General features: G+C 40.2%; 5 protein-coding genes and 1 pseudogene across 19 annotated transcripts in view; 3 read left to right on the top strand and 3 right to left on the bottom strand.

Moving 5' to 3' along the window:
* Window positions 1–41,179, top strand: part of gnb1a (guanine nucleotide binding protein (G protein), beta polypeptide 1a) — a 68,614-nt gene extending 27,435 nt beyond the window's left edge. The window contains exons 2-11 of the mRNA XM_067412960.1: window positions 19,984–20,096; window positions 23,580–23,618; window positions 23,713–23,819; window positions 27,769–27,832; window positions 31,622–31,784; window positions 31,860–31,926; window positions 33,529–33,730; window positions 33,809–34,025; window positions 38,243–38,358; window positions 39,392–41,179. Of these exons, the coding sequence (XP_067269061.1) occupies window positions 20,040–20,096; window positions 23,580–23,618; window positions 23,713–23,819; window positions 27,769–27,832; window positions 31,622–31,784; window positions 31,860–31,926; window positions 33,529–33,730; window positions 33,809–34,025; window positions 38,243–38,349 (1,023 nt within the window). The 5' untranslated portion in view covers window positions 19,984–20,039 and the 3' untranslated portion in view covers window positions 38,350–38,358; window positions 39,392–41,179. The remainder of the gene's footprint in view (window positions 1–19,983; window positions 20,097–23,579; window positions 23,619–23,712; window positions 23,820–27,768; window positions 27,833–31,621; window positions 31,785–31,859; window positions 31,927–33,528; window positions 33,731–33,808; window positions 34,026–38,242; window positions 38,359–39,391) is intronic.
* Window positions 35,019–37,661, bottom strand: LOC137038415 (E3 SUMO-protein ligase ZBED1-like; annotated as a pseudogene).
* A 9,538-nt stretch (window positions 41,180–50,717) lies between the features above and the next one.
* zgc:171572 (protein bicaudal D homolog 2) lies at window positions 50,718–92,991 on the top strand. 2 transcript variants are annotated; one of them, XM_067412942.1, is made up of 10 exons: window positions 50,718–51,250; window positions 64,734–64,946; window positions 68,284–68,436; window positions 68,537–68,692; window positions 69,907–70,206; window positions 74,496–74,753; window positions 77,677–78,435; window positions 79,725–79,876; window positions 89,643–89,856; window positions 91,827–92,988. In XM_067412942.1, the coding sequence occupies exons 1-10, from the start codon at window positions 51,029–51,031 to the stop codon at window positions 91,872–91,874; spliced, it is 2,475 nt and encodes an 824-aa protein (XP_067269043.1). In that variant the 5' UTR covers window positions 50,718–51,028; the 3' UTR covers window positions 91,875–92,988. The 2 variants fall into 2 exon arrangements, with proteins under 2 accessions (XP_067269043.1, XP_067269042.1); XM_067412941.1 differs by having other exon boundaries at window positions 89,643–92,991.
* Window positions 92,992–107,204: 14,213 nt separating this feature from the next.
* dcp1a (decapping mRNA 1A) lies at window positions 107,205–124,637 on the bottom strand. Of its 2 annotated transcripts, XM_067412940.1 has the most exons (10): window positions 124,456–124,637; window positions 121,345–121,385; window positions 121,125–121,252; window positions 117,941–118,007; window positions 117,682–117,820; window positions 116,897–116,980; window positions 113,450–113,908; window positions 112,114–112,167; window positions 108,247–108,450; window positions 107,205–108,166 (listed from the first exon to the last, which is right to left on the bottom strand). In XM_067412940.1, exons 1-10 carry the CDS (start codon window positions 124,588–124,590, stop codon window positions 108,086–108,088), a joined length of 1,392 nt encoding a protein of 463 aa, XP_067269041.1. In that variant the 5' UTR covers window positions 124,591–124,637; the 3' UTR covers window positions 107,205–108,085. The 2 variants fall into 2 exon arrangements, with proteins under 2 accessions (XP_067269041.1, XP_067269040.1); XM_067412939.1 differs by lacking the exons at window positions 121,345–121,385; window positions 124,456–124,637 and having other exon boundaries at window positions 113,423–113,908; window positions 121,125–121,284.
* A 3,238-nt stretch (window positions 124,638–127,875) lies between these two features.
* Window positions 127,876–250,657, top strand: cacna1db (calcium channel, voltage-dependent, L type, alpha 1D subunit, b). Of its 10 annotated transcripts, XM_067412950.1 has the most exons (48): window positions 128,126–128,617; window positions 130,218–130,593; window positions 136,475–136,580; window positions 160,847–160,986; window positions 172,925–173,067; window positions 173,438–173,590; window positions 174,203–174,399; window positions 177,761–177,864; window positions 177,966–178,135; window positions 182,680–182,757; window positions 183,719–183,800; window positions 184,447–184,473; window positions 184,743–184,900; window positions 185,418–185,643; window positions 190,703–190,910; window positions 191,423–191,543; window positions 194,804–194,915; window positions 195,000–195,045; window positions 195,716–195,773; window positions 195,866–195,998; window positions 197,809–197,938; window positions 201,048–201,107; window positions 205,134–205,240; window positions 205,317–205,404; window positions 207,271–207,378; window positions 207,465–207,517; window positions 207,939–208,085; window positions 208,392–208,593; window positions 210,123–210,281; window positions 212,088–212,198; window positions 212,306–212,383; window positions 213,896–213,979; window positions 217,590–217,718; window positions 222,668–222,733; window positions 222,818–222,909; window positions 224,025–224,184; window positions 224,872–224,999; window positions 225,240–225,336; window positions 226,796–226,898; window positions 226,980–227,081; window positions 229,546–229,676; window positions 229,771–229,881; window positions 233,717–234,018; window positions 236,864–237,010; window positions 237,873–238,012; window positions 239,332–239,405; window positions 247,291–247,572; window positions 249,347–250,657. In XM_067412950.1, exons 1-48 carry the CDS (start codon window positions 128,590–128,592, stop codon window positions 249,614–249,616), a joined length of 6,327 nt encoding a protein of 2,108 aa, XP_067269051.1. In that variant the 5' UTR covers window positions 128,126–128,589; the 3' UTR covers window positions 249,617–250,657. The 10 variants fall into 10 exon arrangements, with proteins under 10 accessions (XP_067269054.1, XP_067269048.1, XP_067269047.1 ...); XM_067412953.1 differs by lacking the exon at window positions 128,126–128,617 and adding an exon at window positions 127,876–127,984 and having other exon boundaries at window positions 226,796–227,081; XM_067412947.1 differs by lacking the exon at window positions 128,126–128,617 and adding an exon at window positions 127,994–128,114 and having other exon boundaries at window positions 226,796–227,081.
* A 7,237-nt stretch (window positions 250,658–257,894) lies between these two features.
* Window positions 257,895–288,358, bottom strand: part of tmcc1a (transmembrane and coiled-coil domain family 1a) — a 54,149-nt gene continuing 23,685 nt past the window's right edge. For 2 of the 4 annotated variants that reach the window (XM_067412935.1, XM_067412937.1), the window contains 4 exons: window positions 274,536–274,793; window positions 272,294–272,937; window positions 265,924–266,059; window positions 257,895–260,451 (listed from right to left, as the gene is read on the bottom strand). In XM_067412935.1, the coding sequence (XP_067269036.1) occupies window positions 260,134–260,451; window positions 265,924–266,059; window positions 272,294–272,937; window positions 274,536–274,793 (1,356 nt within the window). In that variant the 3' untranslated portion in view covers window positions 257,895–260,133. Of the gene's footprint in view, window positions 260,452–265,923; window positions 266,060–272,293; window positions 272,938–274,535; window positions 274,794–276,119; window positions 276,278–286,071; window positions 286,512–288,358 lie in introns of those variants that run through there. The other 2 variants (XM_067412936.1, XM_067412938.1) reach the window with 2 other exon arrangements.

The raw sequence follows: 288,358 nt of genomic DNA, 5'->3' as shown, positions 1-288,358 counted from the left end.
AAAGGATAAATGCACTGCTTCCACTGGTGTGATTTATTTACCATGTCAAGGAAAAGCTCCATGTTTAGCACAGCAGAGCTGTCTCAGATCGCTCAATATGTATAAACTTAAATAGACAAACTATAAAAGTATTTATGTCTCTTTGTATTAATTTGTCCTGTTATTGACGTCATTGATAAAATGCACGCCCAGATGTTCGAATAGTTCGAATATTCGTGTTCGTTTTAGAGGGAATATTCGAACGTCATTTTTGAGCAATTTAGACAGCCCTAATGTGCAGATGGATGTAGAGCAGCAGTGCTCTGAGGATGGAGGCCAAGTGATGATGCTTGTGTGTGTTTGAAAGGCCAGAATGGAGTCAAAGAATCAGGCTTTTAAGACGTGCCCTCTAGCATCCTCCTCATCTCCCCCTCCTCCTCCTGCATTGTCCGTCTGCTCCACGCATGAGCTGCTGGAGTGGGACGGCTAGAGTGCTGGTAAATATTGCATGCTTCATCCTTAGCCATGGCTGCAGGCACACACACACACACACACACACACACACACACACACACACGGCCATTCAGTGTGTGCATTAATGCACCGGACACTAATGCTTCATGCACTTCATCACTTCAGGCTACAGACAGACACAAAGTGCTGTGAGAGAGAGAGAGAGAGAGAGAGAGAGACGCCCTGTGTGTGTTTGGCTTGTGTAGTGACCAGTGGCGGCACTCAGAGAGAGTGGACATGCTTTCAGAGAGTGTGCTTTTTTATGGTGGTGCCATCGGATGGCAGTTTTACAACTCTGTTTCGCCCATACACCGAGGAATGCAAGTACATTTTTGTGTGTGTGTGTAGTGGTTAGTCAAGTTTTGCAGAGAGCCAATAAATATCACACAATTTAAATTAAATACAATAAATAATACACGTACAAGTGCGCTGCAATGAAATTGCAAGTGTTTTACATTGCATTTATTTAATAAAAAAATATTAATTTGAACATCATATTGACATGTAAAAACATTCGGGCTGCTCTCGCCTAAAGACTTCTAGTCGACTAGTAGTCGTTCATTTAAGTGATTACTCGACTAATCGTGGGTTTATATTAATGCGCTATAACTCACAATAATGAGCCTTTAATTGCCTATATATAATACACCTAGTTATACCATATTTGAGGTTTTACATTTATATTAGGCATGGATAACTATGTACGTGTTTTTTACAGTGTGCTTGTTCATGTTGTATTAATCTTTTTGGGGTGGGGTACAGGTAAGGTTAGACTGCAACATAGCAAAATGTGAAGGAATGAAGGGGCTTGAATACTTTACGAACTGTGTTTAGGTCGACAACCTCCGCCGATATGACTGTTCTGCTCAGGGAAACCTGACACAGCATCTGTTAGTGCTTATATTTTCATTTCACGGCTTAATGTGGTGATTATTCTCATGTGTCACAACATGAACTTCTGGAGACTTCACACTAAGAACACATATTTGACCCAGATGTTATTTTTAAAGCTGGTTACTTAAATCACACGCATCACTTCAGGAAGGTCAGACTGTTGTTTTGTCATTCTGTGTAGGCCAGGATTGTGATAATGTTTTGACTCGTTGAGTGTTCATTTTGGACCCTGTATACAACTCTGAGTTCAAGTCTTATTGTCAGACAGTGAAAACAACACTCAGAAGTAAACTCAAAACATAAATCGTGTCTTTTGAGCATCTGGGTGTGTGTGAGTTGTGATTGTGCGCTTGTGTGTCTTTGTTCTAGTTTTGCGGCTCACCCCACCCTCCATTTCCTGTTTGTAACACATGCTCTCAGCTGACTCGCGAGGTCATGTGACTCCACGGGTGTGCCATATAACAATCGATACCTCTGCCTCCAACAACGCTTTACTACAGCTGTGTGATTATAGCTAATATCTGTCGTTTTTTGTGCTTTAGACAGTATTCAGTTATAGGGCCGCACCTAATGATAATCCATTACTCTTAGTTCTCTGATTTTATCATCTGTGTGTATCTATAAAGGCTGTGCAAACATCTGGTTAAAACATAAACACTATGACTCCATGCCCTCAGTTTAAAGCAGAATTTTAATTAACTAAATAAAAAAAAATCATGGAGAATTAAAATAAAAGTAAAGGCTAAATGTGAAGGGGTACAAGGTAAAACACATTCACTCTTCTGCACATTATGTGACCTGTGCTGGCAAAATGAGCACATTTAAATATATATTTAAAACCCTTAAAAATGATGTATGATTTGTTTGACTAACATTAATGAAACACACAGTCTATACAGGGCTCAGTGCTGAGGATTATTTCTACTAGGGATGCACCGATCCGATACTCAGGATCGGTATCGGCTCCGATCCGCCATTATTTGCCGGATCGGGTATCGATCAGACAGGACCGATCCAAATCCGATACCGTGCATATAATATTCTGTGTTATTGTTAAGCCCCAGTGCCCCACAAAAAGGCACAGAAACATTATAAAGCATCATCAATAATTTGTGTACTATATTACAAGTGTTCTAAAGCCATTCCATTGTTTATTGTGAGGTACAGATGAATATTTAAGTCATTAAATTCAAGTTCACGTCAATGCATGCTTCCCTCCACTGCGGCTCAGTCACTCTCCATTCAGCTTTAAACTGCGTGCTGCGTTCGGTTGCGACAGTCAACACGATGAAACTCTCTCCAAGATTATTTTTGTTTCTGTTATTATCAGTCTATGGTTTCTCATAAAATGACTATCTTGCTGGCGTTTATTGCTGTAAATCGTGGTACTTTATACCGGGTGTCTGTTACATCACAACACTGGACTAGAGATTGTATTGTTCTTCACACACAGTAACTGAAATGTTAAACTGTTAAAATAAACGGCTTATAAGAATACTGCATAGATACACGACGCGTCTACATCTTGTTTTGAACTTCTCAATGCGGACGGAGGCAGTGAGGCACGGAGCGCTGTGAGCATGTGACTCGGTGTTGCTTCAAGCGCATCATCCTGCGCACGGGATGCGCATACGCGCTGTTGCGCCATGAAAGCCTTATTAATAGCCTTTCTTGTTCCGCCCTATCTATATGTTGCCGCCTTATGAAAAAGATGCACTATTCATTTAAAATAAATGTAATTTCTTAGTATATAGGCTCTATTTCTGAATATATTTCAACCTGTCCTCCAAAAAAATACTCAATTTTTTTTACCACCATTTGTCATATTTCCATTTAGCAAAAATATTTTTTTTAATTTACAAACGATCGCATGATCACATGTTGTTGTTGTATAGTGCAATGCTTTACCAACACATAGCTATGCAAAACCTGAAATATTAAGCAGATAAAAGGGAAAAATGCTTTAAAATTAAAATGTCCTGCTGTCAATAGGAGCACAACTTTAGAAAACGCTCCTGTGCATCGTACTAAATTAATTAAAATATTGTCGATAGGGGTGCAACTTTAGTATACGCTTCTAAGGGTCGTATTTCAAGGAAGTGACAAACGACCTATATAGGTGTATTGGTTAGAGCACATGTTGATATATTTACTTGTTTTTCATGAATATATTTTGTGTAACATTTTACCAGATTTACAGCTACACTTATTCACTTTTGTGGTTTCCTTTATGTTTTCCCCACTAAATGTTTAGATTTTATACAATTATTGTGCACTCGTCATTTTGTAACCTTTGCTGCTGAATTAATCACTAATCTAATTTATTCACCATCTATAGTAGTTGGCTATTTTTGTCATAGATTGTGATTTTATTTAATTTTTTTTATTTGTTGATTTTCTTCATAATGAAGTCTGTATTTAGTTGATTGTTTTTAACTCACAAAAGAGTGATTTTCAATCCAACACACTAAGGTTTAGAAATTCTACATAGAATTTTTAAACAAAACTGCATTGGTATCGGATCGGTTTAGTATCGGTATCGGCCGATACTCAGAATTTTTAATATCGAATTGGATCGGTTCAGAAAAAATGGTATCGGTGCATCCCTAATTTCTACTGGCCTGGTTGGGCCAGTGGTAAATTTTTACTTGCCCCACCACAAAATAAGTAATAAATAAAACAGGTCTGGTTATTGTTTTTGATCCATTGAACTCTTATACATTTTAAATATTGTTCTGAAATAAGAACAAATAATAGAATTACAAGCAACAGCATAAATAAATACAACAGCAGAACAAACATACACATGAAAAACAGGTCTGGTTTTTCATGGTCTAAACTAGGTTTTCAGGTACAGAAATAGTAATCAAATGTAAAATATCACTGCATAGTCATTACTGTATAAATATAGATCAACCCTTAAAGTTATTCAGTCAAGAGCTGAGTGAATAAAAAAAAAAAAAAATCATCTTTTATGAGAACCATAGATCGTATAAAAGGAGAAAACGCTTCCCTGCCATTGACTGTATTTTCCTGTTATGCGGTAGGGGGCCCTATTACACATCTTCTGAATGAGTACATAATCTCCTGATTAAAACACAGGTGAAGAAGCAGAAACAAGCGATATCATGCAAGCAGATGCATATGGAAAAAAATAACGCGATCATCAGCCTTTAAACAGCATATAAATCAAATCTGCCTAGTGTTACTGAGTGAAATGTAGACCCAGGACGAGCTACGGGACTGTGAAGCTTTGAGGTGTTGATGGACTCCATCTTCTCCATCTGTGTTTGATCATCTCTGAATCTGATCTGGATGGAGTCAAGTGTTGAAAAAAAAAAAATGCATGAAGCAAGAATAAAACAGGGTCTGTTCGTTCTTTTGATTAATATAGCATGTTCAGATAATTCATTACAAAATAATCTGAGCCATGAAACTTGTGGAAATCATGGCGGCGACTGGCATATTTCATGTTTACGTTGTTTTAAAAGACATTACAGACTATGTTTTCGATAATACTCGACAAGACAGGCATTTGGACATCGTTTTGTATGTATATCCGCACACTGCGATACGTTCGAGAACCAAACTGAGAGACATGGGGCTTTCTCGTCTATGTGCGCTTGAATGTTTAAATAGGCAAGGCTTACAAATGCGTAGATTATCAGTGAAGATGCAGCACTGGCGCCCGGTCTATCAGTCAGAGCGAGTGAGATGGACAAATGAAAGGTACTCCTCTCCGAAAACATACAAATAAAGACACTTTTCGATGTTTAATGGCTCTTTGGAGAATTAGGATCGCTAGACGAGAGCTTTATTAACTCATAACTATTTTTGTGTAAACCTCAAAATCAAATTTTTTTTACTTGTTTTGTCTTTAGCTTGAATTTATCCCGTGCGCATTCCCACTCATGTTGACAGTATGGGTCACACATTATACCATTATGTCTCTTCTGTTTCAATAGTAACTTTACTGTTTTCATAAAGGCTAGTAATTGTTGCACATGGTGAATTTTAAATCTTCATTTTAATGTGCAATAGTAAAAATTTGATCGATGTATATTTTAGTTATTATGCTTCGTTTTAGTTTGCATATTTAAAATGTATAAATACGAGGTGAATGTCCAATGAAATGACCTGTATATAGTAATGAAGTCGTGCAAATTCATATTAGTATCATATCATTTAACGAACCAGTGACCAGTCTGCTGGTCATTCTTACAGCAGGTCTTCTGTAATGTAGTACTCATGCCAGTCATACTTCAAATGAATTGATATAGCCGATAAATATGTCCACGTCAGGATGCTAACATTCATCTTTACTGTCAAGAAATGCTAGATGGATGCAGTGGTTTAGGAATCAGTGATGCTTGTGCATATTTGTCATAATCCTGGTCATTCAATGTGAAAACAGCCAGATCTTTGAAATGAATTCGCTGCGAGTGCTGTGTGTCGCTGTGTACTTGTGTATGTATTTATAGCCACCGTCACTCTTTGGCCGTTGCACCTGTGCACCTCACTGTGTAAGGAATGAATTATTCCTTCTGTTGCACTATATTCATCTGGGTTTGTGCTCTCTTTGTAGCACAATGCATTTATTTCCCCCCAATATGAATTTAAACGATATACCTCTGCAATCCTAGTCCATCTCGGTGTCATAACCTTTAGCGTCCAGCATCTAAAATGCCCATCCCGAGACCTTGGAGAAAGCAATGCTTTGTGAATGAATCCGATTTCTGCGGCAGTGGAAGCTGAACAGCCAGTCTGCACTGCAAGCACCGCGCTCGCATTATAAACGCTTGGAGAGTAGGCAGCTCTGCTGATAATTGGAGCACATATCTATTTTTGTCACGTTGCGTCACGCCGCGCGTTACAGTCGACTCTCTCCCGCCGTGCACTGCTCTCTCCACTACAATAGGAGTCATCCGATGTGTGCGGCTGAATCCTCCTCCTGTTTGAGACGCCACGCATTTGAGTTTCCCTCGCAGAGCTCTCTCTTTTTTTAGGAGAATTCGGGAGAAAACATGAAAAATTGGGAGCACAGTGAAGTCCAGGAGCCACTCCTGATCAATGAAAGACATTAACTTTCCCATTGCAAGGCGAAACTTGCTCCCTTAAATTGATTTCCAGGGACAAGAGCAGAGCTTTTTCTTCTTACCTTATTAAATGTGAAACCTTTTATGTGACATTCTCATATGCAAATAAATATATTTTTAAGCTAAAACAATTCAGGGAATTAGAATAAGACAAATCTGGCTGTTACCAAGCAAATTAAATGGGATCAGCAAAATCCATCTGAGGTGGCATTTATATGAATTATGCATTTACTCTGAGGTGGCATCAGTGCATTTACACTGCAGTTACAAATGCATAATGTTAAAAAATTAAGGTATCATACAATTATGAAGTATGAAACTAAAACTGTCTTTAGGTGGCAGCAAGTCATGTCTAAAGCTGTGTCCCAAATCGTGTACTTGTGCACTATTCTATAACGTTTTGAAGTATAAATAGTGTAAGTAGTGTATTCACACTTTAAATACCCGGAAGATGCACTAATCTAACGGAACAAACAAAGTGTTTAATGTTGGACACTTCATGCACTCAACAGTCGCAGCTTTATTGACGTAGTGGAGGGGAAGGCACTTAGGGATGCACCGGTTGACCCGCCAAAAATCGGAACTGACTGTTTTTTTTCTTTCTTTCCGCCGATTTTTTTTCCGGAAGTGCGCCTGCTTGCGCAATCCACATACGCTTGTATTGCGATCATTCGCAAACATGTCACTTGTGTGGAAGTATTTTGCAATATGCGAGCAGGACTGGAAATGCAGAGCTACCTGTCTGAACCACAGATACCAAGAAGTGAACAGCCGTCGGTGTACTGGCACACAAATAAGAGCCGCTTTCCTGCGCTTTTTTTTTATTCAGCTCAGCTTCTCACGTGTTGGACGAGAAACAAAACAGACTAACTTGTGAAAGCATAAATGCTTCTGTTTGTAAAGAAGAACATCCATGCACTTTTGAAGTGAAATACTATCAGTTAAGGATGATCATTTTTTATTTTACCTTAATTACATTGACTTAATTTGGTTTAAAAAGCACCTGATGTAGCATCTTTTTCTTTGTTTTTTCGTTGCACTAAACATTATTTGATTTAACATTTTGGAACAATGTATTTATATCATTTTTTAAGTTATTTAATTTAATTATTTATTTTAATTTAACTGGTAAAGACTTTTTTTTTCTTTAGACTGAATTTAAAAACAAATGCTGATTTAAGTAAATTCTTTGTTTGTATTGTTGAATGCGTGTTTATTGTGTTGTTTGGATTGCAGAATATGCATATGTTAAAGTTAATAGGTAATGTTCATTTTTACATAGGTTCAACCTGATTTAATTTCCCATTAATTTCAGATTGCAAACTTGTTTTCATTGGTCAAAAGCCAATTTGGCCTATTAAATACCAAATAAACATCTTGTTCTTTCTTTATTGTTCGTTGCTTAAAATAAAATCGGAAATCGGTATCGGCCAGTTTGCTTGGGGAAAAAAAACGGTATCTGAGTCGGCTATGTAAAATCATAATCGGTGCATCCCTATTTTTATGGTGGATTAACCCTTTAATATTAACTTGTATATAATCTATATCACATTTGCAATTGTGCTGATATTTGGCACGGCAGTCTTGCCTGTGTGAAATTGATTAGCTATGTTATAAATGTTAAAAAAACAAGAATGCATTCAGTGGTATTTTTACCTCGAATTTCACCTGCAATTTTATTACATTTTGGCCCCAGTCCCGTTAAAATCCGCCCCAGCTTCTGATAATTGAGATATTGACAGGCTCATGTGAACCAGTTTCACCTCATAAACATAAATAAACACAGAGACATGTTCAGAACAAAATGAAACACAGATGGAGAGACAAAATGAAACCTCTATTTCCCAGGAAAACGGATCAAAACAGAGCAAATACATTTAAATACAGTCATGTAAGACTAAAAACTGGAGCTGTGGAAACTGTCAAAATCATGAAATTAACTGATGACTTAAATTAACCCATGGAAAAACACATGTATCATTTTCAAATGTCAACAGTCAACTATTTAAGTGCCAAAAGTGCCCAATATAATTGATTGGAATAAACAACGTAATTAGCAGGCATTACACACACATTAATGCACACACACCACAGCCAAAATGTGTCATTCACTGATATACTTTATGATAATCCTACAACCAAATATGAGAATATGTTTATCTTTGTGTTGTGCTTCTTTAGACAGAACTGCAGTAACGTTATGTCTTTCGTGAAGTAGCCTAGATATTTACAGAACATAACGCAGAACTTAACACAGTCCAAATTGATGATTCGTTGGTTCAAACCTCTTTCAGCAGCTGTGGAGCGCAGTGTAGACGGTTTAAAAGGTGCATGTCCTGATCAGGCCAGTGTGCTCATGATGATGGACAGGTCATATATTTGAGTCATTCGACTGTGCTCCTAGATTTGGTTAAAGAAACTTTGAGTCACTGGTGTAATCCACGTTTTGAGAGTTGGTTCACTCTCCTGCTCATTACTGTATATTTATGTTACTTTGGCATCGTGATCACTTGAATATCCAGCTACAATTTTGTGCTAAACCTGCCTTGAATGAGCGCGTCTCCCTGCTGATCGGCTAAAAGTACGTGCTCGTTGGCGACGTCAACACCTATGCCAGCTGACTCTACGCTGTGTCATGATGAATGATTTTATGGAGTACATGCACATTTGAGTTTGTTGTTAACCTATTAGACTATGAAATTTAGATGTTTGAAAACCCCCAAACCAGCCCAAATTTTGTCTACCCATGTCTGAATTTTGTCTAAATTTAGTTTGATGCCTCTGGGGCGGCATTAAGGACAATTACATTTTTGACAAATCGTTATAAATTAACTTTTGTGCCTGAGGCACTTAACCACACCACACTTACATAGTAGGAAAAAAATACTGGAAATCAATGGCTCCAGTTAACTGTTTGGTTACTCACATTCTTCAAAATAACTTATCTTGTGTTCAGCTGAAGAAAGAAATTCATACAGGTTTGAAACAACTTGAGGGTGAGTAAAGGATGACAATTTTAATTTTAAAGTGAACTGTGTCTTGCAAACAAGTGTTACATGTAAAGCACCATGAGAGCCTAAACTAATTGCCCCAAGGGGATAAATAAAGCTCTAAACTAAAGTACCCGCCCAAACCCATTTTACCCGCGCAATCAAATTCAAAACTGCCCAATCTGGCAACACTGGTCGTCTTCCTTCCCTAGATCATTCACATCACAAACGTGAACGCACCCAGGTGCAGATGTGCCGAGATGTGTGTGAAGCTGCTGGGTTTGCTTCTGCAGGAACGGTGTCAGAGATCACGGCACACTGATTGCACTGCTGCGGCGAGGCGTTGTGTTCAGACAGGAAGGAGTTAAGGGCCTGCAGCTCGTGCTGGAGTCGTAAATTATTAACCCCCAGCAGAAACAGAGCAGTGCCCTGCTCTGCTCACCTCCTGTACCGCACCGATTTAGCTGCTCATCTTTGTGGACACTGTAACATCATTTCCAGGATGACTCTGCTTTGTCACGTTTAAAGGAGACATTCTTTCTTTGCCTGAACTGGTGTGTGTGTGTGATATATGTTTTAGAGACTATACGGAATAAGGCAATACCGTGTATATCGATATTCAGCAGATTGATACGAACGCATCTGATAAATAGCGGAGTACGCAGAGTGAGCTGATGCAGGGAAAGTGCATGATATAATCTGTCCTCAACATGACGCATGCTTTATATTAAGGGCTTCAAAATATCTGGATATAGTTAACCCGTATAGTTTAAACTTAAAGCATCCTACCCTGTTAGATGCTCTGAGAGATCGGCAGGGCCACACGGAATCGGTGTAATTTTATGTGATTTCTACACAGATTTTTTTTGAAAATGTGGGATGGTTTTAAATGTGTTAAGATCTAAAAATGTTGGAACTGAAAGCATTATAAATAAAATATAAAATATTCACTTAACTTTTATTTAAGGTTTACAATACAAATCAAATACAATTTCATATCATTCAACAATAGACAGTCCAGGATTTCGCCGTGATTTTTTTGTGATTTTTGCGATCAATATGACTGATTTTGTGGTGGTAATTTCAAGAAATTTGCGAAATATTTTGCAATGTTTTTTTAAAATAATTAAGATACCACATTATGTAGGCTATTATGTTAGATGCACAATAGTCATACACAACAATAGAACAAACAAAATGCACAATTATTCTTTATTTTGGTATCTTAGAAAAAAGGCTAGCCCAGTGGTATAGCTTTAATAACATGATCGCTTAGGGTGGGAAATATCTGGGAAAAGTGAATACAGCAATAAGAAATTGCCTAATATAAAAGGTTCTCAAATAATTAATTAATCAAGTAAATAGTCAGTAATAAAATATGAACTAATAAACAAATGATACGAGGACAAATATATCCAACATAAAGATACAGATAAAAACAGTGTTTTATTAGTCGTTTAAAAAAATAAAATAATAGGCTGCTATGTATAACCTAAAGATTGCTTTCACTACTGCCTACAGGAGCCTAATTCACAGACCCAATAGCCTACTGTCACACGTCCCAAACCTATTCACTCAAGACACGTCCAAGACGGACATTCAGGCATAATCATGGGTGTATTTGATTATGATTGTTCAAGGACACAAGCCTTTATAGAATAGATCTGTACACTCGCGAGCGCTGACAGCCGGCAAACGCACAGAATCCTCCGCCAGTCTGACATCAATCCAGGAGCGAATTGAGTTTGTGGTATACAGCGCTTTTATTAACTCTTTTTTTTAAATTGTGATCTCGCATATAATACTTTTATTTGGTCATTCATCCATCTAGAGTAGGCTAATAAATTCGCCTGGTCCTTGGCACTTAGGCCTATGCGAGACGGCAGGCGAGAAAGAATCACTTTCGCTTTTACAAAGACCATGCAAGCACCACAACGTCTGTAATCCTCATTAAAACAATGTATTAAAGCATTAAATAAATTAAACATGGTTCAGTTCGATATAAATTTTTTTGTTATTAAAAATATTTTTTTTGTGATTATTTTGCGGTGAAATGGCAAATTATGCTAGCCTGACAAGCCAGACCCACATCAAGATGTTTGGTCTGGAAACTCTCCATTGACGGCTCAATCCGAGGGGCGGATAAACGGTTGTCTGTCAAACTCCCTCTGGACGCGATAGGATAGCGCTACACCAATCAGAGCAACGAAGGTGAAACAGAGCTCGCTGACAGATTAAACATTCGCCGTATCCGGTCGGCTAAACTCTGAACACATCTTCCCTTTTTAAGAATGACTTCAGTGCCGTTCTTTGTTCTTTACTCAGAGAAAAGCTTAACTCAAGTCTTCCAGAGTCGCGGTCAAAGCTGATGCGAAAGACCGCCGCCGTTCGCCAGTTTCTGTGTTTACTAGAAGCACGCAAACGCAACTCGGCCGTCGTCATTATGGCCCCGCCCGCCGACTCTATACACGATGTGATTGGCCCGTCCAGATTGTGATGAATACAGCTCAGAAGGGTATTGAGAGACGACACTTGCGGGCAGATTAAATTTGCTGCCTCTAGGGTGCGTCTAGATTTCTAGGCTAAAATTATGGACTGCATTTATATTTATATAGCGCTTTTATCCAAAGCGCTTTACATTTTTGCCTCACATTCACCCATTCATACACCGACGGCGATGTCAACCATGTAAGGCGCCATCCAGCTCGTCGGGAGCAGCTGGGGTTAGGTGTCTTGCTCATGGACACTTCGACACTTGGTCAGGTGGAACCGGGGATTGAACCACCAACCTTCTGGTTTGTAGACAATCTACATGAACCACTGAGCCACTGCCGCCCCTCCAAATTATGCAGGATCGCAAAAAGAAACAAATTAGACACTGCTGATTTTGCATTGTATTCTGCGATCGCGGAATCGCGAAAAACTGGAGGGACTGAATAGAGCAAAATAAATAAATACCTACTGAAGTAAATAAATTAACTTATTAAAAAATATTTTAATAGCTATAAATAACTACTTTTTGTAGACAAGTGACATTTCCTTAATTTTATTTTAGACATTTTAAAATTTCTCACAAATTTTTTTCCACATCAATAAGCGCAGCCTACAACCCTCACAACCACACAGGCAATTGTGTATTCTTCTTAAATGACGGACACCACAATCTGTGGTATTCTGCGCGCGCAGATTGCGTGTGGGCCTGGAGATGGGCTGCTTGTGCTGACTGACAGATAAACACTTGCGCTGTGTAATGCGTTTGAGATGTGGAGCTTTCCTTAGTGCACAACTTACATTTCTCAGGGATATTCTCCATCTGAAAAGGTTAGAAAGTCCTGCAAAAATGTCCGGAGAGGACGAGCCTTCTAAAAGTGGAGCTCCGTTAAACTTCGGGCTTCTGTGAGCAAGCGCCGCCGCGTGCAATAACAGACGGAGAGCAATGGAAGAAGAACGCAATAATCTGACTAAAATATACATGTTTCTGAAATACTTGTTGGACAATAAATGTGCCATATGGGGAGTTTTAGACCTACAAGTAAGTATATTTTTATTAGAGTGACCATTATAATGGGGTAATATAAGTAAGGGATCATGTACACCCAGCCGGTTATCGCAGAATAAACCCCGACAGAGTGATCAGGACCCCGACGTGAAGCGGAGACTAGTTTACTAGTTTAAAAAAAATTAGACACGCAATATTGTCTTGAGATTAAATATTTTATTAGCTCTTACGCAAAGCTTCCGTGAAGAAAAACAGTTCCAAACTGCTTTAAGCCTTTATCTATTGCTGCTAAATGTTGAAAATGAATGCTGAAAGGGTTAGTTCACCCAAAAATGAAACCAAGCCTATGATTTACTCACCCCCAAGTCATTATAGGTGTTGTAAGACAATCAGAGTTATATTTAAAAAGTCCAGGCTAACGTTAATCCCAGTAGTAGCTGGAGCTGTTTTTGAAGTCCATAAAAAATGCAGCTGTCCGTCAAATAACGTGCTCCACACGACTGCGATGGGTTAATAGAGCCCTCTGATTCCAATCGATGCGTTAGTGTCAGAAAAATATCCATATTTAAAACTTTATAAAGGAAACCTGCCTTGAAGTCTTCCATTGTAGCCCACGGCTGTTTAAGCCACAAGATGGCGTCAGCGTTAAGCACAGAAGTAGAACCGGTCAAGATAACTCGCAGTACCCGGATGAGCGGGTGTTATCTGGAAATAACGTACCGCTGGAATGCGTGATTGACCAATCAGAATCAAGTATTTCACAGAGCCGTGTAATAAATATAGGCTAATATGCTTTTGTTTTTATTTTCATTTTTAGTTTAGTGAATTTAAAAACTAAATTATTCTTTTTGTTTTTAGATTGTAAACCCCCAATTTGCGCACACTATATTGCACAGCTTACGTTTCATTCACTGTATTTGTTTAAATTCTTCAATATCAACATTGTTTTTAGGACATCACTTGGCAGGATGTGAAATAAAATTATTATTATAGATTATTTTTTTAAATCCAAATAGAAAAACGTAGAAAATACCGGGATATATACCGTGCATCGCCATTCAACCAAAAAATACCATGATTTTATTGGCCATATCGCCCAGCCCGTGTGTGTGTGTGTGTGTGTGTGATGAACATTTGAATTTCTTTGAAGCTGCTTTGAAACTATGCGTGTTGTGAAAAATGCATGTGACTCAACTTTTGAAGTATGTTCGCAGTTGCACATGTAAATAAAGTCTGGCTGAGCAAATATTTGCTTTTCTTTTCTCTTGTGCTTTGAGTCGCAGTTACATCCCTGATATTCACGTAGTTCATATGTTTGTGCATGTGTGGGACACGGCTAAAACTGGCCAAATAAAAATGGCCAGTGTGGTGCTGTTCAAATGAGTAGCGCCAAGTTTCTTTGCTTTTGTTCCTGCTTTTGGAGTGTTTTCCAGAGGATGTTTCTCATGGGGGTGAATTCAAGTTAATCAGGACACTCTTTGCCATTCAGATCGATTGGGGGAAAAGTGTCCCAATAAACCTGAATCCACCCTACGTAACAGAAATGGCAGCACATAATCGAAGAGAGTTTGTTGGAGAGAAGAGTAAGAATTTAAAGAAATGTATATTTTTATTCAGCAAGGATGCATTTATTTTAAATTGATCAAAAGTGACAGTAAAGACATCTATAATGTTACAAAAGCTTTCTATTTCAGATAAATGCTGTTCTTTTGAACTTTTTCATCAAAGACTCCCGAGTTTTCAACTGATAATCATAAATGTATGAGTGATTAGTGAAGGATCATGTGACAGTGAAGACTGAGATAAATTATTTTTTATATTGATTATAAAAAGATTTGATCAACAGGAATAAATTACACTTTACTATATATTCACACAGAGAACAGATGATTTACATTAGAATAATATTTCACATTGTTTTCTTAATTTTTGATCAAATGAATGTAGCCTTGTTGAGCTGAAGAAACTTTGTTCAAAAACATTAAATCTTACTGGTCTAAAACTTAAACAGTAATGTACATTATTATTATTATTATTATTAATGTTTCATCTTTAGTGCTCCATACATAAACCAGCACCCAAATAAAATATACTTACACAATCGATACAGGCATTGATGGATTATTGAAATAAACAGAACTGACCAGTAATGTTGAAATTCATTATTTGTACGTACAGTTTATAACCATTGTTGGTATTGTGTGTGTGTGTGTGTGTGTGTGTGTGATGGGAAAGACGCTCGGGAGTCTGTTGTCATACAGAAGCTCATAAATACACTATGAATAAATCTCTGATATGATGTACATGTAAAATGCTAGCCTGGTTTTGCTGTTCTAACTTCATTAACTGTCCACTGGTTATGCCATATATTCGTTGTGTATGTGGGCTGTTTTTGTGACTTACACCGCACACAGACTGGTCTTATTGGAAAGGTGTTGTTGAGGTGAAGCTAAAGCTGTAGCCAGGTTGATGCGGCCGCTGACCCTGTATTAGCAATATTAACGTGACACTTTATCAGCGGGATTATGCGAGGATTAAACGCAGAGCCGGCCAATCAGCCGCCAGCGCTCAGGTGAGGTGTTCATCCAGTGTAGATCCATTCAGAAGGTCTTTGGTCGTTTGAGACACTGGAGCTGTGTCTGGGAATACAGAATCCAGGTAAGGCGTTACTTTCCTCTAGAAATAAGACGGCACACCTGAGGGAATGGCCGTCTGAGGGCCGGATGGGAAGCGTGAGCTGGATCATGTGCTGCTTTTGTGGCAACGTGAGACCTCTGATGGGTTTGTGCTCGGGTGGACGTTGTGCAGTGGCTAATTGTGCTGAATAAGGCAGAAGTTGTCTTTCTGTAGGATCGTGTGCTCAAAAGACTAGTTACGAATGTTGCTCAGAGGTGTGTGTTCTTGTTCATCTTGATGTGAGTGAAAGTGTCTGCGGTGGATTTGGGTCAGCAGGAGAGTTCATCAGCAGATTTGGTGTTAACCGGATTTGTGCGGACGCGCTGAATCAACTGTGTCCCTGGATTACAGGAGTGACATTGAGAACGGGTCTCTGTCCACTCGCACTTTCCTCTGCTCTCTCTGACCACAGAACCAACTCTTGACCCACATAATTCAACAAGCTTTTACCGTTGGATTGATTTCTTTCGCTGAAGTAAAGAAGTTACAGAACTTCCAGGTACGAGTGTATATTTTTCGGGTGCTGTATATTTTAGTTATGACTTATAGTAGTTTGAACGGTGTAGGGTTGGGCGTTATATCTGTGTCTTGCAAATTAGGTTCAATATGTTTAATGTGAGAACTAAAGCTCTAATCACAGTTTTTCAAGCTGCAATATTAGGGATGTGTACTGAAACCTGACAGAAAGACAGCAGTATCGATAAACTAGAGAAATTAAGAAAATACACGTACTGTTTATTATTGATATATAGATGTTATCTTGCAAATCTACAGTGCGGACAAAACTAAAGCCCTGCTTAACGAGTGACCGAGAGAACTAAGCATTCAAGAGCACACTTCAGGCCTACTGTGATGATAATGGCATTTTATTTTTGATTTTGACTTCCAAGAATTTTAAAAAGAAGATATTCGAAGTAAAACTATAATAAACTAGCCGCGTTCCTCTAGCACAACTTCCTTCCCTTGTATCATTTCTCTCTGAAGCCCAAACTGAACGTCATAATCAGCACAATCAACGATATCTCTACTGTTGCTGAATTGCAGGACGTGTTTGATGATGATAAAGCTATTAAAAGCGCAATAATCCACACAAGAGATGATGTTTCCAACTTTAAAGCAGCTTTCTGTGTGTGCGTTCCGACACAGACCCGTCTTCAGGCTTCATGTGAGCGTCTAAACCAGAAAATACACAAAATCTGTCAAAATGACCGGCTTGGAGAGTATTCACATACATAGTTTGTCTACAAAAACATTCGGATCTTAAAGTGCCAGCAGTTTAATAAACCTGACAATTGTGCCAATAAACGTGATGCAAACAACAAACGGCGAAGAGAAAATACTCACAGCTCTTGAAAGAATAACTTTGGCTTTAATAAGCATTAATCTATCAATTAAATTTGATTACTTTTAGATTTATTTGGATAGAAATTAAAGCACTGTTTATATCATTTGTCTCTTTTATTGTATATATTTGACCATTTGTTTCTTAGTTCTTGTTGTTGTATCTTATGTATATAAAACACAACGATGCGAGCACACTGGTGCATTTATAAATAGATGTGATATATTTGGTTTTGTTCAAACATTGCAGTTTTGCTATAGATATTTATTTTACATTTCAGGATATAAAGCATTTTATAAACCCATATATATAAATAAACAGCAATATTTACCTACATGTTTTGGTGTACCAATGCTAATGGTCTAATCTGATTCAGTGATGTATCCTATCCTATGCTAAAAGTGCTACCGCCAGATACAGAGATCGGCTGAATGGATTCAAAAACAGTAACTCAACTGTTTAACTCTAAGGGACTTGGAAAATCAGCCTATTTTCCCAAAAAAGTGGAGTGTTCCTTTAACCCTTTAGGCGCCAGAGGTGTTTTCCTAAAACGTTCGATTTTGACATTTTAATTTCAAAAGGCTATATCTTAAAAGTGATAAAAGATATAAACTTTCTGTGAATAAGAGAAATATTAAGGATGACCCAAAAATCTATGTAGGGATTACATTTTCCCATCTAATTTGCATATTATGACATTTTTCAGTAGAGATTTTCCATTTACTACATACAGTAGGCACTCCTATTCCATTTATTCCGTGTCACACCACGTCTGCTCCAGCACTGCGTCCAGATCTGCTTCGCGCGTGCCGAGTTCACACAGCCACGACCAGTTATTGTCCTTTTGACTCCTCACCCTGCCTACACGTTGCCCCAGAACTATCCTATGAATACTTTGGCCTTGTCTAACATACCCAGTGGCATTAGATAAAGTCTCCACCACAATATGCCGCGATTGTGGTAAAAATGGCTCCCGCGGCCACCTCTTTCCCAGCACTAACACACCGGCTAACTTCACGATGAACACTCCGACCCCGGGAAACATTGATCCCACCACTGACATTGGGCAAAGAACCATCTACATTGGGCAAATGACCATCTACATTGGGCAAAGGACCATCTACATTGGGCAAATGACCATCTACATTGGGCAAAGGACCATCTACATTGGGCAAATGACCATCTACATTGGGCAAAGGACCATCTACATTGGGCAAAGGACCATCTACATTGGGCAAAGGACCATCTACATTGGGCAAATGACCATCTACATTGGGCAAATTACCATCTACATTGGGCAAAGGACCATCTACATTGGGCAAATGACCATCTACATTGGGCAAATGACCATCTACATTGGGCAAAGGACCATCTACATTGGGCAAATGACCATCTACATTGGGCAAATGACCATCTACATTGGGCAAATGACCATCTACATTGGGCAAATGACCATCTACATTGGGCAAAGGACCATCTACATTGGGCAAATGACCATCTACATTGGGCAAAGGACCATCTACATTGGGCAAATGACCATCTACATTGGGCAAAGGACCATCTACATTGGGCAAAGGACCATCTACATTGGGCAAATGACCATCTACATTGGGCAAAGGACCATCTACATTGGGCAAATGACCATCTACATTGGGCAAAGGACCATCTACATTGGGCAAAGGACCATCTACATTGGGCAAATGACCATCTACATTGGGCAAATGATCCACCGTTTGTGCTTAGTGTAACATTAGGTTTAGTTTCATTTTCAGAATCACCGTCATCTCATATTCCCCTTCAGAATCAGGTCCCGCGAATAGAAGACCCAACACTTCATTGCGGGAAAGCTTTATTGATGCCATTAGAAAATAATAATAGTAATAATAATCTAATGCAAATACTCGCTGAAGTTGACAGTGCTCTGATAAAACGGCTCACTCGCAACACTCGCTCAGCTTTTGACTCAATGCGCTCTTGCTCGTAGATTTTGTGTAGAATCATGATGTTTTTATGAGTCAGGGATGAAGTACGACATGTCTACCATCTAGTGGAGGGGAGAAATTTGACACCCTATTTGACGAAATCGGCCGTTATATTCAGTCCCGCATCTTGCCGAGTAAACTCGACCATGGCGAGAGGGTTAACATTGACCCTGTTAACATGACTTCAAGACGACAGCTTATTCCAGGGGTTTATGGAAATCAGAAGAATGTTGACATGAACGCCATGAAGAGAAAGCGGTTTAACACTGCTGGGTTTCACACAGACACCAACGTTCAGTCTGATTTTTCAGTGCAATTTGTATGTTTGGGCTGAAAAGCAGAAATACAGGAGTGCAAAACTTTCTGACAGCCGCAAGGTTAGATCACCTCTCCGTAAATTAAAGTGCATCGCGTTGATCAAACTAGGCTCTAATTAAACACCAGCGCTGTATAGTAATGCGATTGGCTGTGTTGGAGACGTGCAGTAATGGTGATCTTTAGCACAGGCTCGCTGCACAACACTGTTGCTAAGCGACGGCTTCACGGGTTGGCAAGGACACAGGCGGAGAAAGAGACGTGCTCGCATCCCTTCATTAGTGTTGGAAATGTCTTTTCTCGCCGTGTCCAGTGGTAATGGGGCTCTAACTATAGCGCTGATGTCAGCTGTGTGTGTGTGTGTTTGTGCATGTTCTGGGTTGAACGACTAGTCAGAAGCACTGTATAATGAGGCTCAGTTATAAATGAGACTTGGTCAGATGGGTTTGATGTGGGCCGTTCACATCGGGTGTGTTGTGTTCCCAAACAGCTGGACCAACAGCAGCAGAACACATTTAGATCATGCAAAACTGTTCCCTAAAATACAGACCTTTCATATTGAGAGTTAAGATCAATGACGGCAGTTCATCAACATGATCGTCTTTAAATAAATGTCTTGTTTAAACACTGTCACATTATGCACATGCTTGTAAATCAGTTGTGTAGTAATATGCATTGGTGTTTGTGTGTTTTTCAGATCAGTGCGAGCGGCAGTAAGTGGACGGAGTGAAGCCCATCGTCTAGCAGAAGAAAATGAGCGAACTCGACCAGTTGCGTCAGGAGGCTGAACAGCTGAAAAACCAGATCAGAGTCAGTCGCTACACACACACACATGCTCGACACACTCCTTACACGTTACACATATCACAGTATGACAACCGGAACAGGGCTGAGGTTGCATCTACATTCATCCGGATACATTTGAAAACAGCTTTTTCATTCATTCATTAATTACCACATCCCAGTAAACACTGGGGACATTAGGGATGGGCATTTTTCAGAAATATAGCACTTGAATATTTGGGCTCAAAATTATATTTGAATGTTTGTTTATTTAAATGACGTTTAACGAGATTTTTTTTTTTTTAAATCATCTTGTCACCATTTCTGAGCAAGCAATAAACACTTGTGTTATATATCTCCAGGTTATCTTTTAGGTGAAAACATACAGTATGTGTAAACAAAAAATATACAGAACAAAAGCATTTAAGCAGAGCGGATGAAAAAAACTGCACCAGTTATTGTGCAGAATGTACATATATACTTGAGTTGGCATATGGTTGTTGTTCACATTGTTCAACGATAACGTCTACATGCTTGAGGGAAAGTTGGCTCCTTAGTCTATAAGGCTGGCTGAAGGGAAAATGCACTCCGCCGACACAGACAACGCAGTAACACAAACATAATGGTGTGCTTAGTGAAGTTTCTTAAGGTTAGGGCCGACATGAAAGCTGTGTGTTGTCGCCCTGCGTCGGGGGAAAAACAGCACCTCAACACACCATCAGGACTACAGGCCACTAGGGCTGTCCCTGACTGAGGATCTACACCTTCGAATCAGAATTGTTGAATCTTTCTATAGTCGAATCATCTGTGTGTGTGTGAATGGGTTGGAGGGGCACAACACTAGTCAACAAAAGGGTAAAACTACTTTTATTTTCTTTACACACTGCACACAGCAACAACTTTTAAAAAAAGTGACCAAAACCGCCTGCAAACGGACAGATGAACTGACAATGGCTTTCTTATATAGGTTTAAATAAAAGGTAATGTGGTGGATAGACATTCGTAAAACGTTTTCTCGTGACATGTTAAATCCGCGATCGAAATACAGAACATCACACAAATATATTAAAGAACATTTTGATAAATAACACTGAGTGCGTTTACATGCACGTTCTTAAGCCGATTGTGCGTAAAGGGGTCTCACACCGGTCTGAAGCTCAGCACCGTGCCTCAGGATCTCACACCGGAGACACACATTAAAATACACTACATTTTTTATCGACTTCTGACAGAAGAGCTGCACAATGAGTGTATCTTGTAGCACAGGGTGAAATCAGTATGCGCATTGACGATTTAAGGCAAATATAAATTTAATATAAAACCTTGAAATGGCGCTCTGTGGCGTGGCAGGATTTTAAACAACTTCCTGAGTCGACGTGGACAGACGCCGAATGCCTTAAAGGGGCCGCACACCGGACGCGAAGCTCAGCGCCACGCCTTTAAAATATTGAGCACCCCCATATTTCCAAAATGGTATGATCCGCGTTTCATAACACCCGGAAGATTCCGCATATCGCTGCATCGAATCCTCGACTATTCGGGGTCACCCCTACAGGCGACGTCAACTATCATGCGTGTGAAGGAGATTACGCTCTATTAAAGCAGATTTATTCATCTATACTCATCATTAAAAAAAGAAAGTGAAACTGTGGGAATACAACCCATAAATATCAATCACATTGATCGTGTTTTTTATTCCGCTCTGCTCCTGTTATTATGAAAATATTTGCGAGGTGTTTCTCAGGTAAGATGATGTAAAATTATAACCGCCTTCTGTCTGTTCAGTTTTGATTTACTTGCTCGCTTTCATCACTGGTGCTCTTATTCTCGTGCACCAAGCCGAACAGCCAATCAGAGTTCTCTCTCTCACAGACGGCAATTCTTTATGTTAAATCGGCCATTAAAACCCTGATGGGGTCCAACTTGAGCCAAAAGTGCAGAACACCAAATAAATTACGTCAGCGGACACTCACCGTAAGCTTGGTGTGTCCCGGGCTTTACAGCGCTGTGTGTTTTCTGATCTTAAACACTCTCCCTCGATGAAGCTTAAAGCAAGCATATATCTCAAGACCGTTTTGCTATTAGATAAGTTATGCCGCTCTCTCTCGGGGTACAGGTGCGCTCACCTGCGGTCCAGAATGCCGTGATGAACGCTGTTTTCTCAATCGACTGCTGTTTGATTTCATGCGATTTCTCATTGTAGTGCCAATATTAGTTACTGTTTCATTGAGTTCTTTTAATCAAAAGTAATTCCAAACTTCGCGAGCCAGACGTCATTCTGTGATCAAATCATGGGCGTCAGAACCATTGTGTGTGTGTGGGACAAGACCCACCCACTTATTATGACCAATGATATTGGACCCACTCACTTTTATCGTCTCTAATTCAGCACATGTCTGTTTACACCTACCCCTAACCGATAAACACTTATTATTAAACACGTTAGAGACTTTATTTTTCACTTTAATAATATTTTCATTTTTATTGAAAATAAATGGCTTTCCAATCTGATATGTGATGAGAAAAGGGAGTACAGCGAGTTCAGCAAAAGGCGGATTCAAACCTCAGATCGATTTACGTCAAAACTTGATGTCATGCGTCTCTTACTACTACACTATAGCCATGGCAAATAACTCACTGATTTCTGTAATTTTGTCTGGCCTTAGCAATCGTTTAGTAAACGGCGGTATATTTGTATTTAATCTAAATGGCATCTAACGTTACTCCATTAAAATTTTTTTAGAGAGAGCTCCCACCCACATTTTATTTGCTTCCGACGCCAATGGATCAATTGCAATCAACTTGTTAACGCTCCACAGCGCCGCCCAGTGCGTTAAGTTGTGACTGAGTTTTAGTTTGCATGTTTGGGTTTCATCAGGGATTCACTGCCTTTATGACCAGCAGCATGCAGTAAAATCATAATTTCAGATAATAAATATAGATCGAATATTCAACAAATTGTGCACCTCTAGCTAATGCCATCTTACGGTGCATGGATGAAACATAATAAAAGCTCACTAAGATGATGCCAAGAGTCCAGACATAATCAAGTTCAATCATTTATTAGCAAAACATACTCAATCATTTTATACATACGAAGCATTCATACGTTTTTCTGGTCTAAAACAATCGACCTCATGTTTTGCCGCAGGACAGCAATCGCGAGTACATTTTCTGTCATCTTTACAGGAATGTAATATGAAGAGTGTACAAAGTAACATTTATCTTCAACACTGATTTTGTCACAAATTTGTTTTTGTTTTTTCTCAAACACTGACATGCAGTGTCATAACCAGGCCTGATAAGTTGAGTTCAACTGCTATAAGCAACAAGACATTTGACCAGTCAGGACGGTTTCAGTCATGTGACGCTGTGTAGGATGGAAAACCGAAGCGCTCTTTGGGCTTCACTCTTATAGGATGGTGCCTGGTTATAACACTTCTCTGCATCTTCACCTGTCTGAAGTTGTGTGTCTGTGAATGTGGCTTTATCTGTGTTTTTCTTCCCAAGGATGCACGGAAAGCATGTGCAGATGCCACCCTCTCTCAGGTAGGACTCTTTAAACGTCACAAATGGACTTCTCGAAACCTGTTGTATTCTGGTGGCTTTTGAACTTCATTTTGTTCTCGTGTGTTTCTGGCAGATCACAGCTAATATTGAGCCTGTGGGGCGGATCCAGATGCGCACTAGACGGACACTGAGGGGACATTTGGCGAAGATCTACGCCATGCACTGGGGCACTGACTCAAGGTGACGAACTCGTACAGCTGGGATGGTTCATGCGTGTTGAGGTTAATAGGGCACAGGAGTCATGTTTTGTCTTCGACACGGCAAAGATGATTATGCCGAAAAAACAAAAAAATGCGATAAACGCTTCGCTTTTTAGCCTGCTAGCTAGGTCCCATGTCTGGATCACATTTAGTGCAAAATCAGAAGGGAAAAGTTATTTTGCATAAAGTAAATTTGTTTTAGGAGCATGATTTTTTTTTTCATTGTGACACTTTTATATTCATGACAACTCATCCAAAGTTCACCCATAAATTAATATTGTCATTTACACATCCTCATGTCATTCCAAACCCAAAAGATTTTGGTTAATCTTCAAAACACAAATAAAGAGATATTTTAATGAAACCTGAGAGGTTTCTGTCCCTCCATTGAAAGTCCAGGTGCCAGTACGTCAATCCAAAAAATTAAAATAATAATGCATTCATATGAATCCAGTGGTTTAATCCAAGTCTTGTGAAGGGACGTGATTTCTTTAAATGATGAACAGATTTAATTTAGGCTTTTATTTCCATCTAAACGATGATAATCTTTTTGTGTTGTGTATGTGTAGGACCATGATTTAAACACAAGCCGAATGCACTTGTATTTATTTTATTTCGCTACATTAGGAAAGAGTTGGGAATTATTTTTATATTTTACAGTAATGAATATTGGAGGTGATTGTGCTTAATTGTCATGAAAATAATGTTAGTGTGCAAAAGCTTTAGAAATAGCCATCATGTTCTTTAAACAGAGTCTAATGGGCGAAACTGCTCATTTTAACCGCGCTCCACACAAAAGTTTATAAGATTTAAGACTAACTGAAACCATGGGATTGTGGCAGAAATTTGGGATATTTTAATTTAATTACATTTATTAATGTATTTTGTAATGTATTAAAGGAGTAATGGGATATAGTTATAGTATAAAAAAACATTCCACTGCATCTTGTTTTTTAACAAAAGTAAAAGTACTCTGTGACCGGTGCTATGACTTTTTGGATTACACCATATCATTAACATGCATAAAGATACAATGCTGTTTTGTTCATAACTGTTTATGCAATTTACAAAATTATATTTGATTTATAAACATTCGTTTTAAAGTTATAGACAGTCATATTTAACATGAATAAACATTTTAGTTCATCTTGCTCATTGCGCCCTCTTGTGGACTCAGGAGACAACTCAAAAGCTTTCCCCTTGATTAAAATAATAATGCTTTTTAAATTCAAAGATATTGCAAATTTGTGTCATATTTTAGTATAAAATTAGCATTTTGACAGCTCTCTTTTTTTAAAGCTTTATCAGTTTTTGTGCATTTATTTTGTACTAAATGTCTTTAGGCTATTGTTTTTCATAATAAATACTGTAGAAACAATATAGTCACTATTGTACCATGCTAGTGAGGTGCAAGGCTTGCTTTTACCTGTTTGGTTAACATGATCCACATACTATGGAAGAACAAATTTTGCCCTATAAAATTGAGGTTGTTACATTTTTTGCAGATGTTACTGTTTTTGTTAATGAACAAAAATGAACATCTGCATCCCAACTCACACTACTGTCAAATGAACAAAAGAGACAAAACATGCAATATTAACGTGAAATGCTCACATGTTTGGCAAATGTTTGTCTTAAAGCCACAGTTAAAAATCTGCCTTTACACTTGAAAGAAATAAAGGTTTGACATTCATCGTGATAATTATCGATATCGACTGATGAAGCATTTTATTGTGATTTAAATACATACATACCTTCATTTACAATAGAATACAAACAAATGCAATATTGATCATATCCATCTTTCACTATTATTTTATGTTACACGTTATTTTAAGGTGATCTGATTAAACGTTTGGCATTAAGGAAATGCTTGGAGGATTGGTGTGTATTTCAGTGCTTGTATTCTTCATCGAAATAGAAGCAGCAGCTCATCTCCTCATCTGTGTCACTGCGTGTCATTTAACACTGTGTGAAGCTGTAACTACCAAGAACATTTCTAATTACATAAGTCTTAAAGGGATCCCATGGTGTTGAGACTTGTATGGCTTAATATAACATAAATGATGTCTCTTACTGAATTATGTAGTAGAAAACCCATGAAAGATCTACGTTATTTTAAAAATCGATTTTATATTTGGACCATGGGCGGCGCCATTTTGTTTGCGTTCTAGGTTGATGACGTAGAGTGGTTGAACTCCTCAATCAGCTGGCATTACCCGTAGCTATTTTTACCACAACGCAACTCGAAAATTGTTTCAGAGTTAAACAAAACCAATGAATTCCTTTGTAATTATACTTAAAACACACTCAAACATACATGTGCACACAAACTCACCTACACAAGTCACAAACAGATCGGCGGGCGCGCACACGACAGGCTCTGTCTCAATCGAGATGTTGGGCTGCTCAGTCTCCACGACAGGGGCTGCATCCGAAATCGACCCTATACCCTTAAATAGGGCATTATTTGAAGGGACGGCCATTTGTAGTGTTGTCCGACACCATAGTGGACATGTTCGAGTGCAGTCATTCAGTCTCACGTTCCACCGCAATAACGAGTAAAGCCGATTTACAAACAGCTGTCCGACTTCACGCACTCAAACATACGTGTGCACACAAACTCTCTCTCACACAGACTCACACACACCCCAACAGATCGGCGCGAACACACACACACACACACACACACACCAACAGATCGGCGCGAACACACACACACCCCAACAGATCGGCGCGAACACACACACACACACACACGCACGCACTGCGCGCGCATACATAACCCTCAATCTATTCGTGTTGATATCCTGTTCAACACATCCTGTTCCCTAGATAGACTGTTGATAGTAGATTAACTATAATGCCTAATGTGACCAGCAGAGGGAAATATCTAGGTAGGACGATGGGATAAAGTAACGTGAGGAAGAGAGGCAGGATGTTTTGGTGATGATGCATGCGATTGAGACAGAGCAGTCAGGTGTGTGTGTGCGCGCCCGCCGATCTGTTTGTGACTTGTGTAGGTGAGTTTGTGTGCACATGTATGTTTGAGTGTGTTTTAAGTACAATTACAAAGCAATTCAATTGTTTTGTTTAACTCTGAAACAATTTTCGAGTTGCGTTGTGGTAAAAATAGCAACGGGTAATGCCAGCTGATTGAGGAGTTCAACCATTCTACGTCATCAACCTAGAACGCAAACAAAATGGCGCCGCCCATGGTCCAAATATAAAATCGATTTTTTAAATAACGTAGATCTTTCATGGGTTTTCTACCACATAATTCAGTAAGATACATCATTTATGTTATATTAAGCCATACAAGTCTCAACACCATGGGATCCCTTTAAGTTGCATTGAAACCAGAGCACTTTGTGTTCACTACGCGTGTTTGTTCTTCACGCGAGTGAGCTTGTGCATGCACATATGAGGACGCTCCACAACAAAAGAGTTTAGTCTTCACATGCGGTTTAGATCTGGTCGGAGATCTTTTTTAACGCTTGCATAATGCATGGCATTTCTAGGGTATTTTGTACCTGCACATCATGTCTTTAGCCGTGAAAATATTCACTATAACATTGTTTTAAAATATAATGCTCTTGTCTACAAGCAAGTTTTCTGCTGCATCGGTCTTGAAAACAAGATAATTTTAGAAATGTGAGTGCTTTTCTTCTGATGTGATTATTATTGAATTGTATCATGTGAATTCTGTTTTCGTTTGAAGTGTTATTTTACTACTCCAATCTCTAAATAGTTCAGATAGAACAGGACTTCCTTTGTATGCAGAGCTTGTCGTACATCTGCATGCGGCATGTTTTATATACATTTTATAATCATCAGACTGTTTTCTTATCACATAGATGCGTTCAGACTGAGTTGAAATGATCATTGTTCGCTGTTTGTTTATTTTCAACCTCTCTCTGTGTTTTCAGGCTTCTTGTTAGTGCTTCCCAGGATGGAAAACTTATTATCTGGGACAGCTATACTACAAACAAGGTAAAAGTGAAAGGCAAATGCCATGCGTGAACTGATGGTTTCATTCACTCAACATGTTAAATAATTTCTTATACTGGACTCTCTCAACTGAGATTCATGAGATCCACTTTACAATGTCTAGACAGCACAGGGAATCACTTATTTATATTGTGTTTATATAGGGGTTGGACTATGAGACTGAAACTCTTGCTAATATACTGTTGGAGGATTCAGAGATGCACTATATTGCCAAGTTTTGTGACGCCTGCCTTCAAATGCACATGAGCTTTAATGCCATCCCATTCTTAATCTGGGTTTACTATGGAGTCTGCCCACCCTTTGCAGCTCTTCTGGGAAGGCATTCCTCAAGGTTTAGGAGTGTGTTTATGGGGATTTTTGCCCATTCTTCTAGAAGCTCATTTGTGAGGTCAGGCACTGATGTTGGACGAGAAGGCCTGGCTCTCAGTCTCCGCTCTAATTCATCCCAAAGCTGTTCTATCGGGTTGAGCTCAGGACCCTGTGCAGGCCAGTCAAGTTCCTCCACACCAAACTCCTCAGCCCTGTCTTTATGGACCTTTCACAGTTTTCAGTATTCATTGTTGGGCTGCGATAGCCAAACCCTTGGTCACTCGTGCCAATGCCAAACGTTGGTTTTATTGGTGCAACAGTGTAAATCTTGGGCTGTGGAGAATGTAAAGCATTTATTGTTCTCTGATAAGTCCACCTTGACTCTTTCCCACATTTGGGAGAGTTGCAGTGTGGAGAAGACCCAAAGAAGCTGAACACCCGGACTGTTGCTGTCTAGAGTGAAGCACGGGGTGGATCAGTGATGGATTGGGTTACAATATCATGGCATTCCCTGCTGTGCTTAATTCCTCACCCTCATGTCGTTGGACACCCGTCAGTACTCCGTTCATGATAGAGAAGATATTAGTGTTGAAATCTGATGGCTCAGAAAGGCCTTCATTGACACCAATGTCATTTCCTCTACATGAGAATAGTTTTTGTGTGCAAATAACAACTTATATAGTGATGGGCTGATTTCAAAACAAAGCTTCTTAAAGCATTGGAGCTTAATGAATCAGTGAATCGATTCATGATTTGTGTCAAACTGCTGAAATCACGTGACTTTGGCAATCCGAATCATGAATAAATTCACTGATTCATAACGGTTCGAAGCTTTGTTTTGAAATCGGCCCATCACTATATAAGTCGTTATTTAGTTGTTGTTTGCACACAAAATCTATTCTGGCCTCTTCATAAAATGATTGTAGAGCCGCTGTAGTAAGATGGGCTTTGTAACGACGTCTTTAGTGCCTTTATGGGTATTGAGAGAGGAAATGACATTGGTGTCAATGAAGGCCTTTCTGATAGCCTGTCAAGCCAGACCCACATCAAGATGTTTGGTCTGGAAACTCACCATTGACGGCTCAATCCGAGGGGCGGATAAACGGCTGTCTTTCAAACTCCCTCTGCACGCGATTGGATAGCGCTACAACCAACCAGAGCAACGAAGGTGAAGCAGAGCTCGCTGACTGATTCACCGTATCCGGTCGGCTAAACTCAGAACACATCTTACCTTCTTAAGAATGACTTCAGTGCCGCTCTTTGTTCTTTACTCAGAGAAAAGCTTAACTCTAAGTCTTCCAGAGTCGCGGTCAAAGCTGATTTCGAAAGACTGCTGTTCGCCAGTTTCTGTGTTTACTAGAAGCACGCAAACGAAACTCTGCTGTCACTATGTTAAGCCCCGCCTACCGACTCTATACACGATGTAATTGATCTGAATATTTTTGAGCCTCATTAGCCGCTTTTCCACATTTGGGCCAGTGTGAGCCAGGGCTTTCATCGGACCGAACCGAACCCAAAACTACGCTGTGTTTTCCCTTCCGTAGGGCCAGAAGACTTCACTAAACCCGCCCGTAACACGCCCCTCTGAATAGAGCCACACAAACGCATCATTTCACCTACATGTGGAAGCTTTATCAGTGATCTAATCAGACAGAAATCACTGGAAACTAGCGAGATTAAAAACGAACATGATTAATGGGGCCGTTTGTTGCCATTTTTGTCATTTTTACTTTTTAAGATTTAAATCCCAGATATCAATGTTTTACAATAATAGATACAATGATCATTGTTAATTAATTTGAGTCTAGCTCGCACATTAGTCCCACAGAAATAAAGTGGTATTTACCGTTATTTCAAAAAAAAAAAAAGAGGAAACGTCTCTTTCTGTTTATTTGCAGTCACATGACCGTGTTTACATTGCATTTAGAAAGAATGATAATTTCTACAAATTTTCCACCAAAAAATATTACCTGAGCATCTTTAGTACTCAGTCACAAGTTATATTTTCAGTCAGAGAAACTGGATGACGCATGCAGAGCTAAATCTGGATATAAAGAGTACAGACAGATAAAATAAATACATGATTGTGATATGCTGTATGATTTCTGCAAGAAGAAATCTTTACTATAGTAATGGTGCGAGCGCATAGTCTTTTGCATCGCATCGGGTGATCAGAATCCACATCGGATCATGAACAAGTTATTTCAAACAGTCGCTGCTGTCTGTTGAGCGAAAGTGACTTTAAAAGTCTTTAATGCTGATGTTAGCTGGTATATGAAATAAACTCAAGCCCGAGCTGGCCCGCATTGGACCAAGCTATTCGGCGAGGCAAGAAACCCTAGCCATTGTCCCAGAGGAAGCCCAGATGAGGCCTGATCAAGCCCCTGAAGAGACAGTGGAAACACCTGGCCCTGCCACACATTGGCCCGCTTTTGGCCCGACAGTGGGAGTGCGGCTGATGGAGTGTTTTGGAGGAGCGAGTCAGAAAATGTTTCCTCCATCAGTATCTCATAGTGCCTCGGCCGAAGAAGAACTGCTCAAAATCCCTCTGGCTTGCATCTGTCATTCCCAAGATGAATTGATGCCGCACAAGGAGTTCCTACAACATACTGATCATAATTATTGATCATAATTAGTTAGAGTCAAGATTGCACATTAGTCCCACAAAAAAAAGGTTTTTACCGTTATAAAAGAAAGAGGAAACGTCTCTTCCTGTTTATTTGTAGTTGCATGAATGTGTTTACATTGCATTTAGAAAGAATGACATACTAATGTCATTCTAACATACTATAACATACTGATAAATGATTGTGGTCTAAAACCAGGTGTTTCTAGACTGGGTAAACCAAGATTTCGCCCGGCAAATCAGTCTAAACCTGTGCATTCATTTCTACTGCTTCTGTTACACTTTTGCGGGAAACAATCACAGACGGGCTTATCCACCTGGAGCGCCATTGGCGGGTTTAACACGATGACGGACAGAGAAGCGATGGGTCGGTCCCGTTGATCACGCCTCCTATGCTCTGATTGGATGAAGGACTATCTAATTGCATAAAGAGTCATTTGAATTATGCCCGTTGATCACGCCTCTTGTGCAGTAGAAAATACAGAGCAGACTCCTCAGACCAATGTTCAATCTCAAATTGAGCTTTGTCTGGTGATAGCCAGACAAAGGTGCTTCAGTTTCATTGTCCAACCCCTGTACTCTGGTTATAACAAACAGCCTATTAATTTACTGCTTTGAGAAATATATTGTGAATGTAAACCTTACATACATGCAATTGTGTCTGTACCACGGTCAAAATTGCTTACTTGTGGTGATTGTGCAATGACAGAAGTAGAGCCGGCAAACATGTTTTTATATTCTCATTTAATCTTTTCACTCATCAACTAGTTAATATAGATTAAACGTTAGCAGCGAATGTGTCATGAAAACTAAAGCGCTCTGTCGTGTTGGTGTAGGTGCACGCCATTCCCCTGCGCTCCTCGTGGGTGATGACTTGTGCATATGCGCCGTCTGGAAACTACGTGGCCTGTGGAGGCTTGGATAACATTTGCTCCATCTACAACCTAAAGACCCGCGAGGGGAACGTGCGTGTCAGCCGTGAGTTGGCTGGACACACAGGTAAGCGCTTTAATCGTGTCTTCACTGAAGCCTTTGTGTTTTTGTTCTGCTGTCCTAAATGCTGTCTTTACACAGGCTATCTGTCCTGCTGCCGTTTCCTGGACGATAACCAGATTGTCACCAGCTCAGGCGACACCACCTGGTGAGTTTGGGCACTGCTTTGGGACAAAATACTGAGACAGCATTATAGTTCATCTGTGCATAGATGCCATCTCCTCAAATTCACCTTTTTGAGACCAAAATAGTTCACCAACGAGATCCTTGTAGATTTGATGAGAAAGTGTTTTGGGGGTGGGGTTCGTTCAGGCGTATCGTTTTTTTTTTGTGTTCTGTGAAGTGACATTAGTGGCAAGGACTAGTTGCATAAACTTAGCCACTATGTTAAGACTGTGTTAACTAGCAATTAGTCAAAATGTAATCAGTCTTACTTTTCTAATTCAAATTGAGCCGATCTACCATTTTAAGTAACTGATTAAAAAAAGTTAGGACCAGTCTTAAAGAAAAAAATTAGATGAATTACTTTTAAGACTAGTCTAAGTGGTTTATGCAGCCGGCCCACCTCTCTCTTGTAAAAGAGATTTTAATCTCAATGAGACTTCCTGGTAAAATAAAGGTAAATAAAACCAGGTAATATTTTTTTTTAAATAAATGCGTCTATTTACAACATTTGTCCCCAGTTTCACAGACAAAGCTTAAGCTTAGACTAAGCACTGCCTTTGAAGCCGGGCCTTGGTCTTTTAATGTCTTAAAGACTTGGTCTTAGTACATAAAGCACGTTAAGCGATTTCACGTTTATCTTTTTAGGATGTTCCTATTATCTGCATTTTTACAGCAACGTATGACAGATGTACAGGCAAATAAAATCAGTTCTGCAAATCTATTCTCTTCATGCTAGATTTCAATAGCAACACAATCCTTTTTTGTGTTTTATAAAGGGTTGTTTTGCCCTACATAAAACACACAACTTTTTTACCTCTTACCTGTTAGAATTAGTTTTCAGGCAGATGCAAAGATACTTATAGTGACTAGAGATTAGCATGGAAAGTAAATAGAAAAAAAAAAAAGATGAAAAAAAAAAGAAAAGTGTCCTGACCCCGGAGGATTTTTTCTCTATCCTAGCAATGTTCTTACCTTTTTTACCCCTCATCCGTTTGCATCCCTGATCTCTGACATGGTCACTGAGAGCATACGTGCATATAAAGAGACGAGACTACAGGTAAAAACTGATGTTCTGGTAAATTTGTCTGCTTTGTTTCTAAATGAGCACTCATTTTACTGATTTTAATGTTGTTTTCATGAGCGCTGGGTCAGATCTGTTAACAGGCCACATTACAAGACAAACAATCATGGAAATAAATGTTTAAATATATGATCGTTTTTGTACAGGTTATGTTTGTACCACTAAACGGTAAAATGTTTTACCTATTGTGAGAGATAAAGCTAATAAAGCTCAGCTCAGTCTTTACTATTAAGTAAAGTTTCTTTAAAAAAAAAGCTTTTCGCAGCTCTGCAAGTCTTATCTATTTTTTTCCCACGTGAAAACAGTGGAAGCTTGTTTCCGCCATGGATTTAAAAAAACTTGATTGCAACTTCTCACAATTTTGTTTGTTTCTCTGAATTCTGAGTTTATAAGTCACCGAGTGTTTCCCCATTTTCCTTGCAAACGTGAGTTTTCTGTTCCTCCCCCCTCCTCACAATTCAGTTTATTACTGCAAATCCTGAGTTTCTTTTTTGTTTGTTTCAGTGCTCTGTGGGACATTGAGACCGGGCAGCAGACGACCACGTTCGCGGGTCACACCGGTGATGTGATGTCCCTGTCTCTGGCCCCTGACACCCGTCTGTTTGTGTCGGGCGCGTGTGACGCCTCTGCTAAGCTCTGGGACGTCAGAGAAGGCATGTGCAGACAAACCTTCACCGGCCACGAGTCCGACATCAACGCTATCTGTGTAAGTGGCGCACTCGCTGAAACACACACACACACACACGTTTTAGGTGACGTTCATAACCTCGTTGTCTCCTCTCAGTTTTTCCCCAACGGAAATGCATTCGCCACGGGCTCAGATGACGCCACCTGCAGGCTGTTTGACCTGCGTGCCGATCAGGAGCTGATGGTTTATTCTCACGACAACATCATCTGTGGGATCACCTCCGTGGCCTTTTCCAAAAGCGGACGCCTGCTGCTCGCCGGCTACGACGATTTCAACTGCAACGTGTGGGATGCTCTCAAAGCCGACCGCGCTGGTCAGTGTGAAAGATGTTTTGCAGTGATGATGATGATGATGCACCTATTTCATCTATAACGCCAGAATTACTGATGATGGTGAAGCCAATTAGGGTTTCTGCAGGTCGAAAAAACATAGATGCAAACTCCTCACCTTTAAGTGAGAATTCACCTTTTTGAGATCAAAATAGGTCAACTACGAGATTTGCGTAGATCCAATGAGAGTTTTTTGTGTTCAGGCTAATCTGTTTTTTTCTCGTTTTGTCAAGTGACATTACAAGGTAATAACATTTTTTTTTCATAAATACGCCAAAGAAAAACGGGCAAGGCTGAGGCATGCATAAAAACGAAGGAGGCGGGCCCTTGAAATTCTGGTGGCTTAACATCAGAAGAAATAGGGTTTAACTTACGAGGTGGTTACAAAGTATCCCCTATTAATGCATTTGTAACCAGTGGGATCTTCAGTTTTCAGTTTTGAGAGTTAATACAGAAGCTAAGAGGATTTCCAACATACATTTTATCTGGTTGTTGTCTTCTTGTTTTTATTTTGTTTATGTATTCTGCTCCGACATCTATTAAATCCTTTTTTTGTGTTTTATAAAGGGTTGTTTGCCCTACACAAGACACAAAAACGTTTTTATCTCTTACCTGTTAGAACTAGTGCAAAGATATTTAATAGTGTCTAAAAAATGAGCATGAAAAGTAAAAAAAAAAAAAAAAAACATATATAATAATAATAATTTTATATATATACACACACACACACACACACACACACACACACACACACACACACACACACACACACACACACACACACACACACACACATATATATAAATATATATATATATATATATGTATGTATATAATGAATCTAATTAATTAGAGGCCTTGTAATTAATTAATCGAAATTAATCACATTTTAATTGCATATAAATATTTGACCTGAGAACAGTGAGAAGTTATTTTTTTACATGGATTTTTAGTATACCATTGAATAATGGCTGAATACATAAGCTTAATCAACAAAATATTGTTTATTTATTTCAGTCCAGCAGACCAGTGCAATGTTTGCCATTAAGTGTAGCAATAGCATATTTAGAAATACAGTACATTTCAGAAATCCAGGTAGCCTTTAGATAGGTAGACCTTTTGTAAACTGTTTTTTTTTAAAAGTAAAACACAATACTTTCAAGTACATTCAGAACATTGGAAAACCTGACTATTAGAAAACATCTCTCTGTTGCTTCAAAGGCCATAACAGACTAAGTCAAACTCACAATAACCTTGGCCAAAACAATAAATTCAACATAGTGTCAGTTGCATCAACAACATAATGCATAGTTCAACATAAAGTGTACCATTTAAAATAAAATAAGTGCCAGTGATTGACCTCTGTCCCTATTCTTCCAATATGAAAAATAAATCACTCTGTTGCTTAGGCCACTGTTTGATCAACTTTTCAGTAACAACAACCTCATTGGCCTCAGGATACCTCTATGGCTATTTCTTATACTTCTCTTTCAGCCAGTTGCTGAGACAAACAAGCCTGTTCACATTTTCAGAGCTCAAGGTTGCCCTTTTCTTTTGAACTATGTTACCTGCCAGTGAGAAAAGTCTCTCACAAGGGACAAAAGTGGCAGGGCAGGGCAGGACAGAAAGATGTGGATGGGCTCCCTCATGAGTGGACCACCACTGCAGTGGGCAGTCTGTTTCACTGATGGTGGGCTCTGCCCTGTAGCGGGCCAGAGCCCCGTTGGGCCCCTCTTCATCCTCTGATTCAGAGTCTGAATTAAACAGCAGGAGGCTCCTCTTCCTTGCTGGCTCCTCTGTGTGTTCTGGAGTGGCTCTGTTTGGTTCTATTCGCAGCAGTGCCTCAATGCTGGTCCACACCCCTCCTCGCTCTCCTCTTGGTAGACACTTTAGGTCCTTAGAATCAGAATCAGGTTTATTGTCACCACAGATTTACAGAGTAAAAAGATGGGTGAAATTAATGTTCATACATGGTTCCATAGAAAGAAAGAAAGAAAGAAAGAGTGCTGTAGCCACCCTGAGCCATTCATGGTTGAGTGTATCTTGGCGTTGAGACAGTCACCCTTGAACCTCACCACATAGGCTGGGTCGTCATCTGAGACCTCCATGGTGTGGGTCAGGTGGCGGAGAGCAGGTAACACAACAGAGCACGAGACATAAGTCTCACCCCCAAGGAGCTCAGTCACATATCTGCAGAGAATAGTTTCGGAAAGTGATTAATTATTGTGCCAGTTAATAGTAGATTAAAAACAGTAGCAACTTTATAGTAGTCATAGTGATATTGATATTCAGTACAGTACATTTAAAAACAGTTGGTGGGTGTTTACCTGCATGGTTTAAGGAGGGTCTCGAGCCTCTGCAGTCTGTCCCACTCTGCTGTAGTTAACATGGTGAGCTTGTGCTTCTGTTTGGCTAGAGTAACCTTCACAGCCTCTTGGTTCTTCAGCAGACGAGAGATCATGAACAGTGTCGAATTCCACCTTGTGGAGCATCCTGTATCAGTGGCTCTTGGTCTTGTTCTAGTTGTGTTTGCTCCTTGTGCAGTTCCTCTGTGTTTGAGGGGCTATGTTTAAAATGCCCCTCTATTTTACGGCATCTTGCCAATGTGGCTGTGGACCCGCCGCTGTCAGCAAGGCAAACTGATGGTCGTCTGCAACACGTAAGCAACTCACGGCATGGGCTGGAATGTGAGCTATCTCATTGCAGCGATCATGGTTCAGGCACTGTCTGTTCTGATTGTGGTGACTTTGTGTGTGATTTCCCAGGCCTGTGCCACAGACTCAAAATCTCCTGCTACGTTTTTCAGCAAAGTGCCTAGTGGTGGTCTTCTGGATAGTTAAGGCAAATGAGTGAAGACGCCACTTGACGTCAGTAAAGTGTGCCGTCACACCGATGTAATTTGAATTGCTTATTGAGGTCCAATGATCCCCAGTCAGGGCAACACAATCAGCTTTCTCCAACAAATTCTCTTTATCTTCCTTTTCAATGTCATAAAGCTGCTGTACTCTTTTTGTCACTGTCTTTCTTCATGGCAGCTCGTATGTTGGGTCAGACGACGCAATCTGTAGTACATTTTGCAGGCCCTTATCTTCTACCACTCCAAGTGGTCTACAGTCGAGTGCAATCCAGTGAGTTTGTTATTTTTTCAGACGTGGACTTGGTTATCCTGGTCCTGAAACCAGTCATCTGGTGGAGTGTGGGTTGGGTGTGGGTCCTTGTAACTTTAACGTTACTTGGAGTCGGGCTAACGTCCACGCTAACTCCTATGTGTTTTGCATTGAGATGATATTTGAGGCTCCATGTGCTGCGGTGATACGCAAATTCCTTGTTGGATAGCTTGCACACAACCATGCACTTGTCGACGCTTCCATCCTTTAGTTTTTTTAAAACAAAATTTCCCATCCACAGGGCCAAGCAAACCGGTCTCGTCAGCGTCTTCGTTCATGTTCACTGTGGTTTGTTGTTGTTGGAAGTCAAGAACGCTAGTTGGTGTTCCAGTATAATCGGTCCGTCGAAACTCATTCATTGAAAAAGTTCCGCGGTGCAAAAATAAGTGTTATTAAAATTATTTATTTTTTGCGTAATTAATCTTAATTAACGCGTTAAAGTCCCGTAATTAATTAATCTTAATTAACATGTTCAAGTCCCGGCCCTAATATATATATATATATATATATGTGTCGTGACCTCAGAGAATGTTTTCTCTATCATCTTTTTTACTCCTCACTCGTTTGCATCCCTGAAAAAAGGTCTTAATTTTCCCTTACACAAAGGACAGCCTTAAAAAGGTTGTTCTTGAGCACAAATCCTCATATAAGAATGATTAGTGAAGGATCATGTGACATGGAAGACTGGAGTAAGGATGATAAATTCAGCTTTAATCGCAGGAATAAATTACACTTTACTATATATTGACACAGAGAACAGATGATTTACATTAGAATAATATTTCACATTTTTACTGTATTTTTGATCAAATAAACGCGGCCTTGTTGTGCATTAAATACTTTTTTCACAAACATAAAAATCATAATTATTTCAAATGTTTAACCGGTAGTGTATTTATGCAATGATACGGTTTTATTATCAACATCCTTGCATCATTTTATTTCAAATGAATGTCAAGATGTTGGAGAAGAACGTTGTGTGTGACAGGAAGAGGTTTGGTATAAAGTGACGTGTGCATGTTGTGTGTTTGCAGGAGTTTTGGCAGGTCACGATAACCGCGTCAGCTGCTTGGGCGTCACTGATGATGGGATGGCTGTGGCTACAGGATCCTGGGATAGTTTCCTGAAGATCTGGAATTAAAGCCGTAAGGTAAGCGGATGAATTTTGGCCCCAGGGTTTCGGTTCCTGGAGTCAAGAGTAAACATACAACCTTTTCCTTTCCAGAATCAATCCTTCAGTTCTTTATTACATCAAAACAAGCAGCACATAATGAGCTCTGCTGCCATCTGCTGACACAGGTTGATACTTGATTACTGAATACAGGTCCTGAAGAAGTCTTAAATTCAGATTGACGTTGAGCGCCATAAAAAGGTCTTAAATATCTTAACTGTGTTAATAACCATCTTCAATTTAGGGACTAAAGAACAGGAAATCATGATATAACAATGCAATAATGACTTAGAGGAATGATGATTTTTTTTCCCCCTGTGTGTGTGTGTGTGTGTGTGTGTGTGTAACGTTGCTGTTTGAGCAACATTGAGCTTTGAGTTACAAACAGGGTTCCTACACAGTCTGAAAAAGTATGGAGATTATAATATAATTAATTCAAGGCACACATTTTCATTACGGAAAGGTGTTTGTCTTTACCACAAGCGAGTTTCTTGTGAACTTCACTAAAGTGTGTGTGTGTGTGTGTGTGTGTGTGTCATGACTCTAATGGCACTATGGAAGATGAGAGCAATGTTTTGCTGAGCTTTATAACAATGAATAATCATCTCGTCTGCACTCACTGCGTCCATTGCATCTCTTATCTTTTCCGGGTCAGAACGTCTGGAGCCGTTTCGCCAGTGTGTAGTGCAAATGCAAATATCCGATACGGGTCGTTTTTAAGAGGTGATGTAAGCGGGTCCTCAAAAAAAAAAAAAAAGTCACCAAATCAGATTTGTGCATGAAGACCTGCAGTGTGAATGCGGCCTCAGACTCCGTCTCAGAGCAGTTTGATGAATACCATGCGTTTCTCTTTTGCTTATGATCCGACTGTTGATGAATTGACAGTTTACTTTACGGCGTTTGTATTGTAATATGTTGTAGATATATCAGTACATAAACTAGTTTCACTCCAGTGTGTGTACTTTGAGTTTAATCAAGTGAACTCAAACCGTTTCTTCTCCTCTCTTCCCAGATCGCATCCGGACTCTAAGGTTGACTGGAAGACCATTCCAAAATGAAAATGTTCGATTTTATTCTCCTCTCTCCTTCTCAAACACAACAGAACTGACCCCTCCAAAACATCTATAAACGACAAAAGAGCAAAAATTTCTCCTTTGGAAAAGAAAAAAAAGAGCACAATTGTTACACTCAGCTAGATTGTAGTCGGGAAATGGGGATAAAAGTTGATAATTGTGCATCCTTCTGGGACCATTTTCTGAGAACATAAAGACACTCATTCCACTGCTACTGTCATTATGCTAACGCCATTGATCTCTAACACGAAAGCAGAAAGAGTCTTGCTCGATAGCTTTATGGGCCGTTTTTGGACCCCCCAATCCCACCACACACCCCCCAGTCAAGATGGCAGGCGTGCTTTTGTCCTCTAGTTTTTAGGATTAAATTGGTAGTAGTGTTAAAACACCAGGTAAAGGATTTGATCAGGGGTCCACTAGCTGCTATCAGGCCTGTATGTTTAGTCCCGGGAAATTTGATTATTAATTCTCTCTTCTTTGGTCTATCAATTTTTGTTTTGTTTGTTTGCACAAGTAATACAATTTTGCAAATACGTTAACTAACCAAGCACGTGCTGTTCATGATGACGAATGCTCGATTTATGAAGATGAAAACCATGTCGATTTTAACCACCGCTCATGCTTCTTTTGGAAAAATGTCGAGTAACTCAATGAAGATTAACCAATCATTTTAATAACTTTATTTTGTATTTTTCCTATCCAGTTTTTTCTCTCTTTGGATGTTGAAGGAGGGGTGGGCGGTTCTTCATTATTATTTTTTGGGTTTCGACAGAGGTGCCCGTTTTGTGCTTGGAAAACAGTTACTACTCTGTGAATGACATGTTGTATAAATCAATGTTTGAAAATAATGATATTGAAAACTTTTTAAGTTAAAAAATTCACAAAAAAAAACTTCTTTTGGTTGTCTGCCATGGGTGGGAAACTCGTAGAATCGCATGCTGTAGAATTGCTTAAAAGAGGTGCATATGGAACTAAGTCCTTGATGTTTTCTTTTTTTAAATAACCTGTTAAATAGATCACACAGTATTTATTTTACTTCTTTTCTTTTGCTACTCCGTGCATACACGATTTAGTTTAACTTTCAAAGCTATGCACTTAAGAGAAGCAAACATGTTGATCACAAAAATGAATGGTGAGTTGTTCTGTCCCTGGAGAGTTTGTGCATCCCCCCTACACACACACACACACTCTCACACTCACACACACTCAAATAACTAGAACAAAGAAATCTCTCTCTCTCTGTAGCAAAAGAAACATTTCCGATACAAAGACAGTGCTAGAGACATTTTGTAACAAACAGGTTTTCTGCTCTTTAATAAAAAAGAAAAAAAAATCAGCAGCATTGGAACGGCAGAACGTCCGTCATTCCCTCTCTCGACATGTATCAAGAAAAGCGCTCTTTCCTTAGCTGTAGTGGCATTTCTTCCATTCTGTTCTTTCTCTGCAACATTCTGTACAAAAACAAACCCGTGCTGTCGTTGTGCGTTAGGCCTGGAGCTGGCAAGAAAAATAAAAGACTAAAAAAGAACTAAATTTGCTTTTCTTTCTCCCTCTCTTCCCTGTCCTCTCCTCGATGAATAACTCGCAGCTCTGCATCCCCCACCGTACCCTCATCCATCTTTTGTATTTAATTTTAAAGTCAGTGTACAACAGAAAGCTGGATGCAAGATAGAAACTATATTAAAATGTACTGTTATTTAAGATGTAATAAAAGCAGTTTGAGACGATGTGTTGTTTCTCTCTTTTTTTATGTGAATTGATGATTTCCTGCCATCTTCAGGTACCTGAGCAGAGACGATCTTGAACACAGAGGGCTGTGTGTGTGTGTGTGTGTCTGTGTGTCTGTGTGTCTGTGCGTGTGCTCGTCTGTAGTGGCTGCTGAGACCAGTCTTGTGTAGTATTCTAAGCGCACATGCTAATGATGTAATCTGAAGACCACGGTTTAGCCACACCCATCTATGATCTTACAGGATCTGTCCATCCACTCATCTCTCTTACAATATACAAACCCAATTCCAAAAAAGTTGGGACACTACAAATTGTGAATAAAAACAGAATGCAATGAGGTTTCAAATTTCAATATTTTATTCCGAATATAATATACACTCACCTAAAGGATTATTAGGAACACACACTAATCCTGTGTTTGACCCTCTTTCACCTTCAGAACTGCCTTAATTCTCCGTGGCATTGATTCAACAAGCTGCTGAAAGCATTCTTTAGAAATGTTGGCCCATATTGATAGGAGAGCATCTTGCAGTTGATGGAGATTTGTGGGATGCACATCCAGGGCACGAAGCTCCCGTTCCACCACATCCCAAAGATGCTCTATTGGGTTCAGAACTGGTGACTGTGGCGGCCATTTTAGTACAGTCAACTCATTGGCATGCTCAAGAAACCAATTTGAAATAATTCGAGCTTTGTGACATGGTGCATTATCCTGCTGGAAGTAGCCATCAGAGGATGGGGACATGGTGGTCATAAAGGGATGGACATGGTCAGAAACAATGCTCAGGTAGGCCGTGGCATTTAAACGATGCCCAATTGGCACTAAGGGGCCTAAAATGTGCCAAGAAAACATCCCCCACACCATTACACCACCACCACCAGCCTGCACAGTGGTAAAAAGGCATGATGGATCCATGTTCTCATTCTGTTTATGCCAAATTCTGACTCTACCATCTGAATGTCTCAACAGAAATCGAGACTCATCAGACCAGGCAACATTTTTCCAGTCTTCAACTGTCCGATTTTGGTGAGCTTGTGCAAATATTTGCCTCTTTTTCCTATTTGTAGTGGAGATGAGTGGTACCCGGTGGGGTCTTCTGCTGTTGTAGCCCATCCGCCTCAAGGTTGTGTGTGTTGTGGCTTCACAAATGCTTTGCTGCATACCTCGGTTGTAACGAGTGGTTATTTCAGTCAAAGTTGCTCTTCTATCAGCTTGAATCAGTCGGCCCATTCTTCTCTGACCTCGAGCATCAACAAGACATTTTCTCCCACAGGACTGCTGCATACTGGATGTTTTTCCCTTTTCACACCATTCTTTGTAAACCCTAGAGATGGTTGTGTGTGAAAATCCCAGTAACTGAGCAGATTGTGAAATACTCAGACCGGCCCGCCTGGCACCAACAACCATGTCACGCTCGAAATGGCTTAAATCACCTTTCTTTCCCATTCTGGCATTCAGTTTGGAGTTCAGGAGATTGTCTTGACCAGGACCACACCCCTAAATGCACTGAAGCAACTGCCATGTGATTGGCTGATTAGACAATTGCATTAATGAGAAATTGAACAGGTGTTCCTAATAATCCTGTAGGTGAGTGTAGATGACATATCAAATGTTTAAACTGAGAAAACGTATCATTTTAAGGGAAAAATAAGTTGATTTTAAATTTCATGGCATCAACACATCTCAAAGTTGGGCCAAGGTCATGTTTCCCGCTGTGTGTCATCCCCTCCTCTTTTTATAACAGTCTGCAAACGTCTGAGGAGACAAGTTGCTCAAGTTTAGGAATAGGAATGTTGACCCATTCTTGTCTAATACAGGCTTCTAGTTGCTCAGCTGTCTTAGGTCTTCTTTGTCACATCTTCCTCTTTATGATGCTCCAAATGTTTTCTAATGGTGAAAGATCTGGACTGCAGGCTGGCCATTTCAGTGCCGGATCCTTCTTCTACGCAGCCATGATGTGGTAATTGATGCAGTATGTGGTCTGGCATTGTCATGTTGGAGAATGCAAGGTCTTCCCTGAAAGAGACGACGTCTGGATGCCCATGCCACACACACTCATGAACCCCAGACCATCAGAGATGCAGCTTCTGAACCGACCGCTGAGAACAACTTGGGTTGTCCTTGTCCTCTTTAGTCCGGATGACATGGCGTCCCAGTTTTCCAAAAAGATCTTCAAATTGTGATTCGTCTGACCACAGAACAGTTTTCCACTTTGCCACTGTCCATTTAAATGAGCCTTGGTCCAGAGGAAACGCCTGCGCTTCTGGATCATGTTTAGATATGGCTTCTTCTTTGACCTGTAGAGTTTTAGCCGGCGACGGCGAATGGCACGGTGGATTGTGTTCTCCAATGTTTTCTGGAAGTATTCCTGAGCCCATGTTGTGATGTCCATTACAGTATCATTCCTGTATGTGATGCAGTGCAGTCTAAGGGCTGAAGATCACGGGCATCCAGTTTGGTTTTCCGGCCTTGACCCTTACGCTCAGAGATTGTTCCAGAGTCTCTGAATCTTTGGATGATATTATGCGCTGTAGATGATGATAACTTCAAACTCTTTACAGTTTTTCTCTGAGAAACTCCTTTCTGATATTGCTCCACTATTGTCCGCCGCAGCATTGGGGGAATTGGTGATCCTCTGCCCATCTTGTCTTCTGAGAGACACTGCCACTCTGAGAGGCTCTTTTTATACCCAATCATGTTGCCAATTGACCTAATAAGTTGCAAATTGGTCCTCCAGCTGTTCCTTATATGTACATTTAACATTTCCGGCCTCTTATTGCTACCTGTCCCAACTTTTTTGGAATGTGTAGCTCTCATGAAATCCAAAATGAGCCAATATTTGGCATGACATTTCAAAATGTCTCACTTTCAACATTTGATATGTTCTCTATATTCAGTTGTGAATAAAATATAAGTTTATGAGATTTGAAAATTATTGCATTCCTTTTTTATTCACAATTTGTTCAGTGTCCCAACTTTTTTGGAATCGGGTTTGTACATCCACTCATCCATCTATGATCTTACAGGATCTGTACATCCACCCATCCATCTATGATCTTACAGTATCTGTCCATCCACTCATCCCTCTAAGATCTTACAGTATCCGTCCATCCACCCGTCCATCTATGATCTTACAGTATCCGTCCATCCACCCGTCCATCTATGATCTTACAGTATCTGTCCATCCACCCGTCCATCTATGATCTTACATTATCTGTACATCCACCCGTCCATCTATGATCTTACAGTATCTGTCCATCCACCCGTCCATCTATGATCTTACATTATCTGTACATCCACCCGTCCATCTATGATCTTACAGTATCTGTCCATCCACCCGTCCATCTATGATCTTACATTATCTGTACATCCACCCATCCATCTATGATCTTACAGTATCTGTCCATCCACCCATCCATCTATGATCTTACATTATCTGTACATCCACCCATCCATCTATGATCTTACAGTATCCGTCCATCCACCCATCCGTCTATGATCTTACAGTATCCCTCCATCCACCCATCCGTCTATGATCTTACAGTATCTGTCCATCCACCCATCCATCTATGATCTTACAGTATCCGTCCATCCACCCATCCATCTATGATCTTACAGTATCCGTCCATCCACCCATCCATCTATGATCTTACAGTATCTGTCCATCCACCCATCCATCTATGATCTTACAGTATCCGTCCATCCACCCATCCATCTATGATCTTACTGTATCTGTCCATCCACCCATCCATCTATGATCTTACAGTATCTGTCCATCCACTCATCCATCTATGATCTTACAGTATCTGTCCATCCACCCATCCATCTATGATCTTACAGTATCTGTCCATCCACCCATCCATCTATGATCTTACAGTATCTGTCCATCCACTCATCCATCTATGATCTTACAGTATCCGTCCATCCACCCATCCGTCTATGATCTTACAGTATCTGTCCATCCACCCATCCGTCTATGATCTTACAGTATCTGTCCATCCACCCATCCATCTAAGATTTTACAGTATCTGTCCATCCACTCATCCATCTATGATCTTACAGTATCTGTCCATCCACCCATCCGTCTATGATCTTACAGTATCTGTCCATCCACCCATCCATCTAAGATCTTACAGTATCTGTCCATCCACTCATCCATCTATGATCTTACAGTATCCGTCCATCCACCCGTCCATCTATGATCTTACAGTATCTGTCCATCCACCCATCCATCTATGATCTTACAGTATCTGTCCATCCACCCATCCATCTATGATCTTACAGTATCCGTCCATCCACCCATCCGTCTATGATCTTACAGTATCTGTCCATCCACCCATCCATCTATGATCTTACAGTATCTGTCCATCCACTCATCCATCTATGATCTTACAGTATCCGTCCATCCACCCATCCGTCTATGATCTTACAGTATCTGTCCATCCACCCATCCATCTATGATCTTACAGTATCTGTCCATCCACTCATCCATCTATGATCTTACAGTATCCGTCCATCCACCCATCCGTCTATGATCTTACAGTATCTGTCCATCCACCCATCCATCTATGATCTTACAGTATCCGTCCATCCACCCATCCATCTATGATCTTACAGTATCTGTCCATCCACCCATCCATCTATGATCTTACAGTATCTGTCCATCCACTCATCCATCTATGATCTTACAGTATCCGTCCATCCACCCATCCGTCTATGATCTTACAGTATCTGTCCATCCACCCATCCATCTAAGATCTTACAGTATCTGTCCATCCACTCATCCATCTATGATCTTACAGTATCCGTCCATCCACCCGTCCATCTATGATCTTACAGTATCTGTCCATCCACCCATCCATCTATGATCTTACAGTATCTGTCCATCCACCCATCCATCTATGATCTTACAGTATCTGTCCATCCACCCATCCGTCTATGATCTTACGGTATCCGTCCATCCACCCATCCGTCTATGATCTTACAGTATCTGTCCATCCACCCATCCATCTATGATCTTACAGTATCTGTCCATCCACTCATCCATCTATGATCTTACAGTATCCGTCCATCCACCCATCCGTCTATGATCTTACAGTATCTGTCCATCCACCCATCCATCTATGATCTTACAGTATCTGTCCATCCACTCATCCATCTATGATCTTACAGTATCTGTCCATCCACCCATCCATCTATGATCTTACAGTATCTATCCATCCACCCATCCATCTAAGATCTTACAGTATCTGTCCATCCACTCATCCATCTATGATCTTACAGTATCCATCCATCCACCCGTCCATCTATGATCTTACAGTATCTGTCCATCCACCCGTCCATCTATGATCTTACAGTATCCGTCCATCCACCCGTCCATCTATGATCTTACAGTATCTGTCCATCCACCCGTCCATCTATGATCTTACATTATCTGTACATCCACCCGTCCATCTATGATCTTACAGTATCTGTCCATCCACCCGTCCATCTATGATCTTACAGTATCTGTCCATCCACCCATCCATCTATGATCTTACAGTATCTGTACATCCACCCGTCCATCTATGATCTTACAGTATCTGTCCATCCACCCGTCCATCTATGATCTTACAGTATCTGTCCATCCACTCATCCATCTAAGATCTTACAGTATCCGTCCATCCACCCATCCGTCTATGATCTTACAGTATCTGTCCATCCACCCATTCATCTATGATCTTACAGTATCTGTCCATCCACCCATCCATCTAAGATCTTACAGTATCTGTCCATCCACTCATCCATCTAAGATCTTACAGTATCTGTCCATCCACTCATCCATCTAAGATCTTACAGTATCCGTCCATCCACCCATCCATCTATGATCTTACAGTATCTGTCCATCCACCCATCCATCTATGATCTTACAGTATCTGTCCATCCACCCATCCATCTATGATCTTACAGTATCTGTCCATCCACTCATCCCTCTAAGATCTTACAGTATCCGTCCATCCACCCGTCCATCTATGATCTTACAGTATCCGTCCATCCACCCATCCGTCTATGATCTTACAGTATCTGTCCATCCACCCATCCATCTATGATCTTACAGTATCTGTCCATCCACTCATCCCTCTAAGATCTTACAGTATCCGTCCATCCACCCGTCCATCTATGATCTTACAGTATCCGTCCATCCACCCATCCGTCTATGATCTTACAGTATCCGTCCATCCACCCATCCATCTATGATCTTACAGTATCCGTCCATCCACCCATCCATCTAAGATCTTACAGTATCTGTCCATCCACTCATCCATCTAAGATCTTACAGTATCCGTCCATCCACCCATCCATCTATGATCTTACAGTATCTGTCCATCCACCCATCCATCTATGATCTTACAGTATCTGTCCATCCACCCATCCATCTAAGATCTTACAGTATCTGTCCATCCACTCATCCATCTAAGATCTTACAGTATCCGTCCATCCACCCATCCATCTATGATCTTACAGTATCTGTCCATCCACCCATCCATCTATGATCTTACAGTATCTGTCCATCCACCCATCCATCTAAGATCTTACAGTATCCGTCCATCCACCCATCCATCTAAGATCTTACAGTATCTGTCCATCCACTCATCCATCTAAGATCTTACAGTATCCGTCCATCCACCCATCCATCTATGATCTTACAGTATCTGTCCATCCACCCATCCATCTATGATCTTACAGTATCCGTCCATCCACTCATCCCTCTAAGATCTTACAGTATCCGTCCATCCACCCGTCCATCTATGATCTTACAGTATCCGTCCATCCACCCGTCCATCTATGATCTTACAGTATCTGTCCATCCACCCGTCCATCTATGATCTTACATTATCTGTACATCCACCCGTCCATCTATGATCTTACAGTATCTGTCCATCCACCCGTCCATCTATGATCTTACATTATCTGTACATCCACCCGTCCATCTATGATCTTACAGTATCTGTCCATCCACCCGTCCATCTATGATCTTACAGTATCTGTCCATCCACTCATCCATCTATGATCTTACAGTATCTGTCCATCCACCCATCCATCTATGATCTTACAGTATCTGTCCATCCACCCGTCCATCTATGATCTTACAGTATCTGTCCATCCACTCATCCATCTATGATCTTACAGTATCTGTCCATCCACCCGTCCATCTATGATCTTACATTATCTGTACATCCACCCATCCATCTATGATCTTACAGTATCTGTCCATCCACCCATCCATCTATGATCTTACATTATCTGTACATCCACCCGTCCATCTATGATCTTACATTATCTGTACATCCACCCATCCATCTATGATCTTACAGTATCTGTCCATCCAACTGTTTGTGTGTGTGTGTTGTGTTCCCATAAAAGTCACAAGTGCTGTACAATTCCGAAGTCAAAAGTGACCAAGAATATTTCTAGTTGATAAATATGCAGTATATTTCAGACATTACATTTTAATATCCAGCCGGTGGCGCTGTCGACACTCCGGACCTTTCCCTGTTCAGAGAAAGTCTTCATGAAGCTTCTTCTCCTCTCCGGTAATAATCGCCTCAGACGTGAAAGGACCTCTTGGACAATATATCCTTCAGTTTTTTTTTTACTGCAAAAGGAAGGTTACAGAGAGTAACAGTAAGAATATAATTCAACACAATATAACATGTCAACATGATAATTTAAAGGTTTTTTCCGGGGTTTTTTTTGTCGCAATTTAGTGTGAACGGGCGTTTTTAACACGTCATTATGTAAAACTAGTATGACATCGTAGTCTGATTGCTTGTAAATGGGCGATTAAAAGGCAATAACATTGTAAGCAGCTATGATGTTGTATAAAGAAGCTCACTTTGTCTTTTGTTAGTTATAATCAGTGTTGGGTGTAATCCATTACTTTACTTTTTCCCTTGAAAAAGTAAAGTAATGGATTACTTTTAGTTTTTGTGTAATTTAATTACAGTTACTTCACATATAAAAATGGTGTATAGACTGTAGAACAATTATACATAATACAATAGTGGAATTAATATCAACTTTAAAATGCATGTTTTTATCTATCCTTCTAACGTGTAAAACTTTGGTCAGTTCATACGAATAATTGATGTAGTTTTATATTTTGTATTTGAATGAATTAAAAGAGCCGTTTCATGTCGATCCTTTAATCACTTTAGTCGATGTTGATATAGGATTTAGAAAGTAATAAGTAATTAAGTACTTTTTGGAGAGAGTAATTTGTGCAGTAATCTAATTACACCATTGAAGATGTAATTAGTAACTAGTTATTAATTACTTTTTAGAGTAACTTACCCAACACTGGTTATATGTTGTGTGTATGTATGTTTTTCATTAGTTACTTTGTATTTTTACTTTCAATGAATGTCTCATTGTATTGTTCTGATTTATGGCATTAATAAAATTTTTTTAATAAAAAGTGATTGTTGATTTCGAAACGATGCTTCGAAACCTTTAAGAATCGTTTGATTCAACTCAGTTGTTCGGAGTGCGAGTCAAACTGACGGTCACGTAATGTCAGTTAACGAGGCTTCCTTAGGACACCCAAAGGTTTGACCTGATCTCTGATCAGTTTTATACAGTGGTTTTAATTCAGTTGGCTTTAAATTATTCTTAATATCAGTATTAAACTTAATTTTATGATACTTTCTGAGACTAAGATTTCTATATGCTCTATCTATCTATCTATCTATCTATCTATCTATCTATCTATCTATCTTAGGAACCAATCAGAATACCATAGCTACTGCACAGAAACCACCCAAATACCCTAGCAACTGCATAGCAACACCCTAGCAACCACCCGAGTACCCTAGCAATCACCCTGAGAACCTTAGCATCCGTGTAGCAACACCTTTACCATAACAACTGCATAGCAACCACCTAAGAACCCTAGCAACTACATAACCACCCATTGTACATTAGCAACAGCATAGAACGTTTCTACATAGCAACACTGAGTACCCCGCAAAATAAGGGTTAAGAGTCTCTTGTTGGCCTGCTTAGCTGAGCCATCCACCAAACAAGCTCTGAAAATCTATATAATAACACTTAATGTTTAATATTAGATGATTCGTTTATTGCATTTGATTGATTATATGTTTTGCAGTGGGTTGTAAGATGTTTGTATTATATGCATGTTTTTGTTGCGTTTACATTGTTCTGACCAGCAGGGGTCACCAGCGTGGGGCGTTTCGGACGATTCGAAACAGTGAATCATTTGGTTCAAATGATTCGAAGCTTCGAAAAGATTCACTTCTCCCATCATCATCATCATCATCTCTAGTAAATGACAGCACATTTTTTCTCAATAAGCCACATAATTTGTGCTGCTATTGCACAAACCGTAAGTTATTGAAAATAACATTATATTAGAGAGAAAATAAATATTCCCACTGAGCTCAACGGAGATCTCCACGTCACGCGCAGGGAGCCGGTTTAAAAGGGCTTCCGGTATCCAACTGTCAAACCGCAGGGATTCATGGGTTATGAGTTTTTAGCTCCATTTGCGACCTTGCAAAAGCTGTTAACCTAAACTACAACTCCCACAAAAAAACAGCCTCTCCTCACTCCAAGGAAACCCCCATCCCGGCAGATCCCTCAGTAGATTACAGCCTCTTCTCCTCCCCGTGTTATTGAGGGGGAGAGGAGCTGAGAGGAGGCGATTGATCCGCGGTCATGGAGAAATAAAGCACAAGCTCCTCTGCCCCTGGAGATCGACAGCATTCATCACCCGCTCCAGAGCAGGAATATACCAGCGGTCATGCAGCGCGCGCACGGGGGTATCTGAAAGCGTCTGCCGTTAAAGATGACCGCGGAGCAGCAGCAGCAGCAGCGCGGATGGACGGAGGCGGAGGAAGAGGAGGTGCAGCGGCTGTCCCGGGAGCTCGCCGAGACCACGAAGGAGAAGATCCAGGCGGCGGAGTACGGGCTGGCGGTGCTGGAGGAGAAGCAGCAGCTCAAGCAGCAGTTCGACGAGCTGGAGGCGGAATATGAGACCATCCGCCAAGAGCTCGAGCTGCTGCGCGAGGTAAGTTAACGGCCAACGGTCGGCGTCACAACTGCGACATTATTAACCGTCCAGAAATGCTGCCATATTATCTGTGTCGTTATGTAGGCCACGGACCACCAAATATCATCAACCTCAGGAGACCCTCCCCCCAATATTAAACACATTTATATTGATTTAACTGAAAATATTATTATTAATAATAATATATATATATATATATATATATATATATATATATATATATATATATATATATATATATATATATATAAATATATAAAACCCAATTAAAAATATTATTTAATATTTTGTGTTATATTTTATCTCTGTTAAGGTACATACAATTTTTCCCCTTTTAAATCAGTTTTTTATTTATTTAAATAAAATGTATTGTTTACTTATGTTAATCTAAATTTTATTGTATTCCTGTCAAAATTATAACCGGCCCCAGTACGCTAATAATCAGCACAACAACAACAATAAAGGTAATAAATAAATAAAATACGCTTAGTTTTTGACTCATTATTAATAAATTAGGTTGCCAAAAACTACTAGCCAAACTCGCATACATTTTAAATATTAAGTAAACTGTAACGGTAATAAAATAATTGCAAAAAATAATTACAAGTAATACAACAAAACAAACATACAAATAAAATAAACTCAGATTTTCATGTCAGGTAAGAAAATAATCAGATGTAAAAAGCACTGTATAAATGAAATATAGATTTAGATTATTATAGATCATTATTAATGATCATGTTAATCATGTTAATTATAGATTATTATTAAAGTTACCAGAGTTATTTAGTCCAGAGCAGTGAATCATTTTTTTATCTTTGTCTTTGGTTGTTTGATGAACATTAACACACAGCCGGCAGGAATATTAGGCACCTGTCCCTTTAAGAGCGAATGCATGGATCCAGTACACTGTTTTATTTTTTAGCTGTTTATGTTCAATTAAGATATAACTGCATCCTAATGTACATGCTATCCACCCTATATGCCCTAAATTGTATTGAATATTATACTATTTAGGATGGATTGAATGCACATAGAGGTGCAGGCTCTGTTTACGAGGTGTAATTTAGTGTGAATATGTCTGTTCAAGCGCAAGAAGGTGTGAAAGAGCTCAGTTCAGCATTCGCACACTGTCTGAGGGTGATGTGGTGAAATCACTGAGGTGGGGAAATGCATTATGGAGTAATGATTGTGTAGCTGATGTGATGGAGTGACTTTGAGCGTGGTGTAACGCTGGCATTGTGTCACACTAGATGTGTCTGAAAGACTTCATAGGATGAATCCTGGCATGTCCGAATCCAATGGTTATTTCCTGAGATTCCTTCATCTAGTTGAGTTTTGCGTAGATTTTTCATATTCTGCCTGTGATATACCACAATCCTGTTGTTGGGAAGATTAAAAAAAATAACAAAAATGGTTTTGATTCTGTTTCTAGTAATAAATGAGCTTTATAGTTATTAAACATTTGCCTTTTCTTTGGGATGCAGCCATATATAAATGACCCTGGATCACAAAACCAGTCATAATTTTTAAAATTTAGATACATAATATTATGAAATAATATTTATCAAACACCTTTGTCTATAAAACATATTTTGCTGGGATTGCTTTGAATGTCCTTGGGCAACGTTTTTACATAGAAAGTTCTTTAATGGATGATTAATCTGAAGTTTTTTTAATCAAATATCGAAATGAAACATCTTGTATAATGTTTGTTATATTTATGTGAGATGGTTATCAATTGTTTAGTTTTTTTTGTTGTTGTTGCTTCAACTGTGCTAATTTTGTTTATATTTTTCTTATATTGATCTTCCATGAAAATAGCCACGTATGGCAATAAAATAAATAAATATTGGTATGGTTTATCGGGACAATATTTGGCTGAACTATTTAAAAATCTGGAATCTGAGGGTGCAAAAAAATCTAAATATTGAGAAAATCTCCTTTAAAGTTGTCCAATTGAAGTCCTCGGCAATGCATATTACTACTAATAATACATTTATTATATTTATGGAAGGAAATTTACAAAATATCTTCACGGGACAGGATCTTTATATCCTAATGATTTTTGGCATAAAAGAAAAATGTATAATTTTGACCAATTCAATGTGTTGTTGACTATTGCCACAGAAATATCCGTGAGACGCATGACTGCTGAAGAGCTCAGGGTCACATATATATGGGTGTGGCACTCAAAAATGGAGGCATTTATGACATGTATGTAGAAAACACAAAAGGTGAATGTTCATTTCATGCCGAGTTTAGAGTCGTTGAGCCTGATTTTCGGTTGGTGAGTTCAAAGGGCAATCCGCATCGAACTCCAGCCCGTTCACACTAAGAGTGCTCACTATACCGATGATATATTAACGTACACTTTAACGCACAATATCATTGTGTTTATTATAAGCACTTTTGATTGGCTGTCAATGTTTTTATCGATCATCAGTGGAAAGAAATCTTTTTTTAAACTAATTGTAAGTATATAGCTTCTCTGTGTCGTTATAGTTGTGGTTTTAGAACATTTTTAATCCGATTTCTTTATCATTAGTTATCATCCCCTTCTGTAAACGGGCCTTTGCTGCAGTTTAGGGACACGATCACGTTTGTGCTGGAATCAGCCCTGGTTTGATCAAACGCTGCTGTACGGTTATGTAAAGGTCCAAAGGTTATTTACTGCACCTCATATTCTTGATCTGATGTCGCACTAATGTGTGATTTATTATATCTCAAAACCAGTTGTCAGGTTACAGAATGAAATGATAATGCTTGGGTTTTGTACTGTGTGAGTCTTTGGGCTCGTGTGCTGTGGTGAAATGTGACAGCCCTGCTTTTGAATTTTTGCGGGAGTTTTCGTCCCCGCCTAAACGGCCAAGCGAGTTACAGCCTCAACAGGAATGATGGGAATGCGGATGAGCTGCTGATAATAAACACGCCTCTGTCTCTCGTCATGCTGGGAGAGAGAGAGAGAGAGAGAGAGGACACTTTAGGGATTTGTCCTGTGGGTCGATCAGTCACAAACCTCAAAGTTAGGAAAATCATTCTTGCGAGCTATTATTAAAACCAGTTCTTTGCAGTTTCATAAACCTTTCCTGAATTTCCATGCTGGTTCTGGAGTTGTTTTTGTCACATCTGGCCCTTTGGACAGTTTGATGGCTCCACATTGAGAGCAGTCAGTTTGACCTACATTTGCTGTCGGGGTCAGTCAAGAAGTTTAACTAGTAAACAAGTTATTGTGCAAGTAGTTTTTGAATGCAGAAGCTCTGCTGAAAAGATGAGCTAATAGGGTCTTACACACACACACACACACACACACACACAGGACATCTGCATTTTACAGTTGAGCGGTCATGAAAATACCGGGATGAGAAGTTCTCCTCATCCGGACGGAACATCCCATTCCATTTAAAGGTCATCTGACTCATTTCTGATGATTGTGTTCACGGCGCATACATGGCTCCAGACTAACATCTGAGAGCAGCGGCTCATCATATTGGTCAGGAATATATTAGGAAAGGGGAGTGGCTGATGAGTCAATGCGTGCTCCTCTGCTGCCATCTATTGGTTATAGTGGGCATTTCATCTCTTTAAAAAAATAAAAATAATAATAAATTTTATTTATAATGCACTTTTCGTTCCGAATAATCTCAAAGTGCAAAAAAGGTAAAAAAAAATGACTAACATGTAAAAATATAGAATACTACAAACAATCAACCAACACAGAAAACAGAACAGAAACAGAGCTGATGGTGAACAGAAACAGAGCTGATGGTGAACAGAAACAGAGCTGATGGTGGACAGAAAACAGAGCTGATGGTGAACAGAAACGGAGCTGACGGTGGACAGAAACGGAGCTGATGGTGAACAGAAACGGAGCTGATGGTGAACAGAAACGGAGCTGATGGTGAACAGAAACGGAGCTGATGGTGAACAGAAACGGAGCTGACGGTGGACAGAAACGGAGCTGACGGTGAACAGAAACGGAGCTGACGGTGAACAGAAACGGAGCTGACGGTGAACAGAAACGGAGCTGACGGTGGACAGAAACGGAGCTGACGGTGGACAGAAACGGAGCTGACGGTGAACAGAAACGGAGCTGACGGTGAACAGAAACGGAGCTGACGGTGAACAGAAACGGAGCTGACGGTGAACAGAAACGGAGCTGACTGTGAACAGAAACGGAGCTGACGGTGAACAGAAACGGAGCTGACGGTGAACAGAAACGGAGCTGACGGTGAACAGAAACGGAGCTGACGGTGAACAGAAACGGAGCTGACGGTGAACAGAAACGGAGCTGACGGTGAACAGAAACGGAGCTGACGGTGAACAGAAACGGAGCTGACGGTGGACAGAAACGGAGCTGACGGTGGACAGAAACGGAGCTGACGGTGAACAGAAACGGAGCTGACGGTGGACAGAAACGGAGCTGACGGTGGACAGAAACGGAGCTGACGGTGGACAGAAACGGAGCTGACGGTGGACAGAAACGGAGCTGACGGTGAACAGAAACGGAGCTGACGGTGAACAGAAACGGAGCTGACGGTGAACAGAAACGGAGCTGACGGTGAACAGAAACGGAGCTGACGGTGGACAGAAACGGAGCTGACGGTGGACAGAAACGGAGCTGACGGTGGACAGAAACGGAGCTGACGGTGAACAGAAACGGAGCTGACGGTGAACAGAAACGGAGCTGACGGTGAACAGAAACGGAGCTGACGGTGAACAGAAACGGAGCTGACGGTGAACAGAAACGGAGCTGACGGTGGACAGAAACGGAGCTGACGGTGGACAGAAACGGAGCTGACGGTGGACAGAAACGGAGCTGACGGTGGACAGAAACGGAGCTGACGGTGGACAGAAACGGAGCTGACGGTGAACAGAAACGGAGCTGACGGTGAACAGAAACGGAGCTGACGGTGAACAGAAACGGAGCTGACGGTGAACAGAAACGGAGCTGACGGTGAACAGAAACGGAGCTGACGGTGAACAGAAACGGAGCTGACGGTGAACAGAAACGGAGCTGACGGTGGACAGAAACGGAGCTGACGGTGGACAGAAACGGAGCTGACGGTGAACAGAAACGGAGCTGACGGTGGACAGAAACGGAGCTGACGGTGGACAGAAACGGAGCTGACGGTGGACAGAAACGGAGCTGACGGTGGACAGAAACGGAGCTGACGGTGAACAGAAACGGAGCTGACGGTGAACAGAAACGGAGCTGACGGTGAACAGAAACGGAGCTGACGGTGAACAGAAACGGAGCTGACGGTGAACAGAAACGGAGCTGACGGTGGACAGAAACGGAGCTGACGGTGAACAGAAACGGAGCTGACGGTGAACAGAAACGGAGCTGACGGTGGACAGAAACGGAGCTGACGGTGGACAGAAACGGAGCTGACGGTGAACAGAAACGGAGCTGACGGTGAACAGAAACGGAGCTGACGGTGAACAGAAACGGAGCTGACGGTGAACAGAAACGGAGCTGACGGTGAACAGAAACGGAGCTGACGGTGAACAGAAACGGAGCTGACGGTGAACAGAAACGGAGCTGACGGTGGACAGAAACAGAGCTGACGGTGAACAGAAACAGAGCTGACGGTGGACAGAAACAGAGCTGACGGTGGACAGAAACAGAGCTGACGGTGGACAGAAACAGAGCTGACGGTGGACAGAAACAGAGCTGATGGTGAACAGAAACAGAGCTGATGGTGAACAGAAACGGAGCTGATGGTGAACAGAAACGGAGCTGATGGTGAACAGAAACGGAGCTGACGGTGAACAGAAACGGAGCTGATGGTGAACAGAAACAGTTGTAATGTAAATGTTTTTCAAATGCGCATGATAAAAATCAGTGGAAATAGGTCAGTGGGTCAGTTAGTGGGGATTTAGATGCTGACAAAACGATCAGCTGGGGTTCTTCTCTTTCAGCTGTTTCCAACAATGTGTCTTTGTTTCTTCAGGATGCAATTGAAAACAAGTCTGCTAAATTTAGTCATTGGCACAGCTCAGGATTGGTCTTGTTGCTGGTGGGCGTCCCACACGAGCAGGTTATCTGGGAATGTGGGAGTTTAATGGCCGTTTGCTCAGCTGTTCAAGCGTTTGTGTTGATGTTCTGGAGAACATTGTACAGAGACACTCGATCGTCTGATGCACCGCAACGCTCTCTTTAAATCTGAATCCATTCTGCTTAAATGCACTCTCATCTCCACATGATTACATGATGTAAAATGATTTCTGTCTTAATGACAAACATCTGATATGTTCTGTGCATTTGTCTAAATACAGCCTATTAGACCTGCTTATATTTTAAGTGATATGACCAAAATCTTATTTCATGATAGCAATATATAAATATATCACAATATATAGTTATTTTGTGTGTAAAATAAGAACAAAGCAGAAAATTACAAACAATAGGACAAATACAAAATAACAAAAATATGAATTATACAAATGATACATTCTGTTTATTAGATATTAAGCACATGCTGCAGTTTTTTCATCTTCTGCTCTTAACGCTCTAGCTCGTAACAGCAGGATGGATTCTGATTGGCTGTCATTGTTTGTATCGCTCATCAGCCGTTGTCGTTACGTGCACATTATCTAATGATTCAGTTCGTTTAATCTAATTATTGAAACGTTAAAGGTTTGTTTATACTGCTTTGTTGGACATCAGTTAAATACTATAATGTGGCCAGTTGAATGTAGGGATGCACAATATATCAGCCACCATATCGATATCGGCCAATATATGTTCATTTATAATGTTATTGTTATCAGCTGATAAGATAATTTGGCCGATATATAAGCCAGTAAATAATGGTTCAATTAAATTGCTTGAAATATGATTGGACTCGTTTAAAAAAAGGATAAAGTCATAATGAGAACATCATCATGATTGTGTTAGGCATGTGCCGATATCAATTTTTCATGTTGCGATTAATTGATGAAGTTTTATCACGATATACGATATTATCACGATATTGAAATAAGTTGCAAAAAAAAAGTGTTGCCATAGCATAACAGCTTTAAGAACTATTTTTGTAAGAAAAAAAATAACTGAATGTTTAAATACAATAATGCACCAAAATATATACAGCTCTGGAAAAAAATTAAGAGACCCCTCATTGAGAAATCAGTGTTATGTGGTCTCTTGATATTTTTCAGAGCTGTTAAAGTACAATTTTCAAACAGATTAAATTGCAAAAAAGTTAGGCTATAAAGAACAACAGGTAGGCTTACAAATTACAATAAGGTCTCATTAATGCATTAACTAAGATTGAGCAATAGCCACATTTGGTACAGAAAGTATAATGTTTTTGGTAATGTTAGTTAAGAAATACTGATGATTGTTAGTTTTATCTTGGGTCCATTAAAAGTTATTTTGATTTTGATTGTAATGTTATTAAACAGTAACTAAGAAATTAACATAGAATGATTAATTCTTTATAAGTATTTTTCATTGTCAGTTTGGTAATAATGAATTAACATGTGAACTAATGAAGTCGTATCTCAAAGTTTTACTGAACAATAACAAATAATCAGAGCAGTTCTAATTATTAGGGCATGTTGTAGTCCAGATTAAAACAAAAAGTATTTGGTGCTGTGATGAACAACATTGAGATTACAAAAACGAATGGCTGTTTTAAAAACTACACGCGTTTTTTGTTTGTTTGCTGGTTTCCGGGGTAACCGGCTGCATTCTGCAGTTCATCAGCGCCCTCTGCTGTCACTGAGCGGCACTTCAGCAGCGCGTCTCCTTCACCGGTTCAGTCATGTGCAAACGCACGTTAGGCTTGTTTATATCTGAGCGCGTGTCCCTTTGACGCAGAATACAGCGGTGTTGAGCATTTATACGGTTGATGGGCAAAGTATTCTTGAGTGCATTATAAAAAAATTATAAATTGTTAATAAATTATTATTTACGATATTTTAAGGTGCCCACGATAACAATATCGTGCATATTCATTATCGTGATAAATCGCATTATCGAAAATCGGCACATGTCTAGATTGTGTGTTTGGGACATGGACTTCTCTTTTTGTAATCAGGCTCTCAAATCAGGCACTCACAGATTTATTGGCCGATATATCGGTTATCGGACAAAGTTTTCATCTCAGTGCATCATCCCTAGTTGAAAGCCATAATCAACAAAAACATATAAACGTAACTCTTACCTAACAATCCTTTTAATAACAACATCTTCCTTTTTTGGAAGGAGTCTTGCTTCTCTTTTGCACATCCCTCATTGTTTCTCTTTTGCCATCTCGTGTAAACCCCATAAAGTCCGACCCACTGAGAGCTGCACAGACACACACCGCACTATAAATGATGCAGCAGAATCTGTGCCTGTCACTGCATGGTAAATACCATCAACAAACCCAGCCCTAACCTTGAGTGAACCCAACCAACACCCAAAAACAAGGCTCATCTGTGACACGGGATATTAAAGGATATTCCCATTATAAGCACTGAAAAGCAGCAGAACTCGGCACTGACCAAAGACTGGCGTTTAGAGCGGTGAGTGGATTCTGAGTAACCTTAAACGGCTCTGATTGGCCATTGAGTTCAGAGGATCAGCAGACATGTCTGTGATTGGCTACATTTCTCACTGCTGCAAAAAACACATTGTAAATATAAACCTTTGTCGCTTTTCAGAGCACAAACACAAATACACCCTGGAGCTTTTGCCAAATCTGTTTCGCTAATATGATATTATTACAGTATCAACTGAGCTTAAGCTTTCGTTTAAGGGTGATTAACTTTGTTAAAAACAGTCGCTTCACATGGTGCCTGAACCCAAAGGAAAAACCATTGACTGAAAAATAAAATAAAATGGATGTAGTGTCCGTGACGTCACCCGTGTTTTTGAGCCGTAAAGTCAGCTGTCGCCATCTTGGCAGCGCGTCACTCCCGGAAAACTGAAAATGGGCAAAGAGGCGGGATGTGGGCGGAGCTGAGGTGACGTGATGACTAACAGACAGCAGACAAACGGCAATCCACCTGTCACTCAAAGAGGCCACGCCCTTAATTATGCAGAACTTTAAGGCTTTATATAATATAAACGAATGAGTTATAAAAAGATTAACCCCCCCTCACAGTCGTCATAAAGGCCAAAATTAGCCGTATAGACCAAAACCACAATTTGTCCCAGGCTGTGAACATGTTTTATTCTGCTGTCAAGTTTTAACATGAGCTGAATGAGATTCTGCTCCTTCTGGAGTCTGTCTCTAGTGGCCAGTCGAGGATTTGCTTTTACAGTCACTTCTTTGGCTTCAAGAGAAACGGGGGAAGGAGCCGCTTGGGAAAAACAGGAAACACTGCCTTCCTCCTCCGGTCAGCTTGGAAGAATAATCATGGGAACCTTTGTTCTGAAACCTACTGAGCTGTGCTGCTGTTTAAATGGCCATACTGAAGTATACACTGTCCATCAGTGCTGCCGGTCAGATGGCTTTGTAAAGTCCTCAGATTGACTGCGCCAGGTGTCAATTATAACACTAATATAATTCAATGCATGATATATCAAAATTCTATGCATGTCGCAAGAGCTTGTGATAACCGCATGATTATAATGCTCTAAAAGATTACATACAATCAAAGTTTTAGGCTGACTCAGACAGCAGAGAGTAGAATGGACACGTGACTGTTACATATATGTGACATGCTTACTGTTATTAAATATAATAAACAAAGTACTCACGAGCACAAAAAGCCACACATGGACAATATTAGCCCTTTTCCACCAAGGCTGTGCTGGTGCTGGTTTGGAGCCAGAGCCCAGTTTTAAATCGGTTCTTTGTCTTTCAGCATCCAAAGCTCCAGCTCCGAGCCAGGAAAAGTGGTTCTTATTGTAGCACCAAATCATTGCTGGTCTAGAAGGAAGAACTGCTTGCGTCAGCAGCTGGGGACGGGGATACCGTGACCGAGAAGACTAGCACAAACTTGTGACCGCCCGTGATTTAAATAGCAGCTAATGGAGCTAACAGCTGCTCGAGTGTAATCTCTGTCTATAGACGGTTTCATCGAACGCACGCGCGTTGCTACGGTTACGCGCCTGGCCCGAAGTTAACTTCCGGTCTGTGTCTGTTTGTATGGCGCACTACTCAGTAGAAATACATTTTAAAGTACTATTCTTGGTTAACATGATATAAATATTAAAAATCAAGCAGAGAGCACATGACACAAGTTTCCCAACATTATTCTTATATTATGAAACAAAGAAACATGTTATGCCGACGCATTGCATAATTGAAAGGCGTGCGCATGCATTTATATAGGCTACTGTGAACCCACCGGTAAAATGATGTTCGTTCAAATCCAGCTCAGGCATGACATAAATCTGTAGCTTACTATACTTGTTGTAGCCATTAAACAATGTTTTTTTTCTTCTTCATATTTATGTTTAAATATTATAATATTATTTTTAGATCTCATCTGATTATGATAGGCTATAAGTGCAAAGATGCGAGTGGGTCAGAAATGATTTTGGTGGTTATATTTAGTTTAATATTAAGTTTTGTTTTGTAAAAAGCCTTTCTTTCGTTTTGTACAAATTGTCTCTTAATTTTAATAAAGGGTTCTTCGGTTAATTTCATGTATTTAATTAATAAGAAATAAATAAGTAGACTAGGTCGCGGAAGCCATCGCTTTCATCATGAACTGAAGCGCGTCTCAAACTGAAACTCGGCAGGCTTGCCTCACAGACATGAGGAATATGTAGCCTAATATGTGTAGAAACGAAAAGATTTAAATAAGCACATGGTGCAGTGTTCAGAACTCACATGGTAAACAACCAGCGTTATACAGATGATCACGGCGATGGGCATGAGCGGGATGTTAAAGTTTAAGGGATTTTTTTTTTTTTTTTTACCTTCTACTGAATATGATCGGGTGCAAGCACATTTTAAACAGGTGGCACTTATTCACACGTAATTTTGTGAATAAGTAATTTTGTCGTTTTCTCTAATGATTTCAAAAACATCTTGTAGTGCGCTTGTAGTTATCAGTACTGTTATATTCTATTATATGATTTTGTCATTTCACACTGTGGCCAATTTAAATGTTACCAACTAAATGAGACATACTGAGTTTATAATTAAATTTATTAATTGCGTTTGGTCTAGTCTGTTAAACTTGTCAGAAGTTCTCGTTTCTAATCTGCCCTCGTGGTCTATTTTTTCTCTCATCAAAACCGAATACCATCAGTGGTTGTACATCAAGAGCAGGAACAGTTTTTGTGCATTTTGTTTCGCGATCTGACCGGAACAAACAGAAAGTCTCTGCAACGGCGTTAAGCGTTAGATTAAAGCGCTCGTCTGTGTGAAGACTGCATCGAGCCGCGTTTGCTGCATTGAACTGCATTGTTTGTATTAGTTAGGTTAATCCGTGAAGCAAGATGTTTTAAAAAAGTGGTAGGGACATGTCCCACCCTTAAATTACGCCTATAAGTTAAAAAAATTGGTTGATTGACGCCAATCGGACGTTCATGTTTTTTTTTTCCGTCTATTTGAAAGTTCGGCTAATAAACATGGTCATTTTTTTAATAAGTTACATAAACTGCTTTCAGGAGTTTTTGACCGGCATATATAATCAAAATGTCCGGAAAACGAAACCTCTGCCGGTCACTTTGACCGGCTCCATTTTTTTCTAGCGGAAACTCTGGGATCAACGTGACGGTGAGTAATGACAGGATTTTCAGTTTTGGGTGACCTACCCTTTAAGTGGGGCGTTTTCCCACTCTATATTAAAGACATAAATGGGAGATTATTTATAATAAACATGCTGAAACAAAAAAAAAATCTATACATTAAGATAATGGTGCACAATCAAAATTAAAGATGCTAACGCATAAGAAAGATAACGCATCCTCTGGTGTTATTGATGTCTACCGGAAGTTAAGTTTGGGCCACAAAAGCGCGCATGCGCAGTAGCGTTTGTTTATGTTGTTACCGTTGAAACCGTCTATACACATTATGCGTTGGATTCGCTGTGTTTTGATGCCGATGTAGGATCGTAAAGCCATGAACATCAATAGTAACACAACGCTCGCCATTCTTGATGGAAGGCTTGTTTGAGATGCATCGGTGCTGTTCAGACCGATCGCCGTATGACATCGTAAGTACAGCGAGAGCGAATGACTCCTCTATGCTTTTAAATCGCTCATGCGGTATTTTGATATCATACGCGGATCGGTCTGCACAGCGCCGATGCATCTCGGACAAGCCTGGTGTGTGTTTGTGTTTCCCGCCGCCTCGCTAGCTTTGCTGAGAAAGAGGAGACGTATACAGTGACTTGAGACCCGGCTCTGTGGTGGCTCTAGCATGAGGAAAGGCAAACTGGTCCTTAGAAGGCTCGTCAGTCGAACTGGCACTAGCACCTGCTCTGAACTAGGACCGGTTTATTCTGGTAAAAAGGGGGTACATGCGATCCGAATTCAGTTCTCTTCAGCAGCTTATATGCCAAAAACACCCATCTTTGTGAGCATTCAAATGAACGCAGTCAGTTATGTCTTAAGTGGGCTAAACAGTTAAGAAAGATAATGCATGTGTATCAGTGTATTGGATCTGTGCATTCGCTCTTAAAGTGACAGCAGCCTAATAAACCTGCTGCTGTTTTGAATGTTAATCAAGCAACAAAAAACAGAGAAAACCACTCACTGCTCTGGACTGAATTACTTTTGTGGCTTTAATAAGCTTTAGTATACATATTTAATTCAGTGAAGCTGTTTTATTTTTATATTAGATTATCACATTTCTGTTGTTTAAATAAATTTAGGGCAAATATCATTTTCAGTTTTTAAACATTTTCAAACATTTTACACACTTACAGCATTAAAGTGTTGCATATTGAATATTATTTAACAAGTTATCGCATCACGTTTTTCTTCAAAATCGTGCAGCCCTAATAGGCATAAAGTGTGGTTTGAATATGAATATGAAATATGAAATATAGCTTTTGCCACCTCATTAATTCACAGACTGTAGAATAGACCCACTTTTTGATGGTATAGCACTTGTTTTCTCCTTCACACTCCCCCTTTGGCTATATGAATCATCCATACACTGTAAAAAAATATATTTAAAAAAATTAAGTTACCTGGTTACATTAATTTTGAGTTCATTGAAATTAAAAATTTGAGTTAATATAATGGAACATTTTTGAGAATTGACATCACCCTTTATTCAAATAGTATTAAAAGGTTTTGTAAGCATATTGCACAATTGTGTTTTATTTGTTATAATGCAATGAAACATGCCAAACTGTGCTATTTTCATGATTTATCAAAAGAAAATTAACTTATGTGGTTTAAATACAATTTTTTTTAGCTTCTATTTATTAAACCAATTTCCTTCATTGTATTAACTCACATTTTTCATTTCAATGAACTCAACATTTTAAGGCAACCAGGTTACTTACTTTTTTAAGTTAAATCAACAATATTTGTTTCCAGTGTAATGGCAATGCTCTTTCTTCTGTTTCTCAGGCGTTCGGACAGGCTCACTCCAACCACAGGAAGGTGGCGGCTGACGGAGAGAGCCGCGAGGAGTCGCTTATCCAGGAGTCGGCATGTAAGGAGGCGTATTACGAGCAGCGCATGCACGAGCTACAGGCAGAACTGCGACAGGCACGAAACATCCTGACAAATGCCCAGTCGGAGAACGAACGCCTCGCCACCATCACTCAGGAGCTGAGAGAGGTCAGTCCACTGTGTGACTGAACGAACGCCATGGGTTTGGATCACGAGCTGCATGTATACTGTATAAAATAACAAATTGTAACAAGAGTTTGTACCTGCCTGTTAAAAACACTATATAAACTACATTACATTAGGGCTTTGATGGTGGTAATTTTTCCACCACATAGTTTAAGAAATCAACTTTCCCTTGAGCTTTTGATATATAAAAGGTCATGGTAATATAAGATTATGCTGTAAGTTTCAGAGCTGAAAACGTCTTTTTTAGTCAAAGAAAAGCTTTTATAGACACCAGGTCCAGAAAACGATTGTGTTCGCATCTTGACGTCATCGACTGACGAAACACGCCTCTACAGAATAATTAGCTTGTGTAGTTCAGTAACCCCGCCCACTGCTAGCCAGCAGCAATAAACATGCTGAAGAAGATATCAAGATATTCTGGAAGAACACAGTCGCTGCATAAGCTTCCTTCGGATCCTAATATTAAGAATGTGTGATACTTCATTTATTTTTAATGAAGTTCCAGCTCACGTGGGGAAGACATATACGTGTGTTCGCTTCATTTCACTGCGGAATGGTTAGTAAGCAAGTGTCAGATGCTGGATTTGCAGACATATTGAGATTAAAACAACGATGTTTCTTTATATTGGATCCGACAGCAATGGTGAAACACACTTATGTGAGTAAAAGGTGTTTATAGGTGATAGTATTGCATTGTTATAGATCGTTTTGATTGTGTACGTGACGTATCGAACAGAACATGCCTTTAGCATGCTGGACTCAGACATGTGTGGGCCAGACATGTATGTCTGCAAATCCAGCATCTTTCAATGTCCCGGGGCTGTGTGTTTTACAGACGAGCTACCAAAACGGCCAGTGAATATCAAATAGTGAAATAATATCCCTTTCTTGATCTGCGCTGTTCACTCTCTCTTGACTTGACATTTGAAGTTTGTGCTTATATTCAGCGATCGGACAGGCCATGTAGTACAGAAGTAATAGTCTAATCATTGGATGAGAAATAAATCATTGTGTTTGTTTGATAAAGACGTTTACGAGCCCTGTGATTGAGAGAACCATTCCGGGGCCGCTTTCAAAACAATCCCTCATGTGAACTGAACTGACAGCGGAGCTGAAGCTCATTAAATATGCGAATCTTATCCAATCCCAGTCGTTTACTTCCAAGTCTCCAGTGACACGCCCATCAAAACCCAGCGAGATCCTGAAAACCAGTGTAGAAAATAGCCTATTACGGTACTTATTAGTTATGATGTTTTTGAATGTAAGTTTTTACATTCAAAAACATCATAACTAATAAGTTATCATTATCACACACGGACATCATTAGTTGACCTCAGACAACAGTATATATATATATATATTTTTTTTAAAGCCAGTTAATGACACCTTTAATCAAAATTAGGGTTTTATTAGAGATGCAACAGTACACACATTCATACTGAAAATATTTCTTTGTTTTTTCTTTCCGTTCGGCATGCATGTGAACAAACACAGCATTGTTTCAAGCACTGCACGTGCTTCGGACAATACCATTTATATCACATCTGAAAAATGGCGAAGTACAGTGAGTGAACCGCTGTGGGAAATGTGCTCGATTCAACTCGCCCTAAACATGAGACATGCTTTTATATTAAGCACATCAAACGAACTTGCCCTTCTGTCAGATGCACGTGTTGTTTAATGCATTAGTGTATACCTTACATCCTTATCCGTAAATGTTTTGGCCCAGACATAAATCCAGTTGAAAAAAAACATGATGATTGAAGTCTTGTTTAACAGAGTAAAGAATGCAATATAGGGATTAAAAGTCAATGAAAGGAAGAAAATAAGTATCTATAAATAAATTCCCTGTGAAAAAAGACAGATGGTGTGACACGAGTGAGGATTTTGGGAAGAGAAAGAGATCGTGTTGGATGGCTCAGTCCTCTTGAGGAGATTAATGAGCCAAAGGTGAAATGAAATGTGTTTTTGCTTGTGAGTGAGCAGTGGAACAGATGGAGAGGAGAGGTAGAGACGGACAGATACAGATGGAAGCAGGTCAAAGGATAAAAGTGTAGTTGACACTACCATTCAAAAGTTGGGGGTCAGTAAGATATTTTTTTATTCAGCAAAGGACGCATTTAAATTGATCAAAAGTGACAATAAAAACATTTATAATGTTACAAAAGATTCAATTTCAAATAAATGCTGTTCTTTTGAACTAGTTTCTAGCCACAAAATCCTGAAAAATAAAATTCATCAGGAAAAATCTGAAGCAGTATCGTCGTATTAGAATGATTTCTGAAGGATCACGTGAGTAATGATGCTGAAATATTCAAGTATATTGTAATATTCTCACATGTAAAAACAACATAAGGCATAATATAATGACCACTGTCAGGGGAATTGAATAACACTGATGATCTCTTCATCACGGCTCCTGTTAGTGGGTGGGATATATTAGGCAGCAAGTGAACATTTTGTCCTCGAAGATCATGTGTTAGAAGCAGGAGAAATGGGCAAGTGTAAGGATTTGAGCGAGTTTGGCCAGATTGTGACGGCTAGACGACTGGGTCAGAGCATCTCCAAAACTGCAGCTCTTGTGGGCTGTTCCCGGTCTGCAGTGGTCAGTACCTATCAAAAGTGCTCCAAGGAAGGACCAGTGGAGAACCGGCCACAGGGTCATGGGCGGCCAAGGCTCATTGATGCACGTGGGGAGCGAAGGCTGGCCCGTGGGGTCCGATCAAACAGACGAGCTACTGGAGCTCAAACTGCTCCAGAAGTTAATGCTGGTTCTGATAGAAAGCTGTCAGAATACACAGAGCAGCTCAGTTTGTTGCGTACGGGGCGGCATAGCCGCTGACCAGTCAGGGTGCCCATGCTGACCCCTGACCCCGCCGAAAGCACCAACAGTGGCACGTGAGCATCAGAAACCCAAACTTTGGGTCCTCCATCCATGTGGATGTTACTTTGACACGCTCCACCTACCTAAGCATTGCTGAGACCATGTTCAGCCTTTCATGGAAACGGTATTCTGGTGGCTGTGGCTCTTCCAGCAGGATAATGCTCCTGACACAAAGCACAAATGCTAGAGGGTGACCAACACAATATTAGTATCAAATTAATGCATCCTTGATGAGGACCAGAGACTTCTTTAAAAAACATTAAATCTTACAGACCACAAACGTTTTGTGTTTGAGGGGGATCGACAAATCTTTAAACTGAATAAAGAAATTGTAAAGTTTTTTAGGCCAGAAAAATATTTTTTGTTGTGTCCTGTTTCTTCAATCTTTATTACATGTACAAGCAGAACAACACACACTCTTCTTTTGTCTTACAGAACAGTCAGATGGTTGAGCTGCAGAGGTCACGTCTGCGGGACGACATCAAGGAGTTTAAGATCCGAGAGGCTCGCCTGCTGCAGGACTACAGCGAGCTCGAGGAGGAGAACATCACCCTCCAGAAACATGTGTCTGTCTTAAAACAGGGCCAGGTAACATTCGGCTGCGGCAGCTTTAGACACGCTAAACTCATCGCCACGCTACAAAACATCAGCTGAAATGTGTGTGTGTGTGTGTGACGGGATCTTGCAGGTTGAGTTTGAGGGTCTGAAGCATGAAATTCGTCGCTTGGAGGAAGATACCCAGTTTCTGAACAGCCAATTGGAAGATGCCATCCGTTTGAAGGAGATCGCGGAGAGGCAACTGGGAGAGGCGCTGGAAACCATCAAGACTGAGAGGGAGCAGAAGGCAAGAGATTTATCTATTTATTTATTTATTTATTTATTTTTAAATTATTATTGGGAGTGTGACCTCCCTTTTCTGTTACATCGACCTCGTACCAACAAACATAGACCCATAAACCTGTGAGAAGTCTAGAGAAAAATGGTAAAAATAAATAAGAATATAATAAATAAATGAAAAAATATATATAAAATGTGATGTGATATTAAATATTATTAATTTACTAAATAAATGAAATACATTAAAATAAATTTTGAGCGAGGAAACAAAGACAAGAAAGAACAGATATCGAGAAATGGCCAGTGTCTATTTCATGCCCGGTGAAAATATTAATCTCTCGCTTTTAATTGATCTTTCTTTAAAGGGTCATAACACACAAAGTTTCTGTCAGTCTGATGTCAATCTCGAGTATCTATAGAGTAGTGTTAATCCTTCATATCTCACGATACACTGAACCGATTCTTTCAGAAAACAGCCGAGCTCGTGGAGGCGTGCAGTGGGCGGAGCTAAAAACACACACACACACACACACACACAAACACACACAAACACATACAAAATACGTTGGTGTTGTTCACATTATATGCACTTACGTGCTAATTGCCAACAAAACACACATTTGAAGCAGTTTCACTCACACCTGAGGTTTACACTCATGACCGGGAACGAACACACACACTTGCAGAACTCCGGAAACACAAACTGCATCCACTGTTCCCTTAACTCTGGGTTATTTGGGAAGCTGAACAAGGTGATCTTATTTTTCCTCACTCCAGAAACACTTCTTTAGTGACATTGTTGATCTCATGTCTAAAAACACAGCGCCACCGACGGCTCACGTAACCTGAATGAAGCTCGCTCATGGACGCGCTCTTGCTCTCTCTCTCTCTCTCTCTGGGTGGTGTGTGTGTGTGCTCATCCGGGAGAAGTGCCCATATAAGGAATCCCTTTATGACGTCACACAGGGCCATACTCGGAAAAAACTTTCTGAAACGTGTTTGAATCCTGATGGAGTGTATCTGACACAGAAATACTCCGTCATACATCCAACTCGTTTATTTGAAACTTTGTCCATGTTTATCATGAGAATCAACTCTTAAACGGTAAAGAAGGCAGAATGCATTAAAAATAGCTTTAGACCCGCCTCTTTAATAGATCTAGTTTAAAGCCTGCCAGTCTGAGGTGTAACTGATGGTATTTCTTGGTGTGTATTAATACAGGCCGCCTTAAGGAAGGAGTTGTCCCAGTACATGACCATCGGGGACTCTATGTACCACAGTCCTTTGAGCATCTCGCTCGACGGGCTGAAGTTTAGCGACGACACCACCATCGAGCCCAACAACGACGAACCCCTCCACGTCTATGAGAATGGCTTAGAGAAGATCGCCAACAACAACGACAACCGCGTTTCCACGCCCAAAAAAGGAGAGCTGTTCCACCCGTCCTCCAGCCTTGTGGACAACCTCCTGAACGAACTCAACATCTCCGAGATCCAGAAGCTCAAGCAACAACTGCTGCAGGTAATGGGTTAAGCTGATGCGTTTACTTGTTTGTTTCAAAGCAGCTTCTCAGAAAATGCTTTGTTTCAATGTTACAGATCATATCTTGTTCACATATTTTTGTTTTAAGATGGAAATTTGACAGGTTTGTGCTGCAGTTCAATGGAGTTCTATGGCGGTTTTGCCCTCCAAGGCTCCACGACAGTCACATGACTGAAAACTATGGCTAGTGTGTGTTCAGATCTGTGTTTGATTGGCTGACAGCTGGACTGCTTAAATCCTATTAGTGGAAGTTGCATTTAGTGATCCACCCCATCTGACACAATGAGCTGTCCGCTCGGCCATCTGTCAGGAAGTAGACCTGCAAACGCTGACCTTTTAAGGGTCCTCTCCATGCACACGGGCAATGAGTCAGTCCCTCCAGGATTTCGCGATATTTTTTTGTGATTTTTGCGATCAGTATGACTGATTTTGTGGTGGTAATTTCCAGAAATGTGCGAATTTTTTTGCAATGTTTTATTTTATTTTATTTTTTATAATATACCACATTTACCATAGGATGTATTATGTTAGATGCACAATAGTCATACACATCAATAGAACAAACAAATGCACAAATCTTCTTTATTTTGGTATCTTACAAAAAAGGCTAGCCCAGTGGTATAGCTTTAATAACATGATCGCTTAGAAATATATCTGGGAAAAGTAAATACAGCAATAAGCAATTGCCTAATATAAAAAGTTCTCAAATAATTAATTAATCAAGTTAACAGTCAGTAATAAAATAAGAACTAATAAACAATTGCTGCGAGGACAAATAAATATAACATAAATATACAGATAAACAGTGTTTTTTAAAGTCGTTTAAAAAAATTTTTTCGTTTAAGTCAGGCTACGTTTTTTTTTTTTTTTCAGTGGTTGAGGTAGCCTATAGGCAGCTGTATAGTTTGCTTTCACTTTAAAGATTACTGCCTACAGTGGCCTAATACCAATACACAGACCCAATAGCCTACTGTCACACGTCCCAAACCTATTCACTCAAGACACGTCCAAGACGGACATTTAGGCATAATCATGGGTGTATTTGATTATGATTGTTCAAGGACACAAGCCTTTATAGAATAGATCTGTACACTCGCGAGCGCTGCTAGGCGGCAAACGCACAGAATCCTCCGCCAGTCTGACATCGGTCCGTGTGTCAGGAGCGAATTGAGTTCATGGTAGGCTATACAGCGCTTTTATTAACTTTTTTTTAGTGTTATCTGACATATTATACTTTTATTTGCTCATTCATCCATCTAGAGTAATCAATTCGCCCGGTCCTTGACACTTATACGAGACGAGACAGTATAGGCGAGAAAGATCGCGGAAAACTGGAGGGACTGATGAGTGCACCGCTCACCAGAACCATAGGAGCAATATGTGTCCATTGCACCTTGAGATTGTATGATCCATTATGGTAATCAGACCCTCACATAGCCCTCATGACCTATTGATCATTCACAAAATCCATTCCAGACTCCATTAGCAAGAGCAGCTGAAACCAGCTGAGGTGATCATCTCAAATTAACAGTTGCTATTTTTGCATGCATTTTTTTAATCACACATAATTTAGTCAGCTCTGACTGTATGTGAATGGATCTGTTAGTGTGTGTTGTGCTGTATTGGTCACTCCACACACTACAGGAACAAAATGGTTTCATTTATAATTTTTAGGGGTTCAAGAGCTGAAACTCCACATTTTCCAAGGATCAGCTTTTTCCTCTAAAAGTGATGGGGCAGACCAAACCGTCAGTCGCCGCGACTTGAAACTTTGAATACTGGTAGTACTCACACCTCCTACAATGACACCAATGCTTGTCCCAATCAGCCTGATGGAGGCGCTACAGCTAATGGCTCCTAACTCCTAAACCTTTAGGCGTAGGCTCAAGTGTCTAAATTCAGATGATATCCTCTCCTTCACAACTGTGGTGTTATTCAGGAGCATTCAGGTCAGTTTCTCATTGCAAACAAGTTCCCTAGACTGGGTAAATCCAGCCTGATCTGCCGGTGATTTGATTTCGCCCGGCAACTCTGTAAATCTGTCCATTCATTTCTGCTGCTTCTGTTACACTTTTGCGGGAACCAATCACAGACGGGCTTATCCACCTGGAGCGCCATTGGCGGGTTTAACACGATGACGGACAGAGAAGCGATGGGTCGGTCCCGTTGATCACGCCTCCTATGCTCTGATTGGATGAAGGACTATCTAATTGCATAAAGAGTCATTTGAATTATGCCCGTTGATCACGCCTCTTGTGCAGTAGAAAATACAGAGCAGACTCCTCAGACCAATGTTCAATCTTAAATTGAGCTTTGTCTGGTGATAGCCAGACAATAAATTCCTCATGTTGGTACCTTTTTTGAATATCGAAACGCAGTATGGGGGAGGCAGTGTTGATTCTGTGGCGCAGTGTGGGAAACACTGATACAATTTATTGTTTCCAAGTTCCGTGTGAATAAATGATTTAAGGTGCTTTTGTATTACATTCGCCCTGTAACTGACATGAACAAAACAGACGGTTAATTGTTAACCGCGAGCCACAGTACTGAGCCAAAACTTCATATTGCTTTAATAGACTTGGATTTTTTCCATCTCAACAGCCACATTTTTGAGTCATGTCAGTACAGGCTACACTGCTGTGCGTTTCAACAAGTCCTGTAATTAATGTTCAGAGCAAATGTGCTTCTGAAGGAGCTTCTGCTTTGACTGAATTATGAAGGCGAGTTCTCAACTCTGGCCCTTGAGTGGCTTTGTAATATGTTTTTAATCACGGTTGGAGCTAAACACTGCAAGAAAGTGAACTTTTAGGGCCAGAGTTTAAAATCTGTGTGTCCTGCCCTAGGTAATGAATACAGTAATGCAAAACTCACATAAGAATATGTATAATATGTATATAATAAATCACAAGTAACGTGCATTATGTAATCAGGTTACTTTTTTTGGTGTAACGAGTAAAGCATTACTTTATAAATGTGGACATTCCTTTTTGAGTTATATTTTTAAAAAGTAATGGAGTAATTTGCCGACATTTTTTTGAACTACTGAATGATAATTTCCTGTCTTTTCCAAAGCGTCATCTCTTAGACATGCACACTCATTCATGCGCATGAACAGAAAGAAAATGTAAAAGTAACACACACTACTTTCAGTAAAATTAATTGTTCAGTCGATAATCTAACCCGTAGTCTTTAAGAGATCTTTTACGTGACATACATCACTCTAGTGCTCAGAATAAAATATTCTAAACGTGTTTTTAAAAGATAATGAAGGTGTGTGTTAACGTAGGCTATGTTGTTGAATGTATTACTGCATTAGCTTCTCAGTAAAAAAAAAAAACCCGGCCAGGCCTGGAAAAAGCGAGCCAGTTTGAGTTTGATTAACTCAAAAGTAATGTAGCATATTACTTTATATAAAAATTAACAAAGTAACCTTATTAGTTACTTTTAAGGAGTAATGCAGTCGAGGGCTGCCCCCTAAAAGTCGACTAACCATTAGTCACGATATGCACGATCACTTGCATTTAACTTAAATTACTCCGTCATTTGTGGTCATACAGGAGTAATGCAAACTGTAAAGGGTCCACTTTTATTTCTGTAAACTCACAATATCAACAAAACAATGTAATTTTGTAATATGATATAAACGATCAGGCCCTTTCTGCCGTCTCGGTGAACTTGAGAACGGCACAATAATGAACCGAAACTCTAGAAAGCGTGAAATGTCTACTTTTAAATGAACCAATTCAAGTGGAAAGCAAATATTCTCAGATTACGTCCGTATGAAACATGCATATATGCGATAGATGACGAGTCAGCATCGTCAACTTAATCTCTGCAGCCGAAAACACACTAAACATTATTAATAAAATATTCAGATGTTTAGACAGTCTCCTGTTTTTCACAATGCGCTCATAATCATCACGTTTGCTGATGCGTATGTATTATTAGGTATGTATTATATATAGGCAATTAAAGGCTCTTTATTGTGAGTTATAGCTTATTAATATAAACGCACGATTAGTCGACTAACCACTTAAAGGGATGGCTACTAGTCGACTAGAAAAGTCTTCAGTCGAGGGCAGCCCTAATTGTAACGCATTACATTTAAAAAGCCCAACACTGGCTCTTATAAGACTAAATGATATTCATATCATTCCAAACAATCAGCAATTTCAAAGCGTCATTCCAGTGAAATACTTTATAGAAGTCAGCCTTTTAGCGCATACATTTGACCTTGCCAGTCATCACTGTCGCATGTGTGTTTTTAGGTGGAGCGGGAGAAGGTGACATTGCTGTCTACACTGCAGGAATCTCAGAAGCAGCTGGAGCAGGCTCATGGAGCGCTTTCTGATCAACACGAGAAGGTCAGCCGGCTCACCGAGAACCTCAGTGCCATGCGCAAGCTCCAGGCCAGCAAGGAGCGCCAGTCCGCTCTGGACAACGAGAAGGAGCGCGACAGCCACGAGGAAACCGAATACTACGAGGTGGACATCAACGGACCAGAGATCCTGGAGTGCAAGTACAAGGTATAGAAATACTTTTCTTTTCTTACGATATTTAAAAGGATAGTTCACCCAAAAATGTTGGGTCATTCCAAACCCGTAAGACCTTCGTTCATCTTAAGACACAAATAAAGATATTTCTGATGAAATCTGAGAGCTCTCCATAGACACCAGTTTATTTAAAGTGTTAGTTCACTCCAAATGTAAATTGTGTGATTAATTCCTCCTGTGGTTGGCCAGCCGTCAGACCTCCGCTCATCTTCACACACAGATGAAGATATTAGTGTTGAAATCCGATGGCTCAGAAAGGCCTTCATTGACACCAATGTCATTTCCTCTCTCAAGACCCATAAAGGCACTAAAGACGTCGTTACAAAGCCCATCTCACTACAGCGGCTCGACAATCATTTTATAAAGACATGTGCATTTTTGTGCTCAAAAAACCTAAATAACGACTTATATAGTGATGGGCTGATTTCAAAACAAAGCTTCGAACTGTTATGAATCAGTGAATCGATTCATGGTTCGGATCGCCAAAGTCACGTGATTTCAGCAGTTTGTAAGTTTGACATGCGATTTCAGAAAGGCAGTAAATACATTGTTAAAATAGTCATGTGACTCCAGCGGTTCAACCTTAATGTTATGATGAAGCCTCGAGAATACTTTAGTGCGCAAAAACAAACTTTATTCCACAATGTCTTCTCATTTCCGTGTGTCAGCTCCTGCGTCGTGTTCCTAATGTGATGCTATTCACTTGTGTTCTGAAGATGAACGAAGGTCTTACGGGTTTGAAACGACATGAGGGAGAGGAATTAATATCTGAATTTACATTTTTGGGTGAACTAACCCTTTACGGTAACTTTATGTGGTGTTTTCATCTTTGGCACGAAGAAAAAATCCATTCAAAATGGTGCATAGGTCAATAAATATACAGTATACTTGTGATTCATTCAATACCAAAAATATCTATTTAGAAATGTATTATACCTTCTATTTTGTGTACTAAGCATTTTTACAGTTGTTTTGTGCTCAAGCCTGAAATAAAACCCTCAATTGCCAATAATCCATGAAACAATACAAAAACACTTTATGGACTTAATCTCACTTTATTAGTTAATATTCCAGCTCACATTTAATGATTCAATTCCACCATGCAAATGACACGACGTTAGTTAATCTTCATGCTTCTTTACATATTTTTTCTGCATGTTTCACCATATGTTTCCATTAATTCACTTTTTGTTCGGTAGTCGGTACTGATACCATAAAAATGTTACAGTTCTCTGTACAAATTTTGGATACCACAGCTAAATGTTTTTTTAATAATTTTTATTTTATTTAACTATATAAAAAAAAATGTAATTCAATGAGTTTATTATTTATGATGATAATCATTATATGTAAATAATACATAACCATTCAAAGGCTACATGCTGTTTAACAGTAAATATAAGGTGGAAAATAAGCTTGGCATAATTATTATTATTATATTTCTGTCAATTTCTTTTATTTTGACGGGTTGCCGTGAAAAGCTTTGAGTGTCTGTGTTCATGATATGACTATCATGTTTTCTCAAACAAAACGGTAAATTCTCATGAAGTGACGGTTTATGCGTTCATATCCTCATCATAAAGTGACACAGCAGAGGCTAAAAAGACAGTGAGTGTCACGTGTGTGTGTGGGCATAAATCTTTGTGTGTGTGCGCGTGCACGCTGCAAACGAAACCGCGCATCCTTCACACAGAAATGCAGAACATGCAGGAGTAATATTAAAATAGTGTTTTGCAGTTTAATATTCACAGACACTAGTATATATTCGGCTGCAGTCTAGAGCCCTGCATGCGCGTAGATGAACACGGAAGCGACTGAACAGCTGCAGGTACCGAATATACTCAGGAGTCAGTACTACAGAAATGCTGCTATCATCACATTTTTTTAATTTCAGCACCGGTACTTGTGACATCCCTTCTTCCTATGTAGAGTTTTGTTAGGTCAAAAGTAATCAAATGTGTAATACTATAGATTACATAATTTACTACAATTTCCATCATGTAATTTGTAATCAGTAATCTACGATTTGTAATCTATAAATAATCCAACGACAAAGTTCACAAGGTTTTGGCACCATTACATTCAGGGTGTGTTCACACTTGTCATGTTTGGTTGGATTTAAACGAACCCTGGTGTGATTGCCAGTGCAGTTTATTTGAACATGTGAATGCTGCCATCTGAACCCTGGTGCGCACCAAACAAGCGGACCGAGAGCGCTAAAAAGATGAGTCTCGGTCCGCTTCTAAACGAACTCTGGTGCGTTCGACTGATATATGAACGCAACACGGACCAAAGACAGGACGTGATGTCACAAGATGCGACGCATAGTCAGCTGATTTGACGACACGGAAAGATCGATCAGTGTATCTAAAATGAGTAACTTTAACGTTAGAGGGCAAACGTGGAGCAACGAGGAGGGAAGTGCATCATTAATATTTGGTTCGACGAGCATGTTTAAAAAATGCTAGAAAAACACACAAAAAGCAAACCTGGTTCTTCTCATCAAAGGACCCGTGCTGCCCATTAGTCGGTACAGACGAAGGAAATCCTGGAGCTGTTTTGAACATTTTATGAGCTCTTCATGAGTTCTCAGCTGGTAAAAATAATGCCATATGTACACGCATAAAATGATGGCGTTTAATCAGCACACAGCATCGTTCTGAATGTTCGGTAAGCAGCGCCTACGTCATATAAGCCGACCAGTCAGGTTGTGAGCGTCTCCCTGAGCCTTTGGTTCGATAACTTTAGGTTCGCAGTTAAAAATGCCAGTGTGAGCGCTTAGCAGACCAGGACTATATGTTTTGTTTTTGTTTTTTGGTCCGGACCCAACGAACCAAACTAACCGAACTACGACTGTGAACGCACCCTTAAAATGCTAATTTTTTTGATACCACAGGTGGCAGTGTCCGAGGCTAGTCAACTGAAGGAGGAGCTCAAAACGTTAAAGGCGGAGCACTCGGCCTGTCAATCCCAATATAAGGAGGAGCAGGCGCAGCTGGAGAGCCAGGTCGCGTCTCTGAGTGATCAGGTCACGTCTCTGGAGCTCAGCAGCCGAGCCGACCGCGAACATCTGGCCCGGGTGGAGAAAGAGCTTCGGCAGGCCAGTGAAGTGGCGGGCGAATCCCTGGGCAGCCTAAACATTGCTCAGGATGAGCTCGCCACCTTCAGCGAGGAACTGGCCAATCTGTATCATCACGTCTGCATGTGCAACAACGAAACGCCGAACCGTATCATGCTCGACTTCTACCGCGAAGGTAAAGCCGGGATTAATGTCGCACAGGGTTGGTGCAGCCCCGATGGCCGCGGCCGCCGCTCTCCCATCCTGCTGACCCGCGGCCTCTTCCCCACCGCAGACTCCAGCGACGGAGCTTCATCTCCAGTCTCCTCCATTCCCTCCCCAGTGGCTGATCCCCGAAAAGAGCCCATGAACATCTACAACCTGGTGGCTATCATCCGAGACCAGATCAGACACCTGCAGCTAGCCGTGGACCGCACCACAGAGCTCTCTCGCCAGCGAATGGCCTCTCTGGAATTGGGTCAATTCGACCGGGAGCAGGAAGCCAGCGTGGAGGAGATCCTCAAACTCAAATCGCTCCTCAGCACCAAGAGGGAGCAGATAGCCACACTACGAACCGTCCTAAAGGCCAACAAACAGGTTAGCATTTCACCCTCATCATCACATCAGTGGGTCATAGCCTGATCGCTGTCTGTGTTCTGGCAGCGGGACACTTAAATAAATGAATGAATGAATGAATGAATGAATGAAGGTTTATTCGGTTACTAAAGGTAAAAAAAAATGTATGTATAGCAAATTGATTACAAACAAAGAGGGTAACCGAAAAGGTGTAGGCTGAAGCCATGGCTTATTACGCCTACCCTATTTACAAAACAACATCTACTCATCAAAATTTAAACATAAAAAATATACATGTATAAACATATGCACACATACACACACAGTATTATACACATACTGAATATATACTCGTATACATACACACACTTAATTACAAATTACACTTAATATATATAATATATATATAATATATTTTTGTAATCATCATAAACTAGGTATTCGAAAGCTTAAAGGGTTAGTTCACCCAAAAATGAAAATTCTGTCGTTTTGGCCAGCCGTCAGACCTCCGTTCATCTTCACACACAGATGAAGATATTAGTGTTGAAATCCGATGGCTCAGAAAGGCCTTCATTGACACCAATGTCATTTCCTCTCTCAAGACCCATAAAGGCACTAAAGACGTCGTTACAAAGCCCATCTCACTACAGCGGCTCGACAATCATTTTATAAAGACAAGAGAATAGTTTTTGTGCTCAAAAAACCTAAATAACGACTTATATAGTGATGGGCTGATTTCAAAACAAACCTTCGAACCGTTATGAATCAGTGAATCGATTCATGATTCTTGAGAGAGGAAATGACATTGGTGTCAATGAAGGCCTTTCTGAGCCATCGGATTTCAACACTAATATCTTCATCTGTGTGTGAAGATGAGCGGAGGTCTGACGGCTGGCCAACCACATTAGGGAGAGGAGCTAATGACAGAATTTACATTTTCGAGTGAACTAACCCTTTAAACACTCAAAATTATTATTATTTTTTTTAATTGGACATTGTGTTGAAAATGGTACTTTATAATCTTTTCATTTCTGTGATATCAACTTCAAATTTGGAACACATATTGATTAGTCCAAATTATTACAATTTAAGTATGCATTTTGTACTTCCTTGTGTTTTAGTCTTTGAAAAGGCTTTCTGACATGCTTTCATCAAACTGAACTAAAAATCAAACAGCTGTTAGGAAGTGTTATGGCAGAAGCACAGCAAATCCTCCGTGTAGTTTGCCACTGCTGTGTTTATTAGGACTGGGCATTGACACACTTCACGTTCTGATTGCCCGTGTGTGTGTGTGTGTGTTTGTTTTTCAGACCGCTGAGGTGGCGCTGGCCAACCTGAAGAGCAAATATGAGAATGAGAAGGCCATGGTGACTGAAACCATGATGAAGCTTCGCAACGAGCTCAAAGCCCTTAAAGAGGATGCGGCCACTTTCTCCTCACTCAGAGCCATGTTTGCCACTCGGTATGAGACACACACTACATTTATAAATACACACACGTTAGCAAAGTGGCCTATTTGATTTTATGTCACTCTCCTGTATCTCCTCATCTGTTCTCATACAGTATTAGCACAGTTTAGATCAGTGGTTTTCAACCCTGTTCTGGGGACCGCCCACCAATGCACATTTCCCTGATCAGACAAGTTCTCTATTCTCACGGTCGTCGTATATATTCTCTATGAACTCAGTGACCGTGACTATAAATGCTGGAATGCACTACACGACTTTTGACCAGTCTGGACGAGTTCATGCCAGTTGCCGAAAGTCACAACAAAACAGTCAATTTTCACTCCTGTCAAATATTAAATATGGCTATTCAAATATGAAATATATCTCTCGCTGATAAGTAGGGGTGTAACGATATATCGCAATATAAAAATGTGACTATATGTATCGTTGATGGAAACTATATGATTCGCAATATGGAGTTGTTTTATCCAAGGCTCAGCTTGTTGTAGTCGGCCTATTTATAAGGTATAATTCACCCAAACACAAATTTACAAATGTACCACAAATGTTTCTCTGTCATCATGAACTCGCCATCATGTTGTTTTTCGTTTAACTTCCAAACACAAATGAAGATATTCTTTATGAAACATGAGGGATTTCTGTTCCTCCATTCAGTCCATTATTCCTCTCAAACTAAAAAGATCCAAAATGTCATAAAGGCATCGTAAAAAATAACTAATCGAGTGTCTAATCCAAATCCAAGTGGAAGAGACACGAACGATATCGCTTATGATGAACAGATTTACAGCGACGCACATACTGTAGTAAACACGGGCGATCAAATGATAGCGTGACGCGTGAAAAACAACATGATAGTGAGTAAATGCAGAATTAAAGTTCTTGAGCTAAACATTTACAGTTTGAGAGCGGACATTTTGACGAGCTTTCTTGCGATTAGAGCTGTGATGGTTAACATTGATCATCTGAAGCACACACACTCCTCAAAGTCAAAGTGCAAACATCATTTAAATCACCAGATCACATTTAGTTTTAGTAGTATGATTGTTCAAAGCATTTTAGATGGTTTATTCTTATATGTATAGTGCATTAATAGTGGGAGAGGCGGGATTGAAAGCGTGAGGGTTTTAGTGACATTATTACACTAAATGACTATATATAATGTTGAATATAATGAATAATGATGCAATTGGGGAATATTTGTGGGTCCTAATAATAATAATAATAATAATAATACACAAATAATATTATTTTAATAATAATAAAAAAGTTACAAAAAGCAACAACAACAAAAACCTCTTCATGCTGGCTTAAAATATCGGGATGCATATCGTGTCGTGAGTTCAGTATCGTGATATATATCGAATCGTGACACGAGTGTATCGTTACACCCCTACTGATAAGGTCTATGGTAGAGTCTGTAATGCTAGAAAGTCTTATCGTAATTGTAATGCAATGAAGGAAATGTCAGAATAAATGGAAGAAGTCTTTTAAAACAGTTTGTAAATTAATCAAGTACGTTAAATTTCTCTGTATGAAGGACAAACTGTGGCTGGTGGTTTTCCATGTAGGTCAGATGGCTTCCTCCTGTGTAAGTCGGCGGTTTTTGACCAGATTACGGTATCTCATGCGGATAGCTTATGAACTGACTTTCAGAGATGGGAAGCAGTAAATCTTAACTGCAGATGTGTGTCGGAGTAAATCTACAGTTAAGTCTTCCCAACAGACTGTAAGCCCTGCCGCCATATGCTGCAGAATCACGTGAACGCCATCAATGGCTCCTCTGGGCTTAATCAGGCCAAGCGTGATCTTTGTTTTTTCTAATTTAGGCTTTCTCTCTAGATATTCTACAGTGATTACGTGCTGCTGTCTAGTAACTTAGATTTATTTAACTAAAATGGATTTGAAAATAAAGGAAGTACAACAAATACTAACATGTACATATATTTTATAATTGCAAATATACACTGATCAGGCATTACATTATGACTATTGACAGGTGAAGTGAATAACACTGATGATCTCTTGATCACGGCTCCTGTTAGTGGGTGGGATATATTAGGCAGCAAGTGAACATTTTGTCCTTAAAGTTGATGTTACAAGCAGGAGAAATGGGCAAGCGTAAGGATATGAGCGAGTTTGGCCAAATTGTGACGGCTAGACGACTGGGTCAGAGCATCTCCAAAACTGCAGCTCTTGTGGGCTGTTCCCGGTCTGCAGTGGTCAGTATCTATCAAAAGTGCTCCAAGGAAGGACCAGTGGAGAACCGGCCACAGGGTCATGGGCGGCCAAGGCTCATTGATGCACGTGGGGAGCAAAGGCTGGCCCGTGTGGTCCGATCGTGAGCATCAGAACTGGACCACGGAGAAATGGAAGAAGGTGGCCTGGTCTGAGGAATCACGTGTTCTTTTACATCACGTGGATGGCCGGGTGTGTGTGTGTGGCTTACCTGGGGAACACATGGCCCCAGGATGCACTATGGGAAGGCGAGCCGGCGGAGGCAGTGTGATGCTTTGGGCAATGTTCTGCTGGGAAACTTTGGGTCCTCCATCCATGTGGATGTTACTTTGACACGCTCCACCTACCTAAGCATTGCTGAGACCATGTTCAGCCTTTCATGGAAACGGTATTCTGGTGGCTGTGGCTCTTCCAGCAGGATAATGCTCCTGACACAAAGCACAAATGCTTCGGGAATGGTTTGAGGAGCACAACAACCAGTTTGAGGTGATGATTCGGCATCTGTGGGATAAGCTGAACAAACAAGTCTGATCCATGGAGGCCCTACCTCACAACTTACAGGACTTAAAGGATCTGCTGCTAATATCTTGGTGCCACAGCACACCTTCAGGGGTCTAGTGGAGTCCATGCCTCGACGGGTTAGGGTTGTTTCAGCAGCAAAAGAGGGACCAACACAATATTAGGTCATAATGCCTGATTGGTGTGTAAATTTTCAATATAATTTAAGTTTCCCATTTATTACCAAGACTCTGGTAATTCTTGACCAAATATATTTGTACACTTCTCATTCTTTCTTTGGTTCCCATTGACACTTCAGAGAGTGGACAAAACTGTGTTTTCCTGTTCCTGTTCACGTTTATACATGCTATAAATGAACAAACACAGACGAAACCGTTCTTTCAGCAACCCTTTATTAACGGCACACAATTCAGTGGGAAGAGTTCCCATCGGCAGCTGCGGCCCTTCCACACGCTCTCAGCTGCCTCTGCGCTTCAGCTTTTGTATTGGCCCGATCACTGGGGTATTAATATGCTAATAAGATTGTCAGGCGGGGGGGCTCGATCCTCTTTCCCACAGTCTCAAACATCTCTAAAGCTGCTCGGTCATATTGCCCCCCAAAATCAGAAAAAAGAATGAAGAAATTGTTTTTTGCAAAAGAAAATACTCCTTATTTAAGAACTTTTAAGAGGTGCTGAGCTTAATGAGTGTGTACTATTTATTTTTTCTTACTCGCACTCTCGCTGTGTTTTGTTTCTCTATCTTCTGTCGAGACATGTTTCACAATAACACCCGCACGCCTCCTTTACACCACAGATGGGTTCACACGTGACCCCTGGCCTCTTTTCCCGGGAAAATCCTGACCCCAGCGTTGAGAGCGACGGTTCCCAGGGGCCGATTGCTAATGAAGCTGCACTGATTTCTATTGTGAGGCGTTGTGTCTTTATGTGCCTCAAACCTTAATCTCACCCTCCGTTAATCTCAGGCGAGACAAGGTTTTTTTTTTTTTTTTTTTTACAATTGCTAGAATGTATTTCTCAATGCATAGGTCACTTTTTCAAAACACTTCACACAGTTCTCCTTACCAACTTTCAGCTTCACACCTGTTCATTTCACCAAAACACTTCATACAGTCAAACCTAAATGTATTCAGACAGCTTCAACATTTGCTCACATTATCAGTTTATTCGCTATAGTTTAGAAAACGGTAATAAAATATGACAAGAACTCAAAACAAAGTCATCCTGATAATGTCAGATAACTGACAGAAAGGGATGTTATGGATTACAATCAACCAATCAGCTGTTAGATTTAACTACACAATTAGATAATACCAATTTAGGTCAACCAATGACAAAGCAGTGCTTCATTTAGTTCAGTCTGTGGTGTCAAAGGTCACATTATCAATTAAAGAGAAAACACTGAAGCAAAACATGCTCAGCTCAAAGGAATCATTTTGCATTTAAATCAGTTTTACTGCTAGTCTCTGTATGTCACAGTTTACTTTATTTAGCTCTCCTCGCTTACAGAAATGAACTATAGTGTCCTGCACACACTAGTGAAACATTAAATCTGCTGTCTGAATCATTTTTGGTTGGACTATACGTCTCAATCAACTCATTCTTGCACAACATTCTCAACAAACACACTTTATCACTCAGAAAACCACGTGCAAAAAACAACAGGCAGCATTATAAAATGTGACCCTGGACCACAAAACCAGTCATAAGGGTCAATTTCTTGAAATCGAGATGTATACATCATCTAAAAGCTGAATAAATAGGATAGGACAATAGGATAGGTTTGTTAGGATAGGACAATATTTAAAAATCTGGAATCTGAGGGTGGAAAAAAAATCTAAATATTGAGAAAATCTCCTTTAAAGTTGTCCAAATGAAGTCCTCACCAATGCATATTACAACTAATGATACATTATGATATATTTATGGTCGGAAATGTACAAAATATATAGATTTTTGGCATAAAAGAAAAATGGATAATTTTGACCCACACATTGGCCCTCATTTATCAATCTTGCGTAGAAACTGGTGTATATGTTGGCGTAAGATTATGCTTACACTCCTCTCACCGCCTGATTTATGAAGCAGTGCGTACCTCTGCAATCCAGGTGTACGCAATACCTGCCCTTGATAAATGCGGCGGCTGAAAACGATCGTCATTAGAATAACACGCCCCTATATATTCAAGTCTCCGCCTCCCCCACGCCCTCATTTTACGCCATGGACACACGGAAGACGGCAAAGAAGCGAAACTTCTCCGCCGAGGAGATCGGGCGCGCTCAATCATCTCACTAGTCCACTATTCAGGGCACTGACTAGGACACAAGTCAATGGGCTGGCTCCCTGATCAGTGCCCTGACTACTGAACTAGTGAGATGATTGAGACGCGCCCGATCGAGACCATCACCAGGGAAGTGGAAAAAAGCGAAATTGTTTTATTTGGGAGTTTAAAGAGTGGGATTAAAGGCACCAGCAGAAACAAAATATGGACCTAAATTATGAGTACTGTTAATAGTGTGGGGGTTGAGAAGCGCACTCCAGCAGTTTAAATAGCGGTTTGGATGAGAAATTATCACAATGCATTATTTTACAGGACATGTTTTGAAACAATTAGCATTTAATTTCGTATCACGGCACATGTAGGCTATTGGGGTGTACGATAGTGATGATGATGTGATGTGGAGTAGCCTACCATTCATTCACATTAATAACTACATGACAATTTATAAGATTATTTTTATTATTATTATGATTATTATTATGATTATGATTTTTATTATTAATGACACTTATTGTTATTTAGAAGAAGAATGTCGTTATTATTTATTTTATTATTATTATTTAAAAGAAGAAGGGTTATAATATAGCATATATTTTTCAGTGCGTTTTGTGGTGTTAGGAATTGTTTTTCTGCGCATTTTCGCACTAACTCAAACGTGCGTACACCACCTCCTGAGCTGGCGTAGGATTGGAGTGTGTGTGTGTGTGTGTGTGTGTGCGTGCGTGCGTACACCACCTCCTGAGCTGGCGTAGGATTGGAGTGTGTGTGTGTGTGTGTGTGCGTGCGTGCGTACACCACCTCCTGAGCTGGCGTAGGATTGGAGCGTGTGTGTGTGTGTGTGTGTGTGCGTGCGTGCGTGCGTGCGTGCGTGCGTGCGTGCGTGCGTGCGTGCGTACACCACCTCCTGAGCTGGCGTAGGATTGGAGCGTATGTGTGTGTGTGTGTGCGTGCGTGCGTGCGTGCGTGCGTGCGTGCGTGCGTGCGTAGGATTGGAGCGTGTGTGCGTGCGTACACCACCTCCTGAGCTGGCGTAGGATTTGAGCGTGCCGTACGCCAACGTCCATATTGATAAATCTCAAAGTCACCGTGGGTTTGGGTGTACGCACTTTTGATAAATGAGGGCCAATGTGTTGTTGGCTATTGCCACAGATATACCCGTGAGACCAGGGCCGGCCCGTGGCATAGGCGGAATAGGCAAATGCTAGGGGCACCAAAATGAGTGATTTTTCCGGTTTTATTACTGCTACTTTTTATTAATATTAATTCGAAATATTACCAAAAAAAACCTTAACTAAATCCACACTCTTCCCAGACCACCGCATCAATCTCCTCCTGCCCAGCGAGTGCTTTAGTGTGTCCGATATTGAACGTGCAATCAGTTTAATGTTGGGAATTTGTTGTCGCGTCGCCTCTCGCACATCTAACAGACAGGAATGCTTTCGCTTTTAATGTGCTTGTTCGCTCGCATCAGACGGTGAAAGTTGCCTATTTATTTATGACGGATGGCCAGTGTGTCAAAAAGACCGAAGCCCTCTGATACAGGAAAGATAAGGAATAAGGGGATAAAGAAAGAGGTAAAGTTATGAAATGAATGAACAGTTTTTCTAATTGCATTATCTAAATATGAATGTTTGCTAATTAATTTGTTATTTTTACCTTAAACTTTATGTGTATATATATATATACAGGTTTATCTAAAATAGCTAAAAAAATACTAACACTGAATACACTAAATACAAACCAAATATAAAAAATTCTTAAAAAGTTTAATTAATGGTGAAAACATGAGCATGCACAGTTTAGTGCAGGATATACATTGATACAAGGGGCACAAAGTAAAATCTTGCCCAGGGCAGCAAATTGGTCAGGGCCGGCCCTGCGTGAGACGCACGACTGCTGAAGTGCTCCAGGGGCAAAAATAATAATATAACATGAGTGACGTGTTTATAATTCACTGCAGTTTGTTGCATACAGCACGAAATTATCCCTAAGTTTCCACTTGAAATTGCGCTAGTCTTTTCTTCTCTATTATGTATATCGAGTTAAACGCTTCTCAAACAAGAACAAATGTAGAGAAGAGAAGAGACGTCACTGTGATTCTGATTCAAGATTATTAAAACAATGATGAGCACCAGTAAATAATTTAGAATGAACACTCCAAACTTTAAAATGTTTTGAAAAAGTGTCAACATGTGCAAAATGGTCTGTAGGATCATAGATAAGATCGGAAAGAAAGATGTAGTTATGAATGCATTTGGTTGCCAAATCAATGATAAATGATCCACAGTTCAACTGATGTTGTTTCACTGCGTGACGAGATTTCTCAACGGATAGAGAAATGAGTCCTAGCGATTGAAACGAACGCCCTAACCTTTGGCCCTCTAGTGTAGGGGTGTCCAACCCTGGTCCTGGAGAGCTGCCATCCGGCAGAGTTCAGTTCCAGCACTGCTCCAACACACCTGTCTGTAATTATCTAGCACCATGATTACCATGATTAGCTGGTTCAGATGTGTTTGATTCAGGTTGGAGCTAAAATCTGCAGGACGGTAGCTCTCCAGGACCAGGGTTGGACACCCCTGCTCTAGTGGATAAAAGAATATAACTGCATGCATCTCGAGGAAGAACATGGTTGAGCTTCGTCTCTGATCCTCCGCGCAGATGAATATGGTTTGAGACGCAAGGAATGACAAAATATATCCTGACAAATCTAAAATATAAATCATTATTATATGTTTATTAAAGCGAATGAAATAGACGTATGTTTTTTGTGCACGCATTAATAACATTTTAGGGTTGGCTTTAGCATAGCTCTGTAGAGGTTATTACCCTTCTATATTTGACACATAGCTTCTCCAGCAGTCTATAATCAAATGATCATTCATCCGATTTTAGAGCCAGAACCCTCCGGAAAGCTTTTTATAAAGTACTATTTCATATTTGACCTCTCAGATTCTCACGTCTGGTCTTCTGAGAAGGGCTGATGAATCACACCCTTGATCAAACCATCCGTTATGTGTTTTGTGATGAGTTGCATGTTTGGCAGTGATTATTGTGTGTTGGGTTGGGTAGCGTTAGCGTGCGCTGACATGCACTGCGCTTTAGGGTGTCGAGTTATACCTGCAGTTTAACAGAGGTGTGGCTCTGTAATCGTTCTGATTATTTAAAACTCATTTAGACAGATCTGTTGAAACGGCACTTTGGGCTTTTTTATGGACGAATGAATAAAGAAAGCAAATCGATCTTTACACAAGATAATTTCTCAAATCCCAGTCCCAAAATTGGCCTGGTGTATTTTCTGTTGAGACGTATCGAGTTGCTGTAGAGGGAAACTTCACCCACAAATGGAAATTCTCTCATACGTCTTGGACGACATGAGGATTAGTAAATGATAAGACTTACTTTCTACTTAAAAAAAAAAATCCATCTCTGAGAGGCCATGTAATATCAGTGAATGAAAGTGAGTGAGTATAATATCTGTGTGTGTGTGTGTGTGTGTGTGTGTGTGTGTGTGTGTGTGTGTGTGTGTGTGTGTGTGTGTGTGTGTGTGTGTTTGTGTGTGTCAACAATCGACCTTATTGAGAAAATGGGGTCAGATAATACTGTGTGAGATTTTGGAGTGTTTAAAAAGATGAGGGAAACAGCAGTTTAAAGTGAAGAACCAATGGTTCACAAGAGACTTAATACAACACAGTAAAACTAGGACCTTCAGGCTGTTAAAAGCATAGAATCCATATCCTAAAACCGTCCGAATGAGTCCCAGTGTGTTGGTAGTCCTTATGCAAGTGTTTTTAATAATTGTCAGTATTTATATATAACAACAAGGATACTAAAGATGGTGATCAGTTGTGTTGATGGCAATAGTTACATCAATAATAGATAACAATAATAATAATGATAATAATAATAGTAATGGTACTAATACAAAAAAAGAGGGCGATGATGATAATTGTGTTGACAGAAAAAAAAAGTTAAAGGAACACTCCACTGTTTTTAGAAATAGAGCTTATTCAACTTCTTTCCTACATTTAGATATGTGGGCAAATGCATTTTTGTCTCAGTGCATGCATTGTTTTAGTTTGGCAGGGTTTCGCTAGCTTAGCTTAGCATAATGAATGGAGTCCTATGTTGCCAGCTAGCGTGTCACGAGTAAAAGTAATAATAATTTTAAAAAAAACTAATTACTTCTTGTGGCCTGCGTATTCACAACGAGTACAAATAGCGATGCAGATTAAGACTAGCCGGAAATTGACTTAGGACAATATTATGGGGAAGCACAGGCGACTTGGGCGCAGAGATATCACAGCTCTCATCCTCTCGTCCTCTTTTTTGTGATATCTCTGCGCCCAAGTCGCCTGTGCTTCCCCATAATATTGTCCTAAGTCAATTTCCGGCTAGTCTTAATCTGCATCGCTATTTGTACTCGTTGTGAATACTCAGGCCACAAGAAGTAATTAGTTTTTTTTTTGTGATTACTTTTACTCGGGACATGCTAGCTGCCAACATAGGATTCCATTCATTATGCTAAGCTAAGCTAGCGAAACCCTGCCAAACTAAAACAATGCATGCACTGAGACAAAAATGCATTTGCCCACATATCTAAATGTAGGAAAGAAGTTGAATAAGCCCTATTTCTAAAAATGATGGAGTGTTCCTTTAAATCCATCATAATAATAACAACAATGACACGTGATAATTCTGTTGTTTATTCCTTTGATTGTTTCGCAGCTGTGACGAGTACGTGACTCAGTTGGATGAGATGCAGAGGCAGCTGGCGGCAGCGGAGGACGAGAAGAAGACGCTGAACTCTCTCCTCCGCATGGCCATTCAGCAGAAGCTGGCGCTCACACAGCGGCTGGAGGACCTGGAGGTCGACCACGAGCACATCCGCCGCGGACGCGCCAAAATCGGCTACTCGCGCACCAAATCCACCCCGTCCACCGTAAGTCACGCGGCCGGCGCTCGCGGCGAGACCATGGGAGCGCCGCTGGTGTTCTGCAGCGAGAAGTACAAGATCTACTGCGACTGAAGCCGCGGCTCAATCCGCCGATGTACAAAGCTCAACTCGCGCGCTCTTGCTTGCTCTGTGCTAACCCATGCGATGTGTCCGTGTGTTTAGGGCTGGTCTGCTAGCGTTCTCGTAGCCAGGTGCATGTTGTAGAGCTAGCTTAGGGCAGAATGATATAACGTTTAGTCTAAGTGTGCACCAAACCGAATTGCACAGATTTACAGCGCGTTGCTAGAGAGAGCTAGCCATGTTGGATTGTGGTCACAAGCCAACAGCCATTTGCCCTTTTCCTCTGTCCATCTCTCTCCTGCCTCTGAAATCAGCAGCCCGTCCGATCAGGCGACTCGTGTTTACACGCCCGATCAAACTACATATGCAAACCTCCTCCCTGCCTCGTTGACATGCAGGAAAACCCATTCGAATTGTGCCATTTATGTTTCTGCGAGAACTCAAAAAAAGACGGGTTGGAGAGTGAGCGATGTTTTCAGCGATGCCACTCGTGAGGCAGGCGGGAACGATGGGCATTCAGAAATCAGCCGATGGGTTTCTGGCTTGCTTTTTCGTATTTCTGAGAGCTTTAACATGTCTTAGACTTGATTACGTTTACTTGAGCACACTTGACACATGGTGAAGGGCTTGTCACATGCTCACAGTTGTGTATTTACATTGCAGGCAAACATTAGCGAGGCCTTATCTGTCGTTTCGACTCTCTTTGGCAAACTGAAGATTTCAGGCTAGCTTTCTCAAGTGAGACGTTTATCCGAAATCAGCAACAAATAGGGTTAATGCTGTTATAATACGATCATATTCTCCTAGATATACTCGACCTTTGCGTTGGTAATCTGTCAGTAGATCACGTATGAAAGGAAACTCTTCTCCTTATAGAAGGCATTCACTCTGTTGTGCGGCGTATGAGAGATGAACACGACTGAAGCGCTCGACACTAACTAGGGTTTTTCAGACAAACTGAAAAGTTCATAATCTACTTGAAAACTAACGTAGATTGAATGGCTTCTCCAAATCCCGGTATATAAAAAGGGCCAGCACACATTTCAGGTGCTTCAAAATTATAGCAGTGTTAAAATGCAAAACTCGTGAACACGTTCTCACCGTGCCTCGTCAGATTATTGTCGTTCTTTTTTATTATTTACAGAAAAAGACAAACGTCTCATTTATCTGGCACGTCTATCAATTAAAACGGCAACAAACGGCCGGTGGCTTTTCTGTCGTTCATTAATCTTGAGTCGTTGAATCAGTTTTATCACCTTCACGTTTATTTCTACATTGTTTTATACAATACAGATCGTTTCAATGCAGCTTCACAGGAAAATAATGATGCAAACAATTAAGAATTAAAAATCACCGCCTGTATAATGCATTTATAAAGGTATTCATAATGTACGTTATAATGCATTATATCTCTTCATAAATAATTGTAACCAAAGTTAAAGTGCATTATAATATAATCTAAAATTGGTTTGGAAATATAATCATGTTTTAAAGCGTTACACCTATAGAAAGTGTATGTATTATAACTGTTTTCAATTATTCATGAGATCATACAATGCATAAATAAGGTGCATAAATAATGAATTTTGATGCACAAAGACAGCACAACTACGAATGAGATAAAGTGCAACGCGCAATATGGCGGAATAAGCCCCGCCTTCTAAATAAAAGAGCCAATCGCTGATTGGTAAAGTCATTGCATTAACACAAACTGCATGTTGGGCTTGGTTCGGTGAGGTTTTCAGTGCTTGTGAGAGACTCTGGCTTCCTGCTGATCTTCCTCACTAACCTCAGCTCATCTTCGGCTCCGAGTGACTAACACAGGTGCAGATGCAGACGCCGTGTACATTAAACCGCTTTTAACTGCTTTTATTTCTGTTGTTTTTGATTTGCAGTTCAGCTGGGAACGACGCATTCCTCCACTGCCTACAAATCCAGAGTAAAGTTTCTTGGACTTGCGAGAGAATGGCATGTCTTTTTCGTTTGTAGTCTTTGGAAACGTTTTAATTGTAGTTTCACATTGTACACTCGGCAAACGAGCTCATTCAGGGTTGTTTTTACACACACACACACACACACACACAGGAAGCCAGAGCTCAAAAAGCCATGAAAACTTCAATCTCAGTCAGAAGATGTTCTTTTCCTCAAAACATTCGTCTGTGTTTTGAGATTTTGTACATCTGCTCTTTTAATATAAGCTTATATTTCTCTTTATGATATGGTTTGAGGTTCGTGGGACGGGTCACATATTTTACACTACTGTTTTAAAGTATTGGATTTCTTTATAACTCTCCCAGTCTGAATCCGCAAGATTATTCCTGTGTTTTACTGAAATGTTATCCTTCTCACATTCGTTTAACTGCCATGTTATAAACTAAACCACAGGTGGTCAGATGCTGGGCTTTATGCTATTTATTATTATTATTATTATTATTGTTGTCATTATTGTTATTTTATCTATATGGGAATAGTTCAAAGTGAACAAATAAAAGCATTACATTGTGGCCTAATCTGATCGGAAGCAAAACCAGCAAATTGATGACAAAACTTGATATTTTGTAACGCCTCACAATAATATTCAAATAAGAATGAACAATACAGCATTTATTAATCTTTATGTATGCATACATTTTTGAGTTAACATTAGGTTAATGTATTATGAACAAACAGTATATTAAAATATTAACCTGGATAGGGATGCACAATATATCAGCCACCATATCGGTATCCCGATAAAAAAATTAGGCAGATTATATTAAAGCCGATAAATAATATAAACATTTGGATTTGACTTTATTGGCCAATATATCGGTTAACGCCTCAATTATTGGCTTTCAAATATAAAGAGTTACCGGTATCGGCTGATATATCGTTTATCGGCTTTCAAATATAAAGAGTTACCGGTATCGGCTGATATATCGGTTATCGGCTTTCAAATATAAAGAGTTATCGGCATCGGCTGATATATCGGTTATCGGCTTTCAAATATAAAGAGTTACCGGTATCGGCTGATATATCGGTTATCGGCGTTCAAATATAAAGAGTTATCGGCACCGGCTGATATATCGGTTATCGGCTTTCAAATATAAAGAGTTATCGGTATCGGCTGATATATCGGTTATCGGCTTTCAAATATAAAGAGTTACCGGTATCGGCTGATATATCGGTTATCGGCTTTCAAATATAAAGAGTTATCGGCACCGGCTGATATATCGGTTATCGGCTTTCAAATATAAAGAGTTACCGGTATCGGCTGATATATCGGTTACCGGCTTTCAAATATAAAGAGTTATCGGTATCGGCTGATTTATCGGTTATCGGCTTTCAAATATAAAGAGTTACCGGCATCGGCTGATATATCGGTTATCGGCTTTCAAATATAAAGAGTTACCGGTATCGGCTGATATATCGGTTATCGGCTTTCAAATATAAAGAGTTACCGGTATCGGCTGATATATCGGTTATCGGCTTTCAAATATAAAGAGTTACCGGTATCGGCTGATATATCGGTTATCGCTTTCAAATATAAAGAGTTACCAGTATCGGCTGATATATCAGTTATCGGCTTTCAAATATAAAGAGTTACCGGTATCGGCTGATATATCGGTTATCGGCTTTCAAATGTAAAGAGTTATCGGTATCGGCTGATATATCGGTTATCGGCTTTCAAATATAAAGAGTTACCGGTATCGGCTGATATATCGGTTATCGCTTTCAAATATAAAGAGTTACCGGTATCGGCTGATATATCAGTTATCGGCTTTCAAATATAAAGAGTTACCGGTATCGGCTGATATATCGGTTATCGCTTTCAAATATAAAGAGTTACCGGTATCGGCTGATATATCGGTTATCGCTTTCAAATATAAAGAGTTACCGGTATCGGCTGATATATCGGTTATCGCTTTCAAATATAAAGAGTTACCGGTATCGGCTGATATATCGGTTATCGCTTTCAAATATAAAGAGTTACCGGTATCGGCTGATATATCGGTTATCGCTTTCAAATATAAAGAGTTGTCGTATCGGTGCATCCCTAATCCTGGTTGAATTAAGTTGGTGAAACTTTGGTGATGATGTTAACGTACCTTACTGTAAAGTGTTCGTGATTTTTCTTTGACTCATTTCAAGCACCTTCGCTCAAGCTTTACTCGGATCACTGACCTTATGCATTCTGTACAAGAGTATTGAATTAATTCCAAATTGGAATGCTGTAACTCTCTCTGAAGTCTATCGTGCCAAGTGTCGGTACAGCGTTTGGGTCGGTTCAGAGGATCAGAAGCCGTACGACGAGGGTCTTCCCTGCTCCACCTCACCCTCCGTTTGCTTGCTTTTTCCTTTATGATCTTCATTCTGACCATTAGTGCCTTTTTGTTCTTTCAGGAGAGAATCCTAGCCTAGTGTTTTAGTTTCCGTGTTTTATGTTTCTCACTCCTTAAGGAAGAACAGCGGATGGCTTGTTTTAAACTTAGCAGCAGCAATAAGTACAGAAGACATTCATTCTGTGTTCTCGGGTGTGCAGATATGAATTATTAGAGAAATTAAACCGATTGTGCTGAATTCGTCAGGTCAGTGATCTTAATCGCAAATTCAGGGGTTTTAGAAAATGTTATTTTTCGCCAAAAGGCAGATTTGTCGTCGATATGAACAAACGTTGCGAGACACGAACGCGTTGTGTCGTGTGGAGACCGGTGTTATTCTAGCGTTGTGCGGTGAGGTAGGAGGTCATGTGATATTGATAGTGTTGTTAACAATTGTGGGGGAGCTCGTGTCTCTTTCTGTCCGATTTGTTTCTTTTTTTTGTTTTTTATTAAATATTTTTGACGGTTATATGAGCATTACGATTTCAGGAAACAGAAAACATTCTGCATCAACAAGCAAACGATCACTTTTTGTTTGTTGAGGCGTAAAATAAACAAATACAGTCAGCGAGAAATTAAATTAAGTGCAATTACAAGGACTAATAAAACAGTTTGTGTGCTAAATAAGGTTTTCTGTTTGCTGGACGTGATGGCATTGTGATATTCAACTAGCTGTGGAAGCTTATTATTGGAAACTCTTATTATTGTGTTCCAGTATTGATCTATAAGGATCTATAAGTTTGATACCTTTATATAAAATAATTCATTTGAAACGTCGTCAGTACTGAACTTTATAATGTGCATTATGATGTCAGATGCATGTTTCTCTCGGCTATGAGGCTTGTACACAGAACTGAAAACAAACTTGCAGCTCCTAAGACTTGGAAATGATTTTTAATGAGTTTTTAATTGGTCTCTGACTCTTGAGCTAACCGAGTTAAAGTGTTGTTTTCTAGAGGTTTACTCTGTGTAGAGGTAGTCATGCTGGGAAAGTCAGTAAACACAAATAAAAAGTCACTTAAAGTTTGTGTGTGTGTTTGTGTATTTGTCACAGGATGTTTCACCAGTCATTACTACATATTTGGGTCTTTATTGACCCGGATCTATATCTAACACCTCTATGATCTCGAACTACTGCGATGCTATAAAGCTCTCCTGATATTACAGTAACAGTTACAAAAGAATAAAATTAAGTAGATTTCGATACCTTTTCAATCTTTGAAGGGTTCATTTCTCCAGTACATTTGGAGTTTATTTACATACAGCTTCTGGCTCATATTCATAACCGCAGCCAAAACTATTATTTCAACTTGTTATAATTTTGTTGTTGTTGTAAAAACACAATTTGTCGTAGGCTGTAAACATGTTAAAATGCCCAACTTTACAGCAGAATAAAACATGTTTACAGCCTGGGACAAATTGTGGTATTATAATTTTTTTATAACTCATTCGTTTATATTATATAAAGCCTTAAAGTTCTGCATAATTAAGGGCGTGGCCTCTGAGTGTCAGGTGGATTGCCATTTGTCTGCTGTCCGTTAGTCATGATATCACCTCGGCTCCGCCCACATCCCGCCTCTTTGCCCATTTTCTGTTATGCGCTGACCATAAACTGTAAAAAAATATGGACGTATCCGTGACGTCACCCATAGGATTCCGATAAGCCGTTCTGAAGCTTAAAGTAGAGACAGGCTGGGCGTCGCCATCTTGTGAGCCCGTCATCGCGTGTCACTCCCGGATAACAGAAAATGGGCAAAAAGGTGGGATGTGGGCAGGGCTTATGTGACGCAATGACTATAGACTGCAGATAAATGGCTATCCACCTGTAACCACTCCCTTAATTATGTAGAAGGTTAAGGCTTTATATAACGTAAACGAATGAGTTATAAAAAAATCCACCCCCCTCACAGTCGTCATGAGGGTCAAAATTAGCCGTATAGACCAAAACCACAATTTGTCCCAGGCTGTGAACATGTTTAATTCTGCTGTAAAGTTGGGCATTTTAACAAGATTCTGCTCCTTCTGGAGTCTGTCTCTAGTGGCCTGTCGATGAATTGCAGTTACAGTCACTTCTGTATTGGCTTTAAGAGAACCGGGGGAAGGAGCCGCTTGGGTATAGACCAAAACTACAATTTTCATCACCAAAAAACATCCAGGATGCACTTTAATAAAAAATAGTTGCTTCCCAAATGACACACACCACGTCCTCATCCATATGGTGCAGCTTTATGGTCATTCACTGTCAGTCTGATGCCCCTCTCCATAATTAAAGCTGACGCGACGTCTCCAACATTACACACTTTTCTTCAGTTCATTTAGTCCATCATCCGGGGCCATTTAACGTGACTATATTCTGGGCCTTTTTTAGGATAAATAGTCTAAGTATGAGAATTGGGATACCCTATAATGATTTTTTTTTTTTAAATATTATATATTGTATTTGTATTATTAGAATTTTTATGAATTTTATTGATGCACTGATATATTTATATATACATTTCTTTCTCTGGTGAAACACTGAGTATGAGACGGTAAGTTCTGCCTTTTTCCGGTCCAGGGCTCAATCATCAATCGCTGTTAGTTATTGTCTTTTGTATCTTCCTGCTGTGCTAAGTTTTGTCCTGATTATGAGATTATGTTTAAATTGAGTGGTGACTTTGGCCTAGTCATTTGTAAATGCAACTCTGCATCAATATCAGTTTTTTGCTGTAATGATGGCTTTATTGAAAGTATTATCAAATCAAAGTTTATTAATAACGCACTTCTAAAAACAGCAGGTGTTTATGAGTGCTGTACACACAAACTAAAATATCAATAATACAAACAATTAACAACTAAAGAAAACGGTAAGAGACAAGCAACTCGGTTGTAGACAACACAGATTGTCTGTTTATTGTCATAAATAGGAAAATAACAGTCAATGATGCGAACCTCATCAAATATGAGACATTCTATATCAAAGCAGCGCTGCAGAAGACAATACTATCATATGTGTGTGTGTGGTGAAGATCAGTACTGAAGAACACACACTCTCTGCCCTAATGCATTTATACAGCACTTTTAAAAGTCCAATTGTTTCACAGTGTTAACAGGAAGACATTGCAACAGAATTTTGATTTGGCTGTACATTCTCATATTCACACACACACACACACACACACACCATCATCATGAAGTTATGTTGAGCTAATTATATTTTTTCATCCTCTAAATATAACCCTCACAGAAGACGTTCTGCATTTTTAATAAATCATTTAGCCAGTTCAGTTCCAAGAGCAGCTGAACGTGCTCCTGATGAGGGCTAGAAACACACACACACACACACACACACACACACACCATCTCCCTCCAGGTCTGGTCTCTGATCCGCATCTTCAGCTCGTCTGAAACACACACAGGAGACTTTAGGAAAGTTAACATCCTCATCAGACACGACAGGAGTTCAGTGTTAACTGAAGCACACACACAAACTGCTGCGTCTGGAAGCGCTTTGAGTTGCCACACACACATCCCTGCTAGAAATGACAGTGTAATAAGCATTACATTATCACTGTAATAAATATTCATACTGTAATCATTTTCTCCATGTAATATCCTGACAATTTTTGCATTATGAGGAATCTATTGCATTATAAACTCATAAATGTTACAGATATATAAACAAAATATATCAGTGTTCCCTCAAATCATTTAAAAAAAAAAATATATTATTTTTTCTTATTCTAAATATTCATACAATTATTATAGTATTTTTATTAAAAGCACTGGTAATCCTTTAGTTATTGTTAATTAGGGTTTAGAATGGATTTAGATTTTTTAAATGTAAAGGAATACAATTAAAAGCTATTACAATTATAACAATGTTTTGATGTGTTTATAATATAATCATTTTTACATTGAGACATTTATTACATTATGAGCTCATGCTTTTATTCCGTTTTGAGAAAATTACTACATTATGAACATTATCGTACAGTAATAATATAATGCTTATTAGATGATGATGTACAGTTATTACATTACAAGATGCCACAATGTGCAAGGTTGGTCATTATGTGGCTCTATTAAAACATTTATTTTAAATAGTTTTTTTTAACCCCTTAACTGCCCCTCCCGCTTTTGAGAATAGACATGAAAATGCCCTTTTCAAACTTAAATGGCGGTAAATCAAGAATGCTTTGGAATATAAACCTCAGTTTGGTCTTGTTTTAAAGAAAACACTCAGCAGATTATTGCTGACGTCAAATCAAAGTATGAAAAAGTTATAGAAGTTTAAATTAACTGTAAATGAAAAATACTTGACTACATGAATACATGAATAAATATTTATTTTATATAAAATATATACTTTTCCAAAAAAAATATTACTATTAAATCAAAGCCACATTTCTAACCAAGTTGTTATCACAAAAATGTAAGTTCCCATGAGATATTGTAGGCGCAGTAACAAAAACAGCCACCGGGTGTCCTCCACTGTCCACTGATTGTTATTTTAATACATTTTCCTGTAAATATCTGTGTAAATTATCACTAAATGTGTGTGTGTGTTAGAAATTTAACTGAAAGTGCATTAACCTGTTAACTGTCTCTGGCCCACCGGTGGGCCCATTTGCCACTGCATGTTTAAAACAATTATATCCTATATTCATCCTGATCTAATGTAGGAGAACTATATATAATTTGAAAGCTTACGAACTCAAGATTCATCCTGTGAAAACCGTTTTGAAATCGGACTTCGTGTTACCATGGAAACGATGCTCTAAATTATTCCAGCGGGCTCCTCCCCAAGTGGTGTCGTCATGTTTCATATTTATTTAACTTGTTTTGTGATATTTGGACAAAAATATATTAATTTGACACAGGAAATTGCATTTTTTTTTAAATCAATGGAATTTCAATGACACCCGGTGGCTATTTGTGGTACAGCGCCTGAACAAAATCTCATGGGAACTTCAATTTTTGTGATATCAACTTCAAATTTGGAACACAAATTGATTAGACATATGGCTTTGATTTGATAGTAATTTTAGAGTACAAATTATTTTGTAACATTTTATATTAAATATTAAATATATAGTACAGTATACATTTAAACTTCCATAACTTTTGTATACTTTAGGTTTTTTTTTAAAGTGATTTCACTTGGACAATACTCTGCTGACTGTCTTCTTTAAAATGAGACCAAACGTATGTCTATATTCCACAGCGTTCTTGAATTGCAACCATTTAAGTTTGGATAGGGAATTTTCTTGTATATTTTCAAAAAGTGGGATGACTGTTATCAGGTTAAATCTGGTTGTTTTAATTAACCTGTAATTTAGTAAATTCCCAGTTTATTCCCATTTATTCCATGGACGGTTTTTTAGCCAAAATTCCCGGAATTTTGCAACCCGCGTCAAAACACACAATTGCAATTTACTGAATGTGAGGCGCTAGAAAGTTGTTAATTCATCCACTGAGGCCAGCACTAAACGATCGATTCTTGGGATTTAAGGATCCACATTGGTTCTCCAAAATAAGAATAGATGTTTTTACCCAGCCCTACTACTCCCTGTAAGTTAGTTTATCCCGGTTAATACTCCATCTGCTCCTGATCAGTCATGAACTAGAGCTCATGTAGTTTTGCTTTGGAAGTGAAAGTCTTACCCGTTTCTCGGCCCAGTCGCTCCTCTGCAGTTCTCCGGTGCCGTGGGTGTGATGGAGAAACTCTTTCACATGATTGATGGACCGTCGCTCTACAAATCTTCACCGAGAGCCTCTTCTCACACCTCACTACTGTCACTCATCATACATCTGCAACACTTTCCTAGAACACAACAAATGACATACACAATCAAATATATATAAACACTAATATATAAATGAACATCAAATTAATCAAAAGGAGTACTTCAGCGCTGGCAAGATGAACCTGTATTTAGACTGGGTCATTAATGTAGTAGAAATGTGAAATAATTTTTTAATTTGGTGCCTTCTAGACTGAGAAATGTATTTTTGTCTCATGGGGATGAAAGACTACAATTCCCAGAATGCATTGCTTCATTGCTTCCCACTCCCAAAGCCACCGCTACTGGATCACTTCCCCACTGCGTTCATCTTCATAAAATCAGTTCAGTTAGAGAACACTACAATTAAAAACTGAAGGTGTGTGTTCAATATAATGTGTGTGAGCCGAGCGCTGTGACTGCGATCCCACCGCTCATGGACGGGTTAAACATGGGGAAATAGCTCCTCTACTGGCTGGAGGCTTTAGCTCTGGACAAAACTGCATCATCTGAGGGTTTTTTCCAGAAATAAAATACACAAATATTGCCAACTTTCTGTATCGCAAATGCGATCCTCCCTCCTAAACAGTGAATAATGGAAATGAGCAGAAAAGGAATACGTTTTTTTTCTTCCATTGTTGCACTTTGAGATTCTTCAGAATGAAAAGTGCATTATAAATATAATCTATTAATATTATTATCATTACTATACATCTGAAATTTGGACCAGGGACCAGAATCAGATTTGCTCAAGAGACAGTGTCAGCAACGGTAGAAGGATCGCCGACGACACCGGCTGCATTAGAGACAGGTCAGCTGGGTTAGGAGAACAGAAATAATGCAGTAATAGGAATTATTTCATTTTAAAGTCAGAGAGTTAATACATCATCAAAACGAAGAAAAGGGGGGGAAAATAATGACCAAAAAAAAGAGTAAATGGAGAATAATATAAATGTGGGAATGGATGCATTCTTATAATCCTTATTATTTAAATTTCTATTTACAGTATTGTTCAAAATAATAGCAGTACAATGTGACTAACCAGAATAATCAAGGTTTTTAGTATATTTTTTTATTGCTACGTGGCAAACAAGTTACCAGTAGGTTCAGTAGATTCTCAGAAAACAAATGAGACCCAGCATTCATGATATGCACGCTCTTAAGGCTGTGCAATTGGGCAATTAGTTGAAAGGGGTGTGTTCAAAAAAATAGCAGTGTCTACCTTTGACTGTACAAACTCAAAACTATTTTGTACAAACATTTTTTTTTTTTTTCTGGGATTTAGCAGTCCTGTGAATCACTAAACTAATATTTAGTTGTATGACCACAGTTTTTTAAAACTGCTTGACATCTGTGTGGCATGGAGTCAACCAACTTGTGGCACCTCTCAGCTGTTATTCCACTCCATGATTCTTTAACAACATTCCACAATTCATTCACATTTCTTGGTTTTGCTTCAGAAACAGCATTTTTGATATCACCCCACAAGTTCTCAATTGGATTAAGGTCTGGAGATTGGGCTGGCCACTCCATAACATTAATTTTGTTGGTTTGGAACCAAGACTTTGCCCGTTTACTAGTGTGTTTTGGGTCATTGTCTTGTTGAAACAACCGTTTCAAGGGCATGTCCTCTTCAGCATAGGGCAACATGACCTCTTCAAGTATTTTAACATATGCAAACTGATCCATGATCCCTGGTATGCGATAAATAGGCCCAACACCATAGTAGGAGAAACATGCCCATATCATGATGCTTGCACCTCCATGCTTCACTGTCTTCACTGTGTACTGTGGCTTGAATTCAGAGTTTGGGGGTCGTCTCACAAACTGCCTGTGGCCCTTGGACCCAAAAAGAACAATTTTACTCTCATCAGTCCACAAAATGTTCCTCCATTTCTCTTTAGGCCAGTTGATGTGTTCTTTGGCAAATTGTAACCTCTTCTGCACATGCCTTTTTTTTAACAGAGGGACTTTGCGGGGGATTCTTGAAAATAGATTAGCTTCACACAGACGTCTTCTAACTGTCACAGTACTTACAGGTAACTCCAGACTGTCTTTGATCATCCTGGAGGTGATCATTGGCTGAGCCTTTGCCATTCTGGTTATTCTTCTATCCATTTTGATGGTTGTCTTCCGTTTTCTTCCACGTCTCTCTGGTTTTGCTCTCCATTTTAAGGCATTGGAGATCATTTTAGCTGAACAGCCTATCATTTTTTGCACCTCTTTATAGGTTTTCCCCTCTCTAATCAACTTTTTAATCAAAGTACGCTGTTCTTCTGAACAATGTCTTGAACGACCCATTTTCCTCAGCTTTCAAATGCATGTTCAACAAGTGTTGGCTTCATCCTTAAATAGGGGCCACCTGATTCACACCTGTTTCTTCACAAAATTGATGACCTCAGTGATTGAATGCCACACTGCTATTTTTTTGAACACACCCCTTTCAACTAATTGCCCAATTGCACAGCCTTAAGAGCGTGCATATCATGAATGCTGGGTCTCATTTGTTTTCTGAGAATCTACTGAACCTACTGGTAACTTGTTTGCCACGTAGCAATAAAAAATATACTAAAAACCTTGATTATTCTGGTTATTCACATTGTACTGCTATTATTTTGAACAATACTGTATATATTATATATTATATTATATTATAATATATATAGGTTTTCCATGTACTACAATAACTAAGATATTATTTATAAAAATGCAGTAAGCACATCAATTCAAAAACATGTTTGCATATTTACTGTATTAATCTTTATTTTAAAGGGGGGGTGAAACACTCAGTTTCAGTCAGTGTCATGTCAATCTTGAGTACCTATAGAGTAGCATTGCATCCTGCATATCTCCGAAAAGTCTTTATTTTTTTAATAATTATATAAGAAAGATGCGCTGTTCCAAATCTTTCCGAAAAAAGCCGAGCGGGTGGGGGGCGTGTCGTGTGAGCGGAGCTAAATAATGACGTGTGCTCGCTGCTGCTATGTTGAGTCGAGTGCGTCGTAAAGCTGTGTCATCCCTAACAGCGGAAAAAAACTTTATTCAAAATAAAAATATGGCTTTTAATCAGATACAGCCATACATCTATGATCCGGAATCAGACCCAGAGGCTGCAGTTGAACAGGAGCAGCAGCAAAAACGACTAGAGCAGGACGTCTGTATGTGGTACAAGTTATACACTAACTATATAATATGCTTAGCGGCTTGTGTTATTTACATATTTATACTTGAATTATATCGTCGTATTTTTGTCTTTGAAGGTGTACATGTGGGAAGTGCAGTTGTGCACGTGTGTTTGTGTGTTTACGCGTGGTTTGTGTAGACAGTAAGCGGACTAAAAAAAACACAGACATTTGAAGCAGTCTAACTCACCGCCTGCGGTTCTAACGTTGGGACTGCTCCATCCTTCAGCATTAGGCGATTGGGAAAATTCGGCGTCGAGCTGGGCCTTGTTTATGAAACAGTCGGCACCGAAATGCAGCGAACAGATATAAACATTCGCGCAACTCAGTTGCTGATCCGGAAAAGCAAATTCCATCCACTGTTGCCTTAACGCGGGGTTTTGGAGAATCTGTGCAGGACTGTCTTGGTCTGGCAACCAAAAACGCACTTTTTTGGTGACATTGTTATGTGCTATGTGTAATTGTCACCTGTCCAGCATCCTACAAGCCAGCGCTTTGATGGGCGTAGCCTGTTGCTTTCGCTCTCTCCTTCTCTCTCTCTCACGCTCTTCCGGTAGAATTGTCCGTAAGGCCCATGCAAGGAAATTCCGCCCCCATTAACGTCAAAGGGGACGCATGATCTCAAAAAACTTGCCGAAACTTATGACTAACCGGAAGTAGTATTTTTGACAAAGAAATACTCCCATCAAACGTCCACCTTAACTTTTGAAACTTTGTCTATGTTTAGTATGGGATTCCAAGTCTTTAACAGTGTAAAAAGATCAGTATGCATGAAACAGCATTTCACCCCCCCTTTAAAAGAACCACTCACAACTTCAACCTCTAAATTAAGTAGACCTACTTGTACATAAGTAGCAACCCTTATAGCCAATTTCTGTTAAATGTACAAAATATAGTACAGAAACTGCACATTTACATTATTAGTCATTGTACATAACACATTGGCCTATGTCAAGTTACTTCCGTTGTAGAAAATACAAGCTTAGTATAAAATTTAGAATATGCAAAAATATCTACATTAAAAGACAATGATCGTAATATTTTTATACATTAAACATTTCAGCTATTATTTTATACATGTACAATTACATTTTATCCAAAGCAACTTATGGAAATGAAGAGTATGGAAGCAGCAATTAGTGCATTGACAATTTTTAGTTAGTCTAGCAGTTTACCATTTATTTTCTTTTGAGTGAATTTTAGCTATAGATGATCAAATCACTAATATAACACTATTTTTATCTCTATTTTTGTTACTTTAAGTGTTAAAATAGGCTAATTAACATCACAAATTCTAATGAAATCAAAAACATCTGACTAAAATTCCCAATAGGCTAAATCTATTTAAATCGTGTCTTTGTTTTGTTTATGAGAGGATGTGTAGGTAATGAGAGAGAAGAGATGTAAACTTGCACTAAATTCATTCAGCGTTTTGAGACCGTATACAACTTGTTTTGATCGATACTGAGGGGATTATCTTCAAGGTAAATTAAGCATATGATTGGTCATTATTTTCAACAGAAATGCCCGTGATTGGCTACAACACTCAACACTGTAAAATCATGATGTAGCTACTCGCGTAGTAATAAAAAATAAATAAAAATAAAATAACCATATCACTCAAGAAAAATATTAACGTTGTGAATAAACTGCTACTGTAAAGCCTAGTCGAAGTTGATGCACATATTGTTTTAATATTTTCCAGAAATTGCTGCAAATATAGTGAATCTACTGTATTTCCTCTATGAAGCACGTGACACCGTGGCGGCGAGATCAGAGAGTGTCGCAACTCTCTGTTTCTATGGCTCTGGGACATGAACAACAGTTTCAAAAACGTATGGGCACTGTGTACGTTATCTTACACAACTCCTTCGCTCCTTTAAAAGCATATCAGGTAATACATAATCAGAAAATATTATGTATGATAATAGGGTGGGCAAAATAATAACAGGATGTACAAAATATTAACGGGGTGGAAAAATAACAACAGGACAGACACAATATTAACGGTGAACAAAGACAAGTTGTTTTAGGACAAGCTAAAACATATTTAATAACTGATACGTATAAATAAAATAAATGATTTACTGACTTGTAAAAAAAAATTGAGTTACCTATATGTATCGGGGATACACAGGATTGGGGACAGAGGAAATATGGCAATGTTTAAAAGGCAATAATGGTTATTAAAAAAAATTGTAATGTGCTTAGAATACAAATAGTGTTATTTGTGACTAAGACCGTTTTAAAATTGATATTGTTCATCATCTTAAGGCAGCAATATCATGATCTTTGCTGGGAACACAGGCACCGAATCTCAGGAATGAACCATGCATTATATTAATAAAGATGGACACACACACGCACGCACGCACGCGCACTTTCGCGAAGCCCATTTCGTACTGTGTTAAATTCTGGAAGCAGTCTGTGGTGAATGCCTCGAGCACAGCCGTGAGTTCACCGTCAGTCCTTCCTCTTCAAAGTGCATGAACTCCCGCCAGCGGGCCCGTATCCAGCGCGCTCTTTTGGGACACTGAACAGGGTTTTGTTTGGAGGACAACCGAGAACGCACCTCTTTGACATATTCACCCAAATTCAGCACCAAAAACAACGGTTGGCAAACCAGCAAAAGTGCATTACTGCCACTAACTGGATAGGAGTGTGTATGGCGCCGAAAGAAGGGATTTTTTTTTTAAATGAAAAATTGCCGGATTTATTATCTGTGTACTCATTGTGATTTTGTTTTAATTAATTTGCCTCTCTTCTCTGATGACGTGTTTACTGGCAACATGTCACTCACATGAGATCCACCAATAGCAAACCACAGCCATCCAATCAATTCCACACAGAAAAAAAATCTATATCTATATTATATATATCTATATATATATCTATATATATAAGAACGGAGAGTGGGGTAAGATGAGCCAGTTTTTTCTTCGTCCTCCAGTAAGGGAAGATAAGGCAGAAGTGGAATGAAAGTATCTAAAGTAATGTCAGGATGTCATTTTAATGATCAGAATACATCTATGAAAAAGGGTTCTGAAAATATGGCTTCTTATAAAAAAAAATTAAAAAGTGTTCCGGTGGCTCAGTTTACCCCAGGTTAGGGGTAAGTTGCACCATCTGGGTGTAAACGGAGCATCTACCTGAATATGGATCAAACCCATGTGAAACTACTGTAGAGATAATTTACCTCTTTTAAAAACACCTTCAATATCAAATTTCCTTTGGTTCTTTCTGGTCATTATCCGAGCAGGATTTGCTGTCCTTGTGCATCGTTCCGATCAAATAAACTCAAACTAAAATGATAAACAGTTATGTAACTACATTGAGATTACACCAGTTTATCCTTCAGAGATGTAACTCAACTACAGTGCCTTATAGTGGAGTAAGTTAAAACTGGCTCAATTTACCCCACAGCATTTGACTCACTTTGCCCCATAGCTGCCATTTTGGATACATTTAGCTTGCTTATCAATTCAGGCTATTATTGATGTAATGATTAGCATGGTTTTATACATTGCTAAATCACCAATGCGTATCATAAATATTTCTAGATCAGTCATGCTAAAAATCTTATTTTGACGAGCCAAAAAGCAAATCTTCAAATGTAAATGTGTGCCTTCCACTCCTCTATGTGCTTCTCCTGTTCAGTCTGGCAGAAATGATGGCTGGTTCCTAAACATATGATCACATGACAATTAAAAGTGTACAGTCACCAAGATAAAGAGAGCGGGTCAACTTACCCCACTCTTCACTATATTTGAGGAGTGACGATAATAAACACAGAAAAGATTGTAGCACTGATTTATCTGGGAACGGAAAGCTTGCGCTCGCACCAATACATCACAAACACAACACACATCTTTACATCAAAGTGACCGAGTGCAAAAGGGCTCTAAACATCCAGACGAGAGGCAAGAACGGGGCCAGATTTTCATGTAATACAACACAAACAGATCTAAAGGATGGCAGCAGTTTATTTGCACATTAACTCAAAAGACAAACCGTAGTAACAGAATCCTGTTGAGATTTCATGTAAAGCGTTGCGTGTGATGAGAGTAGCCGTGCGTATCAACTTCAGTTTGTGAGGTTTTAAAATACTCTACGACAATCAAAAGCAAACTGTACAAAAACTGCGTTTACGAAATCCCAATGTAAGTACATAAGCCTGGTGTGTATTAAAAATACAATTCCTGTCAAACAAACAAAACATGAACTATTTAGTGCGGCAGCAACAATTTCATAACTTTTAATGGTGAAATTAAATTCAATTAAACACACCTGTTAAATGATCTCGTTGTCTACACAGACATACAGAGACTAAACTAGTGGATTAGTTCAGGAACACAAATGATGATTTGATCCATCTGACTTTAAATAAACCACGAAATATTTCATATTACCGTCTGCAATTAAAATAAAAAGCAATACATGGCTCCAGAGAACACGACGCATGACGACTAATCTTTAATTTATGCACTGGTCATCTTCAGGCCCAAATGAAATAAGCGAGTTTAAACGAAAAGAGGGAACAATCCTACTCTCAATGTCTTCAAAATCCGAATCCGCTGAGAATTTCAATGCTCACACATACTGGTTTAACAGTAAAACACTATTGAGACTGGGATCAATATCCATATGTCGTAGCAATTATTCAACGCTTCTTATTGCACAAGTCCCTTAACATAATTGAAATAATGCAAGTGGGAAACGGGATGAATTAGGATTCCAGGATTTGTTGGGAGTGGGACATCATCCTTCAGGTGTGTGTGGACGGGGCGGTTGTCCAGTAGTCAGTCGATGTGTGTGTGCAGTCACACTCATGTTGTGGAGACTGTGGCTATAGCTTGATGTTGTTGAAGCCTTTAGAGATGCTCTGTACGTAGGCCTCGTGGATTGCACTGAGGAAATGTGCGTCATTCTGCAAACAAACGAAGACAGAAGTGAAGAGTATGAAGCTGCACCCAGTTGGTTTGTGAGCGTGTGTGTGTGAGTGTGTACCTTGATGAGATGTATGAGCGTTTCCTGCAGCTGCGAGCGACTGTACAGGGCAGAGGGCAGGTCTGCTGTGGGAAAGGGGGCGGAGCTGGGCGACGTCGGAGAGGCGGGGTTTTTGGCTGGCTCTGTTGTCTTGGAGATGGAATGCTGAAATACACTGGGAGACAGTAGCAATGAAGACTCCTCCCCCTGGACAACTGGCCCCGCCTTCATATGAGAGAGAGAGAGAGCGAGAGAGCGAGAGAGAGAGAGAGAGAGAGAGAGAGAGAGAAAAATCACATGGCATTGGCGATACGAATCATGAATCGATTCACTGACTCATAACCGTTTGAATCTTTATTTGAGGCTTGAACACAAACCCAGAAGAGAAGCCAATGCTGAATAAAGTCGTAGTTTTTGTTATTTTTGGACCCAAATGTATTTTGGATGCTTCAAGAGACTCTAATTAACCCACTGATGTCTCATATGGACTACTGTGATGATGTTTTTATTCCCTTTCTGGACATGGACAGTATAGTGTGCATACACTTGCATACGCTCTCGGACTAAATATAAAATATCTTAAACTGTGTGTGAAGATGAACGGAGGTCTTACGGGTGTGGAGCGACATTAGGGAGAGGAGTTAATGACAGACATTTCAGTTTTGGGTGAACTAACCCTTAAACTGAATAACTCTTGTAACTTTAATAAGGATTAATTAATAAGGATGTCTTATTTTTACAGTGAAGACTATGCAGCGTTATTTTCCATTTGATTACTTTATTACGTTTCTGTACCTGGAAACTACTGTCAGAGCTCCCTTAAAACCCTGAAAACTGAACCTGTTGATTTCATTTGTATCTTTGTCATATTGTTGTTGTATTTTTGTGCTTTTGCATGTAATTTGATTATTTGTTCTAATTTTATTACTGACTGTTTACTTGTCTGTGATGTTTTAAATGTATATTAGATAGGCTGGTAGTTTTAGCTAATGGTATTGAAAGTTAGAATATACAATTGGATTGTTAAAGGTGCACTTTGTAATATATATAGTTCAGTTGAGTTCTTACAATATCACAAATGTTTCCAACTATTTGTAAATCGTGAGAAATTGATATGTTACCCAATGAACCAGGACGTGTGAGGGCGTGGCCTGTTGATGACATCATATCCGCGTTACCCTCGGTTACGGTTTTATTCTGCAGAAGAGCTTTACTCTTAGCGGTGTGAACAAATGTCACCGCAGCCGCTGAGCGAACACACAGAGTAGCGTCAGAACATCAGCTCAACTAGGCATTTGCCGATTTTCGGTAATGCGATTTATCACGATAATGAATATGCACAATATTGTTATCGTGGGCACTTCAAAATATCGTAAATAATTATTTATTAACAATAATTAAAAATGTTATAATGCACTCAAGAATACTTTGCCCATCAACCGTATAAATGCTCAACACCACTATTCTGCGTCAAAGGGACACACACTCCGATATAAACAAGCCTAACGTGCGTCTGCACATGACTGAACCGGTGAAGGAGACGCGCTGCTGAAGTGCCGCTCAGTGACAGCAGAGGGCGCTGATGAACGGCAGAATGCAGTGGTTACCCCGGTAACCCCGCAAACTAAAGCAACCGCTAGTGAAGAAGTTTTTAAAACAGCCGTTCGTTTTTTGTAATCTCAATGTTGTTCATCACAGCACCAAATACTTAATACTTAAAGACTTAATAGGCTATTTATTTTCACACTTGAACATTATGTTTTAATCTGGACTACAACACGCCCTTATGATTAGAATATTTTGGATTATTTGTCCAAAAGACATACGACTTCATTAGTTAACATGTTAATTGATTATTACCAAACTGACAATGAAAAATACTTTAATTAATTATTCTAAGTAATGTTAATTTCTTGGTTACTGTTTAATAATAATTAATAACTTTTTTTAATGGACCAAAGATAAAACTAACAATGATCAGTATTTCTTAACTAACATTACAAAAAACATCATACTTTCTGTACCAAATGTAGCTATTGCTCAATCTTAGTTAATGCATTAAATGAGACCTTATATAATTTGTTACCTGTTGTTCTTTATAGCCGAATTCTTTTGCACTTTAATCTGTTTGAAAATTGTACTTTTACAGCTCTGGAAAAAATCCCGAGACCACTAAATATTGATTTCTCTTAATTTTTTTCCAGAGCTGTATATATTTTTGGTGCACTATTGTATTTAAGCATTCAGTTATTTTTGTTCTTACAAAAATAGTTCTTAAAGCTGTTATGCTATGACAACACTTTTTTTGCAACTTATTTCAATATCATGATAATATCGTATATACCACGATAAAAGCTTCGCAATTAATCGCAAAATGAAAAATTTATATCGGCACATACCTAATCTCAACACACTCAGGCCCTGTCCACATGAAGCCAGCGCTTTCCCAATCCAATCTTTTTTTCCCCTCGTTTCAAGAAATATCTGCGTCCACACGAGATTAAGAAAACGGACTAAAAACGATGTAGTTTGCATGCCAGGCCAGTGTGTGGCGCTGTAATTCTGCCACAGAAATACACTAAAAACGGAGAAGAAGAGTTGGAGAGTTGGAAGAAGAGGAGGTGAGGCAAAATCTCACAATAAAATAACAATAAATACATTTGCTACTTAACAGATGTGTTTTATTAATGCCTACACCTACCCCGACCCTAAACATGGGGTAGGTGTAGGCATTAATACAATAATGCAGATACGTTAATTAAATGACGCGATATTGATGTGCGCATGCCCAGTGCCCGTAGTTGTATCCCTAAACTCTATCACCGTGCCGGACGTAGTGTGATGACATCACCGTTTCAGAAAATATACGGATTCACTGTGCACACGAAGACGGAAGGTGATCGTTTTCAGATTTACCCACTTTGGGACCCGGTTTCAAAAAATATCGGATTCCTGCTTCTAAAACGCCGGATCCGTGTGGACGGGGCCTCAGATGTGTGTAATATGATCAGCAGAGCTGCGTTCCTCACACACTCATGAGCGGAGAAGAGGAAATGGCGGCGGCGACTGTGGCATAATAAAAGTCCCGCTGCTCGTGAGGCGTGTGTTGTTCATCTCATTAACAATCGCTCCAGCAGCCGTGCTCAGCTCCTCAACACTCGCTCCTGCTCTGCTTCACTACAGTAACGTTAATAATCTCATCCATCAGCATGATTTCTGCTCGAGTCCTATCCCGGTTCTTTCCCACCGGCTGTGAGGTGAAGACCACATGTCCCAAGATTCTGCGCTCAAACGTGGCGTCATCAAACTACACCTTTGTTTTGAATAGGTGACCTCTAGCAGACGGAAAAAAGTTATGTAGTGCACCTTTAATTTTCACTGATATCTAAATGTTGGTGTCATTACTGCCAATACAGTTTCATGGCTGGTAAAAAATATTTAATGGCCGGTACAGTCAATGGCAGCTGTGGCCAGAAGTTAATTTTAGGCCCAGGATCTACCATTAGTGTACATCCCAACGCCATGTTTCCACTCGACGGACTAAACAGAAGAAATTAACCGGATCAGATTTCCACGTCAAAGGCGGAGCCTCAGAGCCACACCCACCTGTGATGGACCAATGGCAGCCTGAAGCGGTTTCAAACTCCAAACGAACTGTGTTTTGGCCGGATTCTGTTTAAAATGTCACACCAGTTTGATATTGGATTTTACTTGAAGTGTATTGAGGCCTTTAACCTAGCTCTAACGTTAATGAATTAGGACTATTGAAGTATTCTACATGAGCGACCGTTGGTAATGCAAATACAACACACACACACACCACTTCAGCCAATCACAGAAGCAATCTCAGGTCTCAAAGCCTGCCAGTGTTTTTAAGAGTGAACTTACCGGAATGGGTTTGACCAGAGACGGGGACGGTGAGAAAGCATTGACCTCTTTACTCTGAGCCAAAGAGAGGAAGACAGTTTAGATTAGACAAGCTTGCCTTGTGCAAAAACAAGACATTTCAAAGCTTTGTAATTCATTTTCTGATTAGCAAAATACTTTGCATAGATCCTGACGACAACCTTTTATTTATTACTGGCTCGTGTAAATTCATTAAATTTTTTCCATTGCTGTTTATCAAAATGAATAAAAATGCAGTGATATATAAACTCAATATTATGCAAAAATATGAATCAGCATTTTTAAACAAATCTCTCGAATGAATGATTCAATGACTCACTCTTAAAAAACTACACTTGGGCTCTGTCCCAAAATGGCACCCTAAACCCTCGAGGTCTTCCTACGAGTCCAAAAGCGCACATATAGACTGAAAAGGGGGGCACACGCGAGCACCCTTCTGCAAACTAAAATTATGAATTGGACACTCTATGGTCTTATGGACTCAGCGGACACGTGCACACGGTAACCATTGTAAATCCACAAGACCAAAAGTGCAAGTGTGCCATTTGAAACAGGGCCTTACTGGATGAATCCGCATTTTTGAATGAATGATTCAATGATTCCACTAATAAATGACAGAATGATTCAATGACTCCATAAAGACTTCACTTGGCCCATTACTGGATGAATCAGTGTTTTGGAATGAATCTCTTGAGTGAATGATTCAATGACTCACTCATAAATACCTCACTTGTTTAATTACCTGATAAATCAGCGTTTTTGAACAAATCTCTTGAGTGAATGATTCAATGACTCACTAATAAAGACTTCACTCATTTCATTACTGGATGAATCAATCAGCCTTTTTGAACAAATCTCTTGAGTGAATGATTCAATGACCCACTCAAAGATTTCACTTGTTTAATTACTGGATGAATCAGCGTTTTTGAACAAATCTCTTGAGTGCATGATTCAATGACTCACTCATAAAGACTTCACTTGTTTCACTACTGGATGAATCAGCCTTTTCTAAACAAATCTCGAGTGAATGATTCAATAACTTACTCAAAGGCTTCACTTGTTTAATTACTGGATGAATCAGCGTTTTTGAATGAATCTATCAAGTGAATGATTCAATGACTCACTCATAAATACTTCACTTGTTTCATTACTGGATGAATCAGTGTCTTTTGAATGAATGATACAATCTTGACTTGAAGCATCAAGCTACTTTTTAAAGGTGTTTGCTCTATTTAATACATCAGTGTTTATACACACACACATACAATACATGTTTAATCCAAGTACATACCATGAAACCTTTGCTTGGCGTATTCACCTGAGCCGATGCTGCAGCCTTTCCTGTGAAGGGCCCTGCCACTTTGCAGCCAGATTCTCTGAAGCTCTGTGGCGTGACTAGCGGGCTGGGCATGAACCCTGGCAGTGACACGGCCATCCCATGACCATCTGAGAGAGGACTCATATATGAAGGAGGAAGCGGCCCAGCCGAACCTCGCCGTACGGAGTGCCCGTTGGACCCGCTCTCCTCCGCACTGGAAGCAGCCGTTCTTGGGTCTCGGCCGCCGCAGCCCTGGAAGAGCGAGACGAGCGCTGGTCCTCCGGGGTCAGAGGAGAGGCGAGGAGCGCGGAGAGGCTCCACGGAGGCAGGCGTAGGGCCGTACGTCAGCCCGCGCACGCTTTCCCCAGCAGCGGAGTTTGCTGACTGGGCCGGTTCTTTGGTAAAAGAGCTGCCGAAAAGCTCTTCCACTGTGATCTGCTTCACTACGGAGTGACTGGACTGTGGAGTAGAAACAAACAGAGACAGACTTTAGACATGCTGTTAAGGCATCTTTACACAGCCGAGTAAAGGCGGCTCTAAAGCCCCTTTCACACTGCGATTCCGGCAAATACACGGATAATGCGACCCGGCATTTGTTCCCGGGCCGCTAGATTTGGTCCATTCACACTGCCAGCGAAATACCGTAATATGTGCGCTTTCACACACAACGCTTAACGGCCCCGGGTCGAGTTGACACGTGACATCCTGATGTGACGTATAACGGCGAGCGATCTCAGCTTCAGCGCGGATAGTAAGGAGCTCCGTGGTCTCGACTTGTGTCCAGTTTGCACACATTTCTGCTTGTTTAATTTTAGTTTCTTTTGTATACGAACACTCTCTGCGTTTAAAACACCGGCGAGCTCTTCTGGCACTGCAGGGTTGTGTTATTGAAAAAACAAGCTCTAGGAGTCGCACGATAACTACGTACACGTTGTGGCATTAGTTTCGGCTTTTGTTCACACAGCGCTCGTCCCGGGTCGAATACCGCAATATTACTAGGTCCCCGACCCGGGTCGAATTCGGTAATCAATCCCGGGACGTGGTTGCTTTCACACAGAAGGCGACCCGGCAATGCTCCGGGAATATTGCGGGTCCGACGTGCAGTGTGAAAGCGGCTTAAAGTGGCTCTGTGTCTGCTCAAAATTCAGTGTAAAGACCAGTGATGCCAGTAACGCGTTACTCTAATCTGACTACTTTTTTCCAGTAACAAGTAATCTAACACGTTACTATTTTCAAACCAGTAATCAGATTTAAGTAATTTATCCAAGTGACTGTGAGTTACTATTTTAGTCATTTTTCTTAGTAAAAATGTAGTTTTGCTTTCTTTTTGCGTTTCGGGGAGAGAATTTTTTCAGGAAATATTTTTAAAATTTCAACTTAAAATGTCAGGAGATACATTGTTCCCGTTACTGTTAAAATGCACTTCCAATAAAGTGAGTATTGCCAAAACCGGTCGTCATTTCTATGTTGAGGCGGCAGGGGTGACGTCGGAAACTGCTGAATGTAACTAATAAAGTAACTTGTAATCTTACTTAGTTACTTTTAAAATCAAGCAATCTGTAAAGTAACTAAGTTACTTTTTAATGGAGTAATCAGTAATCAGATTACTTTTTTCAAAGTAACTGTGGCAACACTGGTAAAGACGCAATGCCGCATTAAAGCTGACTTAAAATATGCCGGGTCTGACCCACCTCGGTCCCTAATATCAAAGGTGATGCTGATACGGTTTGGATTCAGTGTAAAGGAAACACAAACTTGTGCCGCCTTAAACTAAGCAGAAGACAAACAAACCATCAAGGAATTAAAGTAAAAGAGTCCTGTACTCACATCGTCAAGCAAACCACTGTCGTGTGTAATGATTGGAGTTGGCCGTTTGTAATCTTCGTTTGAAGAGACTGGCAGATCAACGCACTGATTTCATTTCCCCTCAGATACGGTAAATGCTTAACCCAGTCAGTCACTCTGATTGTGCATTGCAACATTATATTCCAAAAATAATCTCTTTGAGAACTATATTTGATATTTTCTGTCCTACCTGATACGCTATCATTGTTCATTTGTTGTGACTGCTCCAAAGTGACTTCTGTACTTTGAAAAAACTTCGACCACTTTTAATCCTGCGGTGATCTAAGTTACCCGTAATAATATATAATTTAAAATGGGAAGAAAATAATGAAAAAAAATTGAATATATTATTGCATTTTTTTGTATTAACTTATAACAATGTGTTAAAACTGTAGTTTTAAATTAGTAATGTTCAAAGCATTGTTTCTCTGGTCCATGGAGACATTGCGAACCTGCTCCATCTCAGACAGGAGTACCCGAATTTAAAATCAGACAGATAGGGATCTATTTATCACAATATTATCTTTATTTATTTATTTATTTTTTAATTCTCTTTACAACGGTTTCTATTTTTATACATGGTATTCTTTTTCTTATGCATATGTTATCACTATTTTAATTCATTTCTATGTAAAGCACTTTGAATTGACATTGTGTATGAAATGTGCTGTATAAATCAACTTGCCTTGCCTCCCGCGATTTTAATGCATTAAAGGTGGGATAAGTGTTATTTCAAAACCGTTTTAGAAAAAGGACACAGGCCGAGTGGAATAACAGACTTGTAGCCAATCAGCAGGTAAGGGGCGTGTCTACTATTGATGGTGAGAAGAGCGCTCACTCTCGCTCTGTGCACGTCATTATTCAAAACACACGACACATTCAAGCATCATTCAATGTCTCTGACAAGTAAGATACTATACTACTGAATCTGCATTAACGACAACAGCTGGGGCAACAGCCTTAGTCCTAATGGGTTGTTATCATGGCTATCAAAATCCAGTGTTCTGTATTTTGCGTACGTGAGTTTTTGTTGTAGGTGGCTATTGTAGATGGCTATAAAACAATAAAAAAATAATAATAATTGTGTACTGTGCTAATTAATTGAGACTTCTTACAGCTCTTACAGGTTGTTGGCCTTGTTTGTTTCGTTGCTTCTATTGCTCTCCCCTTTTTTGTAAGTCGCTTTGGATAAAAGCGTCTGCTAAATGATTAAATGTACTCCTAATATATGTTTGCTTACTCTTTTCATGATCTATATAACCCTTATCCAGTCATAATTGTAATATGTTGTTAGATGGACTGTCTTGCTCGTGTACTATCGAGTTGTTCATGAGAACGGTTTGTGTTTTTGTGACAGAAGGGATGACTTTTTCATTGAATATTCGACCTGGATTAGATACACAGATTTTGCCACAGCCGTTGATGCCTCTGGGTTACATATGTGTGGGGCGGCGCTATCAAAATAGGGGCGAGACCCTTTTGGGATAGGGGCGTGCTTGTTTTGGTAATTTGAAACAAATTTTTGTTATTTTATGCGGCTTTAGATTGGGTTTCTGTTGCGGTGTAAAGATGCCTTCAGAGAGCGAGTGTGATCAGCCATACCTTCTCATGTTGAGCTGCTGAGATGTCCTCTCTCTTCTCCTGTCCCACACAGCTCACCTGAACATCTCTCTCTGTCGACTGACTCTATGAACACAAACACACAAGAATAGTTTTTGTGTGCAAAAAACAAAATAACGACTTATATAGTGATGGCCGATTTCAAAACAAAGCTTCGAACCGTTGTGAATAAGTGAATCGATTAATGATTCATTACAGTTCGAAGCTTTGTTTTAAAATCGGCCATCACTATATAAGTCGTTATTTAGTGTTTTTGCGCACTAACTCTATTCTGGCCTCTTCATAAATGATTGTAGAGCCGCTGTAGTGAGATGGGCTTTGTAACGACGTCTTTAGTGCCTTTATGGGTCTTGAGAGAGGAAATGACATTGGTGTCAATGAAGGCCTTTCTGAGCCATCGGATTTCAACACTAATAGTGTTGATCTCCATCTGTGTGTGAAGATGAACGGAGGTCTTACAGGTGTCCAACCACGTGAGGGTGAGAAATTAATGACAGGATTTTCATTTTTGGGTGAACTAACCCTTTAAGAACTAGTTTGGCCAACTAGCAGTTAGTTAAGAGGTAGTCAGTCTTACATTTCCCGTTCAAATTAGACAAATCTACCTTTTAATGTAATTAACTGTAAAAAGTTAGGACCAGTCTTAAAGAAAAAACCTTTTAAGACTAGTTAAGTACTTTACGCAGCCAGCCCCAGGTCTGTGTGCTTTAAATCAGAGCAGTGAAAGTAAACCACATTAGGGAACTGAGACAGGAGGTCCGTCATACCCTTTGATACTCTTCTTTAGCTTTGCTGAGCAGCTCCAGGATATCTGTGGGTTTGGTCTGAACACAGCCGTTCGTCCTGCCGCTCGAGCCTCTGTCGGGGGACACACGCTGCGTTCGCAACGCCTCCTGCTTCACAATCCTACACACAAACACAAGCATCTCTAGATAAACGCATTACTCATTTAAAGCAGTCGGATCATTGAGCTGGGTTTCAGGGCGAGTTCACTCATGCTGATTAATGTAAAACACTGATACTCACTGTAGCATGAGCTGTGCGATCCGCTGGCAGTCAGCCTTATCGTAGAACCAGATACTGTAGATGCCCACTGACACACACACAGAGATGATGATCATTATAATGTCTCCATGCCTTATAGTTGCTTTGAGCAGAATAGAGCTGGGTGATAATATAATTACATTTTGCAAGCAATCAAGCAGTTATGATTTGCTGTATAGCATACACCGATCAGGCATAACATTATGAGGTGAAGTGAATATCACTGATTAGTGGGTGGGATATATTAAGCAGCAAGTATGCATGTTGTCCTCAAAGTTGATATGTTAGAAGCAGGAGAAATGGGCAAGCGTAAGGATTTGAGCGAGTTTGACAAGGGCTAAATTGTGATGACCACTATGGGAAGAAGGCGAGCCGGCGGAGGCAGTGTGATGCTTTGGCCAATGTTCTGCTGGGAAACCTTGGGTCCTCCATCCATGTGGATGTTACTTTGACACGCTCCACCTACCTATGCATTGCTGAGACCATGTTCAGCCTTTCATGGAAACGGTATTCTGGTGGCTGTGGCTCTTCCAGCAGGATAATGCTCCTGACACAAAGCACAAATGCTTCAGGAATGGTTTGAGGAGCACAACAGCGAGTTTGAGTCGTCGACTCGGCCTCCAGATTCCCCAGATCTCAATCCAATCGAGCATCTGTGGGATGAGCTGAACAAACAAGTCCGATCCATGGAGGCCCCACCTCACAACTTACAGGACTTAAAGCATCTGCTGCTAACATCTTGGTGCCAGACCTTCAGGGCTCTAGTGGAGTCCATGTCTTGATGGGTCAGGGCTGTTTCGGCAGTAAAAGGGGAACCAACACAATGGTATGCCTGATCGGTGTATATTCCTCCTGTGTACCGTTCGCATAGTTATACACTATAAGCTGTATATACAGAGCTGTGTGATTATAGTTGACATTTTGCGGCGATATTAACAATCATGTAGCCGAGATTTGATTGGAACATGACATATTAAAGCAAATTAAAACAAACAAGGTTGGCACTGATATTGTGTTAGTTAAATATTCAGATATCATGTTTCATTAATATGCAGATGGACAAAAAGTGATGAAATTCTGATGTTTGTAATGTAAAGCAATGAAATATAGCAGATACTCACATAAAATGAAAAGAAAAATCAATATCTGCTAATAATGCCTTAGTAAGATGATATTTAAATGCTTAGTTTTATGTCATTTTAAAACATAATGCAATGCAACGCAATTAAGATTGAGAGATGAACCTTGATGATCATATTTGATACTCATTACAGAGTCCTGCACGGGTCCATTTTTGGAGACCCGCCCCCGCCCGTACCCGCAAGGTTTAGCACCAGATCCGACCCGTGACCCGTGAAAATTTCAAAATTAAATCCGTACCCGCCCAGACCCGTTAATATTTGGCCCGTTGCCCGACCCGTGCCCGCAATAAATCACACACGCTAAAACATTCAAATTAAAATGCTTTATTTTTTTATCCTACACCTCTCTCAACATCAACAGCGTCATGAATGGGCTAATGAAACAGGCAAAAGTGCCTTTAAAGACTCATTGTCAACAATTTCATATAGCTACTCCACTCACCAGCTTTTACTTTTACTTTTACTTCATCCATTGCTACTCCTGCAACGCTCGCTCCTTCTGCGCTACGAGAGGCATCAACTAAAGTTTCAATGTCGCAGTGGTGGTGACGTGATGGGTCAAATGGTATATCATTGTTGCGTGTATGTGTAATGGTAATTTGGACATAGAAATTGTAATAGCCTACAATATGTTGGATGGGGGAAGAAGGAGGCGGGAACCGGCGAACATTTAAAAGACTTTAACCAAACAAAACGAAAGTAACGTGAGTAGCCCTTCATGGACATCTCCCATGCGCACACGCATAATAAAACAAACACAACTCAACGTCAAATCCAGGTCTGGTGATCTCTCGTCCTTATATGCTTCCGAGCTCCCTCAGAGAACTCGAGACCGGTGTGGCTCGCAGGTGACGCTCATTCACAATCACGCCCTGGTCTCTCTCTCTCTCGCTCTCGCGTTCACTTTGCCACAGAAATATTGCACATATTCTTCATCCGCCCATCCGCGCTACTACCCGCCCGCACAGAGTTAATTATCCGCCCGCGAATTTTATAAATGTCATAATCCACCCGTTTTAGCCACTTTTATGCGGGTACCCGCGGATACCCGCGGGTACCCGACCCGTTGCAGGACTCTGACTCATGATACACACTGCATGTCTCTGTCTCCCTCTCCCTATCCCTCTCTCAAACTACGTTTCCCAACCAAACACTCGTGCGATATCACAAGTAAACAACATGAGATCACACGCGTCAGACTGGAGTTCTCACGCGAGACTGGAATTATTAAAAATTATAAACTGCAGAAAGTTTGCTATCCAAATTGTCTGTGCGCCGATTTGCAGCGAAAGGGAGAAAAATAAAAAAAAGATTACTGCGGAGGAAACTGTTGGGGAGACACAGGGGGCAAGGCTTGTGTTCTGCAAAGAGAGTTTGAGGTAAATTAAATAATTTTGCAATGTGCTGCTGCTGCGGCTGGACGTCCACATGTTTGGGCTTTGTATTTGTAAATATATCTATTAAAACACTGATATTCTGGTCTATAACTCCTCCCTGAACCTCCCGCTGCCCTGTATATCGCGCTCTCATTGGCTGTCGGTCATCGCCGATGTAATTTTCAGTCAGAACTCATTTCACACAGCAGGAGTTTGAAGCACAGACAGCTCCAGATATTTAGCCAAATATCTCACGTCGACTCGTCAGTGATTCTCTCTGATCGTGTCTTGATCATTCACACTGCATGATTGTCACTCGCGTGCACGAGCAGCCAATTTGCCTATGATTTCAGCTGTTGTCTGCGATTTTGTAAACCTGTCGGCGAGTCAAAATCAGGGCTAAAATCGGGCAGTGTGAACTCATTAAGCTGCTTGAATCCAGTTGAAATATTACTAAAAATATCAAAGTTATTGTTACATTTACTTGATAAAAATCAATCAGGCGACCTTTCATTTTGATCATTCAGAGGCCTCAGAAATGAATGTCTTAAATAAGATACGGCAGGCTATATGGGGTTAATGTTGACTGGTCAGGGTTTCTTCTCACGGCAGATAACGGATGAAAACAGTCTGTGCTTCTGTACTCACAGTTGCCATTCCTGTACAGTAGGAAAGGGTCCTGGAGCTGGAACTCCAAGTCTTTATTGATCGGCTCCACTAGGTTTTCTGTACTCAAACGGTTCATAATTGTGAAGCCATGATGAGGCGATGCCGACCTGCGGAAAAACACACACACACCACATGACAGACCAGCAGTTTAACATGTGACCAACACAACCACTTTCAGCTCCAGTCAGTCGACGCTCACCTGGCGTACACGAACAATGTGCCTTCAATCTCAGTCTTCTCCTACAGGGAGAGAGAAGGGTCAGTTTTAAACAGATCTCACACTCAATACTAACACACAATCAATCAATCAATCAACTTTATTTATATCGCACTTTTACAATGACGATTGTTTCAAAGCAGCTTCACAGTGTTAAACAGGACAATATTGCAACCTTGTAAGTCACCATTACAATCACCTCCACGGCACATCTGGAAAAAAACATACGACTTAAACCACCTTTGAGTTCATGAGTTTAGTCTGAGAGAAGCCCATTTTCACCACCCAAGGAGAAATCTGAATTATGCCATTGTAAGTCACCATTATGATTAATGTCAAAATTATAGCATACCAAGTCATGATTATGACATGAACCATAATTATAACAAACAGTAGGGCTGGGCAATATGGCCCCCCCCAAAAAAAAATCCCAGATTTTTTGCCAAAAAATTCAATTTACAATTTTAATCTATTTTTTCCCCCCTCCTACTTAAAGGGGGGGTGAAATGCTGTTTCATGCATACTGAGCTTTACACTGTTAAAGACTTGGATTCCCATCCTAAACATAGACAAAGTTTCAAAAACTAATGTTGGACGTTTGATGGAGTATTTCTGTGTTAAAAATACTCCTTCCGGTTTCTCACAAGTTTCAGAGAGTTTTTTTCGAGTATGGGTCGGCTTGATGTTAATAGAGCGGAAGGTCCTTGTATGGGCCGTACGGGCTCTTCTCCCGGTAGGGTGTGTGTGACTAGAGCGAGAGAGGAAATGCACGCCGTAAACAGTCTCTCAGGTGCAGATCCAGTCGTCCGTGAACACTTCTGTCATGCCGCGCTCCACTTTATTCCTATGGGTGACGTCGAGCGACTTCAACGCTTCAGCACAGCATTCTGGGAAGACAGCGCTGCATTTGAACCAATCTGAACGCAGAAATGACGGGAAGCTTCACAGCATCGCTTCAGTCGCGTCTCAAAGTGGATCTCCACCGTTCACTGCTGTCAGGACTTCACCAAATCATACCAAAGAAGTGTGTTTTTGACGGAGCGGTCCCAGCGATAAAGCTTCGGTCCTGCTTTGGAAGCAGCCGGCTTCAAATGTCTGTGCTGTCGGCTATCGTCGCGTGAGTAAACATCAGTAAACGACACGATCGCGTGCTTCGTCATTCAAATGCGCTAACGGACTCCATTGTTGTTCTGTATAACGTTACACTAGTCTGACGTGCAAAACCGTTTTGCTTGCTACTTCTAAGGTTTAGTCGCATACAATAGTCCATAAACCGAATCATGTCCTCATAAACTGCGAGTAAACACACAAATGTTGACAGGCCACTAAATACAGTCCATACCACAGAGACGGACGTCCTGCTGCTGCTGTTTCTCCTGTTCAATTTATTTCTCCCTCAGATTTGATTGTGGATCATTATCTGTATTAGCTGAGATAGCGATGGGTTTCTCCACGCTTGAGGACGTCACCGCTTTGTGTGCGCTCATCATTCTTTAGCTCCGCCCACTCGATACGCCTCCAGCCGCTGGTTTTTTTCCGGAAAGACTCGGTACAGCCCATATTTCTTTTATAAATATGAAAAAAACTAAAGACTTTTCGGAGATATGAAGGATGCAATACTACTCTACAGGTACTCAAGATTGGCATGAGATTGACTGAAACTGAGTGTTTCACCCCCCCTTTAAAATCAATCTGCATGACAAAGAAATTGTTAAAAACAAGTTTTAACTTTATTTTGTTTAGGTCAAATATTTGCGGCTTGGTAGAGTGGCTACCTGGGGTGCCAAACTTTCAGCATGTGAATAACCCTGACCATTCCACAGTATAAATGGACACCATATCTTTTGCAATATACAGTATACATATCAAAGGTTTACTAATTGATATGCAGAGCAAATTAACTTTTATTAACAACAGTAATGTCCAAAAAAAGTATAGGGAAAATGTAAATGTTCTGCTCTTATTAAATATAGATTACCATTGTTCTTCAATAGTCTCGCACTGAACTGACCGACAGCTTCAGTTATTATTAAATGAGCTCTTTACTTGCTTTCTGTGTAACAAACAGTCAAAATTATAACAAACTACTAAGTCATCATTATGATTAATAAGTCAAAATTATAACCATAATTATAAAAATTGTCACAATGATATTCTAAGTCAAGATTATGACATGAACAGACAAAATTATAACCATAATTATAATAAACAGTCAAAATTATAACATACAGTCATCATTATGATTTATAAGTCAAAATTGTAACATACCAAGTCATGATTATAAAATGAACAGTCAAAATTATAATCATAATTATAAAAAAAACTGTCAAAATTAGAATATACTAAGTCATGATTATGATTTCGAAATTATAACCATAATAATAAAAAAACATTCAATTATAACGTACTAAGTCTTCATTGTGATTAATAAGTCAAAATTAAGAGTAATTATAAGTCGAAATTATGAGTAAGTCATGATTATAACAGCAGTCAAAATTATAACCATAATTATAAAAAACGGTCAAAATTATGACAGTCATGATTATAACATGCTATCTCTCCATTATGATTAATACGTCGAAATTATAACATACCAAGTAATCGTCATTATTTATGTCAAAATTATGACATAGTAAGACATGATTATAACATGAACAGTCAAAATTATAACCATGATTATAAAAAAGTCCAAATGATAACATACTAAGCCAGAATTATGACAAATAAATAGAAATTATAACACTAATTCATAAGTCATAGAAAGTGGAAATCATGACAGAAGGTCTGACTTTATATCTCATGATTTTGATTTAAAAAAAACATTTTGCGTGATGTAAACGAGCTTCCATAGATATCAACTTTATAGAAGGTGATGGTAATTTCTATGTTTATTTGGGTGTTCACTGCTAATTAATGACACACTGATGTTCCAGCAAACACACACGCTGCCATAACCCCGTCGTGTGATGTTTGTGAATGTATACAAACACACATTAGGCACATAAAGGAGACTCTGGGCTAGTGACGATGTTATTATTAGCATTAGCCACTGCAGGCTAAATGTCATGCGCGCGCTGCGTTTGGAAATCTCACCCATTCGTTCGCTTTGGAGTTGAATGTGTAGAGCGCGACCTGTCCGGTGACGTCCAGAAGTTTGATAATGTAGGGGTCGTGCTGCTGTAGAGCCGCCAAACTCATCAGATGCCCCGCTTTATTCACACACTCCATCTTCTGCACTGCGACTACACGGGACACATTCCGCGGCGGACACTTCCGGTCCCGGTTTATCATGCACGTGCTTCGGCCAGAGTTCGCGCATGGTTCCGCGCTCAAATCTACACAAATGTCACGATTAATATAATATAATATAATATAATATAATATAATATAATATAATATAATTAATATAATATAATTAATATAATATAATATAATATAATATAATATAATATAATATAATATAATATAATATAATATAATATAATTAATATAATATAATATAATATAATATAATATAATATAATATAATATAATATAATATAATATAATATAATATAATATATAACATTCAGCATCCTTTCATCTTTTTTCTCACTTCAATGTCGCTTTTTTTATTACAAAATTAACAAACAAAATAATTCGATACATACAATAAATATAAACCATCTTTCAAATCAAAACTTAGGCCTATGTAAAAAGTTCAAATCTATTGAACAATAAACCTAAAAGAAAAAGAAGCAGAGAGAAGAGAAGAAAAAGAAAAGAAAGAAGAGGGCAAAATAAAGAAAGAAGTATTAAGAAAGAATATTAAACATGGCACAAATTCTTGATGTTTTCATTGCTTTCTTATTAACAGAAGTTGAAATTGTATTTAAATACATCCTCAGTTCGTCTTTAAAGAAGTTAAAGTGGGGTTTACTTTTCATAAATGTACATTTATGGATGTGAGACTTTCCAATGAATAAAAAAAGGTTTATTCAAAAACTAGCATTAATTAGATTACTGCCTTTGACATAAAAGCCAAAAAGAATGTGTCTAAAGGATAAAGAAAAGTTGTAAAAAAAAAATATTTTGGACAATCAAAGCATTAATATTATTCCAGAGAGATCGAGTAAAAGGACATTCGAAAAAAAAGAAAGAGAAGAGTTTCAGAAGAGGCTTCACAAAAAGAGCAGGAAGTCTCAATATCACTTCTAAATTTCTCTAGTACCTAATCTTTGAATCATTTTAAAGGATATTTCGTTAACTTTATTGCTTTGCTGTTTGTTTGTGTTGGCCATGTGCTCCTCTAGTCTCTTTGTTTAGTCCTTAGCTGCGTCCGAAATCCAATACTTCTCTCGCAGTGTTGGGGAAAAACATTACAAGTAACTCGAGTTACATAATCAGATTACTTTTTCAAGTAACGAGTAAAAAAATGCATTACTTTTAAAATGTACAGCAAAATATCTGAGTTACTTTTTCAGAACATTTATTTGACATGTTGAGAAAAATCGAGTATGTGCGAACATGATGGTTATTGTAGTTCTAGACTAAATGTGAGCATCTCCTCATCTCACTTGCACAATAAAGATTCAGTCAAATGCAAAATCAGAATACTATGCAAACCTGCAATAATTAAATATTAAATAAAACAAGTTTTTTATGCATTTAATCTACCTTAATTGACCAATAGTTTGCTGCTAACTTGCGATGATTCAGTTAAACCAAAGCAAAAAATACTTACGTGTTTCTGTTTTTATTTTGTGAAGTAAGACTGTTAAACTTGTTTTCTCCCGCGTCCTATTTCAACGGCAGCACAGCTGAAAGGTTTTTTTTTTTAGCTCTCTTTCGTGAATTAGCATTTTTACCTCCACCTGAGGTTTATTATTTCAATTTTGGTGTGAAGAGGTCTGTACATTTGCACAAAAACACAACTTTTTTGTTATTATTATTTTGCATTTAATTGTCCAGTTAACTAAAACATATTCATTAGCCTAACTTTTTCAGTGTATTATGGACAAGTTTTGATCAACACATCACAGACATTCAAAGATGCTGCCAACAAAGACTATTTGTCATACGAAAACTTGTCATTATCACTTTAAAGGGGTTAGTTCACCCAATAATGTGGTTGGCCACCCGTCAGACCTCCGCTCATCTTCACACACAGATGAAGATATTAGTGTTGAAATCCGATGGCTCAGAAAGGCCTTCATTGACACCAATGTCATTTCCTCTCTCAAGACCCATAAAGGCACTAAAGACGTCGTTACAAAGCCCATCTCACTACAGCGGCTCTACAATCATTGATGAAGAGGCCAGAATAGAGTTAGTGCGCAAAAACACTAAATAACGACTTATATAGTGATGGCCGATTTCAGAACAAAGCTTCAACGGGACTAAAGGTATTTATTCAGTGTTGTCCACGTTATATTTTACCTGCAGCAGTATTGAGAACTTTTGTAATGACACGCTTGGCCATTAACTTTTAAATACATCATTACTCACTATAAATATGTAATTAAATGTATCATTTATTTGTTTATTTAAATTTAATTTTTATTAATTTATAATAATCACATTTATTTTTTATTTATTTAATTGTATTCATATTTTATTATATGTGAATTTAACATTTGATTACTTAATTTATTTTAATCATATATATAGTCTATAATATATATATATATATATATATATATATATATATATATATATATATATATATATATATATATATATATATATAAAATGTTTGCATTTTTTATTTTAACATTATTATTATTATATTCACATTTTATTTTAATCTGATTGATTTTAATTTGATCATTTATTTTAAATTTCTACATTTTTATCATAACTTAACATTCAATAATTTACTTATTTATTCAAATGTATTTTTTACTTAATATTTATTTTTTTCTCTACACTTTACAGCTAATTTATAAATAAGAAATGCATAAAATTTATAATAAAGCAAATTTATTTATTTATAAGTCTATTATTTATTTTGTACGTTTTATCATGTTAATTAGATAACTTATTTATTTATTAATTTATTTTAATCTTATTTATTTATTTACATTTTTCATGTTTTTTCTCACGGTCCCCTGTCTCTCCTTTGCGGGCCCCTGGGGGCCGGTTTGAATTTATCCGTGTGCGATTTAAACTGTGATATTATTGAGAAACCGCAAGAGGTCGCTGTCACACACACCGACGCGCTTTGTGTGTGTGTGTGTGTGTGTGTGTGTGTGTGTGTGTGTGTGTGTGTGTGTGTGTGTGTGTGTGTGTGTGTGTGTGTGTGTGTGTGTGTGTGTGTGTGTGTGTGTGTGTGTGTGTGTTTAAATTATTAAAATAAAAAGTTAAAACTGTAAATAAACCATACACAGTTACAAAGAAAAACTAAGATAATTTTGCATAACTTCACTGCTAGAAATGAATTAGCTACGTGACATTAGCTCACATAGGGCCTTTACTTCAGAGTTGATCTAAATTATGATTAATCAGTGCTTATGGTAAACAACATCATAATCAGATGGATCACTTCAGAGGGGAATATTCGCGTGCATTCGCTTCCGCCCAGTGGCACAGAAGGCTTGAGTCAGAGGATTAATATGTGGGATTATCTGCTACAGACAGACAGGTAATCCATCACACACTCATTAACATCGCCTGCGCTTCAACATATGGCCGTAATGAGCAGAACACACAGCATGCACGCAGTCAATGAGGGGCTTTAGTGCGAGACATGGCGTTCATACTGGGAATCCGAGGTAAGATTGAGTTTAATTGAACTGAAATAGACTCCTGTCGCTTGACTTTGTGAAGCCAGAGCTCAGTGTCAGAAGCCTGGGAGAGGCTAAGTGACCTGTTGCAAAGCCTGTTAGATGTCCTGCAGAGATAATTAAATATTCCGGGCAACTATATTCCCCGAACACGAGCTTAATTTAAACCAGACGCGCATCCAGCGGTGTTTTTTCCTCTCAGGGTCAGAGTCAGGTCGCTCTCAGACCGACTCGAGGCATCATCTCTGAGGGCGGCGGATATGTGTGTGAGCGCTAATGGCGCTCGGTGGGTTTAATCTTTATCGCGCATCCTCGACACCCGGATGTTGCGAAGATGCTTCAGCATCAGCATCATCATCATCATCGTCCTCAGCGATCTTAACATGACAGATAAGATGGTGTGATATAACCACGCGAACTGGACTTTAACACACAATAACACAGTTTCAATGTGGAGGAGGGGATGGACGAGCCAGAGGAACCGACTGAAGGTAAACACCAAAACCCAGATGTGACTTCATATTAAATTCGTTTCATATTAAAAGGGCTTCGTGTTGGTTTGGCTGTGTTTTAAAAGTGAGGTGTAGATGTCCGTGTAAAAGTTGTGTGTAACGCATCATCGCATCATCATCATCATCATCATCATCATCATCATCGGGGATCATGGTGGCCGCTCCATCTGGATAGAACAGCTGACCGGAGTGTGTTCTCGTTATTTATTTGTGAATGCTCTCGGAATGTCCAGCTTTTCAAATGTTTAAACGTGTGGTTATGTGAACGCTATGGAAACATTGCCTATCATTCTTCAGTCATTATTGGAATGTTACTTTTGAATGTTCCCTGAACGAACAAATAGCTAACTATAAACGAGTCATAATAATGTTTTTGTTCTAACGTTTTAAGAACATTATTAAAGATACATTTAAACATTGTATTAGCGTTACTGCAGGAGTTTGTTTATAACTTTGAGAAAACAGGGCATTCCTTTGGCTGGGTATGAATGTGTAACGTATATATATATATATATATATATATATATATATATATATATATATATATATATATATATATATATATATATATATATATATATATATGTGTGTGTGTGTGTGTGTGTGTGTGTGTGTGTGTGTGTGTATACATATGTTAACAGTTACAGGGGCCAGCTAGTAGCTGCTGTGCAAATAAACCTCACTCCTCTGACCCCAAGAGACGCTGCAGGCTGGAGTGGGACCCGCCTTCAGCCCGGGAGCCCAAGACTGACCCGATTTTGCGATTTTGTTTTGTTTCTCCATGGCAACGAGCTGAGTACACCAACGCGCTAGAGTTTAGAGAGAGAGAGAGAGAGAGAGAGAGAGAGAGAGAGAGAGAGGGAGAGAGAGAGAGCATTCTGACAACAGAAAGCGGCATTTTTAATGCGCTGCTTTAAATTCAAATCTAGTGTAATTAGCGGTGTTGTAATATCAGTCACACAGTAACTAAACACATATAGACATACAGAGAAAATTAAGAGAAAAGAAAAATAAAGCAGCCAAGTCTGCCGGCCCAATTTATGAGCGGACAGAGCGGCCCACCGGGAATTATCGACTGACGCTAGAGGTTGCAGCCTTTAGCCTCCTTGTTAGAGCGTCCGACTCGGAGTTCCGGTCCGAACAGAAGGGGTTTTATATATATATAGTATATATATATATATGTATATGTATATATATATATATATATATATATATATACATATACATATATATATATATATATATATATATATATATATATATATATATATATATATATATATATATATATATATATATATATATATATATAAAATGCTGTTAAATCGCAATTAAAGTCATAAACCCGGTACTCGGAACTGATCATCCTTTAAAGTCCTAATGGAACATTTACAGTCATTGTAGGCCTACCTGTGTATTTGGTATCTGTATAGGATATATATATATATATATTATAATATATATATATATATATTATATTTGTCTGTCTGTTTGTCTGTGAATAATACTAATAATATTCATCAATATATGTTTATTTTCACTTGTATTCTCAAAGGCCATTCATTTTCTTATCTTTCAGGGGGACACTATGCCAGTGGCACCAGAACCCCGGTCTCCAGTGAAGCCCCTCCCACCTGGACAGAAGCCCCTCCCACCCGGACACAAGCCCCTCCCACCGGGACGGAAGCCCATCCCATCACCAGCCATCCCTCTCCGGCCCAGGCCGCCGCTCTCTCCTGGCAGGCGGCCATTAATGCCGCAAGACAATCTCAGACCGCCCCAAAGACCATGAACTCCTCCGCTCCGGTCAGCTCTCTGGCCCAGAGAAAGCGGCAGCAATATGCCAAAAGCAAGAAACAGGGAAGCACCACTAATAGCAGACCTCCAAGAGCACTGTTCTGCCTGACTCTCAATAACCCGGTGCGCAGAGCCTGCATTAACTTAGTGGAGTGGAAGTATCCTTATATCAGCGCTGAGGGATGGGGATTTTAAACACAGAGTCACATTTGCATCTGGTTATCAACACTTGCATTCACTCGTCACTTTAAGGGAAAAGGCTGTCATTCACTCACCAAAACTCATATGCTTTTCACTTTTCTGCGGACCACAGACAAAAAACCAATGAGGTTTGATGTCACTGAGGTCAATCCTCATCGATTCACTGAGACTTGGAGTAAAGCGCAACAGTTTAAGGTCCAAAACTTTTGAACCCAATTGACTTTTATTATAAACTCTTCAAAATAAAGGTTCCAGAAGGGGTTCACTGCAACAACAAAAAATTTTTTACTTAGTATTTTGTCTTGTTTCTAGTCAAAATATCTAAAAATTCTTACATTAAGAAACATTTACTAGACCAGTAAAATTATTGTCTTGTTTTGGGAATAATTACTCAAAATGAAGAGAGTTTTTGCTTAAAATAAGATAAATAATCTGCCAATGGGGTGAGAAAAATAATCTTGTTTTCTGTTTGAATTAATATTATTTTTCTCACCCCATTGGCAGATTATTTATCTTATTTTAAGCAAAAACTCTCTTAACTTGAACTTTGATATTTTGACTAGAAACAAGAGAAAAATACTGAGTAAGAAAAGCATTTTTTGCAGTTTGGGCAGCAATGCCAATAGAAAAAATATTTTTGGTTCCCCGAAGAACCTTTCGGTTATAATTCAGTGAACATTTTAATAATCTAAAGAACATTTTGTGGAATGGAAAGGTTCCAAACTTTGTCTAGTCGCTTTGGTGCATTTCTCACATCACTATTTGCATTTGCACAACAGTTAATGCAGTTCTCAAAACCATTAGAACAAACTGCACAATCTAGTTGATAACCTACAAAAGCGCGTCACTTGCTCAAAATGGAGCTCACTCCTCAAAAGCAAGTAATGAAAGTGTCAGTGTGATCAAGATGAAAAGTCCCGACACCGTGGTTTATGAAGATAGTCAAATGGCTGTCATGTTTTCATCAAGACAGATTAATCTGTAAATGTTTTCCAATGCAAAAAAGTCAGATCTTTGTGACACTACCTGAAGATGCTAAAGACGGCACTATATACTATTTACACAGCCATTTGGAAAATACAGTAAAGTTGCACATTACTGTATGTAGTGAGGTGACTGAGAACAAGACACTGAATATGTATGTTTCACATTTTTTCTGCATATGCTCTTTGCTATTCTAATTTGTTCACAGCATTGTGCGAAAGATAAAATACACGCTTATTTAAAAGAAACATAAACTCCCTTTGGATAAAGCTGTGCACAACTGTGAACAATATTGCAGTACATATGGGAACTGAACATACAACATACATAGTACTGTAATCATTCATGCACATCCAGACGTTCCTCTCTGTCTGGCCACATCATTTCATCTACATCACAGCTAATATCATCTCTTACAAATCAGCGAGGAACGGATCTAGTAAATGTGTAAAATGTGCTTGACAGATTTTGTCAACTATTGACAAAAATGTAAAATGTGTACCTTGAATGCAACTTAAGTCGCTTTGGATAAAAAGTCTGCCAAATGCGTAAATGTAAATGTAAACTAGTTCAACATTTTTGTACACTTTTAGAAGAAAGGGTCCTGTATAGAACCTTAAAAGGTTATATCGTCGCTACGTATTTGGAACCCCTAAACGTTTCTATATAGAACCCTTTTTACAGTTTTTCTCAGTCACTTTGGTGCATTTCTCGAATCAAACTCACAATTTGTAAAACAGTAAGTGCATTTCTCAAAACAATTTGTACAAATAGCAAAACCCCATGGATAACCTGCAAACTCTCTTGCTCAAAACCCTTCGTTCATCTCTCAGAAGTAGATCTCTGTGTCAATGATCATGTCAGTGCCATCAGAATGACGAGTCCGTGTGTCATTGTGTACGGATAAGACAACAGTTTACTCGGGAGGGATGATCTGATGGAAATATGGCTAAAGTTTTGATGACAATTATTGTCAATTGTAAGTTATACATCTTAGTGTGTGTGTGTGTGTGTGAGTGTAATTGGAAGAGAATGGAAAAGATTTAAATTTACACTCTTACTGTTTGTACTGTATTTTATTGACAGAGCATGTCATTGAGACACAGAAATGAAAAGACAGCACTGAGTAGCACACAAAAACACCTAAAGAAGAAATGTGAACATAGGAAAAACTGTACATGCGGTGCTGTAGAAATATATATATAGATATATGCTAGTTGATGTTTCATGAGAAGCACCTTCGTTAGAGAAAGTCAAGATTCACCTGGGAGCAATTTACCAATTCAGGACAGATTTAGAAAAAAGTCTCATGGAAATATAGAAAGTATAGTAAAATGCTTGACATATTATGATAACTTGTTCAGCCATTTTGCATGTAAAGACTTATGCTATGAGCTTGTGCCTAAATGTTGTGCGGGGTGAGACTATTCAACAGAGACCCGATATAATACATTCTGATCATCATGACAGAAGCGACTGATAATGGAGGAAACAGCAGAGAATTGGACATAATCATTGGCATGGATGTATTTGGATGTACCAAAGCATTTGCAACTTGTTCAAAGAAATGAGAAACTGCTTTTCTGATGTGCAGCACAAGAGACACAATGATGTGAGAATTGAACAGGTAGTTTTGAGAATTTCAATTCTGATCTGAGAAATGTACCAAAGCTACTGAGGAAAACTGTAAGTGCCAAAAGGGTTCTTTCTTGTAATTATTATTCAACTCCAAAGAACCTTTTATGCTAAAGAGGTTCTATAATGACAAGAAAGGGTTCTATATATAGAAACTTTTAGGGGTTCCAAATACATAGCGCTGATAGAACCTTTTAAGGTTGTATATAGAACCATGTCTTCTAAGAGTGATGTAATGACTCAAGCAATGAAATGAGGACTATTAGTTTTAAATGGAATGATTATTCAGCATTCACAAGTATACTTAGTTTTGACTGACATGACATAAGCAAATGATAAGGTAATAAAACAGCAGAGTTGTATGAAAGCAAGTGATGCATGTCCAAAAGCTTTTGCAATTTGTTGGAAGGAATGATAAACTGCTAAAATGATGTGCACAAATGACTAACTGTTGTGGAGGTTGAACTAACTGTATATAGTGATGTGATAAATGCACCAAAGCGACTGAGAAAAACTGTAAGTGTGAATGGAGAAAACCATCTGAAACAGCTTTTGTGTCGCACAGAACAATGAAAATCATGCAACGTACACTGTAAAAAAAAAAAAAAGTCTCCATTTTAAATTTTTCTAAAAAAATCTTTAAAAACATTGTTGGCCAAATTGAAATTCTAAGAATTGATGCAATTTAATTCACAGAAATTCAATTCTGTCAACTGAAAAATATAGATAGAAAATGTTAAAATGGAGACTTTTTTTACAGTGTAAATAAAGCGCCATTCCAATCACCCGACTCACGCCGAACGGCAGAGCGCTTGAAGTCAAGATTTGTTTCGTAATGTTCATTAGTTTGTTCAGCTTTATTTAACAAGGCAAGTCGCTTAAGAGTTATTGTCAGCTTATTTAAAATGACAGCAGTGAAGAACACTTGGAGAAGGGAGCAACATCATTTCCTCATTACATTACCCATTATATAATGGAAACAAATTCACTTCATTGGTTCCGTCTTGCTTTTAAACATTGTGCTCATAATTTCAGCACAAAAACGATGTCAGCACAATGTGGCATGTCTCAATGCGTTATAATCACAAATAAAACAATCGACGAGGCAATATGCTTACAAAGATCTTCAATTATATTTTTTAGATTATTTAATATTTTAAATATATTTAAAGGGTTAAGACGCTGGACATCACTTTTAGCCACTTTATATATATAAATATAAATGGACCACAAAAAAACAGTCATAAGGGTCAATATTTTTACATTTTGATTTATACATCATCTGAAAGCTGAACCAATAATCTTTCCATTGATGTGTGGTTTATTAGGACAATATTTGGCCGAAATATTTGAAAGTCTGGAATCTGAGGGTGCAAAAAAAATCTAAATATTGAGAAAATCTCCTTTAAAGTTGTCCAAATGAAGTCCTTTGCAATACATATTGCTACTAAGAATACATTTATGATATATTTACGGTAGAACATTTACAAAAATATCATGGAACATGATCTTAATATCCTAATGATTTTTGGCATAAAAGAAAAATGGATAATTTTGACCCTCACAATGTATTGTTGGCTATTGCCACAGAAATACCCGTGAGACACACGACTGGTTTTATGCTGCAGGGTCAGACATTTTATATAACTTTTTACAACACCTGTCAATGGTCAGTGAGTTAAGAAAATGTACTGGCCATAATTAATTTTCTGGCCATTAAACTGTTTTTGCAAAAATAAAAAAGTAAAAAAAACAACTTTGCCAATTCGGACACAGGCAAGCATTTCATGCAGTGCGACTGCAGTTACTTTATTATCTATGTAATATTCAATAATGTTATCTCACATTTCACTCCTAATAGTCTATTTATAAATGCATTCTATCTCTTTAACCATAATTAAATCATACTTTTAAATAAAAATAACTAAACCGACAGTAGGTGGTGGCAACTCGTGTTAACGAGTGAGTCATTGAATCATTCAGTCAAACCATTCATTCAAAAGGCTGAATCATTCGGCTACGAGTGAGTCATTGAATCATTCAGTCAAACCATTCATTCAAAAGGCTGAATCATTCGGCTACGAGTGAGTCATTGAATCATTCAGTCAAACCATTCATTCAAAAGGCTGAATCATTTGGCTACGAGTGAGTCATTGAATCATTCAGTCAAACCATTCATTCAAAAGGCTGAATCATTAGGCTACGAGTGAGTCATTGAATCATTCAGTGAAACCATTCATTCAAAAGGCTGAATCATTCGACTATGAGTGAGTCATTGAATCATTCAGTGAAACCATTCATTCAAAAGGCTGAATCATTCGGCTACGAGTGAGTCATTGAATCATTCAGTGAAACCATTCATTCAAAAGGCTGAATCATTCGGCTACGAGTGAGTCATTGAATCATTCAGTCAAACCATTCATTCAAAAGGCTGAATCATTCGGCTACGAGTGAGTCGTTGAATCATTCAGTCAAACCATTCATTCAAAAGGCTGAATCATTCGGCTACGAGTGAGTCGTTGAGTCATTCAGTCAAACCATTCATTCAAAAGGCTGAATCATTCGGCTACGAGTGAGTCATTGAATCATTCAGTCAAACCATTCATTCAAAAGGCTGAATCAATCGGCTACGAGTGAGTCATTGAATCATTCAGTGAAACCATTCATTCAAAAGGCTGAATCATTAGGCTACGAGTGAGTCGTTGAGTCATTCGTTTGAATGATTGGTTAAAAAACGTGAATTTTCATTTGCAAATTGAAGTCTAAAATGTAAGTCGCCTAATATTAACTTCTTTGTAAAAAATCAATATGACATTGGCAAATGAGAATGTATCTTTATAAAGACAATTGCGGGGACTGGTGATCTCGGGTCAATTGATCGTAAACGTTAAAAGGACTTCCTTGAATTGACCATCGCATGTACACTTCGCTTGTGGCCTTCACTCTCTACATGTCAACTTCTGATTTAACCAATGACGTGAGTTTGGGGCGGGGCTATCAATTTGACTGACCAGTGTTAGATGGTGGGAGTGTTTGACACAGAAATGACATGCAAATAGCTTTGAGACTAAAATGCCACATAATATGACTGACGCGACAGGCTGCAATTCTCAAGCATGACAGAAACTGCTTTGAGATGTCAATTTTTTGATTTGGTGGGATCTGTTGGGAAATGAATGCTCCTGTTATGACGTTTCTCCTTAAGCATGTGACTCCCAGACCTTTTGATATCTTTATACTGCTGTCGATTTTTGCCAACTGTGTGGCCTTAGCTGTTTACATCCCCTTCCCTGAAGACGATTCCAACTCAACTAATCATGATTTGGTGAGTACCGTGACGTCTCTTTTGACTTCTCATTGGCTGTGTGGTGGGATTAGTTTCTGCTAATTGAGATTAGATGAGTGAATTAGAGTAGAATTACACAAGCACGGAGGTGAATTTGCAAACACTCAAAAGGGGCTTGTCCATGTGCTCATGTCTGTGTCTGCTGATTAAATGCTCTGGTGTTGGAGTGCAGATATCCTCACGGGGGGGAAACGGCTCTTGTGTCTCAACTGCATCTCCTAGACCTGTGGATTTCAATCCCAAAGCACATTTTAGATGTCCTAAAGTCTGCAATGAGATTAAAAGGAGATCAAATAGATACTTTAGTTCCTCAGATCTTTCTCTTCAGAAAAAGACCCTGGTGATCTCACACGCTCGTCTCCTCTAGAGTTTCAGGACAGCCAAGATGCTTAAGTCTGAAATCTCAAATATGAATTCATTCATTCTCGCTAGACTAAATCATCTATACAATCTAAATGAATGTTATAGTTCTGTATGGCTTCTTGTGTCTGTTTTTATTACTCTTGAGGATTTTTAGAAACATTTGGGGCTGTTTATGGGATTATCTCTGTAGACTAAACTTCCATTGTCAGTGTATTTACAGTAAACACATTCATATATATGTGATAATTAACACCATGCAGTTTGTACTATATGTCTAATGCACTAGTGAATCATAATGTTTTCAAATACTGTGTACATCAAATCTTTAATGAAGTGCAATCTAGGGGTTTTCTGGATCATAAACTGCTGCTGTCCATTGTGCTAAAAATGACCGGGCAGACTAAACCATAAGTCGTAGAGGCTTGAAACTTTTAGGGATGGTAGTAACCACCCTGTCTACAAAGACACCAAAGCTCGTCCCAATCGGCCTGACGGGGGCGCTACAGCGCTCAAAAGTACACAATCGCTCGTAACTCCTAAACCATTGGTCGCAGACTCGTGTCTTTTATCGTTGGAATCCAACAATGCTCAAAAGTTTTTGCGTATTTTGGATTTTTCATACTTTCATACATACTTTTGTAAACTAGTCCTAGGTTTTTCTCCTGATCGGAACCAAAGCAGAAAGATTCTCTGGAGTTTGATTGTCAATAATTATCAAAGAAAGTTGAATTCACATCTACGATGGGATGCCAACATGTTTAAAGTTAGCATGATCACTTTTAAATTTCACGCTAATTTCACCAACCTTGGTGCACCTACAAATTGGCTCGGTTTGTGGTCGAAAACAAACAAACATTAAAATGGCTATAGCTACACGACAGACAGTCATTGACTTGAAAACTGGTGTGCCTGTCCAAGGTGACGTGATTGTCTTTAAAGGACATTCGTGTATCTCGAAAAACACAGCCAGTGTTGGCCAATGAACTTTAAGGGTCTGTCAGAGAAGGTAATGGGAGGCCGATCGGAACAAAACTTGCCTGGTCTGCGAGAAACGCTAAAGAAACGGCCACCGGCGGGGAGCCTTCGTGTTTTTCCGCACATGCCAATGACGTTCATACCATACAGTAGAAGTTCTCATTCTGGGCAACTTTGCCTCTTGTTTACTGTCAATGTCAACACCACTGTCAATCGAACTGTTTATTAAATATTGCAAAAATCTACTTTCGTGAGCTAGTCTTACGATTTATTTTTCAACCTCGATAACTGTTAAAATTCTTATATGTAAGGGATCATGTACACCCAGCCGGTTGTTATCGCAGAATAAACCCCGACAGAGTGATCAGGACCCCGAGGCGAAGCGGAGCGTCAGTCTAAAGGGGTTTATTCTGCGATAAAAACCGGCTGGGTGGACATTATCCCGCTTATTACACGGCTACTAGTCTCAAATAAATAATTATTAGACACAAAATATTGTCTCGAGATTAAATATTTTATTAGCTCTTCCGCAAAGCTTCCACAGAGGAAAACAGTTCCAACCTGCTTTAAGCCTTTATCTATTGCTGCTAAATGTTGAAAATGAATGCTGAAAGGGTTAGTTCAGCCAAAAATGAAACCAAGCCTATGATTTACTCACCCTCAAGTCATTATAGGTGTTTATGACATTCTTCTGTCAGACAAATACAATCAGAGTTATATTTAAAAAGTCCAGGCTAACGTTAATCCAGCAGTAGTTGGAGCTGTTTCTGAAGTCCATAAAAAATGCAGCTGTCCGTCAAATAACGAGCTCCACACGACTCCGATGGGTTAATAGAGCCTTCTGATTCCAATCGATGCGTTTGTGTCAGAAAAATATCCATATTTAAAACGTTATAAAGGAGACCTGCCTTGAAGTCTTCCATTGTAACCCACGGCTGTTTAAGCCACAAGATGGCGCCAGCGTTAAGCACAGAAATAGAACCGGTCAAGATAACTCGTAGTACCCGGATGAGCGGTGTGTGTTATCTGGAAATAACATACCGCTGGAATGAGCGATTGACCAATCAGAATCAAGTATTTCACAGAGCCGTGTAATATATATATATATATATGTTTTGGCAGTAAATGGTCCAAACTGTCCACCAAAAAAAAAAAAAAAACACTCTATAGGTCGTTTTTCAAGCACCTTATTATGACCTTTATTTACGTTTCAAAGTCATGCGTCAATATTGTCAATTGGGGCACAACTTTAGTAAACGCTCCTATGGGTCGTATTTCATGAGTTAAAATATTGCCGATAGGGCCACAACTTTAGTAAACGCTCCTATGGGTCGTATTTCATGAGTTAAAATATTGCCGATAGGGGCACAACTTTAGTAAACGCTCCTATGGGTCGTATTTCATGAGTTAAAATATTGTCGACAGGAGCACAACTTTAGTAAACGCTCCTATGGGTCGTATTTCATGAGTTAAAATATTGTCGATAGGGCCACAACTTTAGTAAACGCTCCTATGGGTCGTATTTCATGAGTTAAAATATTGCCGATAGGGGCACAACTTTAGTAAACGCTCCTATGGGTCGTATTTCATGAGTTAAAATATTGCCGATAGGGGCACAACTTTAGTAAACGCTCCTATGGGTCGTATTTCATGAGTTAAAATATTGTCGACAGGGGCACAACTTTAGTAAACGCTCCTATGGGTCGTATTTCATTAGTTAAAATATTGCCGATAGGGGCACAACTTTAGTAAACGCTCCTATGGGTCGTATTTCATGAGTTAAAATATTGTCGATAGGGGCACAACTTTAGTAAACGCTCCTATGGGTCATATTTCATGAGTTAAAATATTGCCGATAGGGGCACAACTTTAGTAAACGCTCCTATGGGTCGTATTTCATGAGTTAAAATATTGCCGATAGGGGCACAACTTTAGTAAACGCTCCTATGGGTCGTATTTCATGAGTTAAAATATTGTCGATAGGGGCACAACTTTAGTAAACGCTCCTATGGGTCGTATTTCATGAGTTAAAATATTGCCGATAGGGGCACAACTTTAGTAAACGCTCCTATGGGTCGTATTTCATGAGTTAAAATATTGCCGATAGGGGCACAACTTTAGTAAACGCTCCTATGGGTCGTATTTCATGAGTTAAAATATTGTCGACAGGGGCACAACTTTAGTAAACGCTCCTATGGGTCGTATTTCATGAGTTAAAATATTGTCGATAGGAGCACAACTTTAGTAAACGCTCCTATGGGTCGTATTTCATGAGTTAAAATATTGTCGACAGGGGCACAACTTTAGTAAACGCTCCTATGGGTCGTATTTCAAGAGTTAAAATATTGTCAACAGGGGCACAACTTTAGTAAACGCTCCTATGGGTCGTATTTCATGAGTTAAAATATTGTCAACAGGGGCACAACTTTAGTAAACGCTCCTATGGGTCGTATTTCATGAGTTAAAATATTGCCGATAGGGCCACAACTTTAGTAAACGCTCCTATGGGTCGTATTTCATGAGTTAAAATATTGCAGATAGGGCCACAACTTTAGTAAACGCTCCTATGGGTCGTATTTCATGAGTTAAAATATTGTCGACAGGGGCACAACTTTAGTAAACGCTCCTATGGGTCGTATTTCATGAGTTAAAATATTGTCGACAGGGCCACAACTTTAGTAAACGCTCCTATGGGTCGTATTTCATGAGTTAAAATATTGTCGACAGGGGCACAACTTTAGTAAACGCTCCTATGGGTCGTATTTCATGAGTTAAAATATTGTCGACAGGAGCACAACTTTAGTAAACGCTCCTATGGGTCGTATTTCATGAGTTAAAATATTGTCGACAGGGCCACAACTTTAGTAAACGCTCCTATGGGTCGTATTTCATGAGTTAAAATATTGCCGATAGGGCCACAACTTTAGTAAACGCTCCTATGGGTCGTATTTCAAGAGTTAAAATATTGTCGATAGGAGCACAACTTTGGTAAACGCTCCTATGGGTCGTATTTCATGAGTTAAAATATTGCCGATAGGGCCACAACTTTAGTAAACGCTCCTATGGGTCGTATTTCATGAGTTAAAATATTGTCGACAGGGGCACAACTTTAGTAAACGCACCTATGGGTCGTATTTCATGAGTTAAAATATTGTCGACAGGGGCACAACTTTAGTAAACGCTCCTATGGGTCGTATTTCATGAGTTAAAATATTGTCGACAGGGGCACAACTTTAGTAAACACACCTATGGGTCGTATTTCATGAGTTAAAATATTGTCGACAGGGGCACAACTTTAGTAAACGCTCCTATGGGTCGTATTTCATGAGTTAAAATATTGTCGACAGGGGCACAACTTTAGTAAACGCTCCTATGGGTCGTATTTCATGAGTTAAAATATTGTCGATAGGGGCACAACTTTAGTAAACGCTCCTATGGGTCGTGTTTCATGAGTTAAAATATTGCCGATAGGAGCACAACTTAAGTAAACGCTCCTATGGGTCGTATTCCATGAGTTAAAATATTGTCGACAGGGGCACAACTTTAGTAAACGCTCCTATGGGTCGTATTTCATGAGTTAAAATATTGTCGACAGGGCCACAACTTTAGTAAACGCTCCTATGGGTCGTATTTCATGAGTTAAAATATTGTCGACAGGGGCACAACTTTAGTAAACGCTCCTATGGGTCGTATTTCATGAGTTAAAATATTGTCGACAGGGGCACAACTTTAGTAAACGCTCCTATGGGTCGTATTTCATGAGTTAAAATATTGTCGACAGGGGCACAACTTTAGTAAACGCTCCTATGGGTCGTATTTCATGAGTTAAAATATTGTCGACAGGGGCACAACTTTAGTAAACGCTCCTATGGGTCGTATTTCATGAGTTAAAATATTGTCGATAGGGGCACAACTTTAGTAAACGCTCCTATGGGTCGTATTTCATGAGTTAAAATATTGTCGACAGGGGCACAACTTTAGTAAACGCTCCTATGGGTCGTATTTCATGAGTTAAAATATTGTCGACAGGGCCACAACTTTAGTAAACGCTCCTATGGGTCGTATTTCATGAGTTAAAATATTGTCGACAGGGGCACAACTTTAGTAAACGCTCCTATGGGTCGTATTTCATGAGTTAAAATATTGTCGACAGGAGCACAACTTTAGTAAACGCTCCTATGGGTCGTATTTCATGAGTTAAAATATTGTCGACAGGGCCACAACTTTAGTAAACGCTCCTATGGGTCGTATTTCATGAGTTAAAATATTGCCGATAGGGCCACAACTTTAGTAAACGCTCCTATGGGTCGTATTTCAAGAGTTAAAATATTGTCGATAGGAGCACAACTTTGGTAAACGCTCCTATGGGTCGTATTTCATGAGTTAAAATATTGCCGATAGGGCCACAACTTTAGTAAACGCTCCTATGGGTCGTATTTCATGAGTTAAAATATTGTCGACAGGGGCACAACTTTAGTAAACGCACCTATGGGTCGTATTTCATGAGTTAAAATATTGTCGACAGGGGCACAACTTTAGTAAACGCTCCTATGGGTCGTATTTCATGAGTTAAAATATTGTCGACAGGGGCACAACTTTAGTAAACGCTCCTATGGGTCGTATTTCATGAGTTAAAATATTGTCGATAGGGGCACAACTTTAGTAAACGCTCCTATGGGTCGTATTTCATGAGTTAAAATATTGTCGACAGGGGCACAACTTTAGTAAACGCTCCTATGGGTCGTATTTCATGAGTTAAAATATTGTCGACAGGGGCACAACTTTAGTAAACGCTCCTATGGGTCGTATTTCATGAGTTAAAATATTGTCGATAGGGGCACAACTTTAGTAAACGCTCCTATGGGTCGTGTTTCATGAGTTAAAATATTGCCGATAGGAGCACAACTTAAGTAAACGCTCCTATGGGTCGTATTTCATGAGTTAAAATATTGCCGATAGGAGCACAACTTAAGTAAACGCTCCTATGGGTCGTATTTCATGAGTTAAAATATTGCCGATAGGGCCACAACTTTAGTAAACGCTCCTATGGGTCGTATTTCATGAGTTAAAATATTGCCGATAGGGGCACAACTTTAGTAAACGCTCCTATGGGTCGTATTTCATGAGTTAAAATATTGTCGACAGGGGCACAACTTTAGTAAACGCTCCTATGGGTCGTATTTCATGAGTTAAAATATTGTCGATAGGGCCACAACTTTAGTAAACGCTCCTATGGGTCGTATTTCATGAGTTAAAATATTGCCGATAGGGGCACAACTTTAGTAAACGCTCCTATGGGTCGTATTTCATGAGTTAAAATATTGTCGACAGGGGCACAACTTTAGTAAACGCTCCTATGGGTCGTATTTCATGAGTTAAAATATTGCCGATAGGGCCACAACTTTAGTAAACGCTCCTATGGGTCGTATTTCATGAGTTAAAATATTGTCGACAGGGGCACAACTTTAGTAAAGGTCATATTTCAAGGAAGTCACAAACGACCTATATAGACATATTGGTTGGAGGACACAATACCTCTATACACGATGTGATTGGCCTGATCAGTTTCGTTTTTCCAGCTCGTAAGCTAACAGAGAGTTGCTAGACGCCCTGACCCCAAATTATATTTGCTGCCGCTAGGGTGCGTATCGATTTCTCATTTCAAGATCATACATTTCAGATCAGGCATTAGATTTAACACAGTTACTTACATTTTGCATTACTGTCGAGTCCCGACAGTATCCTCAACGGCATGTTTATTGCTTGGTAGCTCAATCTGGTTTAACACAACGTAGGATTATTTTATTGTTCTATTGCATGTCATGTGCGTATCGGTGGGCGGGGCTAAACAGGCAGTGATGAAGTAGGCGTTGATCTTCTTCTGCGGAGGCGGGGCGGGGTCGTTTTCTGGGCCTGATGTCAATAAATGCTTTTCTTTGACTAACAAGGAAGTTTTCAGAAATTGTACAGGATATTCTTATAGTATGATGACCTCTTATATGTAAAAAGCTCAAGGGAAAGTTGATTTCTCAGTTCATGATCCCTTTAAGAAAATGTTGTTTTTTTGTAGTATGTGGATTTTTTCAACACAGTTTCATGACAAGTCTTTCATATGAGAGTTTTAAAGGGTTAGTTCACCCCAAAAGGTAAATTCTGTCATTAACTACTTACCCTCATGTTGTTGGACACCCGGAAATGTAATAGAGTTGGTTTTTTAAGCTTGTAAGCCAACGGAGAGTTGCTAGACTCCCTGACTGAAATTACATTTGCTGCCGCAAGGGTGCGTCTAGATTTCTAGGCTAGCATAATGCAGGGCTTTTAATTATAAACAAGGCCAAAATATACCAGGAGTCTTATTTTGAAATGTCTATGCTTTACTATTGCCCGCTGCTCATTTAAAAAAATGAAGGACCTGCATTATGCAATATGCAAGTTACAGTCATCTACAACATATGCATTTTCACTTTGAACGTGCTGCACTTATTATTCTTTAATGAAACGTTTCACAATTCCTGTTATTTGCAAGCACACAAATTCTACTGAATTGGGATTCGTGCAGTCTAGTTATCATGACACATGTTTTTCTTCTAAATGCAGAGCGAGTGTTGCCCTTTATGAGCTCCGGGGCTTTGAGCAGCACTGGGCTTGTCCAGTAAGATTAGCCTCAGTCGAGTCAATGACACCAGTGTTTAACCTTTCTTTCTCTCTGCATTTCCATTACACTCACTCATGCATGTTCATCGATCATTTCCAGCCCACAAACCTATATTCTCAATTGCACACAGGCCTCTGGGAAAGCCCTTTAAACAGTGTTGAAGGCTGGCAAACTGTAGTACGAGTGGTCGACATGTCTGCTGGTTTATGTTGAGGCCGAATGGAGCGAAGACAAACGCTTGACACGAGCCCATTTGTAAAGCAGGCGGGTGGAGGGGTGGTGAAAGCGGATCATAGGAGGATTATATCTTCACTCACTCTCTCATCTCTCTCTTTTTCTCACACTCCGGCCCTTATTTTAGCCCACCAGCTGTTCAATTACATTACATTTCTTATTTCAGTATTCGTGAGCTAAATGAAAATGCTGTTGTCGTTTACTCACCCTCATTTCCTTCCATATCTGTGCGACTGATTTTATTCACGTCATTATGACTCAGTTCATTGTGTAGGAAAGAGTGCAAGTTTATATGCGACAAGTAACACTTTACTTTAATGTGCCCTTGTTACACATATAGTGACCATAGTAATAAATATACATTATGCATAATTACATGCAACTGACCCTAAACCTAACCATAATCTTATAGTAAATACATGTAGTAAATGTATTACTCTTTCGTTAAAATTACACTGTAACAGGGACACATTAAAATAAAGTATAGCCAATATTTTGTTACAAAAAAATCCAGGTTAGTAAGCAATACTAAAGTAAAATAAACATGAAATGTTGAATATTCAGTGTACATGTTAGTCAGTATGTAAGCGTGCAAGTGCCAGTTTGAAATGCATGTAATCAGTCCAACCAAACATAACGAACAAAAAAAGCGGATCGACACAGGAAAGGTGAATCAGCGTGAGCTCTGATGCGGCTGTGGTCTCACTTCAACTCCCACATCACGTCAGATCTCAGGCACTCTCGTGATGAGCGAACGGCAGACAATAACACACGCCAGCCTTCAATGCCAGGCCCAAACGCGCTCCTCCGCCCATGCTCTGTTTGATCCAGTCCCTCTTAGGGTGCGTTCACACTTGTCATGTGTGGTTGGATTAAAACGAACCCTGGTGTGATTGCCCGGTTAGTGCGGTTTATTTGAACATGTGAATGCTGCCATTCGAACCCTGGTGCGCACCAAACCAGCGGACCGAGAGCGCTAAAAAGAGGAGTCTCGGTCCCCTTCCAAACCAACTCTGGTGCGGTTGTCATGAAAACGGACCAAAAACCGGACGTGATGTCACAAGATGCGACGCATAGTCAGCTGATTTGACGACGCGGAAAGATCGATCAGTGTATCTAAAATGAGTAACTTTAACGTTAGAGGACAAACGTGGAGCAACGAGGAAGAGCCTCATCAATATTTGGTCCGACGAGCATGTTTCGAAAATGCTAGAAAAAACGCACAAAAAGCAAACCTGGTTCTTCTCATCAGAGGACCTGTGCTGCCCATTAGTCGGTACAGATGACAGAACGGCCGTCTCTTTACAACGGAGGGAATACGGCTGCTGTTGTGAATGTTTTGAACATTTTATGAGCTCTTCATGAGTTCTCAGCGGGTAAAAATAATGCCATATGTACACGCATAAAATGATGGCGTTTAATCAGCACACAGCGTCGTTCTGAATGTTCGGTAAGCAGCTCCTACGTCATATAAGCCGACCAATCAGGTTGTGAGCGTCTCCCTGTGCCTTTGGTTCGGTAACTTTAGGTGCGCTGTTAAAAATGCCAGTGTGAACGCTAAGCGGACCAGGACTATATGTTTTGTTTTTTGGTCCGGACCCAACGAACCAAACTAACCGACCTACGAGTGTGAACGCACCCTTAAAATGACACGATTAGGTTCAGGTGTGAAACCACGCCTTCCCTCAGCCAATCACCTGTAACTCAGGATACACAAACGGACGGAACCGTCACATTACTAAGAAAAATGGTTCTTTTAAGAAAGGATTATGAAAGGTTATTAAAAATGGCATCGATGTGAAAAAAACAAACCCGGATCCGTTATATTTAAGAGTGTAATTGATAAATACTTTAGGGATTTCTTGACTGATTTATGATTCAATATTCATGTGTACTCTAAAAAATGCTGGGTTAAAACAACCCAAGTTGGGTTGGAAATGGACAAACCCAGAAGTTGGGTTGTTTGAATGGTTCCATTCACTGGGTTCAAACAACCTAATTTCTGGGTTTTTCCATTTTCAACCCAACTTGGGTTGTTTTTAACCCAGCATTTTTTAGAGTGTGTATTGTTACATCGATGGGATTCATGGGACTCTGCAGGCTTGTCAAATGAGAGGAGGACACAGTTTCATAATTATTCATGACACCATAAAAGAAGTGCTTAAAACACTTGCATGGCTTCCTCTGTCATGCTGACACAGGCTTGTTATCTGTGACTGATACTCTGAGTAAAGAGGAGATTCTGATTCTGATACCATAATCTCATAATCTCTCCTTACTGTGTGTGTGTGTGTGTGTGTGTGTGTGTGTGTGTGTGTGTGTGTGTGTGTGTGTGTGTGTGTGTGTGTGTGTGTGTGTGTGTGTGTGTGTGTGTGTGTGTGTGTGTGTGTGTGTGTGTGTGTGTGTGTGTGTGTGTGTGTGTGTGTGTTTACTGATCAAACCACTTACAAAATACTCAAAGATGTTCCCACATTGTCCAGAACTGTGGTGAGAACTGACCTGTTTTTGACACCTCAGTGTCTATATACAGCGTCTTTCCAAAGAAGGCTGGTAGAAATGTGAAATTTTAAGTAAGTTCCTGATATCAGCCATGCTGTGAGTGTGATATTGTCTTTATAATAACAGTCTAATAAACTAGACATTAATATTGAATTAACATCTGAGACACAATAATGCCAGTCATTTAGTTTGATACACAATAGTGGAATAGTAATTATGATTCAAATAGAAACACAGGCTTATGATTTTTATGCCCTTCCTTCACTAATATCTCTCCATCTCATGGACACAGATGAACTTCATTGTTCACGTTAGCGATTGCATGTTAAAAGAGGTGTTTTTGGTAACACTTTACAGTAATTATCATGAATTCATGTATTAATTTATGCATGATTTGTGCATTACTACATGCATTAATATCAGGAACTATGATTCTGGAAAGTTCAGTGTCTTTCATTCATGACTTCATAAGACCTTAATTAAAACATGAACTAAGATGGGTACATCATGATGAATTATGGTGCATTACACATGATCATGATGCTTTCTATGTTCACAAAAAACATTGGTCTTATTCATGCATGCAAGACTACTTGAAATGATGTTTTATTTATTCTTTTTATCGGGAGGAGCACAGATAATTGGGGACACTAAAATTATGATCCAAATTATTCAACTAATATACAAATACAATTTATTAATAAGGTCTTATTTAATTCTATAAACTATAATACTGATCTGCCAACATTGTTGCTATATGATAATTAAAATAAGCTGATAACATCACTGTTTACTCCAGAACGACTGTACAGCCAAATCTAATTCTGTGGTAATATTGTCCTGTTTAACACTGTGAAGCTGCTTTGAAACAACCGTCATTGTAAAAGCGTGATATAAATAAAGTTGATTGATTGATTGATTGATTGATTGATTGATTGATTGATTGATTGATTGATTGATTGATTGATAATTAACCTAATTAATAGGCTATTGTGGGTTCGGGCCAAAATTCAGAGCTCGGACCCCTCCCCCAGACAGCACGGCAATAACGCATAACCTTTACTCTATTTAACTCATGAATTATTAAAGGAATATACAAAAATCCACATTACATTATGCTTGCACAGGCTCGACATTATATCAATTAATGTGATGAACGAAAGTTTTTCATTAATCATGATCTCTGAGTTAAGCATATGTCTTCTTTATAGTAGCCTGCAGGTCAATGGGCAGACCCCAAAACTGGCCAATCACAGCACATGAACTCTGTTGACATTATAATACAGTCGTCATCATTAACTAAGCATTAGCGTCTCATGACTTCATCATGTGTGTGGCCCCGCAACTAAAGTGGTCACATGGTCCTTTGAAACACTGAACAATGTGATATTAAGGATGGCATAATTGTGAAATGACATGAATTAATGCTTTTTTCATGCAGAAATGAATGATGATTCATGTACCATAACCATACGTTGTGGCATCGACATTTTTTGATGCGACAGACAAACTGCGTGTGCGCATGTCACAAAATTATTCAGACAGAAAATCAGCACATGTAAACCCCAGATCGGTCTCATGTAAACATCTTTTAATCAGAATTATTTTAATCACAAAATAAATGACAAAAAAGTGCATGTAAACGTGGCTTATGTGTTATGTTCTCATTGTTTGGTCTAGTCATGTGTCCATAGTTCTCATTGGTTCATTGTCTTGTCATGTGGTTGAGGTCTGGTTGTCCATTGGTTGGTCTAGTCATGTGTCCATAGTTCTCATTGGTTCATTGTCTTGTCATGTGGTTGAGGTCTGGTTGTCCATTGGTTGGTCTAGTCATGTGTTCCCCTAGTCTCTGTATATATAGTCCTCATGTTTGCCTTGTCAGTTTGTCGAGTATTCTGTAACAGAGATCCAATGGAGGTGAGTTGTAGTTGAAGTGCAGCATTTATTAAATCCAGAACGTGAACTGGAATACGGTGAACACAGACTTGGCAGGCATACACTCTAAACAATGCTGGGTTGTTTACAGTGGCGCCACCAGGCCATGGCCACCCCTGGCCAACCCCTGGCCACCCCACTGGCCAGTGTACATTTTTGTAATTTCTAAAGAAGTTAACGTTAGAAGACGAAGACTACTGGTAAGTAAATAAGTAAAAAAATATTTTTTAGTAAAAGAAGACGGGGAATTATGTGTCGTGACGTGCTACAGGCCGGTTTACTACACGAGTAGAATAAAATTCTGAAATTATGGTTTCTAGTTTTGGTGCCACCCCAAGATTTTAAGTGGCCCCATCTGGCCACCCCTATGAAAAATTTCTGGAGGTGCCGCTGGTTGTTTAAACCCAATGTTGGGTCAAATATAGACTAACCCAGCAATTGGGTTGGGTTAACCCAGCGATTGGGTTGTTTTAATCCTGTGGTTGGGTTAAATATTTGCTTAAGACAACACATTCACTGGGTTAAAACCACCCAACTGCTGGGTTAGCCCATATTTGACCCAACATTGGGTTGTTTTTTACTCAGAATTTTTTAGAGTGTAGATTAGCATAGAATCGACAAGAAATATGAACTCACCAACAATGGTACAGGAGATAATACTCAACCAACTGACAAGGCAAACATGAGGACTATATCCACACTGCAAAAAATGCTTTTCTTACTTGTCTTGTTTCTCGTCCAAACATCTAAAAAATCTTAAAACAAGAAGTATTTACTAGACAAGCAAAAGTAATTGTCTTGTTTTGGGGAAAAATAACTCAAAATGAAGAGAGTTTTTGCGTAAATAAGATAAATAATCTGCCAATGGGGTGAAAAAAATAATCTTAAAGGTCCACTGAAGTGCTTTGAAATGCGGCTCCAGCTGTTAGCAGCTCCTCCCCTTTTTTGAAACAGCCAATAGCGTTTCGTTAATATACAGTTTGACTAGAGCGCAAGAGCGGACCTTCTCTCTGTTTGGTAAAGCCAGTTTCCTCTAACAGTTTATCATCATAATCTCCTCCATATCGCTTTGAAATGCAGCATTGTGTGCAGAATTCAAATGGGTCGATATGTTTATCTGCGCCGACTCGCGCATATGATCCGCGCTGCGCTCTCGTGTCTGTAGTCTAGATTTAGACCAGAGCCGTTGAGGTGTGTGCGCTGCTGCGGTGCGTGAAACTAACGTGAAAACAGACTTTATTCGCCTCAAATGAAAGCATATTTACACTGAATCGTTTCCTATCACATATATAGTGTGCTATGTGCTTTTCACCATGTAGAAATTAGTAAATGTGTGTTAACAACTGACCGATTTCAGCTTCAGCAGCGTAGGGGGCGGGGTTTAGATTCTAGAGAGCATTTTGATTGGACAGAAGATTTGACGAGAAAGTGAAGTCTGCGATGATGTCACCAAAATCTAAGATTCGTTTTAGCGGAAGTGGGAGACTGTAAATTTTGAATGCTTATATCTCCTAAATGCAAATTTTGTCATAGTTTTGGAACATACCAGCTTATTCATAAATTTAAGGCCAACACAGTCATACTAATAGCTAAAAAACTTAAATTTTGATTTCAGTGGACCTTTAAAACAACATTATTTTTCTTACCCCATTGGCAAATTATTTATCTCATTTAAGGAAAAACTCTCTTAATTTTGAGTTATTTTTCCCCAAAACAAGACAATAATTTTTACTTGTCTAGTAAAAGTTTCTTAATGTAAGGGTTTTTTGATATTTAGACTAGAAACAAGACAAAAATACTAAGAAAGAAAAGCATTTTTTGCAGTGTAAGTCTAACTGAGCTAACATTAAGTGCTGTGATCAGTTTACTTTGGTCCAGGTGTGTTTTCAGACAGATCTCACTCAGCTTTACACAAACGTCAGCATCATCACCTGCTTCTACTGCACACAGACAGCCACTAGACTCATTATTACTAGATTAATGTGACGGTCGACTGAACACGCGTCACTGTGGCCATCCGGCAGTTCGTCTTCGCCCTCAGACTCCGTCAGCAAGGAAACGTACCTGAAGTATTTGATGAGCTTAAGTGCTTTAAGACAAAGGAGGGCATGTGACGTAAAATGATTTCATGTATTGTCAACATTCAGGTTCGGAAAAGTGCCTTATATTGCAGGATATTCATGTGAAAATCTATGACTGATTTGTTTTGCACACAGACATGGACAGCCTGCCGTGTTCAGCAATGAGATTGTATTGTTCGAATGGGATTAATCTAGTCCTGCAAGTGTATTGTAGCTATTCTTAGTGCATGGCTTAGCCATTGTCATCCGGTCATCTGTGGCTTGAGACGCGGCCATGGAAAACATCACGTCACTATCCAAGCATGCCTTTACTATAGCTGTCATATTTCTACAATACACTCTTTATTACAGCATTTAACTTATTAGTGATGTGTGATAATATTTTGCAATGCAACTCTTGTTTCGGAGCTATAGCACTGGTAATGGCCAGCTGTCATTGACCTTTTATTATCCGGTCTTTTTTGTTGCTTTTATTGTATGAGGAAGTAGGGACATGAGAGCAGTTCACAAATTGTAATTGCTGTGTAACAGGTTTGCTGAGCCTGCTTCCCTTGATGTTAACTAACCTCATAACATGTATTATGATATAGCTGTATATCACTGGCATATGGACGTTACTGAGCTGAACACTTCCTGACTGTAACATAGAAAGCAAGCATTTTCTGTAAAGCTGCTTTAAAACAATATGTAGTGTAAAAAGTGCAATACAAATAAAAAATTAAATTGAAAAGAAGTTAGGAAAGGTGCTCCAGAAACATCTTTTTTGAAGGTGTGGGAAATACCCATAGTAAACAAAACAATACCAAAATCTATTTAAAATACATTATTTCATAATAAGTATGCTACAAAACTATTAACATACGCTATATTGCCAAAAGATTTGGGATACCTGCCTTCACATGCACACAAGCTTTAATGCCATCCCATTGATAACCCGTAGGGTTTAATATGGAGTCGGCCCACCCTCTCTAACAGCTCCAGCTCTTCTGGGAAGGCTTTCCTCAAGGTTTAGGAGTGTGTTTATGGGGATTTTTGCCCATTCTTCTAGAAGCTCATTTGTGAGGTCAGGCACTGATGTTGGACGAGAAGGCCTGGCTCTCAGTCTCCGCTCTAATTCATCCCAAAGCTGTTCTATCGGGTTGAGCTCAGGACTCTGTGCAGGCCAGTCAAGTTCCTCCAGACCAAACTCCTCATCCATGTCTTTATGGACCGACGCTTTGTGCACTGGAGCGCAGTCATGTTGGGACAGGAAGGGGCCGTCCCCGAAATGTTCCCACAAATTTTGGAGCATGAAATTGTCCAAAATGTCTTGGTATGCAGAAGCATTAAGAGTTCCTCTCACTGGAACTAAGGGGCCAAGCACAACCAACCCCACCCCATAATCCCCCCTCCACAAAACTTTACACTCGGCACAATGCAGTCAGGCAAGTCCCGTTCTCCTGGCAACCGCCAAACCCAGACTCGTCCATGGGATTGTCCGACTGAAGCGTGATTGGTCACTCAGAGAACACGTCTCACTGCTCTAGAGTCCAGGTGCGGCTGCTTTACTCCACTGCATCCCACGCTTTGCATTGCTCTTGGTGATGTAAGGCTTGGATGAGCTGCTCGGCCATGGGAACCCATTCCATGAAGCTCTCTACACTGTTCTTGAGCTCATCTAAAGGCCACAGAAGTTTGGAGGTCTGGAGCTGTTGACTCTGCAGAAAGTTGGCGACATCTGCGCACTGTGACCCTCAGCATGCGCTGACCCCGCTCTGGCTGAGTTGCTGTTGTTCCCAATGGCTTCCTCTTTGTTATAATCCCACTAACAGTTGAGCGTGGAATATTTAGTCGTGAGGAAATGTCAGGAATGGACTTATTGCACAGGTGGCAACCTATCACGGCCCCACGCTTGAGTTCACTGAGCTCGTCTGCAGGCTTGATTTATACTCCTGTGGCCATGAAGGGATTGAACACCTGAACTCAGGGATCTGGAGGGGCGGCACAATACTTATTTATATAGTGCAATATATAGGCTTTACTAATTTACTAAGATATCACTGTAACATAGTTTGTTCAAAAGGGAAGATGGAGGCGGAACCCGGAGAACATTCAATAGATAGACTTAAATAGATAAACACAAAATGAAAGTAAAGGCGGCGGCCCCTCACGGAATAAAACGTAAACAAAACACAATATAAAGTCCAGGCCTGGCCCTCTCTCGTCCTTCACTGGTGTCGCTCCTCCCATATCTCTCGCTCATCAACCTCTCCACAATCACTTGAGACTTACTGATATACTGTACATATAATAATTAAAGTTCATTTGGATTTTGTTGCACAATGCACATATCTTAATATAAAGTCTAAAATGTGTTTATCACTATTAGTAAGTTTAGTGTTACACAGGTGTTTGCTGACAGACAGATGAAGACAGTGAAGCCAAACAACTACGTTTAATTTTGCTTTTTGTTTTTAAAGCGCTTCATGGGCTTGCACCTCAGTACATTAGTGATCTTCTTGTTATGCACAATGCTTCAAGATCACTACGCTCTTCTAATCAACTTCTTTCTATTCCTCGCTCTCGTTCTAAAACTAAAGAGCTTTCTCTGTAGCGGCTCCTCGACTCTGGAACTGTCTTCCTCTCAGTATTAGATCTTCCCCCTCTGTTGCTACTTTTAAAGCATCCTTAAAAACTCATCTATATTCTTTATGTTTTAACTGATGGTGTTAATGTTTTCCCATGTGCCCTCAATGTTTAAATCTTATGTGTATTTCTGTTTTGATTTTTGTTTGATTGCTCTTGTACAGTACAACAACCTTGGTTGTTTTAAATGTGCTATATAAATTAATAAACTAAACTAAACTAAACTTTAACAGTAGATCAAGATAGCATACAGACAGGTAGTGCAAACATCTAAACATAACAGTGATCGGACAGGGAATGATGTGAGGGACCACCTCATAAAGCAAACACAAATGAGAACATAACCATGGAGACAGACGAGTGGCGGGAAACTGAACAAAGAAACGTGATAAATGGAAAGCAAACTGAAGGTCCATGAGCTAAACTGAATGTGATAGATAGTATGATATCTCTCTTAAAATGCAAGATATTGAAAGTGTGCCTAAAGTACGCTTGCAATATTTCCACTTTAGCACAATCAAATATACTTGAGTACATCTTTAGTCTTTTCTGGATAACTAAAGTACAAAATTACTTGTTCCAATTTTGCAGACTTTAAGTATACCAATTTAGTGTACCAACTGTACAATTGCAGAGTACTGATAATAAGTAAAGAGAGAAAATAGAAATCATCCATTCATTTTTAATGTTATCGGCCGATTTATGTTCATTTTTAATCTTATCCATTCATGTTTAATTGCTTTTTTTTTGGGGCTCAGTCCTGTTGACTGTTTTCCTGCTTTGTGGGATCATTTGCCCGTTGTGTTTGTCTGTTGTGTATTTGATCAGATTTAACAGACTGAAGCAGTGTTTGATCAGCTCCTTCACTGTCATCACTGTCATTTGCGCTGACGTCATCTGGTGTGTTGATTGGTTTTTAGTTTCACATTCCAAATTTCTTCAACACATTTCTGGCATGTGCAGGGTCAGAAACCAACTTTTCCTTTAAGGGGCAATATTATTATCATTATACCTTATATAGGTCACTCCAACGCTCTCCATTGACTTTGTATTGCGTGAGGCTGCCTCCTGTTCATTTCTGACTTATAACAAAAAACAGAACAATGTCTAAAGCTGATGTGTGACAAGCTAAAAAACCCAGAACTACGCCTTCTGGAGGGGACCATAATCAGCGACAGGAAATATAATATATAAAACTGACATTTGGATATTTGACTTAACAGTGACAAAGTGTTTACTGCACACGCAAACTGAGTGTCAGGATCCCAACATGTACCCATTCTTCTTTAGCTTGTTTGCTGTACATCCTATCACACAGCAGCTTTTAGACATTGCTCTGTTTTTTGTTATAAGTCAGAAATGACAAAGAGGCCGCTTTACGCAAAACAAAGACAATGGAGAGCGTTGTATTGTTGTATTGTTGGCCTAAATGCGCTCTGTCTCTATCAGCTCTGGGACCGTTTCACCTATTGTATCACTCCTCTTGCGCCGACTGTCATGGCGATCGAACAAATCCAGCATATTGTTTACAAAAACTTCTGGTGTTGTGTCACGAAATGTAGTTTAAGGCGAGAATGTAGTTATGTAGACCTCAAATATGAAACATGAGATATAATTCAATTGGGGTACATCAAACGGGCAACCTTTGGTCTTATTAACCTATTACTTGTTCCTGAGCAAATCGATTGTTTCAAAACTTTATATTAGGCTATATTTAACTTGAATCCTGTACTAGAGCGCTGCTTTTGTACGTTTTACTGAATTGTTGGCTTGTGTTTATTTCATGTTGTCTTTTATAATAGCAACTGTTGTTAAAATATTCAGACCCACTTCATATTAGTTGGCCTTAACTACTATGTACTAACATTTGAATGAATCATTTAATACAGTGCACTTATTGTGTACTTACATGTTTTTTACATTGTACTTAAATTTTTAAAAATACCAGCATGTAATTACATCTGTAATTAATTTTTGTAGTTACATTTGTACACAGTTGGCACTTCCCTTACACCTAACTCTACACTAAAACTTATACACACCACCACACCTGACCCTAACTTTACCCTTAAACTGACCCACACCACCACACCTGTCCCTAACTCTACCCTTAAACTGACCCACACCCCCACACCTGACCCTAACTCTACCCTTAAACTGACCCACACCACCACACCTGTCCCTAACTTTACCCTTAAACTGACCCACACCACCACACCTGACCCTAACTCTACCCTTAAACTGATCCAGACCACCACACCTGTCCCTAACTCTACCCTTAAACTGACCCACACCACCACACCTGTCTCTAACTCTACCCTTAAACTGACCCACACCACCACACCTGTCCCTAACTTTACCCTTAAACTGACCCACACCACCACACCTGACCCTAACTCTACCCTTAAACTGACCCACACCACCACACCTGTCCCTAACTCTACCCTTAAACTGACCCACACCACCACACCTGACCCTAACTCTACCCTTAAACTGACCCACACCACCACACCTGTCCCTAACTTTACCCTTAAACTGACCCACACCACCACACCTGACCCTAACTCTACCCTTAAACTGATCCAGACCACCACACCTGTCCCTAACTCTACCCTTAAACTGACCCACACCACCACACCTGTCTCTAACTCTACCCTTAAACTGACCCACACCACCACACCTGTCCCTAACTTTACCCTTAAACTGACCCACACCACCACACCTGACCCTAACTCTACCCTTAAACTGACCCACACCACCACACCTGTCCCTAACTCTACCCTTAAACTGACCCACACCACCACACCTGACCCTAACTCTACCCTTAAACTGACCCACACCACCACACCTGTCCCTAACTCTACCCTTAAACTGACCCAGACCACCACACCTGTCCCTAACTCTACCCTTAAACTGACCCACACCACCACACCTGTCCCTAACTTTACCCTTAAACTGACCCACACCACCACACCTGACCCTAACTCTACCCTTAAACTGACCCAAACCACCACACCTGTCCCTAACTCTACCCTTAAACTGACCCACACCACCACACCTGTCCCTAACTTTACCCTTAAACTGACCCACACCACCACACCTGACCCTAACTCTACCCTTAAACTGACCCACACCACCACACCTGTCTCTAACTTTACCCTTAAACTGACCCACACCACCACACCTGTCTCTAACTCTACCCTTAAACTGACCCACACCACCACACCTGTCCCTAACTTTACCCTTAAACTGACCCACACCACCACGTCTGTCCCTAACTCTACCCTTAAACTGACCCACACCACCACACCTGTCTCTAACTTTACCCTTAAACTGACCCACACCACCACACCTGTCCCTAACTCTACCCTTAAACTGACCCACACCACCACACCTGTCTCTAACTCTACCCTTAAACTGACCCACACCACCACACCTGTCCCTAACTTTACCCTTAAACTGACCCACACCACCACACCTGACCCTGACACTACCCTTAAACTGACCCTCACCACCACACCTGACCCTAACTCTACCCTTAAACTGACCCACACCACCACACCTGTCCCTAACTTTACCCTTAAACTGACCCACACCACCACACCTGACCCTGACACTACCCTTAAACTGACCCTCACCACCACACCTGTCCCTAACTCTACCCTTAAACTGACCCACACCACCACACCTGACCCTGACACTACCCTTAAACTGACCCTCACCACCACACCTGACCCTAACTTTACCCTTAAACTGACCCACACCACCACACCTGTCCCTAACTTTACCCTTAAACTGACCCACACCACCACACCTGACCCTGACACTACCCTTAAACTGACCCTCACCACCACACCTGTCCCTAACTCTACCCTTAAACTGACCCTCACCGCCACACCTGTCCCTAACTTTACCCTTAAACTGACCCACACCACCACACCTGTCCCTAACGTTACCCTTAAACTGACCCACACCACCACACCTGACCCTAACTTTACCCTTAAACTGACCCACACCACCACACCTGACCCAAACTTTACACTTAAACTGACCCACACCACCACACCTGACCCTAACTTTACCCTTAAACTGACCCACACCACCACACCTGACGCTAACTTTACCCTTAAACTGACCCACACCACCACACCTGTCCCTAACTCTACCCTTAAACTGACCCACACCACCACACCTGTCCCTAACTTTACCCTTAAACTGACCCACACCACCACACCTGACCCTAACTTTACCCTTAAACTGACCCACACCACCACACCTGTCCCTAACTCTACCCTTAAACTGACCCACACCACCACACCTGTCTCTAACTTTACCCTTAAACTGACCCACACCACCACACCTGTCCCTAACTCTACCCTTAAACTGACCCACACCACCACACCTGTCCCTAACTTTACCCTTAAACTGACCCACACCACCACACCTGTCCCTAACTCTACCCTTAAACTGACCCGCACCACCACACCTGACCCTAACTCTACCCTTAAACTGACCCTCACCACCACACCTGTCCCTAACTCTACCCTTAAACTGACCCACACCACCACACCTGTCTCTTACTCTACCCTTAAACTGACCCACACCACCACACCTGACCCTAATTCTACCCTTAAACTGACCCACACCACCACACCTGACCCTAACTCTACCCATAAACTGACCCACACCACCACACCTGACCCTAACTCTACCCATAAACTGACCCACACCACCACACCTGTCCCTAACTCTACCCTTAAACTGACCCACACCACCACACCTGTCCCTAACTCTATCCTTAAACTGACCCACACCACCACACCTGTCCCTAACTCTACCCTTAAACTGACCCACACCACCACACCTGTCCCTAACTCTACCCTTAAACTGGCCCACACCACCACACCTGACCCTAACTCTACCCTTAAACTGACCCTCACCACCACACCTGTCCCTAACTCTACCCTTAAACTGACCCACACCACCACACCTGTCTCTTACTCTACCCTTAAACTGACCCACACCACCACACCTGACCCTAACTCTACCCTTAAACTGACCCACACCACCACACCTGACCCTAACTCTACCCTTAAACTGACCCACACCACCACACCTGTCCCTAACTCTACCCTTAAACTGACCCACACCACCACACCTCTCCCTAACGTTACCCTTAAACTGACCCACACCACCACACCTGACCCTAACTTTACCCTTAAACTGACCCACACCACCACACCTGACCCAAACTTTACACTTAAACTGACCCACACCACCACACCTGACCCTAACTTTACCCTTAAACTGACCCACACCACCACACCTGACCCTAACTTTACCCTTAAACTGACCCACACCACCAAACCTGACCCTAACTTTACCCTTAAACTGACCCACACCACCACACCTGTCCCTAACTCTACCCTTAAACTGACCCACACCACCACACCTGACCATATCTCTACCCTTAAACTGACCCACACCACCACACCTGACCCTAACTCTACCCTTAAACTGACCCACACCACCACACCTGTCCCTAACTCTACCCTTAAACTGACCCACACCACCAAACCTGACCCTAACTTTACCCTTTAACTGACCCACACCACCACAGCTGATCCTAACTTTACCCTTAAACTGATCCACACCACCACACCTGACCCTAACTTTACCCTTAAACTGACCCACACCACCACACCTGATCCTAACTTTACCCTTAAACTGACCCACACCACCACACCTGTCCCTAACTTTACCCTTAAACTGACCCACACCACCACACCTGATCCTAACTTTACCCTTAAACTGACCCACACCACCACACCTGTCCCTAACTTTACCCTTAAACTGACCCACACCACCACACCTGTCCCTAACTTTACCCTTAAACTGACCCACACCACCACACCTGTCCCTAACTTTACCCTTAAACTGACCCACACCACACCTGACCCTAACTCTACCCTTAAACTGACCCACACCACCACACCTGACCCTAACTCTACCCTTAAACTGACCCACACCACCACACCTGATCCTAACTTTACCCTTAAACTGATCCACACCACCACACCTGTCCCTAACTCTACCCTTAAACTGACCCACACCACCACACCTGTCCCTAACTCTACCCTTAAACTGACCCACACCACCACACCTGTCCCTAACTCTACCCTTAAACTGACCCACACCACCACACCTGTCCCTAACTCTACCCTTTGATAGAGACTGACCACTGCAGACCACTGCAGACCACAATCATCATCATCATAATAATAATAATTTCATTTTGCAATATAAATGCTCAATGAGCAGTCATTTTAATGGCACATGCTCGCCCTAATCATAACCAGTCTATATTGCATATTGTGCATAACATCCACTAGAAATAGGAAAATGGCTTACAGTAAAGTAATGTTGCACAGCATGTGTTATTTTTAAAGTTATAAATCAGCTGTGGGAAGGGCTAGATTTGGACTTTTTGTGAAATTTAGGATTGCATTTGCATATGGACTTTGGAAACAGGAAATGTATTGTGGTGAGTTTCTGAAATCTGATGTGATGATTTAAAATCATTGTTTTTTTCTTTATTGGAATGTATTGTATTTATTTGAGTTTAACTGTAGACTTAAAAGGGTTACTTCTTTCTTTTAAAGAAGGTGAAAACACATGGATTGGACGAGCACTAATCTATTAGTACTAATCTATTGTCTTTGTTCCCCTCAATTCCCTGTTCTGGCATTTTGTTAAACAAAATCAAAAGCATATTGGGATTTTCTCTTTGGTCTGTCCAGGTCAACTTAATTTACAAAATCACAAATAAATAAAAAAACTGATTAATGATCTCTCTGTTCTATCACTGCGTCTCACAGGAAACAGTAGAATATGCCTTCCTGATCATTTTCACGATTGAAACCTTCCTCAAGATCATCGCGTATGGGCTGGTGATGCATCAGAACTCCTATGTGAGAAATGGGTGGAATATGTTGGATTTTGTCATCGTCATTGTTGGGTAAGTGAACAGTCACACTCTCTTTCACACTCATTTGACATTTCTTTACAGGGCTACCTTTGAAAAAAAAGTGTACTTATTACTGTAATGTACTTTAAAAGAATATGCTTAAGTGTAAACTGAATGTAATGTTTTTTAATTATTTATATTTGAAAGCCAATAACCTATATATTGGCTAATAAATCTAAATCCAAATTTTTATATAATTTTTGGGAGCCTGATTACTAAAACAAATGTCTCACCATTAAAAGCAATGTACCAAATGCACAATTATTATGTTCTACGAATTTATGTAGCCGATATGACAGACCTAACCGTATTTTTTCAATCATATTTTTTCAATCATATATCAGCCGATAGCGGTAACATTAAAAATGAACATAAATCGGCTAAGACGATAATATAAAAAACGAACATACTGTATATCGGCTGATACGATAAAATAAAAAATAAACAAATGTCGGCCGATACGATAACATTAAAAAGAAACACATATCAGCTGATAACATTAAAAATGAACACATACCAGCCGATAACATAAAACATTAACACATATTAGCCGATAACATTAAAAATGAAGATATATCGGCCAATACCGATAACATAAAAAATTTACATATATCGGCTGATACTGATAACATTAAAAATGAACATATATCGGCTGATACTGATAACATTAAAAATGAACATATATCGGCTGATACTGATAACATTAAAAATGAACATATATCGGCTGATACTGATAACATTAAAAATGAACATATATCGGCTGATACTGATAACATAAAAAATGAACATATATCGACTGATACTGATAACATTAAAAATGAACATATATCGGCTGATACTGATAACATTAAAAATGAACATATATCGGCTGATACTGATAACAATAAAAATGAACATATATCGGCTGATACTGATAACAATAGAAATGAACATATATCGGACGATACCGATAACATAAAAAATGAACATATATTGGCCTTATCGATAACATTAAAATTAAGATATATTGGCCTTACCGATAACATTAAAATTAACATATATCGGACGATACCGATAACATTAAAATTAACATATATTGGCCTTACCGATAACATAAACATTAACATACATTGACCTTACCGATAACATTAAAATTAACATATATTGGCCTTACCCATAACATAAAAAATAAACATATATATTGGCCATACCGATAAAATTAAAAAATAACATATATATTGACTGATAACATTAAAAATGAACATATATCGACAGATATGATAACATTAAAAAAGAACATATATGGGCAGATACCGATAACATTAAAAATGAACCTATATGGGCAGATAGCGACAAAAAATTAACATATATGGGCAGATACCGATAACAATAAAAATTTACATATATATCGGCCGATAACTTTACAAGTGAACATATATCCGATACCGATATGGTAACCGATTGTAACGATTCAACAGTGTGAGTAACCCTGATCACCACCAGAGGGAACTCCAACCCAGACTGTCATTCCATCATAGACTACATCACCCATGATCCTTTGCCCAGACTCATCAGCACTCAATGTTTTCACCTGTGTCTCATTTACCTCATTACCTCTACCTATATCCAGCCTGTTCACCCTGTGATTGATTGCAAGGTTTTGAATGTGTTATGCTGAATCTCTGAGCGTTCATCCCTGAGGCCTGTTGCATGAAGCTAGCTGAACAAACTCTGCATTTCAGAGTAGGTTTAGAATTAACAAATCCAGAAAAATACAGCCTGGTTTAGATCAAATTGAACCGCTTCTCAAAGCTTGGTATAAACTTTCTCTGTTAACTCAGGTTTAATCCTAGCCTGACAAGCCAGACCCACATCAAGATGTTTGGTATGGAAACTCCCCATTGACAGCTCAATCTGAGGGGCGGATAAACGGTCATCTTTCAAACTTCCTCTGCACGTGATAGGATAGCGCTACAACCAACCAGAGCAACGAAGGTGAAGCAGAGCTCGTTGATAGATTAAACATTCGCCGTATCCCTAAACTCTAAACACATTTTAAAAAACAACCTTTTTAAGAATGACTTCAGTGCTGTTCTTTACTCAGAGAAAAGCTTAACTCCAAGTCTTCCAGAATCGCAGTCAAAGCTGATTTCGAAAGACCGCCGTTCGCCAGTTTCTGTGTTTACTAGAAGCACGCAAGCGCAACTCGGCCGTCGTCATTATGGCTCCGCCCGCCGACTCTATACATGATGTGATTGGCTCGTCCAGAGTGAGGGAATTACAGCTCAGAAGGGTATTGAGAGTTCCTAGACGACACTTGTGGGCAGATTAAATTTGCTGCCGCTAGGGTGCGTCTAGATTTCTAGGCTAGTTTAATCCAGAGTTAGCGATTAACTCTGAAGCACGTGCACCTGAAAGTGTGACATGTGCGGCAAACAGCCAATCACAGTGTCCATTTGATTCACTTCTCTTCTGAAGATTGAGATTTCATTTTGAAAATGATCATGAAATTAAATGTGTTTACAAAGCAGGAATAAACACTGCTACTGCAGCGAAAGATTGAGAAGCTTAAAGAATATCTGACAATATCAATGCATGACGTGAAACAAAGAAATATGTCTAATAATTATATGTTCACAAAGAGCTCAAATGAATACACATTGTTTAAAAGAATTATGAATGCATGTATTATATTTATATTTGTCTACTTGTCAATTAATATAATAATTATATGAATATATTATATTAATTAAAAGTTATTATAGTTCGTATAATATAAATATAAAGTTTAAGATGAGCAAGTTTGTCTCTAACGGTTTTTTCACTATAAACTGCAAATTTGGAACGAGAGATACAGGGGGTGGGGCTTTATTGCATCTTTACTTGCAGCTGATTGGTCCAGTTTGGGTTTGCGATCTCTAACCCAGAATAAAACCGGCTCTAGAGCAGGTTAGCCGTGCAGTGTAAGTTACCATGGTGATAAAAACCAATCCAACTTCTTGAGCCTGAAAAAACTGAGTTTGCTCGAACTTATCTCGAACTTACCTGGGTAGCAACTGAAACCAGCTTTGTGCAACAGGCCACTGGTATCTTGTTATCTGGACTCTGCCTGTTTTTGGATTACCTTTTTGCCTGTCACTCCTGCCTTTTTTGTTTGTTTGGACTGCCTGCCTGTTTATTGACCCATTGCCTGTACATTGGATTACGTGTCTAGATTGTCCCTTTAATAAAGCTGCACTTGGATCTTTAACACAAAGTCTCAGAGCAATTCGTAACACTGATGTATCATGCATCCCTAGTTACAATTAAATTATTTTATAATATTTACCTTTTTTTAAATGCCATTAGATGAACTTAAGTGTGCTTGTTTAACCTCTTTAGTATGACTAAGTATGTACATCTTTATATGTAATTTCAGTATTACTATTGTCTTTGAAATAAGGAAATAGTGAACTTCTGAATGTCCTGATTAGCATTTATGGCAAACTAAAATATACTTGTAATGTAGTTTTTATTGAATTTTGTAATTTGTGTATTTAAATGTATTTGTAATAATACATTTTTAATGATGTTGCAAATTGCTACATTTTAAATACATTAGCTTTAAATAAACTACAGTTAAAATTATAAATGACTTTACATGTGCCTAGTTAGTCAACACATCAAAATAAGTGCACTTTTTTAAAAGCATAACAAAGGTTTGTTAGAATGTAAATTTATATAAGTGCCCTTTATTTTCGTATTGTAACACTCGAAATAGGCAAGTCACGTGTGTGAACACTCACAAAAATGTGACCTGTCTCAGTAATTTGATTGTGGTTTGTGATATGACGCTTCCTATGTGTTCATTAAAATAATTGTCTGGTTAAGATGTATTGCGGGTGATATATGAATAAAATCTAGGGTTCGACGCTGTGTCTTGGTGTTGACGCAATGGTAAATGGCATCAGCATGACCAGAGTTAAGGAGACACTGGCCAGCTATCTTTGGCCTACAAATTGATATCATTGAACAGCTCTGTTGGAAGAAGTTCAGCTAGTAATTGTTGAAAGGATTTAGTAAATATGTTAAGGATTTTGGCACAAAGCTGGCAACTGTTGAAAAGGGCTTACAGCCTGATCAAATGCTGATCTATGACCTGATCTAATGTGATTAACTGCACTCAGGCAAGAGGGAATCCAGTGCATGAAGTCAGAGGTCACGGTTGATGTCAGATCCTCAGGGATCATGCCGAGGTCCTTAAGCCCTGGTGCCAGATGAGTGTCAATTCATACAGATCCATGAAATGAGAAAAAGAGACAGAATTGAAGGAATTAAAAAGAGAATGAATTAAAGAAGAATTTTATATTAGTTTTGCAGAGACTTTTATTAATTATATTAATAATTAGGCCTTTATTATGTCCTCTAGTTATTTGTTTTCACTATTAAGAGTATTATATACATAAGCTGACACTGGACTATGATCAGGGCCTGAGGCTGACACTGGACTATGATCAGGGCCTGAAGCTGACACTGGACTATGATCAGGGCCTGAAGCTGACACTGGACTATGATCAGGGCCTGAAGCTGACACTGGACCATGATCAGGGCCTGAGGCTGACACTGGACTATGATCAGGGCCTGAAGCTGACACTGGACTATGATCAGGGCCTGAGGCTGACACTGGACTATGATCAGGGCCTGAAGCTGACACTGGACTATGATCAGGGCCTGAGGCTGACACTGGACTATGATCAGGGCCTGAAGCTGACACTGGACTATGATCAGGGCCTGAGGCTGACACTGGACTATGATCAGGGCCTGAAGCTGACACTGGACTATGATCAGGGCCTGAGGCTGACACTGGACTATGATCAGGGCCTGAGGCTGACACTGGACTATGATCAGGGCCTGAAGCTGAAACTGGACCATGATCAGGGCCTGAAGCTGACACTGGACTATGATCAGGGCCTGAAGCTGACACTGGACCATGATCAGGGCCTGAAGCTGACACTGGACTATGATCAGGGCCTAAAGCTGACACTGGACCATGATCAGGGCCTGAGGCTGACACTGGACTATGATCAGGGCCTGAAGCTGACACTGGACTATGATTAGGGCCTGAAGCTGACACTGGACTGTGATCAGGGCCTGACGCTGACACTGGACTATGACCAGGGCCTGAGACTGACACTGGACCATGATCAGGGCCAGAAGCTGACACTGGACTATGATCAGGGCCTGAGGCTGACACTGGACCATGATCAGGGCCTGAGGCTGACACTGGACTATGATCAGGGCCTGAAGCTGACACTGGACTATGATCAGGGCCTGAAGCTGACACTGGACTATGATCAGGGCCTGAAGCTGACACTGGACTATGATCAGGGCCTGAAGCTGACACTGGACTATGATCAGGGCCTGAGGCTGACACTGGACTATGATCAGGGCCTGAAGCTGACACTGGACTATGATCAGGGCCTGAAGCTGACACTGGACTATGATCAGGGCCTGAAGCTGACACTGGACTATGATCAGGGCCTGAGGCTGACACTGGACTATGATCAGGGCCTGAGGCTGACACTGGACTATGATCAGGGCCTGAGGCTGACACTGGACTATGATCAGGGCCTGAAGCTGACACTGGACTGTGATCAGGGCCTGAAGCTGACACTGGACTGTGATCAGGGCCTGAAGCTGACACTGGACTGTGATCAGGGCCTGAAGCTGACACTGGACTATGATCAGGGCCAGAAGCTGACACTGGACTATGATCAGGGCCAGAAGCTGACACTGGACCATGATCAGGGCCTGAGGCTGACAGTGGACTATGATCAGGGCCTGAAGCTGACACTGGACCATGAACAGGGCCTGAAGCTGACACTGGACCATGAACAGGGCCTGAAGCTGACACTGGACTATGATCAGGGCCTGAAGCTGACACTGGACTATGATCAGGGCCTGAAGCTGACACTGGACTATGATCAGGGCCTGAAGCTGACACTGGACCATGATCAGGGCCTGAAGCTGACACTGGACCATGATTAGGGCCTGAAGCTGACACTGGACCATGATCAGGGCCTGAAGCTGACACTGGACTATGATCAGGGCCTGAAGCTGACACTGGACTGTGATCAGGGCCTGAAGCTGACACTGGACTATGATCAGGGCCTGAAGCTGACACTGGACTGTGATCAGGGCCTGAAGCTGACACTGGACTATGATCAGGGCCTGAAGCTGACACTGGACTATGATCAGGGCCTGAAGCTGACACTGGACTATGATCAGGGCCTGAGGCTGACACTGGACTATGATCAGGGCCAGAAGCTGACACTGGACTATGATCAGGGCCAGAAGCTGACACTGGACTATGATCAGGGCCTGAAGCTGACACTGGACCATGATCAGGGCCTGAAGCTGACACTGGACTATGATCAGGGCCTGAGGCTGACACTGGACTATGATCAGGGCCTGAAGCTGACACTGGACTATGATCAGGGCCAGAAGCTGACACTGGACTATGATCAGGGCCTGAGGCTGACACTGGACTATGATCAGGGCCTGAAGCTGACACTGGACTATGATCAGGGCCTGAGGCTGACACTGGACTATGATCAGGGCCAGAAGCTGACACTGGACTATGATCAGGGCCAGAAGCTGACACTGGACCATGATCAGGGCCTGAAGCTGACACTGGACCATGATCAGGGCCTGAAGCTGACACTGGACTATGATCAGGGCCTGAAGCTGACACTGGACCATGATCAGGGCCTGAAGCTGACACTGGACTATGATCAGGGCCTGAAGCTGACACTGGACTATGATCAGGGCCAGAAGCTGACACTGGACTATGATCAGGGCCTGAGGCTGACACTGGACTATGATCAGGGCCTGAAGCTGACACTGGACTATGATCAGGGCCTGAGGCTGACACTGGACTATGATCAGGGCCAGAAGCTGACACTGGACTATGATCAGGGCCAGAAGCTGACACTGGACCATGATCAGGGCCTGAGGCTGACACTGGACTATGATCAGGGCCTGAAGCTGACACTGGACCATGATCAGGGCCTGAAGCTGACACTGGACTATGATCAGGGCCAGAAGCTGACACTGGACCATGATCAGGGCCAGAAGCTGACACTGGACTATGATCAGGGCCAGAAGCTGACACTGGACCATGATCAGGGCCTGAGGCTGACAGTGGACTATGATCAGGGCCTGAAGCTGACACTGGACCATGAACAGGGCCTGAAGCTGACACTGGACCATGATCAGGGCCTGAAGCTGACACTGGACCATGATTATGGCCTGAAGCTGACACTGGACCATGATCAGGGCCTGAAGCTGACACTGGACTATGATCAGGGCCTGAGGCTGACAGTGGACTATGATCAGGGCCTGAAGCTGACACTGGACCATGAACAGGGCCTGAAGCTGACACTGGACCATGATCAGGGCCTGAAGCTGACACTGGACCATGATTATGGCCTGAAGCTGACACTGGACCATGATCAGGGCCTGAAGCTGACACTGGACTATGATCGGGGCCTGAAGCTGACAGTGGACTATGATCAGGGCCTGAAGCTGACACTGGACCATGAACAGGGCCTGAAGCTGACACTGGACCATGATCAGGGCCTGAAGCTGACACTGGACCATGATTAGGGCCTGAAGCTGACACTGGACCATGATCAGGGCCTGAAGCTGACACTGGACTATGATCAGGGCCTGAAGCTGACACTGGACTGTGATCAGGGCCTGAAGCTGACACTGGACTGTGATCAGGGCCTGAAGCTGACACTGGACTGTGATCAGGGCCTGAAGCTGACACTGGACTATGATCAGGGCCTGAAGCTGACACTGGACCATGATCAGGGCCTGAAGCTGACACTGGACCATGATCAGGGCCAGAAGCTGACACTGGACCATGATCAGGGCCTGAAGCTGACACTGGACTATGATCAGGGCCTGAGGCTGACACTGGACTATGATCAGGGCCTGAAGCTGACACTGGACTGTGATTAGGGCTTGAAGCTGATACTGGACCATGATCAGGGCCTGAAGCTGACACTGGACTATGATCAGGGCCTGAGGGTGACACTGGACTATGATCAGGGCCTGAAGCTGACACTGGACCATGATCAGGGCCTGAAGCTGACACTGGACTATGATCAGGGCCAGAAGCTGACACTGGACCATGATCAGGGCCAGAAGCTGACACTGGACTATGATCAGGGCCAGAAGCTGACACTGGACCATGATCAGGGCCTGAGGCTGACAGTGGACTATGATCAGGGCCTGAAGCTGACACTGGACCATGAACAGGGCCTGAAGCTGACACTGGACCATGATCAGGGCCTGAAGCTGACACTGGACCATGATTAGGGCCTGAAGCTGACACTGGACCATGATCAGGGCCTGAAGCTGACACTAGACTATGATCAGGGCCTGAAGCTGACAGTGGACTATGATCAGGGCCTGAAGCTGACACTGGACCATGAACAGGGCCTGAAGCTGACACTGGACCATGATCAGGGCCTGAAGCTGACACTGGACCAAGATTAGGGCCTGAAGCTGACACTGGACCATGATCAGGGCCTGAAGCTGACACTGGACTATGATCAGGGCCTGAAGCTGACACTGGACTGTGATCAGGGCCTGAAGCTGACACTGGACTATGATCAGGGCCTGAAGCTGACACTGGACTGTGATCAGGGCCTGAAGCTGACACTGGACTATGATCAGGGCCTGAAGCTGACACTGGACCATGATCAGGGCCTGAAGCTGACACTGGACCATGATCAAGGCCAGAAGCTGACACTGGACCATGATCAGGGCCTGAAGCTGACACTGGACTATGATCAGGGCCTGAGGCTGACACTGGACTATGATCAGGGCCTGAAGCTGACACTGGACTGTGATTAGGGCCTGAAGCTGATACTGGACCATGATCAGGGCCTGAAGCTGACACTGGACTATGATCAGGGCCTGAGGGTGACACTGGACTATGATCAGGGCCTGAAGCTGACACTGGACTATGATCAGGGCCTGAGGGTGACACTGGACTATGATCAGGGCCTGAAGCTGACACTGGACCATGATCAGGGCCTGAAGCTGACACTGGACTATGATCAGGGCCTGAAGCTGACACTGGACTATGATCAGGGCCTGAAGCTGACACTGGACTATAATCAGGGCCTGAAGCTGACACTGGACTATGATCAGGGCCTGAAGCTGACACTGGACTTTGATCAGGGCCTGAGGCTGACACTGGACTATGATCAGGGCCTGAAGCTGACACTGGACCATGATCAGGGCCTGAAGCTGACACTGGACCATGATCAGGGCCAGAAGCTGACACTGGACTATGATCAGGACCAGAAGCTGACACTGGACCAAGATCAGGGCCTGAGGCTGACAGTGGACTATGATCAGGGCCTGAAGCTGACACTGGACCATGAACAGGGCCTGAAGCTGACACTGGACCATGATCAGGGCCTGAAGCTGACACTGGACCATGATCAGGGCCTGAAGCTGACACTGGACCATGATCAGGGCCTGAAGCTGACACTGGTCTATGATCAGGGCCTGAAGCTGACACTGGACTGTGATCAGGGCCTGAAGCTGACACTGGACTATGATCAGGGCCTGAAGCTGACACTGGACCATGATCAGGGCCTGAAGCTGACACTGGACCATGATCAGGGCCTGAAGCTGACACTGGACTATGACCAGGGCCTGAAGCTGACACTGGACTATGACCAGGGCCTGAAGCTGACACTGGACTATGATCAGGGCCTGAGGCTGACACTGGACTATGACCAGGGCCTGAAGCTCACACTGGACTATGATCAGGGCCTGAGGCTGACACTGGACTATGATCAGGGCCTGAAGCTGACACTGGACTATGATCAGGGCCTGAGTCTGACACTGGACTATGATCAGGGCCTGAAGCGGACACTGGACTATGATCAGGGCCAGAAGCTCACACTGGACTATGATCAGGGCCTGAAGCTGACACTGGACTATGATCAGGGCCTGAAGCTCACACTGGACTATGATCAGGGCCTGAAGCTCACACTGGACTATGATCAGGGCCTGAGGCTGACACTGGAGTATGATCAGGGCCTGAGGCTGACACTGGACTATGATCAGGGCCTGAAGCTGACACTGGACTATGATCAGGGCCTGAGGCTGACACTGGACTATGATCAGGGCCTGAAGCGGACACTGGACTATGATCAGGGCCAGAAGCTCACACTGGACTATGATCAGGGCCTGAAGCGGACACTGGACTATGATCAGGGCCAGAAGCTCACACTGGACTATGATCAGGGCCTGAAGCTCACACTGGACTATGATCAGGGCCTGAAGCTGACACTGGACCATGATCAGGGCCTGAAGCTGACACTGGACCATGATCAGGGCCAGAAGCTGACACTGGACTGTGATCAGGGCCTGAAGCTGACACTGGAGTATGATCAGGGCCTGAAGCTGACACTGGACTATGATCAGGGCCTGAGGTTGACACTGGACTATGATCAGGGCCTGAAGCTGACACTGGACTATGACCAGGGCCTGAAGCTGACACTGGACTATGATCAGGGCCTGAGGCTGACACTGGACTATGACCAGGGCCTGAAGCTCACACTGGACTATGATCAGGGCCTGAGGCTGACACTGGACTATGATCAGGGCCTGAAGCTGACACTGGACTATGATCAGGGCCAGAGGCTGACACTGGACTATGATCAGGGCCTGAAGCGGACACTGGACTATGATCAGGGCCAGAAGCTGACACTGGACTATGATCAGGGCCTGAAGCTGACACTGGACTATGATCAGGGCCTGAGGCTGACACTGGACTATGATCAGGGCCTGAAGCTGACACTGGACTATGATCAGGGCCTGAAGCTGACACTGGACCATGATCAGGGCCTGAAGCTGACACTGGACCATGATCAGGGCCTGAAGCTGACACTGGACTATGATCAGGGCCTGAAGCTGACACTGGACTATGATCAGGGCCTGAAGGTGACACTGGACCATGATCAGGGCCTGAGGCTGACACTGGACTATGATCAGGGCCTGAAGCTGACACTGGACTATGATCAGGGCCTGAAGGTGACACTGGACCATGAACAGGGCCTGAGGCTGACACTGGACTATGATCAGGGCCTGAAGGTGACACTGGACCATGATCAGGGCCTGAAGCTGACACTGGACTATGATCAGGGCCTGAAGCTGACACTGGACTATGATCAGGGCCTGAGGCTGACACTGGACCATGATCGGGGCCTGAAGCTGATACTGGACCATGATCAGGGCCTGAAGCTGTTGTTTTTGGCCCAGACAGACATAGCCATAGCTACATATATGGAGAGGTCTACATCTCTGATCCCGCCAGAACTGACAGCATGAGCTGGCTCTAGAATTTCCCTCTCTAGAGCAGACTAGGAAATTTCACTTCAGACACTGGTCAGTGGGAATGCTGATGCCATTCCCCATAGGGCCAATCCAAAATGCAATGTCTTGTTCCCCTTCTCAGGGAACCATGGTTACAGTCATAACCTGAGGCGTTCTCACCATGTGTGCAGTTGTATTCAGCAGTAATACTAGTTGGGAGGAAATTAATTAAGTAAATAAGGAGAAAGTAAATAAGGTCTGAGGTCTGAATCAAGAGAAACTAATTACCATAATGGTTTCAGCAAAACTACTACTCACATGAATTTCAATACTAAACAAACTGTAAAAAAATTTTTTTTTGAAGATTGGAGAAAATACTATTTTAGTCTTTCTACTTTCCATTTCTTTGCAATTATTTGTGAATGTGAATAGCATTTTCTGAGTTTTTTAGTGCAGATCAATCTTCATCTGTATGTACAACAATAGAGACTTTACTGATATAAACTAAACTCACATTCTGTTATAATCATTAATACTGATGAGAGTGAGTGTATGTTTGTAGTCTCTTCAGTGTTGTGCTGGAGCTGATAACCAAAGATCGAGATGTCAGCGGGCAGACAGGTGGAAAGCCAGGCGGCTTCGATGTCAAGGCTTTACGAGCGTTCAGAGTTCTGCGGCCCCTTCGACTGGTCTCAGGAGTGCCAAGTGCGTCCACATCTTTACCCAGCTTTCACTGAAACATGAAAGGAAACACTCTTTAACTACACTTAAGTGGCCTTTTATTTCATTAATATCATATTGTCTGCAGTTTTTAAAAAATATACCTATATATAGATATAAATATACTAGTGCTGTCACATCGATTAATCATGATTAATCACATCTAATATAAAAGTTTGTTTACTATATGATATACAGTATATGTGTGTATATACTATTATATATATATATATATATATATATATATATATATATATATATATATATATATATATATATATATATATATATATATATATATATGTGTGTGTGTGTGTGTGTGTGTGTGTGTGTGTGTGTGTGTGTGTGTGTGTAGGCTTACAGGTGGTGCTGAATTCCATCATTAAAGCCATGGTTCCTCTGCTTCACATTGCTCTACTCGTGCTCTTCGTCATCATCATCTATGCCATCATCGGTCTGGAGCTGTTCATCGGGAAGATGCACGCAACCTGCTATCTAAACGGCACACGTCAGTGTTTTGACAGATATTTTAGTCTTGTTTTAATCATAAACTCACTTAATTTGGATGGATTTGAAATATAACAAGACTTAGTATCTTAAGTAATTTTGTTTCTCAAGTATCTTGATTTAAAGGGTTACTTCAGCGAACTGAAAACGCTCCCGACTGAACATGCGCTGTGAACAACTGCCGTGCCCGCGCTTACCTCAGCTCTCCTGATGAATGTAATCTGACTCCTGCTGCGTTTGTGCCGTGACACTCACTCGGCTCACTCACATTATATTAACTGAACTAAATTATTTTATTACTATGAAAATTAAAAAACAACGGTAGGGGGCGGTTCCGCGGTGGGCAAGTGATCCAGTAGCGGTGACTTTGGGAGTGACCTCGTAGCACAGTGAAGCAATGCATTCTGGGAGTTGTTGTCTTTCATCCACATGAGCCAAAATTAAATTTTATGGCTTTTCTCAGTCTAGAAGGCACATTTTACATTTCTACTACATTAATGACCCAGTTTAAATACACATTCATCTTCCCAGCGCTGAAGTACCCCTTTAAGAATGTTTATACTGGAAGACAAGAAAAAAACACTTATGAAGTGAATAATTTCTCTCCACACAGGTACATTAGCAGAAGAGGATCCTGCTCCCTGTTCTCTTTCAGGTCATGGGCGTCACTGCCCTCTCAATGGCACCGTGTGTCGGGACGGCTGGCACGGCCCCAACAACGGCATCACAAACTTTGACAACTTCCTGTTTGCCATGCTGACCGTGTTCCAGTGTATCACTATGGAGGGCTGGACTGATGTGCTGTACTGGGTGAGCAGGGCCGTTTCTAACCTTTCTGGCACCCTAGGCAAGATTCATATCATAAAATTAGATAACAATAGCTTGAAAACCATGTCACGCGGCGCCGCTGCGGATTGAAGAACACAGTGACACAAAGACTAAAAGACGGGATGAAGCCGTAGCCAAAGCCTCGCGCCAGTTTCATATGTTTTAAAGGTTAATCACATATTTTTTTAGCTGAGGCATAAGTTCATAAAAAAGGGCCTAGTGACGCCCATGGTTATGACAGTATTACTTGATCAATTTACACTAAACAGCTATCTCTGATGTAATGTTTTTTTTTTTATTCAAATGAACTATGCTATAATGTTCTGCACCTGAAATGAGCATGGCGTGTGGTCTGTCCAGTACTAATATTCAGTGTAATGTTTTGCTCAACGTTATGATAGAGCGACCAGCTTCGTAGAGAACAAGTAACCAATAAGTAGGCTAACATACCTGTATATTTCGCTTTCTTTTTTATATTTCCTCTTTTTTCTTTTTACGATACTGATGGCTTTGACCTTTTCATGATGATGAAACTAAAGCACGGATGACGAAGCCACTATCACCATGGCGACTTCACTCCAATAATCGCAACTAATGCCTCGAAATAGCAAAAGTATGAAATATTAATAATAAAATATATATGAAATAACTTAAAAGTCTTGTTGGGGCGGGGGCTCACTGGCGCCCCCCAGCTGTTGGCGCCCTAGGCGACCGCCTAGTTTGCCTATGCCTAGAAACGGCACTGTGGGTGAGACTTCACTTTCTGTCACTAACGTTACTCTTTCTTACAAGTAGTGTCCACTTCCGCTCTAAGAGCTTTTCCATGACACACAGAGAGCTCAATAGATGCTAATGAGATTGACCCTCTAAGACTGAAGGGACAAAGTCAGAAGACAGGAAAAACTGAGACCAGAGGAAAACGTCAGCCTTTGTTTTTTTTAGTGGTGGAGAAAGAAATCAAATCAAGTACTTAAGTAAAAGTACAGGTAACCTAATACAATATAATTCCCATAGGGTCCACACTGCAAAAACTGCTCTTCTTACTCAGTAATTTTGTCTTGTTTCTAGTCTAAATATCGAAAAATTCTTAAATCAAGATGCATTTACTAGATGAGTAAAATGACAGAAGATATTTTTCACGCTTTGTTGAAAATCAAATCAAAATGAAGAGAGTTTGTGCTTAAAATAAGATAAATAATCTGCCAATGGGGTGAGAGAAATAATCTTGTTTTCTGTTTGAATTAAGATTATTTTTCTCACCCCATTGGCAGATTATTTATCTTATTTTAAGCACAAACTCTCTTCATTTTGAGTTATTTTTTTTAACCAAAAACAAGACAATTTCTTTTGCTTGTCTAGTAAATACTTCTTGTTTTAAGAATTTTTAGATGTTTGGACTAGAAACAAGACAAAAATACTGAGTAAGAAAGAGCGTTTTTTGCAGTGTACCTTGTCAGCTTGCTGACAATCCTGGAATGTTGGTCAAATACAGACTATTTTCGCTGTGTATAAAATATACAATATGCTTCAAATGATTATTCTAAAATGTAAATATGCACTACTTTAACGACAGGACAAGGCGATGTAGCTGTTTTGGAAAAAGTAATAAAGAATACCAGTTGCAGCAATCGCTCTCCCGTCCGCCATGTTTAAAGTTTATGACCCACCATCTCAGGAACTTTTATCAAAATTATCCCTGAGCTTCCCAGTGGTAAAAATGACTTGAGAGGGCGTTCATGTCCAATTCACTCAAAAAAAAAAATGATTGCTGTTGATGCTGTTTACTTTATTTAAGCAATTCATCTCGATTTAACACCATTAAAGCAGGTTTCTGGTTCAAATGTAATTGCTTATGTTAAATGGACTTAAAACCGGTACTCTTTGACATAACTTGATGTTTTTATTTTCAAATAACATGTTTCAATCAGGTTACCCAATCATACAGGACTTTCACTTCCCATCATGCTTTGCAAAGGGGCTGAACTTGGATAGGAAATGTTTAAATAAAGTGCCATTTTATGCATTTTTAACAAGATGAGAAAATAGAGACTTTTTAATGTTTAATGTTCTGTTATGTTGTTATTTAAAAGTGTGTGTTATGTTAGTGATTTTAGAGGTTGATCATTGTGGTGAAGTGTAGAGCATGAGCTTGGGGTGAGGACCTGCTAATAACAATTAAAGTTGATTTAATAATTAAAAAAAAGCTACTTTGGGCATTCCATGGATGTAACAAAACCATCGTCTGGCTAGCCATTAAGATAAAAAAAACAACTTTAAAAAAACTCTTGTTAGATAACATTTGTAATTTTGTAATTAAACTGGATTACTTCTTATGGTTTTTGTTTGATATTCATTTTAGAATAATTGAATTTAAGAGTTTTGGACTAAATGGCATTGAATTAACCTTACTGAAATAAACAATGTTAATTAAATTCAACATAAACCAGTTACGTGGAACCTGTTGACATAAAAAATTAAGTAAATCCAACATATTTTTGAGTGTAGGAAACTTGATTTCATTGAGATAACACATGAAGGCAGCATAAAGTAATGCACTTGTACATATCTAAATATTCATAAATGCTCATTTGAGGTGTATTGTAAAGCCAGTATTTTACCGAAATTCCAGAATCGCCAGCAGGCTATCTAGATAAATAATAATATCGTTTTTTTAAACTATTTTTTAAACTATTTTTTACAATTGATTCCGCAATATTCAGTTTTTGTCTTAATTTATGTTATAATTTTTATATTACTGTGCATACATTACAAAAAAAATGCTCTTCTTATTTAGTATTTTTGTCTTGTTTCCAATTATATTCTTAAATCAAGATCCATTTACTAGATCAGTAAAATAAAATAAGATATTTTTACTTGTTTTCTGGGGTAAAATATCGAAATTAAGTTTTTGCTTAAAACAAGCAAACTTAGCCAATGGGGTGAGAAAAATAATCTTATTTCTGTTTGGGACGGAAACAAAAAACAAAATTTTAATCAGAAACAAGATTATTTTTCTCAGCCCATTGGCAGATCATTTTGCCTTTTTTAAGCAAAAACTCTCTTCATTTAGATTTTATTTTCAACAAAACAAGAACAAATATCTTATGTCGTTTTACTTATCTAGTAAATGCATCTTGGTTTAAGAATTGTTAGATATTTAGACTAGAAACAAGACAAAATGACTGAGTAAGAAGAGCATTTTTTGCAGTGTATGAGTAGCATCTGAGACAGAATTAGATTTTATGTGATATTTGGTAAATCAGACAAAATCAAGCAGTTTTGTTGTCATAGTTCTGTAGATTAGGGTGGATTGAGTTAATGTGAGAGATGTTGTGTGTTTCAGATGAATGATGCCATGGGTTTAGAGTTGCCTTGGGTTTATTTTGTCAGTCTGGTCATTTTCGGCTCCTTCTTTGTCCTCAATCTGGTACTGGGAGTTCTCAGTGGGTGAGTTATTGTATGAAATGCTTTCCACATTCAGTTTCTTTACGTCCCATTTTGATGTCCAGTATGGCGTGTGTGTGAAATTGTCTGTGTGTGTCCCATAGAGAGTTCTCGAAGGAGCGCGAGAAGGCCAAGGCTCGTGGAGATTTCCAGAAACTGCGTGAGAAGCAGCAGCTTGAAGAGGATTTGAAGGGATATCTGGATTGGATCACACAAGCTGAGGACATCGACCCTGATAATGATGAAGAAGGAGATCAGGAGAGCAAACGCAACCGTACGTGAAAACCAAGACTCATATTTTTCATATCCCTCTTCATCTGTCTGAAGGTCTGTTGAAACACACACTTTATTTGCATCAGTTCCATCCACAGATCATTCTTGACAACATTTCCATGTTAGTCAGATTTAAGGTTTAAGCGTCAGTTTGTGCATCCACCCATTGAAAGCAATCATGTTTTGTGTGAACAATGCTAGTTTAGTTCAGTCTAAATGCAGCATGAGTCAGTAAGTGGATTGTGGGATGCAGTAATGAATTTTAAGCTTGCTGTAACTTAAATTTTATCACAAATTAGCTGCGTACAAAATGAAGGCACACCAAGGACTCACAGATCCTGCATGTGTGTGTTCATTCTAGCAGTCGATCTTTGTTGTTTTTATTTAGAAAGCATATGAATAGCCAAATAATGTATTTTAGCAGGGGTTTTCAAACCAATGGGGCTGGAAATATTTAGAGAAAAGCTGTGTAATTTTTTTTTTTTTTTAAATAAATTGCTAAAATAAGACTACACTGCAAAAAATGCTTTTCTTGCTTAGTATTTTTGTCTTGTTTCTAGTCCAAACATCTAAAAATTCTTGTTTTGAATTTTGAAAGTAATTGTCTTGTTTTGGGGAAAATAACTCAAAATGATGAGAGTTTTTGCTTAAAATAAGATAAATAATCTGCCAATGGGGTGAGAAAAATAATCTTAATTCAAACAGAAAACAAGATTATTTCTCTCCCCCCATTGGCAGATTATACATTGGCACGTAAGGCTTACGTGCGTGTTCTTTTTATTGATTACACGTCTGCCTTTAATACCATGCAGATACATTTGCTATTGGAACGTCTCTTGATCCTAGGTGTAAATGGAGGAATAGTTCATTGGATAAAGAATTTTTTAACAAATCGACCACAGCGAGTTTGTGCTCGAGGGTTCGAATCAGATATTATATTTTTAAACACGGGGGCACCCCAAGGATGCGTCCTGTCACCTCTTTTATTTTCGGTCTATACAAATGGTATAAGAGTGCAGCATGAGAATTATAAATTATATAAATACGCAGATGATATGGCACTTGTGGCACTTTTATGGAAAGACTGTGTACATTTTGAGTACGAGGAACATGATTTTAAATCATCCGGAGCCTTTAACAGAAATACTGCTATGTGATCAAACTGTTGAAATTGTGAAGACTTTTAAATATTTAGGAATCATGATTGATTGTAAAATGAACTTCTCTGATAATGTGGCTCTTATTTGTAAGAAAGCAAATCAAAGGTTATTCTTGCTAAGGAAATTGAAAGATTTTTGTGTGAGTACAGCTGTGCTGCAAAGAGTTTATACAGGTCTAACTGAGAGTGTTTTAGGGTATAACATTACAGTGTGGTTCGGACGAGTTACTCTGGTAAATAAAGTTAAATTAGACAGAGTTATAAGAGTAGCAGGAAAAATTATAGGATTAAAGCAAAAATCTGTCGCTCAGTTATACCAAACTGCTGTTCAGAGAAAAGCTTTGATTATAACAAGAGACAAAACACACCCCTTGAATCATGTTTTTGAATTACTACCATCACGTCGTCGCTATAGAGTGCCAAAAGCAATTAGAGCGATATATAAACAAACTTTCGTACCAAACGCAATAAGTCTTTTGAATAAGAGGTAAGAAATGTGAATATTTTAATTTTGTCATTGTAGATGTATTGTATTGTTAGATGTATTTATTGGATGTTGTAATAATAATAATAATAATAATAATAATAATAAATTTTATTTATAATGCACTTTATATTAAACAAAATCTCAAAGTGCTAACAAAACAAAACAAAACAAAACAATCAACAACAATAAATAAATAAAACCGAAAAATAAAATAAAATAAATTAAACAAGTAGCAAGTCAATTAAAAGTCAATTAAAAGCTCTGCTAAAAAGGTGGGTTTTAAGACCACGCTTAAAAGTATCTATAGTCTGTGGAGTACGCAGGTGGTCAGGGAGAGCATTCCACAGACTGGGGGCTGAAGAGCAGAAGGCCCGATCCCCCATAGTACGGAGATTGGCTGTGGGAGTTTTGAGGCGATACAGCGAAACAGAGCGGAGGTTACGAGTGGCTGTTTGTGTGGTGAGGAGTTCCTTGAGATAGGAGGGAGCATCACCATGGATGCACTGGTGGGTAAGGAGAGAGATCTTGTACTCGATCCTGAACGACACATGTTGTGTACTGTAAATTGTTCTGTGATTGTGTGGCGAGACCAAAGATCAATTTTCAGCTTAGGCTGAACAATAAAGTACTACTAACTAACTACTAACTCATTTTAAGCAAAAACTCTCTTGAGTTATTTTTTCCCTAAAACAAGACAATAATTTATTACTTGTCTAGTTACCGTTTCGGTAACACTTTATAATAACTACACGGTATGAAGCATTAATTAAGCCTCTGTTAAGCATTAGTAAATAGTCAATTAATCATTTATAAAGCATTAGTAGACATTAGTAAGCAGTTTGTAAATACAGTTATAAATGCTTTGTTCTTGATTTATAAGCATATTTATAATGTGTTTAATAATTGTATTTTCATACTTTATTAATGATCAATTTATCATGTATAAATTCAGTGTTACGTTATTTAAAAACTAGTTTAGGAGTTGTTGGTGGCTCATAACATCATTTAGAAAGAGCTAGTAAATGATTAATAAACTATTTAAATGTACATTTATACATCTTATTTTTTAGACATTTAGTAATGGTTACTAAGTGTGTTAATAAAGGCTTTATCATGTATTCCTATTGTAGTTCATGATTAGTTCAGGCAGTTATAAAACATTTAGTAGTTGTCAGTAAACTATTTCTGTGAGCTCATCTAAAGTGAGGACTATTTATACCTTATAAAGCATTTACAAAGGAGATATAAAGGCTCAGTTCTCTTCTAAACAGAAAAAGGAAATAAACACACAACAGTGTTACAGAGCATGGACATTTATTTCAAATGCAAAAATGTGTAACAAAACACACATGTGCAACTGTACACTTGATATAAAATGAAAAAAAAAAATGACAATGCAATGACATAGAAAATAAAAATCTTTGTTTTGTCAAAATGTAAACATTGCTGATTTGTTCACTTCACACAAACAGATTTTGGAATGAGACGGCTAACTGTAGTAGTGTTTAGTCCACTGTCTATAATGGCCTAATTTAGAGATATCACTTCTTCTTTTTTTAACCGACAACTTTGATCGGTTAACATTGATACGGTCAACCATCGGTTAAACAGTCATCGGTTAACATCCCTAATTTAATTCAATAAATACAGCTTATTAAGTTGCCCTTCTCATTTTGTAAGTCTTTAACAAAACATTTAAAAAGTGAAGCTGATATGGATGGTCTACCAGGTTAAATCCCCAATCATTTTTATGGCACAAGCATAATTTGACATCATGCAGCAATTGTACAATTGTAATCCGTGCAAACTAAAAACTGAGTGAGTGGAAAGGGTGAAAATAGCATGCTTACCTCTCTGGCGAGTCTTTGTTTCCATTTTCTTCTTCCCATACTTTTTCTAAAGTCCTCACTTTAGATGAGCTCACAGAAATAGTTTACTGACAATTACTAAATGTTTTATAACTACCTGAACTAATCATGAACTACAATAGGAATACATGATAATAAAGCCTTTATTAACACACTTAGTAACCATTACTAAATGTCTAAAAAATAAGATGTATAAATGTACATTTAAATAGTTTATTAATCATTTACTAGCTCTTTCTAAATGATGAACAACCAACAACTCCTAAATAACTGGTTTGTAAATAATGTAACACTGAATTTATAAATGATAAATTGATCATTAAAAAAGTATGAAAATACAATTATTAAACACATTATAAATATGCTTATAAATCAAGAACAAAGCATTTATAACCATATTTATAAACTGCTTACTATTGTCTACTAATGCTTTATAAATGATTAATTAACTATTTACTAATGCTTAACAGAGGCTTAATTAATGCTTCATAGTGTGTAGTTGTTATAAAATGTTACCAATGTTTCTTAATGTAAGAAATATTTTAGATATTTTGACTAGAAACAAGACAAAAATACTAAGCAAGAAAAGCATGTTTTGCAGCGTATAGATTAACCCCTAAAGCTAATAAAGTTATTCAGTCAAGAACAGAGTGATTTCTCTTTTTCTTTTGATTGATTAACATTAATGACAGAAAGCAGCAGGTTTATTAGACTGCTGTCACTTTAAGAGCAAATGCACAAATCTAAATATGCTTGGCAAATCTAAAAAAAGCTCAAATGAATGAATTAACTGATGGATCAAAAAACTACTCCATGACAGATAAATGTAATTAAATAATATATGCATATGCATTAGTGAATGTATGCTGTGTAGTGAGTGTTTTCTCTTTAGTCTTTGCTTCATTATGCTTCACATTGAGTCCGAGCTGCAGAAGCACCTTGTCTCTAGTGCTGTAGTACTGTAGTGCTGCTGTGATTTTGTGCAGTAGATGCTCATAGCTGCTCTCTGTTTGAATGCATGTAACCTGAAGGGGTGAAGCTGAGCGATCTCACCCACGGAAAGAGCGCGGGAAACACGGGCTGGTTCAGTCAGTCCACTGAGACTCATGGTAAATGTGTGTGTGTGCGTGTGTTTGATGTATCATAACAGCATATTCAATGAAAACAACAATACATTGAATACAATGGCAAGAGACAAAGCACAAATAACCCTGTAAGCACATGTTTGCTGTTTAACTGTATTTGTTAGTAACAGTCTGGTAAGCTAATGCTTCATATGTTTATCATGTTTTATGAGAATCAACCATTTTCAGCATTTATAACCTATCGAGTTTATTTTGCAACGCATACAGTAAGTTATTTTCTGTGATTCACTGCTATAGGTAAATAACTAGAAGAATAAAGGACAGTAAAACTATTTGCACTACAAACCGCTTGGGGTTACTTGACTGTAACCCTGTTCCCTGATAAAGCTACACTCAATGCTGCGTAAGCTTATGCAAATGGGAAGGGTCTTATCACGACCGGCTGTGAAAAGTGTGTTTAAACAAGTCAATGAAATTGACCTGGAGGTATCATAGCCTCAGTCGGTGTCGTCATCAGCGCACCGGCTACACGAGGCTATAAATAGATGAGCTCCAGCTGTAGCCATCAGGTCTCTTTTGTTTTAAGACCAGTCCCGGAGCATCATCAGCACGGCCTAGCGATGCAGCATCTCGTTCCGCTTTATCAGGGAACAGGGTTACAGTCAAGTAACCCCAAGCAGATGGAGATGCTCTGACCCAGTCGTCTAGCCGTCACAATCTGGCCAAACTCGCTCAAATCCTTACGCTTGCCCATTTCTCCTGCTTCACACACATCAACTCTGAGGACAAAATGTTCACTTGCTGCCTAATATATCCCACCCACTAACAGGAGCCGTGATGAAGAGATCATCAGTGTTATTCACTTCACTTATGTCTGATTGATGTATGTAAATTGAATTTTTTTTATATTCCAGTGTTAGATGTCTTGTAGCTCCCTCTGCATTACAGTAGTGTACTCACGTATGCGTGTCCTGTGTCTCTGCAGCAAGTATCCCGAGTGAGACCGAATCTGTGAACACGGAGAACCCAGAAGAGAGTGAGAAAATCTTCTGCTGTGGACGCGTCTGGTGAGCGATGCAGCTTTATATCTGATCCTGCAGCTCAAGGCTTTTCACGCTCTTCTGTATCTGCAGTGCACACACTCCAATACGGCAAAAAATGCTCTTCTTATCTAATATTTTTATCTTGTTTCCAGTCCAAATATCGAAATATTCTTAAATCAAGATGCATTTAGTAGATCAGTAAAATGACATAAGAATTTTTATTCTTGTTTTCTGGGGAAAAATATTAAAATGAAGTGAGTTTTTGCTTAAAACAAACTAAATGGTCTGCCAATGGGGTGAGAAAAATAATCTTATTTCTGTTTGAGACGGAAATAAGAAACAAGATTTCAATCAGAAATAAGATTATTTTTCTCACCCCATTGGCAGATCATTTTGCCTGTTTTAAGCAAAAACTCACTTCATTTTTATTTTATTTTTAACCGAACGAGGAAAAATATGTCATTTTACTTTTCTAGTAAATGCATCTTGATTTAAGAATTGTTAGATATTTAGACTGGAAACAAGACGGAATTACTAAAGTAAGAAGAGCATTTTTTTGCAGTGCAGCTCTTGTATCTTTAATGAAATGTTAAGCAGTTGTCTCTTGCTGGAAGTTTTTCGTCAGCTTGTAGTGTGGCACGAAGTGATGCCATTTTTTTCACTTTTTCAGTCAGAAATTGTCAAAGTCGAAGTTCAGGTCAGTAGCTCAGTGTGTGTTCACGGCTGAATTCAGCTCGCGTCTTGCATGTGTGTTTGCTGTCGTCATTTCACCTCATCATTGCATGTCAGTGTGTGTGTGTGTGTGTGTGTGTGTGTGTGTGTGTGTTCTTTACGTGTGTCTGTGAATCTGCCGAGGCACTTTGATGTTTGCCGTGTATGTTGTGTTTGAAACGGGCTTTGCATTTCATTGAAGGAAAGCTTGATGTGTCCCTCACATTGCTGTCCACTCCCGTCCTGTCTCTGCAGCCGCTGGCGTTGCTGGAACAGGTTTTGTCGCAGGAAGTGTCGAGTTGTGGTCAAATCCACCGTCTTCTATTGGCTGGTGATTCTGCTGGTGTTCCTAAATACACTCACGATATCATCCGAGCATTACAACCAGCCCGGCTGGCTCACAGAGGTCCAGGGTGAGAAACACACAGCACACACACTCACTCAAACCCGCTTATACCGGGGACATTTGCTGAGTTAAAGCTGTCGTTAGATCCAGCGCTCTTTAAATCAGACGCAGTGATAGAAGTGTGTGTGTGTGTGTGAGAGAGAGAGAGAGAGAGAGAGAGAGAGAGAGAGTGTGTGTGTGGGTGTGTGTGTGTGGGTGTGTGTGTGTGGATGTGTGTGTCTGTGTGAGAGAGAGGGTGTGTGTGAGGGTGTGGTTCTGTGTGTGAATTGAGTATTTAGACATACCCTTTGAATATTAACAAATAAAACATAAAATATGATACTGTGCTCTTAAATGTGAAATAAATAAATGCGACATATTTGTTTTCATGATAGTGTAATTAAGGTTTATCTACTTATCTTGAAAAATGTGTCAGCATTGGGTGTAAGTGTAACATGGATTTCCATTTATCATATCAGAGCACTGCTGCTTTACACACCTTTGTCAAAACAGAAATGACGGATGTTTGTGCTGTTTGTCTGCAGATGTGGCGAATAAGGTGCTTTTATCGCTGTTCACCTGTGAGATGCTGATAAAGATGTACAGTCTGGGGCTTCAGGCATACTTCGTGTCACTCTTCAACCGCTTCGACTGCTTCGTGGTCTGCGGAGGCATCGTGGAGACCATCTTGGTGGAGCTGGAGATCATGTCTCCGCTCGGCATCTCCGTGTTTCGCTGCGTCCGGCTGCTCCGCATCTTCAAAGTCACGCGGTGAGAATGAGCACATTATGAGAATGAGCTGTAATCACTGGGTGCGTTTACATGCACGTTCTTAAGCCGATTATGCCTAATAAGCCGACAATGAACATGGTCATGTAAACGCGGTAACCCATTATCTTTTATCGGAGTAAGCTTATAAACGGCTAAAGCATAAACCGGTTGACACAGGTATTTTTACATATTATTCTCTCCTTTAGTTCCAGATGTAGTGTTAAGATGTCCAGATGTAGACTGAACCTCTTCTACTTCTGCTGACTGAGATGAGAACACATCTTTACAATTTTCTGGGTCTTACAAGAGTCTGCGTTTGTGATATATATCCTTATTTCATGCAAAACGCTCGCTTGCTCTGTCTGGATGCGTTTAAATCTGCTCTTAGTTTGCGTGTTTGTCACCTATCACACGTGCACTTCAATAAGCCGACAGAAAGCAAGTTCCCTTTCGAAAGGGAACAGTGCTGCGTCAGCTGACGCTACGAGCAACGATATACCCACGCCGCCATGCCGAGGGGAGTGCATGCCTAATGGCAGTGACAACTGTCAGGACAAGCAAATTCAACTGAAATGCCTGAACCACTCCCCCTCTGGTCACACTAGGCTGTCAGTGACAGCATTCCATACGGTCAAAGCCCAAGCTATAAGCCTTGGGGGGCACCTTCGCGTACCGCATGAAGTCCTACCCCGGTCACTCAAAGGCCTGGAACCATTCCATTCAACAGAAGGGGTTCCTTTAAGGGAATGTGGCTAAGGGACATGAGGGCGCCCCAGCCAGTCACTATTTGGGAAAACTTCACCGAATGCCACCAGGGCGGCCTGACCTGAAACAGAGCCACTGGAAACTCACCTCCGGAGAGGCATCCAGCTGAGGAACTGCAAAAACTGTCAGTGTCTGCCTCTGGCCGGACTTCAGAGACGGGCTATTCTGGAGAGCAGCGCTCAGCATAGTGCTTTCTGACCCTTGCTAGCGAGGGGAGTTAGCTGCTTGATCCTAGGATCTACTGAGCACATACATTACAGGGGTGCTCAGGAGGCCGAACATGCGTATAAGCTGATCTCACTGGGAGGCCCCGCGGGGCCTATGACTGACTGATCAGGCCGAGGCGGCTGTAAGCTCACATACCCCTTTTCCACCAAGGCAGTGCTGGCGCTAAATCGGAGCCAGAGCCTAGTTTCAAATCGGTTCTTTGTGTTTCCACAGCCAAAGCACCAGCTCCGAGCCAGGAAAAGTGGTTCTTAAGTAACACCAAAACATTGCTGGGCTAGAAGTAAGAACCGCTTGCGTCACTGGCTGGGGGCGGCGTTACCGTGATCAACAAGATGAACACAAACCTGTGACCGCCATTTTTTCAATAGCAGCTAATCAAGCTAACAGCTGCTGGATTGTAATCTCCGTCTATACAAATCATGGAGAGCTGCACGAATGCGTTGGATTTGCGGCGTTTTAATGCTGATGTAGGATCATAAAGCCATGTTTGTTCGAGATGCATCGGCGCGCGCTGTGCAGACTGATTGCATATGACATCAAAGTAGAGCGAGCGCCAACGACTCCTTATGCTTTTGAATCGCTCACGCGGTATTTTGATATCATACACGGATCGGTCTGCGCAGCGCCGATGCATCTCGAACAAGCCTGGTGTGTTTGTATTTCCCGCTGCCTCGCTAGCATTGCTAAAACGCTAGCGAGAAAGATGAGACGTATACAGTGACGTAAGACCTAGCTCTGCGGTGGCTCTCTTACATGTGGAAAGCCAAACCGGTTCATAAAGGCTCTCAAGTCGAACCAACTTAGAACTGACAGTAGCACGGGCTCTGAACTAGCACTCGGTTCATTCTGGTGGAAAAGGGGTAACAGACGACCCTCATAATGGGGGAGCTCTTAAGCCTGCCTGGTTGGTAACCATGCTGTAGGCAACCTATGCAGGTACCCCAGTAGGCCCTCAGGGAGGCCTGGTGAGGCCTACTACCTGTCATCCAGTGACTGAAGCCCAGGAACACCCCCTTGGGTGAAGCCAGACGAAGCCTACTGCTACCACAACAGGCCCTCAGGGAGGCCTAATGAGGCCTACTACCTACCGTCCAATGGCTGAAGCCCGGGAATACCCCCTCAAGGGAAACCCGGCGAGGCCTGCTGCACCCCAGCAGGCCCTCAGGGAGGCCTAACGAGGCCTACTAACTGTGCTTGCAGCCATGCCAGCGACGAATGGCACAAAGCTCGCTGGCAGGTTGGATGAACGCTAGCCGCTCCGAGTTGGGCTGACAGTGGCTGTCTGCTTGGCTGACGAAGAACTGGACATCCAATTACCACCTGGGGACTCATCCCCAGGGAGGCCATGAGGGGCCTACTTGTCAATGAGGTTCTGATGAAGCCGACATTGTTGGGGAGAATCTTCCCAGGCACACATGGGCCCCGATGTCGCGACTCTCCCGCAAGGAGGCCTGCTGAGGCCTCCGGCTCAGAGTCCACTGCCCGGACTGCCCATGCTGGCTTATCACAGCCAGCTGGCTACACACGCCCTTCCCGGGGCTGGCTCCATCCCAGAGGCTCACAGGGTCCTCCAGGCAATGGCGCAGTCTCACCAGCAGTGCCTACAAACATAGACCTAAACAAATTGCCAATAGTAGTGTACTCAGCAGAAAATCGCCTTAAACCCTCTAAAGCGGGGGGGAGTACAACTTACATCACCTGCTTTGGGGCGGCCGCTCTTCATTCATGCAGCGGCCTGCCGTTCATGCTAGGGCCTCAGCCATGGCAATGCTTTGGCTTCCAAGGGAGCATCGGACCCAACCATCACAAAGCAAGAGGTTGCGGAGTGCAGCTCAACCTGAGCCCTAGAAGGTGGAGCAGAAAACACAGAGCAGAGGGCAAATTATTCACAAATATGCTACCCACCGGCCCAACATCCTCCAGGATGGGCCAGAAGCCGCCAGAAGGTGGCGGCCACCCCAAGCTCTGGAAAGCGGGGTTTACACAAAACTAGCCTGCCCGCGCTCAAGCGGGGAATGTCAAACCCGGCCCCACGACCACTTGCTAAGTCGCTATTGTTCTGCTTCACACCAACCTGCATTACTAAGAACCCTGATCGCAGAGAAAGGGGGCGGGCCTTGGCCGGACGACTCTAACATTAGAGGAGGCTGACTAGGGATGCGAAATAACCAAACCCTGCAAAACAACAGCCTTGGCCAACAGATGCGGAGAGGGCCAACCTGGAGAGGGCCAACCTGCACACAAGTATCACCTGAGGCTCGAAAGGGCAAAAACCCCTCAGAAATACCCTGTCCGAGCCCCGCGAGGCTGGACAAAGATCTGTAGTTCATGCGTTAGCCTAACTCACCCTCCCGTCTATAACCTTCCACGAGGGACAACGCTAACCGTTTTACCCTGGGGTGGCTAAGAGTTTCCCTGTACAACTAGGAGAAACAAATTAGCCTAATACAACGCTACATTCCCGTGGGAATGAGCGGCAGCCTCAACTGCTGGCTTCACACAGAGAGGAGGCAATAACTGTTTCACACAGCGCATTCTCTACTAGTGGAGCTAGCTCTAAACAGACCACATAATGGCATCTTAGAAAATCGCTCTAGCCACCGAACAGGGGAAGTACAAGGCCCTATGGTGTCCTCCGCGATCCCATGATCCCCAAACCCTCGGCGGGGAGCATGAAGTCTCACACAACATCAAGAATTAATGTTTCCCTCACAAGGGGGACTTACCAGCTCGCCTCTGGCGCGATGATGTCCACGCATAAGCTTTACCCACAGTATGCATGCTTAGGAGCGTAACCGCCTGAGGGGGCGCTTCTCACAGACCAGCCAGGCGGGACCTAGAGTATCATCGTCTCGGCCCCACCCCAGGCCGGATGTAAGAAGTGCCTGGGGAGTCGATGAAGAAGAGGAGTAAAAGTAGTGGTAATTCTTAACTCACCAACAAGGGAAGGACATGTCATCTGTGCCAGCCCTGTTGTGATACACCTTTCCTCTTCTATGGGAGTCTGCCTCTTTGTGCCCCGCCCTTGCCCATGGGGAGCACGGGACGCGATGTTGGCCCTCAGGCCTGCCTGGGACCCGGATCTCAGCGGTATGCGGGTCCTCAGACACCGCCACCCGCGTTTTGGTGACACTGGCCCTCAGGCCTTGCTATTGCTGGTATGGCGCATGTCTGCGCAGCGCGTCAGGGTTATTTTTCCTCATCCCACTGATTGAGATCCCTCAGCAGATTCTCCTTGTACGCTTGTAACACCGACATGGCGTATAAAGTAGCACCAGGCTGACCCGCTGCCGTGTATGCCCTGCCATCTAAATGAAACATCGTTGTTCCTGGTCGCACCTTAATGAAATCATAGGCTGTCGCCGGTCAATAGGATTGCCGTGATTTGACAGTAGTTCAGACACCTGTCACACTGGAGGCGTTCCCCGTAGCGTCAGCTGACGCAGCGCGAGTTCTCTTTCGAAAGGGAACCTGCTTTCTGTCGGCTTATTGAAGTCCACGTGTGATAGGTGACAAACACGCAAACTTAGAGCAGATTTAAATGCATCCAGACAGAGCGAGCGAGTGTTTTGCATGAAATAAGGACATATATCCCAAACACAGACTCTTGTAAGACCCAGAGCATTGTAAAGATGTGTTCCCATCTCAGTCAGCAGAAGTAGAAGAGGTTCAGTCTAAACGCTGCATCTGGAACTGTGGAGGGATCACAACTGACGTACCATTTGAAATACTCTGAGTCAGATACGGACATTATTGTTTTTGATGTCATTACAAGGAAATAACCCGGTTTATTAATAAATTCATGTAAACACAGTTTACTTGCATTGTCAGTTTACTGGTTTGCATGTAAACGGGGAAAACTGGTTATTTCAATAAGCGGATATTTGTGAGTTCAGCTTACTGGTGTGCATGTAAACACACTCATTGAGGACAACATGGCCGACTCTGACGCTGGAAGGATTTCTCTGACGTCACTGATGATGTGTTTGATGTGTCAGTCGTCAGATAGGATGTATCAAGCGGGCAAATAGGACAAATAACTCAATATGTTTGTGGTTGTGTGTAGGCACTGGGCGTCTCTGAGTAATCTGGTGGCGTCTCTGCTGAACTCCATGAAGTCGATTGCATCTCTGCTGCTGCTGCTCTTCCTCTTCATCATCATCTTCAGTCTGCTCGGCATGCAGCTCTTCGGCGGCAAGTTCAACTTCGACGAGACGGTTACCAAACGAAGCACTTTTGACAACTTCCCTCAAGCTCTGCTGACTGTGTTTCAGGTGTGTGTGTGTGCGTGCGTGCGTGCGAGCGAGCGAGAGAGAGAGAGAGAGAGAGAGAGAGAGAGAGAAAGAGAAAGAGAGAGAGAGTGAGTGTAATATCAGTCTGATACAATCAGAAGTTGATGTATAGTCAGTTTCCAGTTGTTTGGATATTATTACAGCATGTATTATATTTCAAGAAACTGTTTGAGACGGAGCCCACGCACATCTGTCCAGGGGCCTATTGCACAAAACTAGGATAAGGGATTAAGCCGGGATATCTTGGTGATCTTGACATCTGTATGCAAAATTTTGTGCACCGCTGTCATGCAAACGTACCCTGAACACACACACCAAGAACGATAACGATAACGAAAGATAACTGTATATTAGCGGATAAATTAAGCCAGGTTCACCAAGATATCCCGGCTTAATCCCTTATCCTAGTTTTGTGCAATAGGTTCCTGCCCCTGCATGCTGTGTCAAACACACACGTGTGAATATGTAAATGTTTGGTGTGTGTTTGTGATCAGATCCTGACGGGTGAGGACTGGAACACAGTGATGTATGATGGGATCATGGCGTACGGAGGGCCTTCTTCCTCAGGCATGCTCGTCTGCATTTACTTCATCATCCTCTTCATCTGTGGAAACTGTATCTTTCCTTCTGTTCAGCACATTTCTGATAAAACAAGTTTATTTATTTGTTCAAACATACAATTAAAACAGTAATATTGTGAAACACAATCAAAGGGGTGGTTCCGTGGTTTCTTTCTAGGTTTGGTTGTGTTTATGGCGCGCAGTATAACATGTCTTAATGCTTCTTTTTTTATCGCTGTATTTTTCTTTTATTCTCCCTTTATTCCACACTGCTGTCTGTGCTTTGAACGGCTCGTTTGCTTCCTGCTTCTATGAAGCTCCTCCCTCTGAAAAACGCAATGGTCTTAGATTGGTTAGATCATAGACATTATATACGACACCCCATGACGTGCTGGAGCGTGATCCCGCGTCGCCGCCATATTGGTTGGGTCTCTCCACTCAACGCTAGCATTCAGAGTCATTGGAGAGCGAGCAATTATGCCCGTATTTTATGCAGCTTACGGTTGCAATAACGCAATATTGATACCAGATCGCATGGGATTACATTTCACAAGTAAGATTGAACAATAATTTAGGTTATTTTACAATTTATACATCATTATCATTTCATGCTTGTGTCATTTGTGGTGTCTGTAGGCCTATTTTACAAAGTAAGGCTGCAACACATCGCAAAATTAACTACCCTGGAGTTACAGAGTGCAAGCATACGCAAGAAGCTGTGCAAAACTGTTCTTTTTAAAGGATTTCAGCTCCGCAGTCCCAGTTGCAAGCCTGACAGGGTAATGGAAGATGCTGGAATGACCTGGAGTTAGGAAGTTTACTTTAGGCCTTTACAAAAGAATAATTCAGAGCTGGTACAGTATATATGAGCGCTTGTATGTGTTACAGAAGGTGTGTGTGTGTGTGTGAGAGAGAGAGAGAGAAATAAATCTAAGTGAAAAATCAAACTTGTTTCTTTATTAAAATATTAAATTCATAAATTTATACATTTATCAATATGCCTGTGTGAGTGTGTGAGAGAAATACATTCAAATGAACAATCAAACTGGTTTCTATATAAAAAATATATAAAATTCATTAATTTATACATTTATCAATATGTCATAGTCTACCATATGTCTTAGTTAAAGCTCGTAATACAAAGTCTTTCTACATGAAAGCAGAATTGTTCAATGTGTGACAGCGTCCTGTATCATAACTAAGTCTCTGCAGTTTGTAACAAACCAAACCGTGTGAAAATCCGGTAAAAACTCGGGGAGTTATGATCATTGTAGTTGAGAATACATCTTCCTCAGTAGAAAAAAATGCGGGGGGCGGCGCATTGGGGACCCATCCAAGATGGCGCCGCGCTGATACGTCCGCTCCATAGACCGTAAAAAAATATGGACGACTCGACATCATCCGTTTCCGCTTGGCAGATTTGAAGCTTTCAGGCGGCCTGCACGGCGCGGACATCTTGGGACCGAGTCTGCGCAGTAGCGATTTCGGGACCGGAGTTGCGCAGTAGAGCGCAGGAAGTAGAGCAGGAAGTGCAGCTGCGATATCAAAAGCCCGCCCACACTCTCGCAGATGCAGAACAATTAATTATGTTGGTGTGAAATAAACAGTTATGGAAATGTAGAAATTAAAGCTAAAGCTCTAATCTGCTCCCAAAAATTTCGAAAAAAGTCCATTAGTGCCTCAGTGACAACTTCACTCAGAGAAGCCGTCAGTCTTGGCTGTCAATCGTGACGTCACACCCCCCGTTTTTATAGCATCAAATAACTAACTCAAACTAGACTTATTTTTAAAACGAACACCTGAAATGAAATCATCGTGATGATAACTGCCTTCAATGACATAAACTAACTTTGGGGAAAATTTTTTGAAGTGTAATTTTATTATTTAGTTTGTCTCGCGTCCATTAGAAAACACAGAGGGGCGGCTATACTGGGACCGGCCACCGGGTCCGATGGAGGCGCGAAAGCTTCAGTAAATGAGAGGGAGACTGCAGGCTTGGTCTGCTCCAATAGGCAGCGTAAGTCTATGGGGCATCTACGTATATTATGTCTATGGGTTAGATGGCCAAATGTAGTTTCCTGTATTTTTATTGGCTGAAGTGCCAAGCACAGGTTAAGGCCACGCCCCTTCCCATTACGGGCAGAAGTCACATCTGCGGAGACTAGCGAGGGTTTATGATGTCACCAACCCAGGAAGAAGCTCGTTGAAGTCCAAACCGGCCATTTTTGTAGGCAATAAACTGCCGTAACTTTAAAAGACAATATCTCTGTTTGCATTGAACTTTCAGCGCTGTAACTTTGCAGAGACTGTTTATGCTCAAGCAGCGACATCACACACTAACTAAAGTGCATGCAACCACCCCTTTAAATTCAAAATAATAGTCTTCTATTTTTAATGCATTTTAAAATGTAATGTATTCCTGCGATGGCATCATGGAGTCCAGTCGTCAGTGTCACATGATCCGAATCCTCGTATGAGAGTGATTAGTGAAGGATCATGTGACACTGACGATTGGAGTAATGATGATAATTTCAGCTTTGATTACAAGAATACATTACACTTTAAAACTAGAACTTTTTATTTTAAATTGTAATAATATTTTACAATGTTACTGTTTTTTAAAAAATAAATAAATAAAAATAAATAAATAAAAATCTTGCAAATTTTTCCTGATGATTTTTTATTTATTTTTTATTTATTTATTATTTTATTTATCATTTTATTTATTATTATTATTAGTATTATTATGATTTTTTTTTAATTATTATTATTATTTTTATTTTTATTTTATTTATCCACTTACCCACGAGAGCATTGAGGCAGTACCCTTAAAGAGACAACTTTGGACCTTATCTAACCCTAAAATGTGAATGTAAGTACATTAGAGTAATAATATGTACTCTTCAGTTACTATCTCTTAGGGTAAATAAATTGCAAAGATGTCCATTTGAGAGTCCTGTGCCAATGATAAGCTGTTGTACACCTAAAGGTATATTTTTTGCCTATTTAAAGTACACTCAAAAACATATTTTATTTCTATTTTGTTCACTTTATTTTAAGAACTAATCTGGATTTACCACAGTTTGACCAGGTTTATCATTCAAACGTGATTGCTTGATGTTAACTTGGCTTAAAATGCTTACTCTTTGGTTTAACTCAGTGTTTTCACGTTTTTGTTGAACAATGACGCAACGGTTTTAATGGCACAGATGTTTGAAGGAAACTCCTCGAGTACTCAGGACTGCACATCACGTTCAGCGGTCCATTGGATATCTTTGGTTTTATGAATATCGATTCTTTAACACATCTGATCAGACATCTTACTGAACGTCTTCTTGGCCATTGCTGTGGATAACCTGGCAGACGCTGAAAGTCTGAACTCGGCCCAGAAAGAGGAGGAGAAGAGGAACAAGAGGAGGAAGAGCAGGTAACACTCGTCTCTGATGCCCTGAGAAGAGTTCCTTCAGACACTGAGTAATGTCTGCTAACACACACACTGTGGTTTGTGCAGGAGTATGAGTGTATTCAAGAAAGACGGTGACGAGGGAAACGTTAAGGTGGGTGATATTTACATGACATGGCTCCCTGGAATAAGTCATCTGAACAAAATCACTTTGTGTGATCACGAACAGCTGACTTGCTTTTCTTACTTACAAGAATTAGTTTTAGTCTTACCTATCAGTATTTTTGTCTGGTTTCTAGTCCAAACATCTAAAAATTCTTAAAACAAGAAGTATTTACTAGACAAGCAAAAGTAATTGTCTTGTTTTGGGAAAAAATAACTCAAAATGAAGAGAGTTTTTGCTTAAAATAAGATAAATAATCTGCCAATGGGGTGAGAAAAATAATCTTGTTTTCTGTTTGAATTAAGATTATTTTTCTCACCCCATTGGCAGATTATTTATCTTATTTTAAGCAAAAACTCTCTTCATTTTTTGTTATTTTTTTCCCAAAAGAAGACAATCATTTTTATTTGTGTAGTAAATGTTTCTTAATGTAAGAATTTTTAGATATTTTGACTAGAAACAAGACAAACATACTAAGTAAGACATTGTAGTGTAGTGGAGGTGGAGGTACTGTAACGGTTCTGTTTAATTCTGCTCAAGTAAATGTATCTTGATTTAAGAATGTTTAGATATTTGGGCTGGAAAACAAGACAAAAATAATAAGTAAGATTTATTTTTTTTGCTGTGCATTATCACTATTACTGAGGTGCTTTCGTTGCAGACGTCTGGTGATCAGGAGACCGATCAGGATCAGGCCGAGGAAATGACTGACTCCTCAGGTGAACCTCTTATAGTATTTACCCCTCATCACTTGAGCCCCGGTGATGTCAGCTGATCGCTGTGATGTGTGTGTGTGTGTGTGTGTGTGTAGACGAGGATGAGGAAGAAGAGCCCGAGGTGTCATCACGGCCGCGGCCCCAGAGACTGTCAGAGCTGAGCCTCAGAGAAAAGACTCCACCCATCCCAGAGGGAAGCGCCTTCTTCATCCTGAGCAACTCCAACCCGTACGTCACACACACTTCTTTGCAAAGATTTTCCAGTTTTGTTAAAGTGTTAGTTCACTCCAAATGTAAATTGTGTGATTAATTCCTCCTGTGGTTGGCCAGCCGTCAGACCTCCGCTCCTCTTCTCACACAGATGAAGATATTAGTGTTGAAATCCGATGGCTCAGAAAGGCCTTCATTGACACCAATGTCATTTCCTCTCTCAAGACCCATAAAGGCACTAAAGACGTCGTTACAAAGCCCATCTCACTACAGCGGCTCGACAATCATTGATGAAGAGGCCAGAATAGAGTTAGTGCGCAAAAAACACTAAATAACGACTTATATAGTGATGGCCGATTTCAAAACAAAGCTTCGAACCGTTATGAGTCAGTGAATCGATTCATGATTCGAACCGTTATGAGTCAGTGAATCGATTCATGATTCGAACCGTTATGAGTCAGTGAATCAGTTCATGATTCGGATCGTGAGTCAAACTGCTGAAATCATGTGACTCTGGCGATCCGAATCATGAATCGATTCGCTGATTCATAACGGTTCGAAGCTTTGGCCCATCACTATATAAGTTATTTCGTTTTTTTCTCTCCGTTGAACCATTCTTTTGTTGATTTAGATGTGTTTTGGATCATTGTCACGCTGAAAGGTGAAAGTTCTCGTCATTTCTCACTTGAAGCTACAGCAGACGTGAAAATGCAGAAAACAAATACAAAGAGAACAACATTTTGTGCAAGAAGTTTCTTCAGTGGATACAGTGTTTAGCACAATGTTCACGCTGCTCTTTTACATACAATGAAATAGTTAAATTATTTCTGAAATATGGTTAAAGTGTGCCGCTGAATGCACTGACAAGCATTTATGGCAAAACTAAAGAGAAATAGTGTTATTTCTTTTGGCGCTTGTATGTCATGCATTTAAACGTATTTGTAATTACAACTAGCACATTTAAAGTTACCTACAGATTAAAATCAAGTACTTTACATGTGCTTTAGTATGTTAAAAAAAACACATTAAAATAATTATACTTTAAAGCATGACAAAAGATTATTAAAATAATGATTTGAAATAAACCATTTTACAAAGTGCACTTAAAAGTGTCAGTCGTGAAGGTGAACTCTATTTAAGTGCACTTAAGTGCCATTTTATGTGATTAATATTACAAGTATAGTTTTTTTCAATATACTTGAAATGTTTGAACCAGTGTATACACTGCAAAAATGCTTTTCTTACTTAGTATTTTTGTCTTGTTTCTAGTCAAAATATCAAACAATTCTTACATTAAGAAACATTTACTAGACAAGCAAAAGTAATTGTCTTGTTTTGTGAGAAAATAACTCAAAGTGAAGAGAGTTTTTGCTTAAAATAAGATAAATAATCTGCCAATGGGGTGAGAAAAATAATTTTAATTCAAACAGAAAACAAGATTATTTTTCTCACCCCATTGGCAGATTATTTATCTTATTTTAAGCAAAAACTCTCTTCATTTTGAGTTATTTTTTTAACAAAACAAGACAATTACTTTTGCTTGTCTAGTAAATACTTCTTGTTTTAAGAATGTTTAGATGTTTGGACTAGAAACAAGACAAAAATACTAAGTAAGAAAAGCATTTTTTGCAGTGCAAGGCTGAGGATCAGACTGAAGTAATTCTTCTTGACTTCCAGCTCTTCAAATCTGGTGCGTTTATGATACACAGGAGGTTTTTCTGTGTATGCATAGAGTATAGTGCAGCGTACTTGACGACAGCTTTTGCATTGCTGTCCACATTCATTCTCACACACACTCCCGTCCGTCTGACCTCTGTCTGTAACGCAGGATCCGTGTGGCGTGTCATCGGCTCATCAATCATCAGATCTTCACCAACCTCATCCTCATCTTCATCATGCTGAGCTCCGTCTCGCTGGCGGCCGAGGACCCCATCCGTAACTTCTCTGCCAGAAACATCGTAAGACAGACAAGAAAAACACTAACCCCATGACATCTGTTCTTTTTAATAGGATGAAATACACACACTGCAAAAAATGCTCTTCTTATTCAGTGTTTTTGTCTTGTTTCCAGTCCAAATATCTAACAATTCTTCAATCAAGATGCATTTACTAGATCAGTAAAATGACATTTTTTGAAAATAAAATGAAAATGAAGTGAGTTTTTGCTTAAAGCAAAATGATCTGCCAATGGGGTGAGAAAAATAATCTTGTTTCTGATTGAAATCTTGTTTCTTGTTTCCGTCTCAAACAGAAATAAGATTATTTTTCTCACCCCATTGGCAGATCATTTTGCCTGCTTTAAGCAAAAACTCACTTCATTTTGATGTTTTCGCCCAGAAAACAATAAAAAATATCTTATGTAATTTTACTGATCTAGTAAATGCATCTTGATTTAAGAATATTTAGATATTTGGACTGGAAACAAGACAAAAAATCTAAATAAGAAGAGCTTAATATTGTGGAAGTTTTTCTCTAGTTACGCAGCATCAGTTAGATTCATGAAGCTCATTTTCTTCATGATCACATTTGATGGAATAATTATTTCTTGGATCAGGTTTCGATGGTTCACTTAAGATATTTTACTAACTAACTTTCCAACTACATGTCAGCTAACTCTCATTAGAGTATTAGTAGTCTGTTACACTGCAAAAAATGCTCTTCTTATCTAGTATTTTTCTTGTTTCCAGTCCAAATATCGAAATATTCTTAAATCAAAATGCATTTACTAGATTAGTTAAATTACATAAGATAGTTTTGGTAACACTTCATTTTAAGGTTCAGTTATGACATATTAACTGTTTGCTTATGATCATGCATATTACTAGGATATTGTCTGTTTATTAGTACTTATAAAGCACATATTAATGCCTTATTCTGCATGAGCTTATTCTACATCCCTTAATCCGACCCAATAACTAAACTTAAACACTACAAAAACTACCTTACTAACTATTAATAAGCAGTAAAGTAGGAGTTTATTGAGGCAGAAGTCAGATAATAGTGAATATGTGTTCCCCGTACTAAAGTCTTACTGATATTTTTTCTTTTTTTAGCCATCATGGATAATTCATTATAACTATTCATAAATAATTGTAACTAACGTTAAAATGCATTATAATATCTGCAGATTCTGTTTTTTTTTTTATTGCATTATACTTTCTAAAGGTGTGTTTAATGAATACATACAGTCTTGTTCAAAATAATAGCAGTACAATGTGACTAACCAGAATAATCAAGGTTTTTAGTATATTTTTTATTGCTACGTGGCAAACAAGTTACCAGTAGGTTCAGTAGATTGTCAGAAAACAAACGAGACCCAGCATTCATGATATGCACGCTCTTAAGGCTGTGCAATTGGGCAATTAGTTGAAAGGGGTGTGTTCAAAAAAATAGCAGTGTCTACCTTTGACTGTACAAACTCAAAACTATTTTGTACAAACATTTTTTTTTTCTGGGATTTAGCAATCCTGTGAATCACTAAACTAATATTTAGTTGTATGACCACAGTTTTTTAAAACTGCTTGACATCTGTGTGGCATGGAGTCAACCAACTTGTGGCACCTCTCAGCTGTTATTCCACTCCATGATTCTTTAACAACATTCCACAATTCATTCACATTTCTTGGTTTTGCTTCAGAAACAGCATTTTTGATATCACCCCACAAGTTCTCAATTGGATTAAGGTCTGGAGATTGGGCTGGCCACTCCATAACATTAATTTTGTTGGTTTGGAACCAAGACTTTGCCCGTTTACTAGTGTGTTTTGGGTCATTGTCTTGTTGAAACAACCGTTTCAAGGGCATGTCCTCTTCAGCATAGGGCAACATGACCTCTTCAAGTATTTTAACATATGCAAACTGATCCATGATCCCTGGTATGCGATAAATAGGCCCAACACCATAGTAGGAGAAACATGCCCATATCATGATGCTTGCACCTCCATGCTTCACTGTCTTCACTGTGTACTGTGGCTTGAATTCAGAGTTTGGGGGTCGTCTCACAAACTGCCTGTGGCCCTTGGACCCAAAAAGAACAATTTTACTCTCACCAGTCCACAAAATGTTCCTCCATTTCTCTTTAGGCCAGTTGATGTGTTCTTCGGCAAATTGTAACCTCTTCTGCACATGCCTTTTTTTTAACAGAGGGACTTTGCGGGGGATTCTTGAAAATAGATTAGCTTCACACAGACGTCTTCTAACTGTCACAGTACTTACAGGTAACTCCAGACTGTCTTTGATCATCCTGGAGGTGATCATTGGCTGAGCCTTTGCCATTCTGGTTATTCTTCTATCCATTTTGATGGTTTTCTTCCGTTTTCTTCCACGTCTCTCTGGTTTTGCTCTCCATTTTAAGGCATTGGAGATCATTTTAGCTGAACAGCCTATCATTTTTTGCACCTCTTTATAGGTTTTCCCCTCTCTAATCAACTTTTTAATCAAAGTACGCTGTTCTTCTGAACAATGTCTTGAACGACCCATTTTCCTCAGCTTTCAAATGCATGTTCAACAAGTGTTGGCTTCATCCTTAAATAGGGGCCACCTGATTCACACCTGTTTCTTCACAAAATTGATGACCTCAGTGATTGAATGCCACACTGCTATTTTTTTGAACACACCCCTTTCAACTAATTGCCCAATTGCACAGCCTTAAGAGCGTGCATATCATGAATGCTGGGTCTTGTTTGTTTTCTGACAATCTACTGAACCTACTGGTAACTTGTTTGCCACGTAGCAATAAAAAATATACTAAAAACCTTGATTATTCTGGTTAGTCACATTGTACTGCTATTATTTTGAACAAGACTGTACATATTATAATGTATAATCACTGGTTACAATTATTCATGATATCAGGTGCATTATAAGGCATAATAATAATACTTTTAAAATGCATTATACACAAGGGCTTTAAGTAAAGTGTTACCCATACTTTTTTGAATTGGTCTGTTAACTTAAAGGCATTAAAGCTTTGAAACTTCAGGGATTGTGAGGCGCTGTAGAAATCAAAGAGACCTGAACTGACTAGATCTCAATGCGAGTTCTTCATGTGTCGTGTTGCTCTGTGCAGGTTCTGGGTTATTTCGACTACGCCTTCACCGCTATATTTGCAGTGGAGATCTTGTTGAAGGTAAAGACTCCTGTCTTATTTCCATTTGCACGCTATACAACATGATTATAACCAGGGCTTGTCATTAACACCCCCCAGTTGCGTGTGTATTTCAGCGCGTAACACACTCACTCCAACTAGCCAATTTTATTGTAGTCTTCTCAAAAGGCATCTGTTATAATCACTTTGCACATTATAACAACAACAACAACCTTTATTTCTATAGCACATTTAAAAACAACATAAGCTGACCAAAGTGCTTTACACTCTCAACACCACTAATCAAACTTTGACAAAACACTCAGGACAGGACACATCTCCAAATCCCAGCCCTTATGGGCAGTTGTAAGCGATAGAGAAGAGATGCGTTTTCAACAATAGTCTAAACCGTTCTAACGAGTCGCAGGATCTGATATGCAGAGGGAGGCTATTCCAGAGGCGCGGCGCTGCCACAGAGAAAGCACGATCTCCTTTTGACTTCAACCGAGATTTAGGGACACTCAAAAATAGACTCTGTGATGATCGTAAAGATCTAGCTGTGCAACACTGTTTATGTTTATAACCAATCACACGCGATTCTGTTGAGTTTATGAATGCAATGTCTTATAATCATAGTCATTCAGATTAGTCATTGCTGAAACGCTGGTTTTCATCTGATATGACTGGCATTAGGTTGGCTTGACGTTGGTCGTTCGATATTCGTGAATTTAGGGACCGTCTCTAAAGTTATGTACGCCACGTTTCTAACTTCAATAGCATTGGAAGATTGTATAAAACCAACTGTAAAGTGTTCATCTAGGTGTCAGGTATGATGCACACCTTTTAGATGTTTGATATTTAATAAAATAAACAGTCAAATCACATGACAATATGGGTATGTATTTCACTAGGCTACTGTATGGGCTCATACACAAAATATGCTAGATTTAAATATTTCACAGCTGATGATAATAATGCTAGAGTATAAATTATATTTACACCAAAAAATCTTATTTTCTTTTCAGATAAGCAACTGTTAGTGTTTCTCTGTCTCGATTAAGGAGCTTTACACACAACCTTATCAGAGCTAAATAGGCCTATTTCAACAATCACTTTCTGCCAGAAACACTACAGTATTTGTGGTACTTTTTACCTCATATCAGACGAATCTCACCTAGTATTCCCAATGCCATTGCTTCCGTCGAGTGAGGTCAAGATACCAGCGCGATCATAGATATAAATATAGAATCCTCATTAGTGGCTGCACAGATTGGTCAAATGAGGGATCTATGTATATATATCTATGATCATGTCGGTATTTTGACCTTACTCTGTGGAAGTAATGGCATTGGGAATACTATGCAGGGCTCGACATTAACGCTTGTCCGCTTGTCAAAGTGGATTTTTTGAAGGGACAAGTGAAAAAGAATTTTACTTGCCCGACGGACAAGAGCCTGATTAAAACAAAAAATAACTAGTGAATCACCAAAATACAAGAATGGTTGTGCATTAATTTAGTGTAAGTGGCGATCGATAGTGGATAATAATATTAACTGACGATAATAAGGTCGCGCTGATGACGCTCATGCAGCCTCTCGAGGAGAAATTACAACACTGGAGCTTTTAAGCTGTTTCCTGAATACCATTACAACTGAAAATGACACTGATTTCATATGACAGTTTCATAAACAACTAATTAACATTCACTTACATTAACATTCACTTAAAGTCACTTACATTTTAGATGCTATATTGAGTGCTTTCATTCGATTTCAGCAGCGAAAATCGTTCACACACAGCAGAACCGCAACGCGAACAATTCAGCGTTTGAATGAATCGTTTGAATAAACGACTCAAAGGGCCCTATCTTGCACCCAGCGCATTTGACTTTGTACACCGCCGCATGTGTCATTCCTATTTTGCACCCGCGCAAAGCGCGCTTTTCCCTCCACAGAAGCACGTCGCTAAACTAGTGAATGAACTTGCGCTCCCTGGGCGGTTCAGCGCAAAAAACGAGGCGTGTTCCGGCGCAAACAATCCCTGGTGCTATTCTGCTGTTCCGTTAAACAGTTGCGCCACTGACCAGAAAAAACCCCAGTCTAAAGTCAGCGGCGCGCTGCGCGTTGTTCATTATGCTATTTTAAGGGCACATGCTTGACCATAATGTATAGCGTGCACAACGCGCATACACTTCGCTCATGTAATCTACACAGATGCAGCAGTTATTTTTGCAAATCATAAATTGTTACACTAAAAAAATATTAACACGAGATGACGGAAATCATTGTGATGTGCCACGGAGATGTGAAAAAATAGGCATAAACCTAGCTTACAAATTATTCAGGCTAACTGTAGTAATTAAGGATCAGACCTGTTTGCCCAATAGTGGCAAGACATATCTGTATATAAGGACATCTGACAAATTGGTTTGTCTGTCAAGAACCAGGAAAAAAAATCGACTGAAAAACTGAAAAACTGTTTAACCGACGCTATTGTGTGTGGGTTTCTCCCATCCCCATACAACACAACTTCTCTGTCTTTCACTCCCTTACGAAAGGAAAATATATTTACCAATATATTACTTGAAATATATTTTAATATATTGTAAATATATGGAATAATATATTGATGGTATTATAAAATATATTATATATTCATGTAATATATTGCAAAATATACAAATGATTGCCGCTTTCAATATATTGCAATATATTGAAAGATATAAATATTAATTCCCATATATGTGAATATATTGCCTAATGTATTACATGAAATTTTCCAATATACTGCAATATATTTTTGTTTCGTTAGGGCTGCTCTTCAAGAACATCAGTCTCCTCGGCTGTGAACCGCTCCTGGCGTGCGTCTGGTAAATCCGCCATAATAATAGCGATCCATAAGGGAACTTGCGCAGCTGCTTTTAAAGGGAATGCTGGATGACGCTCTGATTGGTTTATTCACGTTACGCCCAAACCACACCTATGAATAATGAAGCTACTTCAGACCAACCCATTTTAGATTTGCGCCGGGCGCAAGAGCCATTTATCCCGCCGGGAAAATAGCAACAGCGCCGAGACCCGCCCACAAAGATACTTGAGCTTCACGCTTTGACACTTGCGTTTCAGATCGTTAAAATAGGGTCCAATGACTCACTCGTTAAGACGGCCACCTGCTGCCACCTACTGGAGGTTTAGTGTCATGTTTAAACATACTTTCCAACATTTCTTATGTGTCTATTCAAAACTACACATCTCAAAACATTATTTAATGCAGTTGTAATTTTTCAGTGTAAATTATTTAACTTTATTGTTAACAGCCCTTATAGTGTCTTAATTTAGTTTAATGTATTGATCAAATTTAACAATATAAAGTTAAACCTGAAGCATAGCCTATATTTAATAAGATTAGGGGGGAAATGCCCTTTAATAAAAGGTAAAAATATCACAAATTTGAAATGATTCAATAAAAAAATTACAATTCACAAGTATGCAGATTTAAATATGTCAAAGCTGATTGAAAACTGGCGAGAATATTGCTTCAGAATAAATTATAGTTACAACACACACACACAAAATTAAAAAAACATCGAACTGTTTTCCGGACATGCAAATTTTTTACTCGGACAAGTGAATGAACGATTTTCGAGCACACGAACATGCTTCATGTCAAGCCCTGATATGGATGCGTATGTCTGTGTGTTTTTTACTCTTATAGAAATACACCCCATTGACACGCATTATACGAGCAACGGTTGAGTTAAAAATCTTCATTTGTGTTCTCCTGAAGAAACAAACACACCTACATCTCGGACGCCCGGGGGGTCAGCAGATAAACATCAGGCTCATTTTTGGGTGAACTATCCCTTTAAGATCGATCTCAAGACTTGAGTACTACAACACTAATATAGACAACAGCAAAATTGTGGCCAGTGACACAGTGGCCGGTGAGCAAAAAAGTTAATGTCAAGCCCTAATTATAAACCTCTTACCTACTCCATCTTATGCCGATTATGTGTGAAATGAAATGTGTTATTGCTAGAATTGTAGATCTGGTGTTTGTGTTCATCAGATGACCGCGTTTGGTGCGTTCCTTCATAAAGGAGCTTTCTGCAGAAATTACTTTAATCTGCTGGATCTGCTGGTGGTTGGAGTCTCTCTCGTTTCCTTCGGCATACAGTACGTTCATGTCCCGGTTATTTCCTCCAGCGTGTCTGAAGTCAGTCTCATGTTGCTGTGTGCGTTTTGTCTGCAGATCGTCTGCCATTTCCGTGGTGAAGATCTTAAGGATCCTGCGTGTGCTGCGACCTCTGAGAGCCATCAACAGAGCCAAAGGACTCAAAGTCAGGCACTTTTATCTCTCTGTGACACAAGCGTAATGTGAAGCTCATCAGATATATAACTGTGTGAAGGGTAATACTGTGTACAGACGTGAGCGCCTCAAAACGCAAACGGAAGCCATTATAATCACTGATAATGTCTAATGCCGGTTTCCGATGTACTCCGAGCGCTTGTGCTATTTCTGACAGGAAGAACAATTGGATTTGCAAGGGTGACTTTGTCACAAGCAGTGTTGTCACGGTGTTTAAACTATTTTGAAACGTTGTTACAATTCCTTTTAGGCTTTAATGTAAATGTGCACTGTTTTAATTTTGGCATAGGAACAACATGTCCTCCAACCAATACGCCTATATAGGTCGTGTGTCACTTCCTTGAAATACGACACATAGGAGCGTTTACTGAAGTTGCGCCCCTATCGACAATATTGTAATTGATTAAGTACGACCCATAGGAGCGTTTACTAAAGTTGTGCCCCTATCGACAATATTTTAACTCATGAAATACGACCCATAGGAGCGTTTACTAAAGTTGTGCTACTATCGACAATATTTTAACTCATGAAATATGACCCATAAGAGCGTTTACTAAAGTTGTGGCCCTATCAACAATATTTTAACTCATGAAATACGACCCATAGGAGCGTTTACTAAAGTTGTGGCCCTATCTGCAATATTTTAACTCATGAAATACGACCCATAAGAGCGTTTACTAAAGTTGTGGCCCTATCGACAATATTTTAACTCATGAAATACGACCCATAGGAGCGTTTACCAAAGTTGTGCTCCTATCGACAATATTTTAACTCATGAAATACGACCCATAGGAGCGTTTACTAAAGTTGTGCTCCTATCGACAATATTTTAACTCATGAAATACGACCCATAGGAGCGTTTACTAAAGTTGTGCTCCTATCGACAATATTTTAACTCATGAAATACGACCCATAGGAGCGTTTACTAAAGTTGTGCTCCTATCGACAATATTTTAACTCATGAAATACGACACATAGGAGCGTTTACTAAAGTTGTGCTCCTATCGACAATATTTTAACTCATGAAATACGACACATAGGAGCGTTTACTAAAGTTGCGCCCCTATCGGCAATATTTTAACTCATGAAATACGACACATAGGAGCGTTTACTAAAGTTGCGCCCCTATCGACAATATTGTAATTGATTAAGTACGACCCATAGGAGTGTTTACTAAAGTTGTGCCCCTATTGACAGCAGGTCACTTTCATTTTAAAGCATTTTTCCCTTTTAACTGCGTAATATTTCAGGTTTTGCATAGCTCAGTTGGTAAAGCATTGCACTATACAACAACATGTGATCATACGATCGTGAGTTCAATCCCAGAGAACACGTGCTCATGAAGTGTGTATGCACTATTAATCACTGGGTAGGTTTAGGAATGGGGTGGGTGTAGTTGTAAATTAAAAACAATATTTTTGCTAAATGGAAATATGACAAATGGTGGTAAAAATTCAACACATTGCGTTAAAATGAACACGCATTTTGATTAGTAACGACAGTCATACATCATTTCATGACGTCACGTAACAGGACACTGTCAGTATTTTTTCGACGTTTTTTATATTTAAAACGTAAATAAAGGTGCTTGAAGGACGACCTGTAGAGTCATATTTTTTTGGAGGACAGGTTGCATAGGAAATATGTCTTAGCGCCCCCTATCGTAACACATGGACGTGTTTTTGCAAGCTATTTTAATTGTAAAATGCATAAATAAACAAAACATAACATCTCTCTCTCTCTCTCTCTCTCTCTCTCTCTCTCTCTCTCTCTCTCTCTCTCTCTCTCTCTCTCTCTCTCTCTCTCTCTCTCTCTCTCTCTCTCTCTGTGGATGTAGCATGTGGTTCAGTGTGTGTTTGTGGCCATCAGGACGATTGGGAACATAATGATCGTCACCACACTTCTTCAGTTCATGTTCGCCTGCATCGGTGTGCAGTTATTCAAGGTGCCCCAGCAAATACTTTCACATCAGAGCAAGATTTCATATTTTGCATATTTTCTGCATTACGTGATGAAAATATTTGTCCTCAGGGGAAGTTCTACCGCTGTAGCGATGATGCAAAGTCCAGTCCAGAGGAATGCAAGTGAGTGAATGAAGCGTGTGTGTGTATGTGTGTGTGCGCATTTGTGTGTGTGTATGTGTGTGTGTGTACACTGTTTAATAATAGGCCAGAGGAGAACTGGTACTCAGACTGAGTCTGGTTTCTCCAAAGGTTTATTGAGTTTTGGTTCCTTTGGTCGGCCTTGGCTTGCTCAGTTGGGGAGACTACAATTATGATTCAAGTTATTCAACTTAATATACAAATAAAAAGTATTTATTTGGCCATATTTAATTCTATAAACTATCCAAATCAAACTAGCCAAATCAAATTATACTGCAATATTGTCCTGTTTGACACTGTCAAGCTGCTTTGAAACAATCGTCATTGTAAAAGCGCTATATAAATAAACTTGATTGATAGATTGATTGTGTGAATCAGATCCATCATCTTTTTGTCTTTCCAGGGGAACGTATATTGTGTACAGTATCGGTGAGACGGCACTGCCGCAAATGCGTGAGAGGATCTGGTACAACAGTGACTTTAACTTTGATAATGTGCTGATGGCTATGATGGCCCTCTTCACCGTCTCTACGTTTGAAGGCTGGCCAGCGTAAGACACACACGCACGCACGCACGCAGACACACACACACACACACACACACACACACACACACACACACACACACACACACACACACACACACACACACACACACACACACACACACACACACACACACACACACACACTCTGATGTGTTCATTGTCAAATAACGCTTTCAGTGATTCATTGGAAGGACTTTTGGGCGGTTTTGATGACAGTCTGGGTTCTAAGGCAAAACCAGAATAAACTACAGTGTGTGATGCCAAAACATGCCAGTAACGAAGGGCATTGAGATATTCTGTCTCCTGCAGGCTGCTGTACAAGGCCATCGACTCAAGCAAGGAAAACATTGGCCCCATTTACAACTACCGCGTGGAGATCTCCATCTTCTTCATCATCTACATCATCATCATCGCTTTCTTCATGATGAACATTTTTGTAGGTTTTGTCATCGTCACATTTCAGGAGCAGGGCGAGAAGGAATACAAGAACTGTGAGCTGGACAAGAACCAGGTCTGAAAGTCCACACAGCACTACTGTGATCCAGTGTTAGGGTTGCCGAGTCAGCGTTTTTCCTCAGAATTGGGCTATTTTTAATCTGTTGCCATGGGTTGATATTAAAGGTTTATTTGACTTAAATGTTTGTGATGAGAGATTTTACACATTTTACATTCTAACAATGATACAACTTTTGCTAGATGTTACACTATATTGCCAAAAGTATTGGGACGCCCCTCCAGATCCCTGAGTTCAGGTGTTCAGTCCCTTCATGGCCACAGGTGTATAACTCAAGCTCTAGGCCTGCAGACGCCTCTACACACATTAGTGAAAGAATGGGTCGCTCTCAGGAGCTCAGTGAACTCAAGCGTGGGGCCGTGATAGGCTGACACCTGTGCAATAAGTCCATTCCTGACATTTCCTCACTACTAAATGTTCCACGCTCAACTGTTAGTGGGATTATAACAAAGAGGAAGCGATTGAGAACAACAGCAACTCAGCCACGAAGTGTTAAATCCCAGAGCGGGGTCAGCGCATGCTGAGGGTCACAGTGCTAGAAGTCGCCAACTTTCTGCAGAGCCAGTAGCTACAGACATCCAAACTTCTGTAGCCTTCAGATGAGCTCAAGAACAGCAGAGAGAGCTTCATGGAATGGGTTTCCATGGCCGAGCAGCTCATCCAAGCCTTACATCACCAAGAGCAATGCAAAGCGTGGGATGCAGTGGAGTAAAGCAGCCGCCAGAGACTGGGTTTGGCGGTCACCAGGAGAACGGGACTTGCCTGACTGCATTGTGCTGAGTGTAAAGTTATGTGGAGGGGGGATTATGGGGTGGGGTTGGTTTTCAGGGGTTGGGCTTGGCCCATTAGTTCCAGTAAAAGGAACTCTGAATGCTTCAGCATACCAAGACATTTTGGACAATTTCACGCTCCAAAATTTGTGGGAACATTTCGGGGACGGCCCCTTCTTGTCCCAGCATGACTGCGCTCCAGTGCACAAAGTGTCGGTCCATAAAGACATGGATGAGGAGTTTGGTGTGGAGGAACTTGACTGGCCTGCACAGAGTCCTGAGCTCATCCCGATAGAACAGCTTTGGGATGAATTAGAGCGGAGACTGAGAGCCAGGCCTTCTCGTCCAACATCAGTGCCTGACCTCACAAATGAGCTTCTAGAAGAATGGGCAAAAATCCCCATAAACACACTCCTAAACCTTGAGGAAAGCCTTCCCAGAAGAGCTGAAGCTGTTAGAGCTGCACAGGGTGGGCCGACTGCATATTAAACCCCACAGATTAACAATGGGATGGCATTAAAGCTCATGAGCATGTGAAGGTAGGCGTCACAAAGCTTTTGGCAATATAGTGTATTTTATGAAATATTGAGTTTCTTTATGAAAACAGACTGTGTTTATGATTACTACTATTGTGATTTTCGATTTGGGATTGGGTTATTGGGCTAGTTTTGTCACGCAGACTTGGCAACCCTCTCCAGTGTGGATATGAATGACAGATGAGGCTGTGAGTCTGATTGTGTGTGTGTGTCTTGACAGCGCCAGTGTGTGGAGTACGCTCTGAAAGCCCGTCCACTGAGGAGATACATCCCGAAAAACCCCTACCAGTATAAGTTCTGGTATGTGGTGAACTCCACCGGCTTTGAGTATGTCATGTTTGTGCTCATCGTCCTCAACACGCTGTGTCTGGCGGTTCAGGTGAGAACAGCACTGAGACACAAACCCCTTCAGAGAATATGGAACAGATGTCCTTACACTACAGTGTTTTACAATCGCTTTTTTTAAATACTTGGATCACTTTAAATCACAGCGAACATTCAGATCTGTGTTTTAATCCAGAGAGAGCCGTTGTCATGTATATAAAACAGCTTCACAAAGCTTCACAGTCTTTTCAAGACTTCAGATTATCACAGAAGAACTGGATGAAAGTTTATTGTTCAGATATAAACACTGATGTCTACGTAAGTGATGATAATAATAGAGCAAATCACCTTTAGAAAGAAACTTGAGGGTTCAAATAAAGATTGTATCAGTTACATCATTACACCAGTAGGTGGAGACAAGTGAAATATGTGTCATTGAATCCTGCATTCAAAAAAAATAATTCACCCAATAATGAAATGAAGGAAGTCTTTATGAATGATCACAAATTCACATAAAAACAGCTGGTCGGAAACAGCTATTAGTAATAATAGTGCAAGGTTGACTTTTGCCAGTTAGGGAACGACCACCTTCTTAATATTGTGTTGCTTCCCCTTTTGCTGCCGAAACAGCCCTAACCCGTCTCTGATGGACTCCACTAGACCCCTGAAGGTGTGCTGTGGTATCTGGCACCAAGATATTAGCAGCAGATCCTTTAAGTCCTGTAAGTTGTGAGGTGGGGCCTCCATGGATCGGACTTGTTTGTTCGGCTCATCCCACAGATGCTCGATTGGATTGAGATCTGGGGAATCTGGAGGCCGAGTCGACGCCTCAAACTGGTTGTTGTGCTCCTCAAACCATTCCTGAAGCATTTGTGCTTTGTGTCAGGAGCATTATCCTGCTGGAAGAGCCACAGCCACCAGAATACCGTTTCCATGAAAGGCTGAAGATGGTCTCAGCAATGCTTAGGTAGGTGGAGCGCGTCAAAGTAACATCCACATGGATGGAGGACCCAAGGTTTCCCAGCAGAACATTGGCCAAAGCATCACACTGCCTCCGCCGGCTCGCCTTCTTCCCATAGTGCATCCTGGGGCCATGAGTTCCCCAGGTAAGCCACACACACACACACCCGGCCATCCACGTGATGTAGAAGAACACGTGATTCCTCAGACCAGGCCACCTTCTTCCATTGCTCCGTGGTCCAGTTCTGATGCTCACGTGCCCCTGTTGGTGCTTTCGGCGGGGTCAGGGGTCAGCATGGGCACCCTGACTGGTCTGCGGCTATGCCGCCCCATACGCAACAAACTGAGCTGCTCTGTGTATTCTGACAGCTTTCTATCAGAACCAGCATTAACTTCTGGAGCAGTTTGAGCTCCAGTAGCTCGTCTGTTTGATCGGACCCCACAGGCCAGCCTTCGCTCCCCACGTGCATCAATGAGCCTTGGCCGCCCATGACCCTGTGGCCGGTTCTCCACTGGTCCTTCCTTGGAGCACTTTTGATAGATACTGACCACTGCAGACCGGGAACAGCCCACAAGAGCTGCAGTTTTGGAGATGCTCTGACCCAGTCGTCTAGCCGTCACAATCTGGCCAAACTCGCTCAAATCCTTACGCTTGCCCATTTCTCCTGCTTCACACACATCAACTCTGAGGACTAAATGTTCACTTGCTGCCTAATATATCCCACCCACTAACAGGAGCCGTGATGAAGAGATCATCAGTGTTATTCACTTCACCTGTTATAATGTTATGCCTGATCGGTGTATATTGTCTGTTTTGAATTCTGGAGGCTCAGTTTTAAGGCTTGCATTGTAATCCACATAAAATGATGATCATTCTGAATTTTCTATGTATTATACACAGCATCACGGCCAGTCACGTCTTTTCAATTATGCGATGGACGCTTTGAACATGGTGTTCACGGGGGTCTTCGCAGTTGAAATGATTCTCAAACTGGTTGCCTTCAAACCCAAGGTACGTCTTTCTGTAGTCTCAGTGTAAAGCAGAGCGCTTGTGCCCCTGTCCCGTGATGTTTAACCCTTCTGCTCTCCTGTCCTCCCCGCTGGTGTCTGTCTGATTAGGGTTATTGTGTGGATCCCTGGAATGGGTTTGATGCACTGGTGGTGATTGGCAGCGTAGTAGACATCGTTCTGAGTCAGGTAGACGCCCGTCTCTCCTCTCGCCTGTCTGACCCTCACTCTCAGTTCCTCTGCTAGTTGGCATTTGTGTATGCTTAGTTGGTCAATCGTCCATCAGTGTTCTGTGTTTATAGAACATGCTTTAACCAGAAATTAAGACATGGCCAAATAATAATTAAAATATGCCAGGTCAGAAGACATTGAATGTTATTATGCAGATAAATATTTGTGCTCACTAATAAATAACATGGGACAATTACCTGTCAATAATATGCCATATTTGTCCCCCAAATCATCCTATCAATGGGTGCGTTTACATGCACGTTTTTAAGCTGATTATGCTTAATAGGCCGACAATGAACATGGTTGTGTAAACGCGGTAACCCATTTTCTTTTATCGGAGTAAGCTCATAAACGGCCTAAGCATAAACCGGTCGACACAGGGAGTTTTTTGCCTCTTACCCTGATTTTGCGCGTCATGTAAACGCATTAACCTGCTTTCTGTCGGCTTATTGAAGTGCGCATGTGTGATAGCTGACAAAAACACAAACTTAGAGCAGATTTAAACGCATCCAGACAGAGCGAGCGTTTTACATGAAATAAGGACATATATCACAAACGCAGACTCTTGTAAGACCCAGAGCATTGTAAAGATGTGTTCTCATCTCAGTCAGCAGAAGTAGAAGAGGTTCAGTCTAAACGCTGCATCTGGAACTGATGAGAGATAATATGAGCTGTAAATCTCCCGCTGACTCACGAAAAACTCAGATACGGACATTATTATTTTTGATGTCAGTAAAAGGAAATAACCCGGTTTATTAATAAAGTCATGTAAACGCGGTTTACTTGCGTTGTCAGTTTAATGGTTTGCATGTAAACACACTCATTGAAGACTTATAGGAGCTTTAAGTTTTTTTTTTTTTGCATTGTGGCATTATTTTCATGACAATTTAACCCCCAAAATTCTCATTATTGTAATGCAGAAAAATGTAATTGCTAGAAAAAATACCACTTTTAAATGCACTTTGTTTACAGTATTTAATAAATACCCAAAATGCCTAGCTGATGTTGTTGTTGTAGGATGTGTCTCAATCCGCTCCCTAGTTTCAGTCCACTGGTTAGGGAGTCTCTGAAAATGTCACAATAAATGCGAACATTGGTTTCATAATATAGTCACGAACAGGAAATGTCATCATAGAAATGGAGGATGAAGACATGATGGCATTTCATGACTTTTTACAGTTGTGGTATGATAAAGACGTGTGATAAATGTAACAAGCCCAGCAGTGTCCCAATGTTGAGTGGCTCAAGTCCACTAGCATGGGACTTGAATTAGTGTTCACTATACTCTGATTGCCATTATGAGGATGTAGGGAGTGGAATGAGACACAGAAACAGTGTTTTGCTCTTTCTGTGTGCGGCTGCAGCATCATAACTGTGATTTTTCTTCTGTCTTTTTCTTCCCTCTTTCTGTTCCTTTGTCAATCAAACTCTTTTCCTCTCCCATCTCTCTGTTTCGCTGGGTGTCCGCAGCACTATTTTGCCGATGCATGGAACACATTTGATGCCTTAATTGTTGTTGGTAGCATCGTTGACATTGCGATCACAGAGATCAATGTAAGTAAACACGTGATCCAGGCCCAGCGCTGTGTTCTCTTGTCTCTGTCTGTTTCTGTTCTGGTGTTTTCCCATCTTACTACTGATATCAGGATGTACTCATATTATTTGATCTGTTTAGTGTGCCAAAGATGCTTAAATGTTCAACTCATTTTTGTATACAGTAACTTATAAGAAGTTGTTAGTTTGGATAAATCATTAAAGTAATGGAAAAACATATTGCCATGACATATTGATCATATCATTTTTACACTGTTTTTATGTGTTTTAAATTTTTTAAGTTTTCCCATTGAGGGCCGAATGAGTTCAAAAGGAAACACAAATACAAAGTTCTGTCATGAAACTCTAGATGGTGCAGTCTGATCCTTAAATCAATCTGCTTTCAATCACATCATTCACTCATCAGGCACTGATTGGTTCCTGTTTTATCATTAGCCAATATCAACAGCACTAACAGCAGCAGCAATAACAGCAGCAGCAGCAGCAGCAGAAATAACAGCAGCAGCAATAACAGCAGTAACAGCAGCAGCAATAACAGCAGCAGCAACAACAGCAGGAACAGCAGCAGCAATAACAGCAGCAGCAATAACAACAGCAGCAGCAATAACAGCAGTAACAGCAGTAACAGCAGCAGCAATAACAGCAGTAACAGCAGCAGCAATAACAGCAGTAACAGCAGCAGCAATAACAGCAGCAGCAACAACAGCAGTAACAGCAGCAGCAATAACAGCAGTAACAGCAGCAGCAATAACAGCAGCAGCAATAACAGCAGCAGCAATAACAGCAGCAGCAATAACAGCAGCAGCAATAACAACAGCAGTAACAGCAGCAGCAATAACAGCAGCAGCAATAACAGCAGTAACAGCAGCAGCAATAACAACAGTAACAGCAGCAGCAATAACAGTAGTGACAGCAGCAGCAATAACAGCAGTAATAGCAGCAGCAATAACAGCAGCAGCAACAACAGCAGTAACAGCAGCAGCAATAACAGCAGTAACAGCAGTAACAGCAGCAGCAATAACAACAGTAACAGCAGCAGCAATAACAGCAGCAGCAACAACAGCAGTAACAGCAGCAGCAATAACAGCAGTAACAGCAGCAGCAATAACAGCAATAACAGCAGCAGCAACAACAGCAGTAACAGCAGCAGCAATAACAGCAGTAACAGCAGCAGCAATAACAGCAGTAACAGCAGCAGCAATAACAGCAATAACAGCAGCAGCAATAACATCAGTAACAGCAGCAGCAAAAACAGCAGCAGCAATAACAGCAGCAACAATAACAGCAGTAGCAGCAATAATAGCAGCAGCAATAACAGCAGCAGCAAAAACAGTAACAGCAGCAGCAATAACAGCAGCAACAGCAGCAGCAATAACAGCAGCAGCAACAACAGCAGTAACAGCAGCAGCAATAACAGCAGTAACAGCAGCAGCAATAACAGCAGCAGCAATAACAGCAGCAGCAGCAATAACAGCAGTAACAGCAGCAGCAACAACAGCAGTAACAGCAGCAGCAATAACAGCAGCAGCAATAACAGCAGTAACAGCAGCAGGAATAACAGCAGTAACAGCAGTAACAGCAGCAGCAATAACAGCAGCAGCAACAACAGCAGTAACAGCAGCAGCAATAACAGTAGTAACAGCAGCAGCAATAACAGCAGTAACAGCAGCAGCAGCAAAAACAGCAGCAGCAATAACAGCAGCAACAATAACAGCAGCAGCAGCAATAACAGCAGTAACAGCAGTAGCAGCAATAATAGCAGCAGCAATAACAGCAGCAGCAATAACAGCAGTAACAGCAGCAGCAATAACATCAGTAATAGCAGCAGCAATAACAGCAGCAGCAACAACAGCAGTAACAGCAGCAGCAATAACAGCAGTAACAGCAGCAGCAATAACAGCAGTAACAGCAGCAGCAATAACAGCAGCAGCAATAACAGCAGTAACAGCAGCAGCAATAACAGCAGCAGCAACAACAGCAGTAACAGCAGCAGCAATCACAGTAGTAACAGCAGCAGCAATAACAGCAGCAACAACAGCAGTAACAGCAGCAGCAATAACAGCAATAACAGCAGCAGCAATAACAGCAGTAACAGCAGCAGCAAAAACAGCAGCAGCAATAACATCAGTAATAGCAGCAGCAATAACAGCAGCAGCAACAACAGCAGTAACAGCAGCAGCAATAACAGCAGCAATACAGCAGCAGCAATAACAGTAACAGCAGCAGCAATAACAGCAGCAGCAAAAACAGTAACAGCAGCAGCAATAATAGCAGCAGCAGCAATAACAGTAGCAATACAGCAGCAGCAATAATAGCAGCAGCAATAACAGCAGCAGCAATAACAGCAGCAGCAACAACAGCAGTAACAGCAATGGCAATAACAGCAGCAGCAAAAACAGCAGTAACAGCAGTAGCAGCAATAACAGCAGCAGCAAAAACAGCAGCAGCAATAACAGCAGCAGCAATAACAGCAGTAGCAGCAATAACAACAGCAGCAGCAATAACAGCAGCAGTAATAACAGCAGCAGCAATAACAGCAGTGGCAGCAATAACAGCAGCAGCAGCAGCAGCAATAACAGCAGCAGCAGCAATAACAGCAGCAGCAATAACAGCAGCAGCAGTAACAGCAGCAGCAATAACAGCAGCAACAATAACAGCAGCAGCAATAACAGCAGTAACAGCAGTAGCAGCAATAATAGCAGCAGCAATAACAGCAGTAACAGCAGCAGCAATAACAGCAGCAGCAGCAGCAATAACAGCAGCAGCAGCAATAACAGCAGCAGCAGCAGCAATAACAGCAGCAGCAATAACAGCAGCAGCAAAAACAGCAGCAGCAATAGCAGCAGCAACAATAACAGCAGCAGCAATAACAGCAGTAACAGCAGTAGCAGCAATAATAGCAGCAGCAATAACAGCAGCAGCAAAAACAGTAACAGCAGCAGCAGCAATAACAGCAGTAACAGCAGCAGCAATAATAGCAGCAGCTGCAATAACAGCAGCAATACAGCAGCAGCAAAAACAGTAACATCAGCAGCAGCAGTAATAACAGCAGCAGCAAAAACAGTAACAGCAGCAGCAATAATAGCAGCAGCTGCAATAACAGCAGCAATACAGCAGCAGCAATTCAGCAGCAGCAATAATATCTTAGTATAGCAGATCAATCCTGTCGTCCAAACATATTAACATGATCATATCCATGACCTTGCCACAGACTCCGAGAGTTGTCATGACAGAACTGTACTTGATCATGAGAAAGCTCAATAATTCAGGCATGAGTTTCACATCTGAATGTGAGATTTAATACGAGCGCTTTGATTTGTTAAAGCACACAGGAGCTGCAGTATAGTCAGGGGTAAGATGCCCTGTGTGTTGCCTTGACAGAAGATGTGTGTCATGTGTATGGGGCCTTGAAGCGTTTGCTGTTTGAGAATGCAAAGCCTGCAGTGCATGAACAAACTCTGCATGAAACTCAGCAGTGAATGATGCAGAACACTCAAGGTCACGGTCCTGTTCACACTCACTCCACACACTGCGTGATGTGTGACAGAGACACATTGAAGTAAAGAGTGGAGGCACTTTATAACTCATTAACATGAGGTGTTTTTCTCAGAACACGGAGGACAGCGCACGGATCTCAATCACCTTCTTCCGCCTGTTCCGTGTTATGCGCTTAGTGAAGCTGTTGAGCAGAGGAGAGGGCATCCGAACGCTCTTGTGGACCTTCATCAAGTCATTTCAGGTACACTGCACTGCAAAACATGATTTTGTCTTGTTTTCCAGTACAAATGTTTAAACATCCTTAAAGGTGTAGTGTGTCAATTTTAGCAACATCGAGTGGTGAGGTTGGGAATTGCAACTGCCCATCGCTCACCCCTTCCTTTCGAAGCACTTAGAGAAGCTACGGTGGCTGACATAGGACAAAGATCTCGTCTGAGACAGCAGAAAATAGCTAGCACTCTTTAGAGCAGTTTGTCCCTTTAGGGCTACTGTAGAAACATGGCAGTGATTTCACTGTCAGAGTGTGTAGATAGAAATGGCTCATTCTAAGGTAATAAAAACAACGGTACATTATGTAAGGTCTTTTATACACCACTGAAAACATAGTTATGTATATTATATTGCATTTCTGTCAATAGATCCTCATAAATACTACACACTGCACCTTTAAATCACATTTACGTGAGATGTAAAAGGACTTATATTAAGGGCCAGATTTACTAACAGCTTTTGCCAGCGCAAACCCTCTTCTGGCATTAAAAAACTACAGGATTTATGAAAGACATGCAGCTGACCTTATTGCATATGCATTTGTTGGAGTTACCCTATCAGATGCATAATTTAGGGGATTATTTAAAATAATCAATCAATGTTTATTTAGACTTAATGTTATCTACAGTATAAGCTAGTGTGCTCCAAAACAATGACAAAATTCACATTTAGAAGACATAAACTTTCTTTCACTTCTGCCCATATGGATACATTATTTTGATGACATCACTGCACTTCAGCTTCTCAACACTATATAGGGGATAGGGAACGATCAGACAGTGCACTATATAGGGGATAGGGAACGATCAGACAGTGCACTATATTGGGGATAGGGAACGATCAGACAGTGCACTATATAGGGAATAGAGAACGATCAGACAGTGCACTATATAGGGGATAGGGAACGATCAGACAGTGCACTATATAGGGGATAGGGAACGGTCAGACAGTGCTCTATATAGGGAATAGAGAACGATCAGACAGTGCACTATATAGGGAATAGAGAACGATCAGACAGTGCACTATATAGGGGATAGGGAACGGTCAGACAGTGCTCTATATAGGGGATAGAGAACGATCAGACAGTGCTCTATATAGGGGATAGAGAACGATCAGACAGTGCACTATATAGGGGATAGAGAACGATCAGACAGTGCACTATATAGGGGATAGGGAACGGTCAGACAGTGCTCTATATAGGGGATAGAGAACGATCAGACAGTGCTCTATATAGGGCATAGGGAACGATCAGACAGTGCTCTATATAGGGGACAGGGAACGGTCAGACAGTGCTCTATATAGGGGATGGGGAACGATCAGACAGTGCACTATATAGGGGATGGGGAACGATCAGACAGTGCACTATATAGGGGATAGGGAACGGTCAGACAGTGCTCTATATAGGGGATAGAGAACGATCAGACAGTGCTCTATATAGGGGATAGAGAACGATCAGACAGTGCTCTATATAGGGCATAGAGAACGATCAGACAGTGCTCTATATAGGGGATAGAGAACGATCAGACAGTGCACTATATAGGGGATAGAGAACGATCAGACAGTGCACTATATAGGGGATAGGGAACGATCAGACAGTGCTCTATATAGGGGATAGGGAGCCATCGGACATTGCTCTATATAGGGGATAGGGAACGATCAGACAGTGCACTATATAGGGGATAGGGAGCCATCAGACTTTGCTCTATATAGGGGATAGGGAACGATCAGACAGTGCACTATATAGGGGATAGGGAGCCATCAGACATTGCTCTATATTGGGGATAGGGAACGATCAGACAGTGCACTATATAGGGGATAGGGAGCCATCAGACATTGCTCTATATAGGGGATAGGGAACGATCAGACAGTGCTCTATATAGGGGATAGGGAGCCATCAGACATTGCTCTATTTAGGGGATAGGGAACGATCAGACAGTGCACTATATAGGGGATAGGGAGCCCTCAGACATTGCTCTATATAGGGGATAGGGAACGATCAGACAGTGCTCTATATAGGGGATAGGGAACGATCAGACAGTGCACTATATAGGGGATAGGGAACGATCAGACAGTTCTCTATATAGGGGATGGAGAACGATCAGACAGTGCACTATATAGGGGATAGGGAACGGTCAGGCAGTGCACTATATAGGGGATAGGGAATGATCAGACAGTGCACTCTATAGGGGATAGCGAACGATCAGACAGTGCACTATATAGGGGATAGGGAACGATCAGACAGTGCTCTTTATAGGGGATAGGGAACGATCAGACAGTGCTCTATATAGGGGATGGGGAACGATCAGACAGTGCACTATATAGGGGATGGGGAACGATCAGACAGTGCACTATATAGGGGATAGAGAATGATCAGACAGTGCACTATATAGGGGTAGAGAACGATCAGACAGTGCACTATATAGGGGATAGGGAACGATCAGACAGTGCTCTATATAGGGGATAGGGAGCCATCAGACATTGCTCTATATAGGGGATAGGGAGCGATCAGACAGTGCACTATATAGGGGATAGGGAGCCATCAGACATTGCTCTATATAGGGGATTGGGAACGATCAGACAGTGCTCTATATAGGGGATAGGGAACGATCAGACAGTGCACTATATAGGGGATAGGGAAAGATCAGACAGTTCTCTATATAGGGGATGGAAAACGATCAGACAGTGCACTATATAGGGGATAGGGAACGGTCAGACACTGCACTATATAGGGGATAGGGAACGATCAGACAGTGCACTATATAGGGGATAGGGAACGATCAGACAGTGCACTCTATAGGGGATAGCGAACGATCAGACAGTGCACTATATAGGGGATAGGGAACGATCAGACAGTGCACTATATAGGGGATAGGGAACGATCAGACAGTGCTCTATATAGGGGATAGGGAACGATCAGACAGTGAACTATATAGGGGATAGGGAACGATCAGACTGTGCACTATACAGAGGATATGGAACGATCAGACTGTGCACTATGTAGAGGATAGGGAACGATCAGATAGTGCTCTATATAGGGGATAGGGAGCCATCGGACATTGCTCTATATAGGGGATAGGGAACGATCAGACAGTGCACTATATAGGGGATAGGGAGCCATCAGACTTTGCTCTATATAGGGGATAGGGAACGATCAGACAGTGCACTATATAGGGGATAGGGAGCCATCAGACATTGCTCTATATTGGGGATAGGGAACGATCAGACAGTGCACTATATAGGGGATAGGGAGCCATCAGACATTGCTCTATATAGGGGATAGGGAACGATCAGACAGTGCTCTATATAGGGGATAGGGAGCCATCAGACATTGCTCTATTTAGGGGATAGGGAACGATCAGACAGTGCACTATATAGGGGATAGGGAGCCATCAGACATTGCTCTATATAGGGGATAGGGAACGATCAGACAGTGCTCTATATAGGGGATAGGGAACGATCAGACAGTGCACTATATAGGGGATAGGGAACGATCAGACAGTTCTCTATATAGGGGATGGAGAACGATCAGACAGTGCACTATATAGGGGATAGGGAACGGTCAGGCAGTGCACTATATAGGGGATAGGGAACGATCAGACAGTGCACTCTATAGGGGATGGGGAACGATCAGACAGTGCACTATATAGGGGATAGGGAACGGTCAGACAGTGCTCTATATAGGGGATAGAGAACGATCAGACAGTGCTCTATATAGGGGATAGAGAACGATCAGACAGTGCTCTATATAGGGCATAGAGAACGATCAGACAGTGCTCTATATAGGGGATAGAGAACGATCAGACAGTGCACTATATAGGGGATAGAGAACGATCAGACAGTGCACTATATAGGGGATAGGGAACGGTCAGACAGTGCTCTATATAGGGGATAGAGAACGATCAGACAGTGCTCTATATAGGGGATAGGGAACGATCAGACAGTGCTCTATATAGGGGACAGGGAACGGTCAGACAGTGCTCTATATAGGGGATGGGGAACGATCAGACAGTGCACTATATAGGGGATAGGGAACGATCAGACAGTGCTCTATATAGGGGATAGGGAGTCATCAGACATTGCTCTATATAGGGGATAGGGAGCGATCAGACAGTGCACTATATAGGGGATAGGGAGCCATCAGACATTGCTCTATATAGGAGATAGGGAATGATCAGACAGTGCTCTATATAGGGGATAGGGAACGATCAGACAGTGCACTATATAGGGGATAGGGAACGATCAGACAGTTCTCTATATAGGGGATGGAGAACGATCAGACAGTGCACTATATAGGGGATAGGGAACGGTCAGACAGTGCACTATATAGGGGATAGGGAACGATCAGACAGTGCACTTTATAGGGGATAGGGAACGATCAGACAGTGCACTCTATAGGGGATAGCGAACGATCAGACAGTGCACTATATAGGGGATAGAGAACGATCAGACAGTGCACTATATAGGGGATAGAGAACGATCAGACAGTGCACTATATAGGGGATAGGGAACGATCAGACAGTGCACTATATAGGGGATAGAGAACGATCAGACAGTGCACTATATAGGGGATAGGGAACGATCAGACAGTGCACTATATAGGGGATAGAGAACGATCAGACAGTGCACTATATAGGGGATAGGGAACGATCAGACAGTGCACTATATAGGGGATAGAGAACGATCAGACAGTGCACTATATAGGGGATAGGGAACGATTACAGACACTGGATTATTTGTACGGATTGTTTGTCCCTCACATCTAAGACTAATTGTTACCTATCTAGTCCATATGAAAAGTATCTTTGATTGCAGATTAATAAAAACATATTAAACTGTAATATTGTAATTACTAGCAGTGTAAGTGTATCGTTTTTCAGTCATGAAGACAGGCCGATGTCATTTCCTCTCTGTGTCTCTTAGGCTCTTCCGTACGTCGCTCTGCTCATTGCCATGCTGTTCTTCATCTATGCTGTCATCGGGATGCAGGTAAATCATCTGTGGGGGGGGGGGGGGGGGGGGTGCAGTAACACTCTTGTGAATTATGATAATGTGATGGTTTTACTCTTTTAGGTGTTCGGGAAGGTCGCTATGGTGGATGGAACCAGCATTAACCGTAACAATAATTTCCAGACATTTCCACAATCTGTGCTCTTGCTGTTCAGGTGTGTTCATCATGGGATTATTGTGTGATTTAGTGAGTCTTACTGGCATTGCAAAATCTGTTCACTTTCTTTATCAAAGCAGTGGAAAATAAGTAAAATCGTAGGACTTTATCTAGTATAACATGTGAAGGCGAATTGATGTTTTCAATAAGGATAAGCGTTTATCAAAATGGTTTAGTTCACCCAAAAATGAATATTTTTTCATAATTTACTCACCCTCATGTCGTTCCAAACCTGTATGAATTTCTTTGTTCCGTTGAACACATGATATTTTACAGAACGTTGGTAACCAGGCAGTTTACGTCACCGATTTACTTCCATAGTAGAAGTAAAATACTATGCAAGTTAAAGGGTTAGTTGACCCAAAAATGAGTGTGATGTTGATCTGCTGACCCCCAGTTCATCCAACATATAGGTGTGTTTGTTTCTTCAGTAGAACACAAATGAAGATTTTTAACTCAACCGTTGCTGTCTGCCATTCATAATGCATGTGAATGGGTAACAACTCAAAAAAACATGCTTAGACAACATGCACACAAACCCTGCTGCTCGTGACGACACATTGATGTCTTAAGACACAAACCGATCGGTTTCTGTGAAAAATAATTGTTTTACCTCATATCCAGACGAATCTCATCTAGTGTTCCCATTCGTCATTACTTCCGTCTGGTAAGGTCAAACTGGTGTGATCATCAGAGATATATATATTATGTAGATGCCTCATTCAGATCTGCGCAGGGACTAATGAGGAATATATATCTATGATCGCGCCAGTTTGACCTTACCAGATGGAAGTAATGACGAATGGGAACACTAGATGAGATTCGTCTGGATATAAGGTAAAAAAATAATATAAATACTGTTGTTTCTCACAGAATTGTAAAGTTTAAGTTAAAAATCTTCATTTGTGTTCTACTGACGAAACAAACACACCTCCATGTTGGATGCACTGGGGGTCAGCAGATCAACATCACATTTTCATTTTTGGGTGAACTGTCCCTTTAATGGCTTCGTTAAACTGGCTGGTCTGGAATGAATGTGCCATTAACTGTAGTAATTGACATGGTGAAAGTACAGGACAGTGTGTCAGTGTGTGTTCTCTGGCCGTATGTCAGATGTGCGACAGGTGAGGCGTGGCAGCAGATCATGTTGGCCTGTCTTCCTGGCAAACAGTGCGACTCTGAGTCCGACTATAACCCTGGAGAGGAGAAAACCTGCGGCAGCTCCTTCGCCATCCTCTACTTCATCAGCTTCTACATGCTCTGTGCTTTTCTGGTACCGCTAAATGTGTTTAATATTTTGTCAGTACTTCAGAAAATGTCATAATTACTATTTTTAAAGAGGACCTGTGATGCTTTCTCCATCCGTCTTTAGTGTGTGATGTTGGCGTTTGAGTTCTTCTCTCCATCAGTGTCCGTGTTTCTGAACTCCACTGTAGTCTTGAGTTTCTTCAGGAACAAACACAATAATTAATGCGCAGAATAAAGGGGCGGAGCCTGGTTGAGTTAGCTAGTCGTGTGTTGAAACTGGTTATGGTAAGGGGCGGGGCATTTCCCAAACACCAATCACAACAAACTGCTCCAGTCAACCAATCAGAACACAGTGTGCTTCAGAAGGAGGGGCTTCATAGAGACAGGAACTAAACTGACAGACTGACAGACTTACTGACAGAGTTACTGACAGACTGGGAAGAGAGGAGCCGCAACAATGGAGAATATGAGGAATAATCAACATTCAAGCAGAAAAAACCGCTCTAGTAGAGCCAGAACACATAATCAAGGCATAATAGATCCTTCTTTAAGCATATTCAGATTCTAATAACATGTGTTGTTGTTCTTTTCTTTTTAATATCTCTTGGTTATACAGTTTAATATAACTGTTTTCTTACTCTCTAATATATTTTTATTTTGTTATTTGACAAATGATTTTGCTCAGTTTTATCACCGTTCTCCAATCCCCCAGATCATTAATTTGTTTGTCGCTGTCATCATGGACAACTTTGACTACCTGACGCGTGATTGGTCGATTCTTGGACCGCATCATTTAGATGAATTCAAGAGGATCTGGTCGGAATATGATCCAGAGGCCAAGTATATATGCAAACGATGTTGTGCTTCTAGTTCACTCTGTATGTTTCCTTTTACTGTGAATACAATGTGTGTGTGTGTGTGTGTGTGTGTGTGTGTGTGTGTGTGTGTGTGTGTGTGTGTGTGTGTGTGTGTGTGTGTGTGTGTGTCTGTGTGTCTGTGTGTGTGTGTGTGTGTGTGTGTGTGTGTGTGTGTGTGTGTGTGTGTCTGTGTCTGTGTCTGTGTGTGTGTGTGTGTCGTCAGGGGTCGTATCAAACACTTAGATGTGGTGACGCTGCTGCGCAGGATTCAGCCACCTCTGGGCTTTGGAAAGCTGTGTCCTCATAGAGTGGCTTGCAAGGTATAAAGCACATAAAACACACTCACACACAATATAAAGATACACACATTTTACAATTTGAAATTCTGATCAAGACTTGCTTTCCAGAGGTATGTTTAAGCAGTCCCTCCAAGATTTTGCAATTGCAATATATAACGCAAAATCAATCAATTCCACTTTTTTTCCTGAGAGCTTGTTTTTTTTTGGTCTTATTTCTGAGTTGTTATTATTATTATTATTTTAAATAAAATGGATGTTTACCTTGGGGGGTGGGTGTGGGAGCAATATTAGTTAATGAAAATACATAAATCTGAGCCCTAAATAATTGTTTACATTTAAGTGTGTGGGAACGAAATGAAACTTTCTATACTGATACCATTAAACTACTATACAATACTGAATGTAATGTATTTTGGTGTGAATTCACCGATCAGGCATAACATTATGACCGGTGAATAACACTGATGATCTCTTCATCACGGCTCCTGTTAGTGGGTGGGATATATTAGGCAGCAAGTGAACATTTAGTCCTCAGAGTTGATGTGTGTGAAGCAGGAGAAATGGACAAGCGTAAGGATTTGAGCGAGTTTGGCCAGATTGTGACGGCTAGACGACTGGGTCAGAGCATCTCCAAAACTGCAGCTCTTGTGGGCTGTTCCCGGTCTGCAGTGGTCAGTATCTATCAAAAGTGCTCCAAGGAAGGAACAGTGGAGAACCGGCCACAGGGTCATGGGCGGCCAAGGCTCAGTGATGCACGTGGGGAGCGAAGGCTGGCCCGTGGGGTCCGATCAAACAGACGAGCTACTGGAGCTCAAACTGCTCCAGAAGTTAATGCTGGTTCTGATAGAAAGCTGTCAGAATACACAGAGCATCTCAGTTTGTTGCGTACGGGTAATTGTAAAAAATATTTTACAAACCATATTACAGCAATAAACAATATAATTGTTCAATTGAAAAACATAAAATAATCATTCAAAACATTTAAAAAGTTGCAGTTGTTTGCAATCGCTGTAATTTTTGCTGTAAATGTTTGCAAACTCTTTTCAGAAAAAAGTCCTGTGAAATTGTAACGAGGCTAGTTGGGATCCATGTGCGATTTAAAAAAAAGAGAGTTTCAGTTTACAAGTAGGAGAGAACAGCAATAGCAGAGGCAAGGCATAAAACATTCACAGGGAAAGCACACTCAGAAATGCATCCAGGGCAAACAAGACTTCGCAATGAGGGACTAAACAACCGAGGTTTAAATAGTCTGTGATGAGGATCAGGTGTGCAGCAATCAGTCCCAGAATGTGGATACTTGTGAAATGAAGTCTGAATCAAACACTAATATTCAGGTGAGTGAGATCTCTGGAATCTTCACCGGCGTTCGTGACAGAAATCTTGGTGGGATACTATATAATACTGTTAACAGGAAGTGTAAATACAAACACACATCACACACATTATACCCACAGACTGTAACGTCCCTCTTTCTCTCCAGAGGTTGGTGGCCATGAATATGCCGCTGAACAGTGATGGGACAGTCATGTTCAACGCCACCCTGTTCGCTCTGGTCAGAACGGCTCTGAAAATCAAGACTGAAGGTAAAGCTTTCATGATGGAGGCGTTCGCACGTCTGTGCTGGTGTGAACGTGTGCTCTTAGTCACGAGTGTGTGTCTCTCAGGCAATCTGGAGCAAGCCAATGAGGAGTTACGAGCCGTCATCAAGAAGATCTGGAAGAGGACTAGCATGAAACTGCTGGACCAAGTGGTGCCACCTGCTGGAGGTCAAACACACACACACACACGCACACACACTGCCCCCTGCCCCTAAACCTACCCATCACAGGAAACATTCTGCATTTTAACTTTCTCAAAAAAACTCCTCCTGTATGATTTATAAGCCTTTTGAAAAGTGGGGACATGGGTAATGTCCTCATATTTCACCCTCTCCTGTAATACCTGTGTCATACCCATGTCATGTTAGATACATGTTATACACATTTGTGACCCGTCACGGAAACCAGGGACACAAGTCGGCAGCGCTATATTGAGAAAAATGAGAAAGAAGTTTTTTTTTCAAATTATGTGATTTTCGCGTTTTTGCAGAATCTGTTAGTTGAAATCACGATGAAGCCTCTCCGTGTTTGAGATGCCATTAATGGTATATTTAAAAGCGTATATTTTGAGGTTGAAATCGCCTTGTTTTGTCTGTGTGTATTTCTATACTGGCTTTTGTTACTGCCCCGCCCTCCAAGGGACGCGTGGCTAATTATTAATGCAGCGCTCTGGCCGGCTGCAGAGATGATCTGAGCGGTGATGAAAGCGGCATAATAAGACTGGATAATACCCTAATCTACACCTGAGCGAAGATGAAGAAGAGGAAGAATGTATCAGACTGGCGTCAGACGAGTTGGACCGTAAGAAATCAGAGGCGATATCGATAGTAACATTTGACAGGGATAAAGACAGAGAAATGGGTCAAATCTGTAACCGTGGCTATAGTGTAGGGGTAAGGCGCATGTCATTAAGTTTTGACGCAACTCGATCAGAGGATCGAATCCGCCTTTTGCCACATTCTTTCTACTCCCTTTTCCCATCACATATCAGATCGGAAAGGCATTTATTTTCAAAAAGAATTGAGAAAATGTTAGCGGAAATAAAGCATCTAACGTGTTTATTAATAAGTGTTTCTCGGTTAGAGTGTGTGGCAAAAGGCAGATTCGAACCTCTGATCGATTTGCGTCAAAACTTAATGACATGCACCTTAGCCCTACACTACAGCCACGGTTATGGACTATACCCACATCTCTGTCTTTATCCCCTTTGAACAGACGCTCAGTACATCCACTAAGAAGACCCCGGCAAACAGAAAGTGTGCCCCAATGACTTATTTCATTGGAGGCAACAAGATTTGCAAGAATACTTTTCTGTTTCTTATGGGGTGTGTTTCCATAAACACCAAAGTTTGTCGTTTTGTGTTCATTCTAAGAACACACACACGTTATCTCATGTTTAGACCTTCCCATACCTACCTCTTGTTCTTCATTTTAATTGTAATCGTTAGCATCGTATCACTTGCCAAAAAACCCCGTTACTATAATGGGCTTTTAGATGGTAATGTTAGCATTTGCTACCCTTTATTATTAAAAGTATGCAGTCCGATTTTTCCCGTTGCGTCTGTCGTTACTAGCAACCATACAGCTTTACAGGGGGTGTGGCTTATCTAAATGAGATGTAAATGAGCCCTATTGTCACTCCCAGCAGGTGAGAACAGGTGAGAACTGCAAAACTTCAGAGGCTGTTTTCTCTCGTTTACTCTTTTCTAAAGGCCTACATTCAGATGGACACAACTTCTCCAAATATTATCCGATTTCCATGTGTTACACATCGTTGGAATGCTTAGAGACTACACTTTCAGAATCTGTGAATAACTCAAAATGCCCCAGAACCGACTTGTGTCCCTACTTTCCGTGACTGGTCACATTTGTGTCCTGATATTACACAAAAACATGCCCACACACACAATGAAGAAGAAACTACAGATTCTAAGGGTTCTTAATTCACTCAAACCAAAGTAAAATTATGATAAAATGTATGGTTACCAGTATGTAGTTATAGCTGTAATTGATTTCTGAAGTCACATCTATTGCTCTATTGACCTTTGAACCCACCCTTAAACTTGTCCTAACCTCACCCGTATCTCTCCTCAACAGGAGCTCAAGTGTTTTCAACACAACATCAACACAATAAGCACATTGTACATTTGTTTTATTTGTTATGCAAGTACAGCTAACATAGGGTGTGACCAATACTCAAGACTAAAATGTAGCTATACATACAATATAGTTGTCTTATAGGTTATTTGCTGTGTGTGTGTGTGTGTGTGTGTGTGTGTGTGTGTGTGTGTGTGTGTGTGTGTGTGTGTGTGTGTGTGTGTGTGTGTGTGTGTGTTCCTTGTTTGCCAATACTTGTGAGGGCACAAATGTCATCACTTATATAGTAAAATATGAAAACAACTCACTAGTGAGGACATTGGACTGGTCCTCATTAGTTAAAAAGGCTTATAAATCGGCCAACACATGTTTTTATTTAAATCTATTGTACTGCACGTGTTTCTGTGATGGGTAGGTTTAGGGGATAGAAAATATAATTAAACTGATATAAAATCAATGGAAGTCTATGTAATGTCCTCACTAATATAGTGAAACAAAAGTGTGTATGTGTGTATGTGTGTGTGTGTGTGTTTAGATGATGAGATTACCGTTGGGAAGTTCTATGCCACTTTCCTGATACAAGACTACTTCAGGAAATTCAGGAAGCGCAAAGAGCAAGGGCTTGTGGGAGGCCAGACGCATCTCAACACCACCACCGCTCTACAGGTGAACTAAAAACTGGAACATATTATAATATCATTCTGTAAAAGGTCTCCTGTATCATAATGTGAAATGTGTCTTCTCTCCGTGTCTTCTGCAGGCTGGTCTGCGCACACTTCATGATATCGGGCCTGAGATCCGTCGAGCCATATCATGTGATCTACAGGAGGAAGGCCTGGTCACCCTCCACGAGGAGGAAGAGATATACGGGGTACAGCATCATATTATATTAGAGCTGTGATTCATCCTTAAAACATCACCATCTCCATTCAAACACCCCCGTGAACCTATCTATTATTATTAAACCTTTGACAAAATCATTCAAACAATCATTGCGATCAAATAACGATTGTATAAATGACATTGTTAGGCCAAGTGACAATTGGCCTAACATTGGCCTAATGACATGTATGTCATTAGTAGGGGTATAACGATACACCTATGCCACGGTTCAGTTCAAGTCAAGTTATTAAACGTCATTTCGGGAGGAGTACGCACATCAAATCTTTCAATTAATACCAAGGTATACAACCAGCTGCTAACCTCTTCCTGTTGTTAGTTCTTGCAGCATCCCTCCTCCTTCCCTGCTCCTCCTTTTTGTAAAATTTTGCTTGCTATCGGGGAGCAATCGAAGCTCGGGTAGAATATCCTCTCTCCGAGCCTCTCTATAGCAGACAGCAAGCCACATTTGTTTACCACTTTCACTAAGGCCTAGTCCTAAATACACAGGTATTTTTATTACCGGAGTTTTTCCTCCTCCGTTTTAAAAAACAATCACGTCCACACGAGCACGGTTTAAAAAAATCTGTCCACATGAGAACGCAAAACTACGCTACGATTGTCTGCCTGATTTCCACATGGGTCCCATTCACGGCACCGATGCACATTGCACTGACTGAGGGATGCCATGGACTCAGTGAAACACTTCCTACAAGTTCCTTTGCTTTGGACTCAGTGACAGGTAACTGTATACACAGGTGCAGGGCCGAAGTGGACTGTAATAGCTTCACACACTTGCTTTACTATTTTGTATTAATTGCATTCTGGCGCCTTTGTTCAATACAATGAAATAACTGAACATGTATCTGTAGGCTATACATGAGATAAGTGCTGTTAGTAGAGTCCACCGCTTAGACTCGACTCACGTAAATCAAAAGGAGATAACGTGGAAAATCTGACGTCAAACAAAGGAGAGAACGGCGCGCACTTCAATTTAAAAAGCTGAAATCTCCGGTTTCACCATCTACACGACAACGCTGTAACCGGAGTTTCTAAAAATCTTCACCCTGGCCGGAGTTTTCAAAAAAGTCTGGTTTTAGTAACCGGATACAGCGTTTGCGTGTGGACGAACAGCCAAACCGCGTAGAAAAAGCTGCGGTTTTGAAAATACCCGTGTTCGTGTAGACAGGTGTTACGACCCGCTCGTTGAAAGTCGCAACATAAAAAGGGGAAAACGGACAACACTTCTAGTTAAAGCTCCACTGTGTGATATTTTCCCCCATCTAGCGGTGTAAAGATATATGACTATCCAGTGAATAATAGTTTCTGCTCCTCTCAATTTCGATTTCGTTTCAACTCCTACGGTGGCCAATTTAGTCATGGCTTCCAGTTCGACCTCTTCGGTGAGTGTTGCTTCAAGTGATGAGGTTACTTTTGAAAACTATTATAATTTGCAGTTATTTAATTTGCCAAATGATCTATGATCAAATTAATATATGTAAAATTAATAATAGTTTTAGGTTTTCGTTATTTTTTACCATTTCATTGCTAACATCAGCTATCAGGTTCCAGACGAATGCGAGCTAATCTTAGTAAAGTAACTTTTATCAGTGCTATCGTTATTCTGTATATTATATGACATCACTAGCGTAAGGCAAACAAATTATAATGCAATTAAAATATTAATCTCATGTTATCCGTCATAGAACACGGATTTATGTTATAAGGTAAACAATACTTTTTCATCATTGACGCGAGGAAAACTATCCTAGACGTCGTTCTAGTGTTATGCTCAGCACACCATGATATAATTAGCCAAGCAACAATAATAGGCTGAATTAATATTACCTGTCGAGAAGAAAGCAGTCAACGTCGGCGTTCTTTTTAAAATCGTTGCTCCTCATGAGCTCTTTCCATCTTGGAAAGGCCACTCCAATATTTACTTTTGTCTTGTTGATTTGCCCGTTGCGTTGCCGTCTTAATTCTCTTTTCCGCTTCCTTGGTGACTCTGATACATATTCCGCAATGTTACTAGGTCCCCGACCCGGGTCGAATTCGGTAATCAATCCCGGGACGTGGTTGCTTTCACACAGAAGGCGACCCGGCAATGCTCCGGGAATATTGCGGGTCCGACGTGCAGTGTGAAAGGGGCTTAAGAGTGATCCTCCATCATCATATAGCAGCCTCAAGCAATCCTCCTCTTCACATTCGACACGGTGCCATCGAGTGTTAAAACGCGAAAAGCGAAGCTTGAATTTACGGGTATGTCCCTCTTTGGCTACTGTACTTTCAAGATGGAGGAGCAACATGGCGACCGCCATCCGAACCCCTCACCCGTATGTGTTTTCAATGGTTTATTATAAAATTACGAGAATGCATTATTACTTGAAAGAAGTAAATATACATTAATGAGCACATATATTTTTGAAAGAACTAAGTGATTTTAGCTAAGAATAAACTAAAAAAGTTACACAGTGTAGCTTTAAAAAAAACTAGTTTATTAAAGTGAAATTAACACAATGAATATAAACAAACAGACGTCTAGGGATCAAAGAAACAAGTAAACATATAATCATGGCGTCAGAAGCAAATAAAAAGTGGGTGGGTCAGTAGCGGCTAAGGCAAAGTATGATAGGTGGGGAAATAGCTTTGCAGGGGTCTGGGGGTTCTCCCACAGAAAAAAAAATGATTTCATAGATGTGATTTCCTGCATTATGGTGCGTTTGAGGCCATATCCCTTTCCTATACCAAAAAAGACCTCAAACCAGTCAATACCAATAGTCTAATAATAATAAAAAGGCTATATTCATTTAACTGCCATAATCAACAGTTTCACAGATAAAGATAATGAATAAGTTGCATGTTTTTTATGCTCCGTGTCCAGACAGAAAAAGTGCCGTTTACTAAACGATTGATTGGGCCAGACAAAATTACGAAGAATAAGAAATCTCTAAATCATATACTGTGGCTATAGAGTAGGGGTAAGACGCATGGCATTAAGTTTTGCTGCAAATCGAGCTTAGGTTCGAATCCGCCTTTAGCCACACTCGCTCTACTCCCTTTCCCCATCACATATCAGATCGGAAAGGTGTTTATTTTCAATAAAAAAAGAGAAAATATTAGAAAAGCGTTAACATGTGTTTAATAATAAGTTTCTTAATAAGTTTCTCCGTTAATTGGTAGTCAAGGTAAACAGACATGCTGAATTATTAAAGACGATAAAAGTGAGTGGGTCCAATATCATTGGTCTTAAAAAGTGGGTGGGTCTTGTCCCACACACACACAATGGTTCCGACGCCCATGCATATAATAGAATATATGAATACACTACATGACTTAGGAAATGGCAAACAAACATGAATGAGAAAATAATCAATAAGAGCTTACATCAGTACACAGAGCCACCTCTTAGAAGGTCTATCACACAGAGGAAGCTACTGATAATGATACACATCACTCTTATATACACTCTAAGTAACTGTCAATTAGCACAGGAGATAATCAGAAACTCCTCCCATTTTGCCCAATTAGGGATGACAGGAGACTCAGGGTCGTCACAACAGGGCCTAAGATTATAGGGGCACACACTCGGGGAAATCACGGTTTCGGAGCCACGGTTTGGTTCGGTTCTGTTTAAATATCATTAATTTCATTGAATAATGCCGGGCTTGGCTAATATCCTTGGACCTGTAGCGCAGAGCCCAATACCACAGAAGCTCAATAGCACTTGTATATAATTTAAAAAATATTTATTAGATTTGATGAAAATCTAAGGGGAACAATGTTAATCCTGCATTTGTTTCTCACTCTGTTGTCTGTATTTGCAGAGGAATGGAGTTGTGTTTGGCAGTCTGGTCAATCACGTGAGTGGAGACCCGTACAGCAGCAGCGTTACCCAGCGTCCTCTGCAGCTGCCGCTCCCCCTGTGCTCCAACCAGAGTTACTGCCAGTCAGACACCAAATCATCCAACTTAAATATCAACAATGCCAATGTGCCAGCGGCCCCTGCCTTCACCAACGGCTGGCACAGTCGCTGCCGTCGGCCCTCGCGAGGCCTGGTGTCCTCTCTGAGCTCCTACCTCAACCTCAAGAGTGATGGAGAACTACAGCTCAGGACTCACTCCAAGAGGTGAGGACAACAAAAACTGGGCTTACTGTTGATTAATATGAGTCAAACGGGCCATCTTTCCTGCTGAAAAAAGCATTTTGAAGCATTGCAGCTCATCAAGTGCTGGTCCTAAGAAACTAGCTCCAGCTCAGGACCACAGCCTTAAAGCTACACTGTGTAACTTTTTTAGTTTATTCTTAGCTAAAAACACTTATTCTTTCAAAAATATATGTGCTCATTACTGTATATTTACTTCTTTCAAGTAATAAAGTATTCTCGTAAGTTTATAATATGCCACTGAAAACACATACGGGTGAGGGGTTCGAATGCCGGTCGCCATGTTGCTCCTCCATCTTGAAAGTACAGTAGCCAAAGAGGGACATACCCGTAAAATCAAGCTTCGCCTTTCGCGTTTTAACACTCGATGGCACCGTGTCGAATGTGAAGAGGAGGATTGCCATGTTGATCTTGGACTAAATCAGCCACCGTAGGAGTTAAAACGAAATCAGAATTGAGAGGAACAGAAACTAATATTCACTGGATGGACATAAACCTTTACACCGCTAGATGGGGGAAAATATCTCACAGTGGAGCTTTAAAAATAAAGGTGCCAGGAGAACCAAAAATGGGGTTTCACAGTGATGCCATAGAAGAACCATTTTTGATTTCCCTAAGAACTGTTTTGTGAAAGGTTCTTTAAATAACCATTTTTTTTCTAACCATTTTATATTCTAAAGAACCTATTGTGCAATGGAAAGGTTCTTTGTATATTAAAGGTTCTTCATGGAAAAGAACCATTGAAGAACCTTTATTTTTAAGAGTGCAGCTCAAACCTGCTGCCATGCTTTAAAACATACTTAATATGCTGTTTTTTCTTTCTTTCTGCAAGGTTTGCTGTTTACACTTCAAAATATCCCTGGCTGTACAACAATAGAGTCAGCCAGCAATCTTGGGGTCATATTCAGCAACTGTGATGTTATACCTGATAATATGAAACTTTAGCCCCGTTTCCACCAAAATTACCCGGAACAATTTGTACCAAGAACTTTTTTTATAGGAACTTTTCTCCCCCCAGACCTGCAGCTGTCTGCGTTTCCACCGCGATCTTAAGTACAGTGAAGATTAGGCAGATTAGTCCGGTGATGTAGGACTGCGCGCGACTGCTCCTCCAAGTCAGTGACGGGCAGTAATCATTTTTGCGCGATACTATATCCACGTTTACAAGCACGCTTTTTTTGTCATTCCGATTGAAAGATTTAGTGAACTGTTTACATGAGACGTTATCTAAACCGATCTGGTGTTTATATGTGATGACTTTCAATCGCAATCATTTTGTGACATGCAGTTGTAGCCATAGCAACTCTTAACGGCCACCAGTACTAATACAGTATTATACAAGCTATTTATCTGTTGTAAAGTGTAATAATCATCTCAGAAAAAAAAGTATTCTTCTGTCAGGCGCAGTTAAAGTAAAAACTGCCTGGGGCAATATACGCTGTGTCATTATTCCAACATTATCTTTACGAAATAATCTTCACGAAATAACTTACGAAATAAAAAGTTTACCCCTCAGAAAAATGCCCCTCTCGACAACATGAGCGCGGCGCGCCGTCACGTCATGTAAGGACGATTACTTAAAAGTAATCGGTCAGGTCGTTTACATGGTGAAAAATAGACTGTAAAAAAATGAATAACGAGTATGGAAGAGATTCAAGCTGTGCTGCTTTTGCTGGTTATGTATAACGTTAGGTTTACTAAAGAGGTAATTAACAACGACTGAAAAGAGCACTAGCATATTCAGAAAGCTTGTAAAGCTAGATTTAAAATTATTATCAGCTATTACAGACATTGAACGTGAGAAGGCTGAGACGAACGCGCGCCATCAGACAGAGCAGAACGAACCTCGCAAAAGACTTTTAAAAATCCCGGTTGAAACAAAATGCTAAACCAATCAGCATGTTCAGCACCCAAGTCCCGCCCTTGAAAGTTCCTGAACTTTGAAAAAGTACTACCTCGCAAGCAGGGCCGTTTGGAGGGGGAAATATTTACCCGGAACTTCATTTAGACCCTGGTTCCTGCGGTCAGAACACACCGAGTACCAACCAAAGTTCCTGGTTCCTGGGTAAAGTTCCTGCGGTGGAAAAGAGGCTTTTGGTTTCTGTTTTGTGTGTTATGGACCAGACAGATCTTAACGTCGTCATGAAACAGTAGTTTCTCTCGTCTTATTTTCCCTATTGTGCCGCATATCCGAGTGAAATGCTTCTCAAACAAGAACAAATGTAGGGCGGGGCTTGATTTTTTCCGTGTGGAGTTGATTGGCCGGTTGTGGTTTGCTATTGGTGGATCTCATGTGAGTGACAGGTTGCCCCGCCCTCATCATCAGAGAAGAGATGTCGCTGCAAGAGGGAGGGAAAGTTATTCTGATTCAATATTACCAGGAACAAAAATAATGTGCACAGATATATCATTTATAACAAACACGACAATATTCCATAAAAAATGCAAAAATTGTCCATATTGATTTCATGTGAACTTTAAAGGGTGTTTTCACACTTGGTCCTTTTTTAGAGGTTTGCGTGTTTTTTGCCCATATGTGAACACTCAGACCCCTTAAAATGGTTTGGTCACCCAAAAATTTAAATTAGTCCAATATCCAGGGGTTAATAAAGAATTGACAAAATGTAAAATGTGTACCTTGAATGCAATGTAAGTCGCTTTGGATAAAAGCGTCTGCCAAATGCATAAATGTAAATGTAATAAAGACCTTCTGAAGTGAATTGATAGGTTTTGTGTAAGAAAAATATTCACATTTAAAACTGGGGTAGGGGTTTGTGCACTAATATTTTGATGCTCCAATGTCTTGCAGGCCTTGCTCTAGTGCTGTCGGATATCCGACTATCCACGTGCAAAACCCCAGCCATGGTGAGGTCAGTGATGACGACAGGAACTCTGCCACGGAGTATTACAGCGGAGAAGAGTTCCACGAGGACGACGTCACGCTGGCTAGAGACAGGTAATACTTATATACGCTTAAGAAACTCAATGCAAAATATTTTGTCTTAGTCTAAATATCTAACAGTTCTTAAATCAAGATGCATTTACTAAATAAATAAAATGACGTAAGATATTTTTTCTTGTTTTATTAAAAATTAATTCAAAATGAAGTGAGATTTTGCTTAAAACAGGTGAAATGATCTGCCAATGGGGTGAGAAAAATAATTTTGTTTCTTGTTTCCGTCAAAAAAAAAAAAAAAAAGATTATTTTTCTCACCCCATTGGCGGATCATTTCGCCTGTTTTAAGCAAAAACTAACTTTTTCCCCCATAAAACAGGCAAAAATATCTTATGACATTTTACTTATCTAGTAAATTAATCTTGATTTAAGAATTTTTGGATATTTGGACTGGAAACAAAAAAAAATTCTAAATAAGAAGAGCATTTTTGCAGTGTAGAAATGTTTTTCTTACTTAACTATTCTTACATTAAGAAACATTTACTAGACCAGTAAAAATTATTGTCTTGTTTTGGAAAAAATAACTCAAAATGAAGAGAGTTTTTGCTGAAAATAAGATTATTTATCTGCCAATGGGGTGAGAAAAATAATCTTAATTCAAACAGAAAACAAGATTATTTTTCTCACCCCATTGGCAGATTATTTATCTTATTTTAAGCAAAAACTCTCTTCATTTTGAGTTATTATTCCACAAAACAAGACAATTACTTTTGCTTGTCTAGTAAATACTTCTTGTTTTAAGAATTTTTAGATGTTTGGACTAGAAACCAGACAAAAATACTAAGTAAGAAAAGCATTTTTTGCAGTGCTGTGTATCAATAATATCAAAATATCTTGATCTTCTTGTTGTTTTTCTCGCAAGGTCGTACAAAGACTTTCAGGACACTCTGAGTGACTGTGATGCAGTTAGACAGCAGGATGTGTGTGAATGCGTCTGTGACGATGATGAGCTGCTCATATCCCAGAGGTCATCAAAACGACTCCTGCTGTCCCCAGCTCAATGTGAGATACTATTAATCATAAATAATCAACAGAATCGCACTGAGCGGCTACCAAACTGCTTTTAATTGAGAGCTTGGATTAGTAAGGGAATAAACATGAGGCTGAGGCTCCTGAACAAGCCGCTGGATAAACGGTTATATTGATATTTTATCGCTTCGCTTTCTTCTGAGATTCTGGTGTTTTTTTTAACTCCTATCATGGAGAGGAAATATGAGAAAATAGTGCAGTTGCTACAATGAAGATGAAATGTGGTTTTAACCCTCTGGTGCTCTGGTTTTTGACTGATTTAGTTTTTCTCGATTTCTTTACGTAATTGGAATGGTATGAAACTTGGTAAAGGTTTTGGTGCTTGCTATGTAAACACAAAAAATGACAGACCCACTTTATGTTAGGTGGCCTTAACTACTATGTACTAACATTTGAATTAATAATTTAAGACAGTGCACTTATTGTGTACATACATGATTTAACATTGTACTTACATTTGAAAAATACCAGAATGTAATTACATCAGTAATTAATTTGTGTAGTTACATGTATAATTACACTGCTGACCCTTCCCTTACACCTAACCCTATCCTTAAACTTACTACACCTGTCCCTAACCGTACCCATGTCCCACCTCAATATCAGCAAAAGTGTTTTGCAATACAATATGAACACAATAAGTACACTGTACTTATTTTTTTTATGTAAGTACATAGTAGTTAAGGCCACCTAATATAAAGTGGGACCAAAATGACGATATTTGTGTCATCTGAGGATTTTTTCCAGAAATAAAATACATAATTCTCTCGTCTCTGGGGCACGATCATTCGAAAATACTACCGGATCTCTGCTGATTGAAAGCGAAATCGCTGAAGTAACCCTTTAAGGTTTTCTCTGTATATTAGGCCGTTTTTTTCATGCGTGTATAAATACAAAATAATCCATGCAATTATTAGTGAATGAGACCCAATGTTCCCACTATTACAGGATACCTGCATATTTTGAGAAGTATATCAGCGGCTAAACGGATAGAAATGTGTTTGTTAAAATTGAACTATTTCCAAATTTAGACTTCAGGGCAAAGACTTCTCGCAACACACTATAAAATATTATAGGATCATAGTTATGACAACAATTGTTTTACATTGCTGTAACTCATCAAAATATGTTAAGCAATGTTCATCTCTTTTTCTATAAGTTATACAAGATTAATGTAATTTAAGTGGATTGTACTTAATTTAAGGCAACACAATTTTTTTTTACAGTGTAATCGTTGTTATTGAACATTCCTCCACTGTAATAAATGTGCATATGTGTATTCTTTCATACAGCCTCTCACAAGCCCGTTTTCCATTTCGAGTGTCTACGCAAACAGTGCAGTCAAGATGAGATTGCCCTGCATCAGGTGATCATCGCAAAAACAGACATGGCATAACTAGCATATGGACCGTCTCAAGCATCACCGCCCTACTGGCACCAACATAATAGATGAAGAACAATAGTAGTAGTGTTTTTACATTCGCTTAGACTGATGAGGTTTGTAACAGTGACCCAAGTATTGAGAAATGAGTCTATGTGAGGTAAACTGGGGATTATTTATCACTTAACCACACCTGTCCCTAACTCTACCCTTAAACTGACCCACACCACCACACCTGTCCCTAACTCTACCCTTAAACTGACCCACACCACCACACCTGTCCCTAACTCTACCCTTAAACTGACCCACACCACCACACCTGTCCCTAACTCTACCCTTAAACTGACCCACACCACCACACCTGTCCCTAACTTTACCCTTAAACTGACCCACACCACCACACATGACCCTAACTTTACCCTTAAACTGACCCACACCACCACACCTGACTCTAACTTTACCCTTAAACTGACCCACACCACCACACCTGTCCCTAACTCTACCCTTAAACTGACCCACACCACCACACCTGACCCTAACTCTACCCTTAAACTGATCCACACCACCACACCTGTCCCTAACTCTACCCTTAAACTTACCCACACCACCACACCTGACCCTAACTTTACCCTTAAACTGACCCACACCACCACACCTGTCCCTAACTCTACCCTTAAACTGACCCACACCACCACACCTGTCCCTAACTCTACCCTTAAACTGACCCACACCACCACACCTGTCCCTAACTCTACCCTTAAACTGACCCACACCACCACACCTGTCCCTAACTCTACCCTTAAACTGACCCACACCACCACACCTGTCCCTAACTCTACCCTTAAACTGACCCACACCACCACACCTGTCCCTAACTCTACCCTTAAACTGACCCACACCACCACACCTGTCCCTAACTCTACCCTTAAACTGACCCACACCACCACACCTGACCCTAACTTTACCCTTAAACTGACCCACACCACCACACATGACCCTAACTTTACCCTTAAACTGACCCACACCACCACACCTGACTCTAACTTTATCCTTAAACTGACCCACACCACCACACATGACCCTAACTTTACCCTTAAACTGACCCACACCACCACACCTGACTCTAACTTTATCCTTAAACTGACCCACACCACCACACATGACCCTAACTCTACCCTTAAACTGACCCACACCACCACACCTGACCCTAACTCTACCCTTAAACTGACCCACACCACCACACCTGACCCTAACTCTACCCTTAAACTGACCCACACCACCACACCTGTCCCTAACTCTACCCTTAAACTGACCCACACCACCACACCTGTCCCTAACTCTACCCTTAAACTGATCCACACCACCACACATGACCCTAACTTTATCCTTAAACTGACCCACACCACCACACCTGACCCTAACTTTATCCTTAAACTGATCCACACCACCACACCTGACCCTAACTTTATCCTTAAACTGACCCACACCACCACACATGACCCTAACTCTACCCTTAAACTGACCCACACCACCACACCTGTCCCTAACTCTACCCTTAAACTGACCCACACCACCACACCTGACCCTAACTCTACCCTTAAACTGATCCACACCACCACACCTGTCCCTAACTCTACCCTTAAACTTACCCACACCACCACACCTGACCCTAACTTTACCCTTAAACTGACCCACACCACCACACCTGTCCCTAACTCTACCCTTAAACTGACCCACACCACCACACCTGTCCCTAACTCTACCCTTAAACTGACCCACACCACCACACCTGTCCCTAACTCTACCCTTAAACTGACCCACACCACCACACCTGTCCCTAACTCTACCCTTAAACTGACCCACACCACCACACCTGTCCCTAACTCTACCCTTAAACTGACCCACACCACCACACCTGTCCCTAACTCTACCCTTAAACTGACCCACACCACCACACCTGTCCCTAACTCTACCCTTAAACTGACCCACACCACCACACCTGTCCCTAACTCTACCCTTAAACTGACCCACACCACCACACCTGTCCCTAACTTTACCCTTAAACTGACCCACACCACCACACATGACCCTAACTTTACCCTTAAACTGACCCACACCACCACACCTGACTCTAACTTTATCCTTAAACTGACCCACACCACCACACCTGACCCTAACTTTACCCTTAAACTGACCCACACCACCACACCTGACCCTAACTTTACCCTTAAACTGACCCACACCACCACACCTGTCCCTAACTCTACCCTTAAACTGACCCACACCACCACACCTGACCCTAACTTTACCCTTAAACTGACCCACACCACCACACCTGACCCTAACTTTACCCTTTAACTGACCCACACCACCACACCTGACCCTAACTCTACCCTTAAACTGACCCACACCACCACACCTGACCCTAACTCTACCCTTAAACTGACCCACACCACCACACCTGACCCTAACTCTACCCTTAAACTGACCCACACCACCACACCTGTCCCTAACTTTACCCTTAAACTGACCCACACCACCACACCTGACCCTAACTCTACCCTTAAACTGACCCACACCACCACACCTGTCCCTAACTCTACCCTTAAACTGACCCACACCACCACACCTGTCCCTAACTCTACCCTTAAACTGACCCACACCACCACACCTGTCTCTAACTTTACCCTTAAACTGACCCACACCACCACACCTGACCCTAACTCTACCCTTAAACTGACCCACACCACCACACCTGTCCCTAACTCTACCCTTAAACTGACGCACACCACCACACCTGTCTCTAACTTTACCCTTAAACTGACCCACACCACCACACCTGACCCTAACTCTACCCTTAAACTGACCCACACCACCACACCTGACCCTAACTCTACCCTTAAACTGACCCACACCACCACACCTGTCCCTAACTCTACCCTTAAACTGACCCACACCACCACACCTGACCCTAACTCTACCCTTAAACTGACCCACACCACCACACCTCACCCTAACTCTACCCTTAAACTGACCCACACCACCACACCTGACCCTAACTCTACCCTTAAACTGACGCACACCACCACACCTGTCTCTAACTTTACCGTTAAACTGACCCACACCACCACACCTGACCCTAACTCTACCCTTAAACTGACCCACACCACCACACCTGTCCCTAACTCTACCCTTAAACTGACCCACACCACCACACCTGACCCTAACTCTACCCTTAAACTGACCCACACCACCACACCTGACCCTAACTCTACCCTTAAACTGACCCACACCACCACACCTGTCCCTAACTTTACCCTTTAACTGACCCACACCACCACACCTGACCTTACTCTACCCTTAAACTGACCCACACCACCACACCTGTCCCTAACTCTACCCTTAAACTGACCCACACCACCACACCTGACTCTAACTTTACCCTTAAACTGACCCACACCACCACACCTGTCCCTAACTCTACCCTTAAACTGACCCACACCACCACACCTGACCTTACTCTACCCTTAAACTGACCCACACCACCACACCTGACCCTAACTCTACCCTTAAACTGACCCACACCACCACACCTGACTCTAACTTTACCCTTAAACTGACCCACACCACCACACCTGTCCCTAACTCTACCCTTAAACTGACCCACACCACCACACCTGACCCTAACTCTACCCTTAAACTGACGCACACCACCACACCTGTCTCTAACTTTACCCTTAAACTGACCCACACCACCACACCTGACCCTAACTCTACCCTTAAACTGACCCACACCACCACACCTGACCCTAACTCTACCCTTAAACTGACCCACACCACCACACCTGTCCCTAACTCTACCCTTAAACTGACCCACACCACCACACCTGACCCTAACTCTACCCTTAAACTGACCCACACCACCACACCTGTCTCTAACTCTACCCTTAAACTGACCCACACCACCACACCTGTCCCTAACTCTACCCTTAAACTGACCCACACCACCACACCTGTCCCTAACTCTACCCTTAAACTGACCCACACCACCACACCTGACCCTAACTCTACCCTTAAACTGACCCACACCACCACACCTGACCCTAACTCTACCCTTAAACTGACCCACACCACCACACCTGTCTCTAACTCTACCCTTAAACTGACCCACACCACCACACCTGTCCCTAACTCTACCCTTAAACTGACCCACACCACCATACCTGACCCTAACTCTACCCTTAAAGTGACCCACACCACCACACCTGTCCCTAACTCTACCCTTAAACTTACCCACACCACCACACCTGTCCCTAACTCTACCCTTAAACTGACCCACACCACCACACCTGTCTCTAACTCTACCCTTAAACTGACCCACACCACCACACCTGACCCTAACTCTACCCTTAAACTGACCCACACCACCACACCTGACCCTAACTCTACCCTTAAACTGACCCACACCACCACACCTGTCTCTAACTCTACCCTTAAACTGACCCACACCACCACACCTGACTCTAACTTTACCCTTAAACTGACCTACACCACCACACCTGACCCTAACTCTACCCTTAAACTGACCCACACCACCACACCTGACCCTAACTCTACCCTTAAACTGACCCACACCACCACACCTGTCCCTAACTCTACCCTTAAACTGACCCACACCACCACACCTGTCCCTAACTCTACCCTTAAACTGACCCACACCACCATACCTGACCCTAACTCTACCCTTAAACTGACCCACACCACCACACCTGTCCCTAACTCTACCCTTAAACTGACCCACACCACCCCACCTGTCCCTAACTTTACCCTTAAACTGATCCACACCACCACACCTGTCCCTAACGCTACCCTTAAACTGACCCACACCACCACACCTGTCCCTAACTTTACCCTTAAACTGACCCACACCACCACACCTGTCCCTAACTTTACCCTTAAACTGATCCACACCACCACACCTGTCCCTAACTCTACCCTTAAACTGACCCACACCACCCCACCTGTCACTAACTTTACCCTTAAACTGATCCACACCACCACACCTGTCCCTAAGTCTACCCTTAAACTGACCCACACCACCACACCTGTCCCTAACTTTACCCTTAAACTGACCCACACCACCACACCTGTCCCTAACTTTACCCTTAAACTGACCCACACCACCACACCTGTCCCTAACTTTACCCTTAAACTGACCCACACCACCACACCTGTCCCTAACTTTACCCTTAAACTGACCCACACCACCACACCTGACCCTAACCTTACCCTTAAACTGACCCACACCACCACACCTGTCCCTAACTTTACCCTTAAACTGACCCACACCACCACACCTGTCCCTAACTTTACCCTTAAACTGACCCACACCACCCCACCTGTCCCTAACTCTACCCTTAAACTGACCCACACCACCACACCTGTCCCTAACTCTACCCTTAAACTGACCCACACCACCACACCTGTCCCTAACTCTACCCTTAAACTGACCCACACCACCACACCTGTCCCTAACTCTACCCTTAAACTGACCCACACCACCACACCTGTCCCTAACTCTACCCTTAAACTGACCCACACCACCACACCTGTCCCTAACTCTACCCTTAAACTGACCCACACCACCACACCTGTCCCTAACTCTACCCTTAAACTGACCCACACCACCACACCTGTCCCTAACTCTACCCTTAAACTGACCCACACCACCACACCTGACCCTAACTTTACCCTTAAACTGACCCACACCACCACACATGACCCTAACTTTACCCTTAAACTGACCCACACCACCACACCTGACTCTAACTTTATCCTTAAACTGACCCACACCACCACACATGACCCTAACTTTACCCTTAAACTGACCCACACCACCACACCTGACTCTAACTTTATCCTTAAACTGACCCACACCACCACACATGACCCTAACTCTACCCTTAAACTGACCCACACCACCACACCTGACCCTAACTCTACCCTTAAACTGACCCACACCACCACACCTGACCCTAACTCTACCCTTAAACTGACCCACACCACCACACCTGTCCCTAACTCTACCCTTAAACTGACCCACACCACCACACCTGTCCCTAACTCTACCCTTAAACTGATCCACACCACCACACATGACCCTAACTTTATCCTTAAACTGACCCACACCACCACACCTGACCCTAACTTTATCCTTAAACTGATCCACACCACCACACCTGACCCTAACTTTATCCTTAAACTGACCCACACCACCACACATGACCCTAACTCTACCCTTAAACTGACCCACACCACCACACCTGTCCCTAACTCTACCCTTAAACTGACCCACACCACCACACCTGACCCTAACTCTACCCTTAAACTGATCCACACCACCACACCTGTCCCTAACTCTACCCTTAAACTTACCCACACCACCACACCTGACCCTAACTTTACCCTTAAACTGACCCACACCACCACACCTGTCCCTAACTCTACCCTTAAACTGACCCACACCACCACACCTGTCCCTAACTCTACCCTTAAACTGACCCACACCACCACACCTGTCCCTAACTCTACCCTTAAACTGACCCACACCACCACACCTGTCCCTAACTCTACCCTTAAACTGACCCACACCACCACACCTGTCCCTAACTCTACCCTTAAACTGACCCACACCACCACACCTGTCCCTAACTCTACCCTTAAACTGACCCACACCACCACACCTGTCCCTAACTCTACCCTTAAACTGACCCACACCACCACACCTGTCCCTAACTCTACCCTTAAACTGACCCACACCACCACACCTGTCCCTAACTTTACCCTTAAACTGACCCACACCACCACACATGACCCTAACTTTACCCTTAAACTGACCCACACCACCACACCTGACTCTAACTTTATCCTTAAACTGACCCACACCACCACACCTGACCCTAACTTTACCCTTAAACTGACCCACACCACCACACCTGACCCTAACTTTACCCTTAAACTGACCCACACCACCACACCTGTCCCTAACTCTACCCTTAAACTGACCCACACCACCACACCTGACCCTAACTTTACCCTTAAACTGACCCACACCACCACACCTGACCCTAACTTTACCCTTTAACTGACCCACACCACCACACCTGACCCTAACTCTACCCTTAAACTGACCCACACCACCACACCTGACCCTAACTCTACCCTTAAACTGACCCACACCACCACACCTGACCCTAACTCTACCCTTAAACTGACCCACACCACCACACCTGTCCCTAACTTTACCCTTAAACTGACCCACACCACCACACCTGACCCTAACTCTACCCTTAAACTGACCCACACCACCACACCTGTCCCTAACTCTACCCTTAAACTGACCCACACCACCACACCTGTCCCTAACTTTACCCTTAAACTGACCCACACCACCACACCTGTCCCTAACTTTACCCTTAAACTGACCCACACCACCCCACCTGTCCCTAACTTTACCCTTAAACTGACCCACACCACCACACCTGTCCCTAACTCTACCCTTAAACTGACCCACACCACCACACCTGTCCCTAACTCTACCCTTAAACTGACCCACACCACCAAACCTGACCCTAACTCTACCCTTAAACTGACCCACACCACCACACCTGTCCCTAACTTTACCCTTAAACTGACCCACACCACCACACCTGTCCCTAACTCTACCCTTAAACTGACCCACACCACCACACCTGTCCCTAACTTTAAATTTAAATTATATAAAATTGTTCTCACTCAAACACAAACACCAGTAAAACTCACTTGTGAACATACAGGTCAGTTTTAAACATTTATTCTCGCGGTTTCACAGGTGAAGATGGCGAGCGGACAAGAATCAAGTCGAGCGCGGCTCTCTCCAACGCGCTCCATCCGCTCATGGGTCACGCCCCCGGCCACACCCCCACCCTACACCCCTCTGATTCAGACCACGCCCAGCGCTAGCAGCACTCCTGGATTGGTCCACAGGGGCTTCTGGAATTCCCAGCACGCCTCTGATTGGTCAACACGCTCCCCCGTGCTCCTGAAGGTTCCGCCCCGGTTGAGCGGCCATCACCTGCAGACGCGGAGCAGCGCTCAAAGCCTGGTGGAAGCGGTGCGTGCCGATGTTACTCATTGTGTTTGGTCCTGTTTGTCTTAAAGTGTTAGTTCACTCAAAAATGAAAATTCTGTCATTAGTTCCTCTCCCTCCTGTGGTTGGACAGCCGTCAGACTTATAACATCGGAAAGGCATTTACTTTCACTAAAATAAAATAAAAGCTCTAAAAATGGAAATAAAGTGCCTAACAAGATGTTTAATAATAATAAAGCATTTATTGGGTAGGTTTAGGGGTCGGTGTAGGGAGGGCTTTTATTGTCCCATTAAGGCGGCATCCATTTATCACTTTAATCATTTACACTCTTTTATTATTGCATCATGTTAATGTACAACAACACTGAGGTGCAAATAGTGTGTATCTGTCAAAGTAAAGTATAAATTGCATGTAATTACTATTTACACACATTGCAAATAACTGCTACTTTTACATTGTAATAGCATATGTAAATAGCATATATCACTATTTTCACTTGGTGTAAATATCATCTATAGCTAAGAAAATACGCTTTTTTCACTGAGTGTAAATAGCCGCTGCCTTTTTGAAACGTGTGAATCGATGCAAATTGGTATAAGATCACAATTCATATGTGAATCAACTTTTCTCCCACCCCTAATAGATAGGTAACAATGGCCCTCATTTATCAAAAGTGCGTAAACCAAATTTCCAGTGTACACCCAAACCCACGGTGACTTTTAGATTTATCAATATGGACGTTGGCGTACGGCACGCTCCAATCCTACGCCAGCTCAGAAGGTGTCTACGCACACGCACGCACGCACGCACACACGCACTCACACACACACACACACACGTCCTCTTCCAGAATCAGAACATCTTTTGTTGACTGAACCTCTGAATTATTGCCCTGATGGTGGAAATGGGGATTTTCAGTGCTTTAGCCGTTTTCTCTTTTGTGAAGCTCAACAATCTTCTGCTTCACATCAGAACTATATTCTGTGGTTTTACTCATTGTGATGATGATTAAGGGAATTTAGTCTTTGTGTTCCTCATATTTATACTCCTGTGAAACAGAAAGTCATGGCTGGACAGTTTCATGCTCCTAAGTCTCCCTGGTGTGCTAAAAGATGTCAAAATGAATGGGAATATACTTGAGAGATATTTTACTCATAACATTTTTTTAGGGGTGTCAATAATTGTGTCCAACGTGTTTTGGAGGAAAACATTTATTTCATAATGTGATTTCAATTCTTTTACTTCAATAAAAGGTTTTTAAATTATTTTTTTAATGAAAGACCAAAAGGATAAACAATGCAGATTTATTTTTACAGCCATCTATGATCATATTTATCAAGGGGGTTAATTATTCTGACCTCAACTGTATTTAACTACACTGACAAAAATGTATGGTTGAAATGATGCTTCGTATGTAATAAATCTGACATTTTTGACATTTAAGAGCAAATATATTAATATTAATATTGGCCTATATTAATAGTCTATATTAATATTAATATTGGTCTATACATCAAATATATGAGTCTGTAAAATATTGACATGCTGTATATCTTTTATGCTATATCATATCATACATACAAGTAAAGCTTGCCTCCATTGTTGAATATTGACAAGAGGGACTTTATGGACTTAATGCCCATTTATTTGTATTATTTTGTCTGTTGCTTGTTTTGCTGATTGTACTTAAGTTTTCTTTTTTTTCATTTCATTATCCTGGGCTTTGCATATAGTTATATATAAATGTATATTCCTTCGTCAAAACTTGCCGCGCTGACACGATGCCTTTTGTTGTAGGTGATGATATCTGGAGGATTGGGCAAATATGCAAAGGATCCAAAGTTTGTGACGGCGACAAAACACGAGATTGCAGATGCTTGTGAAATGACTATTGACGAGATGGAAAGTGCTGCTAGCAACTTACTGAACGTCACGCTAGGCCACGGGCCGGAGGCAGAAGAGACGTGTCAGAGCAATGTCCGCGACTACAGCGACGAGGAGATGGACGCGAGCAGCAAACGCGAGGAGGATCTCACAGACGAAATGTTCTACGTCTCAGTATTATAGTAAAGATCCCCCAACAAAACTAAATCATGTAGAAATAACGAATGAATGAGGTAATTGTGCCTTTAAACGGGAGTGTCTGATGGCTTGCGTGGATCGATCGCTTTATGCTTGGATCTTTTTATTTATGCTGCCTTCACGTGCTATCAGAAGTTTCCTACTTCCCACTTCAGAAGTCGTGATTATTACGAGCTTGTTGTGTTCAGGTGCTTTGTTGTCAGAAAGAATAGAGGACGCCAGGTTCATACTTTTGTGCGTCTTGGGAAAATGTTATTTTAACACTAACCATTTCAGTCTTTTCCTGGTCCCAGAAAATCATACAATCACTGGCAAACACAGCAGCACAACACGAAAGCATATTGTTAAAGGTCCTGTTCTTCGCGATTCCATCTTTCAAACTTAAGTTAGTGTGAAATGTTGCTGTTGGAGCATAAATAATACCTGTACAATTATAAAGCTCAAAGTTCAATGCCAAACAAGATATTTTATTTAACAGAAGTTCCCTTTCAAAGCCTACGGCGAACGGCCAGTTTGGACTACACCGCTGCACTTCCTGCTGTGATGACGTCACTGGAACCGCTTGCTGACTAAAGCTCCGCCCACAAGAACACGCAAAATAGGGGGCGTGTTCTCGTTGCTCTCCCGCGTGGAGAAGAGCGCGCATTCAGCGCTTGCATCGCCCCGTTATGGTAAGAGGCGGGACCTTTCCGGGCAAAGTGCGCTAAGCTGCTGTCCAATCACAACACGGGAAGCGCTGGCCCAATCAGAACTCGTTACGTGTTTCTGAAGGAGGGACTTCATAGAACAAGGAAATCATCAGGCCGTTTTTAGGAAAGAGGAAACAGCGCTGTACAGATAAGGCAATTGTGTGAAAAATACTGTGTTTTTTACACACAAAACATATTGCACACTATAAACATAATCAAAGCTTCGAAAACACGCAAAGAACAAGATCTTTAATACTCACATTCACAATAAAGGCATAATGTAGACAAGATTAGGCTGCTTAAAGGAACACTCCACTTTTTAAAAAAAATAGGTTTATTTTCAAAGACCTGTAGAGTTAAACAGTCGAGTTTTACCGTTTTTGAATCCATTCAGTGGATCTCTGTATCTGGCTGTAGCACTTTTAGCATCAGGGCCGTGCACAGACATTTTGAGGGGCAGTGGCCCAAACCAAAAAAGGGGCATTAAGGGGATTGAGTATCATCTTAATGTAGAGAATGAATAACAAACATTTTACAATCATACTGTAAATACATTTGTTATGCTTTAGAGCTAATTAAATTTATGTTGTTCTAATTATTCTTCAAAAAAAAAAAAAGATTCTAGGCTAATTTTAACTCTCTTTTCTATTTTACATTTTTGTTGGAGATTTAAGTAGCAAATGAGAATCACTAAAATGATTGAATATATTTTGAGACAAAGGTATTGTTTATGGTATTTGGGGTAAAAGGCTTAACATGATGATAAACAGCTGACTGACTTCCATTTGTTGACATGACATGGTTAAGATTCAGCTGGTAAATATCTTAAGTTGGGTGTCCATCTTAGAGGTAACATCCTATTTATAATAAAAATATGATAATAATCATATAATACAAAAATATATTTAGTTGTTACAACGATAAAACTTTATTCAATTATTATGGGATCTCAGTGTTTTCAGATTATTTACTTAAAAATTAGTTTCTGTATTTTAAAAATATTTTTATATTAACATTTTAATATTTACTGAACAATGGTTGATTATTTTATTAATTAAAATAAACAGAAAATACTGCAAACGTTGCTAGAGATTTTTTGAAAGCATGGGCGTTTTTGAAAAATGAGCAAATTTTTCTTAGGGTGTGCTTGTACCCTGATACAACTTATTTATATTTATAATAGCCGTTATTACCTTTTTAAATTGTGTATACGATTAATATGGTCTAAATAAAATATCATAAATATGACATATGTTATAGATAATAGTATTAACTCGTAAAATTGATTATAATCAGAAATCTATTTTACAGGAGTTAAAGAGTGACAAACTGTCAGCAATATTCAGTATAGCCAACACTATGGCGATTTACCCGCTGGCATGCTGGAGCTTTGAATCCATGTTTGCACTGTTGAAACAAACAAACTACTAATTCGCGGATCGACCACTGTCTGTATGTGGATTGTAGTTTGTAGCTAATATTCTTCGACATTCTTTAACTGCCGTCTCCACAGAGAGCGGGCACCGCCGCAGACTTTGAGCGATGCTGCGGAGCAAGCAGGAAAACACTGAACGGATTAGCAGAATTAGTGGATTTTTAGCGGAACAGAATGCTTTTATGGGAATCCTCTGAGGGTGAGGGAGGGAAAAGGGCAAGGGGGGCACCTTAGCCGATGAGGGCAAAGGGGCAGTGGCTCTAGCCACCGGGCCACCCCCCTGTGCACGGCCCTGCTTAGCATAAATCATTGAATTGGGTTAGACCATTAGCATCGTGCTCAAAAATGACCAAAGATTTTCACAATATTTTCCTATTTAAAACGTGACTCTTCTGTAGTTACATCATGTACTAAGACCAATGTAAAATTAAAGTTGGGATTTTTTTTTAGACCGATATAGCTAGGAACTATTTTCTGCGTAATATCACTGCACTGCTACACCCATGGCACGGCAGCAAAGTTCCCTGATTATTACGCAGGAATGAGAGAATAGTTCCTATCTATAATCGGTCTAAAAATCTAAACTTTTATTGTTCCGTTGGTCTTAGTACACGATGTAACTACAGAAGAGTCAAGTTTTAAATAGGAAAAATATTATCTTTGAAAAAATCTTTGGTCATTTTTGAGCGAGATGCTAACGGTCTAATCCGATTCAATGATGTATGCTAAGCTATGCTAAAAGTGCTACCGCCAGATACAGAGATCGGCTGAATGGATTCAAAAACGGTAAAACTCGACTGTTTAACTCAAAAGGACTTGGAAAATAAGCCTATTTTCAAAAAAGTGGAGTGTTCCTTTAAAGACTAAAATGGATATAGTTTTCAGCCCTATATGATCCTATTGTAGTTACTTTTACCACACTATCTAGATAGTCAGCTTGCTTACTATTCTGCAATGATGTAATTTTCGATGTGTTTAAAATACACAATATGCTTTAAATGATTATTAATTTATCTAAATATGGACTACTTTAATGACTAGACAAGACAATGAAACTGTTGCGAGAAAAAACAAACGAATAAAACACCTTCCACAGCAGAAATTCGTCTCCCATCCGCCATTTTTAATGGTTATGCTACGCCCATCACGGGAACTTGGGTATCACAATTATTTCTGAACTTCCTAGAGCAAAACACGACATCTGAGGGCGTTCATGTGCAATTTTTACCTCGGAAACACGTATTTACGATAATTCTGGTAGCATGTGAAGGCGGCATTTGTTAGCGAACCTTGTCTTAGGAGATTTCCAGCAAGATCCAAATGTGACACATTACCAGCCCAAGTGTTTTCCTCTGAATCTATGCATGGACTGGACAGTGGCTCCTCAACCTTTGAAGATCTCTAACCAACTGACCAGCCGAAGTCCATCTGGTCAAAGCTACGGAACAGAGCCATTCAGGACACCTCACCATTCCCGTCAAGACTTGAACTCGCATATATGAAGCAATTACAACGGTAAAAGCTTCAGAGCAATACCTCCTGGTTAGATAATTGAACTGTTTTCCAAGTCTTTCAAATTAAAGTCATTATTGACTGAATGTGTCCTACTTTCAAATGTGATGTGTCAAGGTCAGTTGCGTTTGGCGTTATTGGCGTCAAATCTTCCGCAACACATCTTTATATGGCACGTTTCTGTCTGACCTGCTCACAAAGATATCGTCTCACTTGGACTATAGTGCACACATTGTATGGATTATGGAAATCTGAACTTCACACTTGTGTATAATGGGGGAAAAATAACGGGCTTGAAAACCAGGCGAGAAAATATTTTTTTGGTCTGTCTTTAGGTTTTGAAATACTATGTTCTTTTAACTAAATCTTCAGTGTTTAGTTTGATGATTTATTAAAAAAAATCAAACATCAAAAGGACAGTGTCTCTGGAAACGACTCCTGATTTGAGGAAATCATTGCTCCTGTAGTTCCAGCTTGAGAAGTGCTGAGATTTGAAATTTATTTATTAAGAGGAAAACCCCTTGAGATATGATATCTCGTTTTCGAGGAGACCTCAACAAAAGAGAGAGAGAGAAAAAACATACATGCATCACACACTACATACATACTAACGAAACAAAGAAAAAAGCTCTTCAACACCAAAACCACCCTTAACTTCCCCAATCAATCCATTCAATTGTGTTAAGATGTTTTACACACTTCACAAATCAACCCAAATATTTTCAGACAAGACCAAAAAACTCAGTGATGGTCTCGATTCATATTTATAATTTCTCCTCCCTCTCTCTATCTCATCTTCTCTATCCTGTCACTCACATGAGATCCACCAATAGCAAACCACAACCGTCCAATCAATTCCTACAGACAAAATCAAGCCTCATCCTACATTTGTTCTTGTTTGAGAAGCGTTTCACTCAATATATGGCACAATAGGGAACTTACTTTTCATGTCGATTTGAACCACAGGCTTAATAAGTATAAATGGAAATAATTTATAGACTCACATGGTCACATGCTGCAATAAAAATGAAAGATGCCACTTTTAGAACAGGGTTTTAGTGGTGAGTTTTGAATATGATATAAAATATTTCACAACACCAACCTGAGTAAATAATGCACAAACTAAAGCATTAAAATAATCACTAATAAACCTAGGTCAAAAAATTATTTCAAACAGTCATATGCCCCAGTATGGTTATTTTAAAGGGCTTGTTGATTGTGATTTGACTGGTTTAACTTTAGTGAGTGTGTAGTGTCGCTATTTGAGCATGAAAAACATCTGCAAAGTTACGCCGCTCAAAGCATCTCTCTTCATCAGCTGATATTATAACCGTAATTAAACTAAACTATCCCTGTTCTCTCTTCATCAGCAGATATTATAACCATAATTAAACTAAACTATCCCTGTTCTCTCTTCATCAGCAGATATTATAACCGTAATTAAACTAAACTATCCCTGTTCTCTCTTCATCAGCAGATATTATAACCATAATTAAACTAAACTATCCCTGTTCTCTCTTCATCAGCAGATATTATTACCGTAATTAAACTAAACTATCCCTGTTCTCTCTTCATCAGCAGATATTATAACCATAATTAAACTAAACTATCCCTGTTCTCTCTTCATCAGCAGATATTATAACCGTAATTAAACTAAACTATCCCTGTTCTCTCTTCATCAGCAGATATTATAACCGTAATTAAACTAAACTATCCCTGTTCCCTCTTCATCAGCAGATATTATAACCGTAATTAAACTAAACTATCCCTGTTCTCTCTTCATCAGCAGATATTATAACCGTAATTAAACTAAACTATCCCTGTTCTCTCTTCATCAGCAGATATTATAACCGTAATTAAACTAAACTATCCCTGTTCTCTCTTCATCAGCAGATATCATAACCGTAATTAAACTAAACTATCCCTGTTCTCTCTTCATCAGCAGATATTATAACCGTAATTAAACTAAACTATCCCTGTTCTCTCTTCATCAGCAGATATTATAACCGTAATTAAACTAAACTATCCCTGTTCTCTCTTCATCAGCGGATATTATAACCGTAATTAAACTAAACTATCCCTGTTCTCTCTTTATCAGCAGATATTATAACCGTAATTAAACTAAACTATCCCTGTTCTCTCTTCATCGGCAGATATTATAACCGTAATTAAACTAAACTATCCCTGTTCTCTCTTCATCGGCAGATATTATAACCGTAATTAAACTAAACTATCCCTGTTCTCTCTTCATCAGCAGATATTATAACCGTAATTAAACTAAACTATCCCTGTTCTCTCTTCATCGGCAGATATTATAACCGTAATTAAACTAAACTATCCCTGTTCTCTCATCATCAGCAGATATTATAACCGTAATTAAACTAAACTATCCCTGTTCTCTCTTCATCTGCAGATATTATAACCGTAATTAAACTAAACTATCCCTGTTCTCTCTTCATCTGCAGATATTATAACCGTAATTAAACTAAACTATCCCTGTTCTCTCTTCATCTGCAGATATTATAACCGTAATTAAACTAAACTATCCCTGTTCTCTCTTCATCAGCTGATATTATAACCGTAATTAAACTAAACTATCCCTGTTCTCTCTTCATCTGCAGATATTATAACCGTAATTAAACTAAACTATCCCTGTTCTCTCTTCATCAGCAGATATTATAACCGTAATTAAACTAAACTATCCCTGTTCTCTCTTCAACAGCAGATATTATAACCGTAATTAAACTAAACTATCCCTGTTCTCTCTTCATCAGCAGATATTATAACCGTAATTAAACTAAACTATCCCTGTTCTCTCTTCATCGGCAGATATTATAACCATAATTAAACTAAACTATCCCTGTTCTCTCTTCATCGGCAGATATTATAACCGTAATTAAAATGCGTCCAAATGCTTTTCTTGAGAATGGCAAACGGCAAGACCTGCTTATATTTCCAAATACCTGCAGTTCTCCGACTCTGCCACTAGAGCAGTATTCGAGACAAAGTTTATCCCATCATGCATTAGTTCTGGGAACTGTTGAGGAAAACATTCCACTGTTCGTTAAATTCATTAGATATTAGGCTAATATAATGTAGCCTAAATGTAATGCAGTAAAACAAAGTGCATTCTATCACTTACGTAGAAGCACCACAGTTTTAAATGTTGTCTTCTGTTACACAGGCAACCGAACAGACGTTTAGAAGTTATTTTAAATGGCAAAGTTTTGAAAGCTCTGTAAACACTTGCATTTTTGCAACACTATAAATCCCGTCGGTTAATCAAAAGTTCTACACACACTTGCGGTCTTCACGTCTTCTTGAACACTTGAGCTAAATACAGGAAATACATCATGTGAGTAGACAAGGGGTCAAGTGCAAAGACCACGTGTGTGTGTGTGTGTGTGTGTGTGTGTGTGTGTGTGTGTGTGTGTGTGTGTATTCTCACAGCTTTCTCTAGAAGACTACAAAACTGGTTCAAAGTCAGAGTTGGAAACACAAAAATGTGTCTTTTCTCACAATTGTGTATGTATGCAAATTGTATAATATCCAAGGTACACATTTCTTGTAATTGTGCAGTTAATTCTCATATTGTATATTCAGACATTTTTGGAATATTTTTCCTCTCCCCAAATTTGTCACTACGGAAACTCAATAATATATAATTGAATTAGAAGGCTTATATTGACCTATTAAGATTTTGTTTACACCTACCATGTCAATATATTTTTTGATATACACTTTCACTGTCAAATCAATAACAGATCCAATTTTACAAATATTTCAAGTGTAATTGATGAGATGTGTTGTATTTTGAATCCAGTCTTTCTTTATAAAAGGTATAAAGTTAATCACACTCATTTCAGAGTTAAGCATTCATTAATTTGAATACACATCGAACCAAACACCATCATAACATCTTAGTTGATTATTAAATATACTCTTTTTTTGACAAAACATCCACATTTTCGGTAGTGACAGTAATGTTTTGGTAGTGACTACATCACATTACAACATTTAACTTGCATACTAAAACACTAATGATTTGCATAACTACTAAAATTGTGTAATAGTTTATTAGTTTATTTAGCATAATAGTTTATTTTCCCATAATAAACTATTATGTTCCCTTTTATCACTACCAAAACATTCACAAAATTGCTCATTGATTATCACGTTGTGATAATTTTAGGCCTAGCTCAAAGATGCCAATCAGCACATGTTAGCTAGCTCAGTTCTGAACAGTTCAAAGCTAAAGCTACATTTGATTGAATAACACCCATAAAATGTTTGCTTAATTGGTGTTTGGTAGTAATGTTCCTTAAAGGTATACACAGATTTTCAGACTTTTCAACACATTTTGCTCAAAATGATGGGATCCACTATGACAGAGAGGGACACAGGAATATTTCCTGTAGTTAAAATCAGTCGACTAAAACATACACTTTTTTTTTTTTTTACATATAGTAATGACCTGGCTTTTAATTTTTTTTTTATCAGCTACATTTCCATCCACCTACTTAAAATAAGCCTTTTGATACATACAATGCACTTAAAATGACTAAAATAAACCAATTCAAATGATTAACCAAAACTATAATAGTATATCAGTGATATTAACCAACACTGCTAGTCAGAAGTGATCTTTATTACAAAGATGTCTTACAGAAGATGTGTTGAAGGCACTATAGCGGTTTAAATCATTCACAGCATAATACAGCTTCTGCAGAGGACACTGCCCTGAGCATTATTATTCATAACCTTATCGTACAGTTAGACTAAATCCATAAGAATCTGCATAAGTTGTGAGGTGTGAGTAGATCAAACACATATAACGCGCTGAATAAGACCAGTCCCGATCGACTACTACAGACCCATCGAGAATCTCTCCCTCATATCAAAAACATTCAGTTTTTGATATTACACATATCATGAGTGATAACAGCGGTGCTTCTCTGCTGTCCTGTAACGCAGTGCAATGTTCAATAAATTAATACTTCATTTAAAACAGTGTTTTTACATCAGATGATGCAAGACAAAACCCTTTAACTTTTTGAAAATAATAACCTAAAAAGCACATGCTGATGTGTGTCACGTCCGCCGGCACGTTTCAAGCAGGAGGAAAGAGTCCCGAAACGCTGGAGGTCAAAGGTCAAACACAGCCGAGCCGTGCACGTTTTCCACACAAAAGACCTGCGGGCGTTCACTCACAACACTGAGCGAATCATTCATTTCTGTGTGAACTAATCCTGAATGCTACATTCAACTAAATGATATTAGAAAAATACAACAAGCAGCAGTTCTTCTGTAGCTCGAGTATTAAAGAGGACCTGTGATGCTTTCTCCGTCTGTCTTTAGTGTGTGATGCAGTTTGAGCGTGAAAAAGTGTCCGTGTTTCTGAACTCAACTGTAGTCTTGAGTTTCTTCAGGAACAAACACCTCACAATATTCCTCATTATAATAATTCATGCGCAGAATAAAGGGGCGGAGCCTTGTTGAGTTAGCCAGTCGTGTGTTGAGACTGCCGATTATGGTAAGGGGCGGGGCATTTCCCAAACACCAATCACAACACACTGCTCCAGCCAACCAATCAGAACACAGTGTGCTTCAGAAGGCGGGGCTTCATAGGCCACATTTACACTGCAGGACTTGATGCACGATTCCGATTTTTCTGTCGACCCACTTACATCTTTTTTTTAAAAGCGACCCGTATCCGATATTTGCATTTACACTATACGATGTTTATTAACAAAGATTCGGGAGGAGGGCTTTCAGATATGCAATGGACACAGACAAAATAATTATTCATTGTTTTGCTTTCCACACTTTTCCACTCATCTTTAAAGGTCAGCAAAACATTTCTCTCTTAAAGTGGAGATAAAGAGGAGAACTCTTGATCGCAGTTTGTGTCACGTCACTTGCCTCTGTCGCTTTTTTAATGACGTACGATTCGCATTTACTGGAGAACATCTGATTGGACTGCACACAGGGCAGACGCAAATGCACGTATCCGAATCATATCCTATTTATTCCCACATATGAGTGAGGCCTGAATCCTATCTGAGGATATCGAGATTAATGCATTTTTTACTGCTTACCTTTTCACATGTCATATCCGATCTGAGCCACATGAGAGGGAAACCTCAGAATTGTGTCACTTGAACCATGCGGTGTAAATGAGGCCATAAAGACAGGAACTAATCAGAGTTACTGACAGACTGGGAAGAGAGGAGCCGCAACAATGGAGAATATGAGGAATAATCAACATTCAAGCAGAAAAACCTGCTCTAGTAGAGCCAGAAACAACAGCAAGACTCTGAAAGGTGTATAATCGGTCCACTTTAAAGGGATACTCCGCCGTCTTTTCATATTAGACTGTTATTCCCTTAACTAAGATGATTTGATAAAAAACACATGAAAAATCCTCCCTCGAATTTCCCCCTCACCCTCTCATTTCTGTCAATAGGAGTCAAGGATTTTTCAGCCGGGACTTTTTACTGCGCCGAGCCGAAGTACTCTCAGAAGTGCTATTCCGCCACACATTATAGTTCTCCTTTTTAACTCGCTTGGAAAAGCGGCGCGTTTTATTTTGTGTCCTCATACTTGATCGTTCAGCCATTGGTGTAACTGTATTTAAATAGGGAAAACATGGAGGTGTTTGGTGGCTTCTAATTGATCTCTGTTTGGTACCATAGTGAATGAACTGGGCTTAGTGGGCTAAGCTAAATGCTATCAGATCATCACCGCGTGTCAGAGAGATTAAGAGAACACACTTGAGACGAGAGAGGTGTGTGTCAACTCGTCTTAGTTAAGGGAATAACAGTTTAATTTGAAAAAGCGGTGGAGTATCCCTTTAACGAGTAGCATCATCTGGGCACGTGCAGAAATCGGTATGTGTGTCCTGAGAAAGTGTCCCAGTTCCTCCAGAGGACAGCGAACAGGAGGAAGAGGAGCAGCGAGGAGACAGAGCGGCTGCGGGTCTTCATCAGCGGCACCACGCAGTTGGCCACGGTGGACACGAACACCAGCAGGACGGCCATTAGAGCCAGCAGAACGCTGATGAGCTTCCCCAGCAGAGTCCGAGCGGCCGCGCTCTCCAGACCCTCCAGCTGGACCACCTGCTGCTGCTGCTGCTGCTGGAGCTCCATCTTAGAGACCCGCGTCTGACACGCCTCCAGAGCCTCCTGCACACACACACACACACACACACACACACACACACACACACACACACACACACACACACGCGTTAGGGTATTGTGAATTGTGGGGACTTTCCATAGGCGTAATGGATTTTACACTGTATATACACAATCTGTACATTCTATATCCCTACACTGCCCCTGCCCCTAAACCTACCCATCACACACACATACACACACGCACAGCCCCTAAACCTACCCATCACAGGAAACATTCTGCATTTTTACTTTCACAAATAAACATCATTTAGTATGTTTTTGAAGCTATTTGAAATGTCCTCATAAACCACATTTATTGTGTAATACCAGTGTAATACCCATGTAGTTATACAAATTTGTGTCCTCATAAACCACATAAACACACACACACACACACAAAAAAAATGACGGTATATTTGTATTTAATCATTTAGTTAACGGCGGTATATTTGTATTTAATCGTTTAGTAAACGACAGTATATTTGTATTTAATGGTTTAGTAAATGGAGGTATATTTGTATTTAATCGTTTAGTAAACGGCAGTATATTTGTATTTAATCGTTTAGTAAACGGCAGTATATTTGTATTTAATCGTTTAGTAAACGGCAGTATATTTTTTTTTATCGTTTAGTAAACGGCAGTATATTTGTATTTAATCGTTTAGTAAACGGCGGTATATTTGTATTTAATCGTTTAGTAAACGGCAGTATATTTGTATTTAATCGTTCAGTAAATGGCAGTATATTTTTGTATTTAATGGTTTAGTAAACGGCAGTATATTTGTATTTAATCGTTCAGTAAATGGCAGTATATTTTTGTATTTAATTGTTTAGTAAACGGCAGTATATTTGTATTTAATCGTTTAGTAAACGGCAGTATATTTTTTTTAATCGTTTAGTAAACGGCAGTATATTTGTATTTAATCGTTTAGTAAACGGCGGTATATTTGTATTTAATCGTTTAGTAAACGGCAGTATATTTGTATTTAATCGTTCAGTAAATGGCAGTATATTTTTGTATTTAATGGTTTAGTAAACGGCAGTATATTTGTATTTAATCGTTCAGTAAATGGCAGTATATTTTTGTATTTAATTGTTTAGTAAACGGCAGTATATTTGTATTTAATCGTTCAGTAAACGGCGGTATATTTGTATTTATTCGTTTAGTAAACGCCGGTATATCTGTATTTAATCGTTTAGTAAACGGCAGTATATTTGTATTTAATTGTTAAGTAAACGGCGGTATATTTGTATTTAATCGTTTAGTAAATGGCAGTATATTTGTATTTAATTGTTAAGTAAACGGCGGTATATTTGTATTTAATCGTTTAGTAAACGGCAGTATATTTGTATTTAATCGTTTAGTAAACGGCTGTATATTTGTATTGAATCGTTTAGTAAACAGCGGTATATTTGTATTTAATCGTTTAGTAAACGGCAGTATATTTGTATTTAATTGTTTAGTAAACGGCGGTATATTTGTATTTAATTGTTTAGTAAACGGCGGTATATTTGTATTTAATCGTTTAGTAAACGGCGGTATATTTGTATTTAATCGTTTAGTTAACGGCGGTATATTTGTATTTAATCGTTTAGTAAACGGCAGTATATTTGTATTTAATTGTTTAGTAAAAGGCGGTATATTTGTATTTAATCGTTTAGTAAACGGCAGTATATTTGTATTTAATGGTTTAGTAAACGGCAGTATATTTGTATTTAATGGTTTAGTAAACGGCAGTATATTTGTATTTAATCGTTTAGTAAATGGCGGTATATTTGTATTTAATCGTTTAGTAAATGGCGGTATATTTGTATTTAATCGTTTAGTAAACGGCGGTATATTTGTATTTAATCGTTTAGTAAACGCCGGTATATCTGTATTTAATCGTTTAGTAAACGGCAGTATATTTGTATTTAATTGTTAAGTAAATGGCGGTATATTTGTATTTAATCGTTTAGTAAACGGCCGTATATTTGTATTTAGTCGTTTAGTAAACGGCTGTATATTTGTATTTAATCGTTTAGTAAATAGCCGTATATTTGTATTTAATCGTTTAGTAAACGGCGGTATATTTGTATTAAATTGTTTAGTAAACGGCAGTATATTTGTATTTAATTGTTTGGTCGGCGCTATATTTGTATTTAATCGTTTAGTAAACGGCGGTATATTTGTATTTAATCGTTTAGTAAACGGCAGTATATTTGTATTTAATGGTTTAGTAAACGGCGGTATATTTGTATTTAATGGTTTAGTAAACGGTGGTATATTTGTATTTAATGGTTTAGTAAACAGCGGTATATTTGTATTTAATGGTTTAGTAAATGGCAGTATATTTCTATTTAATCGTTTAGTAAACGGCCGTATATTTGTATTTAATCGTTTAGTAACCGGCAGTACATTTGTTTTTAATCGTTTAGTAAACGGCAGTATATTTGTATTTCATCGTTTAGTAAACGGCAGTATATTTGTATTTAATGGTTTAGTAAACGGCGGTATATTTGTATTTAATCGTTTAGTAAAAGGCGGTATATTTGTATTTAATCGTTTAGTAAACGGCGGTATATTTGTATTTAATTGTTAAGTAAACGGCGGTATATTTGTATTTAATCGTTTAGTAAACGGCAGTATATTTGTATTTAATCGTTTAGTGAACGGCGGTATATTTGTATTTAATCGTTTAGTAAACGGCCGTATATTTGTATTTAATCGTTTAGTAAACGGCCGTATATTTGTATTTAATCATTTAGTAAACGGCCGTATATTTGTATTTAATGGTTTAGTAAAAGGCGGTATATTTGTATTTAATCGTTTAGTAAACGGTGGTATATTTTATATTTAATTGTTAAGTAAACGGCGGTATATTTGTATTTAATCGTTAAGTAAATGGTATTTGTATTTAATCGTTTAGTAAACGGCAGTATATTTGTATTTAATCGTTTATTAACGGCAGTTTATTTGTATTTAATTGTTTAGTAAACGGCAGTGCCTCAGTGGTTCATGTAGATTGTCTACAAACCGGAAGGTTGGTGGTTCGATCCCCGGTTCCACCTGACCAAGTGTCGAGGTGTCCATGAGCAAGACACCTAACTTCAGCTGCTCCCGACGAGCTTGGATGGCGCCTTACATGGCAGACATTGCCGTCAGTGTATGAATGGGTGAATGTGAGGCAAGATGTAAAGCGCTTTGGATGGCCATAGGGTCTGTTAAAAGTGCTATATAAATGCAGTCCATTTACCATAAACGGCGGTACATTTGTATTTAATCGTTTAGTAAACGGCGGTATATTTGTATTTAATGGTTTAGTAAACGGCGGTATATTTGTATTTAATCGTTTAGTAAGCGGCGGTATATTTGTATTTAATGATTTAGTAAATGGCAGTATATTTGTATTTAATCGTTTAGTAAACGGCAGAATATTTGTTTTTAATCGTTTAGTAAACGGCAGTATATTTGTATTTCATCGTTTAGAAAACCGCGGTATATTTGTATTTAATCGTTTAGTAAAACGGCGGTATATTTGTATTTAATGGTTTAGTAAATGGCGGTATATTTGTATTTAATGGTTTAGTAAACGGCAGTATATTTGTATTTAATCGTTTAGTAAATGGCAGTATATTTTTGTATTTATTTGTTTAGTAAACGGCAGTATATTTGTATTTCATGGTTTAGTAAATGGCGGTATATTTGTATTTAATGGTTTAGTAAACTGCGGTATATTTGTATTTAATGGTTTAGTAAACGGCGGTATATTTGTATTTAATCGTTTAGTAAACAGCGGTATATTTGTATTTAATCGTTTAGTAAACGGCGGTATATTTGTATTTAATCGTTTAGTAAACGGCAGTATATTTGTATTTAATTGTTAAGTAAACGGACGTATATTTGTATTTAATCGTTTAGTAAACGGCCGTATATTTGTATTTAATGGTTTAGTAAACGGCAGTATATTTCTATTTAATCGTTTAGTAAACGGCAGTATATTTGTATTTGACGGTTTAGTAAACGGCAGTATATTTGTATTTAATCTTTTAGTAAACGGCCGTATATTTGTATTTAATCGTTTAGTAAACGGCCGTATATTTGTATTTAATCGTTTAGTAAACGGCAGTATATTTGTATTTAATTGTTAAGTAAACGGCGGTATATTTGTATTTAATCGTTTAGTAAACAGCGGTATATTTGTATTTAATTGTTTAGTAAACGGCGGTATATTTGTATTTAATCGTTTAGTAAACGGCCGTATATTTGTATTTAATCGTTTAGTAAACGGCCGTATATTTGTATTTAATCGTTTAGTAAACGGCGGTATATTTGTATTTAATCGTTTAGTAAACGGCGGTATATTTGTATTTAATCGTTTAGTAAACGGCGGTATATTTGTATTTAATCGTTAAGTAAACAGTATTTGTATTTAATCGTTTAGTAAACGGCAGTATATTTGTATTTAACGGTTTAGTAAATGGCAGCATATTTGTATTTAATGGTTTAGTAAACGGCAGTATACTTGTATTTAATCGCTAAGTAAACGGTGGTATATTTGTATTTAATTGTTTAGTAAACGGCAGTATATTTGTATTTAATGGTTTAATAAACGGCAGCATATTTGTATTTAATGGTTTAGTAAACGGCAGTATACTTGTATTTAATCGCTAAGTAAACGGTGGTATATTTGTATTTAATCGTTTAGTAAATGGCAGTATATTTGTATTTAATTGTTTAGTAAACGGCAGTATATTTGTATTTAATTGTTTAGTAAACGGCAGTATATTTGTATTTAATTGTTTAGTAAACGGCAGTATATTTGTATTTAATCGTTTAGTAAACGGCGGTATATTTGTATTTAATCGTTTAGTAAACGGCAGTATATTTGTATTTAATTGTTTAGTAAACGGCAGTATATTTGTATTTAATCACACACACACACACACACACACACACACACACACACACACACACACACACACTAAAATAGTCTGGAGTAATAATATCTGAAGTGCCTCTGATACGGCATGATGTTGATCTTAATCTGACATTACGTGTGTGATAATGACCCTTTACAGAAAGGTTAAGGTTAATTAATGCATGTTAGTTCAGGCCCATTAAATCAGATTAACTTTAGGGTTTTAGACTTGGTTAATTACTTGTAATTATGCATAATTTACTATTGTAACCATAGTAACTACATGTAGAAACGTGTAACTAGGACACCTTAAAATAAAGTAAAACTGATTTTGCTTGTTTAAGAAGTAAAATGTATGATATCATCACAGGTGAAAGTAATCTCTGCTTTAAAACATCTGTGTGTGGCTCATTTAGGGGAGGTTTAGTTTGTGTAGTAGCTCACTCTCGCCATTAGAGGGCAGGCTAGTGTATCGCTTCATGTTCTGCCCGTACGGTGAACACACACACACACACACACACACACACACACACACACACACACACACACACACACACACACACACACACACACACCTGCAGGTCACGGGCTCTCTCGTTGGACTGATACGCGATCTTCTCCTCCAGGCTGGCCAGCTCTTGCTTCAGGTTCAGGATCTCGTTCTGGTGGAGCTCCGTCAGATCATTCACTTGTTCCTCTAAGCGCTCGCACCTACAAAACACAACCAACGCCCAATCACTTCCTGAGAACATGAGGAACATGCGGCTGATTGAGCTGCGATGTGTGTGTGTGTGTGTGTGTGAGTGACTGAGACTCGCTCTTTACTCATCTCTCTAAAACAATGTGTGTGTGACGGAGCGTCACTGATCCTGCTGTGGAAAGGGAAGTTCTCAGAGACGACTGATGGATTCACTTTTAAACGCCTTTAACACTCATAAAGCCCATTTCTGACACAAGGGGAAAAAATGGCTTTGTTCTAAAAAAAAATAATAGTAATTATGATGACAATTAAAATTATGACAATAAATAAGGTCTAAATTATGGCATATTTCATAATTATAATTAAAACATGAATCTGTATTAAAATATCTAAATGTTGAGAGTAAAGTTGAAATTATTACTTTCTATACCATAATAATCTACTTTTAATGTCAATGTTAGTTTATGATTTCAAATAAAAGTCAAAATTATAATTCTGTCATTATGAGATCAAGCTGAAATTATGAGATTAAAAAAAAATTATGACTTTCTATACAATAATAATTTAATTTTTATGTCAATGTCAATTTATGATTTCAAAAAGTCACAATTATAATATTGTCTTTATGAGATTAAATTGAAATTATGGAATAAAAATAGAAATTATGATCTTCTAGGCCGTCTAGGTTGTCTAAATACACTTTATGTATTTAAACATCAACATTTTGAGATATAAAGTTGAAATTATGACTTTCTAAACCATATTAATTGACTTATGTCAATGTCAATTTATTATTTCAAAAAGTCACAATTATAATATTAATATTATATTAATATCATTATGAGATTAAATTGAAATTATGATATTCTAGGTAATCTAGGTTGTCTTTGTATGCCAGTTTTGACTTTGAGTAGAAAACTATGGCAACTAAATCATAATTATTCATAATGTCATATTTCTTTTACGTCATAATTTCAGATTTTTACTTTCATAATTATGACCTAAGACATCATTTTAAACTTTGATACCGTAATAATTGACTTTATGTCAATGTATGATTTCTAATAAAAAGTCAAAATTATACTACTGTCATGATATAAAGTTAAAATTATGAGATTAAAGTAGAAATTATGACCTTCTAGGACTAGATCATTTTATTTCAATTTTGACTTTGAGAAAATTATGGCATACAATTATTCATGACTTATGATGACACTAAATTATGAGATTATAAAATGATCTTTTATGTCAGAATTTCACATTTTTAATGTCATAATTATGTCCTAAGACATCATTTTAAACATGTAATTTCAAACTAGTATGTCATAATTTCGGCCTTTTGTCAAAATTATGATTTAGAAAAGCATGACTGTGTAAATGTGCTTTATATGAATGCACTGAACATAAGAAAACAAAAATCGGTAACACTATTTTAAGATGAAGTAGTTACACATTGCTACATATACTTACTATAGTAATAACAGTAAATTATGCATAATTACAAGTAACTAACCCTAAACCCTAACCGTAACTCTATAGTAAGTATGCATTCAATTAATATTACTCATTAGTACATATGCGAGTAAGAACAATGTAACCATGACACCTTAAAATAGAGTGAACCAATTCATTCATTCATTCATTCATTGGAAAAGGAGCTCCTGCTTACATACAAAAACAGTTCAAAGTTAAGCAGAATAAAAATATGATTTATGATATGATGCGGCTCTAAAATCCCACCGTACAGTATGAATTCACCAGGGTAAAGTATGAACTACGTCACACTGTTGACAATACAAGCACACTCAGTTTTGGACCAGCATGAAGGAGAGCAAACAAAGACTGGATGTTCAGTTTTGGTGAACTATTCCTTTAACTACTAAAAGATAAAATTACCCATTCGTTTCAAAGCATGTTGATTTTTCGGCTATTTTAGTGCTTCTGTTATTATAAGCGACAGAATAACACTTGACCGTGAGCTGGACATTTAGGGCAGAAATATGTTTGTCCATTCATTGGTGAAGCTCTTTCTCTCCCTTTCTCTACATTCTCCCCTCTCCTAATTCTGCTTCTCAATCTTTTACCATTTAAGAGGAAAACGGCCAAGTTGAGACTATTTCAGGCCACAAATCTGGTGGGTCACGACCCGAAATTGAGTGGCAGATCTGTTTCCTGGTACAGTTGGAGCAGGGAAAACTACTCAATGAAAATATCAACTGCGTGCCACAGAAAGCCACCGCTCAGATAAAATAAAATGTACGCAGTCCTGCCTACTGAAAACTGCACGCATATATTTACATACCATCACATAAACATAAAAGCAAAACGTCTATCAATATAGATGACAATTTTGATTGTTGGCACATTATATATGGTCATATATCTGGTGCATGATAATCATGACATTTTGTTGACTTTAAATAACCTTCTATGTTGGGTTGGCATTTGATTTACACACTATAAAACGCTGGGTTGAGAATGTTGGGTTGATTTGACCCAGTTTGGGTTGATAATCGATCATAGTTAAGTTAATAGTGCTAAGTTGGGAATGCAGATGTGAAAGTGAGGCAAGCTAGCCTACAAATCTAGACGCACCCTAGCGGCAGCAAATGTATTTTGCAGTCAGGGCGTCTAGTAACTCTCCGTTAGATTACGAGCAATGTTCCCTCTAATTTCTTTTCTCGTTGAGCAAAACTTTTCTCTATTGGGCGGACATTTTGTTCACCTGAGCAAAAACATTCTTTATACCAGACCTGTACAGCATACACACACACGCACGCACGCACGCACGCACACACGCACGCACGCACAGACACACACACATGGTTTCATCATGCAGTAATACGTTTTAACTTTAATGCTGTTTTAATGCCATTTCTATTTTATTTAACCCTCAATGTAACTTAGTGATATATATATATATATATATATATATATATATTTTTTTTTTTTTTTTTTTTTAAAGCAGTTAATTCAGAAGTCAAATTTAATTAGACTGAGATTATATATACATATATATATATATATATATATATATATATATATATATATATATATATATATATATATATATATACATATACATATATATATATATATATATATATATATATATATATATATATATATATATTTTTTTTTTAATTAGGCTTGCAATATATTATAATTATAATAGCCAAAAATATAATATAAAAACTAATTGAAGTATTTAAAATGATATAGGCGATTATATCACAGCTGTCATGCTTCATTAGTTAAAAACACTGAGCAGTTAAATAGATCTACTAGCTAAATATGTTTAAGGGAACATGTAAACACTTTTATATTTATCTAAACATCTCTGAAACCCAAACCACACACACATCTATTTAAACTGACGTGTTTCTGAGGTGTTTTGAGTTTTCACGCTACACTTGTGGTGTGTGTGACTGTAAATGTCAGTTTTGTTACTGTACTGTGTCCATCATCTGTTATTTCCATAACTTAACTCTTCTTTAAAACACAATGACGCTTTATTTCACGTGTTTGTGTTTCACGTTATCTCTCATATTGAGCTTTTCGGACCGCAAACATTCAGACTCACCGGTTCTAGCTCTACAGCAGTTGAACAGAGCACTGCAATTATTTCTCTTTTAAAGATTTCTCCCCTCATTTCACATCTGGTGGCCGTGGCATCACAAGAGGACATTGCTAACGAGCCGGAAAAAACAAACTCGTGTCAGGCCAATCACATCGTGTATAGAGTCTGTGGGTGGGCTTTTCTTTGAGAAAAGAGCAAAGAATGGCAAAAAAGTAAGATGTGGTCGGAGTTTTGCCGAGCGGATACGGTCTGTCAACTAGCTCCGCTTCACGTTGCTCTGGTTGGTTGAAGCGCTATCCTATCGCGTGCAGAGGGAATCTGAAAGACAACCGTTTATCCGCCTCTCGGACTGAGCCCTGCCAACGGTGTGTTCCCAGACCAAACATTTTGATGTGGGTCAGGCTTGTCAGGTTAGAGGCAAGCGGTTCTGTGTGTGCCGATACCACTTCGCCTATCCGTGTTCATGCCGCTTATGACAGGAATGTGTTTGGAAAACCAATCAAAACAAAGTCACTTTAAAGGGATAGTTCATCCAAAAAGGAAAATTCTGTCATCATTTACTCACCCTCAAGTTGTTCCAAACCTGTATGAGTTTCTTTGTTCTCTCTGCTTTGTTACAAACATTCTCCCGAATATCTTTTTTTTTGGTGTTCAGCAGAACTAAGAAACTTATACAGGTTTGGAACAACTTGAGGGTGAGTAAATGATGACAGAATTTTCCTTTTTGGATAAACTATCCCTTTAAGACAAGTCCTTTCACTCGGCAGCCATCTTAGAAGCGCTCTCGGGCGTGCAAGTGTAGCTCTCTTTCAATGGGGAAACATCAAATTCCCCAAAACTGTTCGCCAAGCTTAAAACTAAATTTAATATTTCAAATCACCAATACAATCTGACAACAATTTGATTTCTAAATGCTTGAATCATGACCAAAAAAATGCATTTTCAGCATGGATGAAGCTAATGCAGATGCGCAGTCCTAAGCGCGTCTCATAACACTGCCTGTTTGGGAACCGGAACTTCTAACAGCAGCTGCAGTGATGCAATGACTTTACTAATCAACAATTGGCTCTATCATTTAGAAGGCAGGGCTTATACGCCATATTGGGCGTTGCACTTTCTCCCATTCATAAGTAATCGGAGTGCACCGTCTTCCTATATATAAAGTCTTTGATTCCAAACTCCACTATGGCCAAGACCAAAGAGCTGTCAAAGGACACCAGAAACAAAACTGTAGACCTGCATCAGGCTGGGAAGACTGACTCTGCAATAGGTAAGCAGCTTGGTGTGAAGAAATCAACTGTGGGAGCAATTATCAGAAAATGGAAGACATACAAGACCACTGATAATCTCCCTCGATCTGGGGCTCCACGCAAGATCTCACCCCATGGGGTCAAAATGATCACAAGAACGGTGAGCAAAAATCCCAGAACCACACAGGGAGACCTAGTGAATGACCTGCAGAGAGCTGGGACCAAAGTAACAAAGGCTACCATCAGTAACTCACTATGCCATCAGGGACTCAAATCCTGCAGTGCTAGACGTGTCCACCTGCTTAAGCCAGTACATGTCCGCGCCTGTCTGAAGTTTGCTAGAGAGCATTTGGATGATCCAGAAGAGGATCGGGAGAATGTCATATGGTCAGATGAAACCAAAATAGAACTTTTTGGTAAAAACTCAACTTGTCGTGTTTAGAGGAGAAAGAATGCTGAGTTGCACCATAATTACTGTGAAGCATGGGGGTGGAAACATAATGCTTTGGGGCTGTTTTTCCGCAAAGGGACCAGAACGACTGATCCGTGTAAAGGAAAAGAATGAATGGGGCCATGTATCGTGAGATTTTGAGTAAAAACATCCTTCCATCAGCAAGGGCATTGAAGATGGAAATGTGGCTGGGTCTTTCAGCATGACAATGATCCCAAACACACCGACCGGGAGTAGCTTCGTAAGAAGCATTTAAAGGTCCTGGAGTGGCCTAGCCAGTCTCCAGATCTCAACCCCATAGAAAACCTTTGGAGGGAGTTGAAAATCCGTGTTGTCCAGCGACAGCCCCAAAACATCACTGCACTACAGGAGATCTGCATGGAGGAATGGGCCAAACTACCAGCAACAGTGTGTAAAAACCTTGTGGAGGCTTACAGAAAACGGTTGACCTCTGTCATTGCCAACTAAGGGTATATAACAAAGTATTTGAGATTAACTTTTGTTATGGACCAAATACTTATTTGGGAGAACTTGCACAATTGGTGGCTGACTAAATACTTTTTTTTGCCACACTGTATGTCAATGTCAACTTATAATTTCAAATAAGAAGTCAAAACTAAAATAGTGCCATTATGAGATAAAGTTATAAATAAGCACAGACTTGCACTGGCATGAAATTATGAAATAAAGTTGATATTATGAGGATATAAAGACATTATGACTTTATATACAATAATAATCAACTTTTTATGTCAAAGTCAACTTATGATTTCAAATAAAAAGTCAAAATTATAATACTCTCATTATGAGATAAAATTATAAATAAGCACAGACTGGCATTTCTCGCTGTGCTCACATCACATCTGAGGTCTGTATGAATGAATGTGTGTGTGTGTGTGTGTGTGTGTGTGTGTGTGTGTGTGTGTGTGTGTGTGTGTGTGTGTGTGTGTGTGTGTGTGTGTACCTGAACCTCTCCTCCTGCAGCGCTTGCATCATCAGCGTGCATTCCTTCAGATAACTGCTCTTCAGATTCTCCACAGTCTCCTCCAGCCGAGCCTGAGCGTCCCTCAGCTCCTGCAGCTCCTGCAGCATCATGTCTCCGCTGCGTCCCCTCTCCAGTGTGTTCCCTCTGGAGCTGGGAGGACCTCCGGGCGCTCCGGTCACACTCGAGGCCGCACTCGAACAATCCTCCTCGCTGCCGAACTTCGGGCTGGACTGCAGGTGTCCCGCGGCGGATCCCAGAGAGCGTCCGGCCAGGGACTCCTCCGCCTCCTCCGCGACGTTTATATTATCCGCGCTTCCGAAGCGGTTGCGGATCAGTGAGGCGATCTCGCGAGGTTTGGAGGCCACGGCCCCGGCGGCGGAGTGTGTGGCGTGGGAGAAACTGGACAGGCCTCCCTTCACGCTGTCGACCACGCCTTCGCTGAGGCCCGTTATGACTCTGGCGCCCACGCCCCGCAGGCCCTGCTGCATGTCCCGCAGAACATCTTTGGGCTGGCGCTGAACCCCGCTGTGCTCCGCCTCACGCAGACGCCGATGGTAATGCTCGAGCTTGCGCTGCAGATGGGCGATGCTCGCGGCCGACTTCTGGTTCTTCTTCTCGAACACCTGAAGAGTCATCGCGGGGTTGTGTGGAAGAGCAAAGCAGGGAGAAAATCAAAACATAGACAAGTGGATTAAAAGAGTGAATGACTGAAAATTACAATCAAAAGCCGCCAGAGGTGGACAGTAACTAAGTACATTTACTTGAATACTGTACTTAAAGGGTTAGTTCATCCAAAAATGAAAATTGTGTCATTAATTCCTCATGTGGTTGGACATCCGTCAGACCTCCGCTCATCTTCACACACAGATGAAGATATTAGTGTTGAAATCCGATGGCTCAGAAAGGCCTTCATTGACACCAATGTCATTTCCTCTCTCAAGACCCATAAAGGCACTAAAGACGTCGTTACAAAGCCCATCTCACTACAGCGGCTCTACAATCATTTATGAAGAGGCCAGAATAGAGTTAGTGCGCAAAAAACACTAAATAACGACTTATATAGTGATGGCCGATTTCAGAACAAAGCTTCGAACCGTTATGAATCAGTGAATCTAATCATGATTCGAATCGCCAGAGTCATGTGATTTCAGCAGTTTGACATACGATCCGAATCATGAATCGATTCACTGATTCTTTAGTGCCTTTATGGGTCTTGAGAGAGGAAATGACATTGGTGTCAATGAAGGCCTTTCTGAGCCATCGGATTTCAACACTAATATCTTCATCTGTGTGTGAAGATGAGCGGAGGTCTGACGGCTGGCCAACCACAGGAGGAATTAATCACACAATTTACATTTTTGGGTGAACTAACCCTTTAATACCAAGGGTTCCCTTTAAAGGGATAGTTCACCCAAAAATGAAAATTAGGTTGTGTGGAAGAGCAAAGCAGGGCAAAATCAAAACAGACCCAATGTGAGATATTTTGAGCTGGTTATTGCATGTATTGGAGTTAAGTTAAAACAATGTGAAGAATGTGCTTAAATTATGTTATAAAATCTAGTAATTTAAAGTCAAATAAAAATAAAATACAAATCTCCAAAACATTGATTTAAAAATAGAACAAAATATGAGACCTGGAGAACAAAACCAAAAGTCTCACGGGTATTTCTGTGGCAATAGTCAACAACACATTGAATGGGTCAAAATTATCCATTTCTCTTTTATGCCAAAAATCATTTGAATATTAAGATCATGTTCAATTAAGATATTTTGTACATTTCCTACCGTGAATATATCATAAATAAATCATGCTACATTGCATTGCTAAGGACTTCATTTGGACAACTTTAAAGGAGATTTTCTCAATATTTAGATTTTTTTGCACCCTCAGATTCCAGATTTTCATCTTAACAAGCCACATCAATGGAAAGCTTATTTATTCAGCTTTCAAATGATGTATACATCTCAATTTTAAAAAAAAAAGACCCTTATGACTGGTTTTGTGGTCCCAGTATCACATTATAAAAATTAAGTGAGATAAGGATAATTTTAGTGCTTTGTGTAATTTTGACCCTGGATGTAACAGGATGCGTTTGCCACGAAAATGTCAAAATGAAAAAAACCTTCTGTTCAAAATATAGACAGGTTTTGAAGACACATACATGAGACAACAGACTGATTCATGCTCAATATATGAATGAAAATGTGTAATAATACTGACCTGTTTGATACGGGTGCTCTGCTGTTTGTCGTTGGCATTGCTGGCCAGCTTCAGGTACTCGGCCACATTATCATCTCTTGCCGTCTGCTCGATGCGCAGCTGCTCCGTGAGCTTCAGGATCTTCTGCTGCAGTTGAGCTATAGCCTGCCTCGTGCGCTGGGGGTCGAGACTGCCGTCCTCGGGGCCCAGGACTGACCCATCGGTCCCGTATGACACAGCCAGAGCCGCCTGAGCTAGACTGCCCTCCAGCCGCTCGATCTGGAGGAACACAGGCCAAGAGGAAGCCACGTCAGTTCTTGGAAAACAGGTCTTTGTGTGACTTTTTGCTGACACAATGAAGCAATCGCCGCTTCTGCAATCAGCGTGCAGGAGGCGATCTAAGGTCATCATTCAAACATCATCAAACTCCTGTCATTTTACGACACTAAGAGGCTACAGTGTCTTGCAACAACATCACACACACTTGCTCACACCCACTCTCACACACACAATGTCTAAACCTACCCATCACAGGAAACTGCAGTTTACTCTCTAAACAACAAAAAACTCATTCTATGATTATAAGCCTTTTGAAAAATGTCATAAGCCACCCTCTCCTTGTCATTATACACATATATGTTCTGATATGTCACAAACACGCACACGCACACACACACACACAACCACACACACACACACACACACACACACACACACACACACACACACACACACACACACACACACACACACACACACACACACACACACACACACACACACACACACACACAATTTAAGATTTAAAGTGCTGAAAACCTATGGCAAGTGTGTGTTTCAGGTGCACTTGTTTAAATTACATTTTGATGGAAAAGAAGAGAGAAAAAAGACAAAGATACTAATTTATCACACCGAGGAGGAAAAAAGTACAGTACAGTATGTACAGTGTCGACCTCAATGACAGAATGAGCTGAATATTGAGGTCAGAACGCTCAGGTTTGTCCACTAAAGCCTGTCTGGTCATAAAGTCTAGACCTGACCTAAATATGAGAAATAATGACTCCTGTCAATCAACACTAAATCCAGGGGTTTTCCTGGGCTGTGTGAAAACACAAAACCGCATTTCTAACTTTTTGAATGCTCAATAAATATTGATTTGATATGCATTTTACAATGTAAGCATGGATTGTACATGCATGTCCTAATCATTATACATTTGAATATATCATCCATGTAAATGTTTTGTATTGAAGGTTCTGTAAAGTTACAAAGCATGCATTAAAATGATCTTTCAGTCACATTTCAGTATCTGTGAGTCAAGATGAGGTAAAGCAAGGGAAACATGTTAGACAACACAGGTGGAGCATGACACAATCATCACACACATGACTCACACCACAACATCCTGCGCTTTATCAGATGAAGCTTCAGACTTTCCATTCACCGGCAGTCTAACGAACGAATCGGTGTGTATACTCTCGCCTATTGTTATAACACGGAGATAGTTGTGTGTGTGTGTGTGTGTGTGTGTGTGTGTGTGTGTGTGTGTGTGTGTGTGTGTGTGTGTGTGTGTGTGTGTGTGTGTGTGTGTGTGTGTCCTCTCACCTTCCCATTGCTCGCGCGCAGCAGCTGCTCCCAGTGCATTCTCTAACCGAGCGAAAGCTCCGCTTCATCGAGGAGTCTAATGAGTTCTGCGGGAAACACGCCGCTCTGCCGGTTTATCTCCCTGGAACTTCCCAAACTTGTTTTGAAGTGTCAGTGTCAGTGACTGAGCTGGAGGACTAAGCTCCTCCCACCGCAATCCAGCGTGGAGCTTTAAACATGACATCATCCCTAAAGCGAACGAGTCCTTATCAGAGTCGGTTCTCTTGAGTGAATCGCTCGAATCCCGCCGAATTGATTCTTGTATTCAACTACCATGCGCACATGTTCGAATCCGTATTTTAATGTATTCTTAGGGTTTTTATGTTGTTATTAAATTTGTGATATCGAATAATTGTACATACACTCACCTAAAGGATTATTAGGAGCACACACTAATACTGTGTTTGACCCCCAATTTCGCCTTCAGAACTGCCTTAATTCTATGTGCCATTGATTCAACAAGGTGCTGAAAGCATTCTTTAGAAATGTTGGCCCATATTGATAGGAGAGCATCTTGCAGTTGATGGAGATTTGTGGGATGCTCATCCAGGGCACGAAGCTCCCGTTCCACCACATCCCAAAGATGCTCTATTGGGTTCAGAACTGGTGACTGTGGCGGCCATTTTAGTACAGTCAACTCAATGGCATGCTCAAGAAACCAATTTGAAATAATTCGAGCTTTGTGACATGGTGCATTATCCTGCTGGAAGAAGCCATCAGAGGATGGGTTCATGGTGGTCATAAAGGGATGGACATGGTCAGAAACAATGCTCAGGTAGGCCGTGGCATTTAAACGATGCCCAATTGGCACTAAGGGGCCTAAAATGTGCCAAGAAAACATCCCCCACACCATTACACCACCACCACCAGCCTACACAGTGGTAACAAGGCATGATGGATCCATGTTCTCATTCTGTTTACGCCAAATTCTGACTCTACCATCTGAATGTCTCAACAGAAATCGAGACTCATCAGACCAGGCAACATTTTTCCAGTCTTCAACTGTCCAATGTTGGTTGACTTACTTACATTCTCCCAAATGTTTCCAAGAATGTTTAAATCCAGAGAAATTAGCAATTTTAACCAGGACATGGACTGTGTGTCGCCTATCAGTAACATCATCCCCGTGTTACCCTCCGGTGTTATTGTGTAGTAACCATGGAAACACTATCGTCGCTTTAATATCTGATGTGTTTTATTAGACACTGTTTGGATCATTGATGGACAGAAACTAATGATTGTTCTCCAGCTCAACACAGTTACTCGTATTGTTTAAATCTGGTGTGGTTGATTTACCGCACAGAGTACCATGTTTCACCATGTCTGATATGATCTCGCTCACTGCAGTGTGAACAAGTGTCTCATAGTAACGCCGAGTAGCATTATAACATCACTTTAACTCAGATGTGTGTGATATGATGAAACAGGGCTGCGTTAACACACACACACACACACACACACACACACACACACACACACACACACACACACACACACACACACACACACACACACACACACACACACACACACACACACACACACACATTGACTGGCAGCATAAAAGCTCCGCCCAATCAAGAGTCAAGACACGCCTTCGTGTTGAATAAACGACAAAAAATTACATACCATGCCATTAATTAACATGAATTAACAATGAGCAATACTGTATTTACTAATCTTTGTTAGTCATTTGATAAAAATACAGTCGTTCATTGATAGTTCATGTTAATGTTAACAAATACACATTTGATTTTAATAATGTATTAGTAAAGGTTAAAATTAACATTATGACTTAATAAATGCGGTAAAAGTATATTTTTTATAACTAAATTAGTAATTATATAATTTATAATAACAATTTAATTAGTTAACTAATAAAACCTTATTGTAAAGTGTTATTTAATCTACTTTTCTCTGTTTCATCCTTTTCTGTTTTATTTTATTTAATTTGTTTATTCATTATTTTTTATTTGTAAATATTGTACAGAGTGGCTGTACAATATTTATCTTTAAGTGTATTTTAGCTGCTAGGAAAGTGCATGTTCCTTATAGAAATTGCAGAGATTACCAGGAGATTAAGGATTTATTATACAAATACTCGGATGTTTTAATTGACTGCTATATTTCAACAATCTCCATGTCTGTATACTATATATTTTAACGAGAACTGGATGGTATTTGATCACGTTTGAAATGGAAATAAACCAAATACTTCACCAATTGTACAAATAATATAAAAGTCATTTTGAGTAATCTAACCATTTTTCTCTAAACTAAAGCATGTTTTAGAATTACATGAAAAGAAGCCAGAAATACATCTGGCCAATAAACAAAGACAAAAAAAGTTATGAATAAAAAAGAACATTTATGTATTTGGTTGTTATTGTCATTTTGTACCTGTGAATTAGCCCATGCGCCACATTATAACAGCGTTTTAATAAAGCCATATTAAAATAATCCATTGCACAGAAACTTCTCAAAAAACAACAAAGTTTCATTGCATAAAGCTCATATTGACAAGATTTATTACTGAATGAATGACAGCAACAGATTTCCTAGACTGCAGCAACACTACGCATGTGTTTACAGTACAAATCCAACTCTCAATATTTATGATGTCTGGTAATCTGTGGTATAATCTCGGCCGTCTGGATGGCGTCTCGAGGGTGATTAAAAACAAACTGACCAGTTCAACCAGTTCTGGAGCCATAAAGCCCTTCACAAGCACACAAACAAATTAAAGCATTCAATTCAATTGCTCAAATTCATTAAAGTCATAATAGAATGTATTATGTTAGGAGTAATGTACAGTCAGACGGTCATTATGAGAAAACCCTGCAGGGAATAATTTTACGATCTCTGGCTGACTAAACCTTATTGTGCTGAATACATTCCTATTATGTGAGAAAACGCTTCCTAAGAAATAGTGATTGATACACTGCAAAAAAATATTTATGATTTCTTATTACAATTTTGTTTCATTTGTCAAATCAAAATAGATGATTAATGTGGTTCAGATAACATAATATTTAGAGTTTCTATATATTAAACAAATATCCTTTGTTGTATTAACTTAAAGGCAACCAGATAACTTACTTTTTAAAGTTAAATCAACAATATTCTTTTGCAGTGTTTCTGTTCATTTTGAGATTGACTTCATTGGGAAGTAACTTTTTTTTATGAAGCCAAAATCATCGCTTGTGGCTACAGAATCGTACACTGTTGTCCGTCAGAGATTGTAGGTCTGCCATAAAAGAATCAGCCTGTGTTATAGTCAAAAGTCAAAATATTAACTATTAACTATAATATTAACTAATATTTTAACTTCCAGAATTGTTGTGCTCTATTTATCAACGAAATACTGTAACTATCAGCAACACACTTCTAGTTAGAGCTGCACAATTCTGGATAAATTGAGAATCACAACTTTTGAGTACCGCAAGGCTCAGTGTTAGGACCGCTGCTCTTCACCCTGTATCTGCTGCCCCTGGGAGATATCATTAGGAAGCATGGTGTTAGTTTTCATTGTTATGCTGATGATACTCAGCTCTATATTTCTTCACGCCCTGACGGAATTTACCAATTCACAAGATTAACGGAATGCATAGCTGATATAAAAAAATTGGATGAATAGTAATTTAACATAGTAAAACTTAATTCAGGAAAAAAACGTATTTTTAATTATTAGACAATAAAGCTACACAAATAGTGACCTAGAATACTGTCTAACACTTGATGACTGCTCTGTCAAGCAGTGAGGAACCTGGGTGTGCTCGTTGATACCAATCTTTCATTTGAAAGCCACGTTTCTAGCATCTGTAAAACTGCATTCTACCATCTTAAAAATATATCTAAATTACGGCACATGCTTTCAATGCAAAATGCTGAACAGTTAGTACATGCGTTCATGAGCTCAAGGCTAGATTATTGTAATGCTCTACTGGGTGGTTGCCCTGCTCGCTTAATAAACAAACTCCAGCCGGTCCAAAACGCAGCAGCTCGAGTTCTTACTAGAACCAGGAAGTATGATCATATTAGTCCAGTTCTGTCAACACTGCACTGGCTCCCTATTAAACATCGCATACATTTAAAATCTTGCTTATTACTTACAAAGCACTAAATGGTTTAGCTCCAGTACTTAAGCGAGCTCTTAACACATTATACTCCATCACGCCTATTGCGGTCTCTAAACTCTGGCCAGTTGATAATACCTAGAATATCTAAATCAACTGCAGACGGTCGATCCTTTTCCTATTTAGCTCCTAAACTCTGGAACAATTTTCCTAGCATTGTTCAGGAAGCAGACACACTCTATCAGTTTAAATCTAGACTAAAAACACATCTCTTTACTATGGCATACGCATAGAACATAATCAATTTCTATTATTAAAATCAGTTAACTGATTGTTAGGCTACAATAATTTGGTCAGCCGGAACCGGGAACACTTCCCATAACACCTGATGTACTCGCTACATCATAAGAAGAACGGCATCTACTCTAATGTTAGCCTGAAATGTCTCCAGAGAGCGTGTCAATTAGACTCTCCCCTGTGAAAACTGACATACAGCTAGGTTCAGTCTGACATATGATATTTTCTGTTGAAAGGTGTTAAACTGTGTTAAAGATGAGCACTTTTATTAGTAGCAGTAAATCAAATATGGAGCAGAGATGAATTCTGTTGGATCTGTTCATGGTTTCTGATCCGATCTGCATCTTTCCATTACAGAAAAGACAGTTTCTGCTTGAGAAAAACTAGTTCTGCACCAGTCCTGAGACCATGCTGGTCTGGAACCAGGATCTGATTACATCAGGGTTGAGTCACGGAAAGATTTACATCTGAAGGAAGGAGATATGGAAAGAAACGCTGAACACTGAACTAAGCCAATAGTGGTTGGTCACTTTATATGTCAATCAGACTCACTTGACCAAAAGCTGTGAAAAGTGTGTGATTCAATAAAAACACTAAATACACTGTAGCTCTCTGAACGTGTCTGATAAAAACTCACTCTAAACCCATTTTAAGGCATCACATGTGTGTGTGGCTGTAAGTCAAGTCCTTATTACAATTCAAAGCTTTAAATAATAACTATTGCAAGATTGACATAAGCCTCCTTTTAATGGATTTATGCGAGTAAAACTGTCTGAAGGATGTGGTATGTTGGTGATTGGTGTCAGTATTTGCTGGAATGAGGCTGACACTCTCTAAATAAAGCCACAGGTCAACCACAGGCTGCGTTTAGTTAGATTTGACCAGTCCCATATCTCACTTCATCATGAGATATCAGTGTGTCCCGTATCAGATGCGCTCACTCAGGCACTGTATGCTAATGTGTGTGCAGTAGATACATTGACATTTACTTTTGTGTCTTTGGATCTTATTTAAAATTGTAACTTAAAAGACTGAAAATTAATACAAATCTATTCTAGAAAGGTAGACATGTACAGTATTTTAATTAATATATGTACAGAGGGGCAAAAAAAAGTATTTAGTCAGCCACCAACTGTACAAGTTATCCCACTTAAAATGTGTTTGGGATCATTGTCATGCTGAAAGACCCAGCCATGTTTCATCTTCAATGCCCTTGCTGATGGAAGGAGGTTTTTACTCAAAATATCACGATACATGGCCCCATTCATTCTTTCCTTTACACAGATCAGTTGTTCTGGTCCCTTTGCAGAAAAACAGCCCAAAAGCATTATGTTTCCACCCCCATGCTTCACAGTAGGTATGGTGCAACTCAGCATTCTTTCTCCTCCAAACACGACAAGTTGAGTTTTTACCAAAAAGTTCTATTTTGGTTTTATCTGACCATATGACATTCTCCCAATCCTCTTCTGGATCATCCAAATGCTCTCTAGCAAACTTCAGACAGGCCCGGACATGTACTGGCTTAAGCAGGGGGACACGTCTAGCACTGCAGGATTTGAGTCCCTGATGGCATAGTGTGTTACTGATGGTAGCCTTTGTTACTTTGGTCCCAGCTCTCTGCAGGTCATTCATTAGGTCCCCCGTGTGGTTCTGCCAGCTCGAGGGAGATTATCAGTGGTCTTGTATGTCTTCTATTTTCTAATATTTTGCTCCCACAGTTGATTTCTTCACACCAAGTTGCTTACCTATTGCAGAGTCAGTCTTCCCAGCCTGATGCAGGTCTACAGTTTTGTTTCTGGTGTCCTTTGACAGCTCTTTGGTCTTGGCCATAGTGGAGTTTGGAGTCTGACTGTTTGAGGTTGTGGACAGGTGTCTTTTATACTGATAATGAGTTCAAACAGGTGCCATTAATACAGGTAACTAGTGGAGGACAGAGGAGCCTCTTAAAGAAGAAGTTACAGGTCTGTGAGAGCCAGAAATCTAGCTTTTTTGTAGGTGACCAAATACTTATTTTCCACCATATCAATTCTTTAAAAAAAAGACAATGTGATTTTCTGGATTTTTCCCCCTCATTCTGTCTCTCATAGTTGAAGTGTACCTATGATGAAAATTACAGGCCTCTCTCATCTTTTTAAGTGGGAGAACTTGCACAATTGGTGGCTGACTAAATACTTTTTTGCCCCACTGTATTTTGTATAGGTATGCTCTACTACTAAACTTTAAAGGGGTGATGAATTGAGCAATCAAATTTCCCTTGAGCTTTTGATATATAAAAGGTCATGGTACTGTAAGATTATCCTGTAAGTTTCAGAGCTGAAAACTTACTTGTTAGTCAAAGAAAAGCTTTTATAGACACCAGGCCCAGAAAACGATAGTGTGCTTCATCCTGACGTAATTTTCCTTTATTGATCTGGGCGTTCGCGCACGTGTTTGCGCCGTGCGCGGTTTGTGCTTATATCCACCGATCGGACGGGCCATCTAATACAGAAATAATAGTCCAATCAAGCACGGGTGGATGAGAAATAAATCTTTGTGTTTGTTTGATAAAGACGTTTACGAGCCCTGGGATCGAGAGAATCATTCCGGTGCCGCTTTCAAAACAATCCCTCCCTCATGCGATCTGACAGGGGACCTGAAGCTCATTAAATATGCAAATCTTATCCAATCCTAGCCGTGGTCTAGTCTCCAGTGACACGCGCATCCAAACCCAGCGTTCAGGAGAGAGCCTCAAAACCAGCGTAGAAAATAGCCTATTACTGAATAGTTATGATGTTTTTGAATGTAAAAACCACACGAACGTCATTAGTTGACCTCAGACAAAAAAGCCAGATCATGACACCTTTAATAGTATTTATTTTCCTACACAATGCTCTTCTTAAATGCATTATGTAAAATTATTTTTAATAATCCATATTCAGTAACCATGGACAACTGGAACAGCATTAACATTTGAATAAGGTTTCATTAAAAAAAATCCATAAAAGGTCATGGAAGTGGTAACTCACTAATCAATGGGAAAATTTAATGGGATTTTCAAAATTCATTAAATCACATAGTGGAGACATCAGATTGCTTGTTCTGTTTTTCTTCATCTAAACTCTCTTGTTTCTTTAGCTCGTTCATTATGCCATTCTAAGCCCTTCATATTTACACAAAGGCCAGTTTGAGAAAGTTGGAAATCCTCTTTACTGTTGCTTTAAGGGAGACTGGCACTAACAAAGCCTTATTCATCATCAGTGGACAATTACATAACTGGACATGTTACACTGTGTTCTCTCTCACACACACACACACACACACACACACACACACACACACACACACACACACACACACACACACACACACACACACACACACACACACACACACACACACACACACACACACACACACACACACACACACACACACACACACACACACACACACACAGAGAGAGAGAGAGAGAGAGAGAGAGAGAGAGAGAGAGAGAGAGAGAGAGAGAGAGAGAGAGAGAGAGAGAGAGAGAGAGCGAGAGATAGAGAGAGAGAGAGATTACTCATGCTAAATCTTTATATCACTTAACTTTCAAACTTTTGCACTTTATGCCAGTATATGTGTACACGGTGTTGCCGTCGCTAATATTAACATTAATGTTACTGTTGTGAAACTGAACGAATCTCTGGTTATCTTGGGTCAGGAACTACAAGAGAGCCTTTCACGAGTAACTGTGTCAAAACAGCATTTGTGAAAGTCTCTCATAAGCTTTTAATAAGATTCACACCAATATGTCTGACTCTCTTCTCACCCAGAAATGTAAATGTTGCAAAAATTGACTCGCTGATATGCAATTCCAACCACATACGAGCAAATTGAATCCCTTTATTAAATCTGTGATTAATGAGATGTGTGAGTCACCACAGAGGGGAAGATTATGGTCTGTTATTTTAGTCTGTTTTTTAAAAAGATATCTTCAGAAGACTACAGAAGTTATAGTGTTATAAACTGTGATATAAACTCATTTACTCATTGTCGTTTTAGTAAACAAGTTATGAAAATGTTTTTTCTGAATGTTCCCTGAATGTTCAAAACATCAATTCTTTAAAAACGTTTTACAAAATTTTTTTCTTGGTTATGCAAATGTTACATTCCTTCGCATCATTCTTCAAACGTTACGGGAGCGTTACTTCAGTAACATTTAAAAACATTTGAGGTAATAACATTCCATGAATGATGTATGAATAATGTTCTGCACACAGAAAAATAGGACATAAAAGGACAACTTTGTACCATTTTTACCACAAAAAGGTTCATAGTAGTGCCTTAAGGTACGCATTTACTCAAAGGTACTAATATGCTAGCCTAGAAATCTAGACGCACCCTAGCGGCCGCAAATTTAATCTGCCCGCGAGTGTCGTCTAGCAACTCTCAATACCCTTCTGAGCTGTAAACGCCAAACTCTGGTCGGGCCAATCACATCGTGTATAGAGTCGGCGGGCGGGGTCATAATGACGACGGCCGAGTTGCGTTTGCGTGCTTCTAGTAAACACAGAAACTGGCGAACGGCGGCGGTCTGTCGAATCAGCTTTGACCGCGACTCTGGAAGACTTGGAGTTAAGCTTTTCTCTGAGAAAAGAACAAAGAGCGGCACTGAAGTCATTCTTAAAAAGGGAAGATGTGTTCGGACCGGATACGGTGAATGTTTAATCAGTCAGCGAGCTCTGCTTCACCTTCGTTGCTCTGGTTGGTGTAGCGCTATCCTATCGCGTGCAGAGGGAGTTTAAAGACAACCGTTTATCCCGCCCCTCGGATTGAGCCGTCAATGGTGAGTTTCCAGAACAAACATCTTGATGTGGGTCCGGCTCGTCAGGCTACTAATATGCACCTTTTAGGAGTAAAAAAGGTACAAGGATGTCCTTTTAAGTATACTGCCCCAGCGACAAGCCGTTGTACCCCTAAAGGTACAATTTTGACACCTATTTTTCTGTGTGTGTGCTAACGTTTTGAGAACATTATTAAAGACGTTGAATGAACGCTCTATTAACGTTACGGGGAGAAAATTTGTTCATAACTTTGAGAGAACCTTTCCAGAACGTTCCCGGTCAGCTGCAGTTTGCTTTAAAACAGGCATACTTCATACACTGTAAAAAAAGGGAAAGTTGACATAACTTAAAATTGTAAGGCAACTTAACTGAGTAAGGTCACATGTCTTCCAATTTAAGATCTTTTGTTCAGCAGATTGATTTTTATTGTTTATTTTATTTTGTGTTGAAATGCTTTTTTGTTTCCATGCTTTATGCCGCAATGCATGCTGGGAGCCATGGATGCGTTTGGCATGATGCACGCAGAATGATACAAATCGAATTTAAAATTAAGACTAGGTTAATCCAACAATTAAAACGTATTTTCACTGGTTAAGCCAACTTTTTTTGCATTTAATTGTCCAGTTAACTAAAACATAATCTTTAGCCACATTTTTTGTACAGTGTAAGATGCACATTTCAATTGTAATATTGAGATTTTGCAGAGCTTTGTGAAAAGAAGCTGAACTAACTCACGGTGTTGGTTGGGGAGGTGGATGGCGAGGAGTCTGGCGTTATCAGGTTGAGAATGACGTCCATTGGAGAAATCATTGAGACGGTGAGCATTTGACGAGGCTTCAATCGGGTCCTCTGATTTGAGAGTCAGGAGGAGTATCTGTGCTGATCCATTACAACATGCAGAGGAGCTCAAACGAGAGCAGATGATGTTGAGTCCATAGAGAGACGATCTCAAATCTAAGATGAAATCGAGTGCTTCAGGCCTGGGCTCTTACAGTACTCGGGAAACACTGGACCTGATAAAGCAAGTGTTCTGAATGCACGCCGGAGTCTAGCGGAATGAAAACCCCAAAAGCTCAGCGTGAAGGGTTAGTGTGTGAGAGAAGCAGAGAGAGCCAGAGCCCATGAGAAGGGTTTTGTCTCGGCGGGACTCTTTTGGCCAGAAGAACAGTTTTGGACAAACTAATGAGCGAATTCATTCACGGGTTTCAAGAGCTTAGCCAATGAGTTATGTTGACCTACCAACCTCGGCCAATCACAGACAAAGATCATAACCATCCACTGTGTCCAGACTAATGACTGGCTTTGCTTTCAGTTACAAAACAATACATACTGAACACTGTATTTCCACACAGACTCACAAAGGTACTGGTATGTGGTGTGTGTGTGTGTGTGTGTGTGTGTGTGTGTGTGTGTGTGTGTGTGTGTGTGTGTGTGTGTGTGTGTGTGTGTGTGTGTGTGTGTGTGTGTGTGTGTGTGTGTGTGTGTGTGTGTGTGTGTGTGTGTGTGTGTGTGTGTGTGTGTGTGTGTGTGCGTGTGTGTGTGTGCGTGTAATGGGGTGCGTAAGAGGGCTGGACGAGAAGCTGCCAAAACTCTTCTGAATGGACAGAGAGAGAGAGAGAGAGAGAGAGAGAGAGAGAGAGAGAGAGAGAGAGAGAGAGAGAGAGAGAGAGAGAGAGAGAGAGAGAGAGAGAGAGAGAATGCACTGAATCTGTGGTTTAGGTGAGGGAAGGCTTATATAACTCCAGGCCTCATTCAGACTTTTCAGTCGCTGTATTCGGGAGAGACACAGGCTGTTTTCAGTGAATAAAGCACATTCTTTAAAGGGGTGGTGTCATGCGATTTGACTTTTTTAACTTTAGTTGGTGTGTGATGTCGCTACTTGAGCATAAACAGTCTCTGCAAAGTTACAGCGCTGAAAGTTCACTGCAAACAGAGATATTGTCTTTTAAAGTTACGGCAGTTTATTGCCTACAAAAATGGCCGTTTTGGACTACAACAAGCTTCTTCCTGGGTTGGTGACATCATAAACCCTCGCTAGTCTCCGCAGATGTGACTTCTGCCCGTAATGGAAAGAGGCGTGGCCTTTGGCACGTCAGCCAATAAAAATACAGGAAACTACATTTGGCCATCTGACCAATCTAAGACCATTGCGTTTTTCAGAGGGAGGGGCTTGATAGAAGCAGGAAGCAAACGAGCCGTTCAAAGCACAAACAGCGGTGTGGAATAAAGGGAGAATAGAAGAAAAATACAGCGTTTAAAAAAAAAAGAAGTATTAAGACCACCCCTTTAAACAAGATATCCAGGGTTTTTGTTAATGCTGGATTGTGTCTGGATGCTTGATTATCGGCCTCCATATTTGAGTTCCGCCTTCGATGTAAGCCTGTAGGCAGTGTGTGTGTGTGTGTGTGTGTGTGTGTGTGTGTGTGTGTGTGTGTGTGTGTGTGTGTGTGTGTGTGTGTGTGTGTGTGTGTGTGTGTGTGTGTGTGTGATGGGTAGCTTTAGGGGCAGTGGTTTGTACAGTATGAAATCCATTACGCCTATGGAAAGTACCCATAAACATGGAAACACTACATGTGTGTGTGTATATACATGAATTTATCGCTAAGTTTGTTGCTTGAAAAATTGGTATTTGTGTTGTTAAAAGAGTAATTATTCTGTAAAACATCCAGCAAGTGTCAGAGCTTAAAGTGTCCTTCGAATCATAAACAAAGCATTTATTTAATCAAGATTCAAAAACAACTTGTTTTGATATTGGGGGATCTGTGATGTCACACAGGCAAATATATTTGCATATGCCCGTCATATGTAATAGTCATACATCACACCATAGGCCTCAGTCTCTTAACGACTGACATTTGCCTCGCGTCAAAAAGCAATTAGCAAATCATGCACTGCATTGTTTTATAATGTTTCCCGGAGTGTGCACATCAAACATCTTCACAATAAAATAAAAAAGGCGTTTTCCTCTGATTTAAGAGGCGGTCTTTCTCCATCTATTGTAGGCTCATTCACAACGAGTCGT

This window comes from Pseudorasbora parva, chromosome 13 (genome assembly GCF_024679245.1).
Source record: "Pseudorasbora parva isolate DD20220531a chromosome 13, ASM2467924v1, whole genome shotgun sequence".
Taxonomy (NCBI): domain Eukaryota; kingdom Metazoa; phylum Chordata; class Actinopteri; order Cypriniformes; family Gobionidae; genus Pseudorasbora; species Pseudorasbora parva.
This window is presented reverse-complemented; position numbering and strand designations above follow the sequence as displayed.

Excerpts from the sequence above, each read along its gene's own strand:
- cacna1db (XM_067412946.1), top strand. The coding sequence starts at position 128,590 with ATGGACGAGCCAGAGGAACCGACTGAAG. Across the intron at positions 195,046-195,715 it reads GTGACGAGGGAAACGTTAAG|ACGTCTGGTGATCAGGAGAC; the intron begins GTGGGTGATATT and ends CTTTCGTTGCAG. Across the intron at positions 207,379-207,464 it reads TCGGTGTGCAGTTATTCAAG|GGGAAGTTCTACCGCTGTAG; the intron begins GTGCCCCAGCAA and ends ATTTGTCCTCAG.
- dcp1a (XM_067412940.1), bottom strand. The coding sequence starts at position 124,590 with ATGGAGTGTGTGAATAAAGCGGGGCATCTGATGAGTTTGGCGGCTCTA. Across the intron at positions 118,008-121,124 it reads ACTGTACAGGAATGGCAACT|TGGGCATCTACAGTATCTGG; the intron begins GTGAGTACAGAA and ends TGTGTGTGTCAG. Across the intron at positions 113,909-116,896 it reads CAGCAGCTCAACATGAGAAG|TCCAGTCACTCCGTAGTGAA; the intron begins GTATGGCTGATC and ends TCTACTCCACAG.
- zgc:171572 (XM_067412941.1), top strand. The coding sequence starts at position 51,029 with ATGACCGCGGAGCAGCAGCAGCAGCAGCGCGGATGGACGGAGGCGGAG. Across the intron at positions 51,251-64,733 it reads AGCTCGAGCTGCTGCGCGAG|GCGTTCGGACAGGCTCACTC; the intron begins GTAAGTTAACGG and ends TCTGTTTCTCAG. Across the intron at positions 74,754-77,676 it reads TCCTGGAGTGCAAGTACAAG|GTGGCAGTGTCCGAGGCTAG; the intron begins GTATAGAAATAC and ends TTGATACCACAG.